The sequence below is a fragment of the Callospermophilus lateralis genome, chromosome 10 (genome assembly GCF_048772815.1).
Source record: "Callospermophilus lateralis isolate mCalLat2 chromosome 10, mCalLat2.hap1, whole genome shotgun sequence".
Taxonomy (NCBI): Eukaryota; Metazoa; Chordata; class Mammalia; order Rodentia; family Sciuridae; genus Callospermophilus; species Callospermophilus lateralis.
The window spans coordinates 104,303,201-104,563,083 of NC_135314.1; the positions used below are offsets into that span (position 1 = coordinate 104,303,201).

A 259,883-nucleotide genomic window follows, 5' to 3' on the forward strand; every position below is an offset into this window, starting at 1 on the left:
ATCCCCATACTCCCTTCCTTTCACTCCCCTCTGCCTAATGCAATGTATCTCTTTTTTTCCCTAGACCTTACCTTATTGTGAATTAGCATCTGCATATCGAGAAAACATGCATTCCATTGGTTTTCTGGGATTGGCATAATTCACTTAGCATGATATTCTCCGACTCCATTCATTTACCTGAAAAAGCCATAATTTTATTCTTCCTTAGGCTGCATAGCATTCCATTGTGTATATATACTACATTTTCTCTATCCATTCATTTGTTAAAGGGCTCCTATGTTGCAGAACACCTATTATATGAGTTTAGATGCTAGGGTATAAATTTTATATTAATATTAAAGGTCAGAAGGCAGCTACTATATTGATTTTATAGACCTCTGTATGGATATAATGACTATTAAAGGCCAAAGCGTTAATGTTATATTAGTTTTACATGCTATAGTATAGATATCACAATAGTATTAAAGGCCACATGGCAGCTGTTGTATCAGGTTTAAAACCAAAGATTGGATATCATATAATAATAAAAACTGCAGGGCAGATATTTATTAGTTGTAGAGGCCACAATATGGATATTATATTAAAAATGAAAGTCAAATGGCAGCTATTTAGGTACAATTATATGAATATCATATCATTATTAAAGGCCATAGTGGCTATTATATTATTTTCAGATGTTACATACTCATAGCACATTAGTATTAATGGCCACAGATAATAAGAATTGTAATGCAAAAAAAAAAAAGTACACATAAAAAAAAAGAGAAAAAGAAAAAAAATAGCCACAGAGAAGATATCATATTACATTAAGAACTATAGTGAAGATATTATATTTAGATTAATATCCATAGGGCAGCTACTATATTAGTTTTGGATGCCATAGTATGGATATTATATTAGTATTAAAGGCCAAAAGGCAGTTTTATGTCACATTTAGATGTTATTATATGAATATCTGATTTGTAATAAGGTCACATCTATCATATTAGTTTTACTTGATAAAATGTGGATACTATGTTAGTATTAAAGGCTAAAGCAAAACTATTACATTCATTTTAGATATAATGTTAACATTAAAGGTCACATAGCCATTATTATATTAGTTTTTGGATGCTTATTATGAATATTATATTAATAATAAAACCCACAGGGAAGCTATTGTGTTACTTTGAAATGGTATAGTATTGATATTATATTAAGGAACAAAATGCATAAATTTTATTAGTATAAGATACTATAATATGGGTTTTAAATTACTATTAAAGGCCACACTACAACTATTATATTAGTAGCTATAGTGTTGATATTTATTAATATAAAAGGCCATAGGTCAGCTATTATATTACTTTAGTATGGTATATTATTGATATTACACATTAATGCTGAAAGCCACATAGCAGCTATTATATTGGTTCTAGATGCTATTCCATACATATAACATTATAATTAAATGTCACATTATAATTAAATGATCTATTTATTATATAATTTTTAGATGTTATCATATGAGTATTACAATAGTAGTAAAAATTAAAGGCAGCTATTATATCAGTTTAAGATGCTATAGTATAGATATTATATTAGAATTAAAGGCCACAGGACAATTATTATATCTGTTTAAGATACTATATTATGGATATTATATTAGTGTTAAAGAACACAGAGCAGCAATTATTTTAGTTTTAGATGCTATATGGATATTTATATAAATGTTAAATGACACAGGGCAGATATTATATTAATTTAATATTCTATAATATTTATCTTACAGTAATACTAAGGGCACATGGCAGCTATTATACCTGTTTCAAATGCTATAGTAAGGATGTTATATTAAAACTAAAGGCTACAAAGCAGTTTTATATAAATTTCAGAAGCTACAGTTTGGGTTTTATATTAAAGTTCACAGTTCATCTTTTTTATTAGTTTCAGGTGCTATAGTATAGATATCATGTTAGTATGGAAAGGCACAGGGCAGGTATAATATACATTAGGATGCTATAGTACAGATAATACATTAGCATCAGGGACCACAAACCATCTATTAAAAATTAGTCTTAGGTGCTATATTAGCACTGAAGGTCACAGTGCAGCTATTATGTCAGTTTTAGATGCTTCAATATGGATATTACTTTTAAAGGTCATAGGCAAATATTACATCAGTTTTAGATAATATTTTATGGATATCATACTAGTGTTTAAGGCAATAGGAAAGTTATTATATCAGCTTTAGATGCTATAGTATGGCTATTACATCAGTTTTAAAGACCACAGGTTAGCTATTATACTAGTTTTAGATGCTATCATATGAATATAATATTAATATTAAAAGCCATAGGACAGTTCTTTGTCAGTCTTAGAAGGTATAATATGGATATCATAATAATAATAAAAGGCACAGCATAGCTATTATATTGACTTTAGATGTAATATATTAATATAATATTAAAAGTCACAAGATAGCTATTATATCAGTGTTTGATACTAGATTATGGGTATCATATTAATATTAAAGGCCAGGAAACAGCTAATACATCAGTTTTTGAGGTTATAGAATGTATGTCATATTAGTAACAAAGGCTGTAATTTTAGAGGTTATAAAATGGCTATTATGAGGTAATTTAAGTTTAAATGGCAGCTATGAAATTGGTTTTAGATGCTATAGTCTGGATATCTTAATAGTGTTAAAGGCTACAGGGCAGCTATTATATTAAAGATGCTAGAATAGGGGTTGGGGTTGTGGCTTAGTAGTAGAGCATTTGCCTAGCATGTGCAGGGCACTGGGTTCAATCCCCAACACCGCATAAAAATAAAATAAAGGTATTGTGTCCAACTATAACTAAAACAAATTATTTTTTAAAAGAAGATGCTAGAATATATTATTTTGGTATTTAAGGCCAGAGGACAGCTAAATATTAGTTAAGATGCTATAGTTTAATTTTTTATTGATCAATGGCTACAAGGAAGATATTGTATCAGTTTCAGATGCTGTATTATTATGAATATTACATTGATATTAAATATCATATTACAGCTATTATATTAGATTTAGATGATATGATATGAATATTACATTAATATTAAAAGTCACAGGGCAGCTATTAGTTTTCAAAGATATAATGTGATATCATACTAAGGGCCATAGGGCAGCTAATATATTGCTTTTAAATACTGCTGTATGGATATCTTTTTTTGTGACAGAGCACTATTACATTAGTTTCAGATGCTATAAAATTGACATCATATTAGTATTAAAGGCCACATGGCAGATATTATATCAGTTTAAAATACTGCCAAGAGGACAGCTATTGTACTAGTTTTAGATGCCACACTATGGACATTATATTAATTTCAAAGGCCACAGGGAAACTGTCATATAAGTTCTAGATGCTATAGTGAGGATATTATATAAGTATCAATGCCACAGAGCAGATCTTATATTAGTATTAGATGCTACACTATCAATAATAGTATTAAAGGCCACAATAACAGTGATTATATTAGTTAAGATGCTATAGTATGAATTTTATATTAATAATAAAGGTCACAGGGCAGCACTGTGTCAGTATTAGATGCTGTCATATTGATGTCCTATTAGTAACAAAGCTTTTGTGTTAGTTTTACATGCTAGAAAATGGATATTATAATCACAATAAAATCCAGAAAGCAGATATTGTATAAGCTTCAAATGTAATAATAGGAATATTATATTAGTATTAAAGGCCACAGGGAAGCTTTAGATTTAGTATAGTTTTAGATACTATACTATGGATATTATATAAGTATCAAAGACACAGGTCATATATTAGCATTAGATACTACACTATAGAATTCGTGTTAGTATTAAAGACCAGTGTTAGCTATTGAATTAGTTTAACATATTATAATATGGAGATAATATTTATTGTAAAGGGCAGACAGCTATTATATTAGCTTTAGATGCTATAGTATGGTTATCATATTAGTATTAAAGGCCATATCACCAGCTACTGCATTAATTTTAGCTGCTGTACTGTGGACATTATATTTATATTAAAGGAAACAGGGAAACTATTACAATGGCTTTAAAAGCCACAGGACAGGATTATGCTATCTTTAGAAGCTACAATATAATATTAATAATAAGTAAAGGGGGCAGTTGGTATATTAGTTGCTATAGTATAGATATCATGTGAGCATTTCAGGCCTCATATAGCTATTATATTATGAATATCATGTTAATATTTAAGGTCACAGGAAAGCTAATGGAAAAGATGCTAAGGTATGGATATTACATTAATATTAAAGGCCAAAGTGCAGCTATTATAGTAGTTTTAGATGTGAGTGCATGATATCAAAGTAATATTAAGGGCCACCAGACAGCTATTATGTTAGCTTTAGATATTACAGTATGAATAGCATATTAGGATTAATTGCTACAGGGAAAGTAGTCTATTCATTTCAGATTCCATAGTCTGATACCACATTATTATTAAAGGCTATAGGGAACCTATTAAATTAATTTTAGATGATACACTATAGACATCATATTAGTATTAAAGGTAATATGGATTTTGGGGATCTAGCTCAGTTAATAAAGTGCTTACTTAGCATGCAAAAGGCTCTGGGTTCAATCCCCAGTACCACCAAAAAATAGGTATATATGTGACATGAAAGCTATTACACTAGTTTTGAGGACACTCAATGAATATTATATTATTAGTAAAGGCTACAGGGTAACAATTATACCTGTTTTATAGACCATGGTATGATTATTAATGCTAAAAGGACAGTTATTATATTAATTATTGTTGCTATTATATTTGTTCCACAGGAGAGTTATTATATCAGCATTAGATGCTATACTAAGACTAGTACAATAATATAAAAAGCCACAGGGAATTAATATAACATTTTTTCAATGCTATTGTATGAATGTCACATTAGTATTAGAAGTCACAGCACAGCTGTTGTATTGGAGTACCTATTACATTAGGAGTAGATGTTACACTATGGATATCATACTAGTACTAAGACACAGTTTAGCTATTGCATTAGTTTCAGATGCTACAGTATGGATATTTCATCAGTATCAAAGGCCACAGGGAAGGTACCACATTAGATTTAGATGTTATAGTATGGATGTTATGTAAGTATAAAATCAAAAGATCAGCTATTATATTAGTATTAGATTAGCATTAGATGCTAATACTAATATAATATGTATTATTATATTAGTGTATTACTATGTGTAGCATATTAGTATTGAGTGCCACAATGCAGCTAGTGTATCAGTTTTTGATGCTGTAGTATGGGTATCATATTAGTATTAAAGAACACAGTGTAGCTATTGTATTAGTTTAAGATACTACTGCATGGATATTTTATTAACATTAAAGGCCAAATGGCAGTTATTAGTTTTATATGGCATAGTATGAATATCATGTTAATATCAAATACCCAGTAACAGACCATTGTAACACAGGAAGTTCAGATGTGGTAGCTGCCTGAAGCGGAAGAGGCTCAGGCCCTGGCAGTGACAATGGTGGAAAACCCAGAGAACTTAAACCCACCCAAAGCTGTTGAGGTAGATGTAGAAGGGTGCAGGTAGCCATGGCTGTTGGGGTTTTTAGCTTCTTCTATCCACTTCATCCTGCAGAGAGGCTTAGGAGAGCACACCCCAACCCAGATGGATCAATAAAGGTAAGGGTCGACTGGCCACCCACCCAGCCCTCCCCACCCGAGGACAATCAGATGTGCCAGGGAGAAGAGTCAAAGCAGGATCTCATTTACCAGGGAAGCACACACATCTTATATAAGGAGTAAAAGCCAATCATTTTAAAACATGGAAAAGTGGCAACCAATCAACATAAAGGTCAAATCAGCAGGAGGAATTAAAGAGAATGAACTGTGCACAAGCATGGAAGAGAAGTAAGCCAATCAGGGAGGTTTCAAAACAACTTCAGTGTCCTCCTACTGGCATTTAGCCAGGCGCCTTCTTAGTTTTGGGCCCCACACATGGCAAGTTGGCAAGTGAGGAAGTAAGGGGCAGAACCAGGTCAAAGGGGCATGGAGAGGGTCTTCTAATGAGGTCAACTTCCCAGATGATAAAAGTGTTCATGGACACAAGAGGGGAACATAATCAGACAGACACTTCTGGATTCATGCTCCTAAGCAGGAGATGCAATAGAAAAACTAAAATGGATATGTGGACATGAGGACACCAATGAACAATAGTGAGAGCATAGACAGGAGGGGAGATAGGAAAGGAAATTTTCCAGGAACCATAAAAAGAACAAGCCATAGTTGGGCATGGTGGTGCTTGTATGTAATCCCAGTGGCTTAGGAGGCTGAAGCAGAAGGATCATGAGTTCAAAGCCAGTCTCAGCAACTTAGTGAGGCCCTAAGCAATTCAAGGAGACCCTGTCTATAAATAAATACAGAAAAAAGGGCTGGGATGTGGCTCAATGGTTAATTGCCCCTGGGTTCAACCCCAGTACAAAAAAAAAGCCAAAATTTCGCCATTGGACTTCCAGCTCTGGGGCCTCTTTTTTTTTTTTTTTTTTTTTTTTTTTTTAAGAGAAGTCTGTTATTGTCACTTTTGAAGTAAACCTGCTGCTTGTTTGGCTTCTATGTGTCCTGCTCTTCACTTCTTTGCTGAGTGAAGACAATAAACCCAAGACTCATAGATGATAACAAAACTGGTGGCTCATCTGGATCAAAACCACTGACTCAAAGATCAGTAACAGTCATGTTATATGGCTGATGACACCTGGAAAATGATCATGGATCATCTGGCTTTTCAGTGGCTCTCTAAGGCCAGGTAAGTCCCCAACTACCACTAGCATGGCTGAATTCCCAGACACATGAGTAATACGCCCCGTTTTCCATGACAAAATTGACAACATTTCCTTTCCTCCTTGTGGCAACAGTTTGTCAGTTGAGACAAGGTCAATCCTCATTTTTCTTCCCTAATTTTCTTCCCTAATTATCTTCCTCATTTTCTTCCCTAAATATCCTTTTGTCTGGACAGTTAGCCCTGGTAAAAAGGCCCTATCATAGAGGAACTCCCAATTTTTTTTTTTGAGACATTTACAAAATCACCTGTCTTCCTTGTGGCCAGATCATCCTGAACTAGCAAAGGATTGAAAACTTGACACTCAGATCTTAGCGACAGTCTGCTGCTCTAAACCAGACACAAATCCCCAGAAAATAAAAACTATTGAAAGAGAAAAAGGAACATTTAACAGTGGAACAGTGTTAGGGTCTGTAAACAAGTCTGGATGGCGCCTGGCATTTTGCCAGAGGGAGTGGTTTGTGAAGTAACGCCAGCGAGCCATTAAGTGTGGAGATTTCTTATTGGTTGACTGCTGTATCTAGTTTATGTTAATTAAGATAAGCTGTGTGGAATGTATATATACCCATCCTGTCCTACAATAAACGGCTCCCACTCCTGCTGTATCAATGTACACAAGTTGCTCGTCACCCCCCAGTTATTTTGCTGCAGCCGGACTACAGCAGAACAGGAAATCCCCTCACCCCTATCTGAAGAAAAGATAATAGGTCCTAAGATCTCTTCCCCTTTATATCCTAATTGAAGCCCAGTCCTATTTATCTAGGGGCAAACTTCACCTAAAACCTAATTAGTTTTAGGTGCTATACTATAAATATCATATTAGTACTGAAGCCACAGCACACCTTTATGAGTTTTTTTATTTAATAATACAGATGTCATTCATTAATACAGATGTCATATTAGTATTAAAGGCCACAGGACATATATTAATTTAAGATGCTATAATTTGGATCTTAGATCTATTGTATTAGTTAATATGTTATAATATGGATATTACTTTAGTATTTCAAAGTAAATACTAAATATTATCATCGTATGGCTATCGTTTTACCACAAAAGGCTACAGGGCAACTATTACATTATGTTTCTATGCTATGACAAGGATATTAACATTAAAGGTCACTATTCAGCTATTATGCTAATTTTACATGCAATTGGCATTATTGTAGTATTAAAGCCACAGGATAGCTATAATATTAGTTTTAGAAGCTTTAGAATGGATATTACAACAAACTTAAAGTCCATAGGGCAGCTATTCCTTTTAGATGCTAAAATATGGATGTTATATTACTATTTAAGGGCACAAGGCAGCTGTTATTCTAGTATTGAGTATGAGGGTGTGATTATAATATTAGGACCAAATGTCACAGAGCAAGTATATTTGTTTTACATGCTCTAATATGGATATTTATATCAGCATTAAAGGTCACAGGGCAGGTATTATATCACTCTAAGAAGATCAAGCATGGATATTACTTTAGTGTCAAAGATCATGGGTCCACTATTATGTTATTTTTGATGATATAGGACAGATAACATTATAGAATTAGAGTCCACAGGAGAGTTATCAAATTACTTTTTGATGCTATTTTGTTGATATCATGTAAGTATAAAAGACCACAGGGAGCAATTATATATAAACATCAGATTAGTATTAAATGCCACAAGGCAGCTATTATATTATCAGTAGACATCATAATATGAATATCACATTAGTTCTATATTTCACAAGAAATCTGTTACATTAGTTTTTCATGCTATAGTAACAGATATTGTATTGAGATTAAAGGCCACAGGAGAGTATTAGATTAGTTTTAGACATCATAGAATATCTATAATATTAATATTAAGTCCTACAGAATAGCTATTATGTTAGTTTTAGATGCTATATTATTGATATGATATCAGCATTAAATTCCACAGGGCAACTATTATGTCAGTTTCAGATATTACAGTTTGAATATCATGTTAGCATTAAATCCACAAAGCAAATATTATGTTAATTTTAGATATTGTTTTATGGATGTTATAGTATGGACATATACTAATATTGAAGGTCACAGGGAAGTCAGTATATTTGTTTTAGAGGTCACGGTATAGATATTATATTAATATTGAACTCCAGAGATGAACTATTTTATTACTATTAGAGACTACAGAGTGTGTGTGTATAAAATATTAATATTAAATTCCACAAGAAAGATACTGAATTATATCATATCTATACATATTCATATATATTCATATTATTTTAAATATGGATGTTATATTAATATTAATGGCCACATTTAAGCTATTAAGTTACTTTTAGTTGCTACTTTATGAATATCATATTAGTATTGAAGGCTACAGGGCAACCACTATGTCAGCTACAGATGGGATAGTATGTATATTATATTAGTATTCAGGGAGATAAGGCAACTATTATATTCATTTTGGATGCTACAATAAGTATATTATTTTATTAAAAGCCTCACAGCACAAATATTAATTTTTGATACTTCAGTACACATATCACATTAGTTTTAAAGACCACAAGGCAAATATTTTATTAGGTTTTTATACTATGATATGAATATCATACTAGTATTTAAGGTCACTGAGCAGGCACTATATTAATTTTAAATACTAAAGTATGGATATCGTATTAGTATTAGAGATTACAAGGTAGATCTCTTGTAATCACAAGGACACAGACCATCTATTATATTAGTTTTAGATACTCTAATATGGATATTAGATTAATACTAAAGGCTACAGGGAATCTATTATATTAGTTTTAGATTCTATAGTGAGGATATAATATTAATATTAAATCTACAGGCAGTTATATCAACTTTCAATTATATCATATGGATAGCATTAAAAGTCACAGGGCAGATAGATGTTACATTCATTTTGTAAGCCACTATATGGATATTAATATTAAAGACCACAAGGAAGTTATTGTATCAATGTTATGGTTTAGATATTAGGTGTCCCCCAAAAGCTCATGTATGATATAAAGCAAGAAAGTTTAGAGGTGAAATGAGAACCTTAAACTAATCTGTGCATTAATCTCTGATAGGGACAGGCCTTTGAGGTATATGTGTTAACCTGATTGAGCAGAGTGCTCTCGCATGCTCTCTTGCTCTCTCTCTCTCTCTCTCTCTCTCTCTCTCTCTCTCTCTCTCTCCACACACACACACACACACACACACATACCTGCCTGGCTGCTTCTTGGTACAATGTCCAAAGCTGCTTTCCTCCACCACACACTTTTGCCTCATCCCAGGCACTAAGGATTGGAGCCAATTATCTATGGATTGAGACCTCTGAAACCATGAGCCCCAAAGTAAACTTTTCCTCCTTAAAATTGTTCTTGTTAGCCAGTAGCACACACCTGTAATCACAGCAGCTCAGGAGGCTGAGACAAGAGGATTGCAAGTTCAAATCTAGCCTCAGCAATAGCAAGGTTCTAAGCAACTCAGTGAGACCCTGACTTTAAATAAAATAAAAATTAGGGCTGGGGATGTGGCTCCATGGTTAGGTGCCCCTGAGTTCAATCCCTAGTATCAAAAAAAATGTTCTTGTTAGGACTTGGTCACAGAAACAAAAAAATTGGCACTGAGAAGTGGGGTCATTCTGTTACTAATCTGACCATGTACTACAGAAAGTTTTGGAGCACTTTGGAATTTGTGGAAGAAATTTTTTAAGTTTTAGTGATGCAAACTGAAAAAGCTTTAGAATATTGTAAACATAATTAATGGATGATACTGGTGGGAGGTCAGAAGACCAGAATGCCAATAGGACTGCAGACATTAAAGACAGGGCTCATGAGATTTCAGAGGGGGAGGACTCTTGGAAATTGGACTAGAAGAGCCTTTATGTTATTTTAGGCAAAGAAGTTATATACATTTTTCTCATGTCCTGAGACTTTCTGTGAGGCTTAATTTAAAGGTGAAGGACTTTTTAATTTAGCAGAAGAAAATTTCTAGGCAGCATAGCACTCAGGCAATGGCAGGGATATTGCTGGCAGCTTTTAACCAAGTTTATCATGACAATCAGGGGCAGAAAGCAAGCAGAAAGACTTGCAAAACTTGCAGTTTGGCCAGAAAACTGCCAGTAAAATTGTGGCTAAGAAAAGTGTGTTTGTTAAAGAAAATACAGATACTAAAGAGATGCTGCTAAAGACTTGACCAGAGACAATTGGAAATATGGCTTGAGGGCATCTCAGGAATTGGCAAGACCACACCTATCTCAGGCTCAAGGGTGTAAAAGAAAAAAATTCCCTAATAGGACACCCATAGCACAAGAGTTAATAACAAGAATCAACAAATGGGACTTACTTAAACTAAAAAGTTTTTTCTCAGCAAGAGAAACAATAAGAGAGGTAAATAGGGAGCCTCCATCATGGGAACAAATTTTTACTCCTCACACTTCAGATAGAGCCCTAATATCCAGAGTATACAAAGAACTCAAAAAATTAAACAATAACAAATAACCCAATAAACAAATGGGCCAAGGACCTGAACAGACACTTCTCAGAGGAGGACATACAATCAATCAACAAGTACATGAAAAAATGTTCACCATCTCTAGCAGTCAGAGAAATGCAAATCAAAACCACCCTAAGATACCATCTCACTCCTGTAAGATTGGCAGCCATTATGAAGTCAACAACAACAAGTGCTGGCGAGGATGTGGGGAAAAGGGTACTCTTGTACATTGCTGGTGGGACTGCAAATTGGTGCAGCCAATTTGGAAAGCAGTATGGAGATTCCTGGGAAAGCTGGGAATGGAACCACCATTTGACCCAGCTATTGCCCTTCTCGGACTATTTCCTGAAGACCTTAAAAGAGCGTACTACAGGGATACTGCCACATCAATGTTCATAGCAGCACAATTCACAATAGCTAGACTGTGGAACCAACCCAGATGCCCTTCAATAGATGAATGGATAAAAAAAAATGTGGCATTTATACACAATGGAGTATTACTCTGCACTAAAAAATGACAAAATCATGGAATTTGCAGGGAAATGGATCGCATTAGAGCAGATTATGCAAAGTGAAGCTAGCCAATCCCTAAAAAACAAATGCCAAATGTCTTCTTTGATATAATGAGAGCAACTAAGAACAGAGCAGGGAGGAAGAGCAGGAGGAAAAGATTAACATTAAACAGACATGAGGTGGGAGGGAAAGGGAGAGAAAAGGGAAATTGCATGGAAATGGAAGGAGACCCTCATTGTTATACAAAATTATATATAAGAGGTTGTGAGGGGAATGGGAAAAAACAAGGAGAGAAATGAATTACAGTAGATGGGGTAAAGAGAAAAGATGGGAGGGGAGGGGAGGGGGGATAGTAGAGGATAGGAAAGGTAGCAGAATACAACAGTTACTAATATGGCATTATGTAAAAATGTGGATGTGTAACTGATGTGATTCTGCAATCTGTATACTGGGTAAAAATGGGAGTTCATAACCCACTTGAATCTAATGTATGAAATATGATATGTCAAGAGCTTTGTAATGTTTTGAACAACCAATAAAAAAAATAAAAAGAAAAAAATTCCCCTGCTTGCATAGAGGGGTCTAGGAAATTGTTTCACCATGCTCAGCCACCTAGGCACTCAGAGGCTGCTGCAGCCATGGTCCCTGGAGTATTGACTAATGGTGAAGTTGGGGGTAGACCTTGACATCAACCATGTGATGCTGGTTCTGCTGGAATGCAGAATGTTGGAGTTAGGGTGTCATAGAGGCTTTCACCAAGATTTTTTTTTAAAGACATAGCAACCAGGCAAACTGCTACAGGGTTGGAGTTCCTGTGTTCTGCCCGTAATCTGGCAATATGTGGAGATATAAGGAGGAAGTCAAAGTTGCAATGGGGACCCCAAGATCAAGAAATATCACTATTGTAGAATATCTGGCCAAGCAAAGTTGCAGGTATAGTGCAGAAATAAACCAATAGAGAGGCCATGTGGGCTGCAACCAGCAAAGCCAAGGGCAGAGTTACACCAGCCCTTTGGAGAAAACATCATGATGCCGTGAGCTCCTGATACTGGACAGGGAGCTACAGGATTCATTTGCCCACCTGGATTTCATTCTTGCTTTGGCCCATCCCTTTTTTCTATGCCCCTGTTTCTCTCTTATGGAATGAAAATGTTTGCCCTGCACCTTTATATTTTGGATACATGTATCTTGCTTTTGATTTTTATAGGAGCTCACACTTAAGAGTTCACCTTGCATCTCAGTGGAGACTTTGCACTTGAACTTAAGAGTAATTCTTGAACTGTTAAGACTGTGGGGACTCTAGAAAATGGACTGAATATATCTTGCATTGTGAAGTGTACATGAGCTTTGGGGGGCCCGAGGCAGACTGTTAAGATTTCTATATCATTTGTCCCCCCATAAGCTCATGAATGAGACAATACAATAAAGTTTAGAGGTGAAATAATGGGTTATGAGAACATTAAACTAATCAGTGTGTTAATCCCTGATAGTAATTAAATAAATGGTAACTGTAGGCAGGTAGGTGTGCACCTTTGGTGTATGTATTTTGTCCTGGTTGAGAAGAGTTTCTCTCTCTCTCTCTCTCTCTCTCTCTCTCTCTCTCTCCTTCTTGGTCAATGCTCTGAGTGATTTACTTCCATCACACAATTCTGCCATGATGTTCTTCTTCATGCTAGGTTTCAAGGAATAGAGCCGGATGTCAATGGACTGAGACCTCTGAAACCATGAACTCCAAAATAAACTTTTCCTCCTTAAAATTATTCTTATCAGCTCTTTTGATCACAGCAATGAAAAAGCAAACCAAAGCAATCAGTTTTATATGTTATAATATGGATATCATAATGTGATTAAAACCCAGAGTGCAGCTATTTTATCAGTGTTAGATCTAATAATATGGATAAGACATTAAGGGGCACAGAGCAGACATTATATCACTTTTAAAAACTATAGTAAGAGTATCATATTAGCATTAAAGGCCACAAGGACAGCTCTCATATCAGTTTTGAATGTTCTGGTATAGATAACATATTAGTATTAAAGGCAGCAAGGCAACAATTATGTCACTAATTGCTATAACATGGACATTTTATTTGTATAAAATCTCACAATAGTTTTAATTTGCATTCCTTAATTGCTAGAGATATTGAACATTTTTCATATATTTGTTGATTGATTATATATTACCTTCTGAGAAGTGTCTGTTCAGTACCTTGGCTCATTTATTGATTGGGTTATTTGGGGCGGGGGGTTGGTGTTTAGCTTTTTGAGTTCTTTATATACCCTAGAGATTAGTGCTCTATCTGATGTGCAAGTGGTAAAAATTTGCTCCCAAGCTATAGGCTCTCTATTCACCTCACTGATTGTTTCTTTTGCTGAGAAGCTTTTAAGTGTGAATCCATCCAAAGAGGAAGTACTTCCTCATTCTACGAGGCCAATATCAACCAGATTCTAAAACCAGGCAAAGACAAATCAAATAAAGAAAACTCCAGACCAATATCTCAAATGAACATAGATGCAAAAATTCTCAGTAAAACTCTGGCAAATTGAATACAAAAACGTATCAAAAAGATAGTGCACCATGATCAAGTGAGGTTCATCCCAGGGATGCAAGGTTGGTTCAAAATACATAAATCAATAAATGTAATTATCACATCAAAAACCCCATATTCTTGGGCTGGGGCTGTAGCTCAATGGCAAACAACTTGCATAGCATGCATGAGTCACTGGGTTCAATCCTCAGCACCACATAAAAATAAACAAATATAATAAAGGTATTCTGTCCATCTACAACTACAAAAAAAATTTTAAAAGCCCCATATTCTTAACAGTCCCAGCATTACCCAAAAGTCCAAGTCCAAAGAGTCTTCTCAGACTCAAGACAAACTCTCAGTATAAACCCCCATGAAAATCAAAAGCAAGTTTACATGCATCCAATATATAAGGGCATGAGCATAGTAAGAAGCAATGAGACCAAAGCAACACTGAAATTCAGCTGGGTAAACAAAACTTTCAGTTCCACATTCAGCATCTGAGGCACATAGCATTGTGATGTTCTCTCCAAAAGGTGTGTGTAGCTCTGTTCCTATGGCTTTGCTAGTTGCAACCCCCATCTCTCTCTCTTATCTTGATTTTCTGTTTTATTCCTACAGATTCCTTGGCAGACTTTTCATGGTACTGGAATTTCTTAATCTCAGGACTCTCCACTACAGTTTCAGCTTCCTTCTCCCTTTATTCATCACTGTCTAAGTGGCTGCCTGCAGGGACTCCAACCCTGCTACATTTTTCCTGGCTTTCCAGATTTTCCTTTGAAATCTCAGTGGAAGCCTCCATGATCTCCTAACTCTGGCATTGTGCAATCCTAAAGAACCAGTGCCATGTGGTTGATGCCAAGATCTTCTACCATCTCAAGCAGTAGCCAAGATTTCTAGTACCAAGGCTGCAGCAGCCTCTGAGTCAATGGGCAGTTGTGCATGGTGAAACAAATTCCTAGGACCCCTGTACAAGCACAGTGCCTCAGTGATCTCTTCTCAAAGGAATTTTTATTTTTTTGTAATATTAAGCCTGAGATTGGGATGGTCTTGCCAATTCCTGAGATGCCAAAAGCCATCTTTCTTTGTCTCTGTGTAAAGTATTTAGTATCTCTTTAGTGGCTATAATGTTTTGAACAACCACAACTTCCTTAGGCCCAGTTTCACTTACAATTTTCTGGCCAAACTGCAATGTGTTCAAATCTTTCTGCTTTGCTTTTTGATCCTGATAATAACAGTAAACTTGGCGGAAAGCTGCTAGCAATATTAATGTCAATACCAGAATGCTGCACTGTCTTAAATTTTCCTGTCAGATTAATTATGCCATCATTTTAAATTCAGCCTCACAAAAAAAGTCTGATATAGGCAAAGTATAGACAACTTCTTAGAGCATAACAAAAATGTCCTCCAGGCTAATTTCCAATAGAGTCCTCTTCCCCTGAAATGTCATGAGCCCAGTCTTTACTATCTACAGTTCTATAAGCATCTAGGCTTCAGGGCTCCCACCAGAATCACCCATTAAGTTCTACCTATAATATTCTAGAGCTTTTCCAGCTTGCATCTCAAAACTTTTTTCAAATTTTAACAACACACAAATGTTTATGAACCACGTAGTCAGGTCAGTTACAGCAACCACCCATTCTTGGTACCAATTTCTGTTTTAGTCCATATTTTCTGCTGATATGACTAAAATACCTGACAAGAATCTTAAATGAAGAAAAATTTATTTGGTGCTCATAGCTTCAGTGGCCTCAGTCCAAAGATAACTGACTCCATTGCTCTTGACCCAAGACAAGGAAGAACATAATGGCCAAAGGATGTGTAAGAGGAAGGATGCTCAGGACATGCCAAATAGGAAGTACAAAAGATAAACCCTACATACACACCCTTAGTGACCCATCTCCTCCAGCCACACCCTACCTGTTTACAAATACCACTCAATCCCAATCAGCTGATTAATGTACTGATTATGTCAAGACTCTCATAACCCAATCTTTTTGCATCTCAACTTTTTTTATTGTTTCACATGTGAGTTTTGGAGGACATTTCAAATCTGAACTAAAACAGGTACAGATCTGATATTAATATTAAAGACCATAGTGTAACCATTATATTACTTTTAGATGCTATAACATGAATATCATGTTAGTATTAAAGACTACAGGGCAGCAATTATGTAAATTTTAGGTGCTATTATGAATATTGTGTACTACAGGCCATAGGAAAGTATTATATCAGTTTTAGATAATACAGTATGTATATTATATTAGTATTAAAAGCCACACTATGGATAGTATATTAGAAAAAGGTGCTACAATATGAATACCATATCAATGTTAATTGCCACACTGAAATTATTATACCACTTTTGAATGCTCTGGTATGGATACCATGCTAGTATTAGTGGCCACAGATCAACTATTATATCATTTTTAGATGCTATAGTATGAAGATCATATTAGCATTAAAGGCCACAGGGCTTTTATTATATTGGTTTTAGAGGCCATAGAATGGATATAGCATAAATTTAAATGCCACAGAGAAGTTATATCAATTTTAGATGCTATAGGTGTTTATTATATTACTGTTAAAGGCCAAAGGGCAGCTGTTATATAAGTTTTAGTGCTATACATGGGTATCATATTAGTACTAAGGTCACAGGGCCACTACTGTATGTATGGATATCATATCAGTATTGAAAGCCATAGTTCAGATATTTTATTAGTTTTAGATGCAATAGTATGGACATTCCATAAACATTAAAAGCCATATTAAAGCTATTGTACCATACCTACAGTATGGATATTATATTAGTATTAAAGTCCACAGGGCTGCTAATGTAACCTGTTTAATGTAAAAACATTAGTTTAAAATTCTATTGTATGGATATTATATTAAGATTAAAAGGCAAGTGGCAGTTATTTCATTAGTGTAAGTAATATAGCATACATGTTGAGTTAGTATTAAAACCAAAGTTCAGCTATTATGTTAGTTTAAGATATTATAATATGAATATAATAGGCCACAGGCAACTATTACATTAGTGTTGGATGCTATAGGACAAAAATTATATTTCTTTTAAAGGCCACAGGACATCTATTATATGAATTTTAGATACTATAGTATATATATTATGAGAGCTATAAAACCACAAGGTGGCTATTATTTTAGTTTAGGTGTTATAATATAAACATCATGTTAATATAAAAGGCCACAAGGCAGCTAATATATTAGTATAAGATGCTAGTATGGATATTTTATTACTACCAAAGGCCAGAGTACAGCTATTACATCAGTATTAGATACAACATTATGAATATCAAAATACTACTAAAATTCATAAGGTATCATAGTATTAATTTTAGATGTTATTTTATGTATTTCATATTAGTATAAAACACTACAAGACAGCTATATGTTAGTTTAACATGCTATAATATTGATATTTCATTGGTGTTAAATGCCACAGAGCAGCTATATTAACCTTAGATGCTGTAGTACAGATATCATATTAATATTAAAGGCCACAGGGAAGCTACTATATTAATAATAGATGCCATAATATGAATCTCATATTAGTATAAAAGTCCACAGGATATATATTACTTTAAAATATATGTTTTAAAATGCATATTATGTTAATATTAGAGTCAAGTGGGTACATTTTGTTTAGCTTTGGATATTATCATGGATATTGCATTAATACTAAAGGCCACAGAGATATATTATATATGCTTAAAGTGCTATAATATGGATAGTATTAATAGCCACAGGGCAGTTATTGTATTAGCTTAAGATGCTATTGTATAGATACAGAACAACTATTTTATTTGCTTTAGAAGTCAGAGTTCAGACACTATATTAGTATTGAATCCCAAGGTTCACTATTATATTAGTATTAGAGACCACACAAGGATGTTATATTTATATTAAAGGTCACAGGGAAACTATTATATTAGCTTTACATGCTATAATATGGGTATTATTATTCAATAATAATAATAATCAGAAACCTGCTATTACATTAGATTAAGATGTTATAGTATGGGGGGCTGGGATTGTGGCTCAGCAATATAGCGCTTGCCTAGCACATGTGAGGCCCTGAATTCGAGCCTCAACACCACATATAAATAAATAAAATAAAGATATTGTGTCCAACTACAATTAAAAAATAAGTATAAAAAATTTTTAAAGATGTTATCGTATGGATTTTACAATTAAAATAAAGGCCACAGGACAGATATTACATTAATTTTAGATGCTATAGTATGACTACTAATATATTAAATTATGAATGTTATATTAATATTAAGGTTTACAGGGCAACTAGTATATCAGATTTAGATGTTCTGGTATGGATACGAAATCAGTTTTAAAGGCCAGAGGGCAGCTATTATATTAATATTGGATGGTATGCTATGGATATAATATTAGTATGAAAGGCCAAGGGTCAGTTTTTATATTAGTTTTAGATGGTATAATGTGGATATCATAATAGTATTAAAGGCTACAGGATATATATTACATTAGTTTAAATGTAATAGCATGGGCTGGAGTTGTAACTCAGTGATAGAGCACTTGCCTAGCACATGTGAGGCACTAAGTTCAAACCTCAGCACCAAATAAAAAAATTAATAATTGAAATAATGGTTTAACAAAAAGATGTAATAGCATGGATATTAATTATGTTAAGGACCACAGGGCACACATTTACTATTTTTAGATGCTAAAGTGTGGTTATTACATTAATATTAAAGGCTACAGGGCATCTATTATATTAGTTTAAGATGCTATGTTATGGATGTTACATTAGTGTTATAACCACAGTGCAGTAATTATATTAGCTTGAGATGCTACAATATAGATACCATTTTACTACTCAAGACTGTAAGGCAACTCTTCTATTAGTTTTGGATGATATACCATGAATATCATATTAATATTAAAGATGGAAGGGTAGCTATTTTATTAATTTTAGATTCTACATTATGGATATTATGATAGTATTAGACTCGGGGCAGCTATTTTATTAGTATTAGATGCTTTAGTAGGATATTATATCAATATTAAAAGCCACAGAGAAACTAAATGTTTATATTTATTATAGATATTAATATTCAATTCCACCAGGCAATGAATATATTAATTTTAGATGCTCTATTATGGATATGTTATTACTTTTAAAGGCCACAGAGCAGATATTCTATTAATCTAAGATAATTGAGTGTGACTATCACATAGTATTAAGGCAACAGAACAGCTATTATATCAGTTTTAGATGTTATGGATATCATAATAATATTAAAGACCATAATTCAGCTATTTTGTCAGTTTTAGATGCTATACTATGTATATTACCTTCATATAGTTATTATGTTAGTATTAAAGGCCACAGCAGAGATATTGATAACCACGCTATAGCATCTAAAACTAATATAAGAGCTGCCCTGAGGCCTTTTATACTAATATGACATCCATACTCTAGCATTAAAAAGAAATATAATAGCTGCCATGTGGTCATTCTTACAAATATGATGTCCACACTCTAGAACCAAAACTAATATAACATTATAGTATTACAGTATATTACTATATCATATTAATGTTCAGGCAACAAGAAAGCCATTATATTAGTTTTGGATGCTATAGTATGAAATTATATTAGAATTAAAGACTAAAGTTTTATTTGGCATAGTATGAATATCATATTGATAATAAAAGTTACAGAGCAGCTCTTATATTAGTTTTACATGGATATCATATTAATATTATAAGTCACAAAACAACTATTATGTCAATTTTGGGGTATTAAAGGCCAGAGAAGAGATATTATATCAGTTTGGGGTATTATAGAACGTATATTATATTAGCATTAAAGGCCACAGGAACGATATTTTACCAGTTTTAGAAGCCACAGTACAGTTATATTAAAATTAAAGGCCAAATGGCAGCCATGAAATTTATTTTATATGCTATAGTTTGGATATCATAATAGTAATAAAAGCCATAGGGCAACTATTATCTTAGTTTTAGATGCTATACTATGAATATTACATTAGTATTAAAGCCTGCAAGGCACCTATTTTATTATTTTAAGATTCTAGAAGATGCATGTTATATTAGTTTTTAAGGCCAGAGGGCAGCTAATTATTAGTTTAAGATATTATAGTATAGATATTACATTAATATTAAATGCCATAGTGGAGCTATGACATTAGTTTTAGATGCTATAGTATCCATGTTATAACATGGATATTACACTAAAATTATAGGTCATAGGGCAGCTATTATATCAGTTTGATGGTATAGTATAGATATTATATTAGCATTAAATACCACAGGAAAGATATTATACTAGTTGTATCATACAGTATGAATGTTACATTAATATTAAAGGTTCAGTGTAGTTATTAAATTGATTTTAGGTGCTAAATACAGGTATCATACTAGTATTAAAGGTCAGAAAACACCTATTATTAGAAGCTATAATAGGACCTCATGAATATTAAAAGCCACAGGGCAGCAATATATTGGTGTTAGATACTACTGTGGAGGTATTTTATTAGTATTAAAGTTAACAAGGCACTGATTTCGTTAATTTTAGATGACATACTATAGATATTATGTTAGTGTTAAAGGTCACAGTGTAGGAACTATATTATTTTTATATGTTACACAATGTATATCATATTAGTATTAAATAAAGGCCATTTGGAAAATACTATAGATGCTGTGCCAAAGGTAGCTATTGTATTAGTATAAGATGCTGTAGCATGAATATTATATTAGTAACCAAGGTAGCTATTTTATTAGTTTTAAATGTTATATATAGGTATTAATTAATATGAAATGCAACAGAACAAATATTTTTTTAGTGCTATATTATGGATATCATGCTATTACTAAACACTACAGTACAGTAATTATATCAGTTTTTAATGCTACAGAAAACATAATATTACTAAGGCTTCAGGGCAGCTATTTCAGTTTAGAGGCCATAGTATGAATGTCATATTATATTAAAGGTCCGACATCTCCTATAGATTAGTTTTAGATGATGAATTATGATAACATATTAACATTAAATCCATAGGGCTACTAATTGTATGTTTAGGTGCTATATTGTAGATATTATGTGAGTATTAAAGCTATAAGGCCATTAGGATATTATTATTAGATGCTGCACTATGGAATTCACATTAATATTAAGTGCCAGATTGCAGCTACTGTATTATTTTTACATATTATAATACGGAAATTATGTTTCTATTAAAGGACAGCTATTATTGTTTTACATGCTATAGTATAAATATCATATTAGTTTTAAAGGCTAAAGGGCAGCTATTATATTAGTTTCACATGCTATAGTATGGATATCATATTACTATCAAAGCCAGAGGGTAGTGATTATATTAACTTTAGATGATTTAGATATCATAGTAGTGCTAAAGGCCACAGCAGTAGCAATTATATTAGTTTTAGATGCTATAATGTAGATATTGTATTAATTTTAAAGGCCATATTATATTGAGAGATAGAATATGTACAAAATATTAATGTTAAACACCATAGGGCAACTATATTAATTTTAAATGCTACAGCATGAATATCATATTAGTTATAAAGGTCAGAAGGCAGATAATATATCAGTTTCCATTATATATTATAGATATCATATTACAATATATTTAGGTACCATAATGCATATCATATTAGTACTGAAAGCCACAGAAAGCTATTCTTTTTCTTTTAAAGAGAGAGAGAGAATTTTTTAATATTTATTTTTAGTTTTCGGTGGACAACATCTTTGTTTGTATGTGGTGCTGGAGATCGAACCCGGGCTGCATGCATGCCAGGTGAGCGCGCTACCACTTGAGCCACATCCCCAGCCCCACAGAAAGCTATTCTATTAGTATGGATATTATATTAGTCTTAAAGGCATAGGGTAGCAATACTATCAGTTTTACATGCTATATTATGGATATTATAATACTATTAAAGGCCAAAGGGAAGATATTATGTCAGTTCTTGATGGGATAGTATGGATTTTAATATTAGTACTAAGAGACCACAGGACAGGTATTACATTAGTTTTAGAGGCCACAGTATTGGTATTACATTAAAGTTAAAGACTGTAAGGCAGCTATTACACACTAGTTTTAGATGCTATGGTATGGATATCATGGTTGTTATAGGCTACAGGGCAATTATTTTATTAGTTTTAGATACTACAACATGGATATTATATTGGTAGTAAAGGTCAAAAGTCAGGTATTATACTGGATTTTTATGCTATAGTATGGATATTACATTATTATTAAAAGTCACAGGGCAGCTGATATAGTAGTTCAAGATGTTATCACATGCATATTATATTAGTATTAAAGACCAATGGTCAGCCATTATATTGATTTTATATTACATATTATAGATATCATATTACTATAAAATGGCAGAGGGCAGCTATTATATCAGGTTTAGATGCTATACTATGAAGATATTTTATTAGTCCTAGATTCTATAATACAGATATTTCATTAATGAGAGTATAAATGTTTACATTAGAGATCACAGGCAGCTATTATTAATGTTGGATGCCATATTGTGACTATTATCATAATACTAGAGGCCACAGTGTTTGTCATTATATTAATATTAATTTCCAAAATTCATATATTATATTAGTGTTAAGAGGTCACAGTTTGGACCAGAAGCTTCAACATGGCTCTTGTATTTGTGTTAGATGCAACCATACATTTTAGTATTAATAGTGAGAGTATGGATAATATATTGACACTAATTGCCACAGGCAGCTGTTAAATTAGTGCTAGATACCATGGTATAGATATTATGTTAGTATTACAGTCCACAGTGTGGATATTATATTAATATTAAAGCACACAGAGTATGTGTTATATTATTATTAGAGAACACAGTGTAGATATTATATTAGTATGAAAGACCACAGAATACTTATTATATTAGTATCAGAAGAAACAATATAGATATTGTATTAATATTAGAGTTCACAGCATGGATATTATATTAATATTAGAGGTCACAATATGAATATTAGTGTTAATGGCCACAGTATGGATATTACATCAATATTATAGGTCACAGTGTAGACATCACATCAACATTAAAGATCATATGGCACCATCATATTAGTGTTCAAGGCCACTCTATGGACCCTATATTAGTGTCAGAGGCCACATGAGGACACAGTAGGATCAAAGGTCACAATGGATAATGCATTAGCATTAGAGGCTGCATATGGATAACACATTATCATTATTACACCACCATATCAATGTTAATGACTCTGCTGGGTCCAGGAAGTTGGCATGCCCTCTGGTGGCTACTGGGGCTCAGTGCAGTACACTACAGTTCAGAGGTGCATGTGTGCCCCCTCCTGGAGTTCCTGAGAAATGGACAAAATTCAGTACCTTATCCAGATTATTCAAGGTGATTTTGGAAACTCAAACGGAAATGAAACATATTATCAATGATTTTTCAAAAAGGAAAGGATTGAACAAGTGTTTGGAAACCATGTGGAATAAAATGAATGTAGACAAACTGAAACTCCTACTCATAATAGTCTATAACTAAGATTTGAGAAAACTAAAAAATATCTAGAAAGAAACAGAAGAAAATCTATGTGATCTTAGATTTAGTGATGAGGAGGCATCTGTGTGTGTGTGTGTGTGTGTGTGTGTGTGTGTTCTGGGACTGGGGATTGAATGCGGGGATTCACACATGCTGGACAAACTCTAATACTGAGCTACCTTCCCAGTCCTCGGTGATGATGAGTTTTAACTCAAAGACCAGAAGTCAATTGACAAAAGAAAAATATTGATAATTGGGGGCTTTATAAAATTAAATTTTCACCAAGTGTTATGTTGCATGCCAACAATCCCAATTACTTAAAAGCTGAGGCCATAGTATTACAAATTTGAGGTCAGCCTCAGAGATTTAAAAGTGGTGGGATGTTGAGAGCCACAGCCAGGTCGGGATGGCGCCTGTCATTTTGCCAGAAGACCTTAAAAGAGTGTACTACAGGGATACTGCCACATCGATGTTCATAGCAGCACAATTCACAATAGCTAGACTGTGGAACCAACCTAGATGCCTTTCAATAGATGAATGGATAAAAAAATGTGGCATTTATACACAATGGAGTATTAGAACTAAAAAATGACAAAATCATGGCATTTGCAGGGAAATGGATGGCATTAGAGCAGATTATGCTAAGTGAAGCTAGCCAATCCCTAAAAAACAAATGCCAAATGTCTTCTTTAATATAAGGAGGGCAACTAAGAACAGAGCAGGGAGGAAGAGCATGAGAAGAAGATCACCTTCCTGCTCTTTAAGTGAAGGCTCTGCATAGTGAATTCCTCCAGAAGAACACAGACAATGTGGATGTACAGAGAACAGAACTTCATAGTGAGAAACCTGAAATGCGCTGCCTCAGCTAGGTAAACACAGTCAGTATTATCATGACATTTACCTTGAGGACATGAGGTGACAGAGCAGCTCTCTACCCTGTGACTGCCTTTTCCCAGACCCACAGCCTCAGGCTAAATATGGGGTGGCAGGGAGAGGGGGGAACCCCAGTGGAGACCAATCTAAAAATACCTGACAGGTCTTCCTCAATACTGTCAAGATTGTCAAAACAGGGAAGGTCAGAGAAATAGTCACCCTAAGAGAAGTCCTTGGAAACACGATGACTTGATGTCAGGCAGGGTCCTGGATGGAGTCCTAGAACAGAAGAGGTAGAATCCAAAGGAAGTGCATGGATATTATATTACTATTAGTAATAGTAATATAACAATTAATAGTAATATAATAGTTGAGTATAGCATATTTGTATTTGTTCTTCATGAAAAGTGGTCTAAGATGTTGACACATCTGAGATAGTGCACCTAAGTCATAACAATAGAAAAACCAGGTCGAGGCTACCTGGGAAATCTCTGTACCTTATTTGTGATTTCTGTATAAAGATAAAAATACTCTAGGGCTGAGGTTGTGGCTCAGCATTAGAATGCTCTCCTAGCGTGTATGAGGCCCTGGGTTCAATCCTCAGCACCACACAAAAATAAATAAATAAAATAAAATTATTGTGTCCATATATACAACTAAAAACTAAATCTTTTTAAAAAAGATAAAAATACTCTAAAAAAAAGCTTAAGACATGGTTATTTTTTCTCAAACACCTGCTTGTTTAATTATTTATACAGTTAATTGTTTATAACTGAAATTCTTAGCTAGTTCTATATTTTATTATAAATTTTTAAAATTTTTAGTCATAGATGGACATAAGTTTATTTTATCTATTTTTTATGTGGTGCTAAGGATCAAACTCAATGCCTCACATGTGCCAGGCAAACGCTCTACCACTAAGCCACAACCTGATACTTTATTATATACATTTATAACACAAAAATTAAATAATTCAAACTAACATATATTCAAGATATGGGCCTCTTTTAGATGTTTTATATTGAAGTAATAACATATATGTAAACATTATATTTTTATGCTGTCTCTAGGTCCTGAATTTGCCTTCTAAAAACTTGATCATTTTAGAGAAAAAAAAATAACATTTTAGAGACTCTATTTTAATTCATGGCTGAGCTTTCTCAAGAGTCACTTTGTAAAAAAAAAAAAAAAAAAAAAAAAAAGTCCAATGGCATATTGACTTGCTGTGATTGAATTACTTATACCAAAGAGTCTTTGTCTTTATTTTATTTCTAAGCATACTCTTTAGCAGTAATATAATCAAATATTTGCCAATGGGACAAAAAGTCAAAGAAAAGAGAAAGAGAAAGTAGACTGGTGACCATAAAGAGTGACTCCTTCTGATAAAAAGACTATAAAAGGACACAAACATCCATCTCCTCCATGATGCCCTGCAGAAAGTAGTGAGCCCAGAGGAGCATAGGTATCTGCTCAGCTCAGGAGTGACCTTAGATGCTGTTGTTATAGAAAAATACTTTATCTTTTAGAAATCACAAAGAATTACTGGATACCCAAACTCTTGAATGCTTCCAAATTCAGCTAAACTTCTAAGTGATTTTATTATCACTCAAGCTAGTCATGAAGCTAATGATAACTAAAGAATCTATGGGACTGGGGATGCAGCACAATGGCTGCATGAAAGAGGCCTTGGGTTCAACCCCCAGCACCACAAAGGGAACAAAAAAGAATTTGTGCCTTATTTGTGTAATCAAACAGAAAATGAATAATCACTGCTTCTAGGAAAATATGTCGAACCTGAAACACAGCTAAGATTATCAGAATCAAAATAATCTTATAGTGGCTTGCACAGCCAAACTATCATGAACAGCAGTGTCACATCATAAAGCATATTCACATTAAGCATAGTACAAAACAACAAAAAAGGATTTATTTAATGATGAGAATAAAAATGGACATAATATAGCTTAGGAAATTATAAACACATTGGAAACATGTGATACTGACATCAAAATCCCCCAGGACACCACAGGCACTTTGATACATGCCTGTCATCCCAGTTACTTTGGAGGCTAAGGCAGGAGGATCACAAATTTGAAGCCCACTTGAGCAATTTAGCAAGACCCTGATTCAAAACAAAATTTATTAAAGGGCTGGGGATGTATACAGCTTAGTGTGTATGTGTACAACTCTGGGTTCAATCCCCAATGCCAAAAAATTCTCCAGGCCAGACATCTGATCAAAGACAACCATGTCAACCTCTCCAAAATAATTAAACTAAGCATGCTCTTTGTTCAGCTCACAATACTAATATGTCTAATTTCTTCTTGTACAAATTCACGATAACCCTTTATTTTTTTTAGTTTCTTTTTTTTATTGGTTGTTCAAAACATTACAAAGCTCATGATATATCATCTTTCATACATTTGACTCAATTGGGTTATGAACTCCCATTTTTACACGATAACCCTTTAAATAAAATGAAAAGTGTATGCACTTTTCTAATAAATCCAACAAGTACAAGATATATTCAACTCTGTTCTAAAAGTTACAATATAAGCATATAGGAGCACTGATGTTAGGATAAAATGTAATCATGGCACTTCCCACATGAAATAACCCTAAGTACTAATAAAAATATAATCTCAAAATAAATTCAAATTTCTGAAATCAAAAGCATGTTGGTACATTTTTTTTTTAGTTTTTTTTTATATAGTTGTAATTGGACAGCATGCCCTTGCTTTTTGTTGTTGTTGTTGTTTGTCTGTTTGTTTTTAATGTGGTGCTAAACAAATGAAGGATCGAACCTAGTGCCTCACACATGCTAGGCAAGTGCTCTGCCACCAAGCTACAGCCCCAGCCCATGTTAGTACATTTTTAAATGATATTTTGAACAGAGGGGAAACACTTAACAAAAGAGTTCTCCAACAAGAATGCCTGACAACATATAAAGCTTCATGCTCATCAGAGGCCCATCCCTTGCTTGCAGGGAATAAGGGAAATTAACTTTCTGATGAATACAAACCTTTAATAAAACATGGAAATTTCTTAGTAAATTTAAAAAGTAGAAAAGAAAATTTCTGTTTAAAAAATTTATTTTTAGTATATGTATCTGTATTGCAAAAAAAGCAGCTACTTATTTGTCTCTTACATATTGTAATGATTTGAATCCTGAGGAAATTTCATCCATAGTAGTTTTAGGTATCATACAATATCAACAGTTGGTGTGGGAGGCCATCCTCGCACATGATTTGAGTTACCTCCCTGGCTGGGTGAGAGGCGCTTAGACACAGCTGGGTCAGATCTTTCCCCACCCTTTCCCAGATCCGAGGGCTTGTCCATGCAGAGGCGAATCTGGCCACTGCCCCCAAAGAACCAGTCATTGCCCCTGACCTTGGGATGCTGCCCCCCCTTAACCTTCATTGGATGGGATTTTCCCCAGAAGTTTTTGTTCCCCAATAAAAGCCCACTCCCTGGCATGTTCTCTCTCTCTCTCTCACTAGTCTCTTCTGTAAACCTCACCACCACATTAGGTGGCTGGAGGCAGGAGCTAGGAGAAGCCATCTCAGAGCTGGTATTAAAGGTAATGAGTCTTGTCTCTTTAATTTAAAACTCCCTAGCAATTTATGAATTGAACCTTCTTTCCCAGCACTGGTCAAGTGGCAGAAGTTGGCACTAAAAATATCACCATTCTGCTTTTATCTTCTAAAACTGATTTAAAATTTTTGCTTACAATAATTTTATCCAAATTTGGAAGAGGTATTGTGATGTTGTGTAAATGTGTAAATACATAATCATTTTAAACAATACCTATGGATACCTGTGACACTTGGGTCCTGTCAGAGGCATTATGTGTCATACTGGGATAGAACCCAGGACTTCTCATGTGCTAAGCAAGTGCTCTGCCATCGAGCTGCACATGCAGCCCCAAAGATGTCTTAATAAGCAGAAATTAATTAAAATCACTTAAGATTATCATGAGAATTTTCAAACAATGAATTCTCTCAATCTAAAAAAAGTAAGCTAAAAGTATACTTTTTAAATATTGCTGATGAAAAATAGCAAAAGTTCACAGGATTAAGAAATTTGTAGAAAACTAGAAAGAGGAGAAATTAAAAGTTGAACAAGAGGCTGTAGCTCAGTGGCAGAGTGCTTGCCTAGCATGTGTGAGGCACGAAGTTTGAGCTTTAGCACCACATAAAAAATAATTAAAAGGCATGTTGTCCATCTACAAACACCAAAAATTTTTTTTAAGTTGGACAAATTCTACTGCACAGAACTAGAAACCCAGAGGACATGGGGGATTTCCTAGTAAATACAGACATTGTAACATGACTCTAAAATAAGAAAGCTGTAAATCAATCAATTAGTATAGAAAAGCTTGGACTAGTGCTTAGAGATCTCCCTCTGGACAAGAGTCCGGGATTACCAGGGCTCACCGTGAGTGTCACCTGACCTTTAACAAATTTTGATTTCATTTCAAATGTTCATGATCTAGAGAAAAGAAAAGAGAAAGAAGTAAGTTTCATAAATTCATTTTATGGTATATGGAAGCCTGATACGGTTAAGGAATTTCATCCAATGAAGGAAGTCAATGTTTACATAACAGGCATTATTTTGTGCACCCCTGCAAACACACTGCAAATTACAGCAAGAAAGTCTACTCCTCCTAGCCTAGTAAGGAGGAGCAGGGTGTCTAGGGAGGTGGGATGGGAGGGGTGCCTGTGGGGGCAAGGAGTCTGGAGGAGGGTGGGGGGCAGGGTCTGGAGGGACAACCGGTGGCAATGACAGCCTTGGTGGTTAGTTCAGAGCCAATCTCCAGCCTTCCATCGAAAAAAACAAGCTGAAGCAGGGCCCATAGCAGTGTCAGTCTGCCTGATCCACCATCTGCTCACTGAATGAGGCTCCAGCAGCCACCCTAAATCCAGGGGAAGTAGTTCCTCCACTGCCAGCCACAACCACCTGCTCTGTATCGGCTGCCTAGAAGTGCTGAAAGTGGCAGGTATTCATTACATATGCTAAAAAGGAAAGTAGTCAGGCATGATGGCCCATGACTGTAATCCCAGCTTCTTGGGAGGCTGGGGCAGGAAGATTGCACATTTGAAGCTAGCCCAGGCAACTTAGCCAGATCGTGTCTCAAAAAATAAATAAATAAATAAGAACTGGGGATGTTGCTTAGTGGTAGAGGATTTACCTAGCATGCATGAAATCCTGGGCTCAATCCCCAGTACTTCAACAACCAAAAAAAAAAAAAAAAAAGGCAGGGGCAGGCGAGAAGGAATGCATTGTTATTATAAATCCCATTTCCTTTTATTCTAACTTTATCTTTGTCATTATCTTAATGTTCATGGGCAATTAACTACATGGCAGAAGCTGTAGAGAATTTGAAACTAAAATATAAGATGCTGTTTATTATAGATCAATCAAAGATAAAGGATTTCTAAAATGAAGATGTAAGTCAGTAGAAAAGCTAGATTAGACTCATAGAAACTTGACTCTCCAATATATTGGTACAAGCACTAACTTCCTTAACAAGACACAAGTTCAAAAATAAAATCAGGAATCAAAGTGAAATGGCTTCAAATTAAAAATTTTCTGCACAGCAAAGGAATCAGAAGCATGAAAAGAGAGCTATAGAATGGGAGAAAATCTTTGCCAGTTACTCTTCCAAAAGGGGATTAATATCAAGACTATATAAAGAACTCAAAATACTTATCACCAAAAAATTAATAACTCAATCGAAAATAGGAAAAAGAACTAAACAGACGTTTCTCAAAAGAAGTAGTATAGATGGCCAAGAAATATATGGGGGAAAAAATGATCAACATCCCTAGCAATCAGGGGTATGCAAAGCAAACTTCATTGAGGTTTCATCTCACTCCAGTTAGAATGACAAACATCAAGAACACAAATAAGAAATGCTAGGGAGGATATGGGGAAAATGTTCACTCACACGTTGTTGGTGGGACTACAAACTAGTGCAACCAGTCTAGAAAGCAGAATGGCAATTCCTCAAAAAACTAGAGCATGTAACCCAGAAACTCCACTCTTTGGTATTTATCCAAAAGAACTAAAAATCAGCATCCTACAGTGATACAGGCACATCAATGTTTATAGCAGCACAATTCATAATAGATAAGTCAACAGAATGAATAAAAATGTGGTGTTTTCCACAGATGTAAACACAATGGTGTTTTATTCAGATGTAAAGAAGAATGAAATTATGGCATCTGCTGGTAAATGGATGAAATGGAGAACATCATGCTAAGTGAAATAAGCCCAGACTCAAGTGAAGGGTTGATGTTTCATTTAAGATGTAAAAGCTAGAGAGAAATCAGGAAATATAAGGGAGGAATCTCATGAAAATCAACAGGTGATCAATGGAGTAGAGGAAGGGGATTGACAGGGAGGGTGGAGGAAAGAGAAAGTAGAAATACTGGGGATGAAATGGAGCAAATTATATTTCATGCATGTATGCCTACATCAAAAAGGACCCCACTATTACATATAATTAAAATGCATGAATAAAAACATTTTGTAAAGAGGGAAGATAGCCAGGCATGGTGGCACACATGTATAATCCCAGCAGCTCTGGAGGTTAAGGCAGGAGAATCATGAGTTCAAATCCAGCCTCAGCAAAAGCAAGGCACTAAGCAACTCAGTGAGACCCTGTCCTTAAGTAAAATACAAAATGGAGTTGAGCATGTGGCTCCAGTGGTCGAGTGCCCCTGATTAATCCCTGATACTTCCCTGCAAAAAAAAAAAATGAGGGAAAATATATAGACACTCTCAATTAAACTGTGATTTTATCAACCAAAACAAAATGTGGTTGACTTTAGTTCCATGAAAGATGAGAAATAAAATTTTAATAAATTCTGACTTTGTTAGAAATAATGTGTTTAGGCTTAAATAACTTAGTGGGCTTAACACATACAATTTTTAATATTTTCCTACCTTAACATTGCAAGAAAAAAAATGAAACAGGCTGGGGTTGAGGCTCAGTGGTAGAGCACTTGCCTAGCATGTCTGAGGCACTGGGTTCAATCCTCAGCACCACATACAAAAATAAATAAATAAAACAAAGTTATTGTGTCCATCTACAACTAAAAATAAATCTTTTAAAAGGGGGAAAAAGCGTTAAAACATTAAGGAGATGAGGCTGTGGCTCAGTGGCAGAGCACTTGCCTGGCACATGTGAGACACTGGGTTCAATCCTCAGCACCACATAAATAAATAAAATAAAAGTATTGTGTCCATCTGAAACTAAAAAATATATTTTTAAAATATTTTTTAAAAAAAACATTAAGGAAAACAAGTAATGGAGTACACTAAGGCTCCATTTTTTGGGGTTCAGGACCCTCCCTCAATGTTGCTCCTTCCTACATGTCAAGCTCCTCAGAAAACACCTAGCTGGCCATGTTATGATGATGAGGGTCACAGCCTCAAGAAAGGGGCCCTTCTATAAGGTGAGCCTTGCTGAAAGAGAAGAGAATGAGCTCACAGCCAGGCTCCCCTCAGCTCTCAGGCCCAGGTGGGGGACTTTCTAGTCACCCTCCCCACATTTTCCTCGTCTACCATTGGTTCATCCAGAAGCTTCTGAGGCTGCTCTAAGGAGAAGGAAGCTCCATGAATCCCCCAAGCTAGGCATCAGCCCAAGGCTGCTCTGAGGAGAAGGGAGTTCCTGGCATCCCTAGAGACATGACCCATCAGGGTCCCCAAGCCAAGAGTCTGGCTAAGGCTGATCTAAGGAGAAAAAAATCTCTGGGCATCATAGAGACATAAACCACAATGTACCCAAGTCAGGCATCACCCTAAGGCTGCTCTGAGAAGGGAGCTCCAGACATCCATGAGGGTATGCAAGCCAGGCATCTCCCTCAGGCTTTTCTGGAGAGAATAAAACCTTAGGTGTCCCTAGAGACATGACCCACAAGGGTCCCCAAGCCAGGCATCTCCCTCAGGATGCTCTGAGGAAAAGGGAGCTTCTGGTGTCCCTAGAGAAATTACCCACAAGGGTCCCCAAGCCAGGCATCTCACTCAGGCTTCTCTGAGAAGGGAGCTCCTGGTATCCCAAGAGACATGACCCACTAGGGTCCCCAACCCTGGCATCTCCCTCAGGCTGCTCTAAGGAGAAGGGAGTTCCTGGCATCCCTAAAGACATGACCAATGAGTGTCCCCAAGCCAGGTGTCTCCCTCAGGCTGCTCTAAGGAGAAGGGAGTTCCTGACATTCCTAAAGATATGACCCATGAGGGTCCCCAAGCCAAGAGTCTGGATAAGGCTGCTCTAAGGAGAAAGACTCTCTGGACATCATAGAGACATAAACCACAATGTACCCAAGTTGGGCATCTCCCTTAGGCTGCTCTGAGAAGGGAGCTCCAGGCACTCCTAGAGATGAGATCCATGGGGGTATGCAAGCCAGGCATCTCCCTCAGGCTGCTCTGAGGAGAAGAGGGTTCCTGGCATCCCTAGAGACAAGACCCACAAAGGTCCCCAACCCTGGATCTACCTCAGGCTGCTCTGAGGAAAAGGAAACCCTAGGCAACCCTAGAAACCTGACACATGAGGATTTGCAAGACAGGAATCCCCCTCAGGCGGCTCTGAAGAGAAGGAAGCTCTGGGTGTCCCTAGAAACGTGGCACATGAGGGTCCCCAAGACAAGCATCCTCCTCAGGCTGCTCTAAGGAGAAGGGGGTTCCTGGTGCCCCTATAGACATGACCCACAAGGGTCCCCAACCCTGGCATCTCCCTCAGGCTGCTCTGAGAAGAAGGGAGGTCCTGGTGCCCCTAGAAAAATGACACACAAGGGTCCCCAGCCAGGCATCCCTCTTGGGATGCTCTGAGGAGAAGGGCATTCCTGGTGTCCCTAGAGACATGACCCACTATATTCCCCAACCCTGGATCTCCTTCAAGCTGCTCTGAGGAGAAGGAAACTCTAAGAGACCCTAGAAACATAACACATGAGGGTCCCCCAAGACAGGCGTTGGCCTCAGGCTGCTCTGAGGAGAAGGAAGCTCTGAGTGTCCCTAGAAACATGATAACAAGGTCCCCAAGACAGGCGTCCCCCTCAGGCTGCTCTGAGGAGAAGGAAGCTCTGGGTGTCCCTAGAAACATGACACATGAGGGTCCCCAAGACAGGCATCCCCTTCAGGCTGCTCTGAGGAGAAGGAAGCTCTGGGTGTCCCTAGAAACATGACACATGAGTGTCCCCAAGACAGGCATCCCCCTCAGGTCTCTCTAAGGAGAAGGAAGCTCTGGGTGTCCCTAGAAATGTGACACACGAGGATCCCCAAGACAGGTGTCCCCCTCAGGCTGCTCTGAGGAGAAAGGAACCCCAGGCATCCCTAGAGACATGACTCATGAAAGTCCCTAAGCCAAGCTGAGGCTGCTCTGAGAATGGAGCTCCAGGAGTCCCTGGAGACATGAACCACAAGGGTCCCCAACCTGGGTGTCTCTCTCAATCTACTTTGAGAAGGGAGCTCTGCCCCCTCTCTGTGGAGTGACCCAACACTCCCACGAGCTGGGGCTCTCCGGGGTTGGTCCTTAGGGGGAAGCCAGCTCCTCATTCTCAAGGAGGTGGCATTAAAGATGGAGGTGAGGCCCCGCCCCTTGTTGACCATGCCCCTTTGGCCATGTGCAGCGCAGGAGCTGCTCATGGCTCAGAGGCCGGACCTCTCCCGGCTCCCTGGTTAATATCAGCACCTTCTTCCACCCTCAGCAGTTACTGAATAAAATCTGTTCCCACTGCTGTAACTAGGTCTGGCTGTGGCACCATGAGGAGTGGAATCTCAGGAGAGGAGAAATGGAGTCCAGGAGACCCCCTCTCTGCACCTCAACCCTGCACTCCACCAGGCCAAGTGCTGCAGCAGCCTGAGCTAGGCGGGCAGATGCTCAAATAGAGACAGCCACAGGGAGTCCAGACACTCACTAATGCACCCAAGGGCAAAAGGCCAGAAACAGACCACCACAGAGGCTTCTGGGATGTGTAGTCCCAGAAGCTTCTGGGATGTGACTTAGCCAGGGACTGTCCCATTTTAGAATCAGGGATTTTAAGAAAATCTGTTCAATCCCAGCCCACGATGGCCATTGTCAAGATGAGGAGAACCTGAACTCAGAAGCAAATTCCCAGAGCCCCAGGTGGTTCCAAAAAGTTTACTCCATCCTACCAGCCCTCCTCTAGTAGCAGAGGCAACTGGGAGTTGCCAGCCACAATGCCCACCCTTGACTCAGGGAAATCCAGATAATTCAGTCTGTCCTACCTTCCCATTTCTCACCATAGAGTCCCCTGGAAGCAATGGGCTGCACATTTACTCAGCATTCCCGGGGATTTGGGTCAGCATATCAGGTGTCCTGTCCACATAAGCCTTGCCATAGAGGACCTTGGGAGCTGAATGCCATGACTACTCTGCCATAGAAGACCTGGGCAGAATAGTCATGCTCTGACAGGCAGCCCTCCCCGAAAGACCTCTGGGAGATATGGACCAGAAGTGTATTTTGGCACTCTGCCACCCAGCCCTCAATGTGAAGGCTTTGGAAGACACAGGCCCCCAAGTTTTCTGGGCAGTGCAATCTGGTGTTCTGCAGGTGCAGCACTCACTCTGGAAGCCTAATTTGGCTGCAAGCCATGTTTTTGCCTGGCAGCCCCAGGATAGTGTAATCTGTTATTCTACAATGCAGTCCTTGCTCTGGAGGCTGCAGATCCCCCAGAGATCATGGAAAGTATAGTCTGGTACTATGTTGGTATAACCTCACCAAGGTGGCTCCTGTGGCTGTGAGCCCCCAAGAATTCTGGACACTGTAATCAGTTCTTCAGCCCTGGGAGCTGTGGGCCACTTGGTGTTCTAGGTAGTGCAGTCTACCCTACCTAAGTGGACCTCTTCATCAAGGCTCTTGATAGCTGCCTGCCACATTCTTGCCCAGGTATTCCAGGAGACTCTGGGTAGCACAACCCAAAGCTCTGCCCATACAACCCTCACAGGAAGATGTCTGGGAGCTACCATTCCCCCAGGAATTCTGGGTAGTGTAGTCTGACCTGCGTTCATAGCCCATGCCATGGAGGCCTCTGGGAGTTGCAGGCTACATGCTTGCCTGGATGTCTCCCACCAAAGATTCTGGGTAGTATAGTTCATCTCTCTCCAGTTCTCATCAGGGAGGATCCTGGGAGTTCCAGCCCCTGAGAATTGTACACTCAATTCTGCCAGGAGGGATAGAGAAACTGCAAGCCACAAGCTTGCCCTGGTACTCTGAGGATACTAGCTAGTAAAATCTGGTGCACCTCCAATGCAGGTCTCACCGTGCAGGCCTCTGGGAACTGCAGATACATGTTCACCTGGGGATTCTGAGCAGTACTGTAGTCTGATCTTTGGCCTGCACAGTTCTCACAGTGAACATCTCAAGGAGTTGTAGGCTGTACATTCTCCTTGACACTCCCCTGCCCCAGGATTCTAGGTAGTGGAATTCATTTCTCTCATCTATCAGTCCTGACCATAGAGGATTCTGGAAGCTACAGCTCCCTAAAAATTATGGGAAATGTAGTCCAGTGTTTTGCCTGTACACCACAGAGGATCCTGGGAGCTGGCACGCCTGAGGATTCTGTGTAATGTAGTGCAGTGTTTTGCCTGCACACCCCTACCAACAGGACATGAAAGCTGAAGTCCACATGCTTATTCCAGTAATCTGAGGATTCTAGGTAGTGTCATCCAATGCTCTAGCAATGGAGCCCTCAACAGAGAAAGCTCTCAGAATTACAGGTTGCCCATTCATCCAGGAATCCTCAGGGATTCTGGGTAGTGTAGCCCAGTGTTCTTCCCACACAATCATGACCATGTAGGACCATGGGAGCTGCAGGCTATGCATTATAAAGGCATGCCCAGGAATTCTGGGCAATGTAGTCTGGCTTTCTGATCTTGCAGCCTTCTCAGAGGCCTCTGGGAGCTGCAGGCACTGAGAATTATGTACAATATACTCTGTTGTTCTGCCCATGCAGCCCTCATAGAAGAGGCTGCTGGGAGTTTGGGGCCCCTGACAATTCAGGGTGGTGTGGTCCTGCACTCTGTCCACAAAACTCTCACTGTTGGGTTCATAGGTGCTGAAGGCTACACCCCAAGGATTCTGACTAGTGAAGCCAGATGACTACCCACACAGCCAGTACTCTGGGACTTGCCAGACAGCTCACCCCACTGTGAGCAGGATCACCAGCAAAACCCACTATCATCTGGCTTCTTATACAAAAAAATTTAGTCATGTAATGGGAAAAACTCTTTAATGCAACCACAATAATATTTTCACAGTAGAAATAATCACAGATAATTCCTTAATCCCATATTCCCAGTCAATACACAGATTTTTCCAATTGTTTCAAATTAATTTTATAGTTTTAAATATAAATAAATCTGGTTCATACTAGGAGCATCCATTGCATGTGATTAATGCATCTTAAGTCCTCCTTCCTTTTCTTTCCCTGTAACTTACCTACTGATAATAGTAGGTAATTAATACTGCACAATTTTCCAGTCTGGGTTGGGTTTGGTTAGGTTTTTCTTGCAGTGCCTGGATTTGAACCCAGACCTTCACACATGCTCATCACCCCTCTACCACTGAGCTAGAACTCCATCCATTAGATTATTGTTTTAACAGACACAGATACAATATTTACACTTAAAGTAATTTTGAGTTTTAATACATCCACTTTTCAATCAGTATTTTTCAAGTATTTTAACACTACAATAAAAGTGAGCCATAGCCAGGCACAGTGGTGCACACCTGTAATCCCAGAGGCTGAGACAAGAGGATCTCGAGTTCAAAGCCAGCCTCAGCAAAAGCGAGGTGCTAAGCAACTCAGTGAGACCCTGTCTCTGAATAAAATACAAAACAGGGCTGGAGGTGTGGCTCAGTGGTTGAGTGCCCCTGAGTTCAATCCCTTGTACCAAAAAAAATGAGTCATTATAACATGAATAAAAGAAAGAAATGAGACATGCATTAGCTCTTCCCTCAGGCCCTAGTGTGGCTTCAGATGCTGGGCCCTCCTTGGCCTCCTTGCACCATCCTGAGGTTGTATCTGTATTTCCCCTTTCTGTCCTAGGATTTCTCCCCAGAAACACCCCCAATCCCAGAGAAACACTTTGACATGCTATGTTGGCAAGTGGCCAAAGTTTCAATAAAGGATACTTTTGTAAAAATAAGTCCTACTAAAATGTTACCAGGGAAAGTAAAGAATGTAGCAGGGCTGCTTCCTCAGCACACAGAGCAGCAACGGAGAAAGAAGCTCTGGTCCTTGCCATGGACACTGCCACCAGGATCCCAGGCCACGGTGTCTTCCCAGGAGGGTCACCAGGAGAAGGAAGCTATGGCCCTCTGGATGTCCTCATGCTTTTCAGGTGTCCCCAGGCCATGGCATATCACAGTGAGTCACAAGGATAAGGAAGCTCTAATCCTCAATGTAGCCATGGCCTCCAGGTGTCCCCAGCAGGGGCATCTCTCCAGGTGGATCCTGAGGATTAGGAATCTCTGGTCCTCACTGTAGACACAACCTCCCAGTGTCCCCAGCAGCATCATCTCCCAGGGCGGGTCCAAAGGAGAAGAAACACTCCCCCCACAAGCATCCCCAGGCTTCCCCAACTGTGGGGTCTTCCCAGGTGTGTCCCAGGAGAAGGAAGCTCGCTGTAAACACAGGACACCCCTCCCTGAAGGCGGGATCCTCACAGAATGGGAGAGAGTGACTCTATGCACTCCCTGCTGGTCGATGTGGACAGCACTGGACACTGGGCGCTCCCTGTTTAACCATGGCTAAGCGCCCCCTCCTGGCAACACTGGTAAAACTCTGAAATTTATTCTGATTACTCCAGGACATCAAACAGAAATAGAGCACACCATCCCACGTCTTGATCTAAATGGGTGGAAATAACAAAAAGCAAAGTAAATAGTCACTTGAGAAAATGTCCTTTGATTTCCTATATATTATAAATAATGTGTAGGAGTTTGAAAACTAAAAAAAGAAAAAAATTGGGGAGGGTGGGTACCGTGGATTGAACTCAGGGCCACTCAACCACTGAGCCACATTCCCAGCCCTATTTTGTATTTTATTTAGAGACAGGGATCACTGAGTTGCTTGACGCCTTGCTGTTGCTGAATCTGGCTTTGAACTCGCAATTCTCCCATCTCAGCCTCCCAAGCCGCTGGGATTACAGGCAAGCGCCACTGTGCCCAGATAAAGCGTTACCATTTATAATAGCACCCCCCAAATTAAATTCCTTAATTAAAAATCTTCAAATACAAACATACTTTCAGAAAACCTTGAACACAATTGAAAGAAAACAAATTTAATATAAATGAATGCAGAAATTCCTTCTTCAGGATTGGCAGACTAATGTAGTTAAGATAAAGTTCTCTCAAACTTGCTCTGAGCTTTTTTTTTTTTTTTTGAGAAAGGTCTATTTAGTTCTACTGCACATTTATGATCTGTTTACTTGATTTTTTGCTATTGAGCTTTTGGAGTATCTTATATATGCTGGATATCAACCCCATGCCAGATCTATAGATTATTAATTTTATTCTCCCATTCTGTAGGTTGTCTCTGCACTCTGAGGAGTGTTCCTTGCTGTGGAATCAGCCTGATCTTTTCATCTGTACAGCACATAGGGGAAGCTGAGAAAACAAATCTGACACAATTTCTTGGACTTTTTCTTAATTTTGCAGTATTGCATTCGCATGGGTGCCCATTCACAAGGAAGTCACCAGATTACAGTATGCAACCCTGAGTAAAGGGATATGTGGAGGAAATGAACATCCTGCTCCCCACAAAGCTGATTCCAAATGGGTGGCATTTGTACCACATCGGTTGCCTCATCTGGGGCGTTCCACTTAGTACTCCAAAGAAGGAGATGTAAACTTACTTTCTCAGCGCAGATGCACTTTACAGCAGCTGTTCTCCAATTCTTCTGGCTAGCTGTCCTCTCCAGAACAGGCTGCTGTGTGCTTGGATCATGCACAACCATCTCTGATTGTTCCTTAGGATGCTGGGGGTCTCACATCCACCTACACATGCTTTTCTACTCTGCATCATTCAAAATCAAGAAAATAGTTCCCAAGTCTGTCTCTTCAGATCCTCAGGAAGATGATAAAGTTGACCTAGAAAATGAGGTCGCTTCTTTACATATTGCTCTGATTTTAGCAGTTGCTGGGGTATGCACAATCTGCCATCTGAGCGACTTTCTCCATGTCTAGAGGCTGCAGAGGTGTTATCTGTTGTTCCAACTTAACTTTTCCCTTCATTTTCATTGAGCCATAGTGGCCCTGAGGTTAGCAACTGTAGCTCCAACCCACCGAAATCCTGCAGGTGTCCTCTGGGCGAGCAGAGTCTCCTTGCCTCCCGGGGACTGGCGGCTGTGCTGTGGGAGTGGAGCAGAAGAGATGAGCGCCTCCTCCGGATGGGGAACCTGGAGGAGAAGGGCAGAGCCACGGTCCACGGAAGCCGGGCCCAGTTTCCACTGTAAGATAGATCAAGCACCTCTCAGAAACCTACAACCTGGCTCCTGTCCACCAGGTTTCTCCTATGGGCGATACAAACTGGGGGCCTTTCTGGCAGCAGAGCGTGGAGACCCAGGACCCCTGAAGCTGCACTTGGGAAGGGCGAGTGGCCTCCCAGGCTTCATAAAATCAATCCAGGGTGCTGGAGTGGGAGAAATGGCTTCATTCCAGGTCGTGATTTCTAAGTTCTAATTCCGCTGCACCCTGGCCCAAGCCTGCGTGGTTTGGCCATGACTTAACACCTCTGAGCTGTAGTTTCCCAACTGTGCCAGGAGGTGGCAGTGCTGTCCTGGTTCCCCCCAGATGGGCGGGGAGGAGCTGGTGCTTTCAGGGTAGGAAAGCGCTCTGGGGCTCTGCAGCACTGCCGCCCTCTGGGCATGGATCCTTCCCCCCTCTCCATAGCTCTGTATTCAGCTTGGGCTCATGCTTCCTGTCACTGCAGCCATGACGTAATTCCACATAGGTACTCGCCCATACTTCAATATATTCCACATTGTTTGGAGAACCATGCAGTAAATGCCCTCATTTGCAGGGCTGGGATTTTGGCTCAATGACTGAGCACTTGCTTCATACATGTGAGGCCCTGGGTTCGATCCTCAGCACCACATAAAAAGAAAATAAAAGTAAAAAATAAAAAATAAATGCCCTCATTTGCTATTCCCTCTTTCAAGACTTAAACCTTTCTTTCAAGCTTTGGATCTGAGATTCCTCAGTGTCCCATGCAGGTGGGTTTGGTTTTTCCTTCATCTAAGACTGGACCCTGCATTATAGTAGGGCTGGAAGCTGATAGGCATGAGGTGGTGTTTACACATGATGTTGAGGCTGGGACTGCAGCAAAGTTATGTCTAGAAATAGTGACTGAGCCTGGACCAAAATGTAAGGGGTTTTGAAAACTGTTGAGTAAACACCCAGGCCCTGCCTCTCTGATCTTGAGTTTGAATTATATCAATTAACAGGTGGGATGGGAACTACTTCTACATAGCATACAAGGAAGCAATTCACAGGAGAAAGGCAGAAAGAAAGACTGCAGGAGGGATTCTACACTTGGCTGGGCTCTGGGCACTGCTCAGACCTGTGGCCCATCCCCATGGGGGACTAAGCCCCGACTCGTTACTGCCAGGGGGTTCCCTGTCCTACAGACACCAGGTTGTCCTTATCTTGGACACAAGAGTTTCCCATCAAGGTCTTCTGGGTTCCAGTAAGTTCAGTGTCTAAGCCCAATAGATGCTACTGGAAAGAGCGGGTAGCTGCAAAAGGGGGATGTGAAAGGCTGGCCAAGGGGAAGTAAATGCAGGTTTGTCCTTGCACAAAAATGGGCTTTCAGTGAAATGGGCTTTCAGTGGACACACTTTGTGAAATAAAGTGGCTAACTCTGAGATAAACAAGATTGATAAGCATTTAGCCAAACTAACCAAAATGAAAAGAGAGAAGACTTACTTAATAAAATTAGAGAGGAAAATGGAGAAATCACAGACATTATAGAAATTCAGAAGAACATTAGGGACTATGTTGAAAACTTATACTCCAATAAATTGGAAAACCTAGAGAAATAGACAGATACAACCTGCTAAAACTGAATCAAGAGGATATAGAAAACCTAAACAGACCAATAACTAGGAATAATATATAGAAACCATAAAAAATGCTTTCCAAAAAATAAAACCCTGGAACCAGAGGGATTCTCAGCTGAATTCTACCAGACCTTTAAAGAAGAACTAAAGCCAATACTCCTCAAATTATTCCATGAAATAGAAAGGAATGGAGCACTTCCAAATTCATTCTATGAAGCTAGTATCACTCTCATATCAAAACCAGATAAGGACACATCAAGTAAAGAACACTGTAGACCAATATCATTTATGAACTTAGACTTTTAAAAAATATACTTAATAAAATATTAGCAAATCATGTTCAACAACATACTAAGAAGATTGTACATCATGACCAACTTGGTTTTATACCAGAGATGCAAGGATGGCTTAATATACACAGATCAATAAATGTAATTCATCCCAAGTAGAATTAAGGACAAAACTCATTTAGTCATCTTGATAGATACAGAGAAAGCATTTGACAAAATTTTGCACAAAATTTGACAAAATAAAAGCAATAAAGAAACTAGGGATAGAAGGAACCTACCTCAATACCATAAAGAATATATATGAAAAAAAACTAAAGCCAACCCCACAGTAAATGGGAGAAAACTTAAAGCATTTTCTTTAAAATCTATAACAAGACAAAGATGTCCACTCTCACCACTCCTGTTTAATATAATGCTAGGCAGAGCAATAAGGCAAGAGAAAGAAGTAAAGGGATTAAAAATAGCAAAGAAAGAAGTCAAATTATCACTGTTGGCAGATGATTTGGTCCTATACCTAGAAGATCAAAAAAACTCCACCAAAAGACTATCAGGGCTAATAAGCAAATTAGTCAAAGTAGCAAGTTACAGAATCAACATAAAAAATCAGTAGCTTTCCTATAAATCAACAATTAATCTGAAGAGAAACTAATCAAGAAAACTATTCCATTCTCAATAGCCTCAAAGAAAATAAAATACCTGGGAATAAATCTAACCAATGAGGTGAAAGATCTCTACAACGTAATCTATAGAACATAGAATAAAGAAATTAAAGATGACTCAAGAAGATGTAAATATCTCACATGTTCATGGATAAACAAAATTAATATTCTTAAAATGTCCATATCACCAAAAGTAATATATAAATTCAATGCAACTCCCATCAAATTACCAATTGACATTTCACAGAACTAGAAAAAAGTCTTAAAATTCATGTGGAAGAATAAAAGATCCAGAATAGCAAAAGCAATTCTAAGCCAAAAAAGTAATGCTGGAGGCATCACAATACCTGACCTAAAACTATACTACAGAGACATAGTAACAAAAACTGTATGGTAATTGAATAAAAACAGACACATAGGGCTGGGATATAACCCAGTTGGTAGAGTGCTTGCCTTGCATGCACAAAGCCCTGTGTTCAATTCCCAGCAACACACATACACCCCCCCCCCCCACACACACACACACACATATATATATATATATATATATATATATATATATATATATATATACATATACATACTTATAGTACAGAGTAGAAGACACAGAGAAAAACCCACACCTACACTCATCTGGTCCTTCACAAAGGTGTCAAAAACATACATGGGAAAAAAGAGCCTTTAAATAAATAGTGCTGAGAAAACTGGCTATCCATATGTACAAGAATGAAACTAGACCCTTATCTCTCACCCTGCACAAAAATCAACTGAAGGATCAAAGAAATTATACCATAAACCATCTCCTAGAAAAAAAGTATAGAGTCAACACTCCAGCATATAGGCACAAGCAACAACTTTCTCAATAAAATCCTTAAAGATCAAAAAGTAATACCAAGCATTAATAAATGGGATGTACCAAATTAAAAACCTGCACAGAAAAAAGAAGAATGTGAAAAGAGAATCTACAGAATAGAAGAAAATATTTACACTTTAGACAGAGTATTAATATCTAGACTATATAAAGACATTAAAAACCACCAAAAAACCAATAAATAAATGGGTAAATGAATTAAACAGAAACTTCTCAAAAGAAGAAATACAAATAGCCAACAAATACACAAGAAAATGTTCAATATCATTAGTAATTAGAGAAATTCAAGTCAAAAGCACACTGAGATTTCATCTCACACCAGTCAGAATGGCAGTCATCAGTATACAAATAATAATAAATGCTGGAGAGGATGGGAGAAGAAAAAAACACTCTTACACTTCTGGTGAGACTATATTAGTACAACCACTGTGGAAATCAGTGTGGATGCTCCTCAAAGGAGTAGGTGTGAATCCAGGACACGATCAAGCTGTACCACACCTCGGTATTTAGCCTAAAGAATTAAAGTCAGCATACTAGAACAGTATTTGCACACCCATGTTTACAATGGAGTTTTATTCAGCCATAAAGAAAAATGGATATAACTTGAGAATAAAATCAAACAAAATAAAACCAAACTCGGAAAGTTAAAAGTGGTATATTTATCTGGTATGTGAAAGTTAAAAATGAAAAAGGAAAAGAGAGGTGGGAGATCTCATGAAAATCAAAGGGAGATCAGTAGAATAGAGAAAGGGACCAGGGAGAGTGGGAAGGGGCGGGAAAGGGGAAATATTGGGAATGATATTGGCCAATAATGATACTGTGCACATGTGCAAATATGTAACAACAAATTCCACCATTAGGTACAACTATAATTCACCATAAAAATGTGCATGTTCTTATAATTATTTTTACTTTGCCACAGATGCATACACAAATGTGCAAGTTTAGGTCCTGAATTTCAGCAGCACCTGTGAGAGCAGGCATAGTATGTTTCTCCAGGCCTCAGGGAACAAGCAGTTCAGGAAAGGTCTCACTCTCCCATGTTGCATAGTGTGAGCACCAGAATGCATTCTTGTCACACTCACAGCATCAAGAAATGTGTCCTCATCCCTAACCTCAACACTAAACCTAACCCTAACCCTAACACAATCTCAACTCCAACCCTAACCCTAAAACTTAACCCTAAACCCTAAACCATAACCCCTAACCCTAACCATAACCCCTAACCCTAACCCTAACCCCAACACGAACTCCAACCCTAACACTAACCATAACCCTAAAACTTAATCTTAAAGCCTAACCCAAAACCCAAACCCTAACCCTAACCCCAATAACTAACCCTAACCCTAATCCTAGCCACTAATACCTAACCCTAAACCCTGACACTGACTTAACCCTGACCCTAACCCTAAGCCCTAGCCCCTAACCCTAACCCTAACCCTAAAACGCTAACCCTAAAACCCTAACCCTAAAAGCCTAACCCTAAAACCCTCACCCTCACCCTCACACTAACCCTGAACCCTAACCCTAACCCCTAGCCCTAGCCCTAACCCTAACCCTACACCACAACCCTAACCCTAATCCTACCCTAAACCCTAACCCTAACCCTACCTTTAACCCTAATCTAACCCCAACCACTAACCCTAACCCTAACCCAAACTCTAGCCATAGCCCTAAACCTAACCCCTAACCCTAAACACTAACTCTAGCCCTAGCCCAAGCCCTAGCTCTAGCCCCAACCATAAGCCCTCACCCTAACCCTAAACCCTAACCCTAACTACTAAACCTAACACCCTAACCCTAACATCCTAACCCTAACCAACTTTAAACCTAACCCTAACTAATCCTAAACTGAACACTAACCACTAATTTTAACCCCTAGCCCTAACACTAACCTTTACCCTAACTCTAAACCCTAAACCCTGAACCCTAACCCTAACCCTACCACTAACCCTAACACCTAACCTGAATTCTACACTGTAATCTCTAACCCTAGCCCTAAACCCTAACTCTAACCCTAACCCCTAACCCTATCCCCTAACCCTAACCCTCACCCTAACCCTGTCCCTAAACCTAGCCCTATCACTAACCCACTAACTCACTAACTTAACTTTACCTTAACCCTAATCACCTACCTCACTTCTCACCAGAACTGTCATCTTAACCCTAGTTGTAGACCTAAAACTATCCCCTAACTCTAACCTAATCCCTGAGTCTAAATATAAAGAATAACGCTAAATACTGATCCTGACATCTAACCCTAAACTCTGTTAAATTTTACCCGTAAACCACAATCAGCAAACCTAACTCTGTAATCCTCTCCCCTAACTGGCTGCAAACAGACACTCAACACCAATACCAACTCCAATCCTACTGATAACCTTAGGCACCCTAACCCTCATTACACTCCTTAACTCTAGTTTTTTATCATCAATTTTCTTTCCATTTTTTTACTGAAACTATCTTTCTTTTGCACTTAATTTTAAACTTTAATTCCTATCACCAAACCTAGAGCACTTCATAAACCATATTACTTTTGACTAAACATGTTCCTAACCCTCTTTAGATCTTTCACCTTCCCCAAGATTCTAACTCTAATCTTATCTCCTTTCAGTAACCCTACCATAACCCTATCCTATTCTATCCCTTTGTCCTTCCAACCCTTTCCCTAAGCAATTCCAAACCCCTTCCGTATCTGTAACCCCTAACCCAACCCCTATCCTCAATTCTATACAAACTCCCAACATATCAGTACTTACCTTTAGATGAAATCAGCTGTCACAGCTGAAGTAACAGGTTTCAAAATTATCCTCAACCTTGTTCAACTTGGACACAAATGTGAGCTTTCAAGGCCCCTTCTTTTTTCTGATGTGGCTCACAGGAGTCAGAAAGCAGTGTACTTAGTACTTGCAATTCACCCTGAAGCCTATCTTTCAAACATATCTTAAATTATAACTTGAACAGGCAGGTGACAAAAATCAGGAAAAATAAGTCATAAATGGCATGTCACTTCATACTCTCTCCAGGTACCACCTCCAAGCACCTTCAGCAACATGGAGGGTCCTTAACCCCTGTCCTTTTGTTTTTCATTCAATGATTAATTAAATAATTGCTCATGGTGATCACCTGAAACTTCAGACCCTCAATCCTCCCCAAACTTGTGGGAGGTCTCAAGTTCCAATGAGCTAATCACAGAGTTGGTCCCACTGCACCCAGCCATCCAGGGATACCCAGGAAATGTAGACCATGGTTTGTTCACCTCCCTGGCTGCAGACAGACACACTACTTCATAGATTGAAGGATCAGGAGGTTAGTGCCAGGAAATTGGGTCAAAGACCAAACTTTTTTGTACCAGAGATTGAACCTAGGGATACTTAACCACTGAGCTCCATCCCCATACCTTCAATTTATTTATTTATTCAGCTATTTTATTTTTAGATAAGGTCTTCCTAAGTTGCTTAGGGTATCAATTAGTTTTTCAGAATGGCTTTAAACTTGTATTTCCCCTTCCTCACCCTACCCAAGGCACTAGGATTACAGGCATCCAACACTGTGTCTTGCCCATATATCTTACTATAATCACCAACACACATAAAGAAATTATATATATATATATATATATATATATATATATATATACACACACACACACACACACACACACACACACTTTTCAACTTGAAAAAGAACTTGAATACACACTGCACTATCAAACATAAAAAGATGCTTCACATTTCATTCATTATGGACATGTAAGTTAAAGTCACAGTGAAATTTCTTCCCTCCTACTAATATAACCATTATCAAAATAATTTAAAATAATTTAAAATAGCCTAGTAAGAATGAAGACAAATGTGTGACCTGTGTGTGAAATAATTGCAGTTTTATCAAAAAGTTAAAATTAGAATTACTAGAATTATCATAGTACTCAAGTCTGTTCCTAGGTTTTTACACCAAAGAACTGAAAGAAGGTATTCAAAGCAACATGTATGTGCTCTTTCCATCTGTTTAAGTCATGAAAATAAGGGACAGGCTCAGAAAGAGTTCCAGGAAGAGAAATCTGGATCTGAGTAAAAAATCCTAATAGCTATAGTGTTTCATCCTTCATTTAAAAAAAAAAAAAACTGTTCTTTTCATGGAGTACAGCAGCCCTGTGAGTATTGATCTCATAGAACACCAGTTAGGTGGATCTCCATATATAGCTCAGCAGTCCTGTATGTTCCTGTCTCTCCACGTGGCCATGTGCAACTCTGCAATTGTTCACATTTTAGATATCAAGTTGCTTGGATCTGCCAGTAGACCTGATCAGCCTTAAGAATCCTTCCATCAGAAAACTCCAGTTTTCTGGACATCCACATAGAATTCAACAGTCTTGCACATCTATGCATCAATAGAACCCCAGTTACTTATCTGTACAAGTGGTGCCCAGGAGCCTTGAGTTCCCTGCCACCATGATCCCAGTTGCCTGGCTTTGAACATGGACAAAAGCAGCCCTGGCATTGTGGGTTCCAAATAGATTCCAGCAGCCATGGTCATTCTGAGACCATGAGCATTAAAGGCGACTAGCAATGGAAATTCAGGACAGTACGATTTCCTGACCACATAGAATCCCATGCTCCTGTTCCTGATGTACAGCCCATCAGTACTGTGTGTCCTCACATCATAGAAACTAAGATGCCTGGCTTTTCTCCAGCAGTCATACTGCCATCACAAAAGTCCACTTTCCTGGCACTCCAGGGAGAGCCCAGCAGCACTGGGAGTTCCTTCATCATTGACACCTATGTCCCTCTCTCCATATAGAAGTCAGCATCCCTGTGAATCCTACTATCATAGAACCTCATTCTCTGTTGTTTCACAAGTGTCTACCAGCCCAGTGTATCCAGTCACAATAGGCTCTAGATCCCTGATGTTTGCACAGAGCTCAGCAGCACTGCATATATGATATCATAGAAACCCAGATGGAAATCCTGGCACTCCAGATAGAATCAAGTAACCCTGGAAGTCCTTCCATTATAGGAAGAAAGGTCACTGAATTTCACAGGGGCCCAGAAGCACTGTCACAATAGAAACCTGGTTTCCTGGATCACCACATGGAACCCAGCAAACTTGGGTATTATGTCATCATATATCCCAATACAACATTGTGCAAAAACAATTTTCTGAAAATCCTGAGCAATAGAAATAGGTTTCTTATTTTCAATTTTAAGGTTACTTTGATAGTTACTCAAAACTTTAACAAGAAAGAAAGGAAAAAACAACAAGAAGAAGATTGGGTGCCTAGGCTCCCTGAGTGTCAGGACCAGTGTCCCAGTACCTGGAGATGCAGGTCCCTAGGCTAATCTCAGAAATGTGCATGACATGACTTCTGTCCTTTCTCAATCAAGTACCAGGCGTTTAAGTTCCACCAAGGACAACTCTGGTTTTGTAGAACAGGACGAGCTCCCGAGAGGTGTTCTCAGCCACCAAGAGTCCCTCCAGCTAATTACAGCCTTGAACCCTAAGACGCAGGCTCTGGGGCAGCGCAGATCCCTCTGAAGCGACCACCTCCGGCGCACTCAGTGGGAGCTGTGGCTCTCCACTTGACCTTCACCTTAGGACCGCTGCTCCCAATCAGGGTTCCAAAACCGGCCCTGGACTGCCAGTTCCAGGGCGCCCCCCACCACGCACTTATGAGCCTCGAGGGCAGGGTCTCTTTCTGCGCTCTGCATGGTCCCACAGCCTGAGCTGGGGTCCACCGGTGAGCGGTCCGGGCCTCTGTTGCTCATCCAAGTGGACTCCCGGGAAAGCTAAAGGCAAGGCTGCCTGGCCTCCCTGCAGTGGGAGGGTCCACAGAAAGGAACTGACTTGGGTGAGTTGAACCCTAACCCTAACCCTGGGGTGGTGCTGCTCGCTGCAGACGGGGTGCTGGCCTCTTCCGCACACCCTCCTGTGAGCCCAAGCAGAGACACACAAAGCCCAACATATTGACTGTTGAGCATGAATTAAGGGTCCAGTGTAACAGTATCATATCTCAGTGTCATAGGAACTTAATAACAGGTGTTTGCCAAGTCCTCGCTAGTAATTTATTACTATGTGGTATTTTATAGAAGATGACTATGCTACTATTCTCATTGTTAAAACAAATGAGTTTGAAAATTATTTTGAATCAGATAATTATGGAGGTATATGTTCTATGTAATACGTGGTTTCACATATTACCTAAAGGCCTCCAGAGCAGCCTCCTGTTTTGTTTGGTAATTTTAGCAGGCCCACCCAATCCATATGGCCCCCTGTCTTGCAGAATGATGCCAGTGTGGTGAGTTTTCTAACCCTCAACCTTGAACCTCTCCATGCCAAAGAGCACTTACATGATCCTATACCCCTGTTCAGTCACAGCCACACCTTCCACCTGAACATCTTTAGCAGCCTCTTCAGCTTCAAGAGCTCAACCCTGAAATATTACTTTCTTAATTCCTCATTATGTCACATTTTTAACACTCACCCTCCATGTGAAAATTTTGTGGCTTTTCTTTATTGCCACAAAATGTTACCAGGACTCTACTAAAGTAACTTGGAAATTTAAATCATATCTTTCTCCATTTAAAAACATGTGGTAAGATCAGGTGTGTTCAGGGTGGTATGGCCGAAGAGGGGATGGCATTACAGCAGATTATGCTAAGTGAAGTTAGCCAATCCCTAAAAAACAAATGCCAAATGTCTTCTCTGATATAAGGGGGGTGACAAAAAATAGAGTAGGGAGGAAGAGCATGAAAAGAAGATTATCATTAAATAGGGAAGAGAGGTGGGAGGGAATGGGAGGGAGAAGGGGAATTGCATGGAAGTTATACAAAGTACATGTATGATGTATATAACATTATACAAAATACATATATTTTGTATATAATGTTATACAAAATACATGTATGATGATGTGAGGGGGAAGAAAAAAAGAGAGAAATGTGTCACAATAGATTGGGTAGAGGGAGGGGAGGGGAGGGGAAGGGAGGGAGGATAGGAAGGGCAGCAGAATACAATAGACACTAGTATTGTTGTATGTATATACGTGGCCATATAACCAATGTGATCCTGCAACCTGTACACGTGGAAAAATGAGAATTCATACCCCATTTGAATCAAATGTATGATATGTCAAGATCATTGTATTGTCATGAGCAACTAATAAAAAATAAATAAATAAATAAATTTTAAAAATAATAGAAATTACAGACCTTAAATGTTTTCCAGACAAAATTTCAATATTCAAATGAAAATAAAATTATTTAAAAGTAAAAACATGTGGTGAGCCAGTGCTGTAGGTCATACATATAATCCCAGCTACTTAGGAAGCTGAGGCAAGAGGAGTCCTGGAAAGTTCAAGGCCAACCTGGGCAACCTATACAGACCTTGTGTCTCAAAATAACACTAAAATAAAGGGCAAGGAGAGATAGAGATCTTGCCTAGTGGCAGAGCACTTGCTCCTAGGTTCAATCCCCAGTACTGCAAAAATAACAAAATAAAAACAACGTAGTGGACTAGGGTTGCAGCTCATGATAGATCACTTGCCTTGATGAATGAGGCACTGGGTATGAATCTCAGCACCACATTAAATAAATAAATAAAGATATTGTGTTCATCTACAACTAAAGAAATATTAAAAAAAACAACATAGTGACACCTTTTCCAATTCATAAAGCCTTTATTGATGTCAGAATAACTTACAGACATTTTGGGACTCAGTGGCCACCATAGGTGGGAGATCAATATGACCACAATAGTTCCAAGATCATTGTCCACACATACACCTTATATCTCAGACAAACTCAAACATGACCATCAAAAGTAAAATCTAGGAGCCCCTATGGAATAAGAGACCCTTTCAGAGGGTCCATAAAATGAAAACTTTCCATGATATAATACATTATTTGCCTTTTTATTCTCATCATTTCATATATGTATAGCAGAATTTGACCAGATACTTACATTAACCCAAGAAACCGAATGCAGAAGCAAATTTCAAGAATCTGGTATTTTATCATGCTAGATATTAAAATATTTGCAAAAGAGTAAAACAATACCACTCTTCTCACTTTTTTTATTATTATTTATGTTAACTTGTAATGCATTTATAACTCTGTGTGTGTGTGTGTGTGTGTGTGTGTATGTGTGTTGTGTTGTGGTACTGAGGTATGAACCCAGGGATATGGGCCACTGAGCTACATCCCCAGCCCTCTATTTTATTTTGAAACAGGGTCTGGATAAGTATCCCAGGCACTCTCCTCAAACTTTTTTTTTAAAGATCTTTTTTGATATGGACACAATATCTTTATTTATTTTCATGTGGTGCTGAGGATCTAACACTTGCCTCAACTTCCCAATCCCTAGGATTTACATGTATGTGCCAATGTGCAATTAATAAATAACTAATTATGATAAGCAGAATAATTGTCTTTCAAAGATATATACATGTTTCATCTGTGAAACCTTTCAATATGTTATTTTAAATGACAAAAGGGACTTTATAGATATGATTAAGAATCTTTTGCTGGGCTTGATGGTACACATCTGTAATCCCAGGGAGCTGAGGTTGATCTTGGGAGCTAGACATCAAGAGATTGCTATCTGGCATGCCTTCATTTTAGCCCTGTGAAACTCATCTTAGACTTCTTACTACAGGACCCTAGTTAATAAATTTTTGTCATTTAAGTCACTATCTGTGGCAACTTCCTTGAGCAGCCATAGGGAATTGACACAGTAACTCAAACTTTACTCAATTTTAATTTCCAAAACAATAAAAACCAACTAATGTTATCTTATGATAAAAGCTCTTCATGATGAACAATTTTTTAAAAAAGGTGGAATTGTGCTCTGTTGCCCAGAATTTGTCTCAAATTCAAGACCTCTCAAGTGATCCTCCTGCTTCAGCCTCTCTGAGACAAAAAATTTAAGAACCACTCCTCTAAATAAACCCTGTGTCTTTCTAACTTTCTACCTCTCTTTTCACCTTAGTTCTTGCTTTTCTGAGTGCCTAGAATGTCCTTGCCTTAATTAAAATCCTCACCATTGTTTAAGGTCCATATTACTGTGTACCTCATCATCACTCCAGCCAGAAGCCTCCCTCAATCCTGTTTTCTAACATTCCATGTGGAGGTAACCAGCTCTGCAAATCCTGATCTCCACCATTCAAGGTCCCTGGCTCTCTATATAGACCGCAGCTATACTGCCATGATAAAATCCCAGGTTCTGGATGCCCCACAAAAAGCCAAGATTCCCAGTGAGTACTGCTGTCATAGACTCTAATTTACTAGCTCATCATGTAAAGCCCAGAATCACTGTGAGTCCTACCATCAAGAGAACCCTAGTTCCACTTTTCTAAACAGAGTTCAGAGGAACTGAGTGCCCTGCTGGTACCGCTGGGAAGCCAGATTTAAAGACAGGTAGTTAGTGTAGTTAGGTAAATTGTTAGACCAGGATGCAAGAAATTTGAAAATTAAATCAAATTAACGCAAGCTTATTATTTCGACCAGCCGGGCTGCCTCTCCCTCCCAAAACGGTGGGAACAAGACAGCACCCCAGCTTTCCTGCAGCCCAGCTTTATAGCCCAGAAAGTTACACAAAGGGGGGTTACAGATAACAGAACTCTGACAAGCATCACACTAATGGTAGTTTACATTTTTTTGTTGGCCCCAACATCAGAATTTATGATGACCATTAGAGCCTCAGAGAGGGTCGTTGTCTGGCCAGGGAAGGCCAAGATTTGTGAGGCATCACCAAAGTTTCAGAGAGGGCTGCTATCTGGTCAGAGAGCCAGGCATGGGTGAGTTCAAGGCACGGGCAGGCATTCCAAGCAGGTTCAGAATTTGCAGTAATTTATAGTAAAGCCAAAATTATCTTTTCATGGCTTTGTGGCGAGATGCCCAATTTTAAGAAAAGATCAGGTTGGGTCTATCAAAATCTGGTCTAATAAGGAGTAAGATAAAGAAAATGGAGACCATTATCAAGAATGTTGATACCCCTGTTGACCGGTGACCAGTCCTTGCTTCCCCGATGTTGAAGAATAACACCAAAGAAGCACGCCGAGTCAAGGTCAGAGTAGAAATTAGAAGTTTATTAAAGGACAGCAGAAAAGACTTCTCCCAGAGGAAGAAGGGGACCCAAAAGGTGAAATCCATGGAAGGGCTGTTGTCTCCCCTTTTTATAGTTTTGGTGATGGAATGTAGGTTGGAGGCCTGAGGGATGGGACACAGGTGGGCCAAAGAAGTAGTATGAGCAGGAAGGACTTCTGAGTTAGCACCTTCAAGTTTGCTGGGGGCTGTTTATTAACACTTCTTTTGGATGGGCTTTGGGCCTAGGGCTTTTTCAGGACTTCATTAACATTCCATGAGTTGTCCTGCATTTTCCTGAGTCATTCTCAGCATGGCCTCCATTTTAGATTTCACTCGATATTAGACCCGATTTACCTAACTACACTGACTACCTAACTTTAAATCTGGCTTCAATGTCATCCAGAAAATAAGAGCAGCATGTGGGGAGGTGTTCAGCCCTTTTTATATGTCCTAGGCTTCCTTTGTTCAACTGCCTTTGCCCCCTTATCTTTCTCCTCCCTGCCTAGTGAGTAGGCCCAGGAATGCCCAGTGGGAGGGCCAAAAGGTGGGAAATTAGTGGGCTGAAGGGGGAATGGCAGAGCAGAGTAGCCAAGGACCCATTAACAACCTTATAGCTCCCTGTAGGGAGGGGAAATTCCTGGGACAGGTTACCTTGGCAACAGGTTGGAGCAGGGGCAGGTTCTTGATAAGATCCCTCAGGGGACAGTCTCTAACTATGCATACTCACTCAAATTGGCCTCCTAGATCCTACCTGATTGGACTTACCTATCTACACTGACTGCCTGTTTAATTCTGGCTTCACTGCTACCAGAGAAATCCACTTATCTGTCTCTCTTGTAGACCAGGAATTTTTCCATAAATAGAACCTCAGCTTCAATGCTTTTCACATAAAGATTAGCAGGACAGATAGTCCCACCATCCTAGAATTGCAGTTCCCTGTGGGTTTTGCTGTTGTTGTTGTTGTTGTTCTTGTTGTTGTTGTTTTGGTACTGGGGCTTGAACTCAGAAGCACTCGACCACTGAGCCACATCCCCAGCCCCCATTTTTTGTATTTTATTTAGAGACAGAGTCTCACTGAGTTGTCTAGTGCCTCACTGTTGCTGAGGCTGGCTTTGAACTCATGATCCTCCTGCCTCCTGAGCCACTGGGATCACAGATGTGCTCTACTGTACCTGGCAGTTCCCTGATTTTGAAGAAAAACCCAGAAGAACTGTATATGCTGACATTATAAAAGCCACTTTTGGCTCTCTGCATGGAAACCAGCATCCCTGCCATCACAGAACCCAATTTCCCTGGATCTCCATATAGACCTCAGCAGGCCTAAGAGTACTGCCATCATATAACCCAAAGTCTCTGCCTCTGAAAGTATTGTGCTTTAGCCTGGGGAGTCTTGCCATGATTAAAAACCCAGTTCCTTGGCTCTACACCTAGAGATAAACATCACTACAAGTCCTATGATCATGAAATCCCAGTTTTCTGACTCTCCAGGTGAATTCTCAGAGGCTGCAAGTATTGCAGTGAATAAAACCTGAGTGTAGAAACCAAGATTCTACACTCTCAATGTAGACTTCAGCAGACCTATGTATCTTGTCATTATAAGCATCATTTTACTCCTCCCCATGTACAGCTTAGCAGCCATACATGCCCTGACATCATAGAAACAAAGGCCTCTCCTTCTTTAGATAGATTTCAGCAGCCCTGTGATTCCTGCCAACATGTAATCCAAGACTCTAGCTCTGCATACAGATCCCCCAAAGCCCTGCCATCCTGTCACTATAGAAACCAGTCTTCTTCTCCCCATATGCAGATCTGCTGGTTTGTGTTTGCTGCCACCATAGAACCCAAATTCCCCAGCTCTCCACATAGGATATAGTAGTGCTGGGAGAAATGAAATTATTGAAATCCCATGATCTGACTCTCCACATATAGCCCAGCAGCACTGTGAGACCCACCTTCATAGAACTTCAGTCCCCTGCCATCATAGAACCAAGTTCCCCTCTGTCTACATAGAGCTCAGTTGAATTGTGAATTCTGTTATAAAAATCTCAGTTCCCTGAATGTCCAAATAGATATGTCCAGTAACATTACAAATCTTGCCAGCAATGGAATTCCACTTTACTTTTATTCCACGTAAATCCCAGCAACTCCAGGTTTGCTGTAACACAGAAACATAGTTTCCTGCCTCTGCATATAGAGCCCATAAGCTTTGGGAGTCCCTCCAACAATACAATCCATTTCCCTGATTTTTTACCAAGAGCCCAGAAGTACTAAGAGTCCTGTCATCTTATAACCCCAGTTCCTTGTCACTTCCAGTTTCATGACTTCCACCAGACTTGAAATTCCGGGAAACATTAAAAAAAAAATAGTTCATTTGTTATATCCATGGAGAACAGCAGTCCTGAGAATCATACAATCATAGAAACCAAGTTCCCTTGCTCTCCATATACAGACCTGTAGAACTGTGAGTTATGACATGATAGAACCCCATTTCTCTATCTCCAAGGAAAGCCAAGAAAACATGGGAGGCCAATTTATCCAAACTGTGTTCCCTGGCTTTCTACATATCTCACAGCAGCTCTGGTGTTTATGCTATCATAGAAAACCATTTCTTTTCTCTACATAAAGCTCAGTTGTTCTGCTGTCATAGAACACCAGTGTTGCATCTCTCATTGAAGAATCCAAGAGCCCTGTGCATCATCCCATAAACAGAAAACCTGTTTTGTCGTTGTTTTGGTCCTTCATATAGAGCTCAGACAGGATGGGAATTCTGCCATCAATTGAATTTCATCCCTCTGTTCTCCGCATGGACCATAGAAATACTTTGAGTCCTGTCAACATAAAAATCAAGATCTCTCAATTTTCACCAAGAGGCCAAAAAAGAATGTGAATCCTGTCATAATATAACCCCATTTCCCTAGAACACATAAATCTCAACAACTTTGTGAATTTTGCCATTATAGTGTCAAATCTCAAGTCACGTCATGATAGAACTTCAAATCCCTGGCAATCCACAAAAAGTCCTGCAGCATGGAGATTCCTGTCATCAGTACTCCAGTTCCTTGACTCTCCAAATATTATCATGAAGACTTGGAATCCCTGCTATTTTATTTCTCCTGTTCTCTGGCTATCCATGAAAAACCTAACATTTCTATAGTTTTGTCATTATAGAATTTGTCATTTTTTAGTCTCCACGGAGATCCAAGTAGCTTTGGGTGTCCTGTCATCAAAGAAACCAGTTCTATGACTCCACATTTTTTGAGGAGGCTTTGGGTTTATAAAATCATAGATTGCAATTGGCCAGGCCTCCATGAAGATCCATGCAGTCCTTGAAGTCAGCCTTAATTTAATCCTGTTGCCTGGATTTCAAAATAAAGTCCAGCAGCCTTCAAACACCTATGATCATAAAACCCCATTTCCCTGACTCTCAAAGTAGAATCTGTCAGTCTTTCATGTCTTGCCATCCTATAATGCCAGCTACCATTCTCTATATGTAGACCCAATAATAATCACCTTGCCAACAAAAGAGACTCAGATCTCTGGCTGGCCACAAAGAGTTTAGGAGCCCTGAGGTTCCTACCATCACACACAAAAAAATCTATCTCTGCACATACATCTGAGCACCTCTGTGTGTTCTGACATCAGAGAAACCTAGTTCCCTGGTTTTGAACATACAGTAAATCAGTCATTTGACTTCTACTACAATAAAACCCAATTTCCCTTGCTTTCCACATGGAGACTAGCAGACCTTTTAAGCCTGCTATCATAAAACACTATTAATCGGGAGCTCCAAGTAAAGCCCAGAAGACCTGGGGATCCTTAGATAAGACAACACAACTTTCTGACTCTCTTGTAGATCCCAGAAGCTTTGGTTTCCTCCCATTAGAGAAACTGGTTCCTTTTACTACACATAGAGGTCAGCAGATCTATGAATCCTGCCATAATGGAAGGCCAGTTATATGGCTCCCCATAGAGCCAAGAAGATATGGTACATTTGTCATTATAAATCCAAGATCCACAGATAGATCTCAACAGTTCTGAGAATTCTAATATCATAGGAACTATTAACTATGATTTGCATTGTGCTCAGCAAGCTTGTGTGTCCTACCATGATATGAGTTCCATTGTTCTTCACAGAGTTCTGGAACCAGTATAACTTCCTATAATAGAAGTTCTTTTCTGTGGTTAAACACATATAGTCAGAAACTCTGGGAGTGGTACCATAAATAGAGAATAAATTCCCCAGGTCTCCATGTAGAGTCCAATATTATGTGAGTCCTGGTATCATAGAAATCAGTTCATTGACTCTAACCCTAACCCTAACCCCTGACCCTAATTCTAATCCCTAATCCTAACCCCTAACCTTAACCCTAACCATAATCTTAACACTCTCACCTTAAACTTAACCCTGCAGTTAGCATTAAAATTATTGAGCTACATTACCTATAATCCTTAGGGAAGTAGTTCCTTGGATTCTCTGCAGCTATGAGGCAGTTTTGAAACATATTGCATTTTCCACAATCCTATGGTCCTTGAAGCTTTCATGTGTTCCTGCAATGAGTGGTGAAATTGCTAGACTACATTACTCACCATCCTACATGGACATGTCTCCCAGAATCCCTGCAGTGTTCAGTCAAATTGTGACACCACCTTATCCACAATTTTTAAGTAGGAATTTCCCAGGATCCTCTACATTGAGAAAGTAAATCCAAGGACTACATTGCACATAATTCTAATGGTTAAGATCCTTCAAGTGTCCATCAATGAGCAGTCAAATTTGACTGCTCACTGATGGCCACTTTTTTATGCACAAGATTCACAGTAATCCCCACAGTTGGCAAATTGTGAGACAATATTCACCACAATACTTAGAGAGGTAGTTTCCAAGATCCTCCACAGTAAGAGGGCAATTCAAGGACTACATTAACCACAATGCTATGGCACTATATGCCCCCAAATTTTCCTGCAATGCAATAAATTGCAAATATTTGTTACCCACAATCCTAGATGGACAAATTTCCCAGTAAGTAGGCATATTTTGGAATTATATTACCCACAATTCTTAGGGAGGAAGCTCCCAGGATCCTCTGCAGCAAGAGGAAAATTCCAAGGACACAATTACCTTGGACACAATTCTAAGGAGCAGAAACCGCCATGGTTGCCTATCAGTGAGCAGTCAAATTAAATTACAGTGCCCATAATCCTTTGGTAACCAAATAAGTTTTGCAGGAATCACTGCAGTTTGCAGTCAAAACTTGGGACTACATTATCCACAATCCTTGGGAAGTTCCCAGGATCCTCATCAGTGAGGGGGCAATTCCAAGAACTATATTGTCCACAATCCTAAGGGGTGGTAAGCACCAAAGTTATCAATGGGCAGTCAATTTTGGACTACAGCACCCACAATAATTTTTGAACAAGTTTTCAAGGAATCCCTGAAGTAAGCAAGTAAATTTTGAAACTGTATTACCCCAAATTCTAAGGAGGTAGGAAGGTCCCAGAATCCCCCACAGTGAGTGTTAAACCCAGGACTAAATTTTCCATAATTTATTTATCCATAATTATCTATAATTTTCTAAAAAGGAAGATCCTGAAATTACTTACTGTGAGATCATCTTACCCACAATCCTAATATGGGCAAAAATTCCCACAATTCCCTAAAGTGATCAGGTAAAACTTGGGACTATATTATTCACAATCCTGAAGGGAGCAACATCCTAGGATAACCAGTGCCAAGCAGAAAAACTGTGGGACTACATTGTGCACAGTCCTAATGGGATGAAGTTCCCAAGATCCTCTGCCATGAATGGTGAACCCAGGAATATAACACACACAGACTAATGTTTAAGAAATCCTAATTCCCTGCCATGAGCAGGCTAAACTAGGGACTGCATTGCCCACAATTACAAGAGAAAAGGTAGCTCCTGGCATCCCTAGTGGTTCTCAAGCAAAAAACAAAATGGGAGTGTTATTCATAACCCTAAGGCAAGGATGTTCCAGGAACCCCAGGGCCTGTGGTGAATCTGAGACTGCACTTTTCAAATCTTTATGGGGGAGGAATCTCCCAGAATCTCACAGTGCATGATAAGACCAAGACTACATTATCCACAATCCTAACTGGAGAGAGTAACTCCTATGAGTCCCTCCTGCTATCAGGGAAAACATGGGACAAGATTACCCATAATCCTAAAATGGAGGAAGTGGGATGCTAGGAACTTCCTGCATATTAGGATTACTTACAGTAAGCAGGAAAAATCTGGGATTACATAGCCCACAAAACCAGAGTAAGACGGTTCCCAGAATACCCAGCAGTGATCAAGCAAATGTTGGGACTATGTTACCCATAATCCTTAGGAGAGGGAGTTCCCAGAACCCTTTGCATGGAGAAGAAAATTATGAGACTACATCACCCATAATTAAAACAGGGAGAAAGCTCCCACAATTCCCCACAGATAGTACAGATTGTGCGACAACATTACCCACAACTCTGTAAAGGAAGAAATTCCCCAAAGTGAGTGATATGCTCATGACTACTTCACCCGCCATCCTTACAGGAGAAGGCTCCCAGAATACCAAGTGGTGAGTGGGAAAATGTTGGAATTATGTTACCCATAATCCTAAATGGGAAGATCCCAAGATCTCTTGCACAAAGAAGATAAATCATGGGACTACATTATCCACAATTTTATGGGGGGGGGGGAGTTCCCAGAGTTGCCCAAAGTGAGTGATTTGCTCATGACTACTTTACCCACCATCCTGATGAGAAGAAGCTCAGAGTACCCAGTGAAGAACAGCAAAGGTTGAGACTATGTTATTCATAATCCTAAAGAGAAGAAGTTCCCAGAATTTTTTGCTCAGAGTAGATAAATCATGTGACTACATTACCCACAAGTCCATAGGAAGCTCCCACAAGTCAGTCTCTCTCTCTCTCTCTCTCTCTCTCTCTCTCTCTCTCTCTCACACACACACACACACACACACACACAAACACACACACACACAGACACACACACACACAGTGTAATACATGGGAATACATGACCCAAAATTCCATGGTGGAGGAAGTTTCCAGAATTCTTTGCACAAAGAGGGCAAAACATGGGACTGCATTACCCACAATCCTTAGGGTGTAGGTTCCCAGAATACGCAGCAGTGGGCAGGGAACTTAGACTACATTATCCATAAGTCTAACAAGAAGGAAGTTCCCAAGATTCTCTGCACACAGTCAATAAATCATGGAACTACATTACCCACAATTATAACAGAAGAGGAAGCTCACACAATTTTCCAGTTTGAATAAAATGTGGATCATATTACCCACAATTCCATGGGTGGGGAGGAATTACCCAGAATTCCTCAACATGGGCCATAAACTCCTACATACTTCACCCACAATACTTTAGGGATGGCCTCCCAGAATACCACACCGAAAACCAGGAAATGCTGGAACTACATTACCCATAATAGATTGTTAACCCTATTGGGGAGGGAGTTACCTGGATTTCTGGGGTCAGTGGTTAAACTTGGGACTACACTACCCATTGTCCTTAGTGGCAGAAATTCAATGGTACCTCTTGGTTTTGAAATCTCACTAACCCTAGCTCTGTGACTATTCTGCCTGCACAGCCCTGGTATTCTGAGCAGTGTTGTGCAGTATTCTGCCTGTACAGCCCTCATTGTGAAAGGCCATGTGAGCTCCAGGCACATTCACATGGGCAAGCTCAGGAACTCTAGGCAGTGAAGTCCAGTCCTCATTGCAGAGACCTCTTGGAACTGCAGGCACCCAAGGTTCATGGTTAGTGTATTTGATTGTTCTGTGCATGCATCCCTAATCCCAGAGGCTGAGAGCTGCATGTTGCGTGGATATCCAGAGAACCCTGAGGATTGTGCCGCTGCAGTCTGGCATTCTGCTGCTCAGCCCCCACCATGGAGGCCTTGGGAATCTTTGGACCATGTGCTTGGCCTGGTATCCCAAGGAATCTGGGTAGTGTAGCTCAGTGATTGGCTGTCTAGCACTCACCACAAAGGACTGTGGGAGCTGTAGCAATATGTTTGCCCAGGCATCCCATGGATTCTGGGCAGTGTAGTCTGGCAGAGTTATCACCACAGTGACATCTGGGAATTATCATGCAGGCCAATCAACTGTGTGCAGACTTACCCAGAAAGCTCTGGTATTGTCTACAAAACTCTGGTATTGTCACATAGTGGGAAGATATCTTCCATACACCCACAATATTATCATCACATTGATACATCAACTTCTCAACATTTTTCAAGTACTCTAACACTGGAAAAAGTGAGCCATAAAAATAAATATAAACAATGAGGCACCATAGCTCTTGCCCTCATGTACTATTGAGTCTCCATGAGCTGGGAAACCCAGGCCTTCCCTGCACTATCCTGCGCTTGTGTCTCGGTTTCTCCTTTCAGTAACCTGGGGTTTCTCACCATAAAATGTACTTTAGGATACTATGACAATGAAGAGCCAAAGCCTCACAATGGATACTTTTATAAAATTAAGTCCCACTAAAATATTAGCTACAAGTAAAAACAGCAGAGCTTCTTCCTCAGCACATGGGATAATGAACAAGAGGCTTTTCCTTATTTCCCCCCCACCTTTTCCTCAGATAGAATTTAGTAGTCCCCAAAACAGTAGAATACACATATAGATGCCAAGGGGAAGAAATCTTGTGGTACACATTGTCCCCAGATGCCCCCAGCCAAGGCATCTCCCTGTAAGGGTACCAAGAGGCTCTGCCACAACAATCATGGCTCCAAGGTGCCTGCAGCCATGATCCCCTCCAGGTGTGTTCCAAGTTTAGGGTTAGAGTTACCTCACTGTGCACATGGCCCACAGGGGTTCCCAACCACAGCATCTCCCTGTGTGGGTCCCAAGGAGAAGGAAGCTTTTGTCACTGCAGGCAGCTCTAAGGTGTCTGCTGCAGTCTGACTGGGCACAATTCATGAGCCACTTGTCAAGCAGAAACGAACTTTATTTTTAGAACACATGCCACACCACACAAGCTCTTCAGGAATTCCCTCAGAGCCCAACTGCCACCACCAGCTTCCCACGAGCTCTCAACCCCCACTCCTCCTGCTCTTGAGGCTGATTGGCTGGGTCACGTGGGAAGACACAAAAGAGTCCCCCAATGAGCAGCTCCGTGGTGATGAAAGGGCGGGGAAACAGCCCAATGAGCATCACCGCAGAGGAGCCAATCAGCTGGCAGCTGGAAGTTTGCTGGGGCCACGGTGAACCAATCAGTTGGAAGCTTGCTGGGGCCGCTGTGAGCCAATCAGCTGGAAGTTTGCTGGGGCCCCTTCAGCTGCGGTTCTCAACATCTCCCCCTCTCTGTTTAAACAACAAGCATGTGGCTTAGGGACCGGGCCTGCCTTAGATTGTCCAATAGTACATATGGTCCTTATCCATCATTGAATGATCTGACCTCAAGGCATCAGCCTCCTGTCTTAGGTTGGTACCATTGCAATTAGATCTTACCTGTCATTGACTATGAGTCCAGCATACAGCCACACCTGTGGATAGGCCTTTGTATCAGTGGGGGGGATGAGGTTCTTTGCGTCACCTCTGTTGGCCCCCAAATTTTAGCTGAACAACCATCACAAGCAGAAGGGAGGAGGATACACCAAACCAATTGATGGATCCTTTTGTAAAATTTGTACCAGTGATGACACCAACAGCAAAAATACCCCGGCACTACCACAAATTGATGCACCAACAGATAGTCTACAATACATACAAGCGATATATAGTCCAGGCAAGTTCTGCAAGCAGTTCAGTGATAGCTATTGCAGAAGCTGTAGTTTGGTTTTATCTTTGTCTTCGCTGGCACTGGGATGAAGATAGGAATTCTGGCAATAATGGCTAAAGAAAAAATTATGTAACATCCCAGCAGGCACTAAAAGAAAACAATTTTCTGAACAATTTACATTATCCTGAACAGAATTATTAAATATAATGAAAAGGAAAGATGAAAGTAAAAAAACAGATCTGTTTACCTCCTTTTTTGTTCACATATTAAAAAAATCCTCAACAGCTGTTTACCCAATTTAAATTAAACCATTTAAATCATGTGAATAAGAAAAAAATATTTGGATCCATTTGTTCATGAGTGCTTATCATATATGATATATGGCATATGCACATACAAACATACAACACAAAACACAAGTGTGCACACATAATATAATACATACAACACATAACATAATAGCAAAGGCCTTGTAACTTTTTACAGGTGAAATCTCCATTGCAATGTTTAAAAACTCCACAGTTAAAAAATAAAACGGATCAGCAAAACATTAACCTAGGCCTGTATGAGCTCAAAAAACAAAATAGAACTTTATGATGTGGGAAAGGGCAATAATAAAATAGATATTGAAAAAAAAATCCTGGTTTTATTAGCCTCCAGGTAAGGGAGAACCACTGTTGCAGATGTAAAGATAGCCAAACTGGAGGTCTGGATATCAGCTGTTATGGATTTGAGCCAAATCATCTTCTTTTTGGTCTGTAGAAATCGCTTTAGTTAATCTCTCTGGAATCCAAATCGGCTGCTGTTCTCCCTGTGGAAACACATAAACAGACCCCCGACTCCAGACAATCACTGGGTCAGGACCTTTTCATTGTCTTGTTAGAACATCCTTCCAAAGTACCTTGGGCTTATGTACAATTTTTGGACACATATGCCTTTCCAGAGCACTAAGCCCTGATGAATCCAAATTTAAAAAGTTTAGAGTAAAAAGGGTTCTTTTAAGTTTATCTTTGGGGGATATATACCCCTTCCCAATTCCCTCTTTTTGCTTTAATAAGTACATTTTAATAGTTTGATGAGCTCTTTCAACTATGCCTTGTCCTTGTGGATTGTATGGGATTCCTGTTATATGAGTAATGCCAAATGATGAGCAAATTTGTTTAAAAGAGGTAGACGTATAGCCAGGACCATTATCTGTTTTTAATTGTTTTGGAACGCCTACAGTGGCAAAATTTTGTAAGCAATGAGCTATAATATCTTTAGTTTTTTCTCCGGTATGAAGGGAGCCCATCAAAAATCTGGAAGAAGTATCAACTGTAACATGCAAATATTTTAATTTTCCAAATTCTGGCAAGTGTGTGACGTCCATCTTCCAAATATGGTTAGGTATCAGTCCTCTAGGTTTGACTCCAAGATTAACTTGTGGTAAAAAGGTCTCACAATTTTGACATTGTTTTAATATTTGTCTAGCTTGTTCCTTAGTTATTTTAAAATGCTTTTCTAAAGTATTTGCATTGACATGGAAGGATTTATGAAAATTTGTGGCTTCTTTAGTGTAGAGAAAATATGTATCTCATGTGTAGTTTTACCCCTGAATCATTGCCCAAACTAAGGGCTCCAGGCAATCCTGTATGTGCCCTTATATGTCCAATAAAGAATGGATCTTTTCTGTCCCAGATTAGACTTTGTATAGTGGAAAACAAAGAGAAAACAGTAGAGGAAGGGGAAATCCTACCAGCATCTTCAAGGGATACTATAGCATTAACTATATACTGACTATCAGAAAATAAATTAAATACAGAATCCTTAAACATCACAAAAGCTTGTAATACTGTATTAAACTCTACCTTTTGAGCTGATTGTTTGGGTACTAAAAATGTAAAAGTTTGATCAGGGGTAACTACTGCTGCTGTACCATTATTTGACCCATCAGTGAATATATTTGGAGCATTCATGATAAGTGTTTTTCTTGTCATTTTTGGAAAAACAACAGGATGTGAAGACCAAAAAGTCAACAAAAGATTTGATGGTAAGTGGTTATCAAATGAAACATTAGATTTGCACATGATTGTTGCCCAAGTATTTAACTCATTAGCTAACTCGTCAATTTGATCCATAGTATATGGAGTGATAATTTTATTGGGAGAAATTCCAAACACTCCCTTTGGAATTCCTTTATTCCTTTGAGTATTAATTGTCCTACAGCCTCAGGATATCTAGTAAGAATAGTATTAGGAGAATAAGATAAATGTATCCATAACAATGGACCTTCTTGCCAAAATACTCCTGTAGAAATATTTTTTCTTGGTATTACAATAAATAATAAAGGCAAACTTATATCAATTCTATCCAAATGCATATTTTCCATATATGTTTCAATGATTTTTAATGTCTTTCTTGCTTCAGGCATTAACATTTGGGGTGAATTTGGATCTGATGGACCTTTTAGGATATCAAATAAAAGTCCCAACTCTCCTGTTGGTATGCCTAGATAAGGCCTTATCCAATTTATGTCTCCTAATAACTTTTGAAAGTCGTTAAGTGATTGAGTTGATCTACTCGTATTTAAATTTTGGGTGGATGGATGGATCATGGTTGAGGATAATAGAACTCCTAAATAATTAATTGGTAAATTTAATTGTACTTTATCTATTGCTATCTCTAGATTATAATTTTTTTAATAAGTTTGTAAGTGTGGCATAACATTTTAGTAATTTTTTTTATCTTTGGTGCTAATAATACATCATCTATATAGTAAAATATTTGTAGTTCAGGATTTTTGATTTCTAAGTGGCTGGATTACATTGTTAACATAAATTTGACACATAGTTGGACTGTTAGCCATCCCTTGAGGGAGTACTTTCCATTCATATCTCTGATCAGGACCTTCATGATTCAGTGCAGGGATAATAAATGCAAAATGTGGACTATCCTCAGGATGAATTGGAATTGAAAAAAAAACGATCTTTAATATCTATAACTAAAACATACCAGGTTTTTGGCAAAGCAGACAATTGAGGAATCCCCAATTGAGCAGGTCCCATAATAACAATCTCATTATTAATGGCTCTTAGATCTTGCAATAATCTCCATTTACCAGATTTCTTTTTGATGACAAAAATGGGAGTATTATGGGGAGATACAGAAGGTTGTATATGTCCTTCCGCTAATTGTTGTTTGACCAGGTCATGGGCTGCTTGTATCTTTTCTTTAGTCAGGGGCCACTGAGGAACCCATACTGGTCTTTCTGATTTCCAAGTAATTTTTATTGTCTCAGTGACCCATCCTGAAAATCCAATCCAAGTCTGTCTGTTCCTTGATCTATTTGTATTGGTGCTGCTATACCTTGTTCTTGTTCTCCTAATCTTTTTCCTTTCCTAAAACCTTGTCTAGCCACAATAGTGGATGCATTTGAATTGATGTTATTTGTTAATATTAGTCCTAAGTGATCTAGGACATCTCTTCCCCATAAATTTACGGGAAGATGATACAATACATATGGCTGTATAGTTCCTTCACATACTTCAGGATCCTTCCAATCTAATACCATTGCACTTCTACGGGGATTAGTCGCCACTCCTAGGCCTCGAAGCGTTTGAGTGGCTTGTTGTAACGGCCAATGTTTTGGCCATTCTTGATGAGAGATGATGCTAAGGTCTGCACCTGTATCCAGTAGCCTATTAAATTCATGTCTTTAATATTTAGTTTTAGCATGGGGCAAGAATCTAAATTTAAAGAAAGCATAGCCCAATCTACACCTGTGGAGCCTAATCCCCTGGAACCTCTTTCTACAGTACGACTGGAAAATTTATCATATAGGCTGGGTATTATTAATAACTGTGGTGAAATTACTGATATACCCCTTGGAGAACTGGCTATAATTTTTATTTCACCTTCATAATCGGGATCAATTACCCCAGGACTTATCATAAGTCCTTTTAGAGTAGAAGAACTACGTCCCAATAATAAGCCTACTGTTCCTTTGGGAAGAGGCCCTTTTACCCCTGTGGGAATGATTTGAACTCCCATCTCTGGAGTTAGTACTGCTCTGGCAGAGGTACAGATGTCCAATCCTGCGCTTCCTCTGGTTTGTCTATTGAGGGATCTAATGGATAATGTGTCCTGGGCACTACCCTGATGGTGTTGCTGGGTTCCTCCAGCGCCCCGTATATTTGTGGTCGTGGGCCCTGGAGCATGGGGCTCTGCTGTCCCTTTTTTGGCAATGAAGCTCGATACCTTTCTCCATGGTATCATGGATAGACACCTGGTCCTTGTTCGTTTTTTGATAATGGAGTACCCTCTATGGTGGTTTGAGAATGGCATTCATTAGCCTAATGTCTCCCTCTACGGCATCGTGGGCAAATACCCGGTATTCTACCCCTTTGATACCTAGTTTTGTTAAACCCTCCTCCTATGGGGCAATTCCTTTTAAAATGTCGTGTTTGTTCACAATTGTAGCATGTTTTTGGCCTGGCATCTAAAGCCTGTTATACTGTGGCTGCAAAGACTTACCCTTGTGCATTAATGTCTCTACACGATTTAATATATGTGTTTAAATCTTCATGTTTCTATGATCTAATGACTTCTCTGCACCAACGATTCGCTTGCTCATAAGCCAGTTGTTTTATTAATGGCATTGCTTTTTCTGTATTCCCAAAAACTCTGGTAGCTGTTTGAATAAGCCTATCTACAAATTCAGCATAAGGTTCATTAGATAATTGTATAACCTTAGATAATTGACCTTGTAAACCTCCATGTCCTTGTAAAGTCTTCCATGCTCTAACTGCATCTACAGCAATTTGTAAGTATATGGCAGGATCATATGCAATTTGTTGCTGCTGACCCTCATAAGGTCCCTTTCCTAACAACATATCTAGATTTCTCTTAGGATAACCAGCTGCTGCATTTCACCTAGCCGTCTCCTCGCAAAATTCCTCCTTGGCAATCTTCCATAACAGGTAATGTCCTCCATTTAGCACAGCTTTACACATACTAGTCCAATCTGCTGGCATCATGTTCAAGTTGGTAATGGATTCAACCATGTTTACAGTGAAGGGTGCTTGGGGACCATAAGTTATTACAGCCTCTTTTAGCTGCTTCACTGTTTTGAAATCTAAAGCATGGTTAATTCCCTGCCCTCCTGCCTGCTCAAATACAGGGCATGCTAATATTTGAGGACCTGTCTCAGGATCCCATCTATCAACTACGGGGATTGGGGGCCTCCCAGCATATGGAGGTGGCACTGTTGGTTGGACACTTACGCCCTCTGGTGATAGAAAGGTGTTAGTAGAAGTCTCCTGTTGTAACTTTTCCCCTGATGACTTTTTCTGCTCTAAACTCTCTTCCTCTGTCTGACTAGCTCAAGAGACATTCTCTTTTACTTGAATTTTTTCCTCTGTCTGACTAGCTCAAGAGACCTTCTCTTTTACTTGAATCAATATGTCTTTTCCTTTCTCTACCATTGTCTGAACTGAAGGCTTTGGACTAAGCAAATAAGATACCAACGTCCACAATGGCAATGTGCCAACTGGCAGAGTTCCTGGGCTTTTCTTTTCTATTCTTTATAAATCTTCACCATGATGGTTCCATTGTGATATATTTAACAACTCCTCCTTAAAAAGCCATGGGCTACATTTTTGTATTGTATCAACGTATGCCCTGACTGTTCTTGATTTTACTGAGATGCCTCCTTCCTCTAACAATTTACTTAACACTCTTTCGATTATTTTTTTACTAATTTCTGATCCCATATTTCTACTATAACTATAACACAACCCAACAAGTTAACACCAAACAAAACCAAAACAGAATGAAACAAAAATGGAACAAAAAATCATTATATCAGCCTTTCTATCCTCCTGAAATGTCCATCCATCCTTTCTCCCTATCTGTTCCTCAGATGCAAATAGTTTTTCCTCAGATGTGAGCAGTTTTTCTTCCATCTCACCCATCTCCAGGGACAGGCAACTTAAAACAAAAGTGAAACAAAATGAAAGAAGAATCTTAAAATGGCTACCCATCCTCTCACCCTGCCCTCAGGGGCGAACAGTTTACCTTATCACTTACTCTCAGTCATTCCCCGAATGGGCCACCAAATGCCGCAGTCTGGCTGGGCACAATTCACGAGCCACTTGTCAAGCAGAAATGAACTTTATTTTTAGAACACACACGCCACACCACATGAGCTCTTCAGGAATTCCCTCAGAACCCAACTGCCACCACTGGCTTCCCATGAGCCTCTCAACCCCCATTCCTCCCACTCTTGAGGCTGATTGGCTGGGTCGTGTGGGCAGAGCCAAAAGAGTCCCCCAATGAGCAGCTCTGTGGTCTGAAAGGGTGGGGAAACAGCCCAATGAGCATCACTGCAGAGGAACCAATCAGCTGGCAGCTGGAAGTTTGCTGGGGCCACAGTGAGCCAATCAGCTGGAAGTTTGCTGGGGCCCCTTTGGCTGTGGTTCTCAACAGGTGTCTACCGCCATGGTCTTCCCTGGTGGTCCACAAGAGTGAGAATTAGGGCAGGCCTTGAAGGTTAGGGTTACCTCAAGGTGGACATAGACTCCAGGTATATCCAGCCATGGAATTTCCCCGGGTGAGTCCTGAGAAGGAAGTTTGCTGTGGGCACAGGACACTCATCCCTGGCAGACAGATGATACAAGGAAATCAGACAAAGTCATTCTGAGCACCCCCTGCTGGCCACATGTCAACACATGCCTCCATGTTGTCAGCACTCCTGATGTGCACCAGGGAAAGTGAAGGTGAGTTTACAGGGCACACTGTGTACAGGAATGTTCACATGAGCCTTCTTTGTAATTCCCTAACCACCAACATGCAAATGTCATCCACAGAAGGACAGGTAAACAACTCTCATCCACCCACAGTGACACAGGTGGCTCTGAGGCATCTATCTCACCCTGGCAACAGTGAGTCCATCTGTATTCTAAAAATCAGATGTCTCAGCAAGCAGAGCATGTGATGTGGTGGCTGCTGCTCCTTCCTCACATATTCCCTAATTCCATCCTCACTGAATACCTGCCTTGGGTCCCCAGATCTTCAGCTCCAGGATTAGGGAGACCCCTCTATCCCAGGGACCTAGTCCTGGTGGCCCCTAATGGAGATAGGACAAGTATAATGGTGATCCCCTCTGTACCAAAGAACCCCAGATCACCGCATAACATTCCTCCACCCCACCCCCTCTCTCTACAACTCCCAGCCTGTTTCTCCAGCCTGTTTCCCCAGCCTGTAGGCCTTGATCATAATTTCTCCACAGAGGACCCCAGACCACCCCACCACAGTGTCCGCCATGTTTCTGTGATCTCCTAGCTGTTCCCCGATCTTTGAGATCTTGGTCTATCTCTCTAAAGAGGACTCCAGATGATACCATCACACTGTCCACCCAGAGAACTTGGTCATCTCTGCTACATTTCCAATGGTCCATAGCTTTGAAGTCATCAACAGCAGATTCTCACCTAGACTGTTCAATATCCTCCCATTTGGAATATAAAATCAGGATCTTGATGCTGCTCAGAAATGCAGCAAAATTTATCTGAGAAATTAAATGCCTAGAAGAGGCTTCTGGAGCCAGAATGATCTCAGGAGGGAGTAAGCCCCGCATACCATTTAAAAGATGGGATACCCACATCTGATCTGATGTTTGGGGTGTTCTTTCATTTGAAAGCAAAACTGATATATTTTTGAAAGATGTAGCTGGAGGGACTATTAGAGTTTTCAGAGATCCTTGAGGAAGACTTCATAGGCATATTCTGAGATGGTAAGTCTATAAATTGGTCAATATCCAACCTCATGTCCTGCAGAAATTCTTATCTAGGCTTATAGCTTTTGGGGCCTACCTGGGGAACATAAATCAGAAGGCTGTGGTGGGAGCTCTATCACCAGGAAGCTGCCCACCTCTGCCAGCTCATTACTTGAGGCTGGACCCTCTTCCAGACATACTCCAGTGTTTGCTGCTGTTTGGGCAGGTAAATCCTGTAAGCAAAGAAATTCCACAACCCACTGGAGAGAGAAGGGAGCACAGTCCACATGTGGTACAACATGGCCTCAATAGGGAGGCAGACACAGCATCCAGCTCAGCCAGCACAGGCCACCTGAGCCAAGTTTATCACCCCTGTGCCTCAGACTCCCTCTCTACATAATGGTCTCCAACTAAGGAAGGAGGGAAACTGAGGAGGAGAGATGGCCCCATTTCTGAGGGAATGACAGCACCTGGCAGCCAGTGGCTTTGAAATTGTATCTTTTCCAGGAGATCTGTGTTGAAAATGCTATAGACCTGGAGATTGTGGCTCTGTAGAGTAGAATTTGGGGTCTTCTGGCATTAATTGTTGTGGTTGAGTGGGACAGGTTTTGTTGGCTCTAATGGCTCAGCAATTGGTGGGTTTGGGGATGATGACCAAATCTGAGGGTAACAGCAGACTCCTTGTCTGGTTCTTATCCTGCAGAAATGAAGCATCATCTCATTCACACAAATCTCCTTCAGTGGGAAACAGGGACCTTGGTCAGTTGTTCCCTGTGCAGAGCTCAGCTGAGGTGAGGCTGGCCCCATCGCCCCTTATTCACTACATACTAAGATCCTCCAGGACTCTGCTTCTCCTCAAGTCAGTGATCTCCCTTCTGTCATCCTGTGTCACTCTTCTGTACTCTCTTGACCACTTGAACTGAACTTGTCTCAAAGTAACACTTTCTATGGTCCACTCTGACCCTGATTATCAGTGCTTCACTCTCCTTGTACCTCAATGTCACCCTAAATCTCTTCTAGCAGCACAGTGGGCACCTGCCCTGTTTCTCTCAGTCCCTCTTTACCCTTCACTCTCCTTGTACCCCAATGCTAGGGAGTACCCAATGCTCCAAGGATCCCCCACAATAATCAGGCATAGCACAGACTACATTACCCACAATCTGAAGTGACAGAGGCTGCCAGGATCCCATGTAGAAATCAGAAAAGAGCAAATATTAACCCAAACCTTGTGCTTGCACTAATCCTAGCCCTAACCCTAACTGCTCAGAATCCTCAATGCAAGCATGAGACCTTCAGCTTCATGTGACTACTAGAAGAGATGCATGGGCAAAACGCAGGACTATTTTAACCACAATGACAAGGGGCAAAAGTCAACAGGGCCTTCCCCTTGCAGTGAATGGGTGAAATGCAGGACTACATTACCCACATTCTCAAAGGGCAAGAAACTTCTAGGATTACCTACAGTGAGTGGGCTAATCATAGGCCTTCATGACCCACAATTCTAAGTGCTAAAAACCACCAGGATCCCTGGGAGATAATTGGCAAAATGCTAAACCTTGGTGCACACCTTTATTCCCAGCAGCTCAGGAGGCTGAGGCTGAAGAATCACAAATTCAAAGCTGGCCTTAGCAACTTAGTGAGGCCCTAAGCAACTTCACAAGACCCTGTCTCAAAATAAAAAAAATAAAAATGTTGGAGATGTGGCTCAGTGCTTAAGCACACCTGGGTTCAATCCCTAGTACCAAGACAAACACTAAACCTACCATGACCCTAATTCTGATCCTACTCTACTCAGAATTCTCAGGGCACCAGGGTATGAGGCTTTCGGCTTCCATGGGACTCCTGACAGAGGTGAGATGGCAAAACTCAGAACTATATTACTCAGGATGCCAAATTATGGAAGTCACCAGTGCTTCCCTCTCCCTGACCAGTGAGCAGACAAAATGCAGGACAACATTGTCCACATTCCTAAGGGGAAAGAATCTCCTCAGATCATCCACAGTGATTTAGCTAATCACAGGACTACATTACCCATAATCCTAAGTGGCAGAAGCAGCAGACAACTTACCAAGTGCTAAACCTACAATAACCCTTGCCCTGACTCTATCATGCTTATGCAGGATAAGTATGTGGCCTTCAGCTTCCATGGGACTCCTGGCAGAGGTGAGTGTGCAAAACTCAGAACTACGTTATCCAGACCCTAATTGACAGAAGCAGCCAGGATTCCCAACAGACAGGTGGCAAAATGTTAACCCTATCCCAGGCTCTGTCCTAATATTAATCCTAATGCTAACACTGCTGAGAATCCTCAGGTTACCAGGGTGAGTATAAGACCTTCAGCTTCCATGGGACTCTCAAAAAAGGGGAGCAGGCAAAACTCAGAACTGTTACCCACAATACCAAGAAGCAGACATCTCCAGGGTCCCCTGTTAGTGAGCAGGCAAAACACAGGACCACATTACCCACAATTCTAAGTGGCTGAAACTGCTAGGAACCCCAGCAGACAGCAGGCAAACTGCTAACCTTAGCCTTAGGCTTTGCATTAACCCTCTCCCTAACAGTGCTCAGAATCCTCAGGGTACTGGAACAAGCAGTTTTCATGTAACTGCAGGCAAAACTATGTAAGCAAACCATGGGGCTGCACTATTGACAATTCTAAGAGATAGAAGCTCCTGGGTTCCCTACAATGAGCAGGCAAACTGTAGGACTACATTATCCACAGTCCTAATCCTGGGACTATGTTATCCACAATCCTGGCAAGAGGGAGCTTCAAGGGGTCAGGAAAAGTGGCTCCAGTTGCTTCCTGCTTATCACTGTGGGCAGTGCAAGATAATGACCACTCATGGTTCAGTGGTGACCCTGAGCCCCCTTGTGGCAATCCTAGTGAAGCTCTGGAAATCATTTATTGAATTATTCTAGGTCATGATTTTAGAAATAAAGCAGAAATACAGCTCACAATCCCATGCCTTGATCAGAATGGATGGAGATAGCAAGAAGCAAAGTAAGATGCCAATAGACAAAGGTTCTTTGATTTCCTATATACCAGCAATAATACTTAGGAAAAAATAGTGGGTATTGTGTCTTCATCATTGCTCTTAGGATCAGCATCACTTTGTCTGTTATAAGTCTTTTTATTTCTTCCATATAAATTTATGAATAGTTTTTTCCCATTTCTGTGAAGAATAGCGTTTGAGTTTTGATGGGAATACATGGAATGTATAATCTATTTTTGGTACTATGGCCATTTTCAAGATATTAATTCTGCCATTCCATGAACATTGGAGATCCTTCTACATTCTATTGTTTTCTTTTTCATCAATATGTCATTTTCCTTGAAGAGGTCATTCACTTCCTTGGTTAGGGTATTTCCTAGCTATTTTTAAAGCTATTTGAATGAACTGATATCCTTACTTTATTCTTACCAGGTTTGCTATTAGTATATAGACAAACCATTTATTTTATATGTTCATTTTGTATCCTATTATTCTGATGAATCTGTTCATCAGAACTTGAATTCTTATGGTATAACATTTATGGTCTTCTAAGAATAGGTGCATATCATTCATAGACAAATGTAATTTAAAAATTTACCTTCCTTTTGAATCCCTTTTATTTCTTTCTCTTGTATAAAAATTCAAGTACTGTGATTAGTGAGATTAGTGGCAATGAACATCCTTATCTTTTTCCTGCTTTTAGAGAAAATTTTTCTATTCATTAAACTATTGGCTTTGGGTTTGAAATACTTGGTCCTTATTATCTTATTGTAAGTTCCTCCCATTTCTAGTTCCTTAGGGGTTGGTCATGAAGAGCCATTGAATTTTGTCAAAGGCTTTTCCTGCACCTAATGAAATTTGCCATTGATTCTATATGTAGTATATTAGTTTTGTTGATTTGCATGTATTGAATCATCCTGGAGCAAAACCAACTTGACAGTGGGTATGATTTTTTTTTTATATGTGACACTAGAGACTCAAACCAGGAGCATCATACCACTGAGCCACATCCCAACCTCCTTTTATTGTTCACTTTGATACAGGTCTCACTAAATTGCCCAGGCTGCCTTTGAAATTACAGTGTGCCTGAAACGACCTCCTGCCTTTCTGAGAATATACACATATACCACACCATGCCTGACAGTGTATGTTCTTTTTTAATGTGTTGTTGAATAAGGTTTGCAAAAATTTTGTGAGTATTTTTATACTATGTTCCTCAAGGATATTGATCTCTAGTTTTTTCCTTGTTATGTCCATATTCACTTTTCCAGTCAGGGTAATACTTTGTAGAATTGCTTTGAAAGTGTCTTTTCTTTGCTCTTGTGTATAATGGAGGGATTAGTATCAGTTCTTCTTTAAATATCTGAAAAAATTCAGCTATGCATTCATCTCTGGTCCTGGAGGCTTGTTATTATTGCTTCAATCTAAATTGTTTATTATTGAGCTATTTGTTTATCTCTATCTCTTTGATTGAAATTTTGTAGACCATATCTATTGATATCTCCTAGATTTTTCCATTTATTGCAATTTACATCTTCAAAATAGTCTTCTAGATTTTCCCATTTATTGAAATATAAGTTTTTCCAATAGTCTCTAGAGATCCTCTATATTTCAGTCATGTCTTTTGTAACATTTCTGTTATTGTTCTAGTTTTATTCATTTGTATCTTTCTCTTTTAGTTACCTTGGCTAAGAGTTTATCAATCTTGTTCAAAAACCAACTATTTGTTTTATTATTACTTTTTAAAAACTTTCTATTTTATAATTTCACTGTGACATTTATTAATTATTTTCTTGTATTGGTTTTAGAATGGATTTACTGATGTTTTTCTTAGACCTTGGGATGCATCATGAGGTTTTTAATTTGAAATACCTCAGATTTTTAAATGAATGTAACCATTGCTATAAACTTCCCTCATACAACTGCTTTTGGTGGAGCAGGGGAGGGTCATGGGAAGGGAAAAGAAAGGTACTGGATAGTAAGATTGATCAAAATATGTTATGTGCATTTCTGTATATGATATAATGAATCCCACTGGCAGGTATACATAATATGTCTCAATAAAAGAAAAGGAAAAACTGATTTACTATATCACATAAATGTGTGGATGCTATGTTTCAATTCTCATTTGGATCTGAGGTGTTTTTTTTTTAATCCTCCCTATGCCATTTCATCAGTGACCCTTTGATTAGGCAACTATATCGTTCATTCTTCAAGTGTCCATAAAGTTTCTGTAGTTTTACTTGCTGTTTGCTTCATTTTCTTAATTAGCACATTATTTCATACATAAGGCTGGGGCTCACTTTGAAATAATTTTACAAGCATGGTATAGCATTTTTTTTCCACTTTGGTCCCCAGTACACTCCCTTTCCCTCCCTCTGTTATCTTTCTTCTACACCACTGATCTTTCTTCTATTTTAGATAGTTGTTTTAATTAGTGCATTATTGATATACAAAATTCAATGTGATGTATTCATAAATGTACATAGGAAAGTTTTTTCATATTCATTCAACCATTTTCATTTTGCTGTCCCTCCATCCCTCTCAATCTCCCTCCTCTGATCCATTGATCTCTCTTCTATTTTTATGGAACATCCCCTCATCTTCCCCTTATTTTTATCTAACTTCTTAATATGAGAGAAAGTATTCAACCCTTGACTTTCTGAGTCAGAGTTATTTCACTTAGCAGAATATTTTTCCAGTTCCATTAATTTACCAAAAAATATCATTATTTCTTTCTTATTGATAACTGAATAAAACTCCATTATGTATATATGCCTTAGTTAGTCTTTTCTTTATCCATTAATCTGTTGGTTGATACCTAGGCTTTTTGTGCTGCTATAAACTTTAATTTGGCTGCATCCCTATAATTGATTTTAGATCTTTTGGATATATACCAAGGACTGGGAGAGCTGGATAATATATTACTAGTGTTTTGAGGAATCTCTATATTTCTTTCCAGGGTGTCTGTACTAATTTGCAGTCCCACCAACAATTTGTAAGTGTATCTTTCTTCTGCATCCTCATCAATATTAACTATTATTTGTGTTCTTGATAATTGCCATTCTGAATATAGTGAGATAAAATCTCAATATAGTTTTGATTTTTATTTCCCAAACTGCTAGAGATGCTGAACATTTTTTTTCATATTTATTATCCATTTGCAATTCTGTTAAGAAATGTCCCTTTAGTTTTGTACATTTATTTTGTGGGTTATTAATTTCTCTTTTTTATTTGGTGATAAGCTTTTTGAATTCTTTATATACTCTGGATATTAACCTCCTATTTGAGAATCAGGTGGCAAAGATCTCACATTTTGTAGGTTCTATATTCATGCTCTTATTTTCTTCCTTTGGTGTTTAGAAGTTTTTATTTGATGTCATCCACTTATTGATTCTGTTTTTTGTTTTGTTTTGTTTTGGTTGGGTACCAGAGATTGAACTCAGGGGCACTCAACCACTGAGTCACATGCCCATCCATATTTTTGTATTTTATTTAGAGACAGGCTATCACTGAGTAGCTTAATGCCTCAGTTTTGCTGATGCTGGCTTTGAACTCATGATCTTCATGCCTCAGCCTCCCAAGCAGCTGTGATTACAGGTGTGTGACATGATGCCTGGCCCCCCTTATTTATTCTTGGTTTTATTTCTTATGCTTTAGGAGTTTTGTTAAGACAATTGGTGCTTGTGTCAATATGTTGAAGTGTTCAACTTATACTTTTATCTAGCAGTTACAGAGTTTCTTGTGTAATTCCTAAATCTTTGTTTTACTCTGAGTTGATTTTGTGAAGCATGAGAGAGAAAGATCAAGTTTTATTCTTCTTCATATGTTCATCCAGTTTTCCCAGACCCACTTGTTAAAAAGGCTATATATTTTGTTTTCTAATAGCAATCCATTGTGATGTGATAAGGAATGGAAGAAATTATTTTAATTGTTTTTGTATTTACTAAATCTTGCTTTGTATCCTAATATATAATCTATTATAAAGAAAGATTCTTTCATTCCTGAAAAGAATATGAGTTCTACTGTTTTCAGACAAAATATTGTGTAGACAACTATTAAGTTGATATGATGTGAAGTAAAGGTGAAATCTAGGAACTTCATTGATGTTTTGTCCATGTAACCAGCCACTGGTAAGAGTGGTATTAAAGTCACCCACATTTATGATATTTATTGGATCTTATGTTCCCTTTAGGCTGAATAGTGATTATTTTATAAAAATTGGGTACACTGCCATTTACATGTAAATATTTATAGCCATTTATCTTTTTGTTGGATTTTTCCCTTTAACACTATGTAGTGACCTTCTTTGTCAACTTTGGGTAATTGTTGCTTAAAATATGCTTTATCAAGTATGAAAATAACTACCAACTGTTTTTGTTTTTATTGTTGCTGTTGTTGTTTGAGCTTCCATTTACATGAACTATCTTTTCATTCTTTCATTTTTTTTCTGTGAACATCTTTGCAAGCCAGGTGTGTTTCCTGTAGACAATATACATTTGGGTCTTGTTTATTAATTGAAAATGTCTTTTAAGCTGGTAATTAACACAATGTGAATCCAGTGTTAGAGTAGTGATATGTGTTTCTTTCTAATATAGGATTCAATCTTAATACCCAATTGTTTATTCACTCTTCTAGTGACATTTATTCTATTGTATTCTCCCATGGTTTATTTTAGTCTTCTTATGTATATAGAATTCCATTGTGAGTATTCTGTAGTGGGAGCTTAGTTGTCATACACTATTTTAGTTTATTCTTTTCTTGGAAGGTCTTTTTTCTTCTTTTATTTCTGAAGAATAACTTTGATGCAGATAACAATGTAGGCTGGCAGTACTGAAGTAGGACAGATGAGGCTGGACACCAGAAGAAATAGCAAGAAGCAGGTTTATTGTCTGTAGCTGGTCCAGAGGGGACTTTCACTTAAAACAGATCTTCCCTCTGAATGCTGTATCTAGGCATTCTTTGAGCTTTATACCCAGTGGTGGGCAAGGGGTGCTTGGAGGTGTATATTTTTGCAGGGGTCTACATAAACGTAATTTTTTTCTTTGAGTTCTCAGAAGTTTATTGCCCCATTCCTTAGAAAAGTTGGGGATTTTACAGATTATACCACAAAAGCAGAGTACATCCATTAAGTCCATGGTTAAATTTAGTTTTTGTAGGACAGAGCTGAGCAGCAGAAAATAGGGCACCTTACTACATTTGAGTCTTTGCAGAGATCCTTGCTGATATTTTGCTAAAAAGAACAATTTTGGTGAGAGTCTCTAGAGAAGCTTAATTAAGATACATTTGTGGAGGGCAGTGCTACTACAGTGTTTCCCTTTCAGTTCTTGAAATATATTATTGCATGTTCTTCTGGCCTTTAGAATTATTCAGATACTTTACTCTTTATCAATGACTTGGTATTTCTATCTTTAATTTGTAAAAATCTTTATTTGCTCTGAATTTTGTCATTTTAACCAAAATATGAGGTTAAGAGGTTCTTTTTTGGCCATGTCTACTGGGCTTTCTAAATGTTTTCTGTGCCTGGATGTCCATCTTGTTCCCACAATTAAGGAACTTTTTCTGGTGTAAGTTCACCAAATAAGTTTTCTGACTTTAGTCTGTATATACACTACTTCCTTCAATACCTTAATCTTCAATTGGTCATTTTAAAGTTGTCCTAGAATGTTTGTATAGTCTTTTTAGAGTGTCTTCTTTGTATTACTGTATGAAAGTTCCATTTCATCTACCTTTTCTTCAAGACTTAACATTCTTTCCTCTGCCTGACATAGTATATTAGTATATTGGCAATACTTCCCATTTTGAATTTTATTTGAGTTAATAAACATCATTTCCAAATTTTCTGCTTTGTTATTTTTTTTCTGAAACTCTATTTCCTCATTGGAATGTTCTTTCAAAACCTGTGTGCCTTCTTTAATTTATTCTTAGTCCTTTAGTTCCTTAAATTATTTTCACAATAGTTTGAATTCTTTGCTCAGCATATTCTCCACATCAGTGTGTATGGAGTAAGTTATTGGTGAATTAAGAACTTTGGGAGTGCTTAGTGCCTTACTTACTCATATTTCCTGTTTTAATGTACAGAGAGGTTTGTGTATAGAGATTTTTGTAAATCTATCTAGTTGTGTAAATAGATTTCTCTTCCCCTCTTAGATGTGGATCATTTTGTTGAACACATTTCTCTTTGGATATGCCCTGAACAGAGTTTAAGTTATATTTTCAAAGTCCCAACTCATTGACAAAAGAGCTGGGACCACTAATACAAAGCACTTTAAGAGGAAAGAATAACAACCAGTAATAGCAAAAACTTATAAGCAAAGCACATGTTGATTTATAAGCAAAATAAAAACTTTTATAAATAATCTGTACAACTCCAGTAACCAACAAAGAAGTGATAATAATGTACAATGCCCAAAATTTAGGCATTAGTGATTCTAAAATTAATACTAAAATATATAGAAAAAAAGTCGTGAGATGGAAAGGGAGAGTGAGGATCAAAAAAAAAAAAGAAAGAAAAAAGAAAAGAAAAATGGAGCAAATATGAATAAAAATAAGAAAACGAGTACAAAGAAAAATAAAACAATTAAAAGATTATGTAAGTTAGAAAGAGAAAAACAAATGATTAAGGAAATTAAAAACCACTTAAGAATGCAATCCCAAGAAAAGTATATGACTTTCTTAGCTGATGTAATTCAAATGTAGACCCTTTCTTCCACATTTTCTAGTTTTAGAATTCACCATCTTTAGGGGGTTTCTGGGGAGCAACTATGGTTGTACTTATTTCTTCTCATTCTAGTCCAGACAGTCCAAACAAGCCACTTTGTCTTGGAGATATAAAACATGCAGGATATTCTGAAAGACAGGAATTCTCAAAGACAGAATCTCAGCAATGGAACCTTTCTAAAGGGGGAAACCCCTCAGTGAATTGCCAGGGAAGTGGCTAGAATTGCTTTAGTTGAAGTGGGGGTTCTTCCTTCACATGCCTCTGAGCATAATGAGATGGCAAGAGATCATTTCGCCTCTCTGGAGACTCTAGCAGCAAGTTTTCTACCAGAAACAATAGTGACACTCACTGTCATATAGTTCCTACAGGCACATTTAAATGAAACACACCTCAGATTCTGTCCCTTGGATAGATAATGTAACCATGTCTATAGCTTTCTAGATCTCCCTGAAGAACTGTGTCTCAGTTTGTATTCTCAATAGTACCTGACACCGTTTGGTCTTGGAAATATAAGAACATAAAGGACAGGGTTTCTGGTCTCCCATGAAGAAAGTTTAGACAAATGCCCCCAAGTAAAGAAGTTTCCTGGGTAGACTGTGTGATTCTGCTGAGAAGAATCTGCAGTGCACCTGTCCTCTTTTGACATCTCAGGCAGAATCCAGCTGGCTCCTTGGCTGAAACTCTTTACTGGAATTTAAAATATGCTTTTCCTGAGATTATGGAGGGTCCAAGCCAATTAGAGAGGAGATTCCTTTTAGCCTACTTTTCCCTGACAATTGCTGCAGTTAAATTATTTTATGAACTCTTTTGTTACTCTAAAAAACATATTTCTGGGTTTTATTTGTTCATTGTCTCTCTGTAACTTCACTCCACTGTGTCTCAGTTTGTATTCTCAATAGCACCTGACATCGTTTGATGTGTTTCTGCACAAACATCGGTATGCTTGCCCCATACGGTGTTTGTGCAGAAACACATCAGTTGATTTGACTCAAATTCAGGGTGCATTCAGTAACCACTGTATGCATCTACATACATGTTTTTTACCATAGTATAATTTTTGCAATTTTCCTTGAGTGAAAATTAATGTGTACTCTACCCTCATATATTGATAAATGACTTTATCATTTTATTAAATTAGTTTCCTATCAGTAAATGTTTTACCAAAGATATGTAGATTTCTATAAGCCCTTGCTTATCTGAATGAAACAGTGGGAACATGAATTGTTTTCTACTTGATGTGACATAATTCAGTCTCTATAACAAAATATCTTAGTTCAACACTAAAAGCTTGTTTTAAATGTTTAAATGTTTAATGTTTTAAATATTTAATGCTATACATGTTATATATATTATATATATATATGTTAGAAAATCCACTTATGTTTAGTGGTAAGTGATGAGTAGGGTTTGACATAATGAAGTTACTTCCTTGTGGAAATATGTACATCAGTTAGTGTGCTGTTGGTAAATAATTTTCTATTGTCCTTCTATCCTGATTTTATAGAGCTGGTAATCAAATGAAGACAATATTTGGCTGATTTGCAGAGGATATATGACACTCTGATATAAAATGTTTCAATTTTCAATGTGTATTCAAGTTTTTTAGTCTTAAATTATTTCAGATCTGGAAAATTAGGTGTCTCCTTAGAATATTGATTAGGAAATTTTCATGCAACTCATTAGTAATATTAGTTTTCCAGAGTATCTCTCAGATTCTTCCTCCAAATAGTGTTGATCATTTATCCAGTGATGCACATCAAAGAACAAATCATGGTGTAAATAGACATATAGAAGATAATAACCACTCATTATAAAATCATTGGATATAATGTTTGTTTAAAACATGAGTATGTTTTAGTAGTTGAAGTAATGAAAAAAATAGTAAAAAGAAAGATTGAAGATTGGTATATCTTATCAAGTTGCAGCAACAGGGTAAGTTGGAATGTCACTAGAGGAACTGAATTATTAGTTTCATTTCTAGACCTGCTTAGAGGAAAGTTGGAAAATAAGGAAAGGGAGAGGACTATAGGGAATAAAGAATGAGAAGGATAAAGATGACAGACAAGAAAAGAAGGAAAAAGAAGCAGGTGCACATTGCTAAGGGAGGTGAATACCAGTCAAATATTTGAAACTGGAAGAGCATGGTATTAGAAAAGCAGCAGAATAAAATAGACACTAGTATTTCTGTATGTATATACGTGACTGTATAACCAATGTGATCCTGCAACCTGTACACTCAGAAAAATGAGAAATTATACCCCATTTGATTCAAATGTATGATATGTCAAGATTATTGTACTGTCATGTGTAACTAATAATAAATAAATATTTTTTTAAAAAAAAGAAAAATAGGAAGAATTGAGTTTCCAGTACCAAAACTGGTCTGAAAGGGAAAGTAAAATTTTCCAACAGTTCTTGTCAATATTAAAAGAAATTAAGAAATGACATAATATATAAGAATGTATATAATAAATGACATGTGAAAAGTTGCTACTTCCTAGGATAGTAAATATAAATAAAGTAAATATCCAAAATAAAAAATCTGGAAATAAAAAAAGTAGGATATATTATGGAATGATCAGCAAAGTCATGGTCTGATAAAATGTTCCCTGGCAATATTATGACTTCTAATGCACCTACAAGGTGCAAGGTGGGGGACAAGAGAGGGAGAATTTCAAATAGGTAAATTAAGTGGCCAAACACAGTGGTGCATGCCCATATTTCCAGTGGTTCTGGAGGCTGAGGCCAGAGGATTTTGAGTTCAAGGCAGCCTCAAAAACTTAATGAGGCAGGCCTTCTGAAATTAAGCAATACCCTGCCTCTAAATAAAATATTAAAAGGGCTGGAGATGTGGCTCAGTAGTTAGGCACCCCTGGGTTCAGTCCCCAGCACCACCACCAACAATGTAACAAAATTAACAAAGCAAAAGAAACATCAAATAGGCAAGTTAAGTTAGAGGAATTGGTAGAAGATTAATCATGCACAAGAACTCTCATAATTTAGTGAATCATATGTTGGGGACCATGTACAGAACATATGTTCTGACTCAGCAGATCTTTGGTTCTACATTCCTAGTTCATTCAAAGATGATTCCAATGCTCCTGATCCATATGCCACATTCTGAATTGCAAGGGAATAAACTTCTCTTTAGAAAATCTAAATGAAGAACCATTGCATCTTAGTTCAGGGCATAACCAGATCAAGTGAAAGCATAAATCTTTCATTTCGAGTATGTCTCTTGACAAAGGGGAAGGACAAAAGGATAAAAACATAGAAATTGTGTTCTTAGATACAGTTGCTGAATTGGCAAGAAAAAGTAGTGGGAATAATCCAAACAAAGAAGGTAAAAAAAGAATCAAGACCACAGATCTAGAGGTTGCTTTTGAAAAACAAAGGGAGGGAACAAAATTAATTAGCTAGGTAATTTTGAAGGCAATAATAAGGAGACTGAGAGAATGCATTTCAGCTGGTTTCAGTATATTGCATTTAAGCCAAAGGTGAGACTATTACTGGTCAGAGATGGTTGTAAGCAGGGAAAACGGGTAGAATTGGGCCAGCTAGCCACTATTCATTTCTTTTCTTCATAACTACCAAGCATAGGGAAGTATGTGGCATTGAGTCAGTAGATGAGATGAGAAACATGGCATTTCAGAAGCATTGGACGTTTTAAAAGATAGTTAATTTTCCCATTACTGAAGCCATGGATTTGGGCATGCTAGGAGTACACCCTATTACTAAGCTACGTCCTCATCTCTAAATAGCTAATTTTTTGATAGGATGGGTATTTCATGAAAAATCCTTAAAAGTCTGACAAGATATACCAAACTAGGCTCATTTTGTAAAGAGCAGACTCTATAGATTAATTTTTTAATATCAAAGCTGTTATTTTTTGTATTTATGTCAATAAATTTGAAATATAAAATGTTATCAATATCTGATAATTATTTGACATTTCAGTTCACTTTTCCCCTTTGGATTACTATATTTTAATACTTTATGCTTGTTATACATTATTTTTTAGATGAGGTTCCTATGTCTTCTCACATGAGTGGATCAAGAAACTTCAAGTGAGTTAGACCAGAGAATACAGTAAAAGAAGATATACCACTGTTCTGAATGAGTATGGAAAAATAGAATATTTTAATAAGTATATATTTAAGCTGATCAGTTCAGAGAACATTCCTCAATGAAAATGAATTGTACTTTCCAGTAAACTGTTATCACAACTTTGGACTTACTATATTGGAGGACAAATAGAGGAATAGGATATATACTGTAATAAAGTTGTATAAATGATTCTGATTGGCTACATTAAACACACTTGCTGTTAAATTTTTCCTTCATTCTATATATTTATGCCCTGAAACTTCTGTTTTGCTCCTCTGATTAGATATCCCCATTCTCTCAATCAATCCACACATTTAAACTGGTATATGTACATTGCCTATTTTATTTATGGTAATGAGAAATATAATCTCACCTTTGGAAACCTAACTCCATGCTTAATTAAACCAATATTTGATGTTTTTCTTCAATATATTTTGTTCAATATATTTTGTTACTATACTCAACAAAAGCCAGCAAACAAATACAGAGACCCAAAAGCTAAAGTATTCTTTTTTATTAATTTACTTTTTAAAATTTATATATATAACAGCAGAATGCATTACAATTCTTATTACATATATAAAGCACAATTTTCATATCTCTGGTTGTATACATAGTATATTCACACCAATTCATGTCTTCATACCTGTACTTTGGATAATAATGATCATCACATTTCACTATCATTATTTACCCTATGCTCCCTCTCTTCCCCTCCAATCCCTCTGCCCTATCTAGAGTTCATCTATTTCTTCCATGCTCCCCCTCCCTATCCCACTATGAATCAGCCTCCTTATATATTAAAAAAAAAAAAAACATTTGGCATTTGGTTTTTGGGGATTGGCTGACTTCACTTAGCATTATCCTCTCTAAATCCATCCATTTACCTGCAAATGCCATGATTTTATTCTCTTTTATTGCTGAATGATAATTCATTATGTATATATGCCATATTTTTTATCCATTCATCTACTGAAGGGCATATAGGTTGGTTCCACAATTTAGCTATTATGAATTGTGCTGCTATAAACAGTGATGTGGCTAAGTCTCTGTAGTATGCTGTTTTTAAGTCCTTTGGGTATAGACCAAGGAGAGGGATAGCTGGGTCAAATGGTAGTTCCATTCCCAATTTTCCAAGAAGTCTCCATACTGCTTTCCATATTGGCTGCACCAATTTGCAGTCCCACCAGCAGTGTATGAGTGTACCTTTTCTCCCCGCATCCTTGCCAACACTTATTGTTGTTTGTATGCATAATATCTGCCATTTTGACTGGAGTGAGATGAAATCTTATATTGGTTTTGATTTGCATTCTCTAGTTGCTAGTGATGATGAACATTTTTTTATGTATTTGTTGATTAATTGTCCATCATCTTCTGGGAAGTGTATATTCGGGTCCTTGGCCCATTTATTCATTGCGTTATTTGTTTTTTGTTTTGTTTGGTTTGGTGTTTAGCTTTTTGGGTTCTTTATATACCCTAGTGATTAGTGCTCTATTTCATGTGTGAGGGGTAAGGATTTGCTTCCAAGATGTAGGCACTCTATTCACCTCACGGATTGTTTCTTTTGCTGAGAAGAAACTTTTTAGTTTGAGTCCATCACATTTATTGATTCTTGATTTTAATTCTTGTGCCATAGTAATCTTATATTTAAAAAGTTGGGGCCTAATCCCACATGACTACTTTTTCTTCTGTTAGACTCAGTGTCTCTTGTTGTATTCCTAAGTACTTGATCCATTTTGAGTTGAGTTTTGTACATGGTGAGAGATAGGGGTTTATTTTCATTTTGTTGCATATGGATTTTCAGTTTTCCCAGCACCATTTGTTGAAGAGGCTCTTTTCTTCAATGCATGTTCTTAGCATTTAAGAAAATGTCTAATTTAAGATAATTGTTCTGTGGGTTAGTTGTCTAATTTAAGATAATTGTTTTATAGGTTAGTCTCTGTGTTCTCTATTCTGTTCTCTATTCTGTAGCATTGATCTACCAGTCTGTTTGGGTGCCAATACCATGCTGTTTTGTTACTATTGCTCTGTAGTATAGTTTAAGGTCTGGTATAGTGATGCCACCTGCTTCACTCTTCCTTCTAAGGATTGCTTTAGCTATTCTGGGTCTCTTATTTTTTCCAGATGAACTTCATGATTGCTTTTTCTATTTCTATGAGGAATGTCATTGGAATTTTGATTGGAATTGCATTAAATCTATATAGTGCTTTTGGTAATATGGTCATTTTGATAATATTAATTCTGCTTATCCAAGAGCAAGGTAAATCTTTCCATCTTCTAAGTTCCTCTTTGATTTCTTTCTTTAGGGCTCTGTAATTTTCATTACATAGATCTTTCACCTCTTTTATTAAGTTGATACCCAAGTTGTTTTTTGTTTTGTTTTGTTGTTTTTTTAGACTATTGAGAATGGGATAGTTTTTCTCATTTCCCTTTCTGCAGATTTGTCACTGATATACAGAAATGCCTTTGATTTATGGGTGTTGATTTTATATCCTTCTACTTTGCTGAATTCATTTACTAGTTCTAGAAGTTTTCTGGTAGAACTGTTAGGGTCTTCCAGGTATATAATCATATCATCAGCAAATAGTGCCAATTTGAGTTATTTTTATGTGTATCCCTTTAAATTCTTTCATCTATCTAATTGCTCTGGCCAGTGTTTCAAGAACTATGTTAAATAAAATTGGTGAAAGAGGGCATCCCTGTCTTGTTCCAGTTTTTAGAGGGAATGCCTTCAATTTTTCTCCATTTAGAATGTTGTTGGCCTGGGGCTTAGCATAAATAGGGTGATCTTGAGATACGTTCCTGTTGTCCCTAGTTTTTCTAGTGTTTTGAACATAAAAGGTGCTGTATTTTGTCAAATGCTTTTTCTGCATATATTGAGATGATCGTATGATTCTTATCTTTAAGTCTATTGATGTGATGAATTACATTTGTTGATTTCCATATGTTGAACCAACCTTGCATCCCTGGGATAAATCCCACTTGATCATGGTGCATGATATTTTTGATATGTTTTTGTATTCAGTTTGCCAGAATTCATTGAGAATTTTTGTATCTATGTTCATTAGAGATATTGATCTGACAGTTTTTGTTGTTGTTGTTGTTGTTATTTTGATGAGTATTTGCTTGATTTTGGATTCAGAGTGACATTGGCCTCATAGAATGAGTTTGTAAGTGCCACCTCTTTTTCTATTTCCTAAAATAAATTAGAAAGTATTGGTATTAGTTCTTCTTTAAAGGTCTTGTAGACTTCACTCTGTATCCATCTGGTCCTGGTCTTTTTTTGGTTGGTAGACTTTTGATGGCGTCTGCTATTTCATACTTGAAATTGGATTTGTTTAAATTGTGTATATCATCCTGATTCAATTTGGGCAAATTATATGACTCTAGAAATTTGTCAAAGCCTTCAATATTTTTTATTTTATTGTAGTACAAGTTTTCAAAATAATTTCTAAATTATTTTCTGTATTTCTGTAGTGTCTGTTGTGATATTTCCTTTTTCATCACATATGTTAGTGATTTGAGTTTTCTCTCTCCTTCTCTTCATTAGCATGGCTAAGGGTCTGTCAATTTTATTTATTTTTTCAAAGAATCAACTTTTTGTTCTGTCAATTTTTCAATTGTTTCTTTTGTTTCAATTTCATTGATTTCAGCTGTGACTTTAATTAATCCCTGTCTTCTGCTGCTTTTTGGTGTTGATTTGTTCTTCTTTTTCTAGGGCTTTGAAATGTAGTGTTAAGTCATTTACTTGTTGACTTTTTCTTCTTTTAAGAAATAAACTCCATGCAATGAACTTTCCTCTTAGAACTGCTTTCATAGTGTCCCAGAGATTTTGATATGTTGTATCTGTGTTCTCATTCACCTCTGAAAACTTTTTAATCTCCTCCTTGATGTTTTCTGTAACCCATTGTTCATTCAGTAGCATATTATTTAGTCTCCAGGTGTTGGAGTGGATTTTATGTATTATTTTATCATTGATTTCTAATTTCATTCCATTATGATCTGATAGAATGCAGGGTAGTATCTATACTTTTTTATATTTGCTAAGAGTTGCTTTGTGGCATAGTATGTGGTCTATTTTAGAGAAGGATCCATGTGCTGATAAGAAGAAAGTATATTTTCTTGTTGAAGGATGAAATATTCTATATTTGTCAGTTAAGTCTAAGTTATTGATTGTATTATTGAGTTCTATAGTTTCTTTGTTCAACTTTTGTTTGGAAGATCTATCTAGTGATGAAAGAAGTGTGTTAAAGTCACCCAAATTTATTGTGTTGTGGTCTATTTGACTCTTGAACTTGAGAAGAGTTTGTTTGATGAACATAGCTACTCCATTATTTGGGACATATATATTTATAATTGTTAAGTCTTGTTGGTGTATGGTTACCTTGAGCAGTATTAGTGTCCTTCTTTATCCTTTTTGATTGACTTTGGCTTGAAGTCTACTTTATTTGATTCAAGCATGGAAACTCCTGCTTGCTTCTGCAGTCCATGTGAGTAGTATAATTTTTGCCAACCCTTCACCTTCAGTCTGTGAGTGTGTTTTTCTATGAGATGAGTCTCTTGGAGGCAGCATTTTGTTGGGTCTTTTTGTTTTATCCAATCTGCTAGTCTATGTCTTTTGATTGGTGAGTTTAAGCCATTAACATTGGTGAATTTAGGCCATTAACATTCAGAGTTATTCAAGGATTATAAAAGACATCAATTTGGACATAATTTGTATTCCCAGCCATTTTTGTTTATTTTCAGTATTTAATGTAACTTGGTTTCTCCTTTGATTAGATTTTCCTTTAGTGTAACCTCTCCCTCTGCTGATTTTCACTGTTGTTTTTCATTTCCTCTTCTTAGAATATTTTGCTGAGGATTTTCTGTAATGCAGGCTTTCTAGTTGTAAATTCTTTTAACTTTTCTTTATCATGGAAGGTTTTTATTTCATCATCAAATCTAAGACTTAGTTTTGCTGGATATAAGATTCTTGGTTGAGATCCATTTTCTTTCAGAGTTTGGTATATGTTACTCCATGATCTCATGTCTTTGAGGGTCTGTGTTGAAAATCTGCTGAGATACGGATTAGTCTTCCCCCTAAATGTGATCTGACTCCTCTTTCTTGCATCTTTTAAGATTCTATCCTTATTCTGTATGCTAGGCATTTTCATTATAATGTGCCTTGGTATAGATCTGATGTAATTTTGTACATTCAGTGTCCTGTAAGCCTCCTGTATTTGGTTTTCCAATTTGTTGTTCATGCTTGGAAAATTTTCTGATATTATCTCATTGAACAGATTGTGCATTCCTTTGATTTGAAACTCCATGCCTTCCTCTATTCCAACAACTCTTAAATTTGGTCTTTTGATGCTGTCCCATAATTCTTGGATGTTCTGTTTATAGTTTCTTACTATCTTCACTCTGTGATCAACTTTATTTTCCAGATTGTATACTTTGTCTTTATTATCTGACGTTCTTTCTTCCAAGTGATCAAGTCTGTTGGTTATGCTTTTTATTGAGTTTTTTATTTGATTTATTATATCCTTCATTTCAAGGATTTCTGACTTTTTTTCAGGGTCTCTATCTTCCTCTTGAGGTAATCTTTTGTTTTCTGTATTTGCTCTCTTATCTCTTTGTTGGAGTGATCAATTTTGCCTGTATTTGCTCCTTTAGGTCATTCTTTCATTCACAGATCATTTTAATTATAAACCTTCTGAACTCCTTCTCTGGCATTTCATCAATTTTGCTGTTCAGGGGTTCTATTATTATAGTATTCTGATTTGTTTGGGGTACCTCAGCACCACATAGAAATAAGTAAAGAAATAAAAGAAACTTATTTTTTCCAACTATAACTACAAAAAAATATTTTAAAAATAATAATCCTGCTTCCTGAAAATTCCTTAAGTGTTCATCCTCTTCTGTCCCATTTCATTTTATACTCTTCTAGTTATTGATTTTTTTTTATTTTACTACTTGGGCTTTAGGAGTTGTATTAAGGAAGTCAAGTCCAGAGCTTACAATTTGGGGTGATGGGCCTACATTTTCTTCTAACAGTTGTAGTATTTCTGTCTTATATCCTAGGACTTTGATCCAATTAGTGTTGAATTTTGTTCAGGGTGATAAATATGGGTTAAATTTCTTTCTACTATGTAGGGATTTTCAGTTTACCCAGCACCATTTATTTAAAAGTCTATCATTTCTCCAGTTTATGTTTTTTGAACCTCTATCTAGTATCAAATAATAGTATTAATATGAGTTTTTTCTTTGAATTATTGTCTATGTCTTCATGGCAGTTTTGGTGCCAAAACCATGATGATTTTGTTACTACAGCTCTGTAGTATAAATTCAGATCTGGTATTGTGATGCCTTCTGTTTTGCTTATCTCACTAAGGATTGCTTTGGCTATTTTTGTGTCACTTACTTTTTCACATAAATTCCATGACTGTTTTTTCTATTTGTGTGAAGAATGCCATTGGAAATTTGATGGTAATCACATTAAATCTGTATAGTGCTTTTGATAGTATGGTCATTTTGACAGTATTAATTCTGCCTATCCAAGGACATGAAGGTCTTTTCATTTTCAAAAGTCTTTTTCAATTTCTTTCTTTAGAGTTCTATAGTTGTGATTGTAGAAGTCCTTAACCTCTTTTGTTAAATTGGTCCTCAGGTATTTTATTTTATTTTTGAAAGTATTATGAGAGGCAGAGTTTTCCTAAGAACTTTTTCACTGGATTCATTATTGGAGTTTAGGAGCATGATTGACTAATGGATGTTGGTTTTGTATCCTGCTATATTGCTGAATATATTTGTGAACTGTAGAAGTCTTCTAGTGAAGTGTTTTTGGATATTCTACATATAGGATCATATCATTGACAGACAATTTTAGCTCTTTTCCTTTTTATATCCCTTTAATTTTCACCTCTTGCCTAATTTCCCTAGTCAGACTTTGAAGGACAGTGTTGAATAGGAGTGGTGAAAGTGGTCATCTTTGTCTGGTCCTCGTTTTATAAGAAATGCTTTCAGTTTTTCTCCATTTAGAACACTGTTGGCTTTGGGTTTGTCCTAGATTTCCTTGACAGTGTTGAGGCAAGTTCCCCTTAGCTCTAGTTTTTTCTCATGTTTTAAACATAAAAGTGCTGTACTTTGTCAAATAATTTTTCGGCATCTACTGAGATAATCTTGTGATTCCTGTCTTCCTTAAGTTTATTTATGTGATGAATTACATTTATTGATTTCTGTATACTAAAACCTTGCATCCCTTGGATGAAACCCACTTCATCATGAAGGATGAAAACAACCCTTTTCATGTATTTTTGTATGCAAATTCCCAGTACTTTATTAACAATTTTTTTTGTCTATGCTCATCAAGAATATTGGTCTGAAGTTTTCTTTCCATGATGTGTCTTTGTCTGCTTTTGGTATCAATGTGATATTGGCTTCATAAAATAAGTTTGGCAGAGTGCCTTTATTTTCAATTTCATGGACTAATTTGAGGAGGGTTGATATTATTTCTTTTTAATGGTTTTGTAGAACTAAGCTCAGAATCCATCTGGTACAGGAATTTTCTTTGTTGAAGTTGTTTTGCTCATTGTTTCAATTTCATGGCTTTCAAACCGATTTTATTATGCTTTGTATATCCTCCTGATTCAAGTTAGGTAGGTCATATGTCTCTAGGATTCTGTCAGTATCTTCAATTTTTTTCTAGTTCTTTGGAGTACAAATTTCCCAGACATTTCCTGAATCACTTCTGCTGTTCAGTAGCATCTGTAGTGATGCTTCCTTTTCCATCTCAGATTTTAATAATTTGAGACTTTGCCCTCCTTTGGTTAGTTTGTCTAAGGTTTTGTCAGGTTTTTTTATTCTTTCAAACAACAACTGCTTTTTTGATGATTTTTTCTATTGTTTTTTAATCTCAATTTTGTTGCAGTGGGCTCTAACTTTAATGATAATCCTGTCTTCTACTGATATTACAGTTGCTACTGATATTGTTCTTCTTTTTCTAGAACCTTTAGATGTAATGTTTGATTATTTATTTGTGTCTTCCTGTTGCTTTAGTGTATGAGATCAATGCTAAGAAATTTTCTTTTAGAATTTTTATATTGGATCTCAAAATTTTTGATATATTGTGTCATTTTTCTCATTTACTTCTAAGTTTTTTATTTCCCTCCCAATTTTTCTGCTATTTATGAATCCTCAAAAGTATGTTATATGATAATATGGCAATTCCTCACAAACCCTGGAATGGCGTCATCATTTAACTGAGTTATTCCACTCCTCAGTATATACTCAAAGGTCTTAAAATCAGCATGCTACAGTAACACAGCCTCATTATTTTTTAAATATGTATATTTTTGTTATAGGTAGACACAATACCTTTATTTTATGTTTATATGGTGCTTAGGATCAAACCCAGTGCCTCACACCTGCCAGGTGAGCACTCTACCACTGAGCCACAACCCCAGCTTACCACATCAATATTTATAGCAGCTATATTCACAATAGCAAAGGTATGGACACAATCAAGGTGCTGTTCACAAGATGAATGGATAATGAAAACATGGTATGTACACATCATGGAATATTACTCAACTATAAAGAAAAATAAAATTATGGCATTTGCTGGTAAATGGATGGAACTATAAATTATCATGCTAAGTGAAATAAATTAGTCCCCCCAAAAAACAAAGACTGAATGTTCTTCCCTCTGATATGTGGCTGACTACACACAATAATTATGGGTGGAGGGAAGAATAGAAGTTTATTGGATTATACAAATGGGAATCAAGAGAAGACAGGGGAGATGGAATTAGGGGAAGATGTTTTGTCTAATATTTGGGTGTTAGAGTGGTTTCTGTTTTCATCTTGTTGATTTATAATTTTATTTTATTATGATGTGATAGAATACAAGATATTTTATTTCATTTTTCATATTTGATAATATTTATTTGTGACTTATAATATGACCTATTTTAGAAAATGTTCCACATGATCTTAAAAAGAATTGTAAATTCAGTCATTGATGAATGAAATATTTTGTAGACATTCATAAGTTCCACTTTTTCATTTGCTTACTTTTAATTCTGTAGCCTCTTTATTTAGTTTTTCTTTGAATGGTGTATCCAGTGAAAACAAAGCAATATTAAAATTAAATTATGTTATATTGTGGTCTATTTGATACTTAATATTGCAAAGAGTTTCTTTGATGTATGCAGATGTTTCATTTTTTCAGGCATAAATTGTGTTTCATGTATGATTTCTTTTAACAGAATGAAATGATCTTTGTCTCTTTGAATTAATTTTGGGTTGAAGTCCTCTTTATCTGGTGTGACAATAATAACCCCTGCTTTTTTTTTTTAGATTCTTGTAAATTTTATGTTTTGTGTCATCCTTTCAAATTCAGTCTGTGGATGTCTTCTCCTATGAGGTGAGACTCTTGGAAATAGCATATTACTGTATCTTGTTTCTAATCCAATCTGCCAATCTGTCTTTTCATTGATGAGTGTATACCATGTGCATCTAATGTCATTATTAAGAGAAGATTTTTTATTTCCTGCCATTTTGATTTATTTCTATAAATTTCATGAAATTCACCTTTGCTTGACTATTCTAGTGAGTTCCTCCCTTTCCTGGCTTTCATTTTTTTATTTGTTCTTCATGAAATATTTTATTGAATATGTTTCATAGGGTAGGCTTTCTAATTATTAATTCTTTTTAGCTCTTGTTTATCATGGAAGGTTTTTATTTCCTCTTTAATTTAGAAGCTTAATTTTTCTGAAGATAGCGTTCTGGTTGACACTCATTTTCTTTCAGATTGTGTTATATATTGTTTCAAGCTCTCCTAGATTTTAGGGTCTGGATCAAGAAATCAGTTGAAATATGAATTTGTTTTCCTCTAAATGCAATCAGTTGTTATTCTCTTGCAGCTTTTAAGATTCTATCCTCCTTCTGTATGTTAGGCATTTTCATAGTAATGTGTCTAGGATTGAATATATTATGAGTTTGTGTTCTTGTACTTCTCTATTATTTCTGCATGTGAATTTCTTTTTTTTTAATTAATTTTTATTGTAGGTTGTTCAAAACATTACATAGTTCTTGATATATCATATTTCACACTTTGATTCAAGTGGGATATGAACTCCCATTTTTACCCCATATACAGATTGCAGAATCACATCAGTTGCACAACCATTGATTTACATATTGCCATTCTGGTGTCTGTTGTATTCTGTTGCCTTTCCTATCCTCTACTACTGCATGTGAATTTCCATTTTGTTTCTCAGATGTGAAAATATTTCTGATATTATTTAATTGGAAAGATTGTGCATTCCTTTAGTTTATACTTCAGAACCTTCTTCTAACCCAATGAATCTTAATTATAGCCTTTTAAAGTTATCCCAGATTTTTTGAACATTCTGTTCATGGTTTTGTAACACCTTTCTCTCAGGTCAGCTTTATGTTCAAGGTTATATACTTGTCTTTGAGACATGATAGTCTATTTTCAAAGATCTCTAATCTGTTGGTGATGCTTTCCATTGAATTTTGAATTTGGTTAACTGATTTGTTCATTTCAAGAATTTCCACTTGGTTCTTTTTCAGAATCTCACTCTCTTAATTCAAGTGTTCTTTCTCTTTATTTTTGCTCTGATTTTACTCACTATATGGTTTATAAGCTCAGAAAGTAGTGTAATGATAAATTTTCTACATTTCTTCTCTGAAATTTCTCAACTGTTGTGTCAATTAAGTCTGTTGTTTGGGATGTATTGTTCCCTTGCTATTATATATTATTGGTACATCTACTCATCTGCAAGTATTGTTCCGACTTATTTTAAGTGAAGAACTACTCTGTGAGCTTCTTTTTATTAAAAGCTCTGTGTTGGGTGAATATCCAGTTAATGATATTTTAATTCAGCCTGTGACATCTGCTGATTCCAATGTCAGCACCACTTTAAGAAATGTCACTGAGCCTTATTTACTATAATCAATTCTCAGCCAAGTTTCATTATATTCAAATTTATAAGAAAAAACTGTTTGCAGTTGTTTTATGTGGTTCCTCAAATTCAGATACAAGCCTCCAATAAAGTTCTGGAACAGGTCACAGTTGTTATGATTAGTAAATTTATAACCTTAAGTGAGGGTCAAAAATGGAAAGAAAGAAAGATTGGACAAAGGAGAGAGGCCAGAGGAGAAGAGAGAGAGAGAGAAAGAGAGAGATATCTATAAAAGGGTAATCTCCATGAAGATATAAAGGAGAAATAGAAGAATAGGTGTTATTCAAAGTAGTAGCAGATAGTGCAAGAGGATGAACAGGGGGAAGAGAAGTAGATATAAACTGGAGTTAAGAAAACAAACATAGAAAGACTGATTCCAGTTAATACTTTAAAACATTAGATGAACTACATTCAAATGAGTTGAAGGTATAATGTTGGCTATGGGATTGACAATGAAGTCTGAGAAGCTTGGAAGGCAGACAGAAGAAATGCAAGTACAAAGCCAACCTCAACCACTTATTGTTGAACCCACGATGCAAAGAAAAGACAACCAACTCCAATTTTAAACCAAATTAAAGCAAGATTATATTGTGTACACAAGAGAGCTGATCAGTGACTGCCTCACCAAAGGCAGTCAAGGTAAGGAGTTATTTATATGATCAAAGTTCATCTTAGACTTCTTTATAGTATAACATGCCAAGGTGTAGAAAATTCTAATTGAATCATGGTTTGCATTTCATTGAGGTTTAGATATTTAGCCAATTTCCATAAGTCTTTGATTGTGGATCTCTCTTGAGTAGCAGGGGCATAGGAGGTAATCTCTGGGTTTCAATGAACTCTCTAGCAGCAGCTTCTCATTTGACCACTTAGAGACCTGCACCTTACTGCTTGAAAGGTACAGAATTGTCCGTTTTCTCTTTCTGTTGTGTTCAATAATTCTGGAAGGAGGATATTTTTGTGAGAGTGAAGATTCTGGTGGCTGTCTGTGAGCACATGAACTATGGCTGTGGATTTTCTGTGATTGATCTTTGATGCAGAAGTATTCTCTCATCCTCTTTCACTCCCTGCACTATTATAGTGAAGGGTCTCTTGTGGCTTAGCTGGGTTCTCTTTTCCATTTTCTCAGATTGAGAATTGCAGGAGTTAACTCCTTTTGCTTAGTAAGTCCTATAGACTTACTAAGCATTCATCCAGACAATGCCCGCCCTTTCACTTTCAGTTGTGAACAGGATTCAAGCTATGCACGTGTTAAGGCTGTTGTCAGCTCATTTCTGATGCAAAGACTTGGAATTTCACTCTGAATCTCTATCAGTGGATATCAAATATCACCTATTTATAAAATCCTTATTTAAAATGAAGTATAGTCTGAGAAGCTTGGAAGGCAGACAGAAGAAACGCAAGTACAAATCCAACCTCAACCACTTAGTGTTGAACACACGATGCAAAGAAAAGACAAATGACTCCAATTTTAAACCAAATTAAAGCAAGCTTATATTGTATACACAAGAGAGCTGATCAGTGACTGCCTCACCAAAGGCTGGGCCACAGGACAGCATCTGGGGACAGGGGTATAACAAAAGTTACAAAGGCGGGAATCTTGGGAGCCTATCGCTAACTGGGTTCTGGCAAGCATGATACAAGGGCAGATAGCAGATTAATGATCTACATGGCTTAACATCTCAAGGTAGAGAGTGAATTCAGATTTCAACATTAGAATTAGTGAGGAGCAACTGAGATTTCAGGGAGGGTGTTATCTGGTTAAGGAGAGCCGGGCATGAATAAGTTCAAAGCATGGGCAGGAATCCCAAAAAAGCTTTTAAAACATCAAAGTATGGTCAGGCCAAATAGAAACCTTAGTAAAAAAGAAATGAACTTTTCATGACCTTGTGACGAGATGGCTCCCAATTTTAAAATGAAATTAGACTGGGTTCATCATTAGTAAGGCCCTAAACAACACATCAAGACCCTATCTCTTAATAAAACTATGAAAACTTTAGGCAATGTGACTTAATGTTTAACAATCCCTGTTTTCCATCCCTTGTACAACACCCAAAAATGATCTCCACAAACTGCATAGATGAAATGGGGAAAAAAACAGTAAACTCCTGAATAAAAAATATAGGCATTAATGATATTAAAATTATTAGAAAACAGTTAAATAAATGAATGATTATTAAGTTGATGTGAGAATAGTGACACTAGAGGAAGTGAGGAGAAAAAGTAGTAACATGAGAAATGATGGGATTTAAAATGAGAAGGAAAATGTGATACAGGGGAAAAAAACAAGAAAGCAATAAAAATATCTTAGAAAATGAGATTGAATGTGAAGAAACACATAATGAGAAAACCCCATATATAATAACTGCCAAATGAATTCAAGAGCAACTTTGAACAACAAAATCTAAAGTTTTTTTTTCTGCGTGCTCATGTAAATGAGCATTTCTGTCCAGGCTGTCCCTATTTAGAACCCAATAGCCTGGTGGGGCTTTGGGGATGCATCTACAGTCCAGCTTTTTCCATATATGCTCCATCCCAAGCACTTATAACATGGTAATGGAGTGTACAACCTGAGTTCTTCTCATTCTCCCTCCAACCCTACAATAGGGTAAGCTTAAGGAAGTATCTAATGTAGGAACTGCCCGGCAAACCAACCTTCTGCCTATAGAGCCTGGGAACTTGTCTGTAATGAAGAATCCAATTCTGGACTCTTTCACTCAGTGATCTCAGATGTTTGTGAGATTCCAAGCCTCTTGGGTGGTTTTCTCATGCACTTTCTTGAGAATGACAAAGGTGGCTAGATTGCAGAATCTGTGTTTTGTGCTGAGAATGATAGAAAATTATTTCCATATGACACATCTCTGCTCCTCTGAGACACTTCTGCCTCTTGAATTTTTGCACAGGATCTCTCTAACTATCAATATTCTTAAAGCACTGATTTGAAATGTATAATGTTGCCATAGGCCTCTATTTCACAAGCTACATAATGGGCACAACACAGCTTTTGCTGATGAGAGTTTTTATCACATTCCTATCAGTTTGTATTATGGGCTCATACTATTACAGTGAATAACCACCATCTAGTGAAGAGAGGTAGATAATGAATCTTGGAGATACAAGACATGCAGTGTGGTGATCTCTCACACAAAACCTCTATAATGGAGCCTTTCTGAAAGGTGCTTGCCCTCAGGGTTCTAATACCCAGGAAAGTGCCTAGAATCACCCGTGTAGTAAGAGCAAATACAACAAATGCCTTGAGCATGATGGGTTGGACATACCTATGATATCTGCTCATGTGTATGGTGCTACATGCACCTGGTTTTCTACTAAAAATATCCCTGGCATTCTGCCCCAGAACTGCAAACACATTGAAATGAAAGAGCCCTTGATTTCTATACCTTAGGTATAGACCACAAGATCATTCTCTAGCTTGCCAAAGTCCTCAGCACATCTGTCTTATTTTTTGTCTATACCCAGCCTGTCACTTGTTGGGGTTGTATCCAGGCCCACTGTGGTTTCTGCTCCAATTAAGAAAGACAAGAAAAATGACCCTGTGTGAAAAAGACTCCTGGCCTGGGATTCTGATTCTGCTGGCAAGAATCTGCATTACTTCCAGTCTTCTTTGACCTCTTAGGTAGAATCCAAGTCTCCTCCTCTTTGCAGAAGTTGTTATATTTGAATTTAGAGTTCAATCCCTTTCTTTTTCTTTGCCTGTTTTAATAGAATGACATCCATTTATGAAATTTGTTAAATTAAAGGAAGTATAATTTATAGATCATTTTAGTGATTTTTTGCAGCATTGTTGTCATACACAATATTGGGTTAATTTTGACATAATTATATTAGCATGGAAAATAATTTGCTCAGATTCAGTTCCCTCTGATTCCCATTACCAACCTCACCTCTTGCCCTTTTCTTTTTTCCTCTACAATTTTTGTCCTTCCATTTATTTATAATTTTTAATTTAGTGTATTGTACACATACACAAAGATGAAAATCCCTGGTGTATATTCATGTATTTACTTAAGACACATGGTCAGTTTTATTTCACTGTGCTTACCATTTCTCACCCTCTTCCCATGCCCTCCATTTCTTTCCTAAATTTCAATTATCTATCACCTGGTATAATAAAATCTCTCCCCTCATACCTCCCCTTGTTTTTCTCTGATCCCACATATTAGAGTAAATGTTTGACCCTTGGTTTTTAGATTCTGGCTTATATTCCTTGGCATGATGTTCTCCAGTTCCATCGATTTGCCAACAGTTGTCATAACTACATTTTCTCTAATGGCAGAAAAACTCTTCTGCATATAAAGCACATTCTTTCTATCCTTCCATCAGTTGACCAACATCTTTTCTAGTTCTATAGCTTGCTTGTTGTGAATTGTACTGCTACAAACCTTGGTGTTGATGTGTCTCATATTTTAATTCATTAATATAAATACCAAGGTGTGCTGTTGAGAGCCACAGCCGAAGGAGCCCCAGCAAACTTCCAGCTGCCAGCAAACTTCCAGCTGCCAGCTGATGATTGGCTCACAGTGGCCCCAGCAAACTTCCAGCTTCCAGCTGATTGGCTCCTCTGTGGTGATGCTCATTGGGCTGTTTCCCCGCCCTTTCAGAACACGGAGCTGCTCATTGGGGGACTTTTTTGGCTTCGCCCACACGACCCAGCCAATCTGCCTCAAGAGCAGGAGGAGTGGGGGGTTGGAGAGGCTTGTGGGAAGCCGGTGGTGGCAGTTGGGCTCTGAGGGAATTCCTGAAGAGCTCCTGTGGTGCTGTGTGTGTGTTCAAAAAATAAAGTTCGTTTCTGCTTGATAAGTGGCTCCTGAATTGTGCCCAGCCAGACTGCGGCAGCGTGTGATGGCTGCATCCTGTGGTGGCCATATTTCTAGTTTTCTTAAGTCATCTCCACCCTGCTTTCCAGAGTGCAAGTTCTAGTCTCCAGTCTCACAGACAGAAGTGTCTCTTTACTCCTTTTCTCCATTTACTGATGTGGTTGATACAATTATCCTCAACTCACCAGAGGGAATCTTCCCCTCTTTGACTCAGTGCATTTTTTTCCTGACACTGCTATAGGATATTTTCCTATGATTGCATTTACTATTACAAACCAGTCAATGTTTCTTGGTGTCTTATCTAAGGCTCTCATATAGTGGCTTTCCAGTGTTTTCCCACAGTTTCTCTTTTTCATCAAGAAACCACCCACCTGTCAGTATGACTTGACCTCTAAATATAATAATTAAGCACTGTATCTTCCTGAACTGCTATATTTTGTTGGGTTTACTTTTTAGTTTTTCCTTCAATGGAAACTGTCACTTATCCTACCCAAATAGTGTGAGTTGTAATGAAAAATGAAAGCTAAACATACTTGTCCTTTTCACATCTAAACTAGATTCCTCTCAGTGAAAATTTTACAGAAAACTGTACATTTTATAACACTGTGATGACTAAAATGAAGCAATTGCAACACTATTTTATTTCTACTCAACATCACAGAAATCAAAATCTCATCACAACAAGTCTCATATTTTAAAACTAAATGTTTGTCAATCCAGGGTTTAAAGTGTAATGCTATGTAACATCAAGCATATTTCTCAAAACTGTTTTAAATGATATTTTAAACATTCTTACTTGTGATGGGGAATGTGAAGTAGGATTATTCACAATGACTTTAGTTCCTTTAGGCTGTATATACATCTTTCGGTGTGTTTTTAGTGAATACCTTTTCTATGACCTCCATCCTTGTTTTACCAAATCAGTATCCATATGCAGATAATTGTTCAGGTTCATCTGGAGTGCAAATGCTAGATTGTCTTCTGGAAAGTATTTTGTTCAATCTGTACTTGTCTAAAAATTTGGTGGGGGGAGGAGTACTAGGATTGAACTCAGGAGTATTTAACTACTGAGCCACACCTCCAGCCCCATTTTGTATTTTATTTAGAAACATGGTCTCCCTGAGTTGCTTAGCACCTTACTGTTGCTGAGGCTGGCTCTGAACTTGAGTTCATCCTGCCTCAGCTTCCCATGCTACTGAGATTACAGACTCAGCTGTATTTGTCTAAATTTTAATTACTTGCTTTCAAAATTAAAAATTGCATGATGTCTAAAGGATGATTACTAAATCTATGCAACTTGTTGACACTGGTTTTGCAGTTTCTTTGAGCCAGCCACAGATGTTTGTTTCTCATTCATCTGGAGATAAACATCAAAAAGCAAAAATAAGTAGATGGACATGTCAAAGTTAATACCTACATAATATACAAAACACTTTGGACAGACTATTGATTTCAAACATGAGGACTAGTACATCCTAATTGTTCTGTAAATGTACCTAGTAAAGAGGTAGTAATTAAAAAGAAGAAAGTAAATAAGTTGTATATCTTAATAACAAATATTAAGCTAGATGTTAAATTGGGAGTGTCCCTCTTAGTTTGTATTCAAGGTAGGCATAGATCTCTGTAGAGTTGAAAAAAGGAAGAGAAGATGAGAAAGGGGGATAAAAAATTGAGAAATGCAGAGAGTACAGGGACTAAATAAGGGGAAGAGAAGCATGGAGGCAGAGGTGTCGTGAATGTGGAATTCGTGAGTTTCCAGTTATGAACGCGACTGAGGGTTTGAATAAATTTTCCCAACTCTCCTGTCTTAGTTGCCATTGGAAAGAAAGCCAAGTAAAGAACTGATCGTGCAAAGAAATGATTTTATTTTTTAAAAACATAAAGTAATGATAGAGGACAGAACACAAGATGGGAAGTAGGAAAATTTACAAATGATTATGGACCCATCTGCAAATTCATGGATTTCTAAAAATGCCCTCTAGAAAAAGTAGGACTTCTTTTTTCATCCTCCATGTTGGGGAACATCACAGGGAGAAAACTGGGCTGTATTCTTGGACATCATGTTAAGGCAGGAAATGTGAAGCACACTAAGCAAGTACACACCAAAACTTTCAAATTTTACTAGGTCATCTGTTGGTAAACCTATTCAGAATGCACATTCTGAATTAGGTGGTCTTTGCATCTACATTTCCTCATATTGTAAGGTTTTTCCAATGATTATGACCCACAGACAACGTTGGGAATAGAAAAAATATTATTAGAAATATTATTAGAAAAAATAATGCAAAGTCACTGGAACATAAAGTGCAGTACATAACCAGATCAATTGATAGCATACATCTTGCTTTCATTCTTAAATAAATAAAAAAAAGAAAAAGGAAAGAGCACTGATTCTGATCATAATCTGTGACCTTAGCACAGCACCATAACTGTGATGAATAAAGGAACAGTAAGATCTAGTCAAACTGTATTTGAAGTACAAGACACCCTGACCCTTGGGCCCTTTGTAATTACTGTACTGCAGTCAGCCCCAAGAACAAATGAAAATTCTCTACTAGATCAATGGAAAAGAGAGGAAGAGCTAGCCCTCAACTGATCCATGCTTTTGCCCAGATATTTCCTGTGTTAAGTCGCCTCACAACTCCAGTAAAATCAATGAGTCCAGCACCTCACAATCAGCAGGGTCCACGAGGCTGTCTGTGGGTCCATTGGCCAGTCTCTGGCCACAGGCATAGCTGTAGCCAGAGGCGTTTTGGTACTGTGGGAGCAGAAGCCGGTGGGCTGTGCTTCAGAGGGATGGGGAGAGTGAACGTGGGGACCAGGCGCCCTTGGGTGAGGAGTGCATGGCTGACCCCGAGGTGAAGAGCAGGAGAGCAGAGGGAGGGTTCTCCAGCCCCTCCAGGGCAGCACCAAGGCCAGCGCGGAATGGCAGGTGGCGCGATGGAAGGCTGTGCTTGATAAAGACCCAGCCCTTGGCCAGCCCTGCGGCCCTGTCTGTAATTCCAGTAACTTGGGAGGCTGAGGCAGGGGCATGGCAAGTTCCGGACCTGTCTGGGAACCTTGTCTCAAAATATGAAATAAAAAGTGCTGGGGGTGTGGCTTAAAGAGACATCTGCACCCCTAAGCATCCCTGGATTCCATCCCAAGTAACCCCCCCCAAAAAAGTAAAAAAGAACAGGATTTAATCAAGTGTAAAGAATAGAAAGTGAACCCCACCCCCAGCAAAGCTGCCTTTGGAGTGCTCGAGTTCTGAGGGTTAGGTAGCACTTGAGTCAACACCATTGGTCCAAAACTAGGCTAATTGGGTTTGGAGAAGCACCAAGGCTAGTGGTTAGCCCTTGCTCAGAACTTCCATTCAGGCCTGCCCATTTTCATTTTGCCACAGCTCACAGAGAGATGGAAGGTTGAGGTCATTGAATCGTGGATGCTTGGGATTGGCTATGGCACCAAGTGGAGCAGGCACCCACACAGGCTTGGGCTGGACCACCATGGTAGAACCGGTCACATGTCCTGGCTCACCTGGGCTCAGGCTGGCCATGCCTCAGGTCCACACTGGCATGGCCTGACTCTGTGCAGCTGTGACCTGTGCTCTAGCCCCCCTGGGCCATGCAGCTCCTTCTCTAGGACAAGGACTTAGCCTCACAGTCACTATGGAAATCATACATACTCCTCAAAAACAGAGCTACCATGTGACCAGTGATTCCTCTTCTGAGTACTTATACAAGGAAATGAAATCAGGACCTTAAAGAGACATCTGCACCCCAGTTTGCATTGCAGTATTGTTCACAATAGCCTAGGTATGGGAGCAACCCAATGTTTGGTGATGGATAGATGATTAAAGATAACATCACTCACACCACACTGGAATAGTATTCAGCCTTCAAGAAGAAGGAAATTCTATCATTTACAACAACATGGAAGAACCAGGGGACATGCTAAATGAAATAATGCCAGAGAGTGCAAGAAACACCATGCATGGCCTCACTGATATGTGCAATGTATAAAATTCAAATTCATGCAGAGAACTGGATAGTGGTTCCTGGAGCTGCAGGGGTGGTGTGTGTAGTGAGGGGAGGACATTGGTAAAAGGGAACAAACTTCCAGTTATGAGTAAGTTGGGGGATTAAGTGTAAGTTATACCATAAGTGCACTTGATTCTAGGAAAGAGATCTCAGGTTTATCCCCCTACATAGACAGTGAATCTGTGAGGGCCAAGATGTTTAGCTTCCTGTAGCTAATTATGTCACAGACTAGACGCATATCAAACCATCTCCATGCACACATAAATATACATAATTGTTATTTGTGTACAATGCTTCAAGAAAGATGAAGAAATAAAGGGCAACTTCAGGGCCACACTTAGTGTAACCGTGCTGTGAATCCATGGGGGCCTTGGAATGCTGGGTGAATCCCCTGGGGACGCTCAGGACGTAAAGCCCAAGTTCATAGTTAGAACCTAAGCACTTGTGTGATTGACTAACCATAGGAGGGCACAGGAACCAGAGAATGAGAGGGAGATGGACCTGTATGATGGACTCACCCAAGAGGTATGAGGAGGACATGTACCTGTGTGGTGGACTCATTGAGAGGGAACATGAGGAGGAGAGGTACCTGTGTATTTGACTCACTGCAGGTTCATGAGGAGGAAAGGTATCTATGTGGTGGATGCAAAGAAAGCAAAAGGATACAGAAGCAAAGTGCAGAGGCAAAGCAAAGCTTCTCACTCACCTGACAGCCTTATTGATATCAGCAGGTCACACAGGTCACTGGCATCAGTAGTACATTCTGTTCATTGTGTCACCAGGCAGGTTACAGAGTTAGCAGCATCATGCAGCTTATTCCTGGGTTGCATACTAAGTTTCCATGTGTAGCTCTCAAGAAAGTCCATTGTATAAAGTTACTGTTGCATGGACAGGCTCAGGTGCAGTGAGACATTGTGGTTGTCTAATGAGAGAGTTCCTTTATTCCCAGGAGACAAGTGTCTGAGATCAAGGTTGAGGCTGTTATGACTCTAGCACAGAGCCTCCTCATGAAGGGCATTACTATAGCAGCTAGGCATTGCACATGTATTAGTTATCTTACTAGTCCCTGGGAGAAACTGCAGAATATTCCAACTGTGGAAAACAAAATGCCTGTTATTCCTTGAGAGTTTGCTCACCAGAGGAAATTTTCTGTGTTGTACATTTCCACAGCCAGAAAGCTTACATCTCCCCATTTTGTTTTGTACGGCATTTTGGATGACGTTTGTTTTCTCTAATATTGGCAGAGGAAATAAAGAAAAAAAATAGGGTAGGCATTGACAACATCAAGCACAACAGAACAAACCCAGTATTGGTGAACATCCACCTATGAAGAAGGGGTCTGGTCCATCTGGATTTCCCATAGCTGGGGTATAGCAGCAGAACAACATTATCATAAGAATCAAAACATTTACAGATTTTTGTGTAAGTTTAGCAAACAAAGCTGTAAATAAATTTTCCAGAGTGTATTTTAATCCCTTTTGAGCAACCAGCTGTTGAGCTGAGGCTGTTAATGATTTTATATCTCCCCAAGTCACAGGTGGTCAAGTATCTTGGAACCCTTTTGTAGTGTTCTTTCTCTTTTAAGGAGAGTTATCATCTTTTTGTTTGGCAGAATACTCTTCATCAAGGGCCAAATTAAACTTGGGGATTGGGTTATGTAGTTCCTGGTGCCCATTCATAATTGACTGGATTCCAGCCCAATGCATGAGACCTAACAGGACCTGTTGGTGTAAGCAGAGCTATCTATTCTTTTCCCCCATATGTTCAGAGGCACAGGGTCTTTCCATATAGGGTCTGGTGGAACCCTATGTTTTACATAAATTATTGGCAATGGTTGTTTGGGAATGAAACATCTATCCAAGGCAGATGACCAGCTGTGAGCATATTTTTTTTTGTAGCATATTGAGTGCACTAACTGTAAATAAAGCAATATTTAAGGCATTGTTAACATGAGAGTGTTAAGTCGCCTTTTTTTGTTTCTGTCTTCAGGGGACAATGTGCTTGATTAACCAAGGCTTGTCTGTTAGTATTATGAGGAATTTCATGGGTCAAAATTATATTTTAATGAGTACAAAATTGTGCAAAAGCATGGGATGTATGTAATGGGACCTTATCCATTTTTAAATGAGCAGGCTTTCCCATAGTGGCAAAGCAGAGTAATAAAGGAAAAATGCAAGTAGATACTTTTTAGACCTTTGGGCATTATCCCAGACAAATGCAGAATGAGTGTCAATGGAAACATAAAGAAAGGAGTAAGGATGAAAAGGAGGGAAATGGGTGACATTCATTTGTCAAAGTGCATTAGAATGTAGGCCTCGTGGTTGATAGATTTCTGCATAGGGGCCTGGAAGGGTGTACAGTGAGCAGAGTTATTGACAATGACATGAGCCTGTTGAGAAGAAATGGGAAGCATGTTCATTAATGAGTGAGTGTTTTAATGAGAAAATCCATGAGATTCTATAGCATCTGAAAATAAAGGATAAAGGGATCTCAGAGCTTTATCTGTGTTGTGTTATCCTCCATCAGAGAATATGAGCTGCATATATGAACAAGGGAAATAGGGGTTGTAGGATGCTATAACAGAGTTTGAAGGGCTAAAAAAGGAGAGAGTAAATTGGAATCCAAATGAGGGGATAACACAGCTATAGAAATATGAGGAACAAGTTTAGTTATATGTTGAAAATCTGTAATAATGTTTAAAGTAGGAGGAAATAATCTCAGTGCCAGGATAATGCTGGTTAATTCAGCTTTCTATGGAGAAATATTAGGCAGGGTATGATAGTCAGTCCATTTACCATTAATAAAAACAGATATTTACCCTCTTTGTTTACCTTCATCTGTAAACTTTGTTAACCCATCTACAAGAGGAATGGTAGACAACAAGGAAGAGGGGGATGTGTAACCTGACATAACAAAGGGAATCGGCCATCAAGAAGTTGTAAAAAGCAATTGATGCTAAAAAACCTGTTAATACAGCTTGATAGCAGGAGGAGAACTGTAAGTATTGGAGATGTGTCATTTTTCCACAAGTTAAGTATAAAACATGAATGTCTGTGCCTGTGAAGGATAAAATTTTAGTAAGACCATCAGCAATTAATTGAGCATACCTATCAGCAAAAGGCAAAATATTACAGCCTGAAAAATGAGGAGAATATAACCATTTTAATATATTTAATCCTTGGTTATAAATAGCAATTACTGTTGTAAAAGCATAAGGTTTTTCAGCAAAAATTACCAATGATAATAGCATAATAGATACAGGAAGTCAATCCACCATTACTGTTGAGAAATTTTTTGTTAATGTTTTGTAGGGCTTGTTTTAGAGAAGGAGTCAGATAAAGGGTGGAGATTAGGTCTTATTGATTCTTTATCAACTGGAAATAAAGGAGAGAATAGTTGGTCATCAGCTGTAATTTTTAATTTATTTAATAAACCATATTTATGAAGATTAATCCTACTTATGTTAAATTTATTTATTCTAATTGTAAAAAAAATCAGAAAAGCATAATTAATAGCATTAATCATATCTTTATTGTTGCATAAAAATCTTAGAAGCAATAGATATTATATTACATTTTATATCTTTTTTAGAAATTAAGATTTTATTGCTTGGCCACCTAGAAAAATTTGTGAGTTAGAATTTTAAAGACATCAAAATTTGTATTTAATCGCTTGATTTTAATTCAATTATTTGGATCCATGTACTTTAGTTATTTATATTTTAATTGATGAGTGCCCAGTTGTTTAAATGCCAATTTAATACCAAGTATACAATATATAGATATGACAGACCTGTGTAATTGGAAATGCCAGGTTCAAAATCCAATAGCCATGATGAACACTGAAATCAAAGATTTCAGATAGGAGCTGGCTATTGGTCCTCAATGGTTATCAAATTTATTCCAAATATCACCATGCTTATGTCCTCCTAAGGATTTATAAAAAAAAATTTTTGAAGATATTTGAGAGTTAACTCTAGAGAAATTGGCCATTGGACAAAGACAGAAATGTAAAAACCTTTATAGTTAGATAAAATAAGACTGATCAGAAAAATATATTAACTTATGTAGAATATTTAAAAATTTACATGGTTGTAAATTTTTCATCCGGTCAGAGTGTAATTTTAGCTTAGATAAGAGTCAGTTGGAAGCCTGTGAAATTCTTTTTAAAAAAAATTAAAGAAAGCTTATACATTTGGAATCTTTTTATTTTTGTCTTTCTGTGCTGTAACATTATGGAGGAACTGGTTAAGAAAGCCAGCTGAAAACAGATAAGATAGCCAGTTAAGCAGTTTGGATTTAAAAGGGGCATTTTTTCTTCTTTTGCCTTAACTAGTTTTTCATAAGCCTAGTAAATCTTGTAGGCCCTATAATTTACATTTTAAATATAAGGCTAGGAGAGCTAGAGATCCAGCAGAAGGTAAGAAGTAAGGAAAACTGCTATAAACATTTTTTCTTTTATATGATTATTCTCTTAAAGCATGGTAGTGCTAGTTTGTATTCTTTTTGGAGAGTTTTTTTTTCCTTTTTTGTTTTTGTTTTAAATCTTGTAAACCTTGCATTAGTTTCCACATATGGCTAAACATGAGCAATGATTTGTTGTAGATTGGAAGGGGCAGAGCATGGTAGGCACGAGGAGCTTTTGGATGCTCGCTCATTTTTGCCTCCTTTACCCCAGATGGGGATGACCTTTTGAAGAGGCCATAAATAAGGCCAAACCATAAGAGGTATTACTATGACATTAGCATTGGTGTCCAATAACCCTGTAATTGACTGCTCATTTAAACAATTAATTTGGGTCTGTCTACCTTCAGTAATTGGTAAACATGCTCCAATGACAGTAGAGCCAAATCTTGCATTTCCTCTTTCATTTTAAGGTTGTTGAGCTGAAATATAGGAAATCACAATCAATTGACCAATAGAGGATCCTTTGGAGAGGCTTAGGGACATATGGGATGACATTTGGACATATATTGTACTGGTATAAAAAAAAACTCTCCAAAATTAATTACTACCAGAATAACAAATTTTTCCTCTTTAGCACTATGAGAATGAGACAAAATTAATCCAAAAGTATTGGGTAAAGATTCCTGAATGTGAGTAATAATTTTATACATTTCTCCAGGAAGTTGCGGTTGGGCATCTGCAATAGTAATTAAATTTGGGCTGGGGATGTGGCTCAAGTGGTAGCGCGCTCGCCTGGCATGCGTGTGGCCCGGGTTCGATTCTCAGCACCACGTACAAACAAAGATAGGGAATTTGCCATAGCTTACCAGTGGGGATGTGTCAAAGGCTGCTCCAGGCAGTAAGCTACACTTTCCCCTGTCAAAACATCCGGGATTGTCCCTGTTTGGGCTCACTGGGCCCTAGACTCCATGTGGACCAAGAGGCTATGAAATAGTGTGGGGACAGGACTCTCCTTTGCCCCATGTTTTGGGCACCAGTTGCAAAGAAAGCAAAAGGAAACAGAAGCAAAGTGCAGAGGCAAAGCAAAGCTTTTCACTCACCTGACTGCCTTATTGATATCAGCAGGTCACACAGGTCACTGGCATCAGTAGTACATGCTGTTCATTGTGTCACCAGACAGGTTACAGAGTTAGCAACATCATGCAGCTTATTCCTGGGTTGCATACTAAGTTGCCATGTGTAGCTCTCAAGAAAGTCCATTGTATAAAGTTACTGTTGCATGGACAGGCTCAGGTGCAGTGAGACATTGTGGTTGTCTAATGAGAGAGTTCCTTTATTCCCAGGAGACAAGTGTCTGAGATCAAGGTTGAGGCTGTTATGACTCTAGCACAGAGCCTCCTCATGAAGGGCATTACTATAGCAGCTAGGCATTGCACATGTATTAGTTATCTTACTAGTCCCTGGGAGAAACTGCAGAATATTCCAATTGTGGAAAACAAAATGACTGTTATTCCTCAAGAGTTTGCTTACCAGAAGAAATTCACTGTGTTGTACATTTCCACAGCCAGAACCCTTACAAGTGGACTCATCTACAGGGAGTATGACGAAGAGGTATGAGTGTGACTCACCTGCAGGGGACATGAGGAGAAGGTATACCTGTGTGATGGACTCACTGCAGGGGGCATAAAAAGGAGATACACCCATGGGGTTGACTCACCTGCAGGGGCAAGGGGATGAGATGTACCTGTGTGGTTGGCTCACTGCATGGGAACTGGAAAAAGAGATGTACCTCTGTGGTAGACTCACCTGCAGGGGAACATGAGAAGGAGATGTCTGTGAGTGATGGACTCCCTGCAGAGGGCATGGGGAGGAGGAATACCTGTGCGTCTGGCTCACCTGCTGTGGCTATGAGTAGGAGGTGAACCTATGTGCTGACTCACCTGCTGTGGGCATGATCAGGAGGTGTACCTGTGTGTTTGACTCACCTGCTGTGGGCATGAGCAGGAGGGGTACCTGTGTGTCTGACTCACCTGCTGTGGGCATGAGCAGGAGGGGTACCTGTGTGTCTGACTCACCTGCTGTGGGCATGAGCAGGAGGGGTACCTGTGTGTTTGACTCACCTGCTGTGGGCATGAGTAGGAGGAGTACCTTTGTGGTGGACAAATGCCTCAGTCTGACTGGGCACAATTCACAAGCCACTTATCAAGCAGAAATGAACTTTATTTTTAGAACACACACGCCACACCACAAGAGCTCTTCAGGAATTCCCTCAGAGACCAACTGCCACCACCGGCTTCCCACAAGCCTCTCCATCCCCCACTCCTCCTGCTCTTGAGGCCGATTGGCTGGGTCGCATGGGTGGAGCCAAAAGAGTCCCCCAATGAGCAGCTCCATGGTCTGAAAGGGCGGGGAAATAGTCCAATGAGCATCACCACAGAGGAGCCAATCAGCTGGCAGCTGGAAGTTTGCTGGGACCACGGTGAGCCAATCAGCTGGAAGTTTGCTGGGGTCCCTTGGCTGTGGCTCTCAACAGACACATATGCAAGAAACATGAGGAAGAAATATCCCTCTGTGATGGAGTCACCTGCAGAACCATGAGGAGGAGATGTACCTCTGTGACAGAATCACCTGAGGAGACATGCAAAGAAGATGGACTCTGTGATGAGTCACCTGAGGGGACATGAGGAAGAGATGTACCTGTGGGGTGGGCTCAGGGAAACATAAGGAGAAGATGTACCTGAATAGTGAAGTCACTGAAAAGTAACTTGAAGAGATGTACCAGTGTGATGGACTCACCTGCTGCAGGCACCAGGAGGAGATGTACATTCTTGTTGGATTCACCTGCATTGGAAATTGAGGAGGAACATGAATCATCTGTAGATGAATTCATAGATGAAATGCTTTCCAGTGCCTTCTACTAACTACGGGGAATGGAACAGTGTGCCCTCCCCTCGATAGAGAACAGATTTCCATGCCTCTTAGAATGAGTGAAGTAATTCCCCTTGGGTAGTAGGCATCATTTCCTTCACACATTTAGGGGTACAATTTCCCTTGCCCTATATCTGGTGAGGGATTAGAGCCATGTACACTCTACCTGATTAAGTGAGTTACTCTCTGTACAGTCCTTCATTCCCACTCCAGATTTTTCCAGTTCTAAAATCAAGGTATGAACTGGTGAAGATATTTATATGTGAATTTATTTATGACTATGTGTATGAATGTGTATGTGAATATGAACATGTATATCTGAATGTCTATAATTGTGTATATAAGTATGAATATGTACTTGAATATTGTGTAGATACTAATGTGTACATGTACATGAATATAAATGTGCATTAATATGACCATATCCTGTTGATGTTCATGAATATAATAAATATGTATATGAATGAGTATGATCATTTGCATATGAATGTGTATATCAATATCACATGTATGCATATGAATATGTGTAGGAATATGTACATGAAAATTAATGTGCATACATGTATATATATAAGAATATGAACATGAATATTTATGTGTATATAATTGAATATGAATGAGTGTGTGAATATATGTATGAATGCATCTGTGAAGATTTTATATATATACATATATGCCGCAGTCTGGCTGGGCACAAAATAACCGGGAGGTCACGAGCCACTTGTAGGTTCAAACAGGAACTACTTTATTGCCCGAACGCAACGGGAACTCCACCGAAACTCTGCGAGAACTCAAAAGTAGCGGGCACCCGAGGCAGCAGGAGCCACCCCACTGCCAGACAGCAGAGGTCCACATACACAACTGAATACACAGCTTGCCCCAATCCAGCATCATCCAGTTACAGCAATCAGTCACCATCCCAATAATTATACACAGCTTAACTTAATCACCATCATCCCAATGGCTCACTGGCATCACCTCCCAACCACTCCTTCTGGCAAAATGCCAGACGCCATCCGACTTGGCTATGGCTCTCAACACATATATATAAAATGAATTACATCCCAGTACCTTCTGCTCAGGTGGTAGTGGATCACAGACCCCTGCACCACAAGAGGTCAGGGGATCTTCACACCCTCTATGCTGTGAGAGGTGTTGGTCCCATCACCTGAGTAGCTCCCTATGTCCTTATTCTTTAAGGGGATAGGTCCCCATGTCCTCCACCTGGTGAGTTAGAATCATGTATCCTCATCCTGACCAGAGAAAACAATGGTTCCCAGCTAGTGGCCTCAAAGAGCAAGTATGAACCTTCTGGAAACAGGACAAATCCTTTCTGAACCATCCACATCATTGGCTTCATTAATGAGTATAAATGTGTAGAAATGTGAGTGAGCATGGAGTCCTGGGGTTCTGAATAACAGATGAAGGCATCTCAAAAAGATGAGCCAAGCAGGAAGAGGAGTTAATTACTATATCCTAAATCTGATGAGTTCCCATCTCAGAATATTTCAGTTCAACCCCCAAAGTACTAAACTGGAGAAGACATGTATGATGAACATATGTATAAACATATCTTAAATAAGCAGATCTTGGTGCCTTCCACTCAATATGGGGAATGTCTCACATTGCCCTTCAATCTATTATGGGAGTAGGTCTTCACGTCCTCCCCCTTGAGAGAGAGTAGGTGCCCGAGGGGAGCGTGGGTCCTCGTGTCCTTCAGTTGGTGGGTTCACATCCTTATATCCTGCACCTGGTAAGGTATATATAACCATGACACCATTCCACGTATCTGGTGAGCAGAGTAGAACCCTATGTCCTCCACCTGATCAGGGAGATAGTCACTGTACCCTCCATCTGAAGAGTTCCCATCTGAGAACATTCCAGGTCAACCCACAATGTATAAAACTAAAGAAGAGATGTGTATCAATATATGTATATTTATCAATACATATGTGACTGTATATGGGTATATAATAAATTATTTTGTACATGAATACATGACTATGCAGATGAATATACAGATGAACATGCAGATATGTATGCAGATGATATGCATATGACTATGCAAATGAACATGCAAATGATTGTGCAGATGAATGTTATTTGAATTTGCATGTGAATATGAGTATAAATCTGTGAATATATGAAAATGTGTATAAATATGTATTTGCATATATATGTGAATATATGAATATGTGTATAAATATGTATTTGTATAAATATGTATTTGCATATATATGAATATATGTATGTATACATGAATATATTTGAATATGTTTATTTGAATACATATGAATATGTGTGTATATGGATATATATTTAAATGAATATGTATAAATGAGTATAAATGAATATACATAAATAATGTGAATATGTATAAGAACATAGGAATATATATCTATATATAAGAATATGTATATACATATATATTAGTATTATATGAACATGTATAAACATATGCAGTAATATATATGAATATATTTAGTAATATATATTTCAATATGTGTAGAAATACACATATATCTGCAGACCCAGCTACTTCTCTCCAACTACTGGAAAGTTCAGTGAAGTTATTTTAAAAGAAAATGTTAACAATTCCCCAAACTAATACTTACAATAATATTTTTATATAAATGAAGTCCTTTACATCAGCCTCTTACTTATTCTCATGAATAAATTAGCACTCAAAATCCCTTGATTTGCAGGACCACTAAGCACCCTAACAGGAAGCCACATTCAGGGCTGGCTTCACCAGCAGGTTTCAGGGCCCCACACTGGAGAGCCCCACATGTGGGCTAACATTCCGGTCCCACCCTCATCATTCTTAGTGAAGTTGAGGAAGACTCCCTATACTTTTACAATGCCCTGGGTCCCACTCCTTCATGTAGCCACTCCTTCCAGTGAGTACCTGTTGAGTTTGGTGGGTCTGAGTGAGGACCAGGCTCTCTGGGGTATCCCTGGAACAAAGCCATCCCAGTTTAGGGGCAGACTTCACAGACCCATCTCACTCCAGTAACCAGAAACCCATCCACAAAGGTCTTCCTGACATTACGTATCAGCTCTTGACTCCATATTCATCGTGTTATAGGACACATGTGTTTATTCTGGGAAGCAAGGAAGAAAGACGTCAGAGTCTTCCAGTGTAACCTAGCACCTACAAGACACCTTAAATGTGCTCCCAGTGAAAATCAAGCAAATGACATATCCAGGAGCTTTGATGTCCACACTATTTAATTATAGCTTTTAAAAAATCCAGTGCCCCAAGAGAGAAAAAAGCTAAAACATACTAGTCATATGTTTAATACAAAATACCAACATGTGTGAGTTTTTCATATATTGTAATCCAAAAAGAATTATAAAGGAGGTAGGAAGGGAAGAAAGACAGAAGGAAGACAGAGAGGGAAGAAAGCATGGAAATCTTTCATGTGCAAAGCTGCCAGCTCTGAACTGGTGTGGATTCAATGCCCATCACAGATTTACTTGGTCAACTAGACTGATGGATAAAGTAGCTGAATGTGATCAGCGGGAATGCCTACCACTTCACTAATTGGTAATAGACTTGTTTAATCAACTCACTTTCTGGGAAGTTCCTTTCTCCCTGTCCTACAACCCCACTTCTCTGTGTGTCCTCTCTGAAACTACTTGCTTCTTTGGTGTGCCAAAAAATAATTCATTCCACAAACATTTGCTGGGCATCCACTGTGTGCTGGGCACACACTTCGTGGCCCAGAGGCTTGGGATACAGTAGTCAACAAAATGGACCAAGTCACAGCCTCTTGGAGGCAGAGGCTGCCTCCACGTGCACCACCACCACCCACAGTGCATGAACTTCCCCTTTTTGATCCTGGGGATCGAACCCAAGGGCACTGTTTTAGTGAAGTTTTTCACTGCTGTGACTAAAAGACCCAACCAAAACAATTTTAGAGGAGGAAAAGGTTGTTTTGGAGCTCACGGTTTCAGAGGCTCCAATCCATAGACAGCAGGCTCCATTCTGTGGGAGGGAAGCAGCCCACACGACTCATCCAGAAGCAGAGAGACTCCACTGACCTGATACAAATATATACTCCAAAGCCACCCCGGATGACCCACCTCCTTCAGCCCCAGCTACCACTCCAATCACCACTCTGTTAATCCCATCAGGTAATTCACTGATTAGGTTAAGGCTCTCATAACCCAATCATTTCTTCTTTGAACCTTCTTGTATTTTCTTATACATGAGCCTTTGGGGGACAGCACATCCAAACCATAACAGGCTCTTAACAACTGAGCCATATCCCTAGCCCACTTTATTTATTTTATTTTATTTTATTGAGGCAGAGTCTCACTTAGTTGCTGAGGCTGGCTTTGAACTCTTGATTCTTCTACCTCAGCCTCCCAAGTTGCTGGGATTGCAAGAGTGCCCCAGCGTACCAGCTTGCCAGTCTTTTAAATTTTGGTTTGCAAGAAGTAAAATGGCATGTCTTTAATATCTAAATTTTTGATTAGTAATGAGTCACAAATCAATTGCCACCCAGTTTCATCTTCTATATATTTTTATTGTTGGCTCATATTTCTTTCAGGCTGTTTTTCTTACTGATTTGTGAGTTTGTTTTATAGCCTGAATATCAGGTCTGGTTCCTAGAAGCAAGCCCTGATTCAGGGAATTATGTAGAAGTGATTTACTTAAAAAAGAATTAGAAAAAGGACTTGTTACAGAAGTGTGTTTTTGTAGAGAAACTGGTGAGAGTACAAGAAGCAGGAAAAAAGGGGGGGAGAGAAAAAGCAAAAGTGCACTGGAGTCGCAGCCCAGGCCGGCTCTGCATGATCTCTTGGAAATCTGGAGGGGAGGTTAGAGGCCCCAGTTGCTAGTCCATGGCTGAGGGCCATGCTGGAGGATGGACACTCCTGGCATTTCTAGCTCTCCGCATATGTGTGGGCAAGTGGATTCTGGCACCCTTTTAAGAGCTGGTGTGAAGTATTGAAAACTCCTGGGGTGGGTGGGGGGTGAAGTGCTTGGAAAATGGCCAAACAGGAATCTGAGGTGACCTCGGAGAACCAATGGCATCCACTAACGGCAACACAAACTCAACTTCACGATTAATTCAAGAAACAACCTGCAAGAGCAAGACATTTTGTAGATGCAAAGGACAGGCAACACCTGTCTCTAGCTGCAGTAGTGCATAGGCTTCTGCAAACACTCTTGCTGGGAATATAAATCGGTATCATCCTTTTGGGGAAAAATATTTGATAGAATATTGGTGGGCCTGACTCTGTACCTGCATGGTATCTTGCTCATTGTGCAGGGAAGTCTTAACACAGAACCTGTTTTGGGTCAAAGTGCTGTCAGAACACTGGCAAGCGCAATTTCCTTGCTCCTTTGACAGCAAGTTATTCCCCTGTTGGTACAAGGTCGGCCTGTGTGGCAGTTTCTAGACTCCTGCTGTCTGGACTCCTGTAAGATAACATCTTGTGTACCACCTCTGGCTTATCATGACTGTCACATGTAAATTGGCCCATACTCATTATTAAAGCTATTTTTTGCTGTGCAATAAAGCAGAGCCGTTCTCTGAAACCATCTAGGAGAGGTTTCTCCCCATCCTCAAGCTCCCCAAAGTCCATGCTGGAAGAGCAAGCCCCTCTGCAATAGAATCTATCTAGATTTAAAATCATGTACCTTTTGCTGCAGCGATTTTTCCTAGGAATTTATCCTCTACCTGTCGTCCACAAAAGTGGGCAGTGCACAGCAGCACTACTCACAGAGACAAAAACCAACAGCATACATCCATACAGAGGAGCATTATCAGCTGTTTAAAGTAACAGGGGAAGAACAAACATGAACTGGCAGAAATGAAGCCTCTGCTGGAGGGCAGGACCTGAGTGGACTGCAGACCCCTGCTCCAGGGCGGGCTGCAGACCTCAGCAGCTCACCACAGATTTCTTCTTTCTGGATTTTGTCCGACAAATTTGAAGAATGAAATCCACAGAGGAGCATGGGTGAGTGTAACAGTAGGACTCACTTAACTGTGACTGGAAACAGAAGTCCTCTGGAGAGAGAGAACACGAGGGGTGCCACTGGAGTGGGTCGGCTTAGGGGTTCATACATGCTTGGGCCAATGCTGCTGGTCCAAATGAATGCTTTTCATTGTCTGGGAAAGTCACCATCACCACTGGTTAGCCCTGCAAGCCTATTCAGGTCTGCCCCCCTTCAACCTTCTTCTGTTGGTCTAGAAGGGGAGGTTGAGGCCGGGAGGCTCGGGCAGGGAGTGTAGGTTCCGGGCTGCAGTGCTAGGTGGACGCTGTGCTCACCACCAGCCCTTCCCTCCACAGCTCTGGGACAAGGATCTGGCTTCAGAGAGATGTCCACTGACGTTTCTGTTGCTTACTGGGCAACCCTGTGTAAATTATTTGACTTCTCTACACCTCAATGTCCCTATCTGGGAATTGAGGCCAGTATATTAAAATGATATTGCTGTACGGATTAGATGATGCTTCTCAGGTGTTTTGCACAACATCTAGGACATAATGTTCAACAAGTATTAGTGATATCAGTTATTGTTAAGAGAAAAAAGTGAAAATGTCGAAATAGCAGGTACTGCTTTTATGATTTAAAATATCCAACTTATAGGGGAAAATAAATATATATTTTGTAAATCTGAGATTTGAGAGGATATAGAAGTTTTTTTATTTGACATGTTGATGCTTAACATTTTCAACCCTGAACACTTAACACCTACAAATGATGTCACAGATCCTGGGAGGTTGAGAAGCCACTTCCCCTGGCACCTCCTTCCAGGTTCCTCTGAGGCTCCTGCCAAACAGTGCTCTCATGTGACCCATCCACCCAGTGGACACAAGTATGGGACAGTGGGATCCAAAGGAACTTTAAGGACAGAGAGCACTGTCCCAAGCATGAATGATGAGCAGCTATTCTGATTTTAGGCTTTTTGTTTGTTTTAGTACTGGGGATCTAATCCAGGGCACTTTACCACTGAGCCACGTCCCCAGCGCTTTTTTATTTTTTGTTTTGAGACAGGGTCTCACTACGTTTCTGAGTCTGGCCTCAAACCTGCAGTCCTCCTGCCTCAGACTACTGAGTCTCTGGTTTTAGTTTTGAGAGCAACAACAAAAAGCTAAATCATATGGTTAATAATAGGCAAGAATAAGAATCCTGTAATTCTGATGACTTGTTACCTCTGTGAAATTGTTGGCAGGACAGCATGGCTTTTTAAAGAAATACATACCTTTAAAAAACCTTGGCGGGGGGGCAGGGGGATGGGGGGGCACAGAGTGGTGGCACATGCCTGTAATCCCAATGGCTGGGGAGGCTAAGGCAGGATTCTAAGTTCAATGCCAGCCCCAACAACTTAGTGGGACCTGTTTCTAAATAATATATATTATTTACCATATATATATATATATATATATATATATATATATATATATATATTTTTTTTTTTTTTTTAAGGGCTGGGGATGTGGCTCAGTGGTTAAAAGCCCCTGGGTTCAATCACTGGTACCAATTTTATTTTTTTTTTAAATCTCAGGGGACTACTTCAAATAAAGTGGAAATTAGAATTCTGTCGACATCTAGAGTATTGAAGAGTATTGAAGTTCAGGCATGGGAGCCAAAAAAAGCATCTTCCTACAGAATTTTCCTTCCTTTGTTGTCTGCCAAGAGGTTACATAAGTCTCTCCATTCTGTTCCACCCAAAACACTCGGTATGAAGAACATACATGAATAATGAGACAAAGACTCCAAGTGGAAACTCAATTGTATTTATTTTTCTTATACAGAATCAAAGAAGTAAAAATCAGTACCAAACTCCAGGTAAAAGGGTTTGATCTGATTGATTTGGCTGCATACTTTTTTTATGCATAACATTCTAAATTAAAAATAAACACACATGTCATATTACAAAATGTAGAAGTAAAATTTTAAAAAATTTAAAGTACTAGCACAAATGATGTAGTGTTGGGGAAACAGTCTCTGTCAAATCACCCATTTTTCCAATTAAATTAGTCCACAATTTCTTTCTTTCTTTCTTTCTTTTTTAACAGCTTATTTTTTTCACAGAAGTTGGCTGTACTTCCAGAAGTTCCTTTCTCATTACAGGGTGAGAATGTGACTTGTATTCAGCAAGTCTGTGGCTCCACCTTCTTCTGAAGAGAGCTTTTCCACCAGGTGGGGGCCACAGCTACCAGCACACAGAATACTCCACTCTGTTTCACACCTTCCTGTGTATTGTGTGCTCAGTGAAAGAAATGGCGGTTTATATCCTAAGTACTAATGTGAAACACTGTCTACCAATTACTTAGATTTTAAAAAATGACAAATAAATTTTGACAATTTATTTGCTTCAAAAGAAAATGTATTTTATCAGAAAAAAAATCTTGAATAAAAAAATCTCTGAAATTACTTTTCAACTTCACTTTTGAAATATGGCTTTTCTCTAACAAGATTTTGGGATGAGATGGTGAAATTTTATGACTGGTTTTGAATGAAAAATACTAGATATCCTGGCAGCTGTCTTAATAAAAAGAAATATAAATAGCACCTTATCATGACTTCTGAGGGGTTTTAACACTTAAAATAAGAGAAACAGCTATCAAAAAGTTGCTCTGACAGGCTGTGGGTGCAGCTCCGTGGAGCCCAGCCTGGTACACTGGTTTGAATCCCAGCACCCCCCCCCAAAAAAAAAGCTCTTACTTTAGATTTTTAGCCTTAATATTCTTTAATGAGACCATATTTAATGGCCTTAAAAACAACAAAAAATTATACCTGGCTTTATCTATTAGTAAACAAATAAGGTCCCTAGTTTATTCTGAAAAATATTTATTTATTATATTCATTGATAAATGTTCCAACTAATTTCACTAAAAAAATGATCCTAGTATTTTCTAATGGCACAAGCTTACTAGAAAATTACTCCTAAAAGGTGGTAATGTAAATCATCAATGATTAACTGCTTTTTTTTAAAAAAAAAAAAGGGTATCTGTATCTTTTACATTTAATAACCTGAAAATGAGTCTATAAAAATATCTTTTAAAAGTACAGTAACACTGCTGAGTTCTGTTAGGTCCCTTCTATTTGTTTTTTCTTAGAAAGAATGTACAACTCTTTTTGCAATTTTTGCTAACAAAAGAGGAAAATAAAGAGTGTTCCCTTTCAATTTAGTAGCAACACAAACACCTTCCTGACCTCTCTCTGCTTAGAGAGAGCAAAAGGAATCAGTGGAACAAAAGCCCCTGACCTCAGGCAGTCAGTGCCGCAGGCAACAGCCGTCCCTGCGTATGTCTGCCCACTGCTCAGTGCCCTGGGGACAGTGCCACAGGGCTGGCCCCCAACTCCCATAAAGTGCACCAAAGCCCTCTTTTCTTCTACCACAGTCTCCTGGCACAAAGCCTGTGGCAGAAGGCTGCTGCTCTGCTCCGTGGGGGCACCTCTCACACTTGCCTGTCCTACCTTCAGGGACTATGCCTTGTCTGTCTCCATGTCACACTAGTGTCCTTTCCACTACGTGCCATTCAATTTACCACTTCATCTCTGACCTTTTCACTTGCCTTCTTTCCAGCTAGATCAAGTATATACTGTGCATCTCTATTCTGGTAGATCAAAAAGGATCTCATTTAAGATCCCCAACAAATAAGCCCCCATGGGAACTGAATGTTTCCTTTTAGAGACCTGAATTATTAATGTCTTTGAAAAAAGAGATTAAATTCATAGAGTATAAATAATGTCAGTTCAAAACATTAACAGTCGAGGACTTCATTGGCGAGGCAGGGGGCTTCATGCCAGGTGAACATGCCACTCTCAGTCCTTGAAGGCTAATGAGGAGAGATTCTTGTTTCTATAAGAGGTATTGAGTATATAGCTCATGCCTTTTTAGACCAACTGTAGCAACAGAGTTAGGATAATATACATAGGAACCAATTTTCCTGCATGCAGAAACATGTCTCCACTACACTCTTAGAGGGCGACTTTTTAAACGTCAGTCAGAGATCTGCTTCATCCTTCAGTTTCATAGATGTGATTATTTAAAACATTAGAAATTTTTAAAACAAAACTGACAAAGCCTGGCAATTTAAAAAGCAACAGCTCACTGCGTGTACTATCAGGTTGAATCTATGTTGTCCTGATGTTTCAGAATAGTTTCAAAAGACAAAAATACAGTTGCCATGATTTATCAAAAACATCTAGCTGGTCTTTGTTGTTACAAAATTACAGTGTTTTATAAAATAAACATTGAATTCTGAGCTGCATTTTTTTTTTCAGAAATCTAAGTTGCAATATAAAAAAAGTTTTATTTAATAAATGCTCATTTTAGTCTGAAATTGGTCTCTTTCACGGGTCTCTAGTATAAGCCTGTGGCTGATGCTGCTGCTACCCTCCTGCTGGGAGGGCCAGGTTGTACAGATACTATGCAGCAGAAGACCAAGGAGACACTCCAATAGAACTGTGTGTCCCTCTTTCAGAGGCTGTCAGAGCCAGCATGGATTCAAAACTAGGCTACATTCCATAGAGCAAGATTTCGCTACCCATACAACAATGTTGTAAAACTCACTGAGTAGGTTTAAAGCACTTGGTACTACTGTAATACACTCAGCTTTAGAGATGTAAATCAGGTCAAATTTTGTGCACATTTCCTGGACCAAGCTGCCCATCTGAATTCACTGGCTGTGATCAGCTTTCTATGGTTTATAATCAATTTATGTATAAATTTCAACTAATACACTAAAGCTTAGCCATGGGGCAGCAGAGAATGAAGAGAAGTAATTCTGCATAACCAATTCTATAGGCACAATTCTGCATCATCTGTCTCAGAAATGCAGGCTTGCAGAAAATAAAGACAGAACATTTATTCATGTTTAACTTAAGTTACTGTCAATCAAAACCAGGCATTGATGAAACTGGCCACATGGACAGGAAGGAAAAGGAGTCACAGAGGCAGAAAGCCGTGCACTGTCGCTTTCTCCAAGAGGCCTAGGAAATGTCAGGTTGCGCTGCACCCCAGTGACAAAATGGTAGCCATTACAGCCAGGTTAGAAAGGGCTCACTTTTGTTCAGAGCCGACTCTACGTCATTGAAGAGGGGGATCAGATCTTCAGACTCCAGCGTTCCTAGGTCAACGTTGGTTCCCGGAAGACAGTCAAGGAAATCAGGGAAGCGGGTCTGTTGCGGGTTGATGTTCATAGGTGTCTGACCTGTGGTTTCTCCTGTAACAGAATGAAAGGAAGCCATGGTAAGTTCTTCTTGCAAGGTCTTGAGAGAGGGACAGTTTAAATGTTAACACAACTGTTACCTTCACACTTTTAGACAGTACATTAATGAATTTCACTTGTAAGAGGTACAGAGGTGCTGGGGTCATCTGAAATGGGTAGCCATGGCCCAGAATGGAAATGTAAGAGCCTGGGATCTATGCCTTCCTGTGACAGAGGCATGAAGGGTTGTTTCAAGAAACAGAGGCCCTGCCTGGGATGAATATCTTATCACACAGCTGCATTCCATGGTCTGACTGTGAGCTGCTTTCTACTACTCTCGCCATCCTTGCTGATGTTTGGGGACAGTGGTGTGAGGTTTCTTTTACTTGTGCCATGTTAGAAGACTGTCTTCAAGAGGGTGTTGGGCACCATGTACACAGGGGATCTGCAGGTCCTCTGCCCCACACACCCCATGACAAGCCACCTCCTCAGAGCACAGAGTAATCTCTTTTATTTTGCTTAAACCACGATTTCCTAAACCCAATAAATTATCTAATCCTATTTTGGCAGAATGTATATCTGAATAAAACCAGAATACTTCAGAGCACCATTGAGAAAACGCCAGAACATTGAGTAGCTGAAATAGGACAGGAAGAATCTGTCCTTCACCTGTAAGACCACTGGAGGAAGTTCTCAGAGACCTGTCACCAGACTGATTCTTTTAGCTGTGTGACCTTAGACATATTTGCTTGTCTAAATAAAATGCAAAATGAATAAAATGCAAAATAGTGTCTGGCACACACCAAGGCTGTCCATATAAAAACAGAAAATGTTTGTGGATCGTGCTAGGAGAAAGAAAAATCTAGGCATCAACTATTGAACAACTAGTTGATTCAAACAGCCCCAAATTTTCTGAAGGGATAAACTGCCTCAAAGATTGAGAAGGGCTACGGCTGCAGCTCAGCAGCAGAGCACTTGGCCAGCATGTGTGAGGCACTGAGTTTGATCCTTAGCATCATATAAAAATAAGTAAATAAAAAAAAAAACCTGACTTGAGAGGCACTGATAACTGAGGCCAGCTTCCACCAGAACAACATTGGAAGGGAAGAAACTCGCTATGTTAGTTTTTGGTTTATACATGCAGTGGCCTTCCTAAAAAGCATGCATACAGGTTGCATCATATTGATAAAAGTACAGAAATTTTATTTTATCTATATGTGTTTCCCAAGGAAGACTTACTGAGTGGTGAAGGAAGCAAACTTTTGGTGACAGTAAAGCACTTGGCTTTTCTAGAAGTCACAAAATATTCATGACTCTTGGCTGATATTTTATAGGATTTTTTGAAGAGCAATAATTTGAAAAATTAAATTATATGCAACAACATGACCTCAATAGAGTGCTTCAGATACTGAAAAACAACCTTAAAAATAGAAAAGAAAGTCCAAAATAACTTTCTTCTACCATTACAGCATCCAGATGAAAAGGAGGTTTTAAAATTGATCTATCCCAAAAAGCTATTCAATCTTAAGAGCTAGATATCTTTTTTATCTTCATTTCCAGTGAGAATCATTGTTCCAACTTTCTAATACTTAAAACATATATTTTAGTCAAATGAAATCCCTGATTTAAGGACTCACTCCGATCCTTACTTCCCAGGATTGATGGAAAGCACAAGGAGTCAGGTCAAGCTTCTCCTCGGGGTTGACCATCTTCGACTGTCTGTCTGGAGCAACTTGGAAATCTCCTAGTGATACTAGGGTCTTTGTAGGTTTGTCTACTTAAAAGGTGGATGACAGGGGCTGGCATTGTGCTCAGTGACAGAACGCTTACCTCGCACATGTGAGGCACTGGGTTCCATCCTCAGCACCACATAAAAATAAATAAACAAAATAAAGACATTGTGTCCATGTATAACTAAAATAAATATATATTAGTGTGTGTGTGTGTTTTTTAAAAAGTAGATGAGATAAAAACCAGACAATTCTTGCAAGGGTGTGATTATTGTAGAAAGTTCTAGAAGGATGGATGCGTGCCCAGCTTTTGCTCATGCTGGTCCCTGTGCTCTGTCCTCACACCAAGCCCAGCTGTTGTTTGGTGTGCATGGTGAGGAGGGAATGCTCAGCTGGCCCATTCCCATCTGGCCTGTGGTCAACGTGTACTCAGCAGGATTAACGGATGTCTTTTAGGCACACTTGAGTCTGTCTTCCCTGGTTCTCCTCAGCTGCTTGCTATGTGGCAGCATGTCTCCCCTTGAGAGGGTTAATGTCCACTTCCTTTAAGACTTCACAGAGGTGGCCCTAAACTTAAGTCCGTTTCACAGCTTCTTAGATAGAGGGGCAGATTTTTATGCTAGGATTCGACCCGTGATATAAAGTGAGCACATTGCTCCCACTTCATGGGTGAGAATCTGAGGCCCACAGAGGTTAGGTGCCCACAGTAGCTACCAGAAAGTAGAGAAGCATGGCTTCAACCCAGGTTGTTTGTCTGCAAAGACCATTTTCTTTATTTAATTCCACCTTATGGTTCATAACACTCCCCATCTTCTGACTTGAGGCCACAATTTTTAAAACATGGAAAAGAATACTTTCTTTCTTTTTTTTTTAAGATCTCCAGAGGCTTTTTCCTTATCTAACTTTTGATTTTTGCCCTTACTGGCTTCCTTGTGTTTAAAAGATGAAAGTAAACAGCTATTATATAAGAAGGAGCCCCTTAATCAGGCTGATCCAAGGGAGCAAAATAAACCTAACACCAAAAAGGAAAGAAGGATGAAAGGGGAAGGGGAGAGAGAAAACAGCAGCAATGAATTGAAGAATAGTAAGATGATAGTTCAAACTATTCTGGTCCAGCTCCTCAGGAGACCACTGTGCGGCCTTCTGACAGCAAGGCCGCAGGACCACCCAGCCCAGGAGTTGCTCCCTGCCACACCCCAGGACCTGGCTGGTCTGACTCTCAGGCCCCCCCCCCCCGACAATAGGGACCACGGCACAAAGGAGTCACTTAGGAGCAGGCACTCTAGACAAACGCTTGGGGAAGCAATTTTCAATTTTTGTCACAGAACGATTAATTTTCTATCATCCATGACAATGGAGGAGAAACTTGCCTGGGTAACTCCAAAGAGTAGACACTTCAGCTGTCATTTGGTTCTGGTTCTAGAATATTTTCTGGGAGTTATGAGTTTCATAATTAAGTCTAGATTAAGCAAATGAGACTAAATTCAGATTTTGCAATTGGAGGGCTCCCTCCTAGAGAATGGGAGAAGTACTGTATTTCACAGCATTGACATGCATTCTCCAGTATTCTGTGCATCCTAATCTTGCATAAAAAATAATTTAGTAATAACTGATTTTTAAGTAACACTGGCACAATAAAAAAAAAAGCTTCACAAAATGGTTGCGCCCCGCTTTTTTGCAAAACAAACATACAAGAAGCATAAATTCTGCAATGATTATGTAGTGAAATGGGGTAAGAGGCATTCTCAAAGCCTGCCGAGCCCTGGCCTGAGGATGCACAGGGAGAGGACCAGGGAGAAGTTATTCTGGGGTTCTTTTCAATTGCAAGGGAGGGCATCATCACCATCATGGAACTCTGAGTCGACAGCATAACATGCTCTGAGTGACTTACCTCTCTACATGCCTACTTCCAGTTGCTCCCCAAATGCAGGGAATAACATGGAAACATCTGTGATTGGCGGAACCGTATCTAGGAACAGTTTCCAGGACAAAAAGTGGCCTGTGCATTATACTTTAAAACTATGGACAGTAGGAACAATGGCAGAAGAGTGGCAAAGCAGACAGGTCTCTTAGTACAATTGTGAGCAAGGGGCTATGAGGAGCAGAGATGAGCTTTTAAAAAACAGTAATTAAAATCCTGTGCCCATGTATGAAACTGGGAAGCTCTGGGAAAGAGGCTGGAGTTCATTAACAGTGAATTGATTAATTAATAGTGCCTGTGGGTTGCACAGCTTTTCAGGAGTCATTTTATGTTGTCATTGAGATTTCGTGTTTCTGGTTGGATTTTAGAGTTAAGGTGACAAAGGGACAAATTAAAAGTGAAAACACACTGCAAGCATTGACAGGCTGTGCCCCACCTGTGTCCATCTCGTCCACGTTGCTGAGAAAGTCCTCAGGGGTGGTGGGGACACTGTAGCACCCTAACCCCAGGCCACTGTCGGTGCTCTGCTCCCTTGAGTGGTAGGGCCCCCTGCGAGCAAAAGAGGGAGAGACATCATTGACCCACTCAATGCAGTGCACAGTCGCATCACAGCCCCAGAAACAGTGTGGCTCTGTCATTATGGCTCAACTTTCCAGGTAGTGAAGGGAGAAGATAGCACCTCCCTTCACTCTGAAATATAATTCTGATGTTAATGTAATCAAATTGTAAGCAAGTAAAACTGGCCATTCATGATGCATGGCCCTTGATTTTCTTTCCATCTTCAAATAACCATTTGGATACTGTTCTACAGAGTATGATACCATTTATGTGGGATTTAAAAAAAAAACAAAAAACAGAAAACAAAATTCAATGCTGCTATGGATATACACACTAATAAAAGATATATACATGATGGGCATATGCCAGTTCCTGCATAGTGGCTACATGAGGAAGAGAAGAGGGAAAGAAACAAGAGTTCAGTATTGGAGGGATGGCTTCACATGGTAAGTGTAATACTTTATTTACAAAAAAAATAAGACTGGGGCTGGGGATGTGGCTCAAGTGGTAGCGCGCTCGCCTGGCATGCGTGCGGCCCGGGTTCGATCCTCAGCACCACATACAAACAAAGATGTTGTGTCCGCCGAGAACTAAAAAAAAGTAAATATTAAAAAAAAAAAAAATTCTCTCTCTCTCTCTCTCTCTCTCTCTCTCTCTCTCTCTCTCTTTAAAAAAAAATAAGACTGGACGGAAATATGGCAAATCTAGGTGGTGGGTAAATTAGTAACTTCCATGTTATTCTTTACACTTTTCTGTACTTTAAAATCAACAACTTAAAACACCCATACCTTCATTATTTCAGTTCGTGTTTGTTTTCTTACCTGTCTTTACTTGTATTCTTTTGCCAGAAGCACCCACGAGGGCACTAGAACATGGGGAACAAAGAGTGGCCCCCATGTGCTTAAAAGGCCACAGGTGATGCTGACATCTGCACATGCAGACACCACTGCCCCAAAGCATCTTTTTATTCTGCTCCTTCGTTTTGTTTGTTTTTTAAAGAAACATCATCTACTTTAATTAAGTTTTTAATTATAAAATAATTTTAAACACACACAGAAGATGCAAAATGATTACAGAGATTAGCTCCCTTCACCCAACTTTTCCTACGACGGCATCCCACACAGCCACAGTGCAGTATAGAAGCCTGGGAACAGATGATGTGGAATCCTACTAACTAACCTACAGCCTTATTTACATTTCACCATCAAAATATCATCTTTAATTATTTTGTTCTCAACTTGCCACATGACAGGCTTTTATCCCCCAGGTGGCCACCGAAAGCCACAAGATTCTTCCTGGTATAAACACTAGAAAACACCATCCTGTTTAAATGACAAATGCATTCCTGATTCAAACTGTGCACTAGGGGCTGACTATATAATTATTAAAAGGCAGATGACTTCCTTGGCTTTTCTTTTTTCTACCAGTTCCTCCTACTTCCTACTCTCACCCCAAACCTCAAGCTCCTTATCTTTTCCCAGTGTAAACCAAACCCTCTTTTAGTCTAGACTTCATAATAAATAGAGCAAAATTAAATGTTCCCCAAATGTTAACTTACCCATTGAGAAAAGGATCTGAGCTGTTATTAGTGATGGATCTCATATCTGGGGTCATGGCAGGAGGGTTTGCAGCAGCCTGGACTGCAGCCATTGTCTCGGCTTCCATGGGGAGCTGTCTGCAGAGGGCAGCTTCCTGCAGAGGTACAAGGATTAGAGCAGAGTGTACTTGTGGGAGAAGCACTCGCCAAATACAATGCACTTATATTAATTCCCAGTGAGTCTAAATTATCAGGAAGTCATGAGTGATATAAATCACCTTCCTACATTCACAGAGTTGAGGAGAAGTTTGGCTAACATTAGCCTCTGGACACTGACTTCTCCATGTACCACCCACAGGACTGTTTAAACACCAAATCACATCCAGGCTTCTCAGGCATTTTCTCAGAGTTAAGGCTATTGCAGTCCTGATCTCAGAACAAATCTAAGCCAATCAATGCAATCGGATGACTCAGGACGAGTAGGTACATTCTAGTCCCTATTACTTACAGGCCAGCGAACCTGTATTACAGAATTCAGGATTTACATTAAATTAAATCTGACAGTTTATGTCAATAATCAAGAAGAGGGAAAGAAACAAGAGTTCAGTATAATCAAGAAAACAGCTTAAAAAATTTTTTTTTCTACTGCATTGTATTGTTGATGTGACTAACATGGCTGAGGTTGGAGACCACACAGAGCCAAACAGAACCCAATCAACAATTAGGTATCTGGGGGCACATGGGTTTTACCAGCAAGATCATGCTGCTAGAATTATTTTTTTAAGCCAGCACTGCTTTGCCAAGTAGAGTCAATACAAACAACTACGAATTTATTGACTACAATCACTTTTTCTCCTGGAGTTTGTGCTCTGACAAACATGAGCAGGAATTAAATTGCTTTCCAACGCACTGCTACTTCTGGAGAAGGAGGATTCTGTACAGTGTGCTGCTTGGAAACCAAGGAGAGGCTCCTCCCCAGACCACCATCTCCCACTCCAGGCTGAGGTCACTGAACCTCCCAGACCCCAAGCCATGGCTGCAGTGGCAAGCAGACTCAGGCCGTCTTGAGTTGCACATCTCATTAGCCCTCCCCAGACCTAACATGCCATGACTTCAGAGAGGAACTGCAGTCTAGACAAGTCCCAGTGAAGTCATCGGATATAAAAACTTTCGGTTACTAGAGTTCATTCTGCTGTTCGTGGGAGTCCTGGTAGCGTGACGGCTGCAAACTGTGAGGCCTGCTGGGTAACTTAGCCTGACATCAACACCCTGACCAGAAAGGGCCCCTGGGTCACTGCTGTTGGCCTGGATGGCAAGTCGTCAGAATGCTTCACTCCCATACCTCATTCAGTGATCCATAGCAAGCACATAAGAAATAAAGGTATTTTAAAAAGATGATTTTTAATCCATCATCTAAATCTTGGAAGAAAGTTTTGAATAAATCTAGAAAAGCCAAACTATTTTCTAATGGTTATTTTTACACAGTGGACAGCATGCCTTAGAAACGATCCCCCAACAAAGTCTTCCCCAAAATCTTGTATAGAACGGTGGCGAGGCTGCACCAGGTGCCAAGAGCCCGCGCCACCAGCCCACTCCTGCAGTTCACATGCCTTGGCCCTAGTGCAAAAACATCTGGCCACTGACACAATTTCTAGTTCCTTATAAACTACAAATGCAAGAATCTTGTGGCTGATTATATATATTTAAAAAGACTTTAACTAGAAGCTTCTATTCTTCAACCATAAATGAATAAATTTGGGGGTTTATCTCTAAACAAATACCCTTTTAAACATAAAAGTTGATGGGGTGACAGTATTTCCTTATATTTCACAGAATTTTATCACCATGTCTGAAAAATTCATAAAAAAAATTCAGGTTCAATTTGTAAAATCCAGAAGGATCTGAATTCAAATAAGAAGAATCATTTCTGAAACCTCAGCTACTTTAGATAAAAAAGAGAAGAAGACTGTATATAAATGGTCATCTGTAATGACATATAATATAGAAATAAAATTCAAGTTATAAGAACAAATCTCAGAAACAAGATATAAAACATGTAGTTCTGAACTTCACTTTCATTTAGATTATTCCTGGAACACTTCAAATACAGAGAACGTAAAATAATGATATATCGTTGCTAAACATATAAATAAAATTCAAAGGGACTATGTCGCAGCCAAAGCTGCGAGGAAGACGTCTCACTGCGCCAGTTCATGTCAGCCGCTGTTTTGAGTTCAGAAGAACTGAAGTTCTACTCCCCAGCATTGACGGTGCTGCTATCTGCTGCGGAGACTTGACAAGTCACCCTAAGAGGAAGTGCTACCTGCTGACCACAGGGGTTCACAGTCTCACCCTCCATACAGATGATTGACACACAGGAGAATACACAAGGATGTTGTGTGGAACTAAGAAAAGTGACTTTGAGAAACAGGCCAGTCTAAACTACAAGGCCATTGCTCACAACGCAGCACCTTCTCTGAGACTCTTCCAAGATCATCTTCAGGTCACAAGGCACTATGCACAGCAACCAAAGTGAAGGTCATACCCCCCCACCCCGACCTCTGCTTCAGATCCTACCTGGATGGGGACCGTAGCCCCCAGCCCTGGCCGTACCCCTCCTAGTCCCTCACAGCTCCCCCTGGCTCCGCGCAGTCTCCTGGTCTCTGGTTCCTCTACTCCACACCATCTGTCCCTCTGCTTGGAGCCCACTCCTCAGATTTCCCCAAGGCTCATTATCTCACTCGCTGCTCATCTACAAACGTCACCCCTTCAGAGATGCTCCTCCCTAACCCTGCCTCTGTTAATTTGCCTCTTCTCCTGTATTTATTTTCTTCTCTCCACTTAGGCATTGGCTCTCTTTCCTGCTGGAATTGAACTCGTGCCAGCAAGGTCTCGTCTGTCTTGTGCACGTCTGTGCTGCTGCAACATGGCCATGCTGGGAACATAGTGTGTACTAAGGAAGCACCCACTCGATGAATAAATGGACAGTTTCACTAGATCCAAGTAGAAACATCTAAAGTCGCGATTAGTAATAAAAGGAAAAATAAACTGAGAGCATTTGCTCAACCTTCCACCACACAGATGAGTGACACAACAGCCTCTGAGTTCATCCGAGCCAGGCGGGCGCCACACTGTCCACCCTAACTCTCTCCTGCTGCTCCCTCCCCAGCTCCTGACACGGGGCTGTGCAGCCAGAGCAGTCACCAGCAGGAAGTGGGCAGCCAATGCCTGGGTTCTGCCTGCCAAGCCACCTCCCAGCAAGCCTCTCACCCTCTGTGCTTCACAGTGGGAGCATGAGAGCTGTAGCCGGTGGGGGCTGCTGTGTGTGCAGTACAGGTGAGCAGCCAGCTGACCCCAGGCCTCACCAAGAGGAGGCTCCAGTATCAGTCCTGCCTCATCTCTGCATTCCAACCTCAAAAGACAAAAGCAAAAACAAAAACAAACCATCTAAAAGGGACACTTTCTGAGTGTCACAGACCCACTTTGAGAGGTAGGATATTTCTTCTGGGTCAGCTTTCACTTTACCAGGATTAAACCAAAGTGTGAAATTCATCGAAAGGCTAAGAAAACACTTTTGTTCAACAAGGAGAAGTTTATAAACCTTTTATATAACATAAAAATCAGTTTTGAATATAAAGTGGTGAAAATTATATTTTATAATATAATACTTCCATATTTAAAATTTTTAAAATTCTAGCCTTTTTGAATGAAAATATTTCCTGATTTCTGCTCATGAATTAAAAGAAAAAGTACAGTATAAAATCTAAGTATGAGCTGGACATGGTGGTACATGTCTATGATCCCAGTGACTTGGGAAGCTAAAGCAGGAGGACTACAAGTTCAAGGTCATCTTGGGCAACTTAGTGAGACCCTGTCTCAAAATTAAAAGGTTGGGGGCAGGGTGGGGTGGGTGCTAGGTAGAACACCATGGGTTCAGTCTCTAATAATACCTAGTGTGTGCGTGTGTGTGTATGTGTGTGTGTGTGTGTGTGTGTCACACACACACATACTATCAGTAACACACACACATACACACAAAAATCCAAGGATAAAAATAAAAGGACAAACCTCATGAACATGACCCCAGCCAAACAGGGGCGAACCTGGGGTTTTCTTTGTTAACTTTTAAACTAAACTTAGATATGAGGTTAAGGTCCAGGCCCAGTATGACTGGCCATCACGAGACACCCACTGCCCTGGCATGGGCAGCAATGAAAGGCAAGCATCAGGTTTTACCTAGACCAGGAAATGACAGTCCAAACTGATGGAGCCAAAACAAGCCGTGTGCTGGGAAGAGAGGGGACGTGGCCGAGGCTGGTCAAGTGTGTGGCCCTTAGATCCACTGGTCCAGCAGAGATGAGGAAAGCCGAGCTCCAGGCACCACTGCACCCCAGCGCCATCTCTCATACCCACCTCTGACGGTGGCCTACCCACATGTCCCTCCAGTGTCCCCTCCATGTGGCCTACCCACATGTCCACCACCCTTCCCACTGCCATCCCCAAGAAGCCGTCCATTTCCAGGCTCACCAGTGCCTTGGGTCCCTCCCCCTAGAGTCTCAGAAGTCAATCCACGTCCACGAGGGCTTGCGTGCCACCACAACCCAGCAAGTAACCACTCCCTCCCAGCTCTGAACTCCTATACAAAGGTGTCCACTGGCCTCTAAGCTTCCACATGCCTTAGGTGGACTCCTCATATGGCTCAAGGCAGCTCTTCCTATTAATGTAGAACCTTTTCTTAATGTTATCACTACCCATCCAAGTTCAAGATCCAAGTCAACAATTTCTTCCTTAGACCCCACAGAAGTTTTTTTTTTCTTTTTAATTTTTAGATGGACACAATACCTTTATTTATTTTTATGTGGTGCTCAGGATCAAACCCAGGGCCTCACATGTGGGAGGCACACGCTCCACCACTGAGCCCCAGCCCCAGCCCCAGCCCCTTAGCAATTCTTTTGTTTACACCTGTATTTGGTCTTTAAAACATACTCCTGAGACTATCAGGTGCCGGGAACCGTGTCTCACAGCAGCAACTGACAAGGAAGGGCCTTCTCCTCGTGAACATTCCAGAGTGGGAGACAGACCATCAGGAAGAATGAGGGCTAAGGGTCAAGCCTCCTGCATCCCAGCTCCTAGGATCACCAGGCTCCACACTCTTGCCTTCTCCAGCAGCAGCTCATCACTGCTTCTCTGTGTGTCCCACCGGCCTCCCTTCCACCAGTCAATTTCCATGCACAAAGCTGCATGTAGGTGTCTGTCCAACACTCACCAAAGTCCTCACAAAGGAGAACCAGAAAGAGTAACAAAGATAACTAGGAGTCAGGGTATCATGGGAATTATTTAACCAAAAGAGATCTGTCCATCAGCGTTTCCTCCCTTTCCTCCCTGTGACCAAAATATGTGATAAGAATTACTTAAAGGAGGAAAAGTTTATTTGGGGGCTCACAGTTTCAGAGGTCTCAGTCAATGAATGACCAATGCTATTGCTCTGGGCCCAAAGCGAGGCAGAACATCATGGTGGAGAGGCATGGTGGACAAGAGCTACTCAGCTCATGGCAGCCAGAAGGCAGAGAGAGAGAGAGAGAGAGAGAGAGAGAGAGAGAGAGAGGGGAACAAGGCACAAAGACAACCAACCTCCAAGGACACATCCCCAGAGACCTACTTCCTCTAGCCATACTCCATCTGCCTGTAGTTGCAACCCAATAATCCAAATTACTAATTCATCAGATGGATTAATCCACCGATTAGGTTAGAGTTCTCATTCCTGATCTCATCCTCCGATCACTCCTGCATTAACATATGAGCTTTTGGGGGACACCTCATATGCAAACCATAATTCCATAATAGGAGAAGACTCAAGGGACACAGCCATGGCTCTCAAACTATTAAAGTACCGAGACATGAAAGAAGGAAGACATGTTCTGTCCCAGATCTGAGGAGGACCGGATGAGAGCTTCCCAGGTAGTAGCTCAGTGGGGAGGTAGCTGATTCTCACTTCTCTGGGATATCAGCCACTGGGATTCTCAGCAGCAATTCAGGGTTCAGTGCTATTGAGCATGTCTTAGGCTAGGCACAGAAGCACAGCACAGAGGGAAACTGTCTTTGGAATCAGAAAGATTGGCGTTCAAACCCTACTGCAGCTGTGCTTTGGCTGTGACAAATGCACTAAATCTTAACCTCTCTTGACAGGTCACTCATCAGACAAAGGATAAGTTAGTTCGTAAGAGCAATCTTGTTGGGCTGTTATAAAGATCAGAAAGCATATTTATAAAGAGTCTGGCCCCAGGTTCTCTTTGACAGAATGAGCTCCTGAAGGTATTGGGTGGTCAGGGAGGAGAGATGTCAGCTCCGACTAGCAGACTAGCAGCCTACTGTGCGGGGAATGCTGTCCCTTGTTTTCACTTTACAGCTGAGGAAGCCAAGGCACAGAGATGAAGCCATTCTCCCCATATAGCACGGCTGATAACTGGAGGCACCAGGATCTGAGTGCAGGCCATGCAGCTATTCTGATGACCTCCACAGACAGCATGGCAGAGAAGAGAAAGCTGAGGATTGGGGTGGCAGACCTCAAATTTGGGGCCCTTTCACCTACTGGCTGTGAGACCTGGGCAAGTTACTTCATTTTTCTGAGCCTGTTTTCCCTGCTACAAAGTGGAAATACCAACCTCTCTACCTCAGACAGCTTAGAGTAGAAGTTAATGAACTATCTGTTTCACAGTCCTCCTCCCTGAATTGGGAAACAGATTGAACTGGATGTATTCTACCGTTCTTTTCAACATATGTGAGTAGTGCTAGTGTCCTGGGAATTCACAACACATCAAGAAAAAAGTTGCAAGTTCAAATTTAAAAGGCCAGTTTCAGAAAGATCTGGAAAGTTGCCCTCGGCAGTCCCATCCCAGATCTTTCCTTCCCCCAACAACTTTATTTTTTTTACTTATGTCCAAGTCAGGGTTGAAAAGACTGTTGCAAAATAAGGGCCTGAGAATCTGTGAGTCTGTAGTCATCCATTCAGCTCCCTAAAACCAAAAATCACATGTGGGTTAAAGAAACACCCTGTCCTAGTGGCTGGAGGGCGTTGTGGTATGCAAAGCAGCTGCAGGGGTGGAGCAAGGTGTCTCTGGAAGCAAACCCCAAGCTCCTTCAGCTCCCCACCGGCCTGCAGCTCCCCAGTGGGATCAATCACAGAGGTGGGGTGCGTCAGCCGGCTGGTCTGGCTGGGGGGCAGCTCCCACCAGCCAGCTCTGCCCTCCCTGGAACAGCTTCAAAGGAAAGGGCAGCTGCCTCTGCTAAGGGTGCGCTGCTTGAGTTAAGTGTGGCCAGCAATTCCCCAAGAATGGAAGACTGGATTGCTTTAATTATAGAGGGTGGGGGGAGTAGGAACAAATGAAAAGAAAAATAAATAAATAAAGACAATATTTTTAAATCCTAACGTTAAAATAGTTATTCTGGTGCAAAGACATGGCTCTCAGCCAAAATCTTGGGGACTTCAGGGGCAGAATGCTGAATCACTTACCTTCTTTAGGAAAAAGAAAGAAATTCCTGCTATAAATCTCTCCTTCACTGTGCCAAGTGGTTCTAGAAACTCACAGTCACACTTCCTGGAGCCTCAGCTGCCAGGCTGGTGCTGCACAAGGACAGGGCTGGGGCACAGATGCGGGGGCAGTCCTCCATGGCCTGCTAGTGGCTGTTTTGCCTCACAGTGTGTGTGACAATCTCATGTTATCCCACTCTCTGTTTCTGTTGTCCCTTGGACTCGCACTAAGGAAAACATTATAGATACTCTTCTTTCTTCATTAAAATACATAAGAAGCTGAATGGACTTTGAGATGGATATTTCCTCAGACTCCAGTGATCTGATTAATATCAGAAGTAATAAGCTGCTTTTCCTTCACTCAAAATGAGCCTCTACTTTAAAATGATGTTCAATTTAAAACATTTTTCCAAGAGGCTCCTTTTCTTTTATTATTTTTTTAATTTTAACTGCTAAAAATGTATCTATTTATCATGTACAACCTGCTGGTGTGAATAAAAGGAGTTGTTTAAAACAAGACTTGAATTGGTATTATTCCCCGAGAGGGGAGTGGCAGGCCATCTTAGAAAACGGTCACTTCTGGGACATGTAAGTTAATGTGACAATTGACATGGGGTTAAAGAGCAGCTCCAAGAAGGTGGGGCAGGCCTGCTAACTGCCACACACCCAGTGCCCAGGACATCTGATGAACACAAAAATGGACCAGGGAATTTAAACAGCCAAGCCACTACAGAGGGACCGAGGGGTTTCCTAGATGGTGACCACGTGACCCTGGACATCCCAGGCAACTCTAAAACCTAACTCTGTTACAAGGTTTCCTCAAAGTTCAGTCCCAAGTTCCAAAGGCGAGACAATGAAATAGCTGCATTCACACTACGCAATCTGCTAGGCCGTGTCACTTCTCAACCTCTCTAATGGCTTCTCTCCTCAAGATGGAAAACAGATCCTTCCCCTGACCAGGGCTGCTCCCAGCCGGGTGTGACAGCTGGACAGCTGCTAGTGGTTGTCAGGTCCAACAGGAGGTCTGCCAAGAGATTCCTGGGCCTCCCTCCTTCCTCGTCCCTGTTGCCCTAACCACCAGAGGCCAGTCTTAGTCAGCATTTCTGTTTGACTAGCTGCATTCTCTTGTCCCCCAAGTCCCAATTTAGGAAAGAATGGAGTAAAACGGTGCAGAATTTACTTGAGAATAAAAATTGTTTCTCAACAGTGCAGCCCATGAACAGGGGTATGGGGAGGCCAGCCTGAGGGGGTCCAGGCCCTGAGAGCCAACAGGAAGTCCACAAGGTCATACGCTCCAGCTCTGCCCCTACAGTTTATATTTAAGTGAATAAAACACACAAGAAGAAACATTCTTCTCAAATAAAGCCATGCATGTGTTTTCATGTGAAGAAACTTCTTTTAAATAAAACCTGAGAAGTCTGTTTCTCAATTTTCTGGCTAAAATTTTCCATTTCATCTGATAAAGTTGCTTTCAGAATACTGAAAAAATACTGTGCAGAACTTTAAGTTGCAACAATAGAACATTCTAGTCACTGGGGCATGTGTGACTCATGGGGTTGAAAAACTTGGGTGCAGCCTGCTGCAGAAAGGATTCCAGACACGAAGGATGGGGAGACGGTGATGGCACAACTCACTCAGCAAACACAGAACAGCTGACTTTCTTAAAGATTAAGAAACTAGAGGCAACAAAACAGTATCAAAGTAAGCTACCAATTTTCTTTTAAGACATAAAGGACCCAGAGAAATGTACAAAAGAACTAGAAAGAAACCACCAACATCTTTACAGCCATTCTCTAGAGTATGGGTGATTATAATACTTTTGGTTTTAAGTATTTTGTACCTTTTGCACAATACATATGTGTTTGGTCTTTTTGTATGATAATTTTATTTCTTCTTATTATTTATATACAGTGAAATTCACTCTTTGTTCTGTACCATTCTGAATTAAGAGCAAGCACAGAGTTATGAAATAGCTACTAAAACCAAGGTACAGAACTATGCCAGAACCAGTCAAGTCCCTGGAGCTGCCCCTGTGTGGTCAGCCCCTCCTCCATGCCCAGCCCTGGACCGGCTCATCTATTCTGCGTCCCTACAATTTTGTCTTTTCCAGAATGTCACATGAACATAAACAGAATCATACAAGGAGTTTTGTTTTGTTTTGTTTTCTGGGGATCAGTTTTCTTTAACTTTGCAAAAATGCTGTGTTTTATCTTAATCAAAAGAGTAATTCTGTAAATTATATGTGTATATGTGTGTGTGTGTGTGTGTGTGTGTGTGTGTGTGTGTGTATATTTGGTACCAGGAATTGAACTCAGGGACACTCGACCACTGAGCCACATCTCCAGCCCTATTTCATTTAGAGACAAAATCTCACTGAGTTGCTTAGTTCCTCACTTTTGCTGAGGCTGGCTTTGAACTAGTGATCTCCCTTCCTCAGCCTCCTGAGCTGCTGGGATTACAGGTGTGCCACAACACCCGGCACTGTAAATTATAATTTTAAAAATTAAAAAAATTCTAGTTCAAAACCCTCTAAAAACAAAATTCCAATTTCTTTCTAAAAAAAAAAAAAAAAAAGAAGAAGAAGAAGAAGAAGATAAAATAAAACCTTCAACTAAGAATTGTTTTCTTTTAGTGGGCATAATAGTAATGTAATCCCAGCAATTTGGGAGGCCAAGGTAGGAGGATCACAAGTTAGAGGTCAGCCTGAGCAATTCAATAAGACCCATTCTTAAAATTAAAAAAATAAAAAGGCTAGAGATGTAGCTCAGTGGTAGAACTCCCCTGGGTTCAATCTCTAGTAGCACCCCCCCCCCCCCAAAAAAAATTGCTTTCTTTTCTCAGGTTGTCATTTTGGGGATGATTCTGAAGCTACCTTGTAGCCTTTGGAAAATATGGTTAAAATAAAACTCTGTCAGGAATGAAGATAAAAGAAAAGTAAACCTTGTACTAAAAATTGCTTTCTTTTGCTGGGCGTGATGGTAAATGCCTATAATCCTGGCTGCTCAGAAGGCTGAGGCAGGAGGATGGCAAGTTCTAGAAAGTCAGCCTCAGCAATTTAGTGAGACCCTGTCCTGGAATAAAATTAAAAGGGCTGGTGATGCAGCTCAGTGGTAGAACACTTGCCTAGCATGTGTGAGGTCCTGGATCAAATCTCCCCAGATAGACAGTTTGGAAGGATAAGTAGATAGATAAATAGATAGAACTCTATCACAGACATGGAGAATGGCTTTCATGAAAATTCATTCTCTATAATGCCTGTGGTAGATTCCTGGTGAAAGTACAGAGAGATCCAGTTTTATAATAAAGCCTCTGAGCAGAACACCTGACAGGACCTCCCAGAGCTCCATGGTGCCCTCCATCTGAAATTCCTGTCACATCCTGAGATAATTCATCAATTATCAGATATAAGCAGTTCAATTCTGGTGATACAGCAGTCATTGCTGAATCATAGTGACTGCAATCATAGTGAAGAATTTCTCCCAGTTAAGTTTGCTAATCAGTAGAAATACCAAACCTCACTGGCACTTTGATCCATTTATTCTGTAGTTGTTTAACTGCCTGTTAGTCTGAGGGTCACTGGAAAGAGATGAAGAAACAACTTTTGTCACTTTCACAGAAGTCTGGTGTGTGTGGTCTCATCCCCAATAATTTGAAAGTAAATATGGCAACCACTGGGCCCTCATGAAGGAGGAAATGGTGTTAATTTACTTTTCTGGCCACAACTTAAATTCGGTCTAATTAGTTTGCCTCCCATGTCCCACTATCTTTCTATTAGTTTCTACAATATAAAATTGGATAAGTGAATAGATGAATGAGGAGATGAAGGAACAAACGGAAAAAAAAAATGAGCTTCCACCCTTAAATAATGGTGCTTCACTTAAATTTGTTATCAACTGGTCCTTGAACCCATTTTGTTAAAATCCTGTGCTAACCCATTTCGTTAAAATCCTGGCACTAAGAATCTAGTGCCAGCAAACTCACACATGACTCCTTGGTATCATGAAGTATGAGTCAGATGGTGCACAGCACCAAGGAGATGTTTTCCCTAGTGGAGCATCATCTAATGCCACATGCTGAGGAACAGAGACGGAGTAGGAGGAGAAGGAGGAGGAGAAGGAGGAGGAGGAGCAGGAAGAGGAGGAGGAGGAGGAGAAAGAGCAGGAGAAGCAGCAATAGGAGGAGGAGGAGCAGGAGGAGGAGGAAGAGGAGGAGCAGGAAGAGCAGGAGGAGGAGGAGGAGGCATAGGAGGAGACGGAGGAGGAGGAGGACCGGGGTAGGAGGAAGAGCAGGAGGAGGAGGAGCAGGAGGCAGAGGAGCAGGAGGCAGAGGAGAGGTAGGAGGAGGAGCACAGCTGAGGACCCACACAGTAGATCACTTCAGGATCTTTCACATTCATCATGTCATTTAAGAATGATAAAAATATACAAAAGTGACAATGTCGCAGGAATTAGGAAGTAAATTCTTCTACTTATTAAATTTCATCAACCTCTCTACTTCCTATAGAGTCAGAACATAGCTCGGGCCTCCCCTGGAGATTCTCCCTTGGTAGAATTGCAGGAGGGTTGGGCCTGCCTGCAGGACCAGGGCCTAAGAAGACAGGCTACACAAAATTAGGAATCTCCTACAAGCAAGGAGAGCCAGGTCTTTACAAACTGCCTGCCGAGCAAGGGATCATCAGGCAGCTCTTGATGACCAAGGCCATGGGTGGGATGGAAGGAACAAATGCAAGTCTATAGATGACTTTTCAATCTTGTGGGATCGCCACTGCTCCATCCCTGCAAATTCCTACTTCATGGGGGAGGCAGCTCAGCAGAGAAGCCAAAGACCACTTTTCCATCCAGCCCATTTTCTGCCCTTGCCCTGGCTCTGGTACAAATAGAGAAGCAGGAAAGTTACCAAACGAAAGTAATCAAACAGCCATCAAAATGATATGAACAATCCACACCTGTGTTATCAGAGCTCCTGACAGATGCTCAGAAAACTGCAATAGGACACTCCTCCCCACCATTTATTACACAGCCTTCAAAAAACAATTTTGACACATGGTGGGGCATGTTGCTTTGGGATATGGAAAAAAACCTTCCAGGATTAAAAAGTCTATTTAGACCTTTTTTTCCTGTCCAATAACAAAAACAAGAAGACATCAGAACTATCCATTCCATCTTCTCCAAACAAAATTTAACACATGCACACACAGTCAGGGCTGGGCAGTGGGGGCCTCCAGTGACACTGAACAGCCTTTCTTCCTCACTGGGCTCCATGGGGTATTGCACACCATGATGCAGCAAAATGACCCAAGTGCCACAGCCTCTAGGGACCAGCATTTAAGGAATGTGGTTGGCATGTAACATGAACCATCAATATTATCCTGTGGTTCAAAAGCACCTACAGCTGAAATCAGGCAACACTCTGGGGCATTTTTCCCACCCCTTCCCAGAAATACTTTCTGTGGGAAAGAAGAAGGCGGGGCAAGAGAAAGAGAAACAGCAAGGAGGCAAAAACAGAAGCAAGTCATTCTTTGCAAAGAGGTCTCACTCACACACGAACACAGCAAGCTCATTGAAATATGAAACTAACAGAGAACCTACAAAAGCTACCGTAATGCCGTATAAAGTAGAATCATCACCCAAGACAGAAAACAATAATACAATGATTTCCTGCCAAGAAACATGATCCTCTATATCTAAAAACGGTATCAACAACTGTTACCCTGAAATAGCCACGAGAGTCCAGGCAGAAACCCCGGAGCTGCCTTTCTACTCTGCTTGGGGGCTGAGCCAGCAGCAGGGCACACTGCACTTCACTCCCCTTGTTTCAAAAGCCACGTCTAAGAAGTGATTTTCATTCCCCATGCCCGTTAAACCTCATGTACTAAGAGATGCCTTATATCCTAGAATTGATCTGATAGGAAATACATCAATGGTCATTAATGGAAGTTATTGGGTATTTTTACAAGTGTTTACCCTATCACCCCCAGGACTCCCCATTAGAAAGCTCTCTGGAACAGCCAGATCTACTTATTTCCTTAAAGCAGCAAAAGGACTCTAGCCATGTATCTCGTTTCCCTTGAGTCATTATAAAGAGTTAGAACAATAAACTGAAGCTTTTTTCCCTAAGATAAAGCCAGAAAAATGTATGATACCTGCAGAGGTGGATGATATTTAGTTCAGCAACACAGAAAAAAGAATACTCTTCTGGGGCTAGGCACGGTGGTGCACACCTATAATCTCAGCGACTCAGCAGGCTGAGACAGGAGGATGGCCAGTTCAAAGCCAGCCTCAGCAAAAGCGGGGGCACTAAGCAACTCAGTGAGACCCTGTCTCTAAATAAAATATAAAATAGGGCTGGAGATGCAGCTCAGTGGTCAAGCACCCCTGAGTTCAATCTCCAGTACCACATCCCCACCCCAAAAAGAGAATACTGTTCTGGGGCTAGGGCTACAGCTCAGTGGCAGAGTGCTTGCCTATAAATAAATAAAATGAAATAATTATTTAAAAATAAAAAAAGAATACTGTTCTACCACAGACCAAGCCACTAAAGCAGGGAGACAATGGGTTCTCTTTTGTTCATGCTTGAAGGACAGGGCAGAGCCTGACCCTCAGAGGACACAAAGCAACATTCTGTTGACTAGAAAGTGGGGTGCATGGAGCGAGGCACACAAGAGCCCCATCAACATGCCCAGGCCATTTTGCAGAGCAGAAGGGTCCACAGACAAGCCGGTTTCCCGCCTCCCTTCGATTCTCTTTCATGCTCTGTGGTAGGCCAGAGGGACATGTACCATGAGTCACTGCTTCCGTGGAACAGTCCCCTGCTGTCTCTGTTCATCCAGGGTTGCTCTGTGAGTGATCTGACCAAGAACAGCAAGAGGAGCCCCACAGCAGTTTCCAGAACTGGCCCTCGGCACTGGCCCACCTGTCAACATTCTCTCTTGGAGACCCAGCAGTGTGGAGTAAACCCTGCTGCTCTCACACTGCGAGGCTATAGACGCCCCTCCTTGATGACCAGACCTCAGTCCAGTCAGGTCCAGGTTTCCAGAATCCCTGAAACAGCACCACACACCTAACTCTCTGGACCATCCCGCCTAACAGGTAACTACCACCAAGTGACCCCATCAATGCCATACAGAGAGGAAGAGGAACCCAGCTGGGCCCTTTCCAGATTCCTGACCTACAAAATTGAGTGACACAGTGAAATGGCTGTTCCAGGCCATGAGGTGTGGAGAAGAGAGCCACACAGTGCAAATACAGCCAGAGCTCCTCCTATACGCAAGTCTGGTTCCCACCACAGCGAAGGCAGAAGCAAGGGAAGAGACCCACTCTACCACAGGCTTAGAGCTGGGCTCTGGGCCTCCAGGGCTTCCAGACAAAGGAAGCTCATACTGAAGTCCACAAGGGCCACAGGGCCTCCGGTGGCACCATGCAGCTTACCTGCCGCAGGAGCTCCTTCTGGCTGCCATCAGCCCTGCCGAGGCCAAGGTCACAGGGCCTCCCAGAGCACCGAGCAGCCTACCTGCCGCAGGAGCTCCTCCTGGCTGCCATCAGCCCTGCCCTCCTGGCTGCCATCAGTCCCACCATCAAGACCACAGGACCTCCAGGGGCACCGCGCAGGCCTACCTGCCGCAGGAGCTCCTCCTGGCGCACGCGGATCCTCTCTCTCTCCATCTGGATCCTCTGCAGCCGCAGCTTCTGCTGCTGCTGCTGTTGCGTGGTCAGGGCGGTGGGCAAGGCGGTAGGCAAGCTCATGAGCCCGGCCGGGTTCTGAGAAGGGCGGTTCTGCTGGCTCAGGGTGCTGGGCGCCATCTGCTGCTGGTGTTGGTGACTCATCACTAGAAGAAGAACACACATGGGATAGGTGACAGGGCCTAGGACACCTTATCAAAAAGAAGATGGGTCCTGCTTTTAAGTATGGATTCCCGAGACTCCTTCCACAGCACTTTCCAGTTATGCCTTGCTATTTAAATAACTATTACTTAATTCAATTCACTCCTGATCACCCAGTCTTGGTTTTATTGTCTGTTGGGAACCTTGCTTCACATCTTCTCCATGTGCAGAGTACCTCTTAAGCTTTACATAGAACACAATGGCAAATCAAGCAGATTCCACAAAGGTCATCACAGATCATGAGAGAGTTCACCAGGACCTCTAAGGCTGTGTGTGCACTTTCCCAAGAGCTAACGAGGGCATGTGCTTGCCAGTGCTCAGTGGCTGCACAAGGCCATCGAGGATCGGGTGAATGCTCAGCAACATGGGAACTCAATGCAAACAGGAGCCTGTTAATGCTTTGTTAGAAAGGGACACCCCAAGAAACCTCAGATCCACTCAGGAGCAAGTATCAGACTGAGAACAACAAATGGCTGATCTTACAAAGGGGAAATCAGTGAGATACAGATTAATTGGTTCAGTACCAAGGCGGGGGCAGTATCTATTTTACACTTACCAACATTCAATTTTTAGCACCGAGAACTTTGCCCTGGGAAAGAAGTCCCAAGCTGGGCGCAGTGCACACGCTAGGCAAGTGCTCCACCCCCAACCACACTGGGCATTCTGAATAAAACTGGTGAACTGTAGGAATGTCTCTATTAGGGCTATGGTAGGACACTGCAGTTTTTTCTATTGCTATGGAGATAACTGTGTGTGCAAGGATCTTCATGTCTTATTTCCTATGACTGCATATGACACTATGGGGTCTATTGTCATGTATCTGTACAGGCACACTATATGAAACATGGATCTGGCCAATGTCACTCTACAGTAACTCCCCAAACAACTTTAATAAGAAAGAAAGAAAAAAATCAAAGTTTTAAATCCTTTAACATATCCATGAGAGAGAAGGGAAATTGCATGTAAATGGAAGGAGACCCTCAGGGGTATACAAAATTACATACAAGAGGAAGTGAGGGGAAAGGAGGGAAAATATAAGGGGGAGAAATGAATTACAGTAGAGGGGGTAGAGAGAGAAGAGGGGAGGGGAGGGGGGAGGGGGGATAGTAGAGGATAGGAAAGGCAGCAGAATACAACAGACTCCAGAATGGCAATATGTAAATCAATGGTTGTGCAACTGAAGTGATTCTGCAATCTGTATATGGGGTAAAAATGGGAGTTCATATCCCACTTGAATCAAAGTGTGAAATATGATATATCAAGAACTATGTAATGTTTTGAACAACCTACAATAAAAATTAATTTAAAAAAAAAAAAAACATATCCATGATCGCTGTCCGCCATCACTCACTCTCACACACACACACACACACACACACACACAAAAAAAAAAAAATTTAGAAAGTGCTAAGCTGGGTGTGGTGCATGCATATAGTCTCAGCCACTTGGGAAGCTGAGACAAGAGGGTCCCTAAGTCTGGGAGTTCAAGGCCATCCTGGCAATACAATGAGGCCCTATCTCAAAAAAAAGTTCTAGTTTTTTCTCCAGTTCACCAGTCAAATTTGCTTCACTTCAGCCAGGCTAATATGCAATAAAGACAACCACACTTTAGTTTCTAGGTCAGGATCAAAGACAGGAAGGTATAATTTTATATATTCATTTCATTTCTGAGAAAAAAAATAAGAATTTTTGCTATATTTGATCTCACTACTTTAAAATATTTTTAAAAATGCATGTATTTTAATTAAGTTCTAAGACTTCATTTTTTTTTAAATGGGCAAAGTCTTGATTTTTTTTTTAATATTTTTATTTTTTAGTTTTCGGCAAACACAACATCTTTGTTTGTATGTGGTGCTGAGGATTGAACCCGGGCCGCACGCATGCCAGGCGAGCGCGCTACCACTTGAGCCACATCCCCAGCCCATAAGACTTCAATGTGTTTATTTATTTGTACTGGGATTGAACCCAGGGCCTTGTCCTTTTATTATTTCGATTTTTTTTTTTTTTTTTTTTTTGTAGCAGGGATTGAACCCAGGGGCACTTAACCACTGAGCCAGCTCTTAAAATAAAATGACTTTAAGTTATTCATTTTGTATTTTGAGACAGGGTCTTACTAGGTTCCTCAGAGCCTTGCTAAGATGCTGAGGCTGCCTTTGAACTTTTGATACTCCTGCCTCAGCCTCCCAAGTCACTGGGATTACAGGTGTGGGCCTCTGTGCCTGGCTGGCCTTGTCTTTGAAACACACACTCTACCACTGAACTATAGCCCCCAAAGTTAAACCTTCTAAATCTTCCATTTGCTATGTATATTATATGGAAACATATCTTGTAACTAAATTTTCTTGAATGGATTCTATGGTGTCCTAATCACCCAGGTATTGAATGTAAGTGCCATACTCATACTGAATCCATGAATCATGAGCATCAGTGAATGAGAACTTTTGGCTACTTCCTACACTCTTAGTTTGAGAACTGAAGCGGGGGAGGGGGGGAACCTACAGTTCCGACTGATGCCAAAATAACAGAAATGTCTATTTCCTTCTAGAGCTTGCTAGAGCATAGCTACCTCGACTCCACAGCAGGCGGGAGTGGGAGGTCAAGGGCTGTGCATATAAGGTTCCCAGGGAAACCAAAACTTACATACAGAATCCAATCAGAAAAACCCAGACATGCAGAGGGTGTGAGGAAAGAACTGTGGTCATTTCAAGGGACAGACATTTCTGAACCTTCTAGAAAAGTATGCTCCTACTTTTCTATAAACAACAATAAAAAAATGCTCAATATTTTCAATATCCATACAGGCTATTAATCCTGAATTATCTTTTTATAAACCAGAAGTTTAAAATATTTTTAAAAACTGACTCGGGTCTGGTAACTTCAGATTCAAGTGGGACTGTCTTCAGCGGCTTTCCCTAGATAGCACGTGGAACCAGGCTCACCCCACGCACTGCACTTGGCTCCTCAGCTCCTCACAGTGACCTGGAACTCGGGGACATTACTAATGTCTTATTTCTCATCTGGGGGACTGTGAGACCAGAGAAGAGCTCTTCCCAAACCACACCTTGCTGGTCTGCAACACCAGCCTTGATGAGACACCCACAGGAAGTAATGGTAGAGCCACTGGGTACCTCCATGAACCCAGACTCCACCACTCAGACCAGACCTCTCTGGTCACCAACCGTAGTGTCTGGAGAGAAGCGGACTTACACAATGGCTTTGTTTTCAAAGCCGACAGCATCATCACCACAGGACACTCACCATGGCACTGCTCATAACAGCCCAAGACTGAGCTGAGGTCAAGGGCTGTGCATACCAGGGAGCACAGGCTGCACCTTCAGAGACATCCTACATAATCATTCCAAAGAGTGAGGAAGTTCTGTAGAGTTTCTGTGGAACGATCTCTCAGAAACTTGGTCTAGAGGGGCAGAGTCACAAGGTGCAGAGCCACATGTTCTATGGCCAAAAAGGAGGGGCACATGACATCCATGCAGCACTACCCTCCAGAGGCATCCGCCTGACATTGAGAACAGTGGAACCTCTGGACAGGAAGCTGCCCATGTCCGCATGAGAGGTCTTCCTTTTCCTATTCTGCTCTGTTTGAAGTTTCCCCATACGCCCTGATACTTATTGTTTTTTTTATTAGCTTTGGCATTGCTGTGACCAAAATACCCAGCGACAGGAACAACTTACAGGAGGAAGTTTATCTGGGGCTCATGGTTTCAGAGGCCTCAGCCTATGCTCTGGGCTCAAGATGAGTCAGGACATCATGAGGGACGGACCCAGCAGAGGACAGCTGCTTAGCTCACAGTGGGGTCAGGATGCAGAGAGAATGGAAAGGGCCAGAGGAAAGATGCCCCCTTCCAGGGCAGCCTCCAGTTGCACCTCTTCCTCCAGCCAGCCCTGCCTACCCACAGTCTCCACCCAGCCAGTCCATTCACACTAGAAAGGACAGATGAGGTCACAGCCCCACATTCCAATCACCTAGCCTCTGAACATCTCTATATTAACACAGGAGCTTTGGGGGACACCTCACATCCAAACCCAAACAAATGGAAATGAAAAGTAAGGAAACAAAGCCACAAGACAAAACAAAACAGTAAACATGGCCCTGAAGGCATCACACTCAATATTTTCTTGTGGGGTAAAAGAAGATAATCCTCAAAGTAAAACAAGGCTCAGAACATCATCAAGACATCTCATCATGACTTAAGAGTCCACTTGGTACAACCTCTTTTTGGAATGAGACCAAAGCTCAGAGACAAGGGAATTCAGTGTCTGCCAGAAGTGTCCTGGAAGCCAAGCGTCCCGACGTCCCTAGGCACTGGCAATGCAGATCTGCACTCTGCACCATCTGCTTGATTGAGTTCTATTACTGAGCCCTCTTGAGACTGGCACTCCTGGACTTCACTGCTGGCTGAGCTGAGAAAAGGCGCTTCAACTGCACTGACAGCTGAACTTCCAAAACCAGAGCCACCCCTTAGTTTAGCCACTCAGAGGCACAGGAGGCCTAAGGCAGCAACACAGTCCCCAGGACATCGGGGGGAAGGAAAAACATCAGAATCTGTGATGAACAAAATACTCCTCGGGATAATGTTCCAGAACACTGCGGGGAGAAAACAAGAAGAAAAAGATGCAGAGTATTCCAAATGCAGGATCTGAGGCCAAACTGGATTATGGGCAGACAGCCATGAACTGCCTCAAAAAGGCCAAAGACCTCGTCAGTCCTAGACCTTCGCCAGTCCCCACAGAAAGGAATAACCCAAACAGAAGAGCTCTCCACTGAAGCAAGAATGCATCAAAACTAAAGCCAGGACATCTTTTTCTTTTTTATTTTTAATTTCTTTCCAAGAGAGTCAGAATTTAAATTTAGATCCCCATTAATCTTTTTCTTTTTCATCTCCTTTTCCTTTTCTTCTTCTTACTCTCCCCTTTTTTTATAACTGGCCTTCTCTTCGGAAACTGATAAAAAAAAATGCTCTTAATTGGCATTATTTGATATAAAAGAAAACACAAAAAAAAAAACAAGCTCTAAAGCATCTGAGGTTCAGAGGCCCTTGTGATCTAGAGCCTGGCCTCGGTGAAGCCCCAGCCCATAGGAGATCAGGTGGGACTGGGTTGCTCTCGACCGACACAACTCTCTGGTCAGTGCTGCCTGGGACAGTGTGCACGGGTGCACGGGTTCTGGCATACGCCCCTGGTCACCTCTCAAAGCCCTAAGAGTGGGACAGGCTAGAGGCCAGGAATGGCTTGGACTCTGGGCTAAGCCAGACTTCATCTGCTGCACGAGGCGCCAACGTGGAGAGGTAGAGGCTTTGCTTCTGCAGCACCAGGGAACAGGGCTCATGGAGAAAGTGCTTTGGCAGCTTCCCCCAGTCAGAAGCTGCAGACACAGAGGGAGGCCAGGAACCCAGGCCTGCCCGGCTCGCCTCCTGGAATGTTTGACAAACGTCTTCTTGGCCCTGGAGAGGTTCAGTGGCTCGCTCTCCAACGTCCTGGGCTTGCTTCCCTCATTTTTAAAATAGGCTTTGGTCACACTCACACACATACACAAAGCCAAGGGAAGGAAGCAAACCACACATTTAGGCTTAACTACAAAAACCATCAGGGGCCTGCATGGGGCTGGCTCTAAGCAGAAGATGTAAGGGACAGTCAGCAACCCAAGGGTCAGAAGTCACCTAAGCCCTGCTTTGCCTTCTGCTCCTCCTCCTCCCACATGGGCCTGGGGGGCAAAGAGCACCATCTTCAGTCAGCTGTATGTTCCTGGTCACATTCAAAGACAAGGTGCTTCAACTGAACTGTCAGCTGAACTTCCAAAACCATGTGGTTCTACCAGGGTGTCAGAGGCAAGAGGCCACTTGAAGAAATGGGAAGGCCCCCCCAAGGCCTCTTCTGTGCCTCTGTCCTGCCGGGAGTGGACTGTCTCATGTGGGGCTCACAAGTTTAAGAAAATGTAGGACCCATGGCATCTATGCTGATATACACGAAAAATGAAATAAATAAATGGGAGAACAGACAAGTCTCTGAATCAAGGAATTCCAAATACTTATGTAAATACAAAGTCTGGAAGGGAAAGTGGGACAGAACTGCCACCAGGGACTTTATTCCAAAGACATAGTACTGAGTGGGAATCAAGGAAACTTTATTTTGGAGAAATCTGAAAAATACCACCCTAGCCATGAGGTCAGGGTCAGCACAGCAGGGATGAGACCCAGAACCACCTTGGCCATGGGGTCAGGGTCAGCACTACAGGGACAGGACTCAGGACCACCTTGGCCATGAAGTCAGGGTTAGCAGTACAGGAACGAGACTCAGTGATAGCATTTGCCTCAACATGAGGGGACGGAAATGATACTCTTTAATGCACAACTAAGTACTGTATTCCTTCCCCACAAAACCCATAATCCTGTCTTATCCTGAAAGGGAAAAAAAATCAGACAAATACCAAGCAAACGGAAGCATACAAAATATTCGACAATACTCCTCAAAGTTATCCAGGTCATCAAAAACAAGGAAAGTCAAAGAACGTGCCAAAGCCAGCAGAGTCTGAGGAGGCAGGGCGAGCAGAGGTAGTGTGGTAGTGTCAGGGGTGGGGGGGCCTGGATCAGAAAGGACAGCGGGTGAACACGACTCTGAATAAAGCACAGATTTACTTAGTAATAACGTGTCGACACTGGTTCACCAATTATAACAAGTACAGCATATTAACGTAAGATTCAACAAGAGGACAAAATAGGTATGCCACATATAGAAACTCTAGTCACCTTTTTCTGTAAAACTAAAACTGTTCTAAGGAATATAGTTTCTCTCTCTCTCTCTCTCTCTCTCTCTCTCACACACACACACACACACACACACACACACACACTCCTTGTGCCCAATGGATACTGGGGAGCATGCTGGGTAACCTATCTTCGATAGTCACTTAATTAGTTTTTACAGGGTATATAAAAATAGATGTAATATTCAAAAGGAAATATGATTTATAATATGCTCCATGAAAATAAGTAGATATTAAACTAAAAAAAAAAAAGTTGCTTCCAGATGTGTCCCATGGTCAAATAAGATTGTGAAGTATTGGCTAAATAAAGTTACATGCATTTATTTTACTGCAGGGTCTCTTAAGAGCTTTTATAATGCTAAATGTAGTTACTGAGAGGGAGAGAGGAAGGTAAGAGTACAGCACTTCTTCAACTTGCAAGACCAGTGTTCTAAACACCCTACAGCACACAAATCTTGCAAGTGTTCCTGTTTCTTAGTAGGATACTAAGAAACACTGGTTAAGGCAACTTCCCAGACATCTTGGCAGAATGCTGAATTATGAATGAAACTCAATATGAATTAACATTTATTAAACTCCTACTCTCTGCTTAGCTCTTTAAAATTAATTAAGCTACTCAGAACGGAGGTAGAGGATGGAAAACAGCAACCAGATGTTAACAAATCGTTTCAGGAGTCTAAGTGTTAGGGACCACTGCACAAGACACAAACTAAATATAAAGCCTCTACGGTGGTCATCCCTAGAATCCCAGTTCCCCATCAGGCTGAGGCAGAAAGATAACTTGGGCCAAGATTTCTAGGCCCAGCTGGGCAACATACTGAGACCCATCTCAAATAAATACATAAATAAAATAAAAATACAGGGAAAGCAAGGGTTGTAAAACACTGCAAAAAAATGTCTGCTGAAGTTTTCCATAAGCAAATACTGATTGACAAGAAAATTTCACAGACAGCTTAACTTTATAAATTTTCACAGATGAGCAAAACCTTAGCTCTATATATTCAAGATCATATTTTAGAATTTTTTTCATTTGCTATGATAAAACAACACTGACTGCTCCAATGAACCCTTCCGACATCATTCTTTTGAGAGTGGGATGAAGAATGACATTTTCTCCAAACAGGTAAATACAGCATTCAGATGCCCACACTGGGTAATGGACTGACATGCAACCTGGGAAGCTTCTTCCTTGGCAGGAAGTTGGTTCAGGTTGACACCTGAGCTAAGTCTGACCAGTTGCATCATAAACACCTTTAAGGATGCTAAATGCAGCACCAGAGGGGAAACTAGGCTTCCACTCACCCAATATCTGTCTCCTACCAATGCTGACCCCGAGGTCAGCTGCAGAGAGTGACCATCCATCCTGGCTTGCCTGGAACTGAGGGAAGCCTCAAGACACAGGGCTTTCAGTGCTAACTCTGCAGAAGTCCCTACATATGGGCTGGTTTGTCATCCTCAGCCTGTGACTGTCCAAGGCCCTAGGCCTGCCTCACAGCAGCAGAACCCATGTTTCTATTTCTGCCTAATATGTTCTCTTAAAAAGAAAACGAGGCCCCAGTATAAAAATAACATTCACTAGAAGTCAGGTAAGGCAATCAAGATTGGCAGTGTGTCCTCCTGGATTATAACCAGGTGGTTGCCCTCCTTTTGTTTGGGTTGGTTTTTTTGTTTGTTTGTTGGTACCAGAGATTGAACCCAGGGGCAAGGGGCCACATCCCCAGCCCTTTCACTCTGTAGTTTGAGACAGGATCTCACTGAGTTGCTGAGGCTGATCTTGAACTTGCAATCCTCTGCCTCAGCCTTTCAAATCCCTTGGATTGCAGGTATCACCACCATGCCTAGGTACTATAGTATCTGCATTCCCTGATAATCAGAGCAGAACTATTACACATAAGTGCTTCTTAACTTTTTAAGAAAATCAAGCACAGCTTTTGACACTGCGTTTCATCAGTCAGGAAAACAGTTCCCAAAGGGCTCCTGGAAGAGCTGCCCCTCCCAAATGTAGCTCTCCTGGGAAACAATGATTCAGTCTCTTCCTTCGACTTGAACCAACTCCGGGCTTCCTGTGGGACGGGTTTGTGCATGTCAACAAGCAGTGGGAAGGGCCAGGTCTGCCCTGCCGCTCAGAACCAGCATGATGACATGGCTCTTCTTTCCTTATAAAAATAGAAAAATGGGACCTATTTCTTTATTAACATGGTTCGTCTAGTGTGAGTTTTATACCTGTCTGGTTATTTCCTATTTTATTGTTTGAAATGTTCAAGGTGTAAAGACACTACAAAGTGTTCTTTTGATTTTTTTTAATGTTTCTCAAATCTCATTTTAAAAACATAAAAAAAGAATAAATATGACTTTGGTGCATTTCAAATCTGATTGATGTACATAGTAGGCCCTGAATTCATTCTCCATAAAGTTTAGGGTTATGAGTCAGAAATTGATAACAAAATATCAGTTTCATTTAATGGTGAAGATGATCACCATAGATTTTATTTAAAAGAAGCAATGAAGAAGAGAAAACAGAACAAGCTGGAATCCGCCCCCCCCCCCACAGTTCTTCTTCTCTGGAGCAGGCCTTGCACCCACTCCTTACCCCGGTGGTAGGACGGGTAGTGAGTGAGTATTGGGTCCCAGTCACTGCTTCCTCTGAACTTCTCAAGCACAGTGGCTTGCTTAGTGCTCATTTTGCTCTGCCTCATACCCCGTGGCATACTCATCCCTCCTGTTCCCCCAACACTCTTCCTGGGTGGGGCCGTGTATTTACCTTGCACCTTCACATGGTGAGACTTCAGGGTGCACAGGGTCTTGGTCACTTAGACATGTGTTCTCAATCTTCTCTTCAGTACAGGATCTTGCCCCAGCCCAACATCTTGCTTGGAGCAGGGTTGCCCCTGCATCCAGCGGCTCCTTCCACATTCTGCCTGGGGCCTGGGCAGCCCCTTCCACTGTCTTCTCTAAATTCTCTTGGGCTCGATGTCACTGTGCTTTCCCTACAGCATTTCCCAACTGTCCCACTGAAATTTTAAACAAAATTTTAAAAAATATGTTGAAGAAGCACAGTTCTGGGGCTGGACACTGACTGGGCTTAGCTGCTGCTCATGCCCCTGAGATCCTGGCACGGGGCCTTGGAACACACTTTAAGACCAATGATTTCAACTAATTCACTTATTTCAGAGATGAAGAAACTTAAAGGCTAAATGACTCAGCAGAAATCACACATGTAGACTGTGGCAGACCTGCAACAAACCCTGGGAGTCCCAAGGTCGTGCTAGCACACAATGGCTGACACCTTCTGATCCATGGCCCACCCCAACTGTCCTGCAACCCTCAGCAATCAAAAAATATCTGCTAAGTGGAAATGTGGTGAGGAGGAGAACCAGTGCCTCTTCCCATCTCGTGAATTAGTCTAGTGTGACCAACTTAATCAACTTGTTTCCTTTTAAAATGAAGTAAACATGAATCATGTTTTGATGACAGGCTGTGGGTGGGATCTAGTTTTACACAAAATGGCCTAGCGCTTTGTTCTTTAATTGTCCAGAAAACTTTTAAAAAGAGAAGATCAGATAAACTTTGCATTTCATAATTCAGCAAGGTTCGTCCTAAAGCAGATGCAAAGCTATTCTGGCCACGGGGCTTTCGGGAATTGCAACCTGCAACCAGAAGATGCCGAAACACACAGGTGTGAATAGTGTCTGAGGTCCACGCGGCCCCAGACACGCTGAGCTGGGAGGGTGTTTCAGCACCGAGGGTTCTGGGCACAGCTGCAGGCCTTCTCTCTGTTTATGGGGCGGTCCAGGCTTAACTCATGTGAGCTGGCCAACTTCAGGTGTCACGCAGCCCTGGCTGATGGGAAACACATGTCTACAGAGGAGGAAAGAAAACCCAGCCACAGTCCAGCCTTGACTCAGTCACGGCACAGTGAAGGGAATAGAGGGCTACAGATGCGCCTCCGCCTTCCTGATGTCTCTCTCAGCTCCTGCCAACAATGGGCCGCTTGTTCTCTTATTTCCCAGAAACAGTCTTAGCTGTCCAACAAGGTCAGCAAAAAAAGCAGCTTTTCACTTCAGGGTGGATTTGGTTCCAAAAATCTGCAAAGTATTAGACCAAGAAGTTCCTCTATCCCAACTTCACACTGAAACCTTTATTCCAATTCTGAGTGAGAATAACTATAGGGGAGCTTCTCAGATGGCTCAGCTGATAGGCACAGAGCTCTGCCGTGATGTACGCAGACCACACTTTCCCAGCTTGCCTGTTTCAAGCCATGAAACCACTTCCAGGAGCTCAAGGTCGGGCAGATGGACCTGGCCCTCCAGTTTCAGCCTTGTAAGCCAACCTGCATTAACTTCACAGGAAACCTTGAATATTGAGCACCAAGAAATGATTTTCCTACTTGCTCTCCTGTCCAGCCCATACAAACAGTAATCCAGTCCACAAACCCAGTGCAAGAAAGTGGACATCTGTGCTCTGCTAAGTGGGAGGACCGAGATGCCTGTAACACTGGTTTTCACACTTTCCTAGTAAATACGTTACCCTGAATGTTGATTATTGACACTAAGAGGATTTAGACATCAGTTCTCACCATTATAATATATCCAGAAAAATGCAGAAAAGAAATCCTGCATCTTCCTGGTATGTTGATTTGGATCCTTTTGCTGTAAAGAAATCATCTTTCTTCTGCTAAGGCAGCACCAGAATGTGTTACCCAGATTCCATCTGATTTAAGGGATAGCGAAAGATGTGTCAAAAGTGGGCTGTGGCAGGAAGCACATCCGCAGAGGTAGTGAATTTAGCAAACAAGGACCTATCTTAGGAAAAGTGGAAACTGGGAGATTTCACTTTGCCACTTCACAAAGTTATCCTTGTAATTCTGAATTTAATTCCACAGCTGGGCATTAGAAATATAACCAAAACTGTTTTATTATCTTCAGACAATAGGTATACTTTTATCCCGACAGGAAATGGAAACTATGATTCATGCATTTATTTTCATTCATCAGGAGAGAATTTATGGTCACTTTTTTTTTTTTTTTTTAGCTAGCTTTGCTGAATGATTTTAAAACTGCTCCAGGTGCAAAGCATGGAGACCCAAGCTAAACAGCAGAAAATGAGCCGTGACCACGAGGATCACAGAGGAGTCACCAGTTTCCTTTTTATAATATGCCATTTTGGTAAAAATCTTTATTATTTAAAGAGGTCACACAATAAACACTAAGAATCCAAGAGACAGTCAAAGGACTCCAACAATTTATGAAAGAGAACTTGCAATTTCTAATAAACAATATTATCAGTTTCCCATGGAATCACAGAAATGCCAATTAAGAAAGATCCATTTTCCAGCAATCAAATGAACAAAGGTGACAATGTGACGTGCTTGGCACTGGGCTAGCAGAGCAGTAAGACAGGTTAACCAGAGAGCAAGGTCAGCAAACCAGGAAATGTCACGGGCCAGATTTCAGGAATTTGTGTGTGTATGTATTTCATTGAAGACTGCATCCCTAGATCTTATAGGGTTTCTAGTAACCTCCCAAAGTTAATCATCTTTGGAAGGAAAAAGTATCAGAATGTTAACAGGTGGTGTTTGCACAGCAGGACTACTCTGGTTTGGTTTTGGGGGTTTTTTTGTTGTTTTTTTTTTTTTTTATGTGTCCTATGGTTCACTTAATATTCACCCTCAATGATCTGAGGTACAGAGTTAGTGATGGACAGAGAGCAAGGTCCCTCCCTGTCCCTTGAAGATCATAGTCTAGTTAAAAAAAAAAAAAAAGAGAGAGAGAGAGATGTGCAATATCATATAATTTTAGCAACAGGTTTATAAGAAACAAGCATGGAGTTAAGTTCCATAACAAGGGTGGGGAGGCCTCTCTGCGGGGGTCACACGGATCTAACACATCTGAATGACATGTGGAAATCCACCTAGGGGACATCTTAGGATGAGAGACTGTTAAGTGCCAAGGGCAGCCCCCGTGGTGGGGAAGCAGAGGCAAGGGCAGGGTGATTCCCGGGGCATCGCGGGCTGTGGCGGGCACGTGACTGCCTCCCCTCCAGAGAGTCAGAAATTGCTGTCCAGTTCACTGCTTGGACTGCACAGGAAACTGCTAGACCATTTCACACAAAAAAATACAGTAAAATAAAAGTTTCTGAAAAAATAAAAATATGGAGAAGTAGTTCTGGAGTGCCCTGGGGAGCCCAGAATTTCTCCATATTTCTATTAGGAATTCCTAATGACATTTCCTGCTTTGCTGACCCTGCTCTCTGGTTAACCTGTCAACAGAAGGAAGGACAAGAGATGCTCCTAGGATCCTCGTCTCCCACTATGATCTCTGGGCCTGTGCATTACTTCAGGATCATGTTTAAGAGAATAGGAAAAAAGGTCGGGCAGGGTTGGGGTGGTGGCATGGAGAAACCAAAGCAGCACAGCCCTTCAACCCTGCACAGAAGGCCTGGTCCCGAGCAAAACACACCAAAGCCCACAGCTCAAGATTTTATTTGGAAGGATATGCCAAAGGGTTCTGTCCTTGAAAACAAAAGCCCCATGAAACACACAACCAGAGACCATGGCTCTGTGTTTTCCAGATTTTACCCTTGCCTACCCTGGGTTGGGTGTGTGGTGTATACACCTTTGTGCTTATGGGCTGGTCCAGTGAGGGTGATAGAAAAGCTCCCTAAAACAACTAGTATCACAGATGGGATTTTTTTAGGACATTGACCCCTAGGTCTTTGTGCCTAGATGACTTACAGAATTAGAGCTTAAGTCTTTACACCTGGAAAAACCCGACACAATGCAAGCCTTTGCCTGGTGACTGATAGACTATACCTTCGTCCCTGTCCACGAGAGCCCCCAAGACTCTGAGCCACTCTGCAGTTACTTCCAGAATCTCAAGGCCCCATGTTTTGCATTTTGCTCCCTGGATTTGTAGTTCTCTCAGCCCAGTGTCTCTTTACCCTAACTTAATTATTCTGTTTTTTTTAATTATTATTATATGCTGTATATAAGGAAAGATCAGGGAATAAATGAATAAAAGTGTCAACATTTCACTTTAAAACTACCTACATGTATAGCTACATAAATACCTTGTCAACAATGACATCCTCCAGTCATTCCAAAGGGAAGGACTTACATGACCTTGGGCTACATCTTTGGGAGACCTAGTAGACCAAAAAGCCTACTCATCTTATTATCTTTACTGAACATGTTCATTAAACATATCACCTGACACAAGCAAACTGCACCCCCTTCCGTAACCCAGTGATCCTGCTAACATCTCCAGTACTGGAACAAATCAGTACTGTGTGTTTCCTGCTATGGCACGAAAAGAATACAATGTCTAACCTATGTCTGAGCATGAGAAAATGTCTGACAAATCCAAATAAAAAACAGTCCACAACCAGGCACAGTGGGGTATACCTGTAATCCCAGGGACAGGAGAGTCAAAAAGGAGAGGCCAGTCTCAGCAACAAAGCAAAGCCTTGTCTCAAAATAAAAAATAAAGAAGTCTGGAGATGTGGCTAAGTGGTAAAGGGTCCCTGGGTTCAATCAACAGATCCAGAAAAAAAATTTCAAAAACATTTTTTAAACAGTCTACAAAACAACAGATCTATGCTCCTCTAAAATGTTAAAGTGCAGAAACAAAGGGCTGAGGAATTACTACAGGTTAAGATCAGTTAAGGAAAGTGATAAGAGCATTTGAGTTTGATCCCCTGCACCAAGAAAAAGAAGGAAAGAAAGAAAATTTAGAAGATAAGACAACTAAATGCAATGCATGATCTTCAATTAGATTCTGGGCCAGAAACAAAAACATCCATAAAGGGCATTATCAGGGAACTGAAGACATTTTAAATTTGGACTGTGCCTTAGATAATAGTACTGTGACAATACTAAATTTCCTGATTTTTATATCTGCATCGAGCTTATGTAAGAGCATGTCCCTTTAGAAAACACAGCTTGACATGTGTAAGGGTAAAGTAGTGTGGTGTCTACAACTTCATCTTATGTAGTTCAGGAAAAAAAATGTACACAGAGAGCAGGAGGGGGAGAGAGGGGGAGACAGGTTGAGGGGAGAGAGGGAGAAAGAGGGAGAGGGAGGGGAGGGGAGGGAGGGGGAGGGAGTGGGAGAGGGGGAGAGAAAGACCAGGGACGGGGAGGGGGGACACAGAGGGAGGGGGAGAGAGAAATAAACATGTCTTTCTTTGCAAGCACATTATGAACAATGAAGGTAGATCTGGGCAAAGGATAGACTGGAATTCTATATATCTTTTGAAACTTTTCTTAAGTTTAAGATTATTTCAAAATAAAATGTGACATACTTAAAAACAAGTGAGTTTTATGTGGCACAGACCCCTGGAGATGGAAAATTCTTTCGCAGGTCCAGAGAAATGGCGTTGTCTGCAGGCCACTGTCCTGTAACATTATTGATCTTTGAGGAGACACTTCCTTCCCTCCCTCCCTCCCTCCCTCCCTCCCTCCCTCCCTTCCTTCCTTCCTTCCTTCCTTCCTTCCTTCCTTTCTCTTTATTTCTTTCACTTTCTTTCTATCTCTGCAAATATTTAAATCTTGGCAAAATTCAAAATGCACAACTCGCTCCTTCACTGGTGTCTGAGAAACATAATACTGAGAAGGGCGGGGAGGACGATGATATGGACAGCCATGCACGCCTGCCTTCCAGTGCCCCAGGAGCGGCTCAGTGGAAGCACATGCACACACATGCTGATACACAAGGCCCGTGGGAAGCAGGGCTGCTTAAAAATACGCTTTCATGGCAATTTTAAACCATTTTTTTAAAAAAAGAAAGCATCACCCCAAACAAATCACTTCCCAACACACAATGGATCTTCAAATTTGTACTTCAAATTTGTACTCTTTAAGGAATATTTATATTTTACTCACAAATGAAAAGCCCAAAGAAACTGGAAAATGAAAAAATTAAAGGTAGACACAAAAAATGAATCAAAATATGTATTATAACATTATTTAAATAGATAAAAAAAAAGTAGAATCAACCTATGTCTCTCAACTGAAATAGTTAAATAAATTATTGCACTGGTTTTGCAATTATATTAATAAATATATTAATTATAAAAATTAATAAATTACACAAGGAACACTGCAGTAATTAACATGAAATAAAGATTTGTAAACAAAGGAACATGTCTAAGTTCATTCATAACATTAAAAAAATCAAGACAATTAGAACCTAGCTTATTTCTATCTATCCAAATTGTAAGGACTAAAAAGTTTGATAATGACTTTACTGACCAATATATGGGGAAAGAAGTACTTTATTGGTAGGAGTGTGACTGGTATAACCTTTTAGGAAAAAAATGGAGTAACACGGTTAAACTTCAAATGCATATACTCTCAAGAATTCTACTTTGACAAAATTATACTAGACACAAACAGCCTATGTGGCACAAGAACCTTAGTGCAAGCATTGTTCAATAATAGGGTATACTGGGCTGGGGTGGGGGGACTAAATATTTAGCACCAGGGACTGCTTAAAGTATATGGTACACCAACAGAGTAGAATTATTATATAAGCTGAAAAAGATGAATAAATCAGTAAATACTGATTTAGAAAGCTCTCTATGGTATGTTAGGTTTGAAAAAGACATCTCTATCCATGTGTGCATGCATATGCAGAACAGCTCCAGCAGTCAGGAAGCTGCTGACAGTGCTGTCTGTCAGAGGAACAAAGGGCTGGGGGTCCTGGGGGCCAAGGGACAGACCATTCGTGAATACCCTTTGGAACTATTTGAATGTTTTTGCCATATGCTTAAATTACTAAAAAGCAGCTCATAAAAAATATTACTAAAAATATTCACTAATATGGAAAGAAGCTCATAATACAATAAATTTAAAAGGTAGGCCACAGATGGGAGCTGAGGCACATGCCTATAATCCCAGCCACCAGGGAGGCAGGAGGACTCAAGTTTGAGGCCAGCCTCTGCAACTCTGCAAGACTCTGTCTCAAAAAATAAGAAGGCCTGGGTAGTAGAGCATTCCTGGGTTCAATTCCCAGTACCAGTAAATAAATAAATGATCCCAGCACAGGCACACATACACACATACACACACACACACACACACACACACACACACAAACAATGAATATAGAGAATTTCCCAGCTCTTTTGTTTAGGTCTATATTGAAAAAAAGTCAAATATATGAGAAAATGCTAGTATAATCTTGAATGGTAAAATTACAGTAAAATTTTTCTTTTCTTTTTTGGCTGAATAACATTATTCATAATGACCTAATAGCAATTACATGACATGAAGAAAAAAATAGCACTCTTGAATCTTGTTGCCTTGAATACACTTGGGGTCTTTTTTTTCCCCCCTGCCCATTTTTGTTTGTTTGTGTTTCTTTTAACCAAGGAGAGGTATGTTCTTCCTCTTTTTTAGCATTTAAGAGAAAAGACTTCTGTTCTCTTGCCCTCTCACATGGTATCATTGGCTGCCTTCATCACAGAGGAGTATTCCAGTAAAGCAGAGAACAGCTGTCCCTGACCACCAGCAACTGCAAAACACCCAGGGAATAAATTTAGACTTCCAGAAAGAAAGAAAAAAATCAATCAGCTGATACCTGGCTGGGGGTGATGATCACCAGGGGCTTCTCAGCAGAGATCAAAGAGAATGTCAGAGTGTCACTCAGCACTTACCAATCTGGGACAAGGGGCTGGATGGCAAGCCATCCTGAACCCCAAGACCTCTAACCATGTAGGTCCCGCAGAGCAGGGATGCTCCTGGGGCCAATTGCTGGAGCCAGCCAGCAGGTAGAACTGAACCATCAATTTACTTTTTGAAATCCCAGCAGAGATCCATAGCATGAACGGTGATGAGATTACACTTCATTAAAGAGACAGAAATAAATTAAGGTGGTGCAACAAAGAAAGGGCTGAATCAGAGCTCAACCTGACTACTTCCCAGAGGCTGTGTTCCTCTCCAGGGACAGGCTGTTGGCTCAGGCCCACAACAGCACACAGAGCCGAAGGCAGGCTCACATGTTGACCCAGGGAATTGCAAGCATACTGCTCAATAATCTAATCCTGAACAGTAACTTGTTCCCTTGCTTTTTGAAGCTTACTGGGTATGATGAGGGTCAGAACTCTCTGGAAAGAGGCTTCAGCATTCACTCACCCAAAGCTCGTATGCACATTGCACTAAGTGCCAAGATGACGAAGCCAATGCCATGAACATATGAGGGCTTCAGACACACTCCTTCCGAACATGGGAGAGCAGACTCCAGGGTCCCTGCAGCAGTGTCAGAACTGTGTGTCTGAGTGTCTCTCCTGCTTTCATCGCAATGGCCTTCTCCAGTCACAGGGCTATAATACACAGTCCTCCTCCTCAGGAGGAGCACCTGGCTGATGCTCTGGATCTTCAGGGCTCTTGAAAACAGAATCTTCTCAGACCCCACCCCATACCCTCCATGCAGAGTTCCCAGTGGTGACCCCGGTGCCACCTCTCCCAGCAGCAGCCTGGGGTTGATATTTGGGGAGTAACAGGTACCAGATTCTAGAGATGCATGTCTAACACATGCACCAAGGAATGCAACTAGTGGAATCCAACTGGACCACACTAGGAGAAACCAGAGTAGAGACCAGTGAGCAACTGGCCCTAGGCAGACTCAGTCCACTGCAGAGGCCTGAGCACTCCTGGTCTTACCTGGACTCCGCTGGGGGCCTGGAGCTCCTTCCCAACACCCTATTCTCCTCCCACCATGGGAAGCTCAAGGTAACAAGTGGGTCTCCTTTATTTTATTTTATATTATTTTTGTCTTTTTGGTTAATGTAAAAGTAAAATAACCACATTGCAAAGAAAACAGGAGAAATTGCCCATAAGTCAAAGGCCTAAATCTAATCACTACTAACATTTAAAAATACATAACCGAGTCGCTTAATAAGTTTATTCTACAACGCGGTTACGCCTGTGCTGCATGAGGCACTCCATGAGAGCACGTCCCTGTCCTCAAGAAGCTTCTTGTGTGGGAAAGGAGGCTCTAAGCAGCCTTTGGTAAAAATCAAAATTATCATCACAGCATAAACCACCCTGCCCACTGGACGAGACTGGACTGCTGTAAGGAGGAGCTTGCTGCGCGTCCGGCTGGTTTCTGCTGTACTTATTTTCATACTGTAGGCATGTATTTAGCTACTGGCTACCATCGGTGACACATCTCTGTATACACAACACCCCAAGTGTTCATCTAGCATACTGAGGGAATTTTATCTTGGAGAATATTTTGAATATTGCTATAGTAAACATCTCATGGGTCTTGATACTGCTTGTGGAAGAGGAGATATTCTACCTAAATTTTGCATTAAGAAAATTTATGTCTTCATCATCTAATGTTAATACATTAAAAGAAAACTGATCTAGATAAAGTTATCCTACATTAAGATAACTGTAATATACTCAGGAAAACACAAGGTTTATTTCTTTATTAAATATCATATCCCACTTTATCACACATAAGAAAAGCCTAAAACAACCTGGGGTGCTACTCAGTGGAGAGCCTTTGCCCGGCACGTTCAAAGCCCCAGGTTCTACCTCCAGCACCATAGTAGATCATCAAATGAATAATAGAAAGTTGAAGAAATCTTTTAAAGCCCCAACTCACATAATTCCCTATCTTTCTTTCTCCTTCTTTCCTGCTTTTTTTTAAAAAATTTTTTTAGTTGTAGGTGAACACAGTATCTTTATTTTATTTATTTATTTTTTATGCAGTGCTAAGGATCGAACCCAGTGCCTCCAACATGCTGGGCAAGCGCTCTGCCACTGAGCCACAGCCACAGCCACAGCCCCCTTTCCTGCTCTTTTTTAAATTTTGAGACAGTGTCTCGCTAAATTGCCCAGGCTGGCCTTGAACTTGTGATCCTCCTGCCTCAGCTTGCTGAGTTGTGGGATTACAGGTGTGTGCCACCATGCTCAGCCATTTCACATATTTTTTAAAAATCTTAAAAGAAAGGTTTCTGGAAGCCCCAAAGAAAAGTAGTCTTCAATGTGGAACTGAGTGAATTTTGACAACAGACAATAGCTTCCTCAAATCTATTTAAGAAAAAAATATATATATAGTGATTTTTCTATAGTGTTTAGAAAACTCTTTCTTCTTTTCCAATCAAGGAAACCCCAATCAAGGAAAACCCTGTAAGAACAGGAACCCTTTCCCCTCTTCCTGGGCCCACCAGCTCTCCACCCCTCATAAACACACTTTCCACCACAGCAGTTCTACCAGCATTCCCCACCTCCACCCTCCTGGTAAAATGTTCAGGGTAATGCTGCATAAACCACAGAGTTCAAAAAAAAATGATGACAACATCCAATCCAGAAGAGTTACAGCAGCCAGATATGTCTGCCATGATCCACCATTTAAATTTGATCAGAAAGAATATTCCCTTCCCTCTGCTGCCTCCACATAATTAAGGCAACCATAAACATCACACATCATCTTTTACCAGTTTTTGATACCAGAGATTTTCAAAATATATAAATGACAAAATTTGCCACTTATTTTTTTCAATTATGTACCAAGAATCTCTGGTCGGACACGGTTGTATGCCTGTAACCCCAGACCTGGGAGGCTGACAGGCAGGAGGATCGCAAGTTCAAGGCCAGTCCCAGGAGCTTAGCAAGACACTCTCAAAACAAAAAATTAAAAAGGACTAGTGACATAGCTCAGTGGTACAATCACAGTAGCACACACACACAAATCTCTGTGAAGGACTGGTTATAGAAGAAAGAACAAAACAGAGAAAAATCTGTGCCCTCAAGACATAGGTTGTAGAATCAAACAAGTGCATTGCAAAAGGAAGAACAATGTTGTAATGGGCGAAATCATCTTTGGGATTAAAGTGGTGACAAGTTCTATTCTAGGTAAATCATTTACTAAACTTTGCCAATCTCAAGTACATTTTGATTACTACCTTGAAACCACTCCTCTGACTTCTTGTTTTCTTTTGGAGTTTCTGTGACACTCAAAAAAGAAGTTAGTAATAAAGTTTAAAATGAAAAAAAATACATCTCTACTCTCAAACTTTTGGAGGAGGAACAGGCAGGGATTGAACCCAGGGGCGCTTAACCACTGAGCCACATCCCCAGCCCTTTTTTTAATTTTGAGACAGGGTCTCGATAAATTGCCTATGGCCTTGCTAAGTTGCTTAGGGCCTTGCTAAGTTGCTTAGGGCCTCGCTAAGTTGCTGAGTCTAGCTTTGAACTTGTGATCCTCCTGCCTCAGCCTCCTGAACCACTGGATTACAGGCATACATCACTGTGCACGGCCCAAAATTTTTTGTTTAATGTATGTTTTGGTTCTAGAAAAATGGACTTAAGAGTTCAGTGAATCCCAAGCCTATAAATTAGATCCTGAGGGGACAGTTTTAGGACAGAACCCTTAATGGTGAGCACAGAGTGGATTAAATTTGCCAATAAGCAAAATTTTCTAATGTAGCTCTTGAGAAGTGTTAGGCCGTAATGTTGATTTGTTTTTCTAAGCAAAAGTGAATGTGGGACTTACAACAATGTCATCACCCCATAGTCCTGAAGTCGTCAAACATCACCTATGTTAAATGAATTTAATTTTTGTTTATTAGAAATCAAAGAAATAGCCAAAGGGAAACAAGATCCCTAGTCTGACTTTGAACTTTAAGGATCCTTCTCTACCTGCTTCAGGCAACACCAGGCTGTGGAATCCCTTAGCTATTTTATTTGCTTTTGATAAAACGTTTTTAAGGGCCTTTGTGCACTTTGTAGAAGGCAGAATGAGTCAATTTAGCAGGCTGAGCACAGACAAGATTTTCCATCTTGTCTTGAAAAGCATGCCCTAGGGGGGAAAAAAATGGTACATGTGTTTATAATCTGAGTGCAGATGGAGACTCAGACCTGGATGGCTTGGACTGTGGGCTGGCGGATGGCACAACTTCAAAGGATGTGTGTGTGTGTGTGTGTGTGTGTGTGTGTGAATTTTTTTTTTTTTAATTCCTGCAGTATTAAGAATCCTGGCTGCACTTCACCAAGTTTCTGGAGTGGCCAGAGCTGGCAGTCTGGAGAAGTTGTTATGTGGTCTTTATTTTTCCCGGACTGTCTGGAGGACACTGGCAACCCAGGTTGGAGCCTCAGGCCAACCATAAGTTCTGTTAATGTGCGGCCAGAGCCCGCGCAGTAAGCTTTATGACCGCCAGGATTATCACCAAAAAGGCCAAAAAAACTGCATGTCGTGTTCCCTTGGTAAAAACACTTTAGAATACGGGGCATTTTATGTTGCTCTGTGATTTTGGTATCTGCATGCTGACACATGTCTCACTTGCAGCAGGGGATACCTCTTCCCTCAGAACTTAAAAGCTGGATGGCCTCTCTGATTCCTGCCCCTGGGTCTGACAGGGATGTGATGGTCCCCAGCTTGCTTTCCTTCATCTCACAACTGCTGTCTGAGGTTAAAGATTATTTTCCATTGCAGCACCAACTAGTATCACAATTTGTAAGCAAAAGTACCCAAACAGTAAAATTGACGTTGCCGCGGCTGGGTCTTCCTGAGGGAGCAGCAGCCCCACTGCCTTCTAACTGAGGCTCTCCCTTAGAACACAGGGAAGTCTGCCACCAGCTCACAGGAAGGGTTGCAAGAACACATCTCTGGGCGCTTGCTATAGGCCAGGCCAGGAACCTCCCTACTGCTATCAACTTTATCAGGTAGGTACCACTGTCATTACTTTATAGACAAGGAAAATGAGCCTCAGATTAGGTAAATAACAAATCCAAGTAATAAGTATCTAACCCAAGAGAAACTGAGTTCTGACTCCAAGTGCTTATGAAGGAGACTCCACTAATGAAGGAGACCCCTGCCTTCCACCCAACCCCCAGGTCCCTACACACCCTAATAAAGGACCAAGTTCAGGAGTGGGCTCCACTTTCCCCAGGCCCTTGATCCACAGGTCATAACAGGGTAGACAGTCCTTTCTCTTCCCCTCATTTCATTTTTTTTCTTCCTTTAAAAATTAATAGGGATATTAATAGTAATAACAGTAATAGTAATTAATAGTAATCAATAGTAATTAAGGTAAAGAGCCTACTTGAAATTCTTTCTGGTTTGTGTTCTGGATAAAAAGAGTCACCTTTCACACTTGCACATACACAGAATTCTGTCCTTTTGCTGTGTCACTTACTTAAAAGTAAGCACTCTGGACGCACGAGCTCCCCAGGGACTCCCAAATGTGACCTCTCTTCTGTACAGTCTGAAGTCCCCCAAGGTCTTTCTGTCTTTCATTCCTAGGCAACATCTGGGGATTCAGACTTAAAGGTCACTGGTCTACTCAGACAAAATCAAACTTTACAGTTACCTGATTCAGCAAGCCGAAAAACTAACATTTCAGTTAGAAACCACACCAAGCTGAAGTGCGGTTGTTGTTGTTGTTGTTGTTGTTGTTGTTGTTGTTGTTATTATCCCCTTTAGAGCCTATTTTATTTTCACCTGGATATCTGAAAGTTCAGTGAATCCAACCACATAGCAAATATTCCAGTCTATTCTTACAAAATCCTAGGACAGAAGACACACTGGATTTATAGTCTACCCTTCAGGGACACGAGGAAAGCCCCTAGGAAGATGCCCAGGATATGGAGCTTCTTGGGGGAGGGAAAGTTGACTCGCCAGAGGGCGCTATCCTCACTGAAAGTAACCAGAGTGTTCTTCAGAGTGCTTTGCAGTCTCACCAGCCTAAAATAAATATTTTTTCTTGAAAGCTTTTATAATGAACAACAAAATTCTCTGAAAATATACATGCCATGGTTAACTAAAACATAAAATAAAGCTATTCTTTCCACAAAGAGTGATGATAATAAGAGTAAACACCTCATTTAGCCACATGTGGTGACAAAAGCTTGTCATCCCATACAATTCTAAGCATTTTACAGATATAAACTCGTAATTTCCTTACATATTAATAATCCTCACTCTACATATGGGAAAACTGAGGTACAACTCTGTGACCTCACAGGGTCATAGGCTGGTGACCAGCAGAGCCAAGACACATTTTTGGACAGTCTGACTCTTATCTCCATATCCCCAACCTATGGAAAAATGAGGGGTCTAGCAGAGGTGGCGGCCACACTTGCGATCCCAGCAACTCAGGAGGCTGAGACAGGAGGACTCTAAGTTCAAGACCTGCCTCAGTACCTTAGTAAGGCCCTAAGCAACTAAGTGTGATCCTGTCTCAGGAAAAGCATTAAAAAGGGCTAGGATGTGGCTCAGTGGCAAATTGCCCCTGTGTTAAATTCTTAGTACTCCCCTCCCCCAAAATGAGAGGCTTCAATAAAAAGAGATTTATTTATAATATATATGTTACAAATTATATCACAGCTCTAAAAATAATAAAGTTAGCGATAAAAAAGGTAGTAATTCTGTCACCTGAGAGCAATGCTATTAACTTTACTTTGACATCATTTTCACATATGTCATTATGGAGACATTAAAAGGGACATATCACTTAAGTTCACTTACATTCCATTGAAAAGTATCAAAGTTCTAAATTAAAGAATAAGGAGGAGGAAAAGGATCTGATTTTTTTTTCCGATGCTGGGGCTTGAGCCCAGAGTGCTCTACCTTGGAGCTACAACCAAGTCTGTTCATTTTTCACTTTTTAAATTTTGAAATAGGATCTCACTAAGCTGTCCAGGCTGGATTCGAACTTGGGATCCTCCTGCCTCAGCCTCTTGAGCAGCAGGGATTATAGGCATGTGCTATCACACCTGGCCTGATCTTGTCATTTTTAAAGAATGATAATAGTGAGTATGAATCACAGGCAGAGCTTTTAACTTGGAACGCAGTGTCCTGACTAAATCATTTGCTATTGGGATGACATTGTGACTCTAACTCTTCTCCTGGTCTTTGGAACTTGCTTGATGTTCCTGGTTATGTTTTCCTCGTTGGAACACATCTGTGACTCTCCACAGACTAACTCTATAAATAGGTAATGTTATACTCCAATGTTGTTGGGAAAACCCAAGACTGCATGTTTTAAGAAACTTATTGCCCTAATTTCTTAGAAATCTGTAAAGTAAGGTATTTCACTCAGCCACAGGTAAATATGTTTCAGAATGTTCAGATACAACTTCTTTAGGGACACTTCACTAGTTTGCCTATGGGTCTTTTGTTGGTGGTGTTTTTTATGTGTTTTGCAGTATAAGGATTGAGCCCAGAGACACTCTACCACTGAGCTACATCCCTAGTCTTTTTTCATTTTTATTTTAAAATGGTCTCTGGTAAGTTGCCCAGGCTGGCCTCAAATTTGTGATCCCCCTGCCTCAGCCTCCCAAGTCTCTGGAACTGACCATAAGCACATGCAACTACATCCAGTTTATCATACAGTTTTTAAGATTAAGGTGAGTGCATAGAGCAGAGTATGACCAAGCATAATGATTACTGGTAACCTAAGTGTGCGTTAGATCAGAGCTAGTCAAGGACATTAATTGCAGCATATCCATATGTTGGACTATGAGGCAATTTTTAACAAGAAGGAGGCAGCCCTAAATGTATGAGTCTAGAAGTGGAAAGACAAGACACAGTGCAGAACATGAGACACCAGCTCAGTGTGAACACATAAACAGCACGGTGTGAACACACACAGAAACAGCGCATGCTGAGGAAGTGGCGGGCAGAGGTGACAGGGACTGCAGGGAGACCTACTTTTTGAACACTTCTTTGAAGTGTTGGAATGTCTTTTATCATGCCCATGAGATATTTTTTTCAATTATAAGAGATTATAAAGTAAGACCTAGGACAGGGAATGCACTGCAGTGCTAGAGCACACACAAGCCCAGTTCAAACCCCAGCTCTAGAGAAAGATGTCAAAACTTTAATAATCAATTTTTAGAATATTTAATGAAAGCTGAAGACTGATGGAATTAGGAAACTCATTTACTTGGGGTGTGATACATAGATAGATAGATAGATAGATAGATAGATAGATAGATAGATAGATATTTTACAAGGGATCGAATCCAGGGGCGCTTTACCACAAAGCTACACCCTTGGCTGTTTTAGTTTTTATTCTGAGACAGGGTCCCGCTAAATTGCTGAGACTAGCTTTGAATGGGTGACCCTCCTGCTTCAGCCCCTGCCCCAGTCGCTGGGATTACAGGTGTGGCTACTGTGCACAGCATGGGGGATGTATTTGTGACACTGGCATATGCACCTACATGAGCACATACATATTTGGGACAAATAAGTCATGGGAAGCTTATCTCCATATCCCCAACCTCAGAAAAATGAGAGGTCTAGCAGAGGTGGCTCTTCCCCTGCTCACAGGACTGGGCCACTTTCCTTGATCTGCCCTTTACATAAGGCACATGGAGAGGGGAGTCCAAGGCCTCTGCTCTTGGACACAAGCACACCTGCACACTTTAGCACAAAGGTGCAGACTTCCTGGACGAGAGTGCGTCCATTTGAGTTCACATGCACTGGCTGAGCATCTCGAGAAAAAGGGGTCTGGGGATAATGCTGCCATTTTCATCCAATTCATTCCTGAAAATCCAGCAGGAGGTACTCTTCACCCCTACATTAACTACTCCAGGGATAAAGCAGTATCTGAGTATTTAATCTTAAATGGAAATGTCTAAGAACATTTTTTACAAAACCAACCTAAGGGCCCTTTTTTATTTTCAAGCCCCGGGAGGAAGGGAGGGAAAATTGACCCAAAACCTTGGCTACCTCTGCCTGCCAGAGCACTCCTCAGACCTAGTGTCCAGTGCACAGGATCTAAAGAGCAGAGACCATTCCCTTCTCGAGGCAAAAGGTCACACACCCAAACACTGTGGATGACTTGACAGGTGAGCCTCCTGGCGGGGCACATGAGGTGATGGGTAACTGCACCAGTAGGGAGCAGGATTCCTCCCTCAGCTCTGTAGCCCAGAGGCTGTAGGACAGGGGGTCCTCTTGTCCACACAGGGGCATTCTGTTACCTCTTGGAGGCTATGCTGAGACCTGACCAGGTAAGGCCTGGGAGGGCCCACCTGCTGTCAGACACAGCATACAGTGTCCCTGATCCCAGTTCACAGGAAGGGACACTGCCTTAGTCTAAATGGAAACCGGACCCAACGGGGAAACTCTAGTGGCACTCTAGTGCAAACTTAAGGCAGAGTCACGACCTATGTGGCCAAGAGGCCAAACAAAGGAGGGACAGGCAGCAGGAAAGGGCAGCAAGGAGGGAAGAGAGAGACCAGGCACGAAGAGGCCTGGAGCCAGCAGAGCCCCCTCGGCAGGAGTCAGAGCTGGGGCTTACCCAGGTTTGGCTGGGATGCGGCCATGGAGCTCTGAGGCACTGGTGTGGAAGTGACGGCAGGGCGGAGGCTCATATGATTCAGGGGCTGACTCATCGCCTTCCTGGGGTCTTGCCAGGTGGTGATTTTTTCTGTGTGACTAAAAGAAGGAAAACAATTAGCTACTTTTAAATTGTCAGCATCATCAGCATCAGTAATAGCAAAACAATTAGGCGACGCTGGTCCTTCCCTCCGAGCTGCCTGCGAGTAACTGCCAGTTGTGGTGGGTTTCAACCAAGAACACACTTTCCTCTGAGTCTCTGTCCCAGGAGGCCACAGTGGGGCCTGCAGATGCTTAACACAAGCCCTATTGGGCCCAGGAGCCCTCATCTACCCATGGTCCATGACACTCGACACCATGGTGAGCTCATCTCCAGGAGCAGGACCCATGCTCTCTTCCCCAACTCCCTGAGCCTCCACACTGTCCCAGCTCATGGACCTGACACGAGGGGCTTCCTCACACAGCACCCCTGAGCTCACCAAGACAAAGCAGCTTGGCTTCAGCCAATTGCCAGGTGACACTAGGAGGCCCAGGACAGAGCAACAGAAAATGAATGCAGGGAGGTGGGCGAGTGGAGAGTTGGGTTTGAAGCATGCTAGTTTCTTTCTTTTCTTTTCTTTTTTTTTCATTCATATTACTAGGGCTTGAACTGAGGGGTACTTTGCCACTGACCTACATTCCCAGTCTTTTCTATTTTTTATTTTGAGAGGGTCTCATTAAGTGCTGAGGGTCTTTTAAGTTGCGAACTTGTGATCTTCTTAACTCAGCCTCTCAGTCAGTGGGATTCCAGACAGGCACCATCACACCCAGCATCCTATATACATACTTAAAAGAAGAACAGAATCATCTACTGCCCTGAATTTGCTTTACAAATGGTATCAGAGGTCTTTCTGTATCCATCACAGACAACACACTTGGATAGAAAAAACTGAGTATTAGCCCTTTGTTCTGACCTCACAACTAGTTTTGCCTCTTCCCTGTCAAACCCCACACACCTAGGACAGGTCCTCAGATGAGGAGGGAACAAAATTGCTCTTTCTGTTAAACACAACTTAATTGTGAATAATGATGGCCTCCCTCAACTCTTTAGTGCAGGAAACCACTGTTACCAACACTTGGCTCCATCTGAGATCTAGAAACGTCCTTGAGCTGGAGTTAGTTCATCTTCATTATTTTTTATTTTATTTTGTTCTGTTTCCTCACAATTAAATGCCTCCACTGCTAATATTCCTTATCCAAGACAGAAACTATTTCTATAGGAAGCTCATTGACTGCCCTGAGTGAGAACCTGGATGTTTTCCAAACATCTTTAAGGGCACCTATATGGTGGTCACACCTGTAATCTTGCTACCCAGGAGGCCAAGGCCAGAGGACCGCAAGTCCAAGGCCATCCTGGGCAAGTGAGTGAGACCCTGTCTCAAAACAAACAATAGAAAGGACTGAGGATGTGGCTCAGTGGTCTTGCTCTTGCCCGGCATGCAACTCAAGAGGCCCTGAGCTCAACTTCCAGCATCACTCACAAAAAAGTATAAAAGGACTCGGGGTGTGTCTCAGTATCTCAAGGTAGGCCACATACAGGACCCCTCCCTCTATCCCCAGCACCTTCAGCAAAGCAAGTGGAGTAAAATGTAACTACCAAATGTCAATACTGTAGGTGCCATAGTCAATCTTAAAATAAATTTTAAAAAATGAATAAAAGAACCAATACTATCTTGTTAAGAAAAAAATAAGGAAAGATTGATTGAGGTTCATTTCCCTAAGCATACAAAATAACAAAAGAAATGGTTGAGCCCTCACCCACCCATGGGATGCCAGGCACAGTGGGGAGCACCTGTAGTCCCAGTGACACCAAGGCTGAAGTTCAAGGTCGGCCTCAGCAACTCAGTAAGGCTCTAAGAAACTTAGTGGGCCTTTGTCTCAAAAATGAAAAAAAAATTTTTTTTGAAAGAGCTGGGGATGTGGCTCAGTAGTAAAACACCCCTGGGTTCAATGGAAAGAGAGAGAAAGAGAGAGATAAAGAAGGAAGGAAGGAAGGAAGGAAGGAAGGAAGGAAGGAAGGAAGGAAGGAAGGAAGGAAGGAAGGAAGGAAGGAAGGAAGGGAGGGAGGGAGGGAGGGAGGGAGGGAGAAAGAGAGGAAGAGAGAAAGAAAGAGAGAGAGAGAGAGAGAGAGAGAGAGAGAGAGAGGGAGGGAAGGAGGGAGGAGGGAAGGACAGACAAGGGAAAGACAATGAATGGTCTTAGTTAGATCTGAGTTTGACCACAGTAATTCTGTTTAAAGCTTTAGTAAAATCCTTGAGTCAGTTTTTGGCCTGCGGAAACTCAGCCTCTGGGATTTGTCACAGGCCTTCAGAGCAAGGAACTAACTGAGGAGGCTATCAGAGTGCAGTGGACTTCTTTAGCAAGGAAACTGGAGCTGAGAAGCGATCAGACCGTCCTAGGGTCCACGGCCTAGGCGAGGACCTTCCACTCTGGAGCAGGAAGGGCAGGAACCCTCCTGTTTCAGGAGACTCTTGGACACTGACACTGTGGCTGCTGGGCCCACCATCAGCCTGGGGGTGGCTTCCTCCTCCCTACCCATTGCTAACTTCTGCTGGGACCTTTTCCCTCTGCTGATCCCAGCAGAGGTCAGCAATGGGTAGGGAGTGGTGGCCTGCGGGCTTCTCCTGCTCCAGTCTTCCTGAAGCCCCTTAGGCACTCCCAGGGCGGCTGCACCCTCCCGAGGGCCTACTGCCAGAGACTGCAGGGTCTGCTAGGGCCCTGCTGAAGCCCGCCTGCCAGGGAACCTGGGCTCCGAGACTAGCACTCACCCTGTGCACAGGACCCAGGGGGTTAAGGTCACCAACCCACTCTAGTCTTAGCACCCAAATCCAACAGACAAAAGAAGAAAAAAATAAAAAATAGGCCAGATCCTCCCTGAGAGGGTCCAGAGGGCCCGTTCTATGGAGGACCTTAAAACCCTTACAGTCTCAGGTCTCAGGTGCAATTCACCAAGCTTCCCAAGGTCATGCAACAGAAGGCAGGGTAGGCAGCCCTAGCTCCCGACTCCACAGCTGTGGACAGGGTGCCACACTCCATGAGCAGGGGTAGGTACGAAAATGAGCCACATTAAAACCTTAAAACCCTGACTAGCAGCAGAACCACTGACGGCAAAGATCAGATCCTTTGTGTAAAAATAGAGTCCAGCAGCTTCGCCACCTGGGAAAGGCCTGGCATTTGGGATCTTGACCCAACTTTATGGAAGGAAGCCACACAACAAGAAGCAGAGGGGCCTCCGTGAGATGATTTGATTTGCTGGAGCAATAATAATCATACAAACAGGACGGTCACGAGGCTTCAGCAGCACATGGGGCTGGTTTTTATGGGCAGAGATTACTTTCTCGGCAACTTCCCTCCATCCCCACTTCTTGAATATGTCGCTGTGGATAGTCAGCACTAGACATCAGGGTACTGTAGGGACAGACTGAAGGCAACCTCCACCCACCTCTACTTTCTAGTACAACCTAGGAAGCAGGTAAAGGGAACCACACCAATACGAAGTGGGAATTTAAAGGCAGCCTGGGGTCACAAGGACCAAGGCAATGGGTTCAGCACTCAGTCATGATGTTGGGGGCCACAGCCTAAGGGGCCCCAGCAAAGTTCCAGCTGATTGGCTCACGGCAGCCCCAGCAAACTTCCAGCTCCTCTGCAGTGATGCTCATTGGGCTGTTTCCCCGCCCTTTCAGACCATGGAGCTGCTCATTAGGGGACTTTTTTGGCTCCACCCATGCGACCCAGCCAAATGGCCTCAAGAGCGGGAGGAGTCGGGGTTGAGAGGCTCACTGGAAGCCAGTGGTGGCAGTTGGGCTCTGAGGGTATTCCTGAAGAGCTCCTGTGGTGCGTGTGTTCTAAAAATAAAGTTCATTTCTGCTTGATAAGTGGCTCCTGAATTGTCCCCAGCAAGACTGCAGCATCATGCTACTTCCTCCATCCCCTGACTGCAGACCTCCCTAGCCTTTCCTTGATCCCTCTCATCTGGTGGGTACTCGGGCTTCTCTTCAATGGAATACGGCTCTTCTGAGGGCCCTGTGGAGCACAGCAAATCACTCTGCACACTGAAGGCACCGGAAAAATCATACTTTTACAACCTTGTGATATTTACAAGCCCAACTTGGGGTAAAAGTAAACTGTCATATTTTTAAAAATCAGGTTTTAAAGACTTTTTGATTTGTTAGGCCAGTTTACTACCCTTTTAACGTTGTAACAAATATACGGGCTGAAGACAATTTGCTTAGAAATTGCTAAATAGCTTTGTAACCTTCTTTTTGTGAACCGATCCAATTAGACCCATTAGTGTTAAAAATGGAAATTGAAACAGATTCGGATGCAGTTGATAAAAATTGAAACAGATTTGGATGCAGTTGATAAATTCTCTGATAGGGCCTGCCAAGCAAAGTTGACCTAATGTCAGCAGTCAAACACTATGCCAATTTTTTTAATCCTGCGCCAGATGGCAAGAAGACTTTAAGACTTACATTTAAGTTTAAAATTTTTCCCAATTAGAATTAGAATACAAATATGCCTGAGCTCGGTGTGTTTCAGGGATAAATACTACCTGTGTTTTGGTCTAAGTTAAAAGTGCATTCTTAACTTAAATCTCGAGACTTTGAAAATGGCACATCATATCTTACTCATATCTTGTAGGACATTTGTTATGGATTTTTCCAGTGGCACTTAACAGTCCTGATGACACCAGAGATGGTTCTTAGCCACAAGAACAAGGACAGCTGGCGTGCATTTACTCATCCTCTTAGCCAGACCCACACGCGCACTCCTTTTCCAGGTAGCCTCCCTCTGCCGTCCCCTCTGGTAGACCACAGTGAGAGCTCACAGCCGCAGGAGTCACTGTCCCTGTCACAACCCCATCTCAATTGGCAACCTGGCATATCTTGCTCACAATAGTAAAATGAGCGGCCCTCATGTGCATTATTCTTCTCAGCTTAATTAACCCCAATGGACCATTTGGATGATGGGGAATTCAATTTTGAAGTTCAATACATTGATAGTCAAAAATAAAGCACTGTCCTTCACATGCTGAAGAGGGGCACAGCTGTGTCAGTGCTATTTCTAGAACCTTCATTCTCCCTCCCAAGTTGCTGTCACCCCAATTGAGTATTCTTTGTCCCAAAGCAGCTTTCATAACACTATAACTGGTTACAATTCTTCTTCCATATAGAGCACCCTGCTATTCTAATGCATTAGAATAAAAGACATAAAGAGGCAGAAGTCCAGATGCAAATGTACATAGCTGACACATCCATTAGCAAAATATTTCAGAGTTTAAATGCCAAAGCTATAAAAACACCATACAATAGAGGTGACTGCTCAAATAACAGAAACGTGGTTATGAGAATACTTATCCTTCTTTGAAATCACAAAGAATTTATAGTTAAAAGGTTCCAGTCAGGTTGTCACTTAGGCAGCTCATCAAATGTAGCTGCAGTCTATGACACAGGAATAATAACTCATATGCAAACAGAGGAGTTTCTAGCGTCTTCTAATAAAAGATAATACAAGACCAGAAAAGCATTTCTTTGGTGTATGCTTCCGGCCTCCACCATTCACTTGCCAATTCAAAAAATTTCAGAGTTCTCTGGAATTCTGAATGAATAGCAGGGCTTGTATTTTTAACTGCCAGGCTCTAATCCTTGACTTCCACCCCAGCCTTGCCAAGAAGCCTCCACTTGTTTAAATTAGCAGCAGTAGAACGGCAGCAGCGTGACGAGGACTTCCGCTGGGACCAGCTGTGGCGCTCCATCCACCACAGATCCTGCCCACGGAGCCATGGCCTCTTTTGCAGACTCACTTCGGGCACTTACTCAGCAAGGGCTGCCCAGTCCCACAGCAGGGCTGCCGTCAGCCCAAGGAACAGCAGGAGTCGCCAGGGATGTGACACCTTAACATGCGTAGTTCCTGAAGGGGCCTGAGGTGTGGAAGAGGGGGACACTATGAATGGCCACTTTTCCAGAAAACCACTTTGGGAAAACTGTGACTCATCAACAGAGCCCCTGTGTGACTCATGGGCCTCGCTCCAGGGCGAGGTTCAGCCCTGTGAGAGACACCCCACCATCTGTGCCAGCTCCCCAACATCACCCAGCACTGGCAAGGCTGGCTTTGCCTCTGCAAACTGAGCCAAATTCTTGCCCAACCTCATTTCTCCTAACCCATGAAAAAAGAAGAAAAAAAGTCAGCCTGGCAGACTTGCTGACTGGTGTGCCACAGGCCGAGCACCCTGTGTGAGCCCACTCAGCCTTATCATCCACGTCCAGCCTTTGGTTTCCTCAAGTTGGGATTGGCAATAGCATTATAAGATTTATAAAACACCTGGATTCTTCTTGTGGAACTAAACAACTCTCAAGAGTTTATCTCAATCCATTTCCTTATTTCCAGATGACAATTCTAAAATATGCACTAACTTTTTCTTTTTCTCACAAAAACATGGATTGAGAAGAGGAAGAGGGGGAAGAGATGAGGCTCATTGTCAATGAGAAATGGAATGCTTTCATCCAGCTTTTCATTTGACATTTACAATGGGATGAGATATTCCTTAGCAATTTACTTCTAAAAACAGCTTTGAGGTTGGGGTGTAGCTGAGTGGCAGAGCACTTCCCTAGCATGGGCAGGGGCCTGGGTTCAATGCCCAGCACTGCAAAAAGAAAAAGAAGGAAAAGAAAAAAGAAAAGGAAAATCAATTTTTGCAAATGCGGAGTGTGGGGGAAATCACCACTAAAATCCTTTAAATGGACAGTCCACTAGGCTTCATGTATATTGTTATCTTTCAAAAAAACTAATGTAGCCATTCCTTCCAGGATCAGGGTGCACGCTATTTCTGGGGCCGAGCTCCAGAGGCAGCAATGCTGAACCCCAATCTGTACGGTGGGATTTTGAACTCAAGTCAATGAATCATGCATTCAGGGCCCAGTGCCTGCCAGGCCTAGGCCCTCAAGGAGCTGGCAATCAATGGGGTGGGAGGTGGCAGCAGTGAAGTCAGGGTGCGGGGCTAGGGAGCCGGTGCAGAGCCTGACCTTCTGTCTCTAGAGCTGCCTGTTTAGATAGGCCTACTCTAGGGCTGCCTCACACCTGGGCAGCAGCTTTAATCTCACAATTAGTTTTGGAAGAAAAAAAAAAACGTTTATTTTGAAGCCACTGAGCTAAATGCTGAATGCTAAAATACTTTTTTGAAAATTGTTTTTCCAGGCTCTGAGTGTCTGACATGTGTTTCTAACATGCTGTTTTTCCAGTTGTTCTTAAGTAGGACATTGACCCACTGCTTGGCTGCTCCTGAGCAGCTCCGAGTGTCAAACATCTCCAACCTAAGCCTGCGGCTGCCCCCACCCTCCCCCTTCCAATGGGACCAAATGAATTAATGTCACTCGGCCAAAAAAGAGGGCAAAGCCACTTTAAAAAGCAAAAATTCTTTTGGGTTAGTCTAGCTTCTCCTATGTTCCTGTAAAGGGCTTCAATTCCTTTCTGCTGGTTTTATTTTGTTTTTAAATTCTAGGAAGAGGATGAGCCATGGGCCCAACTGTCAGAGCCACTTTCTCTCTGTACATGTTGGAAAGACATGAAACAACATGGACTTTTAAAAGACTGATGTGAACCCAGAGACTGAGGAGAGACTGGAAGAGCTCTTCATAGTGAGGATTCTATTTTGCAAGAAATGAGGAGGATCAAAAACAAAAACTAAGACATCAGAGAGGGACCTAGTTGGGCTCCAGAGGCAAGGAAGACTGCCCCTGGGGACCTTAGAAGTGACCATCAGGCACCATCAGGCACCAGTCTTATGTTTCAGCTCTGTTCACGTTTTCTTCTTTTCTTTTTTGATGTTACTGGGGATTGAATCCCGGTGCTCTACCACTGAGCCCTTTCTTATGAGTTGCCCAGGCTGACCTGGGACCTGGGACCCACCATGTTTCTTTACGTGAATTTCCCGGCATCTTTTGTCCAAATGAGACAGAGTGGCAGAGTGGATTTGAATTTTGCCTCTGCCATTAATTGACTAAGAGGTCACTGTAACTTCACTAACATCTCTGATCTTGGTTTCCCCCAAAGGGCATAAAAACATCCATTCCATGACACTGATTTGAGAATTTCATCCAACCACAGAAGTAAAGCACCAATCACCGTCCCAGACATTCATGACACCCTTGAAATATGACATTTCTTCCTCTCCTATACTAAAACCTAAAGGGATGAGCACATTTCTTTGGTGGGGAGTATCCAGGATTGAACCCAGGGTGCTTAACCACTGAGCCACATCCCCAGCCCTATTTTATATTTTACTTAGAGACAGGATCTCACTGAGTTGCTTAGTGCCTCGCTTTTGCTGAAGCTGGCTTTGAACTCAGGAACCTCTGGGATTACAGGCAAGCACCAAGCCCAGCAGGATGAGTAATTTGATTAAATGAAAATATATATATATATATATAATTTTTTTCATTCATATATAAAATTTCATTATATGTATGTATGTATGTATATATGTGAATGAAAATGCTCTAGGTACAAAGAACCCCCAGAAAATGGGAGGAAATAATGGCAGACTTCAATTTAATACTAAAACTGCAGGCACGTTTGACTTCATATAGTTGGAGTGGCCAAGGACTCATTGATATGGAGACAAATATCCCTAAAACAGAACATCTAGATAACCTATCTGAACAACCACTTCGGGAAACCAGGTGTGATACTGTGATTTAAGAAAGGACCCGTTGGTCCTGCCCCCTTTGCTGACACAGCACCCATCTCCCTCGAGGCGGAGGAGCTGGAAGCACCTGCTGTTCTAATACTGGCTTCGCCCCACCCAGTCCTGACTCTGAGCTCTCTCCGCAGAATTTCCTGGGTGGCAGGTGCATCTTCCGTTCTTTCGAGACAATTCTTCGAGGACACCCAGAAAGCCCTGGGACGCGGCTCTTTGCCAGGGGAACAGACCACGTGATCGGAGGGGTGTGTCCTAGCCCAGCCCCGTGTCCAGGGGAACAGGAGAGGGGCCGGTGGTGGAGGTGGTCTTTCATGGCCGAGGCTGCCGGTCAGTCGCGAGCCTCTGTATGACGGACCCTAGAGGCCCCTGGAGAGGCCGGCAATCTGGACTGGACGCTCCCAGCCCCGCCCACTCCTTGCCCGGTCCACTCTTCACCGGCCGATCGCCTGGGGGGCGGCCTGTCAGCCAGTTAACCAAACCGGATGGGGGCGTGAGAACCACGGCCTGCGCGGCGGTCGGGAGCAGACCAGCCTGCGGGTGCCGCGGGCGTGTGCGGGCAGGTGCACGTGGGCACCGCGCTCGGGACCTGTGGGGTCTGCTGAGGGTCCGGTGGACGGTGTCGGAGCCTGGGCTAGGCGGTAGCGCAGAGATGAACCCAGGCCGCGGGCGTGCCAGGCTAGGCCACCCCCACAGAGCAGCCAAATCACAGTAGAGGGCGCCCTGCGACGTCCGCGGGGAGCCCCGGTGACACTGAACTTGTCCACTGCATCTAAACTAAAGCACTAAGATTCCATCAGAACCGTGCCTTACCTTCAGCTGAAGGAGAAGCAGGCACTACCCCACCCGAAGGAGGAGGCACCTTGCAGGAGGAGGCCTCTGTCCACGGAGTGCTGAAGCTGTCGGTCCAGCACAGATTAGACCTGGGGCCTGGACACCAGCCGCGCAGCGCACAGGGCCTTTTCACTGAGTCTTTATTCCACTGTCAGGGAGACTTTTCAAAACAGGAGAGAGTCGCCTTAATTTGATTCATTTACTGACTCAGCTGGCAGCCTCCAAGTATGCTTTCTTAGAGGAAATACTTGTGAACAGCATTTAAATTCTGAGACACTCCCCTTCAGTCACTTGAAATGAAAGCTCTACTTGCACAGACACAGATTCCCCCACCCCAGCGCTAAGCACTGGGCCCAGGGTGCTCTACCACTGAACAGCTTTTAATTTTTTGAGACAGGGTCTCACTGAGTTTCTGAGGGCCTAGCTAAATTGGTGAGGCTGACCTCGAACTTCTGATCTTCCTGCTCTGGACTCCTGAGACACCATGATTACAGGTATGCACCATGGCATTTGGCAGAATATATGATTTTAACAAAAGAAAAAAAAATTTCAGGGAAAAATAGCTTTTGAAATGATCATAAAATGCTCACAAAAGACCCTACAAACTCACCAAGGGTACTTTCACATGTTATTAGACTTAAGTTGGCACCATGGTTTATCAGTGTGTAATAAAAGCCTTGAAAAAACTTTGATACAGCACTTCCACTTCCAAGAATCTTATATACAGGAAAACTATCAGGAAGGATAGAGATGGCCGGCTGCTTGGCAATGTTTGCTCTCCCATGTCTAGATGCTAGGTCTAGCCAAGGGACAAGTTTTAGACAATAAACAGAAATTCTATGTAGGATTCTGGGGGAGTTCTTCAAAAGAAAAGAATATGCAGACTTCTATTTTTTTACCCTTCCTCTTTGCTCCAGCTTGGAATATAAATGGATGGCTAGAATTACATCAGCCCTTTTGAATCATGAGGAATGGAAGCCACTGAGTAAGACCAACTAAGGAGGAAAAATAGTTGTGTTTAGAGTCTTCAGATAAGCTGGAAACAGTGGCATACCCCTATAATCCAAGCAACCCAGGAAGTTGAGGCTTGACAATCACATTCAAGGCCAGCTTGGGCAACATAGTAAGACTGCCTCAAAATAAAAAATAAAAACAAAAAGGGCTGGGGATACAGCTCAGTGGTACAGCACCCCCGCATTCAATCCTCAGTACTGGGGGAAAAAATTAGATTATGATAGAGCTCAGACAACTGCAGACTCAACAGACCTATAAATGACATAGATCTCTATTTGTTAAAATGAGCAGACGCCCATAATGTATTGCTGAGTGACCATAATCACATTTGGTTAATCAAATGCATATGAATGAGGATGTAGGCTTTAGATTTCTTTGCACATTTTGTTCATTTTGAACATCAAGAATTATTTTCCTAATCAGAAAAAAAGAATAAGAAAGATATCCTCGCCTCAACAGAACCCACTTTCTGCTTGAAAAATAAAGGTGCATTCCACATTGGAATACATACCTGCTAATTACAACCTCGGCAAGTAATTCCACAGCTAGAGCTTGGGGCTGGACGTCTTGTAGGTCCCTCAGCTGTGACTTAGAAAAGGTGCCATCATAATACTCCCTGGAGAGCTGAGCCTGAAGGTGCACTGAATCAGCATAGTCCCAGGAGGGGGAAACACTGTCGCAGGGATAAAGAGGATCAAGCAGAATTCTATAATTAAGCAACAGTTTATGCCTGCCTCTAGCAGCTGCTGGAGGGAGCAGGGACCCCAGAGATCATCAGCACCCCAGAACAGCCTCTCCTGACGCTGTCTGCACTTCTCAGGACAACCTAGGGCACCCTATATCCAGCACCTGTTGGGCTGGGGAGACTCCCAGCAGCAGTTCTGTTCTCCCTGTCATCTGCCTGATCCAGGAGGAGAGGTGGTTATCATACCAAAAAAGATTAGGATGAGCTATCTCTGCTTGTTCTTGGAACTGTCTTTCTCTGGTCTCTCCTGAACTTCGATTCGTCTGGTGACCAGCCACAGGCTCCACAGCATCCCCCACCACACGCATCCTGCCTGCAGACTCTTTACCACACCCACCCACTGGGAAGGAGCCGGGGGAGGAACAAACAAGGTAGACTATGACCTTTGTCAGAGGAAACAGCATTTTCATTACAGGATACATTTGAGACTTTTTACAATGGGATTAAAACTGAAGGAGATATTTGAACTTTCAGCTTCTCAGTAGTTCCAGCTGTGGATTGGGGGCAGAAGGCCCAACACGCAGCAGGTACTCAGAACAATGCAAGGAGGGATGAATGAAGGAATGCCCATACTGTGGGATTGCTCCAGCAAATCGCTTTGCTTCTCAACATCAGCTGCACCAAAGGAAGCTTATTTACATCTTAAATATCTTCACGGATAAGTATTCAAAAACATTTAGGAATATTTGTGCTTTACTTATCCCAGGAAGAGTGACTACTACAGAATCCTACAATTCTATCTAAAACAATCACATGGTCAACCGCCATTCCTACTCCATCTGCACACTTGCTGACTGGGCTTCTGCCCTACACCACCACCAGGGCCCTCAGAGATAGCTCCATCTGGCACGCATGGACACACAGTGCAGAAATGGTTTCTGTGAGTGGCCTGGTACTGATATTCATGATGATGACAGCCATGGCACTAAGCACTCACGTCGGCTACTCTATTCTTTATAATATTCACAGTGATCATGGTAATAATGATAATCACAGTTGACTTTTACATAGCATTTTATAGCTTCAATTATGAACTTGATTTTACATAATAGGCTTATTAACCTCCTTTTGCTCCCCCCTAGTACTAGGGATTGGACCCAGGATGCTTAACTGCTGAGCTATATCCCCACCCCTTTTTATTTTTTATTTTATTCTATTGTGGCCACTTGGGGGAAGGAGCATTCTGCCAGTTACAGCACTGGCGCGGGAGGGCGGGTGGTGATGTTCTGTCAGTCACAGCACCCAGGAGCCCCTTCTGGTCTTCGGACCTACACTCCACTTCCCAGGGAACCAATGCTGCGAGGCCCAGCCATGCTGTCTCCACGGAGTAGGTAGCAGTATATTCCAGGGGACTTTCATCTTAGAGGATCACCACCCCTCTTGTGCCCAAAAGAATTCTATTATCAAATAAGTTTGGAAAACACCAAATACTGAATTTCCCCCTTAAAATTTACATGATACACATGCATAAAAAAGACTTTGGTTCTAATTTAACTCCACATTTCTCTAATTTATCCTAGGAGTAATCTTTTATTTTACACATAATAATTAATATCCTAAAAAATATACCTTCAGGAATTGAGAGATTCTACTGTTGATGAAATTCATCCCAACCATGATGATCTGATCAGCAGCACTGTCAGGAAACACATTACGCTGCAGATATCATAGCAGTATCTCCACACCCAGCTGATCACAAGTAAAACACTGCAGGTGGCTCCTACCAGGCACCATTAGGCAACCGTGAGCCCAATGCCAGGAAGCCCTGGTTCTGAAGCATCGCAATGACAAAGTCCATCCAAAACAGAATTAACACAGATTAGACAGGGCACCGAGACAGAGAGAGCTAGCAGGCAAGGTCAGCACATGCTGGCCACACTCAGGCACACATGGATGTGTGTGCCCATGGACGAAATACACAAACATCCACACAGCTTGAGTCCAAACTGTGTTCTTAAAAAGTGACCTGAGCTGTTTGTACCCAGAAAGGCTTTAATCTTCCAATTTATTTTTTAAAATTTGGAGCCCATATGTTTCTATTTTTAGTGTGCTTTCAAAATAAAGTGTCCCTTGGTTCGAGGTCACAGCTGCTGCAAAGCACTCTGGGTGGCTCCTCTCCATCCGTCTGAAACAACTGGTGGGAACAAGCAGTAGGCCACCACCCAGCTGTTCAATCCTGTTTTCTAACTTTAGCAAGTCACTTAGCCACTAATGTCACTAGGGCATGCTGCACTGAAAGTCACACCCCTGAAGGTAGATTGCTACACCCCTGAAATCTCCAGGCACACAGAGCAAATCTCTCACTCGTGTGCCAATCACAATATCACTGGGATGCCAACTGCAGGATCTGTATGACCTGATTTCATGAGGGCTAATTTCGCGTAGAGCCTTTCACCAGTGAGCTGAAGACTCCAGTACATGCCACAAGTAAGCCTGCCACCCACCCAACCCAGCCCACTGGAAAGTCACCTACTAGCCGCAGCAGAGCCCAACCACCTGGAGCCCAGAAGATCAGAGAAGCCACCATCAGATTCCTTCCAGAGACCCACACATGCTGCTTGTCTACTGGCTTCTTATTAAAATGCTTGGAGCACACCTTCCTGGTGTGACCAGACCACACGCTTGTCGTGAAGCCCTCAAAATGCAGTTATTAGTGCTAAACTGATCACACACATCCTCATCCTAGTTTCCTTTGGATTTATTTTTATTTTTATACTAGGGGTTGAACCCAGGGGTGATTAACCACTGAGCTACACTCCCAGTCTTTTTTGAGTTGGGCTCACTAAGTTGCTGAGGCTGGCCTTGAACCTGCAATCCTCCTGACTCAGCCTTCCAAGTCGCCGGGGTCACAGGCGTGCACCACCACAGGGGCTTCTTTCAATTTTTTAACCACATGCTCGTCGTAATTCCTTGCCTCAAAGTGGGGAGATTTCAGCATTACCTGACTGTTGGTGATCCTTTGGGAGTTACTAATTGAAATAATTTCCTTCAGTAAAGAGTTGCTCTTTTCCTGCATTTGCCTGGACACTGCTGGCCTCTGAGGAGAACTCTAAGAATGCCTTGCTAAGCCCCTGTCACTGACTGCCTCCATTGTCAGCAAAGGAGGACTTAAAACATGAGATGACCTACACAGATGGAAACAAAATGCCCTTTGAGTTCTATTGATAATTTAACCTTTAAAGTTTTGGATGTAATCCCAATTCTCAGGAATTAGGGAGAGTGGCTAAATAGAACCATTATGTAAAACATTCATGTGGGAATCATTTTGTGTGAAAATATATACAGTATATCATTTAAAACATCTTTGAAGGTGGGCTTTCATAAATCATAATTTAAATATATATGTCTTTTAAACTTCTCAACTTTGTGCTTCCTCTGTTAGGGAAATAGAAGTAATTTTCAGTAGGGGAAGATCCTGGGGCCCTGGATGTCAGGGGAGGGGTCACCCTGAAGGCCCTGGCAGGGCAGGAGGGCACTCCTGGATGAGGAAGCCCTTTACTCAGTCTGAAAGCTGCATACATATGTGCCTGGCCATGTCCAATTTGTGAAAATTCATCAGGCAGCATATTTATGATATATATATTTTTCTACAATATTTCTACTTCATTTTTCAGAGTAATTAAGAGAAATTGCTTCCCTTTTTTCCAAGTAATTTTTATAAAAGGAAAAGGGATGTAGTTTCCATCTAGCGGAGGCATAAAAATGAGCCCAAGGCATTTACAAGTAATAAAATTAAGACCATAGCTTAGTGTTTTTACTTTGTTTTTTAAAAAAGAATGGTACATAATAGTTAGTTTGAGAAAACCAATGTGAAAAACATATCGGAGGCCATTGGGATATTTAAGTTTAATGTATTAAATGATGTTAAGAAATTGTTTCCAGCTTAATGTGATATAGCAATAAATTCACAAAATCATTTACACTTCTATCAAAAAAAAATCTGACCTAATTTAATCATAAGAAATGCATGTGCAAGTTTAAGCTGGGGGTGGAACTCAGTGATGTAAGGCCTACATATCAGACTCAAGGCTGTGGGTGTGAGCCCACCACCACCCCCACATGCACACACACAGTCACAAAATGTGTTTGGAGAACAACTAGGAGAATGTGAACAAGGGCTGCATATTAGGTAATATTATTAAACTAAGGGTAGTGGCTTAGGTGAATAGTACTTGTCACCGTGTGAAGGAGCAGCCTACTCTCAGATGCCACATGCTAAAACAGGTAGGGATGCGACAACTGGCAAAAACACAGAACACACGCAGGAAATGTGTCAACGCCTTAACTGCAGACTCTGGATGAGCGAGAGTACCCTCTTTGTCAACATTTCTTCAGGTTTGAAAACGTTCAGAAGAATAAATAAATATTAATTTTGTTACATATGAAAATTATAATTTTGTTACATAGGGAAATGTTCTTATTTTCAAGAGATACCTAATTTAGTATTTAGGAGTAAAATGTTAAATCCATTATTTGCTTGAAAATACTTCCATTAAAGTATATATGAAACAAATGTGGCAAATGCAATAATCCTTACATCCAGCTAAGGAGTGTGGTGAGTCATTATATTCCTCTCTCTCCTCCCAAGTTTGACATTTCATAATAATATGTCAAAACTAGTAACTTTCATATTTCTTCTTCTTTCCACAATAAAATCCTTCCCAAGTCTTTTTGGTCTCAAATTTTCAAAATAAATTTCAGTAGAACATGGTATGGTTCAAAGTTCTCCATAACTCCATAGTGCTTGGAGAGCCACCCTTGGCTCAGTGGGCCCAGAATTCTGATTCTATGTAAATAGAATCCCTCTAAGTTCCTCTAAGGGAAGCAGGGACAGTGAGGTGAGTGGCCTAAAAGAAGCAGTGCTCTGCCCAAAACCTGAAGGTCATCGAGCTGTTCTCCAAAGATAAGATAGTATATTCCTGTGCTGCCCTCTAACCCCACCACTGAAAAGCCAGCAGCTTTAGGAATCCACCTCTTCCTTACAGACCATTCTCTACCTGAGAGTTAGCCCTGGGCTTCCAAGGCCTTGCTGCCAAGGGGGTACACTGGATACCTTTGAGAAAGGGAGCGACTCTAACCTCAGGAAGCAAGAAACAATGGAATTGGGGTGGGGGGTGCTGGGGATGGAACATGTTCTACCACAGAGGTGCACCCCCAGTCTCGAGGATCTGCGGATTTTTAACACACAAGGCAACAGCTCTGGTGGGGTGGGCCCCAGATGGTGGGAGGGGCCTGCTCCTTATGTGTGTTTCATCAGCTGTCAGGACAACCGAGGACAAAGAGCCCTTGGAATTGGAATCCATACTGCATAACAGGCAAGGATGTGGGCAGGGGAGTCGGCCGACTCTGGCCTGATGGTCAACTCCACCATTCACCAACTGGGTGATCTGAGACAAGTGACAGCCTCTCCTTCTCAGTTTCTTTATTAATCTATAAAATGGAGCTATTGGATAGCAGTTCAAAGGCCGGGAGCCAGCCTGTGTTTCAATCCTGGCTCATACATTTACTAGTTGCATAAACTTGGGCAAGTTACCTCAAAACCAAGTCCGATAGAGAACATCATTATTATCAGGACAAAAACTACAGGCACTGTAGTTAGCTTGAAATCAAAGTTACTAAGTGAACCTCTTAGCAGAGCACTGGATGCACATGATCCTCCGATGATGGCCATCATCACTGGACTTCACAATAACTATTAAGTAAACAGTGCCAACAACTATTTTGTTGATAAGGAAACCAAAGATTAAAAAGACTCAAGGACTTTCCCTTTCCCCCATGCTAACAAAGTGACTCTACTACACCCTACTGCTCCCTAAAATTCTCCATCCCCAAGAATCCACTGCAAAGGAGAGAGAGAGAGAGAGAGAGAGAGAGAGAGAGAGAGAGAGAGAGAGAGAGAAACTCAAAGAGCATTGAAGTTATACTTGCTGACATTAGCATAAACCTTCAGAAGCTAAATCTAAAATACAAACCAGAAACAACACTGTGCTGCTCGGACACCTTGGACACTGTGCCACAGCAAGTGATCAGATTTTAAATGCACCCAAAAATCTCCCTGGAAAAACAATTGTGTTGCGAACCTTTTTGTGAGTGATTACTTTTTCCTATAGAAATAACCACTCCTAAACGCTGGACATACACAGGATTTTCTGCTTAACTCAAAATAAGCAGAGTTAACACACAAGGCAACAGCTCTGGTGGGGTGGGCCCCAGATGGTGGGAGGGGCCACATAGTTGAGTAAGCACATAGCTTCAGGTGTGGGCCCAGCTCAGGTGGACAGTGACAGCCCTGAATAGGGGACAGTGCCCAACACAGGTATTGGTATTTGGCCTGCAATGGACTAGAAGAGTCATAAAGGTAAATTCTCCTAAAGATGCCTCACCATATCTGTTTCTACGCAGCACATCAAAAAATCCATGCAAAAAACACAGCAGAAAGCCCAAGAACACAAATTAAGTTCTAAGGTCCAATCACAACAAGGAAGTCCACAGAGATGAAGAAAACAGAAAGTGGGAAGGAGTACTTCCTCTCACTAAAGGAATCTCCCCCTGCTGAGAAAGGGGCAGATAAAGCTATTTGACAGCCATTTTTTTTTTTTTAAAGAGAGAATGAGAATTTTTTTTAATATTTATTTTTTTAGTTTTCGGCGGACAAAACATCTTTGTTTGTATGTGGTGCTGAGGATCGAACCTGGGCCACACCAGGCCACACGCATGCCAAGCGAGCGCGCTACCGCTTGAGCCACATCCCCAGCCCTTGACAGCCATTTTTTGAAGCTGGGCTTCAGCTCCAGAAAATTAGCACTTGCTTTTAGCTGTGGCCTTTGTGCTACCGAGCTGAATTTCTCAAGCCTGCATTTACACAAGTTCATGTTTTCCATATTTTTGTTCTCTTACCTCCCAGCTATCAGGCTGCCTTCCCAGATCTCTTCAAGGAGGTAAAATTCAATGGACAGGAAACACTGAGAGCAGAATCATGGAGGAGTTTTAGTTTGTAACAAATAAATGCAGGTGATGTCTTTAATCACTGTGACCTGCAGTGTCAGGTACAGCTACTCAGTGAGGGGTCACAGGGGTGAGAGCCATGACACTTGGGCCCAGATTGTCCCTGTACTTTCATACATACAAAAAGTTGGCTTACTTGTTTAGAATTTTTATATTAAACCAAAGAGAGCAGGGCTGGGATTTAGCTCAGAGGTGGAGTGCTTGCCGAGTATAGATGAGGCCCTAAGTTGGATCCCAGCACTATCAAAAAAAAAAAAAAAGGAAAAAGAAAAAAAAAAAAAAGAAGAACGAACAAAGTTTTGATAAATAAATTTCTTGACATTTTAGTGACACTTTTAATCTAAGAGTTTTAGATTTTTATATTTTAACTTTTAAGACCTTGTGGGAAATCTCCTTAAACAGACTTGACCATTAAGACAGTTGACTTCCATATCATCATTCCCAAGAGTCTTGCAAAGGTGCTCAAAATCTGTGACAGTCTGCTCCATTCCCAGCAAATCTGTGTGACTGAGGTGCTGATCATGAAAACATCGGGGGTCTTAGTGCTCCCTAGAAGTCATCCCAGATAGCTCTAGCCATGGTCTCCAGCTGCGGCATCACGTCCTACCACATCCACCACTCTTGCAAAGAGAATTGTGCTCCACGAAGTTCTAGGGAAGCCCACCTGTTGGCAGAGATCTTGAGAGTAACCTTGCCCCACTGAATAAATGGCGATTATTAACAGTATTCAACAACATGCAAGCACGCATCACGTATCAGAATGGCGGTGCTTCTGAAGAGCTGTTATCAAATACACTCTCTTAAATCAAAGCACCTTGTTCTTCCACTTGCATTATGATCACATACGTTGTTCCTAGGAAACCAAAATGTATGTATCCTTCCAAGCACATCTAGGATGTTAAGAAATAGGGGGAAAACACTTGGGGACTCGTATAATTTCCTTGTTAATTTGTCTGCTGCCTTCCTGTGCCACACTCCTGAGTGACAGTGGAAGCATTAGGCCACAGGCATGGATCACTTCCACCCAGCCTGTGAAGGACTGAGAATGGGACCTGGGCATGAGCATTGTTTGTTCTAGGTGCCAGCCCAGCAGACCCCCCCCAGCCTTCGTTTTACAAGCAGGTCTGTTCCCCCTTTTGAGGCCTGACTCTGTCACAGTGGGAGCACCAAGTCTAGGAGCTGAGCCTCCAGGATGATCCAGGTCATGCTCTCTTCTAGTGGCCCCTTTCATTAATTCAGGAGAATTTTCTTTTCTTTTCTTTTTTATATATATTGTTTTTATTTTTTTAAATATGACAGTGGAATGCATTACAATTCTTACTACACATATAGAGCACAATTTTTCATCATTATAAAGTACGTTTTCATATCTTTATAAAGTATGTTCACGCCAATTCATGTCTTTATACATGTACTTTGTGGGGTTTTTTTGCATTACAATTCTTATTACACATAATACCACAATTTTTCATATCTCTGTTTGTATATAAAATAGGTTGACACCCAATTCATGTCTTCATACATGTACTTTATTTTCTTTATGTAATTCACCTGCCAAAATAACATCTCAGAACCCCTCACCCTGAGAAAAGTCAGGATCTCTGGACCAAGGACCTGCTGTCCTGAGAACATCCCTACTGTGAGCAAAGCCAGTCCCCTAAGTGGCAGGGAAAGAGGAGGACATGGGCCACAGGGAAATACACAGATACCCAACTGCATTCTGACCTGAGGGATAAGGAGCTTCTACATTTTACCACTCAAACAATAAAGGAGTCCAATGATTTTTTTTTCTTTAAGATTTGTTATATTCCTTTCCAGGATTTTTATCATGTCTCTTCTTCTTTTTTTTTTTCTTGGTACTGGGAATCAAACCCAGGGGCACTTAACCACTGAGCCATATCCCCAGCCCTTTTTTGTATTTTTTTTTAATTTAAAGACAGGGCCTCACTAAGTTGCTGAGGTGGCTTTAAACTCGTGATCCTCCCGCCTCAGCTTCCCAAGCCAATCATGTTTGTTTTCTAATGCATAAATTTTTCGTGGCCATGATCATATCATATGAAATATTTCTACTTTTCCTCCCCTTTGAACATCATAAAAATAGTCCCATGCTAAAATAAGTGAAACTCAGAAGGTCAAGGGTTGTATTTTTTTTTTTCTCTCATATCCTGAAGCTAGAGAGGAAAAAAGGAAAAGAAATATTCAGGGAATATCTCATGAAAATCAAAGAATGATCAGTAGAGGAAAGGGTTGACCAAGGGCTGGAGGTGCTGGGGCATGAGAATGGCCAAAATATATTGCTAAAATGTGTGTGTGTGTGTGTACAAATATGTAACAACAAATCTCATTGTTATATACAACTATAGTGCATCAATAAATGTGGGGGTGGGGAGAGAAAATGAAAAAGGTCCCAAACTATTAAAAACTCTCCTTAAACATCATAACTTACTTAACCAGTTCCTGACTATTTGTCATTCAGATTTTTCTTTTCGTTCCAAATAGTGCTTTAGTAAACATCTGTGAGCATATGATTTTCTCAGTATCCTGAGTTATTGCTTTAGGCCAGAGTCCCAAAATCAGTACTACTGGTCAAAGAGCATGAATGTTTTATTTTCTTTGCTTTTGTTTGTTTGTGTTTTGTTTTTCTGGTTTTTGGTGCTGGGGATTCAATGTGGGCTCACATATGCTGGGCTAGCCCTCTCCCATGGCACTACACCCCCAGCCCTACCTCTTGTTTATTTTTATAGAGTAAAAAAACTATAGCCATGATATGGAAGATAACTCATAATATATGGACTTTTAAAATTATTATTTGTGCACAAGAGTAATTTTAACAATATTTGCACTATAAAATTATGTCTAACTGGCCAAACAGTTTTATCAAATTCCATTGATGTTCGCCTCTGCCATGTTTGGATTATGTCAGTCTGTCAGATAAGGATTCCAAAATGGCGATGACCAAGGTCAAGTTACCTTAGGAACCAAGTTCAGAAATCCACATCTCTTGGCCTAGGACTCACCTATAGCTTACTAGCTGGATATTGGAAAGAAGATTTATCAAAGTGAATAAGCTGAGGAAAACAACGGGCCTAATTAGCAAAAGGATTATTCTTTGACTCTCTGCTAGTCTTGGAAGGATAAGCTTATGGTTCCCATGGAAGAAAACACAGAACAAATAACCAGGTTAATCACTGAAGTTCAAAAAGTTGGCCAAGAATGGTTGTTAAGGGCTCTGTGTCCAGGAAATCCCTCCAGACAGGCACTGTTTGCAAATGGCTGGGAAATATGGTCTGTTGCCATCAAAAACAGATGAAAAGCAGGATCTGGTTAAAAGGGTGAGTCTTTGCCCAGGCAAAACCTTTCCAAAATAAAGAAGCAGTGTATACTGGCTGCCAACTGACCTCGGCTGAGAAGAGGGGACAGCCCTGCCCAGTGTTCATTATAACCCATCTCAAAACTATTTAAATGATGTCAAGTGGAATGAAACTGAAGGGATACTCTGCCAATTCCAACAGTGGGCATATCCAAAATGAAAACACTCAGGAATATCATTAAATCCCATGTTTTAAATGTAAAAGCAAAATACATCAAGATAGTATCTACGCTAGTGGTGACAAATGCTGCAATGTTAGTTCATTCAAAAACATCAAAATTTCAAGGATTGCAGAGTATCTTTTAACAGGAACAAGACATATATCACACAGAGTAATAAAATGGCGCCACAGATTGTCAATAATAATCTCCTCAACAAGTAATGTCATTGTTAAGAACCTAGAGCAATACCTAAGCGTTCACCTGTAACACGGACCCTGAGGGCATACAACCCGTGCATGGCTGGGTGGAAAGTACATAGTAAGAACCAAGAAGAACTAGCTGAGCTCAGAGAGCCTCAGGACCAGAGGTGGAAGGAGGCTGCCAGCTTCCAGACCCTAACCCCAACATGAGCATGTCTTCTCCACCCCCAGGAGGCTTGAGCTGAGGTCCCACCCCTTGCCGCTTCACTCACCTGAATAGAACAGTAAACAGACTTGCCCAGATCCCTGGTGCAAAAAATGGCCATCTTCCCCAAGGCAGGAGCCACCTTGGAGGAGCTCTTTTGATAATGAAATGAAATTCAAAGAAAGTATTGCTATAAGTTATAAAATTGCCTATTTAAAATTTAGGTTGTGAACTGCTTGACCAATGGAATCTGGTAAAGGGGAGGCTGTGCCACTTTCCAGACCCAGGTTCTGAGAAACCCACAGCTTCTCTTTTCCGCCTCTTGGAATGCTTAGCCTGGAACCCAGCCACCATGTGTCAAGGAGGCCCACACAGCCCCCAGAGAGACCCACATGGAACAAAACTGACGTACCCAGCTGATGGCCCAGACCCACTTGCCAGCTGCGGGAGTGAGCCACCTGGAAACAAATGGCCAGCCCCCACCATGACCTAGCTGACACACCCACCGCAGAGCACAGACAAGCGGTCCCTGCCAGAGTCCGTCCCAAGTACAGACTCCTGAGCAAAAGAGATGAGTGGTTTTAGACCACTCACCCACAAAGTCATGTTACCTCTGTGGCACACAGAGCTATGCTCAGGTTCTAAGACTCAACGTTTCTGAACTCAAGGACATAGACACTGTGAGAAATGTGTGCATATTTCAAAAGAAGCACCCAGATGACCCACCCTGACCATTTCTCCTTTTCCTGGAAATGAATGGCCAGCCCTCCATTCTTCTGGGGACTTTTCCAACAGCTAATAGCTAAGCCTTTTCTAGTTAACACCCAGCCCCAAACCAGTATATTCTCCAACTCTCCATCATACAATGTCACTGTAAATCAATCTGCACTGACCCAGGATATGAAAAAATGTTCCTGCTCATTTGTGAACCTCCAGTCTACTTGAGAAAAACAAATGTGCATATTTACAACATCCAACCAACAGTCCTAAAGTTGCACAACATGTAAACAGCCACATGGTAATGTGGCAGGGAGTGGCCACCTCAGAACAAGGAAGTCAGTGTAAGCAAGATGAGATGGAATAAAGGCTACTGGAAGTTACATTTGTCCAGAGATCTCCTCTGGTGACTGTGGCAGGTCTTATTTCCATCAGATTTTATATTGCTTTTGAGTCTGAACTACATTTCATCTTCACATTCACCACCAAGAGCAACACGTCAGGCTCCACAAGAAAATCCATCAATATCACTTATAGGCCTTTGAACGAAGTGAGAAAAAGGAAACAAAGCTTCTCACAGGAGAAAGAGGTATCTATGTAGGACTCAGAATGAAATCAGGAAAACTAAGGGCAAAATTCAGTTAGACATTTTATCGACAGAGTCACGGTGTAAGAGGATACTTAAAATCCTCTGTATTCTTTGCATGTCTTCCTCTTCCTCTCTCTCTATGTAGCTCTACCACTGAGCTACGTCCTCAGTCCCTTTTATATTTTATTTCAGGCTAGGCTTGAACTTGAGACCCTTCTGCCTCTGCCTCCGGAATTTCAGGCTGGTGTGAGTCTCTGCTGACAGGTATTCTGGAGGAAGCCATGGGGCTGGACTGAGGAGGAAGCACCCTGTGTGCACCAAGGCCACGTGGAGCTCTCCTTCACCGTGGGCCTAGAGCAGCCCTGAGACAACTGTGATTCTCCTCACTGTTTAAAATGACCAAGCTGACACTCATTTTAAAGCCATTTTTTAAAAATAACCATGTTTTCTTCTACTCTAGGTTTCAACTGCAGAAATCTATTTTCAAACTTCAGAGAATATTAACTTAAGGCAAGAATTTTAAGAATCTAACAAGAGACTCAGAGGGCACACTCATGCCTTGCTTTGAGGAAGCAGGGTCCACTGTGGCCGCCTCCCTTTGTCCCCACCTGCCCTGGGTTCACTGCCACTCTTGGCTTCTCAGCAGGACCCCCACAAGTGATTCACTACATAGAGCCAAGTAACCAGAGTTTATGAAATAATGAAAGGAAAATGGAGTTCATGACTGGAATCAAGCTGGGCGGAGACACAAAGGGCCTTCTGTTAATAACTGTACAAGGGGATGTAAATGAAGACAGGCTTCACAAGGAATTCTGACATCTTAACGAAGATTTATGAAGAATTTTTGGCATATAAACCTCAAACACAAGGGGAAATAGTCGCATAAAAATACTGCTTTATAGTTCTTTAGCTTAAAGACAATTCCAAAGCCAGTTCCTTCCTAATAACGCTAATAATTTAATTGCAGAGGGTTGGCATTTTCTGTACTCCAGTGACATTCCCCAGCCCCAGCACCTCTCTTTCTGGGGTGTGCCCCAGAGCTGAGAACTGTGCCCTGATAAAGTCACAAAAGCCGCTACACTTCCTTCACAGACACAGAAAGTTCTGTTACACAGTTTTCCTTGTTCATGTCCTTAGTGATGCAGAAAATCAACTGACATTTTCTCCTGATAATGATTAGATTATGAGATAATGTCAATGGGGGAAAAATGCTCCCCTGGTAAAATGCTTTACTAGTGCAACGTAAATGTCACACACAAAATAACAGATTGTGAAGCAGGACAGCCCCCTGTCAAGAGTACATCTGCCACACCCAAGGTCGCGATGGGACTCTGCCATAGTCAAGAATTCCATGTTTCATTGGGGATACATTCAGATAATCAGAAAGAAGACGAGTTCATGAAATATAGTTAAAGGGCAGAACTTTTTTACACTTCATAAATCATAGTAATAATAGTATAATGGTACAACATGCAAAATATTTTCACATTTCATGGTGTACAAAGCAAGCCAGACACACAGGCACATTCCTATAATCTCAGCAGGTCTAGAGGCTAAGGAAAGAGGATTGCAAACTCAAGGCCAGCCTCAGTAACTTAGATGGACCCCATCTCAGAATAAAAAATAAAAGGACTGGGGATGTAGTTCAGTGGTAAGGCACCTCTGTGTTCAATCTCCAGTACCAAAAAGAAAAAAATGCAAAAGATGTTTGCTGTTGATTTTCCTAGTATCTATTTTATGCTCGAATCCTGTACAATAAGAAATTGAGGATGAGAACTTAGATAATCTGCCTAGACTTGCAGGGCTAGACAACAGCCGGGGCCTACCTCCCTATGATGCATTCCCTCCACACAGCTCCCTGCAAGCAAATCCCACAATCGTCCCTGCAGCCCCACTCCTGGAAGGCACTTAACCTGGCTCAATCTCTATGCATCATCCAGAAGACCCTCAGCTAAAAACGCAGCTTATTTCATTTCAGGAAGTCAACGTCAGCTCTAAGGTTCTCAGTTTTTAGCTGTAATTTAGAAAATGTAGGAAGTGAAGGAAGGAGGTGGAAGACAGAATCCCTGCACTTCCAGGAGGGCCAGGTGTCCTGTGTCACAGCTGCTGCCACTGGGCTGTCATAATCCCTAGTCCCTTCCCCCTGCCCTACTCCTGCAGCCCACATGCAGACCAACTGCGTGGTGCTTCTGTGCAGAGGATGTGGGGCAGGTGTCAGGCAAGCCCAAGGCCCCTGGCCCTCCACAGGCTGCCCTTCCTGCTGAAGGGGGTTACTGGGTCTCACACACTCCCCAGTCTCCTCAGATGGGACACAAGGGCTGGCCAGAGGCAGGTGTGAGGACAGGTGCCAGGAATACCAGGTGCAAAGAAAGGCCCCACACAAACGAGGCCACTGGGCTCTACATTCTCACAGTCAGAATGTCTGTGATGCTCCCAAGGTCACATGTGGAAATACAAACACCCAGGGCGGGCTTTGGGGAATGATCGGAGCCCTTGGGATCCTCATAAAAGACCACAAAGCTGTGCCTGGTGGTGCACACCTGTTATCCCAGAGATTTAGTAGGTCAAAGCAGGAGGGTTGCAAGGTCAAGGACAGCCTAGGAAACCTAGTGAGACCCTGTCTCAAAACAAAAAATGTGAGGGGCTCAGGTCAGGATATAGTTCAGTTGTAGAGCCCTTGTCTGCATGTGCAAGGCCCTGGGCTCAATTCCTAGTGCCACCAAAAAAGAAAAAAAAAAAAAATACAAAAACAGGCCAAAGAGAACTTGTTTGTCCCTTCTACCCCATGAGGACTCAGGGAGAAGCCATCTGTGAGGAACCAGTCCTCACCGGATACTAAATCTGCTAAAGCCTGATCTTGGCTTTCTCGGCCTCCAGAACTGTGAGAAAGAAGCCACTAGTTTATGTATTTTTGTTACAGCAACCAAAACAGATGAGACATATACATATGTTTTACACATATGCACTTTCCTGTCCCACCCAAGTTTAAGCTTTTTGAGGATAAAAATAAGTCTCGTCCATGCATGCCCTGGTTTTCCCACGGCAGTATTGATTTCAGATATTCTGGCCCCATGCATTCCTGCACCATTAAAATTTCAACATTTCTTCAAACAGGAGTTGATCCAATCTAGACAGTAAACATAATGAAATATTTAGGTTATAAAAGATACACAGTACTGAGAGATAAGGAAATAGCAATATTTGTACTCCATCACCTGAACAATAACTTCCATTGATAAATCTCTTACTAAAGTACCCAGGTGAGAGGCAGCCACTGGGGTCACACAAACCTGGGTCAACCTCCCGGCCCTGCAGTCATAGGAAAATTATATGGGGTGAGCCACTTAACCTCTCTGTGCCTTCAGATCTTCCTTGAGGGGAGGGTGGCAATGCATAAGTAACAGGCTCATTCATGCCCAGAGCTGGGCAACTTGGACTCCACCTCCATTCAGGTTACTGTCTGAAAATGACATAAATCCTGATTGACAGTTGCTTTGAAGAAGGGCAGGCTACAGTGGAGTACTGGCAGGGGAACCAGAGTCCCCAGAAAAGCCAGGAAGAGCACCTTGAGGAACAGCCCTTTTAAGGTGAGATGTACCAAGAATTAACTAGACCGTAGGATTGGGGTGAGGATAAGATGGTCACCAGGGGCAGCAAATGTGTGGGGGAAAGATTTGAGGTCTAATTTAATTTTATTAAAAACAACTGAGAGGCGGCCACTCTGCCTAGAAGCAGAGCAGAGGGGACAGAGGTCTGGCGAGGATTCATAGGAGGGGCAGCTTTGGCTCCTGTGGGTTATTTATGTTGTTACAGTACTGTTATTGTGATGGGATTTTTCTAGTCGTCAAGGCCAAGAACACCACCCTCTTCTAAAAATAAACAAGATTTATGATATCAAGGAAAAGCCCCCGAGACACCTTTAACAGGTGTGACCCGTGCTTTCAGCTGGTTTCATCTTGCCCATCAGTTCTCAATATTCACTGAAGAAACACACGCAACAAGACTAGATCGTTCTTCCCTGAAGTGTTGGTAGATAGGAGGGCTTTCCTAACGAGCCAGTGTGACTAACAGGAGTGAATTCATCCCGTCAGTGGGGAATCAGAATTACCTTCAATGATTAACAACTTTAGGAGGCTGGGAAGGCTATAGAGACCCTGAGACCCTAAAATTTCCTCTGATGATTCAAAAACATCACTCAGAGACTTGCCAAGAGATAACTGAAACAATAAGGAAAAGAGAAAAGACAAATAAGTATGGAGTAAGCAGACCTCTTCTGAAAAGTACAACTGAAGCACCTGCCCCTCATCTTCACCAGGAGGTTCCACGAGAACACAAGCAGATTCAGGCCTTGAGGCCTATCCAGTGCCTGCTCATAGCAGGTGCTCAAGAAACATTTCTTGCATGCACAAATACACATCTGAATAACCTAAAATTGGTTATCTGATTTTTGTATGAATTTTTTTTTAATATTTTTATTTGTAGATGGAAATAATGCCTTTATTTTGTTTATTTTTATGTGGTGCTGAGGATTGAACCCAGTGCCTCACACATGCTAGGCAAGCATTCAACCACTGAACCTCAACTCCGGCCCCGTTGTGTAATTATTTTTAATAAATACATTTTAAAATATATAATTGTCTATTATATTGTTTTTATAATTATAAGAAAAACTGTACAACATGGGAAAAATTTTATTTGAGCTACTGAATGCACATTTTTGTTTTCTGACTACCCTCTCCTCCTCTTCCCCCCATGCAGAAAAAAACCTGCACAGTTAGCATATATTAGTTTCTCAACAAACATTTAAATGGTTTTTAGGAAAGTAAACTGCAAAAATTATCATCAAAGAAAAGAGGTGAAGGACAGTGATGACGTGTCCCAGAGGCTGAAAGCTATGTGAGGCCTCAGAAGTCATGCAGTGCCATCTTGTCATAAATCAATGAGTGGCTAAGGTCCCCAGGGCCACTCAACTCTGTTAGAGAGGAAAGGACAAGAACCGGGGATTCCTAGGAACATCCGGCCTTCACTAGGGATTTTCTCCACAAATCCAATTATCTACTAAAATATACTGAATAGCAATATATTCACTCCTACACACACCTAAGGAATCATTCTGTCAGCTCTCTAGAAGAGGGTAAGCAAATTATGGCTTGCAACTAATCCCATCCAACACCTATTTTGCATAATATGAAATCTAAGAATGGGTTTTACAGTCTTAAATCGCCAAAGCAAATTTAAAAGAATACTTTGCAACACATGAAAATACAAATTTTTGTATCTGTAAATGCAGTTGTATGGGACAGAACCCAGCTACACTCACTTGTTTATACATGGTGCAAGGCTGCTTTCTCACAAAAGCAGAGTTAGACAGCTGCCTCGGGGCCTGCATGGTCTGCAAGGTCTGAAATGTGTATCTGGCCCTTTACAGAAAAGGTTTGTTGCCCCTGTTCTAGGAGATAGCCACTGTGACTTTGGTTAATTTCACCTTCCAGAGAGCAGGCTGTCCCAGCCAACCAGTTACAGTCACTCACACGCTATTTCCTCTTCTTTGATTATTAAAACTCCACAGCAAACTATTGTTTTTACCAGTCACCCAGAAAACAAAGATAAAAGTTTCCACAGAGGAAATAGTAGCCTTCCTTTTCCAAGGTCCTTGTCTGCCTCACTTCCAGTGACATTAAAAGCAATGTTTCATCCACAGGGGTTCATCTGTGTCATCTCCCCTAGTGGATGCAGGACTCCAACAGTTCACTTCTGTGGGTGGAAAAAACGGTAGCTAGGTCATGCATTCACCCCAGGGGAAAAGGGATGCTTAACATCACACAGAACTGAAAGCATTTTCATCTTCCTTTGAGATGCTATTCTTTCTAGTATGAAAAATATGCAAACTTCCATTCTATATTACACATTTTAAAAATAGAAAATCATATATCCAAATTTTAATTTTCAACTTACCAGTTTTGCAATTGAACACAAAGTACCAAATTCATACCTGCTCAGTGTCATGAAATTATTTTAAAGTGAAATGAAGCTCTTTGTTTGAGCTTGTTTTGTACCATTTTATTCCACCAGTGTATAAGTCCTGCCTGGTAACCTGGAAGCCAGGAAAATCCCACCCCAGGGACCTTTGGAAATGACTTTGTGGGTGTCTGACTTTGCTGACATCATAAACCCAGCTGTTATGCCCCAAAAATTACAAATGGTTACTCTTCATTTTAAATGCACATTTAAAGAAACCTAATGTTAGTTCAATGTGGGTAAACAGTCTCCAACAGAGTATAAATAAAGAATTCTTTGAATTGTAAATAGCAGTTGCTCAAAGTAGTAGATGGGTGGCTGAGGCACAGAGGCCAAGGGCCACTCCGGCTGTCCAGCAGGGCGGTCCTCAGAGGCTGGAGGAGCTCAACCACCCAGGACACTGGGGTCGCCCGCCCCCTGCAGGTAGCCCACCCGCCTGTTCTTGCTCACTTCCCTGTCGCTCTCCTATTTACACAACATCCAGGGGACGCCAGACGGAGAAAGCTCTGGACCCTGCCTCTCAGAAGCCCACCAACATACAGGTGAAAGTAAACTGCACAGAACTGATGAAGCCACTTAGAGGCCAAAGACATGGGCCAGGGCTGCAGGCCACACGCAGCGGGCAGCTGGCTAGAGTAGGCCATTTGTTCGTCTCTGTACTGTCCACAGCTGCCTTCACACTGCCATGACAGAGGACCGTTGAGTCAGAAGACCTGACAGTGGCCTTGCACAGAGAGGGTTACCAACCCTGACCTGCCAGAGATAGGATCCAGGCAGAGGGCGGGCGCTGGATCTGTACTGACTGGGAAAGTAGTGCCTGCCGTGAGGGCAGGACAGCCAGGCAGAGAAGAGCCCAGGGGGAGATGTGGACAGGGAGGCAAGAAAGCCCGTCTGGCACTGTGGCTGAGGATCCCCAGGAGCACCCGGTTGACGTTAATAACCCAGTTCTGGGTGCTGCTAACTTATTCACAAAGCTGCTCCCCTCCCTCCAACTTCCTGGACATTCATGGCAAACCCTACTGGGACCTGGAGGCTCAAAAATGTTTTCCTCCGACTGATTACTATCCATAAGTTGGCTGTCACTTTAAAACACACTGTCCTTACATCATTCCCTAGGCCTGTGTTCAGCCCTCGATCTTGGCAGGCATTGTTCCCATCTGGCACAGGAGGAAAACTCATGACTTACCTTATGAGGAGCCACATGCAGTCAGGGACCAAGAGGCTGCCTGGAACCCTGGACCCAGCGCAGGACTTAACTTAGGAAGACCTCGGATGGAGGGGCTGCCCCTGGGCTGTGCTCCAGACTAGGAATTCTGATAAACACTCAGTGACTCGACAAGAGTGCACTGGGAGGACTTATCCTCAGCAGACCTGGGCTGTGGCCTGACAGGGTATCAGCTAAAGGTTGGTGCCACCCAGAACCTAGATGGAAACACCAAGAGTGTGAGGATAATCCATTTTGTGTCTCCACAAGCTCTGACCAAGTCATACTCTTCTGTTATCGTGAGCACCAGGTCAGGGCTCACGTGGAGTAACTTCAACCCAGCACAAGAGAAGAAACAAAAAGACAAAACCAAAAAGCCTGACTACCTTCCATAGTATACCTTGGTAGCTGGTTCACCTTTATTTTACACTGGAAAACTTAAGATCTTTAGCAGAAAGGCATTATTTGGAGTTAATTTCCCTTTTCCTCTGTACTTGGTAATATTCAATAAGTGGTGTTTGAATGAGTCCCTTAGAAACCCTAGTTGCCTGCCAATTAAGTCAGATCTTCTTCTCAGGGAAGTGGCATGAAGAGAGCCTAACCCTTGGGTCGCTGCCGGTTCCTAGGTGAGAGGACACCATCTCTCCACAAGCAGGCTATTCAGGGTGACAAGTCAGTCAGAGACTAGCACGGGAAACAGGAGTCACTCCTTCCATTGGTCACACCGGAGGTCAGTTTCCACACCAGCAAGTTATAGTCATGATTCCTTTAACCACTGCCTCCTCTCAACCCCTCTCAGGTGGCTCCACTCCCAGCCCTCCTCCCCTAGCCTCCGAAACCTCTCTTCCTGCCACCTTTTAACATTCTGTTCCTAGACCTGCTTCCTTTACACACCTGTCTCTAATTATCTCCATCCTTTAACTTCAGATAGATCCAGCACTGGTCTGAAAGCCATTTTGAAATACGGAATAACTATTCTTCCGAAGCAGGGCAGGCGGGCTGGCGGTGAGCAGAGGCATCCTCACCTTTGGATGTGAGGATGTGAAGCAGAGAGTTATGCCTCTCGGGCCCTGGCTCCCAGCACCCACGGCCCAGCCTTTCCCAACGCCCATCTCCTAAAGCCTGGACAGGCTCAGAAGGAAATCAAAGCAGAAGACAGGACAGGACCAAGAATGGGTCAGCACAGGATCGTGCTCAGTGATCTTCCCACCCAGCTAACGCATCGCTAAGGTGGGCAGCACTGCCCGCCACCAGGAATGAGAAAGCAGAGGCGGGAGTCAGGGACCACGTCCATGGCTGAAGGCCAGTGGCAAGGCCGAGGGGGAAGGCTTGAAGGCCATGGAAAATAGTGTCTCCACTTCCGTACAGCCAACCTCCACCCCTGCATGGCTTCTTTTATTTTAGTAAATTACATTCTTTTACAATTTTTTAAACAGTTGAATGCACTCATGATGAAAACAAACTGTGAAATATAAACAAAAAATGAGACAGAAAGATGGATGCAGAGGAGAGAGAAAAGCCGTCATTTCTCCACCCAGAAAACCCATTCTGACATTTTATCATTGCCTATGAAACTTGGCCTTAATTATGTCTCTCTTGAGAAGTCTTTCTTAAACTACTTTCAAATATCATATTTTATTTTTTATTCTATCAGTTTTTCTGAGAGCTGTCCCTCACCTCCCTCTCACTGGCAACACCACAGACAACTAGGGATTTCTTTTCATCTACGGTAATATTATGATTCTAGACTTTTTTTTCCAAAATTAGTAAGGCCATTTTGATCCAGGAAGTCTTTTACAACAACATGAAGATCTTTTAAAAGAAGACATCCTAATAAAAGATTTGCAGGCATATTCTGATTCAATGCAAAAATACCTAAAACTCAGCTGTGAGATCTGAGTTCAAAACACTGGTCTCAACCATATTTGAAAAGTTTCTTCTTGGTCCCCTGATTTACCAGACTCTAAGCACAAAGTTGCATGCTATCTGGAAATCTATTTTAAAATCATTAAGTTAGCAGTTACAAATATCAAAGCATTCATAAGGCGGGGGGTCACTGTTGAAGTGGGGCGATGGTGGGGAACAGGGGAAATCATGACACTGTCTCTCTCTGCTCTGAAGTGTACTTGAACATTTCCATAACACAAGGCGTTGTTTTCTAAATCACTGTGAATACCCTGTTCCAAGTGTGAGTGAGTCCCACACGCACACCAGTAAGACGCCAGCACAGTGCTGGGGGTTCTGCTCCTGCAGGTCCTTGGCACTGCGTGCTCAATGGCTCCCCAGGGTGGGCAACTGGTCAGTGGCGAGGGTCCTGATTTGACATCTGAGGAAACTGAGACCTGAAGAAGCAGGGCGGCCACACCGTGGAGGTGTCTGCCGCACATATTGTTTGGTCCCTTTATAAATATTATTGTACGTGAGCACGTCTGTTTCATTGTCACTTGCAGTATTTTAGTGCATCCTGTTTTTCTAGAAAAATGAATCAGCCTCTCTCTGTTTATCCAAGATAACAAAACAAAACAAAAAAGGGCTGAGAACAATATTGGTCTGATGGAGGCCATCCTGACTGTAAAAGGAAACGTCCCTGAGTCAATATCCTCAGTGAGGGACATCCCTCCATAAAATAGGCCAGGAATATTCCAGCAGGTTCCAATGAGCACAAACAGCACACACTCCCGTGGAAGGGCTCTGCTCTGCACAGCGGGCATTTGCAGGGCCGGCATAGGCCTCCCATCTCATTTCCACAGGCCCTTCCTTCAATCACCTCAGGCTTCACAGTGGCTGTCAGGTCGCGTCTGTCCCCTAAACTAAGGAAGCCCCCTTCCTGCCCCTCTTCTCTGCCTTCCAAAATCCCTACCAGCCCAGCTTATCTGCCTCTATAATCCCCTGTAATCAGATCCCCTGGAGAAGAGAAGCCCCTCTCCCTTCCTGATGGAGTAAAATGCCTTCATCCTGCACAAAGGAGATCAGTGTGGAAGGAAAAGAAAGGAGAGGGAAGGAGGGGTTGCTGCAATGTGGGCACAGGCCACAGGTGACGCTGGTGAAGACCCTAAACTCCAAATCACCAAATAAAAGCAAAATCAACGAAGGAAATTGTTCCCGAGAATCCCCCCACTGCACACCAAGTCTGTGGCGCCACTTTTAGGCATTCTCATCCTAAGTAAAACCAGTACGTCCAGTCCTCCCCAGCTTTAGGATAGATGGGTGGAAGGCCATGATGACAAGGTGGTGGCACTTTGAGGGCCTCCTGGGAACCAAGATGAGCAGAGGGAGCGCTGGACTCGCCTCTCACCTCAGAGTCCAGGGCCCCTGGGCTGGAGTGCTGCACTGCCCATATCCTCTCTCCCTTCCTCTCAGCTGGTGTGGGCCAGCCCTGGGCACACATAGCGGGACCTACTGCGCTTCTGCAAGTTCACCACTCCCAGAGGTGGCGGGCTTCCCTGGATGAGCAGCCTTTCCTCATTTCCAGATGGCCTCATTCTAGCAAAGGATTTGGGGGCTTTTAAAATCCCATAAGTCATACAATATTATTAATGAACTCTAAGAGCCCTTCCCATGGATACAAAAATAAAGTCTAGAATATTTATTTCATCCTTGGCCATACACCCACATAGGGAGACCTGGAAGATATGCACCCAAGGGGACTAGGATTTGACACAGCAGATAATGGGAGATTCCCTGCCCCTGTGCTCAACAAAGAGCTAAACTGCTTTTTGAAATAAGTTTTAAGAGTTACTTTTTGAAGACCATCATTGAATTCTGAGGGATGGACTGAATCTTAGCAATTCCAAAGATAAAACCTGCGTCCTTTGCAGGTATGTTCTCTCAGACAAGGAAGAAGAGCAACAGGGGCTCCTGAGCCAACAGGCTGCCTGCCCAAGCAGGCCACAGCCTGAGCTCCGATGTTAGTGTCACATGGCTAACAGATGTGTCCAGGTGTGCTGGAAGTGTGAGCACACTCAGGCACTGGCACCAAGTTGCAGGTGGGCATCCATCTGTACCAGCTACGGCATCAGAAATTCAACGTGTGTTCATCTCTGACCCTCACCTCACCACCCGGAGCAGACGAGGCCAGGAAACCTGACCAACGAGACACAGCTGATGCATGGCAGAGCCCAGGTTTAAAGGCAGCGAAGCCAAGCTCCGGAAAGTGCTATTAACCAATGTGACATCTATGGAAGGGATGTTGTGTCCATGCGCCTGGAGCTCCCAGTGAATGTAAGGTCAGGTGGAGGAACACCAGGGAGAGGGGGGTGTAGGCCACCAGAGTGTGCAGCAGGAAACCTGGAGAAGGGCAACGCCAGGTCTGGCCCTGGGACTGGGCCTAAGTCTGTGCTCTGCGTGAATCAGGCTGCCCCTCCCAAACTGAGGGTCTGGAAAGGCAGGGGAAGCAGCCCCTGAAAGGACAGCACCAAGGCCAATGTGAAGGACCCTGTCCCCTCCCCAAGCACCCAACGGGCTTCCGAGACACATCAACGCAGGAGCCAACAGATCCCCAACACGGTGGCATCTGGGAGACACTCAGAGACATTCAACCCAGAGATACTCAGGCCGCTGGCCAAACAAGGGAATCCAAGATAAACCTGCCACTCTGTCATGACCTCATCCTGCTGGGAGTCAGGCAGAAACAGTGCAAGAGCGACAGCCCTGCGAGCTCTCAGGGCACCTTTCAGGGGACATGAATTCACTGTCGGTCACACCTCTCTGAGGTCAGACCATGTGGCTGAGAGGCGGGGCGCAAGGGGCTCTCCTGAAGGCAAGCCATGAACCCCAGGAAACTCCTGGAAGAATGAGCAACAATCCTGCTTCCCTCAAACTCTTTAGCCCTTAAACCGAGACAATCACAGAATCCACCTTCCAAGATGAGGTTAAGTCTGACTTTAGGGCTCAGCCAACGGACAGATCTGGATGAAAAAGAGGGTTCCAGTCAGCTGCTTCCAAAGAGGCAGTGTTCATGAAAAAGAAGTCAGGTAGCAAGCACTGGGGATGAGGTCTCCAATTCCACCCTCTGTACCGAAGCACAACAGATGACCTCAGGGAAGGCCACTTATCACCTGAGGATGGGACAGCCCTGCCCCCAGCAGTATTGCCCCCGGGGGTTGCTGATCTATCCTGGACAGATCCTGGGATGATACTGTGTCAATGACCTAGACCTCTCAGGATCTCAGGGAGTTAATTCCTACATTTTGTTTTCAAATCAATGGTCCTTTGGAAGTATGTAGGATCCTGCCTTCAGATGCCCAGGTAGGGATGTGGCTCCACGACATCTGCAGGCTGATTTCCCTGGGTGCTGGGCTCCATCGCCTGGCTCTCAAGCACTTCCCTGAGTGCTGCACAGAGACCGGCTCTGCATTGTGGAGGCGGCTGCATTTTCAGCATTGTTTTGTCTCTGTTCTGAGATGAGGACTGAGACACAGAGCGGAGGACTGGGGACCCAAGGTTCTGACTCCAGAACCTGTTCTATGAGTCATACACCAAGCCAGCTCTCCTACAGAAGATTCTGACTCCAGAGCCTGTCCTGTGAACCACTGCACCAGGCCAGCTCTCCTATGGAAGGTTCTCACTCCAGAACCTGTCCTGTAAACCACTGCACCAGGCCAGCTCTCCTACAGAAGGTTCTCACTCCAGAACCTGTCCTGTGAACCACACCAGGCCAGCTCTCCTACAGAAGGTTCTGACTCCAGAACTTGTCCTGTGAACCACTGTACCAGGCCAGCTCTCCTACAGAAGGTTCTAACTCCAGAACTTGTTCTGTGAGCCACTGCAACAGGCCAGCTCTTCTATAAAAGGTTCTTATTCCAGAAGCTGTCTGGTGAGGCACACACCAGGCCAGCTCTCCCATAGAAGGTTCTCACTCCAAAACCTGTCCTGTGAACCACTGCCCCAGGCCAGCTCTCCTACAGAAGGTTCTCACTCCAGAACCTGTCCTGTGAACCACACCAGGCCAGCTCTCCTACAGAAGGTTCTGATTCCAGAACCTATCCTGTGAGCCACTGTACCAGGCCAGTTCTCCTACAGAAGGTTCTCACTCCAGAACCTGTCCTGTGAGCCACACACCAGGCCAGTTCTCCTGTGGAAGGTTCTGACTCCAGAACCTGTCCTGTGAACCACTGTACCAGGCCAGCTCTCCTACAGAAGGTTCTAACTCCAGAACCTGTCCTGTGAGCTACACACCAGGCCAGTTCTCCTACAGAAGGTTCTGACTCCAGAATCTGTCCTGTAAACCACTGTACCAGTACCAGGCCAGGTCTCCCACAGAATTCTCACTCCAGAGCCTGTCCTGTGAACCACTGCACCAGGCCAGCTCTCCTGCAGAAGGTTCTGACTCCAGAATCTGTCCTGTGAGGCATACACCAGGCCAGATCTCCTACAGAAGGTTCTCACTCCAGAACCTGTCCTGTGAGCCGCACACCAGGCCAGTTCTCCTACAGAAGGTTCCAACTCCAGAACCTGTCCTGTGAACCACACACCAGGCCAGCTCTCCTACAGAAGGTTCACACTCCAGAACCTGTCCTGTGAGCCACACACCAGGCCAGCTCTCCTACAGATGGTTCACACTCCAGAACCTGTCCTGTGAACCACTGCACCAGGCCAGCTCTCCTACAGAAGATTCCAACTCTAGAACCTGTCCTGTGAGCCACACACCCAGCCAGCTCTGCTACAGAAGGTTCAGAGCAACTCAGCTTCCCAGTGTGTTAAATGAAGCATCCACAAAGGGAAGCTCAGAACGAGGAACACAAAGAGAGGCCTACTCTGCGCAGCCCAGCTCAGTGGTGCAAGGGCCCAGGAGACAACTGGATCTTCTAGGAATCTGTCTGAGAGCCCATAAACCAAGGCAACCACAGAATCCACCTTCCAAGAACCATACACTCCAAAATGAGGCCAAGTCTGACTGCAGGGCTCAGCCAATGGACAGGTCTGGATGAAGAAGAGGGTTCCAGTCACCTGCCTCCAAATCCAGTCCCAAGGGTCATCAGGAAGACCCTGGGGATGCAGAACACCATGCCAGCCCATGTCACATCCTCAGGCACCTTGCTATGGCACACACACACACAGCATCCTATCCACTGCACAGGACACAGGGGTTTTACAGGAGCTGAAAAGAAGGTCCCGATGGTTTTTACCTAGCTCTTATCTATCTGTCCCTCAAGTTCCAGCTCAGAAGCCATCTGTCTTTCTAGTAACAGCATTTCCATGTGAAAGTCACACTGGGTCTGCCTACACGCAGGAGTAAGTCGCATCCCCAGGTTGAAGAAGTAGCAGGCCACACACGTGCGCCCTGAGGAGAATCTCAGCCTTCACACTATGGCAACTTCTGGTGACAGCTGTGTGACGAGGACCCAGGGGAAGGGTGCAGGCTAGAACCCAGAGCACCGCTCAGGGTCCATATCTCTGTGGAGTAGGAACAAGTCTGCACTGAAGTTCACTTTGCTGAATGATCCACAGATCCTGGAACACAAGTTTGCTGCTGTTCTCACTACTTTATGGTCCTGAAAATGTCACAAAATGACAGGCTTTTTCTACCTTAGCTTTTGCTTTGCTTCAGCGGGTCTGAGGTCTATTAAATGTGGCATTTTAAAGGGCAGAAAACCCTGACCCAACGGCTCCCAGGCCTCCTTTATAAAGAAACAGTTCTCGCTTTTAAACCCTTCTTGCTTCTTAAATTTGCCTCTTCACTGTCTACTTTTTAAAATTCCAGACGGTAATTCTAGTCACTGAAGTCTTTGTGAAACTCTATTTCTGTGATTTTTTTTTTTTTTTAACTTAAGCAATGTTATTGGAAGGGAGCTGAAAACCACAGTTCCCAGACAGAAGCAAGCTAGGCCCAGCGCAGGGGCCACCGCGCCCCGGTGGCCACTGCGCCCCCGGAGCAGCTCTGTATGTGCTCAGAGGAGCAGCTCCTTCCACTGGCAATCTCCTTCTAGAGGATGGAAAGGAAAAATGCAGGAGGAACGAAACAAAGGTGAAGAAGAAACCCAAACAGAACATTCAACTCAGTAAAGACAAGAGTCACGACTACTATGGCCGATGCCCAAATGTGTTACAGATCAATTTTTATTTTAGTTATTTTTTATCACTTATTTATTTCTTTATTTTTGGGCACTGGGGATTAGACCCAGGGACTACTTTGCTACTGAACCATATCCCCAGCTCTTTTTTTTTAACTTTTTATTTCAAGTCAGGGTCTCACTAAGTTGCTTAGGGTCTAATTGCTGAGGCTGGCCTCAAACTTGAGAATCCTCCTTCCTCAGCCTCCTGTTCTTACTGAGATTGCAGGTGTGCACCACCACACCCAGCTACAGAACAATTTTTAAAGAACAATGTATATCGTATGGTCAAATGTTCTGTGTTACAGTTGTTCTCAAAAAGTTTTACATGGAAAACAAACCAATGACCTAATGTTACACTCTTCAAATTTCTCTACTATCATTTCAACATGTTGTTGGCCCAGTTTCAAAATTAGCACGTGGTTTCTCTTTGGCACCATAAAATGTTTGGAACTCAAAGAATCAAAATGTCTTAATCCATCATTGGAGCTTTCCTTATCTTTATTGTTTCAAATAAACAATTTCACTCACTCACTTTTAATCTAAAAAAAAAAACAATTTGGTAGATATTAAGAATTCATATTCCACATCCTCCCCCTTCAAAAATAATACCCCTATCCATCACGGCTCGCTGCGCAGAACCCCCATCTCAAAACGGAATGGTGAAAATGCTTTCTCTTGAATGTAACAAGGGCTGGTTTAGTCCACTCTTGCTCCCTTGATGGCCTGGTTCATTAAAGAAAATATGGAATATGTCATCATCTCCCCCACGGGGTGGTGACTTTCCTACCAAGTTGTTATTACTTGAACAATAGGTTTATTTTCCAAAAACCATGAAAGTCTGATCAACTGTCAGTGTAAATTATTAGAGATATTAAATAACGAATCTGTACCAATAATGTAATACCATATATAATGTGAATAATATATAACAATGAAAATAACCTTTTGGTATTTACAACTAAATTCTATTTTCCATGTAGCAAAAGAAATAAAGGCTCAGTAACTGAAGTGGTTCTAAGCTGGTCGTCATTGTTTCCCCACAACCTCTATAAAAATCCATGGAATAGCTGTCTGGGATCCAGTAATTCTAAGAAGGAATTCTATTGGATATTAGTACTGGGGGTCAAACCTGGGGCCTTGCACATGCTAGGAAAGCACTGTACTGCTAAGCTATACCCCAGCCCAACTAAGGAATTCTAATGAAGAAATAAGGAAGTATCCTTAAAACCATCTACTGGAATGTTTATCACGTGGCTTATTGAAAGTGTGGAAATAAGTGCTTTGTAATGCGTGCCAGTGAACAAATCAGAACAGAACTATAAAACAGAACATGGGGTGGGCACTGAAAGTCATGCTGAGATGCCATCAGTTGTAAACACATCCCAGATCGTTTTTTTTAAAGTAGGTTGTCTTTTCTCAATGAATATAAGTCTTTATTCATTGAATAACATCATGTCCATGAACTTGCATTCTGATATCTTGTTTGAACAGAGAGACATGCTCTCTACGGATGAATGCAGACCCATGTAAGTAAACATTAATTATATAATTGCTTTCAGGATTTATCACCTACTACATGACTATAAAAAAGACAGGGGTGTGGCTCAGTGGTCAAATGCTTGCCTAGCATGTAAGAGTCCCTGGGTTCAATCTCCAGCTCTGAGAGATAGAGACAGAGAGAGAGTTGTGGGGGAGGGATAAACCAGGTACAGTGGTATGTACCTGTAACCCCAGCTATCTAGGAGCTTAAGGCAAAAAGATTGCAAATCCAAGTCCAACCTGGACTACAGAGCAAAACTCCATTTTACACACACACACACACACACACACACACACACACACGAACCTGCCAGGAGGTACAATCGTGGTGAGCAAGCTGAAGGCTCCTACTCATCGTACCTGGAAGGCTGAGTGTGCTGGCAGCACCTAGCATCCCCTCTGGAGGAGCACAGCTCCTCTGCTCCTATCCCACCCCTGCCTTTTCTCCTCCCCCTGGGTACTTAAAACAAAGCCATTGCCCTCTCTCACACCCAGCTAGTCTCCAGCCAGCAGACAGGGTAGGGCCACAGCACTTCCTGCCTCCTACCACCACCAAGACCACCTCTGTGGAGAAGCTGTTCTGCCTTCCTTCCAATCCTGTGGTGTCTGGATGGCACCCACAGCATCTGCTCTGCTGAGCCAGAGGGAGGGAAGCACCCAGCTCCTGACATGCACTGAAGCAGGTGCCTGTAGGAGACCTCTCATTCCTCCTGAGGGTGCTCACCCAGGTAAGGAAACCCGCTCTGCCTGAGGCCATGTTCCTATCAGCTGGGGCAGAAAATGTAGCCAAGGGGCAGAGGTGCCTGGGAAGCAGAGGGTGAGTCCAGGTGATACCAATGAAGCCCTGGATCTGGACATAACCACAGCCTCATTGGAACACGCACCAGCCAGTATGAGTGAACATCTGTCACTCTCAGCTGGACAGACCTGACCAGACCAGGCTCAGTTGTACAAGGAAGAGGCAGGACATACTGTGTGCTGCATTCATGGTCAAATGGCCTCAAAAGGCCTCATTTAGATCCAGAATGTCCCCCAAAGGCTCATGTGTTCAGAATTTGGTCCACAATGCAGCAATGTCCAGAGGTGAGGATTCTAGGAACTGATCAGATCAGGAGGACTCTGACCTCGTCCTTGACTTGATCCACTAAGGATTCACAGCGGATGACACTTAGGAGGTAGGGCAACCGCAGGCAGGAGGTGGTGCCCAGTTGCAGGAAGCAGGCCATTCTCCCCCCTTGCTCTCTCTCTCTATACCCCTGCTTCCTGGCTGCACTGAAATAGACAGCTCTTCTCCATCACACCCCCGCCACAATGCTCTGCCCTGCCCTGGCTCAAAGCCATGGATCCAGTGGACTGTGAAGTTCTGAAACCATGAGCCAAAACAATCTTTCCTACTCTAAGTTATCTTTCTCCAGCACAGGTTCAGTCTCTGCTCGATGCTCCAGATGGGACTGTTACCTTGGAAGTGAGGGTCACACGCGAGTGTAAGATCTGGTGTGCTGCACCCCTTTAAGACACCAGTGCCTGTGCTAAGGGGAAGAAGTCAGTTCATTCTGTTTCTTACTGAAATTAGAAAAATAAGCCATGAATCACTCTTCATCTTCACAGGAAGGGTCTTCTTAAGAAAAGTCAGTTGCTAGTGAAATACACAACTTTGTCTTTTTTAATCCCTTCTTCTCTGACGAGTTAGAGTGACTCACTTTTGTTGTTATTATTATAAAGAAGCAGAAATTAGGACCACATGCAAACAAGCGTATTCTCATAAGGAAAGGAGTCGTTCTAAGCGCAGCACTAAAAGCCCTGACTCAAACCAAATGCCACCTCCTGAATCACAAGCGCACCTCCGTTCAGCACCCTGAGCTTCCCACTTGGGTGTCCACCAAGTCCCGCCCTTCCTACATGTCTGACACCCAGTTGAGCTCATGGGTCAAGGTGACACTCATAAACCATTCCTAACAATCAATGTGCCACACCACGTAGTAATGACTGCAAAGTAATTGTCACTCCTGACGCAGGGCTTTCCTGCAGGGCCCAGGAAACAAAAACAGCCGGCTGAGTCAAATCCAGGCACAAGGTGGTCTTCACTCGGGAAATGATGCCTGTGGTGATTTCAGTAGGAAACAATTGTAAACAAATTAATCCAACTCTGTTAGTCCTCTGTTTTGCTGGATCCTGCCCATTTAACAACAGAGCCACCAAAAAGGGTGTCAAAAAAGGAGTATAGAGAGAGCCGCATCCAGGAACAAGACTGTATCGGGCAGGCACCCTTCATCCTCATGGCCACACCACCTATAGCTTCCTCCTGCCCTAAGACTCATCCAGTTGTAATCAGTCATCACACAGAACTTGCCTTGTGTGAGGGGAATCCAGAGAGCATGTTTGTATGATCATATACATATTCTATAGTATGCTAAAAAAAACTGACCAGAATGATACGTACCACACAAATGAAAATAATTTTTACTCTATTTGTATAATCAGCATTAAAAGCTCAAAAGTAAGCCAGGCACAGTGGCGTACACCTACAGTTCCAGCGACTCCAGAGGCTGAGGCACAAGGAACACAAGTTCGGGGACAGCCTCTGCAACTTAGGGAGACATTGTTTCAAAATAAAAAAATAAAAAGGGCTGGGGATGTAGCTCAGTGTGCCCCTGGCTCAATGCCCCAGCTCATATGCCCCCAGGTTCAATCCCCAGTACCAAAAAAAAAAAAAAAAAAAACAGACTCTGTATTATTGGTTAGAGGTGAAATTCCACTGCTCTCTTTCCAAGTTCAAGGAAAGATACTGGAGGTGTTTGCCCATGAGGACTACAGAAGGGCATCAATTGGAAAATCGGTCTTATTGAATGTGTGGGCAGATGGGGATGATGAAATACACAGAATATAGGGATGCATCTAAGAATAGTATCAAAAAACAAGGTGTTGCCCAACCCAGGCACACAGTGAACAGGTAGTTGAACACCCACTCTGTCCTGGGGCCACCGAGCAGCTGCTTGGCCAATGCTTTATTTATACCCTGCCCTGCCCTCTCTTAATTCATACTCGTGTAATATCCTGCCCACTGGGCCACTCCCTAGTACCTCTTCAAAGCAGTCTCAGGCCACGCAAGCAGGAGGCTAACAGAAAACATGAAGTAAGATGTGAGAAACATCTTTAGGGATTTAGGGTTGCCAGATTTTCCAAGTAAAAATGTAGGGTGCCCAGTTAAATCCAAATTTCAGATGAAAAAGTACATATCCTGGGGGAAGCCAGCAAGAATGAAATAGGTGGTGACAGTTAAAGAGAATGTATCATGGATATAACCGAGCTGGACAAACTCTGTGCCACACCAGGGACATCCATGCTGTAGGGCCCATGGCACCACAGTTTACATTATCATCCACTGATGAGGTTCTCAAAGTCTCTGGGGTAGGCTGCCCCACATTTTATATAATACAATAATACTTTTTTCTAAAGAAAATATTGTTATCTAATAAAAAACTCCCATCACTAAGCCAGCTGAGTACTTCGGGAATAGCACACTTAGCAACAGAGAAACCCAAATGAACAAACACTGTTCTGAGAAACTGCCATCAAATCCAGTTTTGGTTCACCACTGTGTGTGACTGGCTAATTCTTCCCCCAAGGGATATCTTTTTCCATATAATGAAGTGCATCTCTGCCAACAGGAAAGACAGGTAAGTTCTGGAGACTTAGAACAACGGTTAGTTACCTAGATCAAGCGCAGTCACTTTGGACTTTACCACCAGGAAAAATTCTACACCGATGGTATAAGCGTTATACTCACTGATGGTGCGAATCTTACACATCATTCTTCTAGAGGTCACCTCTGCCAAGTATCTCAAGGAAAAGTTAAAAGAAAAAATATTCATCCTAATTATATAACATAGATTTGAAAGGGTAAAAAGGACCTTGTCTCCCTATTTAAATGAATACTGATGCTTACAAAACATAATTTTACTCATTTCTCGGACTAAGATATCTGTCTTTGATCTTACACCCATGTCCCTTGGGCTCACAAAGTACTTATATTAGTATTTCCAGTCTGTTTATTTAGCATATTCACATCCTTACAGAGGAGGGCCTCAGTTCAATGTGTGTATGTGTGTCTGTGTGTGTGCTGGGTTTTATGGGCAGTACTGGGATTGAACCCAAGAGAGCTCCTACACCTTAGCTACACTTCCAGCTTTTTTGTTTTATTTTGAGAAAGGATCTTGCTCAGGGACCTCTAACTTTCCATCCTCCTGCCTCAGCCTCCCAAGGAGCTGGATCACAGGTATGCGCCACACACTGGGGCTCACTATTTCTTAGGTTAGGGAAACTGCTAAGCCAAGGTGACCCCAGCCAGGACTTGAATATGACCTAAAATATGTTCCCTGGAACCTGGAGTTTCCCCAGTGCCTCTCCTGTGCTATCACCCCCGAGTCTGAGGGCAACTGTCTCATTCATCAGATTCCAAATACCAGCAACTTGCCATCTGGTGTCTTGGTAAGGGCTGAAAAGAACCTACAGAGATTCTTCTCCACCAAATAGTCGCTGATATATACCTTTCATTTTAGATACAACTGGTATCAAATAATGCAGTAGAGACCCCAATATGTGAGAGCAATAAAACAAAACAAAGCAGACACTCCTCTCAAAGCAGCCAAGCCACTGACTGTGGAATATCTGGTTATGAAAATATATGACAACACGAGAAGGCTGCATACAAACCCAGAAAAACAGCTGGGGGACGTTAGAATGAGATTTCTAGTGGGTTTTTTCCACTTGTAAAAAATTTCCAGTAATCCTTATGAATTATTTTTGCAGTAAGTAAAATTCTAATATTTAAGTGAACCATGATTATAAAAGCGGTAGCCTCAAAATAACTTGTTTAAAATGAAAGTCTTTAATTTTACTTTGGCCTCCAACTGTGCCAATGAGCAGGTAGAGCTGGAGAAAAGGTTCTCTATACAGGACAAGAAAACCAGCCATTTGTCTCCAGCCAAGAGCAAAGATCTAAACTTTTCATAGTTCCTTTATCGTGTCTACTCTCCTTCCCAGCCACCTCGCCAACAGGACAGGCCTTCACTTGGGGACAAGATGAGCAGAATGTCTTCTTGCTATTCCCACAGACCAGCTCAGCTCACGTTCTTTTCTAGGCTACTGTAAGCCAGACATGCAGGGTCAAGGCCTGTCTCTTGAGGGGATGCCCCAGCTAAACACCCAGCCCTCTGCCCAGTGGGCTGCAAGCAGGAGTCTGCATGTAAATCAGGCACCTTGCACCAAAGTCAATGGAAAGCAGAATCGTGATGCCTAAATTGATGAGACCAGCTCACTCAGACAAATAAACCCTCCTTTCCCAGGGATCTGAAGTCATCTGGGAATGATGTCCATTCTCCCATCACCCATTTGTTATTGTGCAGTCTGCATTTTAAGGAAGCAAGCTAAATTTCCTTTACCACTCCTTCCTTGTTTCTATGCTCCACTGAATTCTGAAAAGGGTCACAATCTATTGACAGACAACTGGAGATAAATGCCCTTGGATCAAGGCCTCCCACACGGAACCACATTGTATCAGCCTGAAAGTTCTGAATTTTTTGGTTGTCATGCACAGGTCAAGCTAGTGGAAAGGGTGCCGGGAAGGACCTGTCCCTATATGGAATAGCAGAAGGGATGCAGCCACACATCCCACCATCCATTTCCTCCACCTCCCAAGATGAGGAGGCAGAAGCTAGGTGTGGGTGAGAAGGACGAATTCCTGTCCCTTCCCTCTGAAGCCCTGCTACTTTAAATGTCAGAACTGTACATTTCAAAAGCCTCCTTACTTCCAAAAAATAATTAAAATGTTTTTTCTAAGTGTAAAGGCAGGGCTTGCTTAAAATCCAAAATTATAGAGTTCCTTTATTTCTTAATAACAACATGAACACAAACAGCATCAACACATCATCCAAAAGCCACCCTCCAAATAAAATTTGACTCAAATTAACATTTCGTGTATCATTCCCCCAATGCCAAAAGATTCCAGTCTTCGAGTACAAATCCCAAATATAAAATCCAACAGATGTTTCATATCAATATCATATCAATAAGCAAGCTCAAGGGCAACACAACCACCCTCACTCTGAGACCACAACCTTCAGATAAAGCTGGCAAAGGAAATGACCCCCTCCTATGACTGTCCCCACGAGGGGCATACCTTACTCCCTACAGTCATCTTCTCTGATGTCCTGCAGTCTTGATTGACTCAATATCAAGGAAAGAGAGAACTGCTTGTCCCCACAGACTAAAGAGGTCTACCCTGGCCACTGCAGCTTGGCGGGAACATGATGAGGCAGGGCACTTGGCTGAAAATGATGATTTTAAGCACTGACATTTTTATGACTTTTGTTTACATACATTCTTACCTGTTTTTGTAGCCATCCTGAGGCTCCTCCGCACTGGTTGAGTTGTCCCAAGCCCCACCCCCTTTCAAGCATGGATCGGACCCTACTGAAACAGGCAGGGCAGTTTCCATTCAACACATGACGAAACTGGAGCTCACTAAAGTTGTGTAAGCTCATTACACAGCAGAGTGTGACTCAAGCCAGAAGGGCTGACAACAGAACTCCCAGAACCCCTGTGGTGCTCTCTGCAGCCGCCCAACCTGTCGGGTCACACTGTGCACACAGCCAGCAGGCCCAGATTCCTACTTTTCAAGCAGCAGGGTCAGGCTGGGGTGTAGCTTGGGGGTAGAGTGCTTGCCTAGCATGCCTGAGGCCAGGGTTCAACCCCCAGCTCTGCAAACAGGCAGAAGAAGGCAGTTACTTTTGACAACTATAGAATCCAATGAAGGGGAAACCATTTTCCCCTCAAAATAGCAATAGCTTGTCAAAAGGTGGAAATTACTCAAATACCCACCAGCAGATGAGTGAATGTACAATCCAGATGTGATTATCTGTACACGCAACGTTCTCTGGCCATAAGAGGAATGAGGCTCTGATAAATGTTATAAAATGGATATACTTGAAGACACTATGCCAAGTGGTCATAAAAGACCACTATTATGTAATTCCATGTATACAAGATGACCAGAGTATGCAAACCTAGAGAAACATAAAGTACACGGAGGCTGCCGAGGATGAGGAGATGTGGAGGGGAGGACAGCTCACATCTGTCCAGTTGGTGGGGGATTCTCCTGTAGTCATGTTCTTGGCGATAACATCCCAATCTGTGACAATACTGTACAATGGCTAAATTAGCCAGGCCTTGGTGGATCGCACCTGTAATCCCAATACTCAGGAGACTGAGGCAGGAGAAACACAAATTTGAGGCCAACCTCAGCAACTTAGTGAGATACTACCTTAAAAAAAAAAAAAAAAAAAAGGCTGCAGATGTGGCTCAGTGGCACAGCACCTCAGGGTTCAAGCCCCAGGGTCATAAAATTTTTTAATCATATCTCAATAAAGCTGTTTTTATTTTATTTTTTTTTTTTAAAAGTGGTAATTAGTTAAGCAAATTAAAAAGACCTCTGGCTTTTATCTCCTTAAAGTTCCTCATTTAAGGGTGAGGAAACCAAGCCACAGCCAGATATTCAGGTTTAAATTGGTGTGCCAATGTGTTCTGCCTACTAGTCCACTACCAAACGTCCACTCAGTGCTATGACAGATGTAGAGCCCAAAGGGCCTAATCCTGGTCAGTTTTAATCACACCTGAAACAATGACATTAGAACCCCCAGCTGTAGCAGGAGGTTCAGAGGCAGCCAAGCCCAAGAGCTGATAGATGGTGAAGCCCAAATGGACCTGCAGGGCAGAAGGAACTGGAGAGAGCTGGACTAGCAGCAGGGACATTCCAGGAAGGGGACACGCTCTGCCTCAGGGCCTTGTCAGCACACGGCTGCCAAGTAAAGTGACCTGGATGAGCAGGGCAGGGAACTAGGCAGGAGGGCAGCCTGGACAGGAAAGGACCACAGGTACAGAGAGACCACCTGTTTGGTGGATTTCTTCAAGAAAGAATGCATTCATAGTAACTTGGCAATTTTTAATGTAAAAAAAAAAAAAAAAAAAAAAAAAAAAAGACTACATTGCACTTAAATATATGGCCACCTATGAGTAAAGTAAACCTGGTTTATAATTTCAAACTCTTCTCTTTATTCTGGTCAGAAAAAGGTTCATTTCTCATTCCTCTGAAATCTGAAAGGATAATAACCTTGTTAAAGCCATGTGACCTGAAGAGGTATGAAAAGAATATAAGAAATTTTAAAATGAAGATATTAATAATGAATATGAGACTCGGATGTGAGTTTCTAGGAGAAATCCTTGTCCTGGGTTTATCTGGCTGCATATCTTTTCCATATAGAGGTGAAGGTTATACCATTGGGAATGAACTTGAGGCTGTGGTTAAATGCTTGCGGCTGACTGAGCTCCTCTGACATCTCTGTGCTCACTGAGACACACAGTTAATCTGCTTAATTACGGTTTTGTTGAGATCTCAAATTTTCCTATTTACTCTGCATCCTGAAAGGTCCTTTGAAATCTGAGCAGCCTACTCCACCTCTCCAGCTCCACGGAGAAAGGCTGCAATCCTGGGAGTCTCTGAAGGGGGTGAAGGGGATGTAAATTTCCACTAAGTGGAATGTGGAAATAATCCAGGAGTACAAGAATATAATGGATTCTTCCCAGCAATTTTCCTCCCTTGGATCTTCCTTAGAATTTATAATTGGACTATAAAATTAAATTTAAAAAAAATAGAATATATTCCAGAGTCAAGAGCTGGGAATAAAACTTAGTGGTTGAGCCCTTGTTAGCATCATGTACAAGGTCCTGGGCTTGAGCCCCAGCACCAGAGGAAAAGAAAAAAGAGAAAAAAAAACCCTGAAATAATATGTTCTATGAATTTACTATGCTGAGCACAGTGGCACACAATATGAACTTAATAAATATGTATCAACTTACTGCTTGGGAAAGAATCACCAAATGATCTAAATGATGAGAAATTAAAATCACTTCTATTTCTTTCAGGAAATATTAACTGAATCCCTAGAGTACCAGGCTTTGAGCCAGGCATTGGAGAAGGATAAGGTAGGTAAAACTTGTTTCTTGACCTAAGGAGTTCACAGTACAAAGAATGAAAACAGGGCTGGGGTTGTGTCTCAGCGGTAGAGCACTCATCTAGCATGTGCAAGGCCCTAGGTTCAATCCTCAGCACCACATAAAAAAAAAAAAAAAAAAAGAAAAGAAAAGAAAGGTACTGTGTCCAACTACAACTAAAACATAAATTTAAAAAAAAAAAAAAGTGAAAACAAAGCATGAGCAATCTCTATCAGGGCAAACAATCAAGGGTTGTTTATTATTTTAAATCAATTTCAAATCAAACATGTTGTACTATTACATCTAATCTAAAAGCTGCCAGTTCTCCTCTGACCACCCAGTGACACTTTTATTATTTCAACAGCACATTCCATAATCCCAGCTACTAGGGAAGCCGAGGCAGGAGGATCACAAATTCAAGGTCAGCCTCAACAATTCCCAAGATCATTTCTCAAAATTTTAAGAAGGGGTGGGGGGTGGGGGGGTGGGAGCATAGTTCAGTAGAACACCCTTGGGTTTGATCCCCAGTACTAAAAAAAAAAAAAAAAAAAAAAATTAGCATTGATTTCAAACATTCATTAGTACCAATATATGCTAAGCATGAAGGATGATACAACACTGGCTCCATGTTCTCAGAGCTGACGAGTTGGGGAAATGAAATAAAACCATTCTTTTAACAAGCCTTACACATCATTTTAATGGACAATAGAAAAGATTACATACCAAATCCCTTCTACTGATTATTACTACAAGGATTTGGAGTAGGGAGGAGAGTCCTTCTAGTTGGTTGGTCCAATATGAGTTGGCCAAGTCTTAACAGACCAAAGATGGAGGATATATCAGGCAAGCAAGGAAATGCACAGTACTCAGAAATCCAAAGACAGTTACTCTGAATGAAATATGCAGTGGCCAGGAACACACAATGTGGAGAAAACTGAAGAAAGAAGCTCTGTGATTATTTATGGAGCTTCCTTCAGGTCTATTAATTCAGACTCCAAAAAACTCACTCCACCGTTAGATAGGCATATGCCTTGAGATGGAGGGGCTGACCGGGAAAAGATACAAGTACCCAGGCATTCATATTTTCAAAGAGTTCAGATGAATGGCAATGATTCACTAATACCAATTCTGGATTTTTAACCAAATATTTAAAAGGACTCACTGCCTCTCATCTCTGCATGTGCTTCTCTGACTCTCTTGGCCTATTCCTCTCCTCTCTTTCTTTATTTTTCTCTCTCCATCCTTCTTAGTAAAAGTTTAAAAAAAAAAATTAATGCCACAAGTCTGTACGTTTAAATTCAGCCCACATGACATTTCCTTCTCATTTAATTGCTTCCATACAATTTATATCCTCTAGTCACGCTAGACCCCGGAGTACTCAACATGCTCTTTTACAAAGACGCTCTTGTCCTATAATAACCCCCATAATCAAAGTTCAGGAATAATGGGTAAGGCCCAGACGGTTGACGGGTGAAACAAACAGGTTTTTAAATTCACCCAAAGCAGGCTCCGAGCAGGAAGCAAATCAAAGCCGGCCACTCCACCATCCAGCTTGAGAGCAAGAACTCTGGAGCACTAACAAACAGATCCTTCTGGTCTCTGCACTTCCTCCAAGCCTGGGACTGGATGCTCTGTCTTCGGGCTGCTGTGAAGACCCACCACACAATGGCCCTTAAGGACACTGGGTTGCAGTCTCTTCCTAGTTAGCCCTCGGCAAAAAAGTCCCTCTGGTGCTCAACACAACTGCCCTTGAAAAGGTCTTTAGATGAGTCAACGGCTCCTCCCTGTTGTTTCAGTAAAGTTTTAGTAAACCTACCTCTTCTACCTTCCTGCAAACACTTGGGCACATTTCTGGTCTTGTCCTATTCCAGAGAACATCTACAAACACCTCAAAGCCTTTCACAGACACATTTTTGAACACTTGTTCGATCTCTCCCACAGCCTTCCACACCTCCCAGAGGTTCACCTTTGAAATTCTGTGACTGCACAGGGACACCAGCCTCACTTCTTGGATCTCCCTTATTCACACAACCCACTTCCCCCAAGATTCTGTGTCTACTTTTCTTACAAAACCCTCCAAACAGCACCTCTCATCTTTTCCACGGTGCCAAGCCCACACCTCCCCACTAGGGTCAGCAATTCCAAACACAGCCTAATTCCATGCACTCTCTCCTAGTGTCCAAAGCCACTCAAAATAAAAGCAGAGCAATCCAAACTATTCAGATGCATACACATCTTAGAGCACTTGTTAAAATTTCCCTAGCTTGATCCTTAGTTAGTTTTCAATAAACAAATGTACATGTCTACAGATAAAGGTAAGGACACAGACTAGATGAAATATATCATTCTTGTTATTAGAAACTGACAAATAAAAACATTTTACATAGAGCCAATGAACTTCATTTCAATCTATTATAATAAAAAACAATTCCTAAGCTATCTCAGGAAAATGTAATATCATTTGTGGCTCATTTTTTTACTTGCTATACGGATGTATTCTTCATTGTAAAAGTCCAGAGCTAGACATATTCAGAACCATAATTATTTTATGTATCAAATCACTGGAAAATCAAAGAAAAATTAGATTTTTAAAACATTCATTTAGAAGCTCATGTTTACATTTTGAAAAAAAAAAAACCCGTATTTGAATGGCATTAGATGTTATTTATTATACAAGGTCCTTTTATCTTGTTCTACAACATAACGTGTTTGTTTCATTCTTGGCAGACACCACTCTCACTGTACAAAACAGACATTGTTTTAAAACCCCTTTTGTAGTAAGTGTCAGTAAATATGATCTTCACTGCTCTGCTGAGGAGACTGTGGCGACAGCGAACACCAGGAAAGTTACGACACTTTTCAGCAGCTCTCAAACCTGGGCCCCAGGAGCCCAGTGCCAGTCACCTTGGTGCTCCCATCACCAAGGGCTCAGAACCACACCTCCACTTGTCACCCAGCTTGGCTTTAGGGTGTGCATAGATGATGCACTTTAATTAGCCCATCCAGGGCCTACTCACACACCAGAGGTGAGCTGCACATCCCAGGCACATGCAGCTGGAAAACCTGTGCTCTTGTGGTCTTCAAGCAACTGGCCTGGGCTGGCCAGCTATTAGGGCAAATGGAAAGCACGAGCGGCGCTGGGCCCACCTCACTGTGCTGTGATTGAAATGGCTGTGCTGCTCCTCCCTTGCTCTGCTCAGTGCCAAAATTTCAGGCAAGAGCTTTAACACCTGGGATCTAACTTTTAAAATCATTTCTTCAATGTGGACAGTCCAAGCTGTCCATAATGACCCAAGCTCTACTCCATTCCCACAGTTAGACATCCTTTAATGATCGATGGCTACTCGACAGCTACCAAAATGTAAGCTTCAGGTAAACACAGGGAACAACGGTCCCACTGTGCCCTGGACAGACCATGGCCCATGGACCTGCACTTGAGAGGCCATGATTCTAGGCCATGCTTCAAAGCCACGAACAGCCCTGGCGTCCTCACCCTCCCAGGCAGAAATGCACCACCCATGACTCAAGGTTAACTTTTCTTAGACCACAGATAGGATAACAAAAAAATTTTAAAAGCCCAAGAAAAAAAGGGATTATGTGTTAAAAATACACTTGGTCGCAGCTTAACCTTTAAGTTGCAGACTTTCCTCCATCCTGAGCTTTCTTCCAACTTTTTCTACAGTATAGATTTATGGTTCGATTCTATGCTAAAATGCAGAAGGAGGCCAATACATGCTCAATGACACAACTATGTAAGAAGAACCCATGTTTGCCCAATGCTCCCCATACACAGGCCTGCACTTCACATAGTGCACAAAGACCACAAAAGTGAGGACTGTTGCGTCCCAAGAAAATGTAAGTGATGTTATTAGCAGCAACGCAGTTTACCGCTTCTTTTATGTTTCTGAGTCCCTCCTACTAAATTCACATGTCTGTACAAATCCCAACCCGCAAGCCACCAGGTGCTCCTAAAGCAGCCGAATACAACCTTTAAACCACAATACAAGCCCTAACTTCAAAACGTTTCTGAACTCAAACCAGTTTGATAGAATCAAATGTGGCCTGGAGAAATCACCTGCATGAATCTCAGGTTCCCCTTTGCCAGGTATCAGTCAGCTCTGGCTATCAGAGAAAGATAAGAAAGATAAACATTTATCTGAAACTACAGTTACATAATATGCTGAATCATAAAATTTTAACTGATCCTCTCCAAACATAATCTGCTATTTTTATGGCTATAATTTTGTATGACTCGGCAATAACAGTCCCCAGAGTTGCAAACGGTGATGAAGATTTTTGCACTGCTGGCCATGAAGACTGTAACCCCCATCCCAGCAACCAATTATATCGATTAGAGTCGTATTTTTAACAGACCTGATAACATTTTGATTAGCTATAAAACACGGATTTCATTTTAATAGGATGCTTAGTCCTTTCCCAGAGTGCTAGACCCTCAAGCACTGCTCCTAACAGGGACTCCAGGGACGCAGGGACCTGTGGGACTGCATAGAAGGTGCTGTCCAGACCCATCCAGCCGAGATCCTAAGCCGATTTCCAAAACTAAACCACCTAGAGATATTATTCCTGAGTGCCCGGCACCCCCTGCCTCTGCCCAGCCCTGGTGGAGAGAGCCGCGCTGGGCCTGTGGTGCTGGGCCTGTGTCCGTCCTCCGCCTGGAGAGCAGCGCCCAAGGCGGACAGCCCCCTTCACCGTGTCCTCCCTGGAGGCCTCTCAGTCCTCCAATGTCCTCCTGCCTCTCAGGCTGTCCTCCTCCAGGTCCTTCACAACTCTCCAGGGACATCCTGCCCCACTGTAACCTCCCTCTGAGGGACCTCATCCAACCTGGATATGAGTAATTACACATAACGGGCCGGGATGCCGCTCAGGGGCCGAGCGCTTGCCGCGCATGCGCATCGCTGGTTCAGTGCCCAGCGCTGAATACGTCTACGAATAGAGATGTATTTGGAGTCCCCGGTAACTCCCTTGGATATCTATTTTTTTTTAATATTTATTTTTTAGTTTTCGGCGGACACAACATCTTTGTTTGTATGTGGTGCTGAGGATCGAACCCGGGCCACACGCATGCCAGGCGAGCGCGCTACCGCTTGAGCCACATCCCCAGCCCTCCCTTGGATATCTTAATGTCACCTCAAACTCAGCATGTAAAGATATTTCTCTGCCAAACCTCCCACTACTGCCTGTCACACCCTGAGTCACGGGGCCAAGCGGCTACCCTGCCAGCAGCATGCAGATCCTCCTGCCCTCTCCTGCTGTCACCTCCTCCACCACCACACCTGGCGGCGCTCACGGATTCCCGTTTCCAGCACCACTAACCCAACTTTCCCGCGTCTGGATCGCTGGTGAGCGTCTCCTTTCCAGAGTAGCAGACTTTCCGGCTTGTGAATTCTGAAACTGCAATTCAAATTCCTACCCCCATCGCTCCCAGCCCACGTCAGACGACCCTCAAAACCCTGGCTGGTTTCAGAGCACCGAAGGCATCAATATCTTGAACTCCAAAGCCAAATCCCGTCTCTGGACCTCGGTCACCTCAGCAAGGCTCTGTACCCAGACGCCCGGCGGTACCACACTCTTTTCCAGAGTGTAATCTGTTGCTGTGCTCAAGTTGGCCCTGAAATTGTGAAGGTCAACCAGGAACGGGCCGCTGAAGCAGTGGTTCCCTCAATGTCAAAGCAACCAAGGGCTGCCCTTTTCATACGGAGTAGATCCCTGGGAGATGCACAAGCCCCCGGGGAGCAGGGGTTGCTTCTGAGGAGTAAGAACAGTGGGAGGAATGTGGTGGCTCTCCCACTGTCACCTCACACTCTTCAGCTCTGTCAGAACTTTTTGATAAGAATATGGATTGAAGCTGGACATGGTAGCCACACCTATAATCCCAGAAGCTCAGGAGGCTGAGGTAGGAGGATGGCAAGTTCAAAGCCAGCCTCAGCAACTCAGCAAGGCTCTTAGCAACTTAGTGAGACCTTGTCTCTAAAAAAATTACAAAATAGGCCTGGGGATGTGGCTCAGTGGTGAAGTGCCCCTGAGTTCAATCCCTGGAACCAAAAAAAAAAAAAAAGAATAAGGATTAATTTATAAGGATTAATTTTGTAATAAAAACAGCTTTTTAAAAACAGATCTAAAAAGAAAACCAAGTCAGCAGAAGTTACTTCTGTTCATTTTGTCACATTTAACATTTGCTTCTGTTTTCTGCTTTTTGTTGGGTTACAACAACTGTGGCCTCAATGTTTGAACACTTACTTAGGCCAAGAAATCATTTTCATAGGCAAATTGAAAAGTCACCACAAAGGAATTTTTTTAGTAAACAATGTGTATTTTTCTCCAGTCACTGTGCTCATCCTGAGTCTGTGGCTGGCAAGGCCTGCAAGGAGATTTGTCACAAAAACTATCACAAACTTCATTTATCTACAGAATTAAGGTGTACCAATGCATATTTTTAAAACAATGGGTTAGCATAGAAGCTAGAGAAACATAAAATATATTATGGTTTCAGATCACACACAACCTTTGTGCCATAGACTTTGTTTGCACTGGAGACTCATTATTCAACCTCATGGACTGATCATTCTAAAGTTAATAAAAGGTATGACTGATTGATTGGTTGATGCATAAGGTAGTTAGAAGGACAAAAAAATTTAGTGATCTACATGTAAATGGATGAATAGATAGTCAGAACCAAGAGACAGAAGGACAGATTAGTGCTTCCCCAACTGTCTGTGGTGAGACAGAATCTTCATTTCCAATCCAGTGTCTTCAAGAGCATGCTGTAGTCCTACTGGGACGTTCTGTGCATGATTCAGACCACACATAGCTCAACACACAAATCTGATAGATCAAAAAACTAAGTTTCGATAGTTTCCCAAGACAACTATCCCAACCTTGTGCTTAGACGTCATAGCAATGTTATTTGCTCTAAAGTTTCTAAACACTCTCAACTTCTGTGTCCGGCCCCATGTGAGTCATCCAGGCCACACTCTGCTCTCAGCCTGTGGCGCCCCATGCCAGCACTCTGTGCTGTGCCCTCAGACCCCTTGCACTGGCTCTTGCCAACTGGCTGGTATATTGGTTGGACTGCATAACACCCTGTACAAGAAAGACAGGCAGATTGATGGGTTGGACGGTCTATGACAGCTAGATAATGAATTATGAGTCTTTGTGCAAAGAATATTTCTGGATAAGTCATCAACTACGGTCCTCTCTAAATAGGGAATTCAGAGAAGATCAGAAAATTTCATTTTCCATTTTCCTCCCTCTAGTAGTGTTTTAGTACATATAATTTTAATAACTGAAAAAAGAAAGTCAGAAACAATTTAAGTTGGGCAACATCAATAGGGCACCAGTTAAAGAAATTTATAATCTATACAAACAATGGAACCCTATTTAGTCCTTAAAGAAATAACAGCAAATGTTTGTATAAAGAAAAGGAGCCAGGAGCAGTGGTGCATGCCTACAATCTCAGCAACTTGGGAGGCTGAGGCAGGAAGATTGCAAATTTGAGACCAACCTCAGCAATTTACAAAAAAAAAAAAAAAAAAAACAGGGATAGAGCTCAGAGGTATAGAGCACCCTAAGTTCAATCCCCAGTTCCAGGGAAGAAAGAAAGAAACAGAGGGAGAGAGGGAAGGAAGGAAGGAGCTCTGAGATACACTAAGAGCAAGAAGGAAGGCCCAGCAGAGGGCTAGTGCACTACCACTCACACTTCATCAACAGTGAGCCAAGCATGTTCGTACTCACACAGCTTCTCTGGAAAGACAAGAGGAGACAGGACCAGGGCACCAGGGAGAGGAAACAAAAATGCTCTCATGGTACCTGCTTCTGTACTATTTAAATAGTCTGCTGTTGACATGTACTTATTACCTATTCAAAAAAATTTTAGTAGTTGAAAGAAGTCACCTGAAAATATTACCTTGTGAGTTCAGAAAGCACACCTCTGAGAGGGAAGCCACTGATCTCTGATTGAGCATCCTCAGGTGACCAGGCCCAATGGGCCCTGGTGCGATGACTGTAGTGTCAGAACCAGTGATATCAGCCTCACAGGAACAGAGAAATGACTCAAACCACAGCACGCTCTGGAACAACCAGACCAGAGCTGTTCACTCACATGCAGAAATAGCAGCTGCGGTGGGGAGGAACCTGAGTCGGCGCAACCCAGCAGCCCACTGACTGGAAAGCAGAGACCACCCGCCAATGTGGAAGTGCACTGCTGGACTGAGCACATGAGCGGGTGGACCTGTGGGTGGAGACATGGGAGAGGAGCTACTGTGAGTGCTGTGACTCCCACCCCCTCAGGTTGGCATGCAGCGCTTGGCCCCTAAATGATTAGGAAGACCCCAACACAGGGGACAGTGGTGAGGTCCTATGCTGCAGGGAGGTAAAGCCAGGGCTGCTATATCTCAAAATTAAAGGGTGAGGAAGTTGATATTTACTAACAAAGGTCTGCATACTCACCCTCGGAGGGAGCTGCAGGCTTCAGCCCACATCAGACCAGGTTCTGCCCAGCCTCAAAACATAGCCTCAGCATTTCTGGCTCCCCGCTTCCCTCTTAAAAGGCTTGTCCACATCCTTTCCATTCTCGAAACTTCATTTATGTCTACCCACCTTTACAGAGACTTCTCTGAACATCAACCCTTTGTTCATCTTTCTCTCCATGACATTTAGTATCTGAAGCCTCAATTCTAAAAATTCAGTCCAAGGGGCACAAACATGATGGAATTCCATTCTTGAACACAGCTGAGAAAGTCTTATGTGTATGCTAGCAATGAAAATGGCTCAAAAGCCAAGCTTGGTAGTGCACTCCTGTAATCTCAGCAGCTCAGGAGGCTGAGGCAGGAGGATCACAAGTTCAAAGCCAGCCTCAGCAATGTAGCAAGGTCCTAAGCAACTCATGAAATCCTGTCTCTAAATAAAATATAAAAAGGGGGGTGGGGATGTAGCTCAGTGGTTAAGTGCCCCTGGACAATCTCTGATACCAAAAGGAAAATGAAAATGGCTCAGAGAAAATATGGCAAGAATATTCCTTCCTTTTTTCCTTGTTAAACACCACTGTGGCCAGGCACTGGACTCAGGCTATACAATGCAGGCAGGACAAACATCATTCTTGCCTTCCTAGAGGTTACAGTGCATTAAGAAAGAGAAATTAACTGGGCCTCAGGGAGCATGACTACAACCCCAGCCACTGGGGAGGCTAAGACAGGACAATCACAAGTTCAAGGGCCAACCAAAAAAAGAGAGAGAAATTATCTGGCAGTAATGCAGGAGCAGTACAAAGGCTGGGGAGACACAGACCACAGAAACATCTTGACTAGAGTGGGGCTGTGACTCAGGGGAAACCCATAGGAGATGGCCAAGGAGCTGAGGCCTGAAGGCATGAGGAGTGAACTAAGCAAAGAGCAGGGAAATAATGTTCCAGGCACAGGTAACAGCCTGTGCCAAGCTCCTGGGGCCAGAGGGAGAGTAGCCAGTGGAAGAAACCAACAGATGTTCAGTAGGCTGCAAGTTTCAGACCTGCAACCACAGTATGACAGACTGAGAACACGCCTCTAGGAGCTTCCAACCCACCAGGCAGGGACCCTACCCTGGGTCTAGCAGCACCTGGCTGGAACCAGCCACTTAGCCTGACTTTGTCTGGGTTCCCTTTCATTCCAGGGAGGTATCAACTGCTTCAGACTCAGAAACCAGGGGAACCAGCCACACATTCTGCTCAGGAACATACACTTGTGGGCATCTAGATCAGCACAATGAACTTTAGTTGTAAACTGGCTGAAATAACCAAAGATCTTTTAGATGGCACGTGGAAAGGCCATGGGAGATCAGCCCCATCACCGCTGAACAGAACCCAACGGGCCAACGTGCCGCTGCGCCTGCCAGGTACAGTCTGAGAAGGACATCACCTTCCCTTCCTGCTCATCATCTGCTGTGCCACCACAGAATGTGGAACAAAATCAGCAACTCCAGGACAGAGGCCAAGGGAATGCACGAGACTCACCATTGGCCACCAACAAATCCTGAGGCGACTCTCAGGGAGAAATCTTAGTTAAAATTTTAGCAATCACTGTGTCCAGTTCATTTCTAAAGAGAACACAGGCCACTCCCAGAGACCATCTTTAGTAATAAAATTCCAGACTCCAGATGCTGAAGTTGAGCTATAAGATTCCCCACACCTCCCCAAATCCACCAATCTCCATTCTCTTTGCCTTCTTCCCATCTCCTGCAGTTTGTTGGGTTTTTTTTTTGTTTTTGTTTTTTGTTGTTGTTTTGTTTTGTTTTTTGGTACTGAGGATTGGACCCAAGTGCTCTTTCCCCCTGAGCTAAATCCTCAGCCTTTTATTTTTTATTTGGAGACAGAGTCTTGCTAAATTACCCAGGCTGGTCTCAGACTCGGCTATCCTCCAGCCTCAGCCTCCTGACTAGCTAGAGTTCCAAGAGTACACCGCCACCTGGCTACTCTCCCATGCCTTCATAACTGCCCCCAGCACCCAGTTAAACAGAAACACTGTTTGGGGGATTCATGACTAAATTTCTGTATAAAAGCAGAAACTACAACAATTATCCATAGTCTCATAAATGACTGCTATAAGCATATTCCTATATATTCTTCTTTCTCTTTTTCCTCTCTCCTCCTCACACAGAGTTTTAAAAATAAAATCAGGAATATGGTGCTAGCACACTGTCTTGTGATTCCTGGATTTCTTGTGTATCTCCCACTTGTTGGATGTTTAGGGCCACTTCTATCTCCATATTCTAGTCTCTGACACTCAGTAAGTATTAGCAGCTGCTGTATCAAGAAATAAAAATACAACCCACACACACAAAGCACACTGAAAAGAAAAATTAACTCGCTTCAAACATGAAAGTCTCTACTATAAAAACAACAGAGAAGGTCACAAAAGGGTTTTCCAAAGTGCAGCCTGAGGAAATCTTCTGAGTGTGTGTTAACAGATAATAGAATAAAAATGACCAAATCCAAATAAGCTTGCGAAATATTGACGGAAGCAAAAATAAAACAGTTTTCTAATAGGAGTCTCTGGCCTCTTTAATGCATATTGTGCATTAAAGGGATAAAGTACACACACACATTGCAAACCTATCAGTCCAGAAGCCCTTTGTTCACAGAGGGTCTGAATGAACTGGGGTTCTGAAGAATATAATGCTCTACCAACATTTTGAATAAAAACATTTACAGGCCCCAGCAGAAAAGCAGAAGGGCCTTCCCCTTACAATCTGCCCTCCTAAACCAGGCACAATGGTGCACACCTGGAATCCCAGCTACTTGGAAGGCTGAGGACTGCAGGTTCAAGGTTAGCCTTGGCAACCTAGGAAAGCCCCATCTCGAAAATATAAAGGGCTGGGATGTAGTCAGTGGTAGAGCTCCCTGTGTTTAATTCCCAGTACAAAAAAAAAAAAAAAAAAAAAAAAGCTTCCCTGCAATAATAGGCTAATTACTTCAGTCCTCAGTTTTCCAAATCATTCTTTCAAAAAACTGTGCCTTAGATTGGCTGATTCCACACTTCCCATCACCCTCTTCTGGGTCGGGTATTTAATTGAGGCAGGGGGGCAAAAAAAGAGGCTGAGACTGAAATTCCTATATGTCTTAATTTATTAACAAACTTAGACACAATGCTGCCTCGAACTTAATTTATTTTCAAAAAATGTCTGCAAATTATAAAGACAATTTAATAACATTATCTAATCAACCCTGACAACAAATCCAAAGTGTCCGACCTGGACATCGGCTGGTATGCTGAGAGACTCTGTGGTCTGTTCCCACCCCACTGTCATACCACATTCTCTCTAAAGTGATATGGACTGATTTGTGCTGGAAATCTTAATGAGAATTAAAAAATTAGCAGGCACCATAGGTGTGCTCCCCATTTCTGGTTTGGGGAGTTTTCTGCATCTCTATCTCACCAACAAGGAGAACTTCAAATGGGGTCACTCAGCTCAGAAGCAAGCACTAATGGTCCTTCCACCACTCCAGTCGTGGGCACCAAGGACACTTCGTCCCAGGGCCTGAGTGTGGGCATGTAATGGGCCTGAGACAGCATGGCATGAGGGCGGGCACACAGGTTTTGGAAAGGTGCAATTCTAATCCCATCTGTGCCACTCACCTGTTACCTGACCCTGGGACATTTATTTAACCTCACCGGGCTTCAGTTTCCTCAACAGTAGATGAGATAATAATATGTACCTATTGACAGGATCACTGCCACAGCTAAAAGAAAGAATAAATGTAACCCTGTCCCCAGGGTTGTGAAAAAAGGTCCTATTCACATGTGATTCTGGGACTCTTTCTCTTTCTCCCATGAACTAACTCAACTTGGGGACAGACCAGGCCACCAACAAATGGCTATTTTCCCCCCCTTTCTCACCCCCCCTTCTCTAACCCCCACACAAAAAACGTTCCAACTAGTAGCCACAAGCCAAATCCCCCAAAATAAAAGGTAGATGCTCCTCAGAAGGGGTGGGTGTCTGCCCAAGGCCCTGAGGTGAGGGAGCGACCAGGATGAGACTCCTGATAGATTTCTGAATAAGAAGACGAACTCTCAATTTAAAGATTGACTTTCAGCTGCAGATCCCATTTGTCTTTCAAAGCCTCAGCTGTAACTAGGAGTCAAAAACAGCCTTACCCTCCTGTTGGTGCTGCTTCGTCTGTCTGGCTGGCTAGACTGCTAGGAGTTGGGTGAAAGGAAAAGGAGGAAGGCAAGAACTAACTTGTACTGAATCTCTACTAAGTGCCATGTGCTTTAAGCATGCTATCTTATCTAATCTTTCTTTCTTCTTTACTGTTGAAGCCAAGGGAGCTTTGCCACTGGCCTACACACCCAGCACTTTTACTAGTTTTTTTGAGACAAGGTCTCAATAAGTGGCTGAGCCTGGCCTCAAATTTGGAGATCCTCTTGCCTCAGCCTCCAACGTAACTGGGATTACAGGTATGTGTCCTCACACCCAGCTTCATCTGACCTTTCAAAACACCATGAAACAGGTATTTCTATCTTCATGTTATAGACAAGGAAACTGAGACAGCTGGCACTGATTTTGAATGGCAAAAGGCCTTCATGAAAACAGGTACACAATATGTCATTCAAAGGCAAAACACATAAAAAAATGAAACTTTTTAAAGAAAATAAATGTAGAAAAACTTTCAAAGTAATATGGTCAGATAGGAAAAGATCTGAAAATTTTATATTCCAAAGACCATTCTTAAGAAGTTACTCAAATAAGCCAGAACATGAGGGCATAAACGAACACGCACACACCTGGGGAAAGGCAACAGCACCTCTGCCCTACCACCCTACAGCAGTCCCACCATGAGGGCCCTGCAGTGGGCCGAAACCATCCGTCCACAAGGGCACAGGGACGAGGAATGCAGGAATAAAGCTCAGGGAAAGGAGACTGGAGAGAACAGATGGAACTCAAGGTCCAGAAAATTAATTAAGTCATAATAAGGAAAATAACACATAAGCATATTAAAAGGCAATTTGAAATAAAAATATTATTTAATTAAGTCATGGTCCAAGTATGAAGAAACTAAAAAGTGCGACAAATATAAACAACTGGTGCAAAGGGAGGAGGAAAAGCCCACCAGCTGGTGTGGGGGCATCCTCTATGGGTGGTCCCCGCTGTCCTGACACCGTACCAGCATGCAGGGCCATGGATCACTCACAGGTCTGTAATTGTACAGAGGCCACCTCTGGGTTCGACCTTAAGAATATTTATGGGGCTGGGGCTGGGGCTCAATGATAGAGTGTTCACCTAGCACATTCGAGGCCCTGGGTTTGAGCCTCAGCACCACATAAAAGTAAAAAAATAAATTAAGGGTATTGGGTCCAACTACAACTAAAAAAATAAATATATATTTTTAAAAGAATCCTTTTTGAATAGGAAGGTGACCTTTGGGGCAAAGCACAAGTACAAGCAGTAAGTTCAGAGTCTTGGAACATTAAGGTGTCATGGCCAAAAAGTGATTGGCAGACTGGTATTGATCAAAACCACTCACTTACAAAGCAGCAAGTCTAGGAAACTATCAAAAGGGACCAAATAGTAACCAAGGTGACCTACCAGACACTTAAACATTTTTTAAATTTTTTATTCTTTTGTAGTAATGGGGATTGAACCTAGGGGTGCTCTGAGCTACATCCCCAGCCCTTTTTAATTTCTTTAATTTTGAGACAGGATCTCACTAAATTGCCTAGGCTGGCCTCAAGTTTGCTGTTCTGCTGCCTCCGTCTCCCTAGTACCTGGGATTATAGGCCTTCACTACCATGCCCAGGAAACTTAAGATAATTTAAATAATAAACTTGAGAGAGGAAGAAGAAAACTAATTTAAGGAACTACATTCTCTCCTACATAAGAAGCTTAAAGTTGACAAATCAAAAAAAAAAAAATGATGATAAACTGGGCGTGGTGGCACAGACCTATAACCCCAGGGACTCAGGAGGCTGAAGCAGGAGGATCTCCAGTTTGAACTTAGCAATACCCTGTATCAAAATAAAGAATAAAAATGGCTCAGTAGCTCAGTAGTAAAGCACCCTTGCAAAGGTCAATCCCAAGTTAAAAAAAAAAAAAAAAAAAAAAGGGAAGGGGAGTAAAAGTATATATCACTAAGGGTTAAGAAGATAACAACCTAAGGCTGGGTTGTGACTCAGTGGTAGAGTGCTCACCTAGCACCTGTGAGGCCCTGGGTTTGAACCTCAGCAACACATAAAGATATAAAATAAAAGTATTGTGTGTAACTACAACTAAAAAAAAAAAGAAGAAGAAGAAGAAGATAATGATCTAAAAATTCAAGACAGAAAAAGTTTTTAAAAAATTTAAAAGATTTCAAGGCTCAGAGGTGAGCCTTGAAGAAGTAAAGGAAAACACTGTTTTTAACAAAAGTCCTTCTGTACAACTGGGTTTGTTACCAAGTGTATAGAAATCCCTTTGACAAAAATAATTCTTTTACCACAAATTTCAGAGAATGCCAAACAATGAAGTTATTCCTAAAATTAGGAGTGGCAGTCAAATGTCATAGTTGGACTTGTACGGAAGAACAAGATAAAAATCTTTTTTCTTAAAAGAATTATGTTATTCATATAAAAGTTTTCTATAACAGGCTGTAAAATAAAGAAGGAAAAATCTACTGAAGCTAGATAACTTTCTTTTTTACAATTCTTTGTTTTCTGGTTTATGTACAAAAGAATATGTACTGCATTATAACTAGAAACTTTTCAAATGTTCAATGTGACCCATGTTCAAAGTCAATGCTTCAAAGCCAGCCTCAGCCATGGCAAGGTGCTAAGCAACTCAGTGAGACCCTGTCTCTAAATAAAACACAAAATAGGGCTGGGGGTGCGGCTCAGTGGTCCAGTGCCCCTGAGTTCAATCCCAGTGCTTCTAGTTGCTAATAGCTCAGCACTGAAGCAGCCAGTAGAGGACAGGAGGCACAATGCCAGGGTTCTCAGGGGCCACGTGGTTTTCTGCTGTTACCTGAATGCTGCAGAAAAGCCGTGGTTGCTCTGGAAAGGGAACCTTCAGGAGGTACCCATCACATACCTGGGAATACCTTACCTGAAAAAGTGACAAAGACTTCTTAAAGTCTCTTAAAGATCAAGGCTGTTTCCCACAAGCCTCTGTGTTCAACTGGGGAAGAGACAAGGACAAAAGGTCGGGGAGGGGAAAGGAAAACCACTTCAGGGTCCTCCATTAAATAAGCATACGCCTTTCCAGAAGGTCTTCACCCCTCCCGGGCCTCAGCTTTCTAATCAAAAACCAAAACAAATAGCAAAAAAAAAAAAAAAAAAATTGATCCTTGTCAATTCTAAAATCCTTACACTTTTCAACTCCCAACAGAGGCAAGGCTAGGGCTCTTCTGCTAGCCCATTTCACACAGGCTGGGCCAAGTAAAGACCAGATTGTCACCACCATTTTCAAGCTCCTACTTTTTTTTCAGTGCCAGGAATTGAGCCCAGGGGTGCTTAACCACTGGGCCGCATCCCCAGCCCTTTTGATTTTAATGTGTTTATTATTTTATTTTGAGATAGGGTCTGGGTAAGTTGCGTAGATCACTAAATTGGTGAGGCTGGCCTAGAACTTCCAATCCTCCTTCGATCCTCCTGCACCAGCCTTCGGAGGTGCTGGGGTCACAGCTGTGCACCAGGCACGGCTCAAACTCCTTAATCTCCCCAAATGCATTGCCTTTTGAGGCTGAATGACATTTAACTTTTACCTTATTCAAACTTTAAATAAAGCTCTGAAGGAAAGAACTTTTGACAGATGGCTGATTCTGAAAGATAATAGTCACAATGACTTAATTTCTTAAAGCCTCTTCACTCAGTAAACCAGAACACTTTTCGGGATGGCATTAGATGAGGCCAGCCTACTTCTGGTGGGTTGTTTTGTGTTTGTTTTCTTCCAGCTGTCTATTCAAAGTGAAGGGAAGATGCCCTCTGCTACTGCCCCCATATTTCAGATTTTCAGCAATCACATTTACACTGATCATATACCACATAAGTATGTATTCATACACAGTTTAAAAACTGTCTAAGCCAGGCATGGTGGTGCATGCCTGTAATCCCAGCAGCTTGGGAGGCTGAGGCAGGAGGATCAAGAGGTCAAAGCCAGACTCAGAAATTTAGGGAGGTGCTAAGCAACTCAGTAAGACCCTGTCTCTAAATAAAATATAAAAACAGGGCTGAGGATATGGCTCAGTGGTTGAGTGTCCCTGAGTTCAATCCCCTGTATCCAAAAAAAAAAAAAAAAAAATTGAGTCCAGAAAGTTTAAGTTATTAAATTATTGTAAATTACTGAATGTATATTTAAGTCCTTTTTTGGGGGGGGGTGGGGGTGATGCTGGGGATTGAACCCAGGGCCCTGTGCATGCGAGGGAAGCACTGTACCAACTGAGCTATAGCCCCAGCCCTTTATTTATTATTAAGTCCATTTTGATAAATCACCATAAAATAGGTAAAACTGCATTTACCTAAGTGAACTTAATACACAATGCTAATCTGTATGCAGTAAAGAAACTAATGTCATCCTTTGGAACAATACCACTTTTAGAAAAATGTCATATTATCATATCATATACTTGACTTCCACCAGTTACTTGAAAATCAAAGCACTGGGCACATGTCTACACTACAATTCAGTGTAGTAGATAGGCTGTCAAACAAATGACCATTAGGTCTCTTTCAGGGTCTCAGTATTATGCCAACCCCAGAAACCCAAAAGAAAAAAAAAACGACTCTTACATAAAGATGCCAACAACTGGCTGTGCACAGTGGCATACACCTGTAATCCTTGCAGCTCGGGAGGCTGAGGCAGGAGGACTGTGAGTTCAAAGCCAGCCTCAGTAAAAACGAGGCACTAAGCAACTCAGTGAAACCCTGTCTCTAAATAAAACACAAAACAGAGGTGGGAATGTGACTCAGTGGCCCAGTGCTCCTGAGTTCAATCTCCCGTACCACTCCCCCCCCCCCAAAAAAAAAATGATGCCCACAGCTTGGGGACAAGGAGAGGCTAAAAACTGGTCATCTTTGGGCGTACGTTCCTAAGGACTTCTCACACCCAGTACCAGATACTAGTGGCCGAAGAAGAGCTGGACTAAGCTTTCAAAATAGCACACAAGGTGTTAATATTTCAAACTTTTCAACACAGTTTTTGAAATAAAGTCTACTCCACCAAAGAAATATGGGCTTTAAAATGAACTCTGAGGCAAGTTCTTAGGCATCTCTCTCACTGAGCCAATGCCAGCCAGGGCAGGCAGTCCTACACCAAGCAAACCATCAGGCTCAGCTCCCAGCCAGGCCTGAACAGCCTAACCCTGCAGCCTCCTAGGCATACTTCCAGTTCCAGCAGGGTTTCTGATTGGCAAAGTAATAATTTTAGGGTACCCCAGGTGAAATGATCTCCTCTAGTGTTTGAGAATGCATTTTCTTCCACAATCCAATTTGAAAATTCAAATCTACTGTAAAAGTCATTACATCAAAAAGTTCAAACAGCTGGGTGCAAGTGGCACATGCCTATAATCCCAGCAACTGGGGAGGCTGAGGCAGGAGGATCCAAGTTCCAGGCCAGCCTCAGCATTAAGTGAGGCCCTAAGCAACCTAAAACAAGACCCTGTTTCAAAATAAAACATGAAAAGAGCTGGGGATGTCGTTCAAATCCCAGTTAAAAAAAAAAAAAAAAAGCTAGAGTAATTAAGGGAAGCAGGGTGATGAGGGAGACTCCCGACTGGACAGTATTTTAGGTCACCAAGTGTGACATAATAAAACTCCTGACCCAATTTCCACATGATCGTGTTCCAGCCCACAGCTACTGACATCACTGTGCTCTGTGGTCATTACGTCACCCAGTTGGGAGCAGTGCGGCCTACCAGGCCCTGTTCACTTTTCCAGCTTGCTTCTACCAAGTGACTAGAGGCTGCCGATCCTCTACCAGGACTGCTTCTCCCAACTCTTCCCTCTTGGTGTCACATCCCTATGGACCTGGCTGTGGGCTGGCTATCTGATCTAGAGCCCTCAGTGAAGACACAGGGGCTAAGGGCCTACGTCACCTACAGGTTTTATGGGAATCCCCCCCAAACTTCTTTTCTCCAAAGTGTGAGAGTTTCTAAGTCCTGAATCTGTTGGGTCTTCCAGGTCCATGAACGAACTTCACAGACTTCGCTGTTTCTGATCCCTTATAAGCCCATCTCCCAGATACTCGCCCCCTACTCCTTCCAGCTTTCCAAGTCTTGGAGGGAAAGCACTTACAGTCACTCCTCGATCACCCCCCCCCCGCCGCCGCCCATCGCGGCCACACACAAGCACACGCACACGCACACACTCGCGCGCTCGCCAGGCACCGCGACAGTGGCCCAGTTGGCTCCAGGCTGACTTACTTGAGGAAGTACGGCTGCCCAGTGGCGGTGAAGGCCATCTCCCAGCCTGGGGGCAGCGGCAGCTCGTCTGTCACGTCGTAGGACTGCTGGCGGAGGTGCGCGTGCTGCTGCGCGGAGCTGGCCGTAGCGCCCGCACCGGTGCCCAGCTGCAGGGATGCGGGAGAGGAATGCGAGCGGACGTGCTGAGCGCCGCTGGCCAGCCGCGGCCCGGGGTGGCCGCCCGACGAGTCGGTACTGGACTGCCGAGAGTGCGAGCCCGAGTCGGGCTCCTTGAAGAAGGACTCCGGCAGGATCTTCTTCCGCCACGAGCTGGGCTTGGGGTTCATGACAGAGTTGAAGAGGGCCTCGAGGTCCGTGTCGAGGTCCTGCGTGACGTGGATCACTTGCTGCCCGGGCGGCGGGAGCGGTGGGGGCGCCGAGGATGGATTCATCTTCTGCAAGAGGAAGGCAGATCAGATTAGCCTTTAGTTCAAGTTGGAGGGAGGAGTTGGGATGGGGAGGGAATAGGGAGAAGAGAAATAGAGGACACAGTTAGGTGTCCATACAGGGATCCCGGACACCAGCGGCAAGCCCAGCCGGATGGGGGAGGGGTCCCTCCTGACCTCCAGAATTATGCAACTTTCCTGAAGCCAAGAAGTTGCCGGGAGGAGGAGGAGCGGGGAGGTGGGGAGCAGCTGCACTGAGACGCTGCTGAACTGCGGTGGCAGAAGACCGGTCGTAGCTTTCCAGGGAAGGTGGCCCCCCGAACAAGTCAATCGGGCCAAGTCCGCGGAATCGCCTCTCCGGAAACCGGAGGACACGGCGCCCTGGAGTAGTGCGGGCGAGCGGGAGCGCCAGCGGGCACTACCTGGGCGCGCAGCGAAGCCGAGCCCGAACGCGCGGCGGCCGCCGTCCTGCCGGAGTTGGCCGTCGGCCCGAGTCGCCGGGGTGCGTCCGGAGCTGGCGGAGGTGGAGCCCCGCGCCCGCTGGCAAATCTCGACTGGACTTGGTGCCCGGTCGCCGAGGGACTTGCGCGCTCACATCCCCCGAGCCGGCCTCAGGCGCTCGCGCGTGGCGACAAGGAGGCGCAGAAGAGCAGACGGCGCAGCCACAGCAGCTCCCGAACTGTCCCATAAACAAAGTTTGAAGCAAACTCCCACCCCCAGGAAAGAGGCGGGCCCGAAAGTTGAGCTGTTGAATTATGCATGATCTCCAAGTCCAGAGCCGCCAGCCCCGTTGGCCCCTCCTCTTCCTCCTCCTCCTCCCACCCGGGCTCCAGAAAACCCTGGGCGTGATGGGTACTTTACAGGGTAAGAGGAGCCGGGTGCCCCCCCCAACTCCTCCCGGCGGCGCGGACCTCTCCCGCGGAGCCCTGGGTCTGCATTCCTTTGCGTTTACCACGGACTTGGGGCGGGATCAAAGGGAAAGTGGCCCGAGCCTGTTTAATCAAGGGCTTGTGGACCGAAACCAAGCCTGAGGTGGCGGAGGGCACGCGGGTGAGGGGCCCAGGACGAGAAAGGGTCGGTCCTGGGCGCTGCGCCTTCCCTCCAGCAGGGCGCGGAGCCTCAGGCACCGGGAGGGCTGCACTGACCCGCAGTTCTGCCAGAGGTCAGGCCAGACTGCGCCCGGCGCGGGGAGACACCGAGAAGGCCAACCTTTCTTCGGGAGGCTGCTTAGCGCTTGTGACCATATTTGGTCTGGTGAGAAGGCATCTTGGCTGCTTGGCCTTCAATTGTCTGCTAGAGCGCAGAGGGTGCCCAGAAAGTGCCTCTGTTGCCGGAGACGCAGCTTCGCCCACGGGTGGGTTGTAAACAACCTTCAAATCATTCACCAATCCTTCATTTCCTCCACGGGGTGAAGGGCCAGAAGGGGTAAAGAAGAAACCGGATCAAAGCTGGGCGCTGGAAGGGGAGAGCAGTTGCGCCCCCCTCCCCCGCGACATCCGCGCGGGTAGTGGGAGGATTGGAATGTCCCTGACGCCCTCCAGGGAGTCTGCAGCCAGGATGGAACACAGGCAGGTGGCTGGGAGTAGAGAGGGTGCGCCAGTGACCCGGAAAAAGCCACCCACCCTCCCACTGCCTGGATAAGGGCAAGGGGGAGACCCCCGCCTCGGGGAGGAGGTCTGGCCTGGAGAGACAGCTGCGGGGAAGTGGGAGGCGGCCTCGCCCTCCGCAGCAGCTCAATTCCTTCCCTCCCTCGTCCCTTTTCCCTTGCCCGAAAAGAAGAGATGGCTGCAAGGTAAGTTAGGCTCCAGGAGGCCCCCACCCTTCCCACTGACCCAAATAGAGGTTTATTAAAGAAGCCAAGGGGGCGATATATGTTCTGCCCTTTGCTCAGCACTGGGCCACCTACACACCGCTTGTTAAATAGAATAAAATTTTATTAAGTTCAGGCATTGTGCCTCATCGCTTTTATAAGGGTGAAACAATGTCAAAATTAAAATCTCAGAGTTGAAGAAGAAAAGTTTAAGGAAAGACAAGGCCATTTTCTTCTCTTTTTTTTCCTTTTTCCTCCCCCCACCCTTTGGTACAGGGATTGAACCTGGGGCCACACCACTTAGCCACATCCCCAGCCCTTTCTATTTTTAATTTTGAGACAGGATGTTGCTGCTAAGTTTCTCAGGGTCACCCCAAATTGCTGAGGCTATTCTAGAACTTGCTATCCTCCTGCCTCAGCCTCTGAAGTCACTGGAATTACAGGTGTGTGCCATTGTGCTAGGCTGAATGGCTGTATCCTATGCCAAATTGAGATCCAAAGTATCTGTACATGGAAGTGCTCTTGTTCCATTCCTCATAGTCTGGGGAAAAGCAGGCTGCTTTAGAGGAAGACATGGGCGTGGATGAACTTCAAGATAAGTGGAACTTGGGTTGGTCCAGAAGCCCCTGAAACTTCATGTTTCCCATGCCCACAGGACTGGCAGAGGGGAAGGGAGAACCACTATAGTTCACTTGTGAGTAGAGTCTTTTTGAACCATCTTCAGAGGACACAGCAGTCGCAACATGAGGAAATGAGCTATGGAACTGGAGGCCAGCCATGACTAGGACCAAATGGTCACTAATTCAGAAGCTGTGGGACTGATTTGATGGTGAAAGGATGGAAACTTGAGACCATGCCTGCTCTAGGAAGGCCTTCACTGAAGAAGGAAGGTGAGAATCAGGGTACGAACTGAATGAGCAGTAAGATCAAGACTGGGATTGGATGGGCAAGGATGTACTCTTTACCAAGCTTCAAGAAATAGTGCCCAACACCGTGACTCTAGCTTGTGATCCCAGACACTCAAGAGGCTGAGGGAGGAGGAGCCCAAGTTCCAGGCCAGCCTGGGCAAATTAACAAATTAGTAATTTCAGATTAAATAAAGGTACAGGTGTCCTGCGTATAGCAGGTGCTGCCCATGCAGGGCAGCATGGGGCAGTAGTGAAGTATAATTTCTGAAGCAAAATGCTTGATTGAGTCACGTCGGTTAGAGGGTTAAGTTCTCTATTCCTGGGTTTCCCCCTTTGTAAATTAGGGACATCAACAGTACCACTCACTATACAAATTTTATCTGTTGACCTGTGACTTGGAATACAAGCTTTGAAGAGACTAACTCTGCTCTCTACATTGGGCAAGTGATCTAGCCTCCCTAAGTCCCAGCTTATTCACTTACAAATTGATGAGGAGGAGGTAGTAGTCTATCCTGCTGCCATGGACTGTGCTTGCTCTGTGCAGCTTACATAGTCCCTCCACTTAAATCTGGACTGAGCCAGGAGAATGCTGCAGTGACCAGTGACATGAGCTAGTGCCGCCCACCCACCCCCTTAAGAAGGCATAGAAGCTTCTGCTTTTGCACTTTGGGAAGACCTGAGTCACTAGATTCAAAAGTCCAACTACCCTGCTGGGGGAACCACATCGATAAAGAAATGTCCTAAGATTAGTGGAGGAGGGGAAAGTCCAGCTACTTGGTATCGGAGCCGATTTGAGCTCTACCCCTACAGGCTGACTGCAGACACCTCTGCAACCTCCCTACCAAATAGCAGCAGAACACAGCGAGCCCAGCCCAGATGGCAGAATCGTGAGCAAATAAAATAGGTACTGTTTTATACCACTACATTTGGGGGGTTTAAAATACAGAATGTGCATTCTGCTGATTAAGATTTTTTTAAATTGTCTTGATGCTGGGGATTGAACACAGGGCCTAACACAATGCTTTACCACCAACTACGCCCTCGAGGAAAATGTAGACCCAAAGAATGGGTAACAAATTCTATATCCCTACTTTACAGATGAGGAAACTGTCTCAGAGAGTTTTAAAGTATTTTGTCCAAGTAAATACAATGAAATCATGAAAAAACCCTGGGAATCAGCCCAGGGTTCTTAAACCCAGAGCAGAGCACTTTTCTATTCTCCTATGCCGCGTAGAGCCGGGGGCCTGGTCCCTGGTGTGGCCATTTTAAATCCTCTTTCAGGGAGAAACTCCACAGTTTTTATAGGATAATCAATTGAGAGGACACGCCTGCTGATATGCAAATCTTTCTCAGCATTTGCAAACACTTTCCACCTTAATCCAGCCCCAAAGCTACCCTAGGCCCACTTCCTCCGGCAGCTTTCTTCAAGAGGCCCCTCCCTCCTTACACAGTGGGCAGCCCAACTGCTGTTCCTTTGGTGCCCCTCAGATCCCTTCCTCCTTTCACACCCCCACATCAGGACCTTATCTCAAATTTTCCCAGGAGCCTCCTAACTGGTTTCTCTGCTCCAGTCTCTGTCTCTGTCTCTGTCTCCTATTTTCATGACATCGTTCTTTGGCTCAGGAATTTTTTTGACAATTGCCTGAAAGAAAAAGTTCAAAGCTGTCAATCTAGCACCAAGTTCTCCCAACAAATTGCCGTCTGGGTATCTTTCTGACTTGCTTCTTACATGGCCCAATGAGAAAGTTTCCTCCATCCACTGCAGCCAGGCTGTGACCAGCACGTTGGGCCTGTTCCTTCAATACACCTCAGACGGAGTTCAAAACTCCGTCCGCTTTGACAAGCCTTCCCCAATCTCTCCCTTCTTTCTCCTAAATTCTTGCTCTTGCCTTTTTCACTGAGCCACATTCCCAAGCCCTTTTTATTTTTTATTATGAGACAGGGTCTCACTAGGTTGCTTAGGGTCTCAGTAAGTTGTTGAGGCTGCTCTTGAACTTGTCATCCTCTGCATCAGCCTTTTTGGCTGGGATTACAGATGTGCACCACTGCACCTAGCCATGATTCCTTAAGGGCATAGTGGTTCTTTCTGATTGTGCCCATTCTTCTCTCAATACCTGTGAGTGTGCCCTTAACGATTAATGAGTACCCCCCATCACTGACTACAATTGTGTCACTGCCCATCTGCTTGGCTCTTTAACAGGATTAGGAGCTTTTGGAGAAAAGTGAAGAGGACTTGGTTTTCCTGTGAGTACTCTCCAGGCAGATGTGGTCAGTACAAATGGTGGCCTAACACAATGGCCGTTTTTGTCTTTGTTTTTGTTTTTGTTTGTACCAGAAATTGAACCCAGGAGCACTCAGCCACTGAGCCTCATCCCCAGTTCTTTTATACATTTTATTTGGAGACAGGGTCCCACTGAGTTGCTGAGCACCTCAATAAGTTGCTAAGGCTGGCTTTGAACTTGTGATCCTCCTGCCTTATCCTCCCTAGCTGCAGGGATTATAGGTGTGGCCCCCATGCCTGGCCCCAGTGGCTCTTGTTCCAACTCTTTTGGGGGGTACTAGGGATTGAACTCAGGGGTACTCGACCACTGAGCCACATCCTCAGCCCTCTTTTGTAATTTATTTAGAGACAGAGTCTCACTGGGTTGCTTAGGGCCTTGCCATTGCTGAGGCTGGCTTTGAATTCAAGATCTTCTGTCTCAGCCTCCCGAGCTGCTGGGATTACAGGTGTCACCACCGCAATGGCCTTGTCCCAACTTTTCATCTACCATTTTGCCTCAGCAAAGCCTCAGGTTGCTTTTCTTAGCCTCACACATCATTCCTGCCCTTGGGGCTACTGCCTAGATCCCAGTGACCGATTCCAGCCAAGGTGAATGGTTAGAAATGTGATGTGATGGCTCAGTTATTAGAGGACTGTGGCCCAGAAGCCCTTGGGCAGAACCTGCCTGGACTTGCTGAACCAGTATGGAGAAAATTCCCAAAGTCAGGGTTGGGTCATCATTAGCAACTGAGGTAGAGCAAAACAGATGAGGACCTTGAGTAGATAAAGGTTTGAATAATCAAAAGTCCAACTGTTGGCCTGTTTTTATTGAAATACAAGGATTGACAAGTTCATTGGGATATCAGAAGTGATACTTGCATACTTCTAATTGGCCAGATCCCAGCCATCTAGCACAGTGTCACTTAAACCAAAAGAAACCGGTGCATCCACCCTGTTTTGCAGTTACTCCCCAGGTGTAGTTCTCATTGCCTTGCTTCTCTTTGGTATTCTCCCGGCCATCCCATACTGCAGAGAGAGCCCAGGTACTCTACCACTGAGCTGCACCCCAGCCCTTTTTATGTTTTATTTTGAGGCAGGGTCTTACTACTTGCTGAGGCTGGCTTAGAACTTGAGATCCTTCTGCCTCAGTCTCCTGAATAGCTAGGATTCTAGGTAAGCATCCTGCACCCGACATTTGTTTGGTGTTTTATTTTGTTTTGTTTACAGGGAGCGGGTACCAGGGATTGAACTCAGGGGCACTCCACCATTAAACCATATCCCTGGCCCTATTTTGTATTTTATTTTGAGACAAGGTCTCACTGAGTTGCTTAGCACCTCGAAGTTGCTGAGGCAGGTTTTGAACTCATAATCCTCCTGCCTCAGCCTCCCAAACCGCTGGGATTACAGAAATGTGACCAGCACCAGGCAGCATTTGGTGTTCTTAATTGCATCATGTACATGATAAGAAAGAAGATGCTTTGGATGATGATAATAGATGGGACCAACCAATGTTATCTATTGCTTCCGTAGATAACACTGGGTCAAAGAAGAGAGGAATTCCTAAAATTTAGTCTTTGCCCAACTTTGGTACATTGTGTAAGTTATTTTATCCCTTATTATTTTCTTTTCTTTTTTTTCTTTTTTGGTGCTAGGGATTGAACCCCCCAGGGCACTTTAACACATGCCCAGTCCTTTCTGTATTTTATTTTGAGACAGGGTCTTGCTAAGTTGTATAGGGTCTCACAACTTGCTGAGGCTGGCTTGAACTTGTAATCCTCCTGGCCTCAACCGCCCAAATCATTGGGATCACAGGTCTGTGTCAGGTCTCTCCATCATGGCTGGCCACTATCCATCTTTTTGCAGGAGAGGGTTCTGGGGAAAATATTTTTCAATGGGGAAAACACACTTTTGAAAATGCTTAACTTATTAAATGCTTATAATAGTGTAGACACAAACTATCAAGCAATATTGCAGAGTTGCCAACTGTAGCATAATTTGTAATAGGGGAAAATTAGGAATTTTCTGCAAGAATAGCAGCTGGGCACAGTGGTTTATGCCTATAGTCCTAGCTACCCAGGAGGCTGAGACAGGAGAATCACTTGAATCCAGATCTTCAATACCAGGATGGGCACCATAGGGAAACCCTATCTCAAAATTTAAAAAAAAAAAAAAAAAAAAAAACCTGTGGGCAGGGGGAGCCCAAGAGAATGACTGACTACATCCAACAATGAAGTTGATTTTCTTTTTTTTTTTTTTTTTTGGTCTTTTTTTGGTATTAGGGATTTGGGAATTTAACCCAGGGGCACTTTACCACTGAGCTACATCCCATGTTTTTTTGTTTGTTTGTTTGTTTGTTTGTTTGTTTTGTTACTGGGGATTGAACCCAGGGGTGCTTAACCACTGAGCCACATCCCCAGCCCTTTTCATTTTTTATTTTGAGACAGGATCTCGCTAAGTTGTTTAAGGTCTCACTAAATTGCTGAGGTTGACTTTGATCTTGAGATCCTCCTGCCTCAGCCTTCTGAGCCACTGGGATTAGATTGAACCCAGGTGTGCCCAGTATGTGTATGTGTGTGTGGGGGGGGGGTCTTGCTAAATTCCTAAAGCTGACCTCGAATTTGTGATCCTTTTGCTTCAGCCACCCAAGCTGCTAGGACTACAGACATGTGCCACCCATCTGGTTCCAGTGAAGTTTGTATAGGTATCGGAAACTATGAAGGTGATGCAGCCACATGAAAAAGAGACTTTAAGTTATTTGATTATTTGATATGATCACAGCAACCCTGGAGTATCGGAGAATCAAAAGTTGGAGGCCAGCTAGGGCAACTTAGTGAGATCCTGTCTCAAAATAAAATTAAAAGGGCTGGGAGTGTAGCTCAATCCCTAGTACCACAAAAAAAGCAGGGGAGAGGAACATATCCCCACACATACACACACATTAGTAAGTTTCTCTCCATACACTTCAATCTGAATAAATGTGTCACAAAATAAAACATACATTTTTTCCCCCAGGCTGGCCTCAAACTCCTGGGATCAAGGCAGCCTCCTCCTTCAGCCTCCCAAGTAGCTGGGCAAATTCATGTTTTTTTTGCTTTGCAGTACTAGAGATTGAACCCAGGTGTGCTCAACCATTGAGCTACATCCCCAACCTTTTTTATTGGTTTGTTTCTTTTGTAGTTTTGAGACAAGTTCTTGCTAAGTTGATGAAGCTGGCCTCAAACTCCCAATCCTCCTGCCTCAGTCTCCCAGTAGCCTGAGCTAACTGCGTGTTTTCTGAATGCACACTGTGTGCCCAGAAGCAGCCTATCAAGCCCACTTGGAAGAGTTTACCACCTGATGAGGCACTCATTGGTTGACTCCTCCCTCTGCCAGGGGAGTCCCAGGTCTGGTTCCACCAGCTGGTCAAGCCACTCCTCTTCCCTGTCTTGTTTCCCTGTTTTGGGGAGCCAGGTGTGTGCAAGCTCTACCATGACCTCTCTGTCTGCATATTGTCCTGGCTCCAGTTAGGCCACTTGTCATACCTGGTCAAGAAAGGTCAATGTGTGATTTGTAGCCAAAGAAAAAAGAAGAGGGCCTGCCAAACCAAAATGGGGAACAAGGAGGGGGTCCAGGAAGGGCATCTGGCCCCACAGGAGAGCCAACACCAGTGGGCACAAGCCCAACTCACACATGTTTAAAAATGACAAAATGCTCTTTTAAAAATTCCTATTAAATAAGAGGGTGGATTCGTTCTCACAAGGTGTTTGGCCATAATAAATCCTACTTTGATCACATGACTGAAGATGTCACCACCTGGTAATGGTAATTAAAAGTTGTTAGTATTTCAACCACTACAATCATAGTAAGTAAATCAGGCTACAAGACAATTTCATGGGTACAATCACACAAAGACCTCACAGAAACCCTTGAGAATGGGCAGAGAAGCCTTCCTAGGACCCCCTCCGCACAAAGAAGACCCAAGTTTCATAGAAATATGTCTTGCCAATGGCCATCAACTTGTAATAAGAGAGCCAGGACCTAGGTCCTCCAGGGCCTCCCGGGCTTTCAAATGACACTTCTCGTATAACTTCTTAACTGAGTCAGAGTCATAATTGCTTCCTCTTCTGTGAGCACACACAATTCTCTTTTCCTGAAGAGTGTGTGGGGGGGTATTTTCAAAGTCATTTTCTTCCACGGACCCACAGGACCTTGTCACGGTGCTTTGTCACCTAATGGTCATTCAGGGCACAAAGACTCCAAAAATGACGGAGCTGTCTCCTCCCTCTCATTAAATAAACAAAAACTCAAATGTGTCAGAGGTACTTAAAATGCTGTCAGACCCAAATTGTTGGAGTACTTGCATAAACTGAAGAACCCTTTGGTGATATAAATCATCACTAATTAACATAGAACAGGCAATCCCCAGCCCCTTTTAAGGATTGTGTCCCTAAAGGTATTTGGTCATTTCCAACTCAGAATGTCTTTCGTTAAAGAAAAACACATATTAATTTCTATGATGGCTAGGCACCCTGGCCACCTCTGTGCTCCAGATCCTGAGGCCCCACACATCCCAACCAACCTGCTGGAGGCCTTCTGGACCTTGAGAATGTACACAGTGCTCTTGATGGCCCACCGCTTCATGGCTATACACCACAAAGCCAGCAGCTCCACGTCATAATTCTACCGAATCATCGTCTCCCCACTTTGGAAAAAGTGTTGTAGTTTGGAGCCTGAAGGTCCCGCAGAGGCTCATATTATTGAGGAGTCGGTCCCCAGTGTAGCAAGGTCCAGAGCTGGGGCTTTGGGGAGATGATTGGATCATTAGGGCTCTGGCGTCATCCGTGGGTTAATCAGCTGATGGAGTCGTAATCTGGTGACACTATTGGAAGCTGGTGGGGCCTAGTTTTGCAAGCCAGTCACTGAAGGTGTGTCCTGGAGAAGTTGATCTTGTCCTTGGCTGCTTCCTCCTTCCTCTCTTGCTTCTGGCCTGCCATGGGGTGAGCAGCTCTGTCCATTTATGCTCTCCCTGCCCTGATGCTGTCCCTCACCACAGGCCCATAGCAATGGAGCAGCCAATCAGGGACCGAAACCTCTGAAACTGTGAGCCAAAATAAATCTTTCCTCCTCTAAGTTGTTATTCTCAGGTATTTGGTCACAGTGACAAAAAGCTGACTAATGCACAAAGAGTTAAGGCAAGAGAAATCTTATAGGTCATTCTGCATATTTCCTTCCACCTCCCATTATTTCCTGTTTTACAGGAAGGAAAAGAATCTGAAAAGAATTAAAATATCAAAAAAAAAAAAAATGGCAGAGAAAAACTGAGAAGTTCCCTGATATACCCACCAACTTACTTAAAATTTTTTTCTGTCTCCCTGTCTGGCCTCAAACTCCTAGGCTCTTAGTGGTCATCCTGTGACAGCCTTCTGAGAGCTGGGACCAGTCTTGTACCACTGTATTCAGGAGGAAACTTCTATAACTGCTGTGGATGAGAGTGTCAGTCAAGGCTCTGCCTGGCTCAGGTTGCACCTGGAGTTCAGCATTAGAGGTGACAGTGATTCAAAGTCTGCTGAGCTGACGTGGAATCCAAAAAGTTAGCTGCTTAATGGCTTTCAAAGATAAAGGCCCCTAGTTTTTTAATCATCCATTTCTTTTCAGTTAGACAGGGTGACTTGTACCTTTCAGCAGGGAAGATGAAGTTCTTTGTCTAATATTGCAAACACATTCTCAGGTGAGAAATCTGTCACTTCCACCAGCCCTGGGATGGGTACATCGAGGTGCCCAAGTGCTGACATTCACAGCTTCACATCACGGCCCAGGTCAAATTAGAAGTGATGGAGTTCATTCTCAGAACAAAATAAGTAGCCACCAATAGAGGAAGGCGCTTCCAATAAATTTTCTGTTGATTCTGGGGCAATAGCTTCGTTGGCTCCTCCGTAAGACCTCCCTCGGACACTCCACTCTGAGAAAGTGTCACTTGGGTTTCAGGGCTTTTTGTGTCAGTGTTTGAACACCCCCAATGAGACTGCCAAGAAGTCTCAGTCGCTTGGCTGGAAAAATCAGCATGATCTGGTGGCAAACGACATCTTTGCTGATGAATCCTGCCTTTGACTCTGGGCAGCTTGGCCACCTGGTGACCGTGCAGCCTCCAGAGCACGGGGTGGTGTGGAGAGGCCTGGCCCTTCACCTGCATCACCAACAGTCTTGGGGCAGAGACAAGGGTTCTGCTCAGTCTCTTCCATCTCACCCTCCCAGGAGTTTGGTTTTCATGGGAAAGGTAATAAGAAGAACCTCACATATAGATGTTTTCCTTGCACGGGAACCTTCTTGGTGGCCGCAAAATCCTATCAAGGAACATCCCAGCCAAGGTTCTTCCTGCACCAGTCGCATTGATTTGCAGCCTGGGAGCAGTGGGCGTCAGTCTGAGAACAAGAGTTCTCTGCCTTTCTGCTCTCACACAAGCATCTGAACTCAAGGCCTCACTTAAACCAGAAATCTTCATTCTTCTGAAAATGCCCTTTCATTTGAACTTATGGTTCTGTGACTTAAAGAGACAGAGTCCTGGTTACTAGCATCCATTGAGAAGTAAAAGAAAGGAAATTAAATTAACCCGGAAAAACTCTGAAGGTGGTCTTGGCCTTCTGAAAACTGAGAGGTAGATCTCTGCTTCTCTGCTACAAGTTCTAGACAAAGCTAAACCACTCTGTAACCAGCCCCCAGGACAGTTTAATTATAATAATCAACATCCATATTTATACCATATTAATAAGGTAGGTATCTGTTCAATCTTCAGTGAGTAAACTATTCATGAAAGAAAAAAACTGGAGAAAATCATAAGTCCTTGGGGGTCAGTTCAGGTTCACCAGGAAGCAGACACCAAGACTGAGAAGAGCAAGACACGAAAACAAACAAAAAAGAGCTAGCCACAGTGGGTTAATTCCCATAGGGGTTAAAAGGAGAAGGAAGAAAAGCAGGTCAGACCACAGGAAGGGGACCAGGCAGGAAAAGCCTCTGCAGCACAGCTCTGAGGCAGGCCCCCGGGGGCTCCAGGCAATCACTGACTGACTAGTGGAGATGCCCCATGATGCAGCCTGACTCGACTCTAGCACTTGGTGGAGGGAGCCATCAGCAGGTGAGGAGACACAGCCCTGGGGTGCCCAGCACTATATGTTCACAGGTAAATAGACAATGGGCAGATGGATAAAGGAAATGTGGCCTGTATGCACAATGGAGTTTTAATGCCATAAATAATGAAATTTTGTCATTTGCAGGAAAATAGGTGGAAATGGAATTCATCAGGTTAAGTGAAATAAGCCAAACTCAAGACAGACATGGGTTGGATGCTCTCTCTCATATGAGAAATCTAGAGGGCAAAAGGAGGGGGAAAGAAAAATAAAAACCCAGATCTTGTGAAAACAGAAGGGAGAACAGTAGAGGATGGGCTGGGGAGGGAGGAGGGAAGGAAATCCCATCACATGCACATATGAATGCATCCCACTGAAGCCACCATCACGGATGATCCTAAGGTGCTACTAAATTTCGTTTTAATGTCACAATCTGTCCGCTTACTGTGGTCCCCGCAGCAGATTCTCCACTGAGTGGCCGGGGGGCCCTAACCAGTCACCCACCTGGCCTCCACACACTCCACACACTGGTCCACTTTAGAAATGCAGTTCCCCAGGTTCCCGTGGGGTTCACCTCCTGAGGGGAAACTAGGAAAGAGAAGTCGGTGAGCAGACGGGTAGTCCCTGTCACTGCCACGGCTGTTGAAGCCGCAGCCTTCATCTCCTTCCTCTACGGGTCACTCTGACCCTCCACATCCAATGGTGTCACTTCTGCAGATGCCAACAGGCAGTCTGGGACACAGCTCAAGTCTTCACTCCCAAGCTCCAGGACCCGGGATCAGTCGAGGCTCTGCCCTGGCTCAGGTTGCCGCCAATGTGCCTTCAGAGTGACACAACCAGGAGGAGACCAGAGGGCTGGGGGTAGGGGGTCCTGGCCACCACACTCCTCCCTGCCTCCCTGGGACAGAGTGGCTTCAGCACCTCCCAGCCAGGGAGTGACGGTTCTTCGAGCCTGCTGGTCCCTAGAGTCTCAAGTACCTAGGTGGCCTTCGAAGGCCATAGTGCACTGGTACCCCTGCTGTGTCCTGTCACAAGAGTCCAGAGTGGGGCTGAATTGCTTCTAGCCCTTTGTTTGGGACCCGTCCTTCCTCCCATCAATGGCATGGCCTCGCAGCAAGGTCCCTATAGAAGGTAGCACTGCTCCCTGAAGCCGGGACCTCACCTGCATAGCACACCTGCGACAGCTCTGCCTAGGCCACCTCTATTGTCCACACTGCCCACGCCTTGTCCATGGTGACTGGGGGGTGGCCTTCACACCTTATGCTCCCACCCACCCACCCATCCACACCCCGCTGCTTCACGCCTGTTGGTTTCCAGGTCAATGTGTATCTCTTCAATCTCTTTTCTTTTATCATGTTTTTCTTTTCTTTTTTTGAGACGAGGTCTCCCTATATTGCCCAGGCTGACCTCAAATTCCTAGTTCAAATAACCTTTCACATTAGCCTCCCAAGTAGCTGGGACTACAAGTCTCACCACGGCGCCCAGCTATTTTCTCATCTTTGGGAGGCCCCTCTCGTTCCTCTCTCCTCTCCTCCTTGCTGATCACTGTCCACTTTTGACTTGCACCCATGTACTGGCTCAGCCAATCCACGGCCATGCTTGTGCTTTCTCCCTCTCCAACTGGCTGGGGTCCTGCGGAGAGTGAAGGGAGCCTTTGCGTCCATGTGGATGAGGTGAGAGTGCCTCCTTGTCCTGCTCTGGCTAATCCCAGATGTACCACTTCCACCTGCCGAGGACTGTTCTTGAACTTGGCCAGTTTAAAATGATGGAGCCAAAGCATCCAGCTCATACTGGGCAATTCTGAATGCACATCCTTGGGTGACTCCTGGAACCTGATAGAGCACCCCGAGCTGTCTTTAAATGTCTAACTCTGCTGCGAGATGGCACGGGCCTGCTCTAGAAGTTTTAGGGCCTGCCCTTCTCCTACTGAGGCTCGCCCTAAGTCGTCTCCAACACTACAGGCTCTGGCAGTGGTCCAGTAGCAAGACTACCTGCATCAGAACCTGTGGTCACTGTAGAGCCCTTTCCCCCTCTGGGCCTCACTCAGAGAGCAACCTCCCGTGTCACTGGAGAGTCACTGGAGACCGGCTGCAATCCGAGGCTCGGTGCAGAGTGTGCTGCCTCCATTACCAGAGGCCCTCTGCACTTCCTTTCTTGCAGTAGAGGTATAGGATGCAGCATGCTCCCTTACTCTGGGGAGGCTCCCCCCAAACACCCCTGGTCACTGAAAACTCATACATTCTACAGAAATTTACTGGTAGGTCCCAGGCGCTTCAGAGGGTTTGTCTCCTCCACTTTGATATCCATGTCCCTCACCAAAGCCTTCAGAGTAAGAGTCATGGCTTACTCATCCTGACAAACCAGCACAGTGTCACCGGTATGATAGATCAATTTGAGGTCCTCTGATGTCCCCAGGGCCCAGATCCACATCTGAACCATCTCTAAGAGGGTGAAAAAGTTAACATGGCCCTCAGGCAAAATTCTAAATAGTACTCCTTTCACTTGAATGCAAACTGTTCCTGATCCCTTTTTTCTAACTGGAGTGGAAAATAACTCAATTGCCAAATCGAAGGCCTCATACCTTGTACCCCGAGGCCTTACTAATCTCTAGCAAAGAAAAAGTGTCTGGGATCCTGGTAACTGCAATCATGGTTGCTCCTTGTTTGAGCTTGAGGTATCTGTGATCATTTTCTGGGATCCAGATTGGTGAATTCAACAGAGATACAACAGGTACCGCCACTGCTCTGTACCCTTTAGATCTCTAATGGCAGTACCAACCTCTGCCAATCCCCACTCTCACCCCACTTTCAGGCTGCAATATGGGTCTTGATTGTCATTCTCTAGAGCCGGGCAGTTTGGCAGAGTGTCATCTCAGATCTTCTACTTGGTGTTTTTCACTCTGATAGCTCTGACCCCACCCCTCCAAGGGCAAGCACCAATGTGGAAATCAGTCCAAACACCAAGAGCATCAATCTCAAATATATATTCAAAGACTGGAAAAATAGCCATTCAAGGGTCCACAGTGGGTCAGACTTCAGCCAGAACTTTATTTATCAGCCTCCGATATACTCTAACAGTGAGGAGGGGCATGATAATGGTCAGGTCTCCAGGTGTTAATGTCAACTCAGAACATGTCCCTGAAATATCTGAGTATTCTCTTTCCCTAGGATATAGTCATGCAACTAAATAGCTTTAGGTCCTTCAGAATATTACTGGGGAACCTTAAAGCATTACTTGAAGGTGGTTTGTGATTAAATAAGAATTCACATTGAGGCTTGACTCCTCAACGCAGCCATGGGAGGTGGGCACTGGTAGAGGTATTTGGTCCTGTGGGTGGAACCCTCGTGAATGGGTTGCTGCTTTTCTTAAGACGGTGAGTTTCCATGGGAGTGGTTTAGTTACAGCAGTGGCAGGCCATTAGAAACCAAGTCCACCCTCACAGTCTGCTTTCTCTGCAGTCCCCACTTCCCGTTCGCTTTCCACTGTGAGTCCAAGCAGCATCACACCCTCACCAGAAGCTGAGCAGATGTCAGTGCCATGCTCTTAGACCTGCCCGCCTCCAAAACCATGAGTCTAAATAAACCTCTTTACTTTGTAATCTAAGCAGTCTCAGGTATCCTATTATGGCAACAGGAAACAGACCAAGACACTTGCTATGGTGTTCCAGGATCCCAGCTCCTGGGGACCTGGCCACCTCTTAGTCAATGCCTTCCTGATCTGATCATTGGCTCAGGTCTTAGCAAAGACTGTGAATTTTTCCTGGGGCAAAATTCTGTCTCCTGCTCCCTCATTCCTTCCTTATTCTGATTAGATGTTAATTAACACCCTCCAGGTTATGTAATATGCTTAGAATGTTAAGAAACCTATGGAACATTCTAAAAGCTATTATTAAATGTCAAAGGTAACTAATTTAAAAGGCAATTTTACTTAATAATAATACATTATTTAAAGCCATGAACTTCTACTCCTAGGTATAAACCCCAAAGAAATATTTTGGTACATTCACCCAGAGACATGGAATTTTCACATTCACAGATGTTAAAAAAGCTCCAAATTGGGAATACCATTCAAGAGTAGATTGAGCCAGGCATGGGGGTACATGCCTATTGAAAGGCAAGTGACTCACCAGAGTCGGAGATTCAACCAAGAGATTTAGTGGGGGGGCTCCCCGAAGAGGAAGAAAAGTATAGGCAGAGAGCAGAGAGAGGAGAGGAGGAGGGCAGAGAGCAGAGAGGAAGAGAGAAAGAAGAGGAAGAGGGCAGAGAGCGTGAGCTTGCAAGCTTAGTCTTAAGAAAGGTTGCGTAGGCCATGTGGTAGGTACTGATTGGCAGGGTGACTCAGGAAGATGATCAGCCATTGTGTCCCCTGGGGATTGGTCCAGAAAACTTTTGAATTTAGCGCCCTTCGGAGAGGAGGAAGAGGGGTAAGGGATTCTGTGATGTTCTCGCAAGACAGAAACTTAACTTCAGCAAGAAGTCTCCCACACACCCAACACCTATAATACCAGTGATTTGGGAGGCTGAGACAGGAGGATTGCACATTCAAGACCAGCCTCAACAATTTAGCGAAGCTCTAAGCAAGCAAGACCCTGTCACAAGATAAAAAATAAAAAGGGCTGGGGATGTAACTTAATAGCAAAGTGCCCCTGGGTTCAATCCTTAGTGCCAATAAATACATAAATTAATAAGAGCAACCCTTGAGCTATACTGTACAATTACATTTATGCAAATTACAAAAACAGGAAAACCCAACCTGTGTGACTTGAAGTCTAGACAATGATCGTTCCTGGTAGGAGCAGGGGCGACAGGAAGGCCCTGGGCAGGCTTGTCTGTAGACACTGGAAAGGCCTGCCTCTTGGTCCAGGTACTAGTTCCGTGGTGTGTTTGGCCTGTGAGAATTCACCTCACTGTGCTCAGGATATGTACATTCCTGCACGTACATTATACATCATCAGGAAGCTCAGAGCAGATATTTGAAGCCAACAGAGGAGAATCTCTGAACACAATTCCCAAACTCTGAGGGGCGTCACAATCACTCTTTTCCAAACCTACAGAATCTGGGGGAAGAGTAGTGATTGAAGCCTTTGAAGCCTGGTGTGACCCCTTAGGACAGCCTTTCAGCTCGCTTATGGCAGCTCTGTAAAAGAGGAGCTTGGCGGACCCCAGAGTCCTGAGGTGCTGGGCTCTCTGTGGTCCCTTTCACCCCTCCAACAGTAGCCAGTAAGACTTTGTACTTTCAGCCAGACATTGCACAGTACTTAACAAATGTTTAACTCATGAGTCCTCAGGACAACCAAGAAGGAAAAATTTGAAAGGAAAATCAAACAGCTCTCCTCCTGTGTCATGAGAAGTAGGCAGACACCTAGCCGGGCAGCACACCTGCAGGCTCCTGACACCCAAGCCTGTTCTTGGGTTAGAACCCCGTCTAAGTTGACCTGGACAGTGGGCTTCAAAAGCACACTAGAAAAGCTCTTGCTCCTTCTTCCAGGCCAGAGAGTCCATGAACCTTTCAAAGGAGGTTTGGTTTTGGTCTTTACAGGTTCTTTAGAGGCCTCTTCAGAGGTTTGAAGATCCTCTAAAAAAATCTTTATCCCCTGGCATGCCCCCATAAGAATTTTTTTGAAACCATGAACTCTTCTTCCCCTCCCTCCCCTCCTCTTCTTCCCCTCCCTCCCCTCCTCTTCTTCCCCTCCCTTCCCTCTGCTCAATCTAAAGTTCCTCCCTTCTTCCCTTGCCCCCTGCCCATTATGGATTAGCATCCACTTATCAGAGAAAACATTTGGCCTTTGATTTTGGGGGATTGGCTTACTTCACTTAGTATGATAGTCTCTAATTCCACCAATTTACCTGTAAATGCCATAATTTCATTCTTCTTTAAGGTTAAGTAGTATTCCATTGTGTAGACATACCATAGTTTTTTTATCCATTCATCTATTGAAAGGCATCTAGGCTGTTTCCACATTTTAGCTATTGAGCTACTATAAACATTGAGGCTGCATCTCTGTAGCATGCTGATAAATCTTTTATTTTTTATTTTAAGACAGAGTCTCTCAAAGTTGCTGAGGGCCTCACTAAGTTGTTGAAGTTGGTCTCAACCCTGGGATCCTCCTGTCTCAGCCTCCCACATTGCTGGGCTTGTGGGTGTGCACCACAAACATATGCTCGGTCAAGCTCTTAACTTAGTAGTCAAAAACTTTACATTCTTCCCTTCTCTCCTTAAGCTCATGTTTCTGTTCTACCTCTCTCACACACTTTTAGCCCAAATATTATATTTTTATACTTAAAGGCCTCATTCATTTTGTTATACTTCTCAGAAATAAAAAAAGTTTCTAAATTTATTTTCTGCTCTTGTAACATATTTTTTTTTTTAATTTTAATTGAGACATAGTAATTGGACTTAAGTATGGGTTGGATATGATGTGCCAATACCTGCGTGCCATGTGAAACATCTGTCAGGAGAATGGCACACCCGCCTCAGACATCATCATTTTTTTGTGCTGGGATTGTCCAAAGCTTTGTCTAGTGGCTGCCGAGAAAGTGTTGCTAGTCATAGTCCACCACAGTTTCTGGGCTGGTGCCATCAGCCCCTCCTCCGCCCTCCCCAGGCCCATCTCTACTGCTTTGAGGTGGACTTTTTAAGCATCGACATATCTCGTGTTTTTTGTTGGGCCGAGCTGTAATAACATAGCTCCAAGTCTGTAAGGCCAAACACGGTCAAAGGTTATTTGTGAACACAGTCCTGGGTAAGGTACCCGAGGAGCGGAGTGCTCCCTGCACCCGGGAGTCCCAAGCCAGGCTCTTTCATCCCACAGCTCCGCCATCCCTGAGATGGCTAATGGCTGCTGGCCCCTTCTGGCGCCTGCCCTTCCTTCTCCTGGAGCTTCATTCTGACTACAGAGCTAGCTGGTAAAGGAGAGAACAGGAGGAAGGGGGCCCGGGAGAGTCCACGGGGCCACCTGGGGGGACCACGTGCCTCCATTCACACAGCACAGCCAGAACAATTTCAAGACCCACCCCCGGCAGGGGAGGTGGGAGAGCAGGCTTGCCTGCACCCAAAGGAGAGGACAGTGGGGAAAGTGGCCGCTAAAATGTGAAGACTTCTTTATTATTGTAATTATTAGTGTAAAATTTACCAAAATAAAACACATATATGAAACATTGACATGAATAACTATTAACCATAAAAAGAAAATTTTTATTAGTAGTATAGTTCTTCCCTTTTTTTTTTTTTTTTTTGTTCATTTTTTTTTTTTTTTTTTTTTTTGGTACTGGTGATCTAAGGGGGGGGGGTTACCACTGAGTTACATCCCTAGCTATTTTTATTTTTTAAGGTTTTTA

At 41.9% G+C, this 259,883-nt stretch overlaps 1 protein-coding gene across 2 annotated transcripts; it reads right to left on the reverse strand.

The window, feature by feature from the left end:
- Positions 1-120,129: 120,129 nt before the first annotated feature.
- Positions 120,130-241,236, reverse strand: Wwtr1 (WW domain containing transcription regulator 1). Of its 2 annotated transcripts, XM_076867706.2 has the most exons (7): positions 240,891-241,236; positions 240,044-240,477; positions 171,689-171,825; positions 144,385-144,596; positions 129,265-129,398; positions 127,585-127,697; positions 120,130-123,512 (listed from the first exon to the last, which is right to left on the reverse strand). In XM_076867706.2, the coding sequence occupies exons 2-7, from the start codon at positions 240,472-240,474 to the stop codon at positions 123,328-123,330; spliced, it is 1,212 nt and encodes a 403-aa protein (XP_076723821.1). In that variant the 5' UTR covers positions 240,475-240,477; positions 240,891-241,236; the 3' UTR covers positions 120,130-123,327. The 2 variants fall into 2 exon arrangements, with proteins under 2 accessions (XP_076723821.1, XP_076966490.1); XM_077110375.1 differs by lacking the exon at positions 240,891-241,236 and having other exon boundaries at positions 240,044-240,625.
- Between the last annotated feature and the right edge of the window lie 18,647 nt (positions 241,237-259,883).

Coding starts and splice junctions, on each gene's coding strand:
- Wwtr1 (XM_076867706.2), bottom strand. CDS start 240,474: ATGAATCCATCCTCGGCGCCCCCACCGCTCCCGCCGCCCGGGCAGCAA. Junction 129,399..144,384: donor AGGAGGAGCTCCTGCGGCAG/GTAGGCCTGCGC, acceptor GTACCTCTGCAG/GAAGCTGCCCTCTGCAGACA. Junction 127,698..129,264: donor TCAGATCCTTTTCTCAATGG/GTAAGTTAACAT, acceptor TTTTGCTCGCAG/GGGGCCCTACCACTCAAGGG.